Source organism: Halichoerus grypus, chromosome 6 (assembly GCF_964656455.1).
Source record: "Halichoerus grypus chromosome 6, mHalGry1.hap1.1, whole genome shotgun sequence".
Lineage (NCBI taxonomy): Eukaryota > Metazoa > Chordata > Mammalia > Carnivora > Phocidae > Halichoerus > Halichoerus grypus.
Genome location: NC_135717.1, coordinates 90,349,613 through 90,637,970, shown reverse-complemented (window position 1 = coordinate 90,637,970; position 288,358 = coordinate 90,349,613). Strand labels below are relative to the sequence as shown.

At 39.1% G+C, this 288,358-nt stretch overlaps 2 protein-coding genes and 1 long non-coding RNA gene across 4 annotated transcripts; all 3 read right to left on the bottom strand.

Moving 5' to 3' along the window:
• Nucleotides 1–141,349: 141,349 nt before the first annotated feature.
• Nucleotides 141,350–261,660, bottom strand: DERA (deoxyribose-phosphate aldolase). Its single transcript, XM_078075663.1, has 9 exons — nt 261,545–261,660; nt 209,272–209,369; nt 207,757–207,904; nt 206,197–206,292; nt 204,095–204,229; nt 188,032–188,160; nt 146,328–146,440; nt 142,383–142,532; nt 141,350–142,064 (listed from the first exon to the last, which is right to left on the bottom strand). The coding sequence occupies exons 1-9, from the start codon at nt 261,573–261,575 to the stop codon at nt 142,008–142,010; spliced, it is 957 nt and encodes a 318-aa protein (XP_077931789.1). The 5' UTR covers nt 261,576–261,660; the 3' UTR covers nt 141,350–142,007.
• Nucleotides 169,149–171,146, bottom strand: LOC144382118 (uncharacterized). The gene is made up of 2 exons (XR_013448533.1): nt 170,989–171,146; nt 169,149–170,484 (listed from the first exon to the last, which is right to left on the bottom strand). It is a non-coding gene; the product is annotated as an uncharacterized LOC144382118 (long non-coding RNA).
• A 9,024-nt stretch (nt 261,661–270,684) lies between the features above and the next one.
• Nucleotides 270,685–288,092, bottom strand: STRAP (serine/threonine kinase receptor associated protein). Of its 2 annotated transcripts, none has more exons than XM_036115771.2 (10): nt 287,649–288,092; nt 286,795–286,930; nt 280,915–280,996; nt 280,269–280,341; nt 277,608–277,704; nt 276,802–276,939; nt 275,270–275,406; nt 273,182–273,331; nt 272,530–272,592; nt 270,685–271,785 (listed from the first exon to the last, which is right to left on the bottom strand). In XM_036115771.2, exons 1-10 carry the CDS (start codon nt 287,758–287,760, stop codon nt 271,724–271,726), a joined length of 1,050 nt encoding a protein of 349 aa, XP_035971664.1. In that variant the 5' UTR covers nt 287,761–288,092; the 3' UTR covers nt 270,685–271,723. The 2 variants fall into 2 exon arrangements, with proteins under 2 accessions (XP_035971664.1, XP_035971663.1); XM_036115770.2 differs by having other exon boundaries at nt 272,530–272,595; nt 287,649–288,091.
• Nucleotides 288,093–288,358: the final 266 nt, after the last annotated feature.

Here is a 288,358-nt window from a genome sequence, read left to right as displayed (position 1 = left end):
TCCCCCTGCTTGTGTTCCTGCTCTCGCTATCTCTCTCTGTGAAATAAATAAATAAAATCTTAAAAAAAAAAAAAAAAGAATCAGAATCATCAATCATTTATACTTAAAAAAGATGTTGTGAAACATCTGGCCAATTTTTTATTTCATAAATGAGGAAATCCAGGCTCAAAGAGGTGATCTAACTTACCCATAGATAAACATCTGTTTAGCTAGTGAAGCTTCCATGACTTTTGGCTCTTAGCCTAGCTCAGTAAACCATGGATTTTCCAAAGAATTAATATGAAAGAACAAAAGTGTCCATAGTCAAATGCTAGATTTAGGAAACAATTTAGTTTGATTTCCTCGGGACTTCTCAGAAGCTTTATTACATACATTGGGAATTGCTAAGAAACAAATTTCCTATCCAGAGTTTTCTGAATTCATGTAGCCACACAATCTTTTACTCAGAGAATACTTCTCAGCATTGATCTTCTTTGTTATACATTGGAAATGCTGGTCGGGTAAAAAATACATAGGCTTTGAAATCAGGACTGGAATTGAATTAAGTCTCCACATGCTAGTAGCTGGATAGCCTTTGACAAGTCGTTTAATCTCTCTGACCCTTAGTTTCTACATCTGCAAAATAGGGTAAGAACATATTCTTCACAATACTTTGTATGTCAACATGTATAATACATGTGGCAAAGACCCTCAGACATAGAGATGATCAGTAAAAGTGAATCAGCTACTATTTTTTCCTCCTCTTTAATTAGCAGTTATTCACTGGATATCTTGTATACTCCCCAAACCAGTCACAGACATATATTAATTAATATGATTTTCCTCATCATTATCTCAGGAAAACTAAAAAGATTCTGTCTTTCCTACTTATTTTACTCCAAATAAAATTGTTACCTATTAATACTAACCACCCTGATACCAGACCCTGAATTCTTCCAATTTGAGAGCTAGAAGAGATGGAGAAGTAGAAATCTCATTTATCAGAACAAAAAGTCCCTTTTGGTTCATCATAACAAGTCTTCACTTCATGGAATTTGGAATTTCTCCAGATACAAATTAGCAAGTCTTCACTTCCTTGGTACTCATAATTGAATTACAAATGGAGTTAGAAATTCATACAGATAATCAGTATATAAGATGGAAAGAAACTGTGATGGTTAATTTTATGTGTCAACTTGACTGGGCCCCAAAGTACCCAGATTAAACATTATTTCTAGGTGTGTCTATGAAGGTGTTTCCAGAGGAGATTAGCATTTAAATCAGTGGACTCAGTAAAGTAGATTGTCTTCTCTGATGTGAATAGACATCATTCAATCCATTGAGGGCTTGCATAAAACAAAAAGTGAAGGAAGGGAGGATTCATTCCCTTCCTACCTGTCTGCTGAGCTGGGACATTGGTCTCCTGCCCTCAGACTGAAATTTATACCATTGTGCCTCTGGTTCCCAGGCCTTTGGACTTGGACTAGAATCATACCACTGGCTTCTGGCTTTCCTGGGTCTCCAACTTACAGACACCAGGTTGTGAGATTTCTCAGCTTCCATAATTGTGTGAGCCAGTCTTCATAATAAATCTCCATATGTATATCCTACTGGTTGTTTCTCTAGAGAACCCTGACTAATACAGATTTTGGTACTAAAAGTGGTTCTAGAGGAACAGGATGTTAAGAATGAGTTTTCTCAATTGGTTCCAGAGTTTCTGGAATTGGCTCTCTAACATGACTAGATGGAAAGATGCTAATGACTCTGTTTCCAATAGGAAAGAGAACACTGATAGTCCACAGCATGACCTAGCCAAAACATCTGCATGGGATATTCCTAATCAACCACTTACAAGAATCAAGAAACTAGGTAACTCTGTAATGATATTTTTGAGTATTTTTTAAAACTAATGAATAAAATGACATTGGCAGGTTACTCCTAATGTTGCTAGACAAAGTAGTGCAAGAAAAAGATGAGCTAAGAGGTTTGAATTCCCAGTTCAAGCACCCCATAAATGACCTACGAGTTTCTTTATGTGCCCCAAAGGAGACCACTATCTTCTGTAGCTGCAGAGATGAAATTGTTGAAAATCAAATGCAGAACCATCCTGTGATTTTGGTGATTGAGTTACAACCCAAATTGAACTCAGAACCTCTCAGGGTGTCTACTATTAAAGTGAGGGCATTGATTGGGAAAGAATGGGATCCTATAGGCTGAAAGAGGGACATGTGGGAAGACTCTGATGAAACTGCAGACATTGAAACTAAATTCTGATGAATTCTTTGCCAATGGAAGAGGTCTCCCCACCCTCTGTGGAATCAGCCTCTTCACCCATAATAGTATTGACATTTCCACTTCAGTCAGCATTGCCTGAAGAAACTGTAATGGCCTCCCTGAGGCAGTTTCCTTGCAAGCTAATGCTGAGTATCCTCAGGACCCACCCCATCACCCCTCTTTGCTTCTAGACCTATAACTATACTCAAGTACCAATAGATCCCTAAAGATAAAGTACAGCATGTGTCCCATGAAGAGATGCACTACATTCCAGAAGAACGACATGAGTTTTCTGATTTATACAGACAGAAAATCAGGGAACATTTGAGGGTATGGACACTAAGGATGTGGGATAATGGTAGAAGGAATATAAAGTTGAGTCAGGTAGAATTTATTGATATGGGTTCACTAAGCCAGAATTGTGCATGTAATGTTGCAGCTCAGAAAGTTAGAAAAGGCTTTCTAACAGTTTATTCATTTGGTTGGCTGAAACATGAACCAAAGAGTGGCCCTTAGTGAACCAACTGGAAAAGCCCAGTCTGCCTTGGTTTAATGTATAAGAAGGGATTCAAGGGCTTAGGGAGACTGGAATATTAGTGTGGATTTGTCATTTAAGACCTACTCACCCATACTGGAAGGATCCAGAAGACATACCTTTCACAATACTATGAGACATAAGTTTGTGAGGGAGCTCCAACATCCTTGAAGACCTCTGTGATCACTCTTCTTGGTAGGTAAAAAATTTACAGTGGGAACTGCAGTCACTGAATTGGGAAACCTAAATGCAATAGGAGTGATTGGAGCCAACTGGCAGCACTCAACCACCAAAGACAAGTTGGGCATAGTTACTATGATGGACAGCAGAGTCAAAGTGGTAATCAGATAGTCTGACTCATGCAGACTTTTGGCACTGAGTAGCTGATCTCATGATGTTCCTAGACATGAACTACCAAATTCTTATTCACCCTGTATAAGCAGAAAAATTCTAGGTCAAGTGAACAAAAATCTAACTTGGATCATCAGAGAGTCATAGCCATTTGGTCCATTTTCAGGCTTGAGCCAGTTTATACACCCAGAGCACTTGGATGAAGGGGAGTCCAGGTCCCCTTGAGAAAGAACCACAGTACACTACAGAAAAGCAATACTGTTAATTTTCCTCCCAGCTTTCTCCAAAAGGGATCTACTGCCTTTTACCAGAGTGCATGTACAAGGGGGAAAAGGAAATAATCAGACATCAGGCAGACTACTGGATACTGGCTTTGAACCGACACTCATTTCGGAAGACCCAAAATATCACTGTGGCCCACAAGACAAAGTAGGGACTAACAGGTGCCAGATGATCAATGGAGTTTTAGTTAAGGTCTATCTCACAGTGTGTCAGTGGGTCCCCAAGCCCATTCTGCAATTATTTCTCCAGTTCCAGAATGAATAATTGGAACAGACATACTTAGCAGCTGGCATAATGCCCACATTATCTCCCTGACCTAGAGAATAAGGGTTATTATGGTGAGAAAGGCCAAGTGGAATCCATTAGAATGGCCTCTATGGAGGAAAATAGTAAACCGAAAGCAATATTACATTCCTGAAGGAATTGCAGAAATTAGTGTCACTATCAAGAACTTGAAAGACAGTGTGGTGATTCCCACCACATCCTCACTCAACTCTCCTATTTTTCCTGGGCAAAAGACAGATATCAATACAGAAATCAACAAAACACAAAGGAAGATGACAAGAGAAGAAAAAATAAACAAAGAACTAAAAGATGAACAGAAAACAAATGACAAAATGACAATAATAAATCTTTCCTAAACAATAATTACTTTAAGTATAAATAGATTAAATTCCCCAAACAAAACACATAGAATAGCTGAATGGATAAAGAACAACAAAATCCAACTATATGCTGTCTATTAGAAAAAGATATTCCATGCAAATGGTAACCAAAATAAAGCAAGGATGGTTATACTTACATCAGTCAAAATAGACTTTAAGTCAAAAACTGTCACAAAAGGGTCAATTCAACAGAAAGATATAACAGTTATAAATATCTATGCACCCAACATCAGAGCACCTAAATATATAAAACAAACAATGACAAAACTGAAAAGAGAAATAGACATCAATACAATAATAGTAGGATTCTTCAATACCTTAATTCCAATAATGGATAGAACATCCAAACAGAAGATCAATAAGGAATAAAGTACTTGACTAACCTGTAGACCAAATGGACCTATACAGAACATTGCACCCAACAGCAGCAAAAAACTATTTTTCTCAAGTGCACATGGCTCTTTTTCTAGGATAGATCACATGTTAAGTCACAAAATAAGTCTTAACACATTTAAGAAGATTACTGTTTTTCCATACATCTTTTCTGACCACATGGAACTAAACCAGATATCAACAGCTGAAGGAAAACTGGAAAACTCACAAATATGTAAAAATTAAGCAACATGGGGCACCTGGGAGGCTCAGTTGGTTAAGCGACTGCCTTCGGCTCAGGTCATGATCCTGGAGTCCCAGGATCGAGTTCTGCATCAGGCTCCCTGTTCAGCGGGGAGTCTGCTTCTCCCTCTGACCCTCCCCACTCTTGTGCTCGCTCACTCTCTCTCTAATAAATAATAATAATATAAAAAATTTTTAAAATTTAAAAAAATAAGCAACATGGTCTTTTTTGTTGTTGAAGTATAGTTGACACACAATGTTACATTAGTTTCAGACATACAATGTAGTGGTGTGACAATTTTATACATTATGCTATACAAACAACACACTCTCTAACAACCATTGTGTCAATAAAAAATTTTTTTAAGGAAATTAGAAAATACATCAAGACAAACAAAAGTGAAAACACAACATACCCAAACTTATAGAATGCAGCAAAAGCACTACTTAGGGGAGTTCATAGCAATAAATGCCACAGTAAGGTAGATGCCACTTGCCTGGGAAAGAATGAGGAGACATTACAACTGATGCCACAGAAATAGGAAGGAAGTTAGAGAACACTATGTATAATTAGACACTGACAAACTGGATAATCTAGAGAAAATGGATCAATTTCTAGAAATATATAACCCACCAAGACTGAGTCATATAGAAACAGAAAGTCTGAAGGGACCTATAACTAGGGTGGAGGTTGAATCAGTAATCAAAAACCTCCCAACAAAGAAAAGCTCAGGACCTGATGGTTTCACTGGCAAATTCCACCAAACACTTAAAGAAAAATTAATACCAATGCTTCTCATACTCTTTCAAATCCTTGAAGGGGAGAGAACAGTTCAGACTCATTTCATGAAGCCAAATTACCCTGCCGGCAAAGCCAGACAAAGAACACAAAAAAAAAAAAAAAGAAAAGGAAGAAAGAGAATTATTCCAGGTCAATATTCCAGATAAACGTAGATGCAAAAATCCTCAGTAAAAAACTAGCCAACCAAATCCACCACACCACATTGAAAAGATCACCATAACCAAGTGGTATTTATCCCTGGGATACAAGGATAGTTCAACATATGAAAGTGAATTAATTTGATACACCACATTAACGTAATAAAGGATAAAAATTATATGATTATCTCAAAAGATGCAGTAAAAGCATTTGACAAAATTCAACACATCCTTTCATAATAAAAATTCTAAACAAACTAGAAATAGAAAGGAATTACTTCAACAAAATAAAAGCCATGTATGAAAAGTCCACAGATAACACCAACTCCATGGTGAAACACTGAAAACTTTTCCTCTAAGATTAAGAACATGCCAAGGATGCCCGCTCTCATCACTTCTATTCAACATAGTATTGGAAATCATAGCAACACGAAATAGGCAAGAAAAAGAAATAAAAGGCATCTAAATCAGAAAGGAAGATGTAAAATTGTTTTTGTTTGTAGATGGCATGATCTTATATATGGAAAACCCCAAAACTCCATAAAAAAAACTTTTAGAACTAATGAACCAATTCAGGAAATTTGCAGGATACAAAATCATCAAATAGAAATTAGTTCTCTTTCGATATACTAACAACAAACTATCTGAAAAGGAAATTAGAAAAACAATCTCATTTACAATAACAAAAAGAATAAGATACTTAGTAACAAACTTAATTAAGGAGTGAAAGACATGTATACTAGAAACATGACATTGATGAAAGAAATTAAATAAAGCATAAACAAATGGAAAGAAATGCCATATTCATGGATTGGAAGGCCTAATATTATCAATTGTAATGCCCATCAAAATACCAGTGGCAATCTTTTACAGATATAGGGAAATAATTATAAAATTTACTGATACAAAAGACCGCAAATAGCCAAATCACACTTGAAAAAGAACAAAGCTGGAGGCATCACGCTTCCTGATTTCAAAATATATCACAAAACTACAGTATTCCCACTAATGAAATTGAATAGAGAGGCCTGAAATAAATCCACACATCTAGGATCAACTGATCTTTGACAAGGGTGCCAATAACACCCAATGGAAAAAGGATAGTGTCTTCAATAAGTTGTGTTAGGAAAACTGGGTATCTACATGCAAAAGAATGAAGTTAGACCCTTATCTTACACTATACATAAAAATCAGCTCAAAATGGATAAACACTTAAATGTAAGACCTGGACCTGTGAAACTCCTAAGAGAAAACAGGGGAACAGTTTAATGACATTTGTTTGGGTAATGATTTTATGGATATGACATGCATACCAGGCAGCAAAAACAAAAATAAACAAGTGGGACCACATTAAACTAAAAAGCTTTCTACACAGCAAAGGAAACTATCAACAAAATGAAAAGGAAAACTACAGAATGGGAGAAAATACCAAAAATAGTCAAACTCATGGACTCAAAGAATAGAATGGTGATTACCAGGGGCTGAGGGAAGGGGAAATAGGAAGTTACTAATCAGCATACGCTTTCAGTTAAACATATGAATATGCTCTAGAGATCTGCTGTAAGACACTGCACCTATAGTCAACAATAATGTACTGAACACTTAAAATTTTGTTAAGAGGGTCAGTCTCATGTTAAGTTTTCTTACTACAGCAAAGTAAAAGTTTTATTTTATTTTATTTTAAAGATTTTATTTACTTATTTGAGAGAGAGAATGAGATAGAGAGAGCATGAGAGGGGGGAGGGTCAGAGGGAGAAGCAGACATCCTGCTGAGCAGGGAGCCTGATGCGGGACTTGATCCTGGGACTCCATGATCATGACCTGAGCCGAAGGCAGTCACTTAACCAACTGAGCCACCCAGGTGCCCCAAAGTAAAAGTTTTAAAAAGAAAGTTAAAAATCTCTTCGAGAGAGGAGATCTGTAATCTACAATGGTAGAAACATTAGATTGGCAACAGACGTATCCACAGAGACCTGGCAGGCCAGAAAGGACTGGCATTATATATTCAGAGCACTAAATGAGAAAAATATGCAGCCAAGAATACTATATCCAGCTAGGCTGTCATTGAAAATAGAAGGAGAGATCAAAAGCTTCCAAGACAAACAAAAACTAAAGGAATTTGCAAACACGAAACCAGCCCTACAAGAAATACTGAAAGGGGTCCATTAAGCAAAGAGAGAGCCTAAAAGTAACATAGACCCAGAAAGGAACACAGACAATATACAGAAACAGTCACCTTACAGGCAATACAATGGCACTAAATTCATATCTTTCAATAGTTACCCTGAATGTAAATGGGCTAAATGCCCCAATCAAAAGACACAGGCTATCAGATTGGATAAAAAAACAAGACCCATCGATATGCTGTCTGCAAGAGACTCATTTTAGACCTAAAGACACCCCCAGATTGAAAGTGAGGGGGTGGAAAACCATTTCCATGCTAATGGACACCAAAAGAAAGCTGGGGTGGCAATCCTTATATCAGACAAATTCGATTTTAAACCAAAGACTATAATAAGAGTTGAGGGAGGACACTATATCATACTTAAAGGGTCTATCCAACAAGAAGATCTAACAATTGTAAATATCTATGCCCCTAACATGGAAGCAGCCAATTATATAAGCCAATTAACAACAAAAGCAAAGAAACACATCGACAACAATACAATAATAGTGGGGGACTTTAACACCCCCCTTACTGAAATGGACAGATCATCTAAGCAAAAGATCAACAAGGAAATAAAGACTTTTAATGACACACTGAACCAAATGGAATTCACAGATATATTCAGAACATTCCATCCCAAAGCAACGGAATACACATTCTTCTCTAATGCCCATGGAACATTCTCCAGAATAGATCACATCCTAGGTCACAAATCAGGTCTCAACCGGTACCAAAAGACTGGGATCATTCCCTGCATATTTTCAGACCACAATGCTTTGAAACTAGAACTCAATCACAAGAGGAAAGTCGGAAAGAACTCAAATACATGGCGGCTAAAGAGCATCCTACTAAAGAATGAATGGGTCAGCCAGGAAATTAAAGAAGAATTTAAAAAAAATTCATGGAAACAAATGAAGATGAAAACACAACTGTTCAAAATCTTTGAGATGCAGGGCGCCTGGGTGGCTCAGTCGTTAAGCATCTGCCTTCGGCTCAGGTCATGATCCCAGGGTCCTGGGATCGAGTCCCACATCGGGCTCCCTGCTCGGCGGGAAGCCTGCTTCTCCCTCTCCCACTCCCCCTGCTTGTGTTCCTGCTCTCGCTATCTCTCTCTCTGTCAAATAAATAAATAAAATCTCAAAATCTTTGAGATGCAGCAAAGGCACTTCTAAGGGGAAAGTATATAGCAATACAAGCCTTTCTCAAGAAACAAGAAAGGTCTCAAAGACACAACCTAACCCTACACCTAAAGGAGCTGGAGAAAGAACAGCAAATAAAGCCTAAACCCAGCAGGAGAAGAGAAATAAGAAAGATCAGAGCAGAAATCAATGACAGAAACCAAAAGAACAGTAGAACAGATCAATGAGACTAGGAGCTGGTTCTTTGAAAGAATTAACAAGATTGATAAACCCCTGGCCAGACTTATCAAAAAGAAAAGAGAAAGGACCCAAATCAACAAAATCATGAATGAAATCACAACCAACACCAAAAATACAAACAATTATAAGAACATATTATGAGCAACTATATGCCAGCAAATTAGATAATCTGGAAGAAACGGATGCATTCCCAGAGATGTATTAACTACCAAAACTGAACCAGGAAGAAACAGAAAACCTGAACAGACCTATAACCACTAAGGAAATTGAAGCAGTCATCAAAAATATCCCAACAAACAAGAGCCCAGGGCCAGATGGCTTCCCAGGGGAATTCTACCAAACATTTAAAGAAGAATTAATACCTATTCTTCTGAAACTGTTCCAAAAATTAGAAATGGAAGGAAAACTTCCAAACTTGTTTTATGAGGCCACCATTACCTTGATCCCCAAACCAGACAAAGACCCCACCAAAAAGGAGAATTATAGACCAATATCCTTGATGAACATGGATGCAAAAATTCTCACCAAAATCCTAGCCAATAGTATCCAACAGTACATTAAAAGGATTATTCACCACAACCAAGTGGGATTTATCCCTGGGCTGCAAGGTTGGTTCAACATCCACAAATCAATCAATGTGATACAATACATTAATAAAAGAAAGAACAAGAACCATATGATCCTCTCAATAGATGCAGAAAAAGCATTTGACAAAGTACAGCATCCTTTCTTGATCAAAACTCTTCAGAGTATAGGGATAGAGGGTATACACCTCAATATCATAAAAGCCATCTATGAAAAACCCACAACGAATATCATTCTCAATGGGGAAAAACTGAGAGCTTTCCCCAAAGGTCAGGAACACAGGAGGGATGTCCACTATCACCACTGCCATTCAACATAGTATTAGAAGTCCTAGCCACAGTAATCAGACAATGAAAAGAAATAAAAAGCATCCGAATCGGCAAAGAAGAAGTCAAACTCTCACTGTTTGCAGATGATATGATACTTTATGTGGAAAACCTAAAAGACTCCACCCCAAAACTGCTGGAACTCATACAGGAATTCAATAAAGTGGCAGGCTATAAAATCAATGCACTGAAATAGTGGCATTCCTATACACGAACAACAAGACAGAAGAAAGAGAAATTAAGGAGTCGATCCCATTTACAATTGCACCCAAAACCGTAAGATACCTAGGAATAAATCTAACCAAAGAGGCAAAGAATCTGTACTCAGAAAACTATAAAATACTCATGAAGGAAATTGAGGAAGACATAAAAAAATGGAAAAACATTCCATGCTCATGGATCGGAAGAATAAATATTGTGAAGATGTCAATGCTACTTAGAGCAATCTACACATTCAGTGCAATCCCTATCAAAATACCATCAACTTTTTTCAAAGAAATGGAAAAAATAATCCTAAAATTTGTATGGAACCAGAAAAGACCCCGAATAGCCAGAGGAATGTTGAAAAAGAAAAGCAAACCTGATGGCATCACAATTCCGGACTTCCAGCTCTATTACAAAGCTGTCATCATCAAGACAGTATGGTACTGGCACAAAAACAGACACATAGATCAATGGAACAGAATAGAGAGCCCAGAAATGGACCCTCAACTCTATGGTCAACTAATCTTTGACAAAGCAGGAAAGAATGTCCAGTGGAAAAAAGACAGTCTCTTCAACAAATGGTGTTGGGAAAATTGGACAGCCACATGCAGAAGAATGAAACTGGACCATTTCCTAACACCACACACAAAAATAGACTCCAAATGGTTGAAAGACCTCAATGTGAGACAGGAGTCCATCAAAATCCTAAAGGAGAACACAGGCAGCAACCTCTTCGACCTCAGCCACACCAACTTCTTCCTAGAAACATCACCAAAGGCAAGGGAAGCAAAGGCAAAAATGAACTATTGGGACTTCATCAAGATAAAAAGCTTTTGCACAGCAAAAGAAACAGTCAACAAAACCAAAAGACAACCAATAGAATGGGAGAAGATATTTGCAATGACGTATCAGATAAAGGGCTAGTATCCAAAATCTATAAAGAAACTTATCAGGGCGCCTGGGTGGCTCAGTTGGTTAAGCGACTGCCTTCGGCTCAGGTCATGGTCCTGGAGTCCCGGGATCGAGTCCCACATCGGGCTCCCTGCTCGGCGGGGAGTCTGCTTCTCCCTCTGACCCTCCTCCCTCTCATGCTCTCTGTCTCTCGTTCTCTCTCTCTTTCAAATAAATAAATAAAATCTTTAAAAAAAAAAAAAAAAAAAGAAACTTATCAAACTCAACACCCAAAGAACAAAGAATCCAATCAAGAAATGGGCAGAAGACATGAACAGACATTTTTCCAACGAAGACATCCAAATGGCCAAAAGACACATGAAAAAGTGCTCAACATCGCTTGGCATCAGGGAAATCCAAATCAAAACCTCAATGAGATACTACCTCACACCAGTCAGAATGGCTAAATTTAACAAGTCGGGAAACGACAGATGTTGGCGGGGATGCGGAGAAAGGGAAACCCTCCTACACTGTTGGTGGGAATGCAAGCTGGTGCAACCACTCTGGAAAACAGTATGGAGGTTCCTCAAAAAGTTGAAAATAGAGCTACCATACAACCCAGCAATTGCACTACTGGGTATTTACCCCAAAGATATAAATGTAGGGATCCGAAGGGGCACATGCACCCCGATGTTTATAGCAGCAATGTCCACAATAGCCAAACTATGGAAAGAGCCAAGATGTCCATCAACAGATGAATGGATAATGAAGATGTGGTGTATATATATATATATATATATATATATATATATATACATACATACATACATACATACATACATACACAATGGAATATTATGCAGCCATCAAAAGGAATGAAAGCTTGCCATTTGCAACGACGTGGATGGAACTGGAGGGTATTATGCTGAGTGAAATAAGTCAGTCAGAGAAATCATGTATCATATGACCTCACTGATATGAGGAATTCTTAATCTCAGGAAACAAACTGAGGGTTGCTGGAGTGGTGGGGGTGGGAGGGATGGGGTGGCTGGGTGATAGACATTGGGAAGGGTATGTGCTATGGTGAGCACTGTGAATTGTGTAAGACTGTTGAATCACAGACCTGTACCTCTGAAACAAATAATACATTATATGTTAAAAAAAAAAAAAAGAAGAAGATAGCAGGAAGGGAAGAATGAAGGGGGGAAACTGGAGGGGGAGACCAACCATGAGAGACTATGGACTCTGAGAAACAAACTGAGGGTTCTAGAGGGGAGGGGGGTGGGGGGATGGGTTAGTCTGGTGATCGGTATTAAAGAGGGCATGTTCCGCATGGAGCACTGGGTGTTATATGCAAACAATGAATCATGGAATCCTACATCAAAAACTAATGATGTAATGTATGGTGATTAACATAACATAATAAAAAAAACAGAAAGTTAAAAATCATATCAATTCCAATGTTTGGACTTATTTAGATCCTGATTCAATACACAAATGGGGGGGGGAAATGAGGTAAATTGAACACTGACAATATTTAATTATCTAAGAATTATTGTTAATTTTTAGGTATAATAATGACATGATGTTATGTTTTTTTAAATAATTCGTATCATTTTGAATATCTACATAAAAATACAGATGGATGAAATGCTGTGACATCTAATATTTTCTTCAAAATAATTTAAGGTGAGAGGAAATGGTAAAAATTGAAATCAATCAAATTTGGCTGTGAGTTAATTGGAGCTGGGATTGGGTGCATAAAGTGCATATTGGGTGCATATACCATCCTCACTATTTTTGTGTATGTTTAAAATATTCCAAACTAAAAACTTTTGTTTAAAGTGTGCTACAAATGCTATCAGTATGTCAGTGACATACACAATTAGTTGCTTAACAAATGTATCTTGATAATCCAGTTTTTTCATCTCTTTGGAAGACCCACTGTCAAAACTAAGGGAAAGGAAATCAGAAAAAAAAAAAAAAAACAAAACTGAATGCATGTTTGTCCCAGGGAAAGAAGCTCCAGATTTCAAACCATAGTTCAATAATCTTTCCCAAATCGAAGATAAAGGACTGACATATTCTAACTCCCACCCTTCATATTGGCTGTGCTGTCTCATTGTGATCAACCCAAGTTAATAAAGATGGAATATTGCATGCACATGATAAATTTTTGTCTTGACTCAGGATGCATAATAACTCTGTCTTTGGTAACTGATAAAAGGATGGTATATGTCCAGAGGAAATCCCAGACAACTGGTATTTTTCTTGAAATGTATTCTTTAACCTTAAAAAGTTTTAGCTCCTACGTACAGCTGAGTTGGATATGGACACACTTTAAATAAAAGGAAATAAGCACCATTCCCTCCCCCACATGTGCCAATCATAAGTAGAATTACTTCTGTGCAAATCTAGTTAACTAGGTTAAAGACAGGATGGCTAGAAATGTAGTAAGGAAAATAAAAATAAAGAAGGAGGGAACAAACAAAAGAAGAAATGGAGGGAGGGAGGAAGAGAGGAAGGAAGAAAGACAAAAGTTGACCCTTCTTAGCAGAAGGCAGAACATTTCAATTTAGTAAGCTTGGTGCAGCTGTTCTCATAAACCCATGAAGAGTGGAGCCAATTGTCCATTAAAGATTTACCAGCCATTCCTAATCTTCACTGTGCAAAGTGTCCATTGGAGATTTCCCTGTACTAGTTGGTGAGGATTACTCTTCCTTTCAAAGTCATATATGGTCACTGAGGAATCTGGAGTGTAAGAAATGGGTTGTTGGTTATATAACCAAAAATTTACATATGATTACTGACTTTGTCAAATCTCAAGTTGTCCCAAAGCACTCTATTAGGACCTTAAATGTGTGCAAAAATAAATTTTTTAACTAACTATCTGAAAAGTTAAATAAATTGTATCTTAAAACCAGATCGTGTCCCTGAGTTTTGGGCTCAGTAAGGGGTATTAACTTGGGAATAGTAACATTTCCCTCTTAACCCACTATCTCCAGATTTGTAAAGATGCAGCCAGGACTAAGACAAGAACTCCAGTCTTCTGAGATAACTGAACTACCAAAATCTAGAAAATACCAGTAACCCTCTGAAATGTCCAAATATACTGGTTCAAATAGTGCAATTATTCACATTCACATTAATTATTTCAAAGATACGTATTGGCTGCTTATATGCTAAGTAGAGTACCTGGTAGTACAAAAGTGATAAAAACAGAGAAGACTCCTCATGGAGCATGCAGTCCAGAGGAGAATTAAGGGTAGGTCTCATGTAGAGCCTAAAAGATAAGTATAATTTAACCAAATAAGGTGGGACACTTGGCAGCCTCCTCAAGTGACTACACTGATACATGGAGTCCTTGGAGATCTAGAATTATTCTTGCAAGGTTTCTCGGAAGGGCCCTCATCCTCTTCCCTCCATTCCCACTTCAGGAATAGTTTCAAAGAGAGTGGAGGAAAGAACAGAACCTTTGCTTAGTTTGGGGACTCCAAAAGAAGAGAAAACACATTCCCTACTTCCCTTCTGGAACTCTGGGAAACAACATCTGCATTCATTCAGTCAGTGGATCAACAAATATTCATAGGTACCCTTTTTGTGCACCAGGCACATCTTTATATGGTTTTTTTTTTCACACCACCAAAGCAAGGCAGGAATGGAACTGAATGGCTTCATGGGATGCCTAGGGTAGAGGGTCCAAGAGTTCCCCCAGTCTGCAAAACTCCAAAAGGAATGGGAGGTACACTGACTCTTTCTTCTTCCTCACCTTTTCAGGATATAGAGGTTAGCTCTGAAGAGAGAAAGAGAGAGAAAAAATGTCCCCAGATGGACCCTGCAGTCATGATGAGGGGGCACAGAAGTATGAAGCAGCACAGAGGACCAAATGGGACAACTGCTTATCTCAGGAGAGACCAGCGCAGGACAGGTAAAGACCAAGGAGTAGAACTATCTCTTCACTATTGTTATGAGACTATGAAAACATCACAGCTTACATTAGCCCTAGGAAGAAGCAGAAATTATGACTTGATGGTGCTTAAACCAGAAATAGAGAAAACTCAGAATTGACTTGGTTTGTAATGTTTATAACCAGGGAGTAATGGTGTCTTAGAATGTATATGTAGTTGAATCATATGAAGTTATATTTTTTTACACAACCAGGACAATTGAAAATAGTACAACCTGTATGCAAGCTCTGTGTATATTTGTATGTATATGTATGTGTTTGCAAAAATAACCAGATGTACTTAAATATTAGACCCTTCCTAATAGCCACCTTCAGAAGTTCTATTTATGGTGTTGTCATTGTTCAACTCTTTCTTAACCCTTCAGCATCATTTTACAAAACAATGCAAAAAAATCAATTCCATTCGTTCATATTGACTCTCCATGTTTGATTAGCAATTGTACAATAAAGAAAAAAAAAGAAAAAAGATGATTTGCTTAAATCATGGCTTTATTCACCAAACTTGGCACTTCCAAGCTTCTGGCAGTTTCCAGAAATCAACAGACACGTGTTTATTAGCTCCAAAAATATTCAAAGAATAAAGGCAATCCCAAAGATGTTTTAAGCAATGGCTACTATGTTGTAATACATACATTGTCAAGGTGACTGTTTTGAATGAAAACATTTATTTGGATGTATTAGCATATTTGTGGAAAACCGGAACCAAGCCCCCCTCCAAAAAAAAAAAAACTCAAAAACAGCCAAATTACTTTAAAGTCAGAGGTATTTAGGACAGTGACAAATATCTCAACTTCGACCAAATGATCATTTCCCTTGAAATCGCATTCTATCACTGTCTCAATTTCTACGACGCCTTATATTTTCCACACTTTAGAAATAGCTTTTTTGAGGCCACAGCATCAGCACTGTCATGCAAGAAGAGAGGGGAGCTTGAGAGAATCGGTCACCCAGGCTCCACTGTGTCTCAAGCAGGTATCTTAGCATTTTTACAAACATTACTCTTAATCTCATTTTTCATTCCCATCGTGCAACTTTATGCCTTCCTATTGATCTAAAAGCTGCTGCTTAGAGACACCAATAAGAAATGCTGAGAACATTCAATAAATAAAAAATATCCATCCACCCTGTACGTGATTCCTCTTTAGAAAATTGTGCAAGTAAAATAGTGTTTTTCTGCTCCCTATTCATTCTTGAGACCAAAGTCTATGCCCTGCATGTAGAATTAACTCCAGGGGATGAGTAGAGGGTGTTCTAAATTTCAAATCTCAATCCCGGTTCCGCAGCCCAATATTGCCTTAGAGAAGTTGCCTTCTATAATTATTGATTACCTTGCACATACTGTAATTGAAGTCACATCTACAAAGATCTCAGTTTAGATTGTAGCATTTGTGATTTTTCCTGAATGAGAAATGGATGCATTTGCATTACTTCTATAAAAGAAGTTGTTTTAAAATAAGAAAACACTCTTCTATTGCACGTATTTTGCTAGTTTGAATTTAGCCGGGATCTTGGTACATTTTTGTACATTTGGTACTTTTTCATTCAAATGATCATTTGTTTAAATATTCGCAAAGACCACCTGGGAGGTGAGGTTTTTATCAAACAAGTGAGCCAATTCAGGGATCAAAATTATGTGCTTCATTGCAGTACTAGGGATGGGCATTGGAGGTGAGTACTACTGAGTAGAATGGAAAGAATCCTGACCCAGGCATCAGGAGATGTGGGTTCCAGTATTTGCTGACCAAGGTATCTGGATTTGATTTGACTTCCCCAAGCTCTCATTGTACTATCTACATTCTCATTTTTATGCTCTCGTTCTACTATCTACAGAATGAAGGAGCTAATACCTGATCTCTACTACCACTATTTTCTGAGCTTCATGCACAAAATGTGAAACGGTATATTGTCACAAACAGCTGGTTGCACCTTATGGCAATGTTGTCTGTCTCTCTTCCCTCATTTCCAAGTGTCTTAAAAGCATTAAACATGGGCGCCTGGGTGGCTCAGTTGGTTAAGCGACTGCCTTCAGCTCAGGTCATGATCCTGGAGTCCCAGGATCAAGTCCTGCATCGGGCTCCCTGCTCAGCAGGGAGTCTGCTTCTCCCTCTGACCCTCCCCCCTCTCATGTGCTCTCTCTCTCTCTCTCTCTCTCTCTCAAATAAATAAATAAAATCTTTAAAAAAAAAAAAAGCATTAAACATTATTTTGTCCGCACAGAACAGAATACCGAGGAGTAGGAGCCAAGAGTTTGCACTGGGAAGCAGTCTCAATTAGACTCTTTTAAGTTCTAAGAGACCAAAAACAAAAAACAAAAAAAACACAGAAACCTACCTTGATGGGATGAGAAAACAGCTATTTTGCTGCCAAGGCATTTACTGTATGACCTGCTCACACCAGAATCTGGACATTTAGATAAGGACCTGAGCTTAGGATTCCCATCACAAGTTCCTGTTTTGGTTTTCCCAGGGCATCTATTAAAATAACCACTATGTTTGAGCCCACGAAAAGTTAGTGACCTCTGCCCTTACCATCTTATGAGTAATAGGTGCTTGCTTCTCTGCTCTCTGTCTCCTGCTCGCTCATGACCTGGGTTGGAGGACTGCCCTCCCCCGGGCTCATTGTGCTCTGCCCGACTTTTGGGATTTCTATGTAATAAATCTTGTGACTTTATTTCTTTTGAGTGAGTGTATTGAAACTGCACCTTCAATCAAAATGACTCTGGGGTTTTTACTTCCCCAAAGTGGAAGCTCAGATGCTGAGGAAGCTACCTGGCCCCCCAGGTGTGTAGCTGATGCCCCCTCATTCGGCAGGTCATGATCGGCATATTCTTCATTTGATACGCCAGCTACAAGCCCCCCAACACACTTGCCATTTAAAAAAGGAAATTTATGGCTCATGCCATTGAAAAGCCTAGTTATGGACTAAATTGTAGCTCCTCAAAATCCATACGTTGAAGGCCTCACCCTCGGTATCTCAAAATGTACTATATTTGGAGAGGTACTTTAGAGAGGTAACTAAGGTTAAATGAGGTCATTAGGTTAGTGGGCATTAATACAATTTGACTGGTGTCCTTATGAGAAGAGGAAATTTGGACAAAGAGACATACCAGGGGTACACATGCACAGAGGGCCAACCACGTGAAGAGGCAGCAAGATGGTGGCCATCTGCAAGCCAAGGAAAAGGCCTCAGAGGAAGCCAACTGTGACAGCACTTGAACTTGGACTCCAGAACCATGAGAAAATAGCTTCTGTTGTTTCAGCCACCGAGTCCGGTGTTTTGTGATAAGAACCCTAGCAAACTGATACTAGTCCCTCGCAGGGCTGGATATAATTTGCAAAGCGTAGTGAAAAATGAAACTGTGGTGCCCCTGGCTCAAAAAGCAACAACAACAACAACAAAAACACCACAAATGCTACTAAAACATTAGGGTTTTTTCCCTTTTTTAGTCTCCTTCTGACTTATCATGGTGGTTTTGTTGTTTAGGTTTTGGGGACATTTTTGTTTTTACTTTTTGCTATTTAATTCATTATAAGCAGAGAAAAATTAAAATGCTAAATTATTAGCATGAATTTTACCATTCATCTCTATATTGTACAATGCCAGTTTTAAATGCAAATGTAAGAGCACTTAACTCACATACAGGATCACCAAAATGGCACAACTCATATTTCATAGCCTATACATGCATATCCATATCAATCTTACAAGAATAGTGGAAACACGGCAGAAACTAACTCAACTATTTCTATTTCACTTCTTGAGACCCATAAATTCTACCAACACTCCATCCTACATTTATTGATGAGAAAGGAAAGACTGAAAGAAAAAGCAACTAAAAATTGCTCTTCCTTTCCCTTTCCTTCTAGTGATCATTTTCAGAGTAATGGTTAACTAATACAGGGAAGTAATACACAAGCAAGAAAAGTCTTGACAGGGTTGCTTGGTTGTTTGTGGTTTTTTAGAATGCCCTTGCTTGCTTTCTGCATTCCAAGTCAGTTCTGATTCAGAGGAAAGGCATGCCTCCCTGGACCATCAGCACCCCCCTGCCTACTCAGTCACAGACACGGCAGGCTTACCTTGTACTCGCCTTGAGTCTCCCTGAGCCTCTACACACTGTGGAGTTTACTGGAATTCTGTGTTTCTGGTTCATCATGAATGCTATATGCGGGTGAGGTGGGAAGGAGAGCAGACACATTTACATGTATTCCTATGTTCACATGCCTGTTCCATTGTTCCACTGGACCTCACTTACAACACAAGTTAAAGAATAAAATGTATTCAGATTTTTCAAGACGACAGCTGAGCATAAAACCAAGTCAGCACCCTTCTGAGCATGAGGCCCTATGCACCTACACAGGACAGACACCCATAAAACTAGTTCTGGTCCCTTGATATAATGTTATGGAAAGCTCATGATTACATCAAAAGTCTGTCTCTTTTTCCATTATCTGCTTCTGCTTGCCTCCATGCTGGCTTTACTCTCTCTCAGCCAGACCCTTATATCATGGTTCCTAGACGGCTGCAGAAACAAGCCAGATAGAGTTCTTTCTCAAAACTTCCAACAATTGTCTCAGTACATCCCGCTGATTGCAGTGGATCATATGCCCATTTCTGAACCAATCACAGCAACTAGAGTAATATAATTCGCTAATTACCCAGAGGTCTATCCCAGAGCCCATCTCTAAAGCTGGAGATTACATCTACTCCACTGGAATGAAGGACAGGTACAGAAAGTCAGGAATAGAGTAGTTTGCCAGAGGAAAATTGGGATATAGTCACCCAAAATAAGGTAAATGGATGCAAGGAAGCAAAAATAAAATAAAGGTCAGAGATCATTATAGTGGTCCTGATCTAGGATGTCAGGGTAGAGAGCTCAGTGCAATTACGAAATTGTACATGATTTTGAAACTGGAAAAGTCACAGAAGCTAGGTTGATGATTTTTCTGTTCCAAGCTAGGATCACCAGGTAAGGTTGTGTAGTTCACCATATGCTATGGCACTTTTCCAAGAAGTTATGGTATGTGTACATGTTCTATTCCAGGATATTCCATTTGGATGCTTCTTTTAGCATTTTCCCTGCATTTTACCATTATCATCTGAAATTTATAATCAAATTATCTTAAATACCCTGAAAGCAGTTCTATTTCTAACTATTATATAAGAACTGCTTTCAAACATGCAGTAACTAGCACTGCAACTACTTAACTAAGTTCTATTCAGACTTCCCATGAGATTTCACTTCTGACCGAGTGGTTTTCAGCACAGGAAAAAGGGGGTGGTTAGACGGAGGAGGCTGGTGTGGAGGGGTGCTGTTAGAGGAGGAAGAAGGAGAGTGAAAACAGGGGGTCACATTTACAGTTATACACCATGTTTGTCCAATTGCCCCCTGGACCTGTGATTGTTGGAGTTTCTGCCCCTACTCAAAGTCTCCCCACCCAGGGTGGCCTCCCAGGTTCTCATGGAAGAACCTTCTCCACCTCCTGTGGAGTACCCATTGTTGCATGACATCTCCTCCATACACACATACTCCCTAAAAAGCCACTCAAGAGGATCTCACTGGCACAGCTGCAGTCTGTTCCCACAGTGAGGCCACCAACCATAAAGGATCATCCTTCCCAGAGTCCCCAAGACCACTCCAGGTATCACCACTGCCAGATCCCCTTGTCGGAGCCCCTGGGTACCTTGACAGCTCCTGACAGTGTAACTGTGCTAGAGCCTTTCAGATTCTGCATTCTGATGTCCTCAATTCACAGAAGCCCCACTTCTGTTCCCTGCCAAAGGGTTTGCCCATTTTGTGTTCCACCCTGTCACACAAATACCAAAGCAGAGCAACCAGGCACCCTTAGGTCTCATGGAGTTGTTAGTGGGAACAGGATAGTAAAAATGATGGACACCACTATGTATTCAAAACCTTTTCAACTACCAAGGCTAGTAGAGCAAGCTTGGGTGCCTAGAACTCTCTTCAAGAATTTCCACCATGGACAGAGAATACATAATGCTGATGGGCCTCTATGCAAATAGGCTTCTAGTGAGTCAGTGACCTCACTGGCTTGGTTTTGGCAAAAGGAGTGGCTGTGTCCTACTGCCTGGAGTGAGAGCAGCAGCTTAGACTCAAGCTTGAGACTCACTAGCAGTAAATAATTCTGATGATGACTTCAGCCAGGAGAAGGTCCAAGCCGGAGCTTTTGTTCAAAACTGGGGAGTCCCAGGGGCATGGATTACAGAAATGTTACTCTGTTTCTCTTAGAAACTTCTTTTTTTTTTAAGATTTTATTTATTTATGTAGCAGAGAGAGAGAGAGAAAGGGAGAGAGAGAGCACAAGCAGGGGGAGTGACAGGCAGAGGGAGAAGCAGGCTCCCCGCTGAGCAAGCAAGGAGCCCGATGCAGGGCTCGATCCCAGGACCCTGGGATCATGACCTGAGCTGAAGGCAGATGCTTAACGACTGAGCCACCCAGGCACCCCTCTCACAGAGACTTCTGTCATAGAAAGTTGTTTATGACTCTTCTTGGCATATGAAGAACCTTTTTTTTTTTTTTTCCAGCTAGTGAGTGGCAAAGCTGGAACTAGAATCCAGATAATTCTTTCTTTTCACTCCTCATGGAAAAATCACAAGAACAACAGGGCAAAGATTACTGACACTCACAGCTTTAGCATCTACCACATTTGTCCCAGATTATGGAAAACTTGCCCTTATACAATCCAGATGACTTCTTATTCTGTACTCTCATGAGAAATGTTAGAGAGAAACTGTCAAAATTCTGTGAACTTTGATTGGCATCTATTCTCCAGATTTCTATGACAAAGCCAAAGTCTTACATCTTATTTTCCATGGTAGGTACCTTGACTCTTTCAGGTTTTTTTTTCCCACTGATTTTTTTCTCCTCTGTGATCCATCTAAAAGGATGTCCTCATCTTCTAAATGATTTTCTCTCCCACACTTACTGTATTTCCCCCAGAAAACCAGGATATGATTCTAGAATGTTAATGAATTCATGTCTCTGTAAACTTCACAGTTCCCTCTGATGTTAGCCTCCCCTCCAAATGTAGTTCTCCAGAAAACTCCAGAGAGTTTTCACAGAACAGAAAACAATAAAGGTTTAGGTCATTTTAATAATGGAGAAACTGAAGAAAAGTAAGAGTCACACAAAGACATTCTAGGGACATGACTGGGACACATGTGATCTTGTCCCCAGGCTACTAGACAGAACCTATATATTATTCAAAAAATAATCCTGCTGACCCTCTGATCTCTGTGTATAATTAGGTAGAGCTCAGATTCTCCTTAAGAGAAGTGTGTGTGTGTGTTGTGTTTGGCTCATGGCATTTAGTCCAGATAAATAGTTTTCCAATTGCTTACAATAAATGCAATGCTTCCTGAAAACTAACAATAATCTCATTCAATTCTGCCTCCCTCTTCTTCATTCGTGTGACTAAACAAGGACCTATGAGACTAGTCCCGATGTCACCACCATGAGTGATTGAGTTGTCAGCCTTTCTACTAAAGCTCCTACCTGGATCTCAATTAGTGCTAATTATTATTGGGACTCCATTACCCAAGTGAGGAAATGTCTCCCCTGATAAAAGCTATGCTATAACAAAAGAAATTTAAATTTGCCTGCTTCCGAATCGAACATCCAAATTTCTAGTGATCCCAATACCTGACCTATGAGCGGTGGTAAGACAACATGGCGGGAGTATACCTCCACAGGACCAAGTCAAGAAGACCCAAAGACAATGTTGGTAGGAGTATTCTGTACATAAACAAAGATTAGCTGCCATTGGCATCTGGCATTGTGCTGATAGGAAGCCCATACTATTGTTAAAGGAACAGCTTAAAAGGAAAGGAATGGCAACCTCCTTTGTCCCCAACTCTGCTGCTTCTCACTTAGTACCCAGCTTCACCGGATCTGCCTCCAATCCCCAGCTGGGCTTCTGCTGATCTTACCTCTAGGACAAGGTTTCTCAACCTTGACACTATTGACACTTCAGATCGGATAATTCTTTGTGGTGAGTGACTGCCTATGCATTGTAGGATATTTTGCAACATCCCTGGCTCTAACCACTGGATGCTAGTAGCACCCACTACTTGTAAAACCAAAAACATCTCAAGACATTGCCACGTACCCCTAGAACAAGGAGCAAAGCTATCCTTGGTTGACAACCACTCACCTAGGGTCATAGAAAGTGGAGTCAGGAAGAGGTCACAGGTAAGCTGGCTCTCAAAGGATGATTGTTAACCTTTCTGGTATCCTAGTACTCTCCCAGAATTTGGTAGAGAAAAATTTCTTACCCAGTATCCACAAAAGCACATAAGTATATATAGGCAAAATTTTACTTCAGACACCCCCTCAAGCCCAAGAATTAATGCCCTAGGGCATTAGTCTCTTTATATCAACATTAGAATCTTTTCACACAGGACTTTCCCAAGAAGCAAAGCAAAACCAAAATAAAAAACAAATACTGCAAATGTAGTTCAAATACAGACAAGTTTACAAGATAGAGATATCTTATCTTAAAATAACTGAAATCTAGTCACAAAATGGTTTGGCACCATTTAAGAGCTCACAAGCTCTAGATTTGTTTTCTTCTATTCTGAGTGAGCTCATTTGCCCAGCTCCACCTGCATCCCCTTTCCTTCCCAGAAAAGCACTGAACTGGAAGCAAGAGTAGTAATAGCTAACTTTTATCTAGCACTTACTAAGGGCCAGGCCTTAGTTCTGAGCACTGTTCTGAGCATAGCAACTCCATGGGATAAGTACTACCCTCTAAAATATGTGTGGTCCACAGTCCTAAGTGGACAATGGGAAGTAGTTATCTAACAAAAAAGGAAAGTCATACATTTCCAGGATGTATAACTTTCACAAACAATACTACAGACATCTAAACAACTACATTTCCTCCCTGTCCCCCTTTCTCCCTCAGTTTCCCTGTCCCTTAGGAGGGAGGTAAAGCTTTGTTTCTTCATTGCATCCTGACTAGTTTCCAGTGAATTCAAATGATTCGGGTGTCATTTATCATTGTTCCTCAAAGTCTGGCCCAAGAACCATCTGAGGATGAATCACCAGGAGTCCTTACTAAAAATGCAAATTCTTGGGTCCTACCATAGATCCACTGAATTAAAATTTTGGAGGATGATGCCCAATGCTGTGCTTTAAGCAAGCTGTTTAGATGATTCTGATACATACAAAAGTTTGAGCTCAGTTTAGACTTCTATGATTGGTTAGCTCAGCTAGTTAGAGCTAATTAGACTGCAGTTCAGTTCTCAGACAGAAGAGCCAACTTTGCTTGGCAGTTCTACTTCTACCCTTTCCTTATTTATTCAGCATTCTTCCCAACTAAAAACAGCTAAACAATATGGGGAATTGGGGGAAACAGTCTGGATAGATAAAGTCAAGTTTATTATCCAAACTGGAAAACTAATTTCAAGGGCATCATTTTTATTCACAATGGGCAATATTTTTTTTTCCATTGGCATTTCTTGAATGCCTAACTAATAATCAATACACAGTATTAGTTTCCAAAAAAGGAAAACATCAGTGAGACTTACCCCAGTTCTTGGTTAATTCATGTCTGGGTCTTAGGTCCAAAGATCTTAAGGGCAGCAGAGCCTATAATTCATTCTATGGAGCATCTTGCAAGGTTACATTGTGGGTGGATTCTTTTTATAAAATATGGTCAATAAAAGCTCTCAATGGAGGAGCACCTGGGTGAGCACCTGGGTGGCTCAGTTGGTTCAGATCAGGTCATGATCTCAGGGTCCTGGGATCAAGCCCCGCATTGGATTCCCTGCTCAGTGGGAAGTCTGCTTCTCCTTCTGCTTCTGTGTTCTCTCTCTTACTCTTTCTCTCTCTCTCAAATAAATAAATAAAATCTTTAAAAAAAGAAAAAGAGCTCTTGGGGCGCCTGGGTGACTCAGTCGTTAGGCATCTGCCTTCGGCTCGGGTCATGATCCTGGAGTCCTAGGATCGAGCCCCGCATCAGGCTCCCTGCTCCATGGGAAGCCTGCTTCTCCCTCTCCCACTCCCCCTGCTTGTGCTCCCTCTCTCACTGTGTGTCTCTCTCTCAAATAAATAAATAAAATCTTTTTTAAAAAATTAAAAAAAAAAAGAGCTCCCAATGGGATAACCAAAGCCAATTTACAAAGTTGTGCCTTGGCCATAAACCCTGAGTAGTAGTATTTCTTCACCCACCTAACTCCTGAACTACCAAACCTCTCAGCAGTTTAGAATCACCCTCAACCAAACCAAAGCTAATAAAAGCCTTTGAATCTTACTTTCATTCAAATCAAACAGTATCTCTGAAATAACTTTTACTTAAGCTGCCAATGACAGAAATACTATCCGATTTTTTTTTTTTTTTTTTTTTGGCTAAACTATATAGAAACATTGGTATTATTGTAGAGAATACATAACCAAAAAAAGGAGTCAGCTTCTTCCTTTGAGAAATACTAATTAGTAGCCTGGTAGTCAGTGCTTGGAAGTGAGCACGAGAAAGTGTCTCCCAGTAGATGAGCTCCAATACTGTTTTCCCAGCAGGAACTGTGTGCCAGGACTGCTCCTTAGTTACAAGCAAGTTTTATTGTTTTCCCTAAATAGAAATAAAATAGTCTGGTGGTAGAATGGAATTAGAGAAACGGAACTTCATTTGGGAGCCTTACCAATCCTGTTCAGAGAGGAAAATTCCCAGTTTTCCATAATTCTCTGAATGTTTCAGACCACGGTTCCAGAACAAATGTCGTAAATTCTACCACATTTCATCCCCTTGGTTTGACTTTGACACAGTTATGTGATTAATGGTGCAAAATCATTCTTCAACTTTGCACAGCATTCTGTGCTTCAGCTTCTCATTAGTAAAACAAAACAAAACAACAACAACAGCAACAACAAACAAAAAAACCCCATTTCGTTTGCACTGCCCTTCCCTCTCTATAAAATCCTAAGAAGTAACGAAGGATCTACAGCACTTTTTTTTAAAAGGGTTCTACTTTCCAAGGCCTTTTTTTAGGTGAAGCATTAAATAGCTTGCATTATTCTCTCTCCCTGACACTTTAAAGGGAGAGTTGATGTGGTTAAACAAATTTTCATTAATTCCAAGTAGATCATAAAATATATTGGAAGTAAAACTCAATCCTTCTGTTTTCCATTTTAACTAGACCTAGATGTTTTGAAGATATAAAGACCTTTTTAAACTTTTCATTGCATCTCAAATTTCTAATATATTTGACATTTATTCTGTAACCACTATGTCCTGGGCTCCTTCATATATATAAAACATCATTTAAGCTTCTCAACAAATCTGAGGACAGGACTACTATCTCCATTTTACAAACAAGGGCCTGAGGTTCAGAAAAACAAAGCATACTTGTCCAATGGCACAGAGCTAGTAATAAGATTCAAGTCCTGGTCTCCTAACTCCAAATTTAAAGTTCAGTCAGTTATCCTATAGCCATTACCTAGTTAGGTACAACTGCTCAGAATAAATGAGTGATCAAAATTCAGTTTCTACTGCGCTAAAGAATCTCCTATGCTCTATATCCTGCACTCCCGTGAGGCAGTTTTTCATGTATTTTGCAAGGTTGGCATGCTCTCATGTTCTCACTCTTCCCCAATCATACTTGTTTCACCTGCGTGAATTATAACAGAAGTATCCACAGACTTACTTCTTTTTTAAAGCTTTTAAGAAAAGCTAGTCATTGGAGAGGATATGGAAGTAAATATGCATGATACAGTGTGACATGACCCAGAGAATTCCTTCCACTCAACTCAGTCTCTAAGTCACCATTTCTAGTCCACCCTGCTGTTGCCAGGGGCAAACAATGCTGCTAAGCACACCAGAACTCTTGCAGGATCTTTCTAAAGGTTCCCTGAAAAATGCATTGTTTTTATAACTGCCAGTTAAGTGATGCCTTGGCTGCATTTGAGGAAGAGTGGGGACATCCAGTGGCCACCTAGGTTGATAACAACGGAATTATCACTACAATGATTCGTTATGATTTGATATAAACCCTTGTGCTGCAAAGAATGCTAAAAGATTTTTGGTTTTAACAATTTTTAAACTATCATAAATGGGATCTTTGGTAGCCAGCTACTTGTATTTAGAGTTCAATTGGCAAGTATATCTCCCCCAAATAAATTTATTTTTGGATACCTGGGTCATAGTCCACTGCTCAAAATGATCTACCACATTAAGCCAAAGTATGTGATGACATTAACTGCCAAAAAAAAAGATTCTGAACATCATAAGCTTTTTGACTCAGTCCATTTACATGGATGACCTTCTGGCCTCAGGGTATGCATGGTATAACAATATTGAAGAAGTCTTCCCTTTGGCAGTAGGAAAAGAAATGATAAAGTTGGAGGGGGCAGGAGGTCTCATTGACCAGCTAGTGCAATTTGGGAATTGAAATTTTTTTCAGTGAGGAAAGAACACATGTGTCTTTTATTCTCTCTAGAATAATATTCTTGAAAGTTGTTTGGTGTTATTCTGTCACGAGATGAAAGAGTTTGGCCAATAAAAAATATTATGTCATATTGTTCTCCTGGAATGCAGTTTAATTATTATGCTTGTAATTTTTCCTCCTGTCACATGGGAAATTTTAAAACCGTTCAAAACTCAACATTCATATCTTTATCTGAATAGAACAGGCAAAGTTGGAGAACAGGTAAACAGATCAGGGACAAGGACAAGGGAGCTCCTAAGATGGAATCTTTGGAACATGCATCGTTATATCTGCCCTCCGAGTGGCTTAACTCAGGGGCAGTCACTCTCAAAAAAGTTGCACATAGGTGCATCTAGCTTTGAGGTTTCCTCAGTGTTGGTCCATCCCCTGGCTTTCCACAATAGTCACTACAGGTCTTAACGGGCTTGGCTTGTAAGGAGTTCTCCAACCTTCCTTAACCTTCCCATCAATCATCAATACAATCGTGGTATACAATCTCAGGACTCTGCTCCCAGTGAGATGTTCCTAATCAGAGAGGAAATTAATGACTCTTTGGAAATTCAAGGGTAAAGGACAGATGCGGGTTCACAGTGTTAGTGCTCCAAAGGAATTTTTCCCTAATAGAAGGCAATGCTTTATCACATAAAAATAACTTGCAATGTTGGAATTTCAAACACAATGGCAGGTGTTCAAACTGTCCATCTCGGAGTTTTAGAAATCCTACCATGTAGACTCTTATCTATAAATAAAACCGATCTTAATTCTTATCCATTAAAAACAATCAGAAAAAATGAAGTCCTGCATTCTGGCACCCTCATAAAGCTCTAGATTTTTGCTTGACAACAAAAAAATATTCACGTATACATTGTGCTTAACCCTACGTCATCCACATTCACCTTAAATACAAAGCTCATGTACACAGCCCTAAAGAGTCTTCTAGGTATTCCCTTTTTGAAGTCTGTCATCTCTGTTTTGTAGTAACACAGTGTTACATTTTAGGATTGCTGAGAGCAGTGTTCCAGCTCTGACTCTCCCATTTATTAACCATGTGACTCTGCACTAGTCAGTGCACATTTCAAGTTTGGCTTTCCCATCTGTGAAATGAATGAAACATTCTCTCCCGCCATTTCCTTGTTTGTCACTGATCCATTTGTCCAGTGTTACAACAATACAAACATCATCTGACACCTTGAGGTCTTTGTAGTAGATTCCCTCCTTCCAAAAGAAAGAACCACCGAAGTTTCACCACCACACAGAAACTCTGTACTTAGTTAATTATATACCAACATTTAGGCTGGATGATGTGTGGCGCAGAAATGCCCCCAGATCCTCCTCCAGACTCCCAGAGTACTTTATCACACCTCCTATTTCTGTGACATGTAGAAAAGGGGAGGATGAAATGAGGACCCAGGAATCTTACATCTCACTTTCTGCTCTAAACAATAATTACCATGATTTCTGAGGAAAGCAGAAAAAATGAGCAGTCTGCCGCTCACGCCATGGTTCTCAACAGTTTGCCATAAGACGCATTTGAAGATCTTTCTCATTTCTTTCCTGCCAACACAGGAATAGGGGGCAGATCAGCAGTGAGGGATATCACAGGAATTTGCTTTCTCTGTCTTAAGAAGAGCCATTCCGTTTCTTGCCTGAAGTTTAACTTGATTATGCATTCATTAAAGACGAGTGATGGCAATGATTAAACAAAAACATCTTTAAAATGCAGAGTTCATTTCAGCCCATTTGGTTTTGTTACACACAAATTGGATTTGCATTGCATCCTGCACAGCAGGTACTCCACTTGAAATCAAAGACAGATGCTTTTATGGGATTAAAAAGAAAACCTAGGGGGAGGGGGAGAGGGGTAGATATTGAGATATTTTGCATTTCGGTAATAATGACTCCAAAATGAAATAGTGATCGCATTGCCGCTCTATCCAGATAAGTGTTTGGGCTATAATTAAAAGGAAACAGGAACCCCCCCATCATAACTTGAATCGTTGTCACAGAAGAACATTTAATTTGCAGGGGAAAATGATTTTTCCCATAAATGTCTAATAATACCTTAGCATATTTGAAATTTAATCATAAGTGGCTTAGAATTAAACCATTTGAATTATTACTGAAACATTTCAAGTGGTGACATTAAATGCTTTGTTTGAAATTAGCCATTAATTCAAAAGTCTTCTCTAGCACAGCTGTGAGAGTTTAACTCCTTGTCTGTAAACAGAAGTCCCTGGTTCTCACACTATATAATTAATGGGCATACCTCTAGAACATTCACATCGCTGGCTATTTACTCTGGCACCTCCAGTTAAATTACACTGGACATTATAATTTTATAATTGATATCATTCGCTGTTTTAAAATTTTTATACATTTGTCAGCTTATTGGACATCCCTTGGGAATGCTGTCTGAGTAAAAAAATGTCAGGCTGGCAGAGCCCCAGTGTGGCTTCCTTTCCATTAGTTCTGAGAAGCTTTGTACAGCGACTATGGTTAATCTCTTACACCGTCTTGCAGAGTGTCTGACTCTATAACAGGCTTATATTACCATTTCTCCTCTATTTGATGATTGCATCTTGTAGATTGATTGCACAGATGGCCCCAATCACTGGCCTCCCTTGTATCTATGCTCTTTGCAATGCGAATTTGTAGATCTTCCCATGAAGAGATGGAATCTGTTTCCCCAAGTCTTGAATCTGGGCTGGCCTTGTGATTCGCTTTGGTCAATAGAATTTGGTGAAAAGGACGATGTTCTAAGCCTAGACTCTGGAGTCTTTCTCTTGAACCCCTGATTCTGCAGTGAAAACAAGCCCAGGCTTATCTGATGGAAAATGAGAGATATGTGGCCCAGTCACCCGCAGCTCCTGCCAACACCCAACTACATGCAGAAGCAGAGCTTCCTAGCCAAGACAAAGCTCACCCCAACTGAGACAAGAAGAACTGCCTAGCTGAGTCCAAGACAAAGAAAATCATTAATTTGGAGGTGCTTAGTAACACAGCCATGGGTAATGATACACATCTGGATCAGATTTTTTTTTACATAGTATTTAACTTGGACTTTCAATGATGAGTATGTTTCCAATGCTTCACACAATGTTTATGTCATAGTATGCATTCTATAAGTATTTACTAATTCATAGTTGAGTGGAGATTTCTCTATTTTATTTTTATTTTATTTTATTTTATTTTATTTTATTTTAAAATATTTTATTTATTTATTTGAGAGAGAGCACGAACGGTGGGGAGGGGCAGAGGGAGAGGGAGAAGCAGGGAGCCGGACACGGGACTCAATCCCAGGATCATCACCTGAGCCGAAGGCAGACGCTTAACCAACTGAGCCACCCAGGCACCCCAGATTTCTCTATTTTAGACTCTTAGTCAATGTGTTCTAATAAACTCTCATAGCATGTAACTATGCCCTTTTGTACAATGCTTGGGAAAACACAGAAAGAGGTATTGTGTCCCACTCTTTTTCTCACTGAGAATATCACACATGAAAAGTGACCCAGGAACAATGGATCAAGGACTTGGAGAAAAAAGTCAGTCTCATGTGCAAGTATTTTAACCAGCCTGAGAAGTCATGTGAAACCATACCCAGATAGGCTTACTGTTTCAGAATCTTCATAGAAGGGAATTCCACACTCAAGGCTGGATGTCATTTTCCAATGATCTGTAAGCCTCTAAAAAGAAGGATATTTCCCAGTATGCTGAATCTATGGAAACACGAAATTGGAAGAAATTTTACAGATCATCTTGCCCAGCCTCCTACTTCACACAGAACTCTCCACCTCAGTCCCCCCCAGAAAGGTAATAATTGTAATTAGTAGCTAACATTTAATTTACACTTACCAAGTGCTAGATCCTATTCTAAGTACCATCTGTGCATTAGTTCTTCACATAAGTATTATAAGGTAAGAGCCATTTGCAAGTTGGGGAAAATGAGCTCCAGAAGGTGAAGCAACATGTCCAAAGTCGTGTAGCTAGTACATGGCAGAGATGGAATTCAAACTCTAGAGCCTATCTTTTTTTTTTTAAGATTTTATTTATTAATTTGACACAGATAGAGAGACAGCAAGAGAGGGAACACAAGCAGGGGAAGTGTGAGAAGGAGAAGCAGGCTTCCCACCAAGCAGGGAGCCCAATGCGGGCTCAGTGACCCTGGGATCATCACCTGAGCCGAAGGCAGACACTTAATAACTGAGCCACCCAGGCACCCCTAGAGCCTACTCTCTTAACTATGAACTGGTACTCCATGTTAACAGCTAGAGCTATTCATTGAAGATTGAGCTACCCCGTGGTGAGATGAGTTCTCTCCCTTCCCCAGAAATACTCCAGCAGAAGCAAAACATCTGAAAACTATAACGTAATGGTTCAAACCCAAACCTCCCACACTGTAATTTCTACCCATTGGCTTTGTTTCCAGCCTTGAGAGCTGCAAATAAAAATTCTGTATTCTTTTCTACGTGACAGACTTTCAAATATTTCACCTTTCTCTTTTCATTCTTCTTCCAACATACTTTTCATGTTCTTCACTAACCTGATCAGCCTCCTAATGAAATCTCTACAGCTTCCCCATTCTCTACCTCACCATTTTAATGCAGAGACTATTATCTTTGCAGCCTAAGATAGCATCTAGTTTTTATGCTGTGGATGGTTGGTGTGTGGTTGATTGATTAGATGATTTTAACTAGAAAAATTAACTCTGAAAATATATCAAACATTAAACTATTAAAGCTACAAATATTTTTCAAGCCATCCTATAAACATTTTGTACATTTGTGTTCTTTGCCTAAATCTAAGATCTCAGTTAGTACTTGGAAAGGTACATGAGTCAAGTCCATTACCATATTCAGAACAATTTTATTGTTAGCCTATCATAAACATAAAGGACCCAGAAGATGGTACAAATCCATTACTCTATTTTTCTGGACAGATTGCCTTCTAATTCATTCAAAGTCTGCCTCAGAAAGGTGTTCAGCATCACTTCCTACTACTGGCCCACTTCCAAGTTTCCACCTTCATTTTGGTGGTCCATCTGTACCTGAGGTCATAATACTCATGTGCTTAGTATGGATATAGCACCAATGCATAGTAAAGGATGTCTTCCAGATTCTTCAAAATGAAGCATCTAAAGGAAAAATAATATGATCAATTAATCTTCGACAAAGAAGGAAAGCATATCCAATGGGAAAAAGACAGTGTCTTTAACAAATGGTGTTGGACAAACTGATCAGCAACATGCAAAAGAATGAAACTGAACTACCTTCTTACACCATACACAAAAATAAATTCAAAATGAATCAAAGACCTAAATGTCAGACCTGAAACCATAAAAATTCTAGAAGAGAGCACCAGCAGAAATGTCTCTGACATCAGCCATAGCAACATTTTTTAGATATGTTTCCTGAGGCAAGGGAAATAAAAGCAAACACACTATTGGGACTACATCAAAATAAAAAGTGTCTTTACAGTGAAGGAAACAATCAACAAAACTAACAGGCAACCTACCAAATGGGAGAAGATATTTGCAAATGACATATCCAATAAAGGGTTAGTATCCAAAATATATAAAGAACTTATACAACTCAACAGCCTTAAAACAAATGATCCAATTAAAAAATTAACAGAGGGGCGCCTGGGTGGCTCAGATGGTTAAGTGTCTGACTCTTGGTTTTGGGTCAGGTCATGATCTCAGGGCCATGAGATCAAGCCCCACATCAGGCTCCCTGCTCAGCAGGGAGTCTGTTCGAGACTCTCTTCCTCTGTCCCTCCCTGCTGCTCATGCATGCATGCTCTCTTTCTCTCTCTCAAATAAATAAATCTTTTTAAAAAAAATTAGCAGAAAACACAAACAGACATTTCTCCAAAGCAGACATCCAGGTGGCCAATGGACACATGAAAGGATACTCAACATCACTCATCATCAGGGCAATGCAAATCAAAACTACAATGAGTATCACCTCACACTTGTCAGAATGGCTAAAATCAAAAACACAAGAAACAAGAAGTGTTGACAAGGATGTAGAGAAAAAGGAGCTCTCTTGCACTCTTTGTGGGAATGCAAACTGGTGCAACCCCTGTGGAAAACAGTATGGAGATCCCTCAAAAAGTTAAAAACAAAACTACCCTGCAATCCAGTAATCACAGTACTGGGTATTTACCAAAAAAATACAAAAAAAAAAACACTAAATCAAAGGGATACATGTACACCTATGTTTATAGAAGCGTTATTTACAATGGCCAAACTATGGAAGCAGCCCAAGTGTCCATTGATAGATGAATGGATAAAAAAGTTGTAATACACACACACACACACACACACATACATACATACATACATACATACATACATGATGGGGATTAAGGAGTGCACCTGTTGTGATGAGCACTGGGTGATGTGTGGAATTTGTCAAATCACTGTATTGTACATCTGAAACTAATAATAAACTGTATGTTAACTATACAGGAATAATATAAAATTTCAAAAGGACAAATAAACATTTTTTCTTGCTAATGTTGACTAACTTTCAGTGAAGAACTTAAATAAATATTGTTATGTTAATGAAGTATCTGCTTCTTCATTTGTGTGGGGTTTTGTTTGTTTGTTTTACCAAAGTCTGTCTATAATGCTGGCACTTTATAATGATCATAGCTTATATTCTTATATTTCATTCAGAGTGTTCTGATGACAACTGTAAGAGGAGACTAAATATACATTTCATTTATTCATTTTTATTATGCAAGACACTTACTATATATTTATATAATATATATTTATATTATATCACATGTGTATAATTTTTTTCTCACAGCAATTATATGAGGCAGGCTTTTTTTGAAATCAATTATTTTGAGATATAATTTTAAACAATAATACACATTCATTTTAAGTTGTAGAGTTTGATGTGTTTCGATAAATGAATCCATCATGTAACCACCATCTATCTAAATCAAAATATAGAACATCTCAAAATATTTCCTTGGACCCCTTTTAAGTCAATTCCTTCCCCCTTCCCCAAAAGGGGAATCACTGCAATCACTGATCTGATTTCTGTCACATGGATTATTTTTGCCTGTTCTAGAATTTCACTTAAATGGAAATATGCAGTACAAACTCTTTCATGTCTGTTTTCTTTTTCTCAGCATTATCTTTTAAGATTCATCAATGTTGCTGTATGAGTAGTTTATTCCTTTTGGTTGTTGAGTACTAGCCCATTGTATGGCTATCACAAAATTATTTTTCCATTCACCTGTGGAGAGATATTTGAGTAGTTTCCAGTTTGGGTCTGTTATTGAAAAAGCTACTATGAGCATTTATGATGAACATTTTTTGGACATCTGTTTTTATTTCTCTTGGACATATACCTAGGAGGGGGATTTTAGGGCATATGGTAAGTGTACATTTAACCTTATAAAAAACCGTCAAACTGTTTTCCAAAGTGATTGTACCATTTTACGTTCCCACCAGCAAAATAAGAGGTTGGGGTCTTTTGGTTGTTTTTGTTTTTGTTTTTGTTTTTGTTTCCTGGTTTATTTTTCCTCTTGCTGCACATCCTCACCAACACTAGGAATTATCAGTCTTTTTATCAGTCTTTACCACCCATTTTAACCACTGGAGTGGGTGTGAAATCATATTCATTTTGGTTTTACTTTGAATTTCCCTAATACATAACAATGTTCAGCATCTTTTCACGTGTTTATTGGTCATTATACATCTTCTTTTTAAAAGCCTTTGTTCAAATCTTTTGCTCATTTTTGAGGGTTGTTTGTCTCCTAGTGAGTTGTAAGAGGAATTGATCGATTCTGGATTCAAGTTCTTTGTTAGATACTGCAAATATTTTCCCTCTTTTTGTTGCTTTCCTCTTCATTCACTCAATGGTGTCTTTTGAAGAGCAGAAGCTTTTCATTTTGATGTGGTCCAATTTATTAAATATTTTCTTGTATGCTTTTTGTATCCTAAGGAATCTTTGTCTACCCAATGTTTAAAAGATTTTTATCTATGTTTTCTTCTAGGTGTTTTACAGTTTTACCACTTGTCTTTAGATCTATGCTCCATCTAGAGTTTATTTTAGTATATGTTGTGAAATAAGGGTGGAGTTTCATGTTTCCCCCACCCCATAGAGATAGCCACTCTTTCCAACACCATTTGTTAAAAAGACTGCCTTTTTCCCCATTGAATTATCTTGGCACCTTTGTCAAAAATCAATTGATAATATATGTCTGGACTCTATGCTGCTCCACTGATCTATATGGCCTTATGCCAAGATCACACTGTGCTGGTTACTACAGTTTTATAGTAAGTCTTAAAATCAGGTAGTGTAAGTTTTTCATCTTCCTTTCTCTTTTTCAAAATTGTTTTTGTCTATTCCAGATCCTTTGCATCTCCTTATAAATTTTAGAATCAATTTGTCATTTTCTACAAAAAAAATCATACTCAAAATAAGATTTTTTATTAACATTGGATTGACTTTGTATTAATCAATTTGAGAAGAATTACTCTTAACTACATTAAATCTTCCAATCTATAAATGTGATATATCTTTCCTCTTATTCAGGTTTTCTTTCATTTCTTTTATCGGTGTTCTTTAGTTGTTACCAGACAGGTTAGCACATTTTTCAGCAAATTTTGTCTAAGCATTTCAGGAATTACTAACTACATTTTTCAAATGAGAGAATAAGATGATCAGAGAGAGAAGTTATGTAGTTCATTCGAAGTCACAGATCTAGTTGGGTCCCTGGGTGGCTCAGTCAGTTAAGTCTGCCTTCAGCTCAGGTCACTGCCCTGCTAGACATTCTGATAACTAATTAGAGAAGAGTGGGCCGGATGGGTTACAAAGCTCCCAAGATGTTTCTGTTATAGCCTGCTGGTCAAGAACTACTGAGTAAGGCTTCAATCTCAGCATGGCCAATTTCAGCTGGCCCCCTTTGAAGCCCATCCTACTTGGTTTCTAAAAAGCTTAGGCCAGGAGAGAAAGAGTCTGGTATGGCTGAAGAGCCAGACAGATCCTATACTACCAGAAGCAGCTTCATAAACAACAAAAATAGGTGTTGCGCCTACATTTTGGTCTCATCTAAGCTTCCATTCTATGAACAAGTTTATAGCCATTAAAGATGAGACACGCAATTTAATTTTAAATACAAGTTATGTTTTAAAATCTAACATTTATTTAATTTGTTTCACTTCACTCATTCCACTTTAACCTTCCCTTCCACTTTTCCCTTCTGTCTCTCCTTCCTTTAATAAGCTAAATATTCAGTTTTGAAATATAAAGTTCAAAGAATATGAAGAATGGAGAAGTTAACAAGAAAAAGAAATGGGATAGTGTACAAGGAGCCATGTTCAGGAACTTCCCTGCCTGAAGAGTTTTGCCGTGATGTGCTGGTCGTAGAATATAGCAGAGGAGGGTGCCTGGGTGGCTCATTTAATTAAGCGACTGCCTTCAGCTCAGGTCATGATCCTGGAGTCCAGGGATCGAGTCCAGCATCAGGCTCCCTGCTCAGCAGGGAGTCTGCTTCTCCCTCTGACCCTCCCCCCTCTCATGTGCTCTTTCTCTCTTTCTCATTCTCTCTCTCAAATAAATAAATAAAATCTTAAAAAAAAAAGAATATAGCAGAGGGATCTAGCAGCATGAAAAAGAAATGGGTTTAGTAGTGAAATCTGCATATGTCTATTAGAGAGGGAAGAAATGCAACAATTCATGAATTAGCTATTCGAATGGAAAGCAAACTTTTAGTAGATATTTCTACTAGAATACTAATAATTACTAAATGTACTTATCTAGTCTAGCAGGGACGAATACTGCCCTTGGAGCTGTATCAGTGAAAGGGAGAATAAGGTCATGTTTATTGCTCTCAAGGAGTTTTTCACTTCATAAGGAAGAAAACACACATACGTAAAAAAACAATTCAAGGCATTCTATAGTAAATGCTGTTGACTACCCAGAAACAATTCCTGCTCCCCCAGTCCGCTCTGCACAGCCCCCTCATATCCTGGGATCCTGACATAAAGGGTTAATCATCTTATACGAAGTGACATGTGATGTGGATTCACAGGAGCTAAGTCAATTTATTTGTAATACGGCCTTAGACTAGTGACTTGATTCATCTGAATGTACAGTTCTGTCTGTGAAATGGAATGAGAGTAAGTGCTTTACAACTTTTTAATGAGTATTAACAGAGATAATGGGGAATACTTGGTAAACTATCAACATATAGTTATTGGTGCTGGTGGTGGCCGTCATTGTAGGCATAGTATAACAATCATCCCTGTCATCAAGCCCACTGTCTGTCTATGAGCCCAACCTCAATTCAATTACTTCTGTCTTCACATATTTTTAGCAACATCCATGATAACCCTTTATCTATATACCCGTCCAGCTCCTTAGCTCCCATTCAATGAAACTCCAAGCATCATCAGAATACCAGAACCAAAATTCAGATGCCTGAGTGGTGACTGCGAGGACCATTCATTGACCTTGAAACAGGTTTGCCTGTTGCTGGTCAGATTTAGAAACCCGTACCTTCAGTTACAGCTACTTGGGATCTGCGCTACCTCCAAGTCACAATACTTCCAGTCCCCTTTGGTTTACCCATCTATACGGGAGACTTCTGTCTTGACCTCTGATTCTAATCACTGGTGTAATTTGCCTCAGGGTACCTGGCATTTTGCCATGACTAGCACTCTTAATTTACCCATTCTAGAAAGGCTATATTGCTTTACTCCTGATCGAGCCACTTTTGTTAAATGTTCCTCTATAATGTAGAATATTTGGATCATATTTATAATAATGACACACATCTAAATAGCATTTCAGATTAGAAACACCACTTTCACATCCATCCTCATAACAACCTTATAAGAGAGATATTATTTTATGCCCACAGCGAGAAAAATTGAGACTGGAAAGGTTAAGTGAATTTTCCAGTATCCTACTATATATCTAAGCTAAAACTTAAAACCAGGGCTTCTGACTCCAGCACCTAGGAATTTATCATGCCCAAACTTCTATTTGGTAAAAGAATCCTTTATTTGCTAACTCGATCAAAACACCCATTCATTTATTCATTCAGCAAACATTCGGAGAGGACCTACACACTATAAATACCTTTTCCTTCAAAGGTGCTCACAGTCTAGCAAGAATACAATTCTATAAACACAGGAGCAGTTTCTTATTCATCTTGGAATTATCAACTCCTGACACAGTATCTGGCACAGACCGTATTTATTGAGTGAATGAATGGTATATGAATGAATGTATTAAAAATTAAATTACCTTTTAAGGCAAATGCTCATACAATGAGAAATTACTCTGTAAAGCACAAAGTGCTACATAAATTTTAAGCATTATAACCGTAGTCAATTTTAGGTGGAATTTTAATTTCGATTAGAATGCCACAGTGAGTTCTTAGATAATCTTAATAATGTCTTTTTTTTATCCTATTTAACATTATTTCCTTCGTACTCAACATACCATCAGTAGGAAGACTGTTTTAAGTCCCTACTTCAAGAGTTCTTTCATTCTCTGACCTGATTGCAATCACTTCAGCAAATTCACCCACACCCTGATTCTGTCATTGCCAAAATTCCCATATGGAAGGGGAGGAACCCTCTCAGAGGACTTGGCACAAATCCTTATAATAGCACTTATCACATTTTATTGTAATTATCTGTTGACATGTCTTTTTCACCCTCAAATCAACGCCACTTGATTATTCACCTACTAAAAGTTTTCAAGATCTCAAAACACAACTCAGAATTTTTTAAGTGAAATTTTCTCCTTAAGAAATTAACCCCAAAGAAAATTCCTTTATATTTAGAAAATATTTAAGAATGCTCCGCCGTGTGATTCAGTTTCCTTAATACGTGCCTTTCACTAAAGTCTTAATATGTAGTATCTTAAAATGAATATTCAATTTTTGAAACACACACAAGCTAATTTGAGAGGGTAGTTTTGAACTAGAAGGTCCTCTGCTTCCGATTGATGGTAATGATGGCCAGGCTAATATGTTTCATTATTAAAGGTCAGTCTACTCAGTTATTACTGAGTTGCTAGTTAAAATCAGTATCATGTGGCTAAGAATTCCATAAGGCACTTCTCAAACAGAAGTCATGAACCTTGTGCTGATTTTTGCCGTAAGATAAATTTAAAGTAGCTTCCTTTAGTTTAAGAAAAATATTGAAAGACTGGGTAAAATCGCTGTTTTAATAACAGATGGTCATTACTTCAAATCCATTTTCTTATGTGTTAAATTTGCTTATCATTTTATGTAGTATTTGTGTACACATGCTCAGAGACTCCAAATTTTGTTAGGATCTGATTGCTACCGATGCCTCAGAAGAAGAGAAGTGGCAATATTTTGGAAGCTCAGTATCTGAAATAGTTGGAAAAGTTCCTAGAGTGATCTGTTACTGAGACCCTCGGAAGGCCAAGATTTTTCTGCTTTACATAAATATGCCACAAGCAGATGTTTAGAGTTTATGCTGTGTACCAGCACCACCAGACATTTGGATTTGTGTCAGGCTTAGGAGAGGGACAAGACCAGAAACAGTATTTGACTCTCAGAACTGAGCTAAATAAGAGTGGGTTGTTAATTTTAAGTAAAACTTGGAACGACATATTACGTAAGTTTCATTGTGCACTACCTATGTACTCTTTCTTTATAGAAACTCTAAAGCCTATTGTTTCAGTTCATTACTCCCCAAAGTTATTTTCAGAAAAGGAATAGTAATTCCAGGCTATGATGTGGAGAAAGTTCATCTTAATGGCAAATACCATCATAGACGTAAAAGGTTCACAAACAAGTTAAGGACAACATTTAGAGTAGGCATATTCTGTCAAAAGAATTCCAGCCACATTGGCAATAGTCAGTGACAGTGGTTACTCCTGATAGGCTCTGTCGAAGGCAGGGTTGCTGAGAAATGACTGACACATTTCATCAAAGCTTCCACTCAGCTGCCTTAGCCAACTGTCGCTGGTAAATGACTTAATCTTTGCTAAACTTTCATGCCGCAAAAGCGGAGTAGTTGAAAAGCACCCACATATAGACCTGAAACTCTAATGAGATCATTTGACATTCTGATTGATACGAAATCTACACTGTGTTTTGACTTGCCTGCCACCATTGATATGGTATATTTCCAGTTTGAAAGGTTCCAAAGTGATAGTTATTTTACAATACATCCCGACTGTAACTGAGAACGAAGAAATGTGGAAATGAATTAGTTAATTGCCAGTTATTTGTTACAAGGTAAATTTTTAATCACATTTCATATGTACTATTTTTTTTTCTAAGGGAAAGTAATTGGTTAGGAGGACAGAGGGACATAAATATTTTATGTAATCTCCTAAAAATAAAGAGTCGTGTGGGTTCTTTCATGAATGTGTGTTTATATGCCTTAGGTTGAAGGAATTTATTCATGAATGTTGAAATGCAAGATAATGCCAGTTTGCAACATCTGCCTAAGTCAATTGTGGATCCGCCACCGCCACCCTAAGACATCCATGATTTTCTTAAAGATTATTTATTTATTTATTTGACAGAGAGAGACACAGCGAGAGAGGGAACACAAGCAGGGGGAGCGGGAGGGGGAGAAGCAGGCTTCCTGCTGAGCAGGGAGCCCGACGCGGGGCTCGATCCCAGGACCCTGGGATCATGACCTGAGCCGAAGGCAGATGCTTAATGACTGAGCCACCCAGGCGCCCCGACATCCGTGATTTTCTTACTAGGATTTCAGATTGGTTTGTATTTTATGGTAAACCCACACACTTCCCAGAGGTGTTAGTGTGGCTGCGACTGCTGCTTCATGCCGATCTTTTCTACAAACCTATGTGGTAGTCTTCATGAGCAGCGGTGGGAATCCAAATGAATTCTGGGCACCTCCACTATCCTGTGCTGCTAAAGTCAGGGAAATCCTATTATAACATTTACATATGAGGTGGGCAGAGAGGTCCGGCATCTGCATTCATGTGCATTCCTACATTTCCACCACGGCTTGAGAAAGATAAATTGCTATTACCAGGAGAATTAAGAGGAAAAATGTTTGGCTTATGTCATCCAAAGCTTCTTTACCAGGGGAAATCGGCCTAAGCTTGTTAGTCACCCAACATACTAAGGCTCTGTGATCAAAAGCAACAATCTCCAAATTGCATTCTGCCAATCATTGTTTTCCCTTCCACCTCAGAAGACATCGGTCCATCTGTTTCTGATTCTTTACAGTTAATTCTGCGTGTTGGTGTGCTCTTCCTCTCCTGCCTTCCTTCCCCTTCCCTCCCTCCTCCCTCTCCCACTTTCTTCCTCCTCTCAGTCTTGAGAACCGATTTTCCTTTAACTAGGAAAGTTTATCTTGCCAGCAATCAGAGCTCAAATACAGACATACACAAGTTTCAGTCGAAACTCTCAATACGTAAAATTTGAATTGCTTCTAAATTTGGCAAAATGCCTTGCTTTCTCCAAATTCATAAGACAGATGAGACACAAAAGTGAGATCTGTGATGCGGTCCTGCTATTTCAAATGCCATATTGATATAGTCATTATTTGTGCCAATAAGGCTCACTGTCATCTAATTTTAACCTGTTTCTATGTTAATTATGCTGAATTTTTGTCTCTCCTCTCTTTTGATATATCATGTTCTTCGTCGAGTAGAATCTAAGTTTGTGAACAACCGAATCTTTCCAACAACTCACTGAGTGCCTGTCAGGTGCAAAAGACTGTACTTGTTATCTTAGGCGGGGATTGGGAAGTATTAAAAAATGAACCAGACACGCCTGGCATGTATTATGGGCTCAATAAAATGTGTGAAGAACAGAAAGAAGAAAAGGACAGCAAGAGAGAGGGAGGGAAGAAAGATAAAACTGTCTAATAATTCACTCCGTATAAGAAAGTATATCCTCTGTCCCACGACTTCACTATAATTTCTTCAAAGCAGATCTTATTACCTGATATTGTCTTGGTTACTTGTGTGGTTATCTTCCTCCTTAGCCAAAAAGTAAGGACAATGAAAACAAACTTGCTGGACTGGCTCACAGTTTTGAAAAAGTGTTTTTGCCTAGAACCTGGGACATGCCAAAGAAATGTGAAATTAAAGAAAAATGAATAAATCCCCTGCCTTTAGAAGGGCAAGAACACTGTTCCACTTTGCCCATTTATCCCCAGTGAGCAGCCTTCCTTCCAGAATCTTTCGTGCCCCCACAGTGAGGAAGCTGACTCTGAGTGATCTTGTTGGCCCAGTAATCAACTGCCCTGTGTCAACAAATTAGCAGCTGAATTTGTCCCCCTTGAGTGAGGGATTTTTTAATTTTTTTTAATGAAGTCCAGCTTGGAAACTGATTGCTTTGTATCGGACTTCCCCTAGCAGGTTGCAGATGGGATCCCTATCCCTCCTTTTTTAGCTCTGCTTCTCCATCTACGCCTTCCTCCTATTTCACATTTATTTGGGTCTTTCTTTTAATTCTTCTCCATTTAGCTTCCAAAAGTTCTCTCACCTCTTCCTGACTCAGGAATTCTTACAGCTACTTTCTTGGAGTCTTATCTCCCTACTTCCCCACTCTGTTGTATGCCCCCCTTTTTTTTTCATACACAGTTGATTTACCACAAACGGTAATCTACTTCCTCCTGGGGAAAGTGTGGTTGCCTCGGAGAACACACTGCTAAAATAATGGAAAGTTCGTAGTTGATTATTTGTACTTAATTATAGTTCAGATACTCATGAAAATTTCTTTACTCCTCTTTGCAATTAGGTGTAGTGATTAGAAAACCTTATATATCACTCTCCAGTTATCCTTTAAAAGCCCTCCTCTGCTTGACGGTGGTGTAATTGGCTCTTAATTTTATATTGCACAGGTAGATTAAAAAGAGGCAGCTTACCCTGGAGAGATCTGGATGAATAGGTTAAAAAAAAAAAAAGCAGATAAAGGAATTAAGACCACACTGCCTGTCGCCCCAAATAGGTCTGGGGTCTCCTAATGATGACTAAATAAATAGCTCCAAACCAAACTTATGCAAGTGCCTTTGGCAGTGTTCCTGACTCGGCAAGCTCATTAATTACAGCCTCATTTATAGTCCTATAGGTGAAGAATAACGCTTATTATTATTATTTATTCATTTGCCTAAATAAGATCCTACATCTTACTGAAAATTGTCATTTTGTAAAAATATTGCCGTAGGGCGGGACCCACTGAGAAATGTAAGGCTTGTGCACTTCACACATCCTTGTGAAATGCAAGTGCCTGTGAACTCTGACAGGCTATAATTACTGGCAGGCAGAGTTGGCTGTCAGTTACGAGCAGGATTTTCGTGGGCTAAAATGCTTCATGCCTGAGATCTCTTCCTGTGTGGCCTTTAGCAGATACCTGAAGTTCCCCCATTAGGCATTTACATGTTTAGGTCAATGATTCCCAAGAAGGTGGGAGTGGGGAGACATGGAGGCAGGGAGGGAGAAAGGTGAGATGAGAATCTTCATGTAGTTTGGAAAACATACGTAATAGTTCGTTGTTTGGTCGCACAGATACTAGAACGAACTCTCTTGGCTTTATCTTTCTGAGCTTAGAAAATACAGAAGACAAGAGCTGAAAGATAGCAGAGTTGTGCATTGTTGAAGAGTAACAGTTGAGGTGGCAAGTTGCTTTCTCCACGGTCCTAAGAGTAAATGGGGATGCCTCCGGGGTAAGTAGTTTATCCGCTTACTTTTTGCAACAGGATCACGCTAGTAGAGCTTTATGAGGACTTGGAAGAGCGGCATAGCAGGATCATGTTTGCTCACACCTAGAACCTTCCCCCAGCTTTTCTTCAGTCCCACCCAGTCCAGTGATGCGTTCCAGGGCCTCGGCCAACAGTTGGGCAGGTCACGCCCTGCACGCCTCCAGAGAGTGTCACCCCCCTGGACTGCATACCGTGTGTGGTGACCTTCATCCCACTTCTTTTTACTGTCCTCTCTTCCCTCTTTTTCCAGATGAGATTCCATGATTCGTTATCATAATCACTCTAACGTACACCCTCACATTCTGGGCCCCTCTTCCTCTGCCTTGGCTTCACTTGGTTGTGCCCATCACTGTTGTTGCCTTTCAGCTCCAAACCCACCCTTCTTTGTTTTGCTTTGCTTTGTGATACCGGAGCTGGATTCTGCAGACCTCACTTCTTCTTTGCCGGCTACTCGAGGATGGGCTCTGCCAACTGAGGGTGCTGGAGGGAGACTGCAAGGCCAAGGAGAAAGGAGGTGCCTTTTCTTCTGGGGCTGTGTCTACCCCCAGACACAAGTGGACTGGCATGTTGCCGTCGAGGCAGCCTTCCTCACAGCGGCGTGGTGCACTAGCAGGTGTCGCTCTTCAACATGCGACCACAGCGGCCAGGCGCCTCCCCAGAGACTGGACCCTCCCTCCTGCGTGGCCCTCCTCCAAGTTTCCAGATCCCGTCCCCTCTTCATGTTTCTTCCTCCGGAGAACTGGAAGGCACTCTCTGCAGTCGCTACCTCTGTGTACCTTAGAGTTGCCCTTTACCCCTTTTTAATAGTTAGCCATTGTTCACCTTGGTATTTATATTAAATTTTCCCTGCTCTAGTTCCTGGTGTGGTTTGTCTTCTGACTGGACGATGAGCCCGTTGCTGGTTAAGCCAACTCTTGTCTACCTTGACCTGGAACCTCAAAGCTGAACAAAGCTGAAGAAAAACACTGAATTTTTTTTTTACTACCTCACTCTAAATCCATACTCACCGATATCAAGCAACAATTCTGCATTGGCTGCCTGCATGTACACCCCTCATCTTCTAGGGGACTATTTCACATCTTCCTATCTCCCCTCAACCCCCAATGCCTTTCTCCTGGTCCTCACTCTCAGCTGATGACCCTGCTTCCTATGTTGATCAAGTAGAAGCCATCAGAAGAGAATGTCCACACACTTCCACTGTCATGTCTGTCAGCTTACTTGCATCTAAATCCATTTACCGTGTGCCTTTCCCTGTTACAATGAATGAATTTTTTTTTTTTTTTTCATTTTTTCAGAGACAGAGAGAGAGCTCGTGCAAGCAGCAGGGGGAGTGGCAGAGGGAGAGAGAGACAGGGAATCTTAAGCAGGCTCCCTCCCCAACGTGGAGCCCAACACAGGGCTTGATCTCACGACCAAGAGATCATGGCCTGAACCAAAATCCAGAGCCCAACGCTTAATTGACTGAGCCACCCAGGCGCCCCAAACTTCGCTCTTATTTAAAACCAATATCCCACACTTGAACACTAGGTCTCATCTTCTAGGGTTACTCTAACAATTCTCTCTCTTATAGTCCTGATAGTTTTCTTTCTCTCCTGAACCATTCCTATCAACATAAAACCTGTTTGAATATCTCTCGTCTTACAAGACCCCTCTCATGTTCCCACAGTCTCCCTCCAGTTACTACTCCAGTTCACTTCTCCCCTTTATATTCCAACTCCCTAAACTTTTTGTCCATGTTTGGTCTTTACGTCCACTTTTCTCATTCTCTCTTTAACTCACTCTAGTCCAATGAAACAGCTTTTTCAAGGTCACCAATGCTCTCCACGTTGCCAGTCAGTGGTCAGTTTCAACTTCATTGACATATCAGCAACGTCTGGCATAGTCTGCCACTCTTCCTTCCCTTTGCTTTGGCAGCAGGCATCTAGGGCTGCCATAATAAAATACCACACACTGGGTGACTTAAACCACACACATTTCTTTTCTCACAGTTCTGGAGGCTAGAAGTTCAAGATCAAGGTAGCATCAGAGCTGATTTTTGGTGAAGCCTCTCCCCCTGGCTTGTGAAAGCCTGCCTTCTTGCTGTGTCTTCATCCAGTCTTTCCACTATGCTCATGTGGAGACAGAGAGAGGTGTCTTGTGTCTCTTCCTCCTCTGATAAGGACACTCGTCCTCAGTGCCCCCACTCTTATGACCTCATTTAACCTTAATTACCTCCTTAAAAGTCCTAACTCCAAATACAGTTACACTGGGGGTTAGGGCTTCAATATATGAATTTGGAGGATACTATTCCGTCCATAACAACCCTAAAACTATGGTTTATGTTCCACAGAGTTTTCAGAGTATTCCTTTTAAGATGTCAGCCAGATTAACTCATTCTTCGGCTGAAAGCTCTCCAGTGGATTCTCATTTCACTCCATAAAAGCCAAAACTTTACAATGCTCTCCCCTGATCTGATCCTACCCTACCCCCATTACTTCCTCTGATCTCATTTTCTACCATTATGCCCCTCACTCCCTCCACTCTAGCTGCAAGGGACTCCTTGTTATTCTTTGCACATACTCTCACCTCTGTACTTTCTGCTATTTCATAAATTTAATCTCATTTTACCCCAGTATCCACATCACTGGCTCTTTCACCTCCTTAAAGTCTTTGGTAAAATACTATTTTATTAAAGAAATTTTCCATGATTACCCTACAGAAAAAAGTAATTCCCCACTCCCAGCTTTCTAGCTTTCTATCTACCCTTTACCAGTCTTATTTATATTTCTTTATATATATATATATATATATATATATATATATATAGTTTCTCTCTTCTCACTAAAATATAGTCTTTATAAGAGAAGGACCTTTAAAAAAAAACAAACAAACAAACAAAAAACAAGAAGAGAGAGAGAGAGAAGGACCTTTGTTTTGTTCACTGTAGTATCCCTAGCACCCCAAACAGACCTGGCACATAGCTGGTTTGAAATTTGCACATGAAATGTGATTTGAATAAATAAATGAATATTCAAGTGGGAACCCTATAAAAGATGGTTTGAAAGTTGCAAGGAAGTCAACAGGGGGAGGGTAGTTTATGGCTTGGTAATTAGGTTAACCAAGATAGAGAACACAGTAATAATGAGTATAATGAGTACAATATTAAATATAATGGGTTTGAGATGCCAGTAAGAATTAAATTATAGCTTGAATCTAGAAAATGAATCTCATCTGGAGAAAGATGTGAGTAGCATCTATCCACATATGACTTTATTCAAAATCTTAAAAAAAGAAGTCTTAGAAGTAGATAATCTCCTGTCACAAAAAGAAGACCAAGAAAGGCCTTAAGAAACCAATTGTTTACTGACATTGGTGCCAGATTAATGGTGTTCCTTGAGCCTAAAGCTATCTCTATGGTGGTATCATGTTTATTAGCTCCAACTCTGACTCTGAAACCAGGATAACTCTCCCCAATGGACAACATCCCAGTAAGCCAACACCAGGCCTTCAACTTTCATGATAACTATAAAACAAAAAAGAAAAAGAAAAGTGTGTTATAAGAAATGATAGTGTTTCACACATGCATTTCTTTTGAGGTCAGCAGCCCATTTCCCAAAGGTGAAATTTCTATTTTCCAAGGGACTGGCAAGAAAAGGTCTTCCAATTACCACCATGAGGGATGGGACACTAGGTATTTCAGTGAATAACTTAGTTGACTAACTCCTATTTTAATTGAATCTATGTTTTTCGCCTTTGGAGGGAGCTGGACTTCATGATCTTTTCAATAAGCCTACATAACTGTGTACTAAATGTTGCAGTCTTTTGGCCATGCATCATCTACTGTCTCTCTGTGATATCAGTGTATCCCCCAGTATATTTCTTTCGCTTGGCTCCCTTCTCCATTCTCTGAGTATGGAATTCTAATGTAGTTGACATCACCGACCAGGCCCAGACTACACAGGAAGAAAATTCCACTCTCCTGGCCAGTGTTTTATTTGGCAGTGAGCTTATGACCCTATCTGGGCTGATAAGAGATAGTCCCAAGACTTGTGTCTAGTCTATTTAGTGAATGGAGTTCTATTTCTCCATGAGACATGAGCCTTAGAAGATGCTGAGCTGGAGCTACAAGTTTCCCCTTGGCTTCTGAAAAGAACTGTGAATGAAGCCAATAAAGAAGGCAGAGTGAAGAAATAATGGGAGAATTGGTCCTGGTAGCATCATTTTAGCCCCCCTGGATCAAGGCATATCAAGAGTTAGTTCTAGCCTGACACTTTGCAGTTCCCAAGCCAATAAACTTTTTTTTTTCCTGCATAAGCTGATTTGAATTGGTTTTCTGTTATTTATATATAGGAGTCTGATACATAAAAGATGGTCAGAATAAAGATACCCGCAGGAAGAAAATTCCAGGCCAAAATCTGTAGGTGGTCTGTGGGGAGATAAAACCCTTACATCATACCCATAGTCCCATCTGTAATAGGGCTATCCATGAACTCTGAATTTGCCTCTCAGTTTCTTCAGGGTTAACTTGATGGAGGAAGTCATTTTATTGTTTTCAGGTGCAATTGGCACTTAAATCTGCCCCCGTCTAGCAGAGGCGAGATTTGTTCAGCTCTCACAGGCCCAGGGAGTACAATATCAGGATTTCCTTAGAGATGGGAAGACAATTTGAATCAGGTTGTCCAGCTCTATTTTGCTCCTTAGAATAATTTGTAGCTATGAGCAATGCCATTGCAATTCCAAGACCTAGGTTTATTTAAGCAAACCTAATAAACTTTCCCCCAGGTTTCCTCCTTTCCAGCTTGGGGGTTTGATTAGTGTCATAATCAATTTATCAATGATCTGGGGCCAAAGGGATTTTGATCTCAATATTATCCTGCTTCAGCCTCTTCTCATTTAGGCAGAAAATTAAGGAAATGTATTGATTAAATTGGCTTTTAAAATAAATCTATTATCTTTTTATACAGATCAATTAATAGCAGGTCAACTGAAATTTTGCTATACCCATATGGCAAACTACTGGAAGAGGTAACTTTTTTTTTTTTTGGCTTTATTTGTTTGTTTTTGCTTTTTTGAAGGGAATAGAAGCTGGCACTGCCTACATAAAGCTTGTTCTTTTCATCCTCTGACAAGGATTCCCAAAGGAAGATCCTGTGGGACACTATCTATCCCAGCAGGAAAACAAACAAAAGCCCATCCTGCTTTTGAAGTTTATCACTTTTAAAATATTGCTATTATGATGATAAGCTCTTTTGAGATTGGCTTTTTTTTTTTTCCTCATGGATATTCTGATAGTGTTCAAATCGGAAGCAAAACAAAGTCACCTTTGGATTTCTTTTTTTTTTTTTTTTTTTTTTTTGAGAAGTATACTTCACTGAAAACTAAACACCTCAGTTCAAGAAAAGACCAACTAGGTAGTCTCGCATTTAGCTCCAAAATCAGGTAGCCCTGGGTAGAGTTTGATGGTCTCCATAATACAGTCTGTCCAAACTTTAGTATGCCATTAGACACAATCCCAAGCATTGTCTTAATCTACCAGCAGTGTCTTTTCCTCCACTCCTGCTCTCTAGAAAAAATACATATTATAGCTCAGCCTATTGAGAAAATGTTCATTTTATTTCTGAACCTCATGACTAATTTGAAAACGAGATAATGGGAAGTTCGTAGAGAAGGAATTTCTTGCTGCTATTGGAATGTAAGTAGGGTATTCCTAGCCTTTCCCTAGCAAGAGGCATTCAGCAGAAGCAAAGTAGTCTTCTCACACATTTCACAAATAATTGTTGGAGACCCACCATGGCACAGACATTCATTAGCCCTCATCCACAAGAAACAACATCAAGAGGAGTATTATTGACTGAATGTTATTTATCACTTACAAATCCTGTTCTCATGTTGACATGAGAAAAGTCTGCTTTGTCCTGTTCTCATGCAGTCTGGTTGCAATATTTTCATTAAGTTGTGAATGCCAGTGGAATCAGGATCTGAGTAGATAATTCACGGAAGAAAAACTGAACAGCCAAAAAAATTAAAAACCATATGAAAAAAACGTTCAGCCTCATAACTAATAAAAAAAATCCAACTTTAAGCATCAATGATATATAACTCAATTTAGTCTTCACAGGGGATAGCCTAAATCCTTCCTAATGCCTTTGAAATTCTTCAGAATCACTGACAGTTCTTTATAAATCTCATTCCACTTTGGCTCCATGAGTTCAGTGCATGGATGGAGCATCTTGCCGTTTCATAATGAGGTCCTTTTTGCAAACAATGTGCCACAGACATAGATCATATCCTCTTTTCTTAATTTTCACATAAAGAACAGATTTACCGAAGGTTTGTAGGGCCAGAGAGGTTGTGAGTCTCTATTTTTCTAAGCCTTACCTCCTCCCTCAATTTTCAGGATCCCTATCCTCAGACTCAACCCACGCCCCCACTCTTCAACCCATACCCCTCCACCCCTGCCCTGAATCTCCTACCTACATACATCAAAATTTAACTTCCCTCAATTTTTCCGGCAGTTGTTCACCCCCTACTTGGCTCCAGGAGTCCTGAGTCATTGACTTTTTCCTAAATAATAAATCTCTATTCTGTGTCCCACCTTCAGCACAGAAAAACCGACTGACAGAGACTTTGAAATTTCCTGCCTTGCCCTTCTGTCAACTCCACAAGTTTCTCTGGAAAGAACGAAAGGTTTAGATGTGTATTTTCTCATCAATTTGAATTATGCCACCTCTTTTATTTTTTTATTTTTTTTTTTTTTAAAGATTTTATTTATTTATTTGAGAGAGAGAGAGAGAGAATGAGAGACAGAGAGCATGAGAGGGAGGAGGGTCAGAGGGAGAAGCAGACTCCCTGCAGAGCAGGGAGCCCGATGCAGGACTCGATCCCGGGACTCCAGGATCATGACCTGAGCCGAAGGCAGTTGCTTAACCAACTGAGCCACCCAGGCGCCCTATGCCACCTCTTTTAAAAAAGCAAGACATGCTGCAATCGGTTTTGGCCTTAAGTAACAATTTTTTCTCTTTTATATTAAATTAAGTAAGATTTTCACAGTAACAATACTCAATGCCAGCGAAGTATAGTGGTATAGTCACATTCACACGAAGCACTAGATGCGCAAATTGATAAAAAATTTTTCAGAAAGGCAATATAAAAAGAATATTAAATTCAAGATATCTCAAAGAATCTATACTTTTGAGCCTAGTAATTCCACTTCTAGAAATTCATGCTAGAAATAGCAATTAACGAATTAAGTCTTATATGGAAGGATGTTTCTTGCAGTATGGTTTATAATAAGGAAATAAAAAGTCCAGTGATAAATGGATAATCGAATAAATCACGGTATATTCATACAAAATACAGCCATTAAAAATAATTCTTCTGACGAAACTATAAGGCAGGGGAAAATGTGTTATTCCTGTTGCTGGATTTGAGCTCTCTAAAAACATGATTAGTTGATGACTAATTTATATTTGCACCTCCCAAAATTCCAGCACAGAGCCTTCCGTGTGCTACCTGCACGACAGATACTTGCTGAATGATGAATAAATGAATGGATAAACAAGTGAATTTTGGCTTGGTGAAATCCCCTTTCTTTTCCTCTAACGCCTTATGATTCTACATGATCTTGTCTGTTCCAGAGTATACAATTTAAATGCAGAGACAAGATAAACCCAGAGAGTAACAGTGAACAAAAGAACACTCGGCAATGAAGTAAGTCTTGACTCCTGGCTTCCGCTCCTGCATGTAAACAGCTTGAAAGTGGCCAGTCCATCGGAACACAAAGTAAAAAGCTGAACAGACTGAAACATCAACAACTCTTCTCGAATCTGTTAGAGAGGGGAGGACACAGGGCAAACAGCTGCCCCAAGATTGCCAAGACAGATAGGTAAATAGAGGGAGTTGCTGCTTCCCAGAGCACCAGCTCACAAGCAGAAATCATGGGAACGTGTGCCAGGAAGCAAAACCTGAACTGTAATTGATAAATTGCTGGAGGCTCAGTGCAGACAAGTCTGAGAGTTATAATAAAGTACTGAATTATTGTTCGTACTGTGAGGAGATGGGGGGGCAAGAGAGTGTCTTGGTGAAAACTCATAAACCCATCTCCACTGTTTGGATAAACAGACCCAAGTATATTAGCTACTAACCTTTCAACAGTTATATCGTATTCGCAATCAAAGGATAGCACATTTTTTCCAAAATTGTGATCACCGTCTTCCACTCACATTCCTACTCACTCCAGCAGTTTGAGGAGAGTAACATAGCTAAGAAATCCATGAAGAATTCACACTTAACACCGGCAAGCCTGCACAAACTCTTTTCTTATTCAGCTGTTAGTCTTGAAACCAAGTTTTCAACAAAAGACTGTCTTTGTAAAATTACCTGGTTGAATGTCCTCAAATACAATATATCCAGCAAAGAAAAATTTCAATAGTTCAGGGGAAATTAAAATAAAAGATAGACACTGGATATCTATGTAGGTCCTATAGCCCTTCGGAGGATCGTAAACTATAATAAGATCCGATATTTTTTTGCCTCCTCCCAAGACAATTTTTGTTCCCTTGGGGGCAATATCACCCCCACTGAGAATGAATAGTGTGCACCATTCCTATGGAAAACAAAACAAACAAAAAAGCAATTTAAAGTGCAATGCTCTTAAAATGCAATGCTGGATCTTAAAATGCAATGCTGGATCTGTAGGGTTATCTTTGTACCAAAGATTTACAGCATATATAAAAGGTAGCATGTCATTTTCTTAAGCATTTGATTCAATCAGTTCATTTTTTTTCCCCCTAATCGTTCCTATTTCTTTGAAACTTTGAGGAGGTGGAGTGAGAAGTAACGTTTAAAAAGAAAACAAAACTTTGAGAACAGAAAAATAACAAATGATTAAATTAGAGATAAAATTCCCCATCTATGCTAGCACTCCTGACATGTCTTTGATAGATTGCTATTGGCAGTTCTATACATAGTGGCTTGCATTTCTCACTCTGCCCCCTCCCCATTCTCTCTCCATCATTCATTCTGCATATAACATATACAACCACATATCTATATTACTGAGAAAGGATCAATCATTTTTTTTCCCTGTGCTGTGGAGACATACAATATTTATCACAGGTTATAGAAAAGAAGAAAAGAAAATCTAAGAATATTCCCTTCAGCTGTATTTCTGTTGTGGAACCAGGAGCATCCCAGTCCTCCTCGTTTGGCTTAGTTGTCAGCTCGGTCCAGAACAATCTGTATTGCAACAAGGCTGATAAAGTTAGGTACCCACTGGCCATTGGAAAGAAAAACAGACCTGGTTATTGGTGATCTTCCTCACTATATTAAACACATCTCCCATTAGGCAAACTCCCTTCCATTGCTTTAAACCTCTCAATACCTTGTAAATCAAATATTTATCAACTGAGAACCTCTTTTCTAGCTGTCTGATGTCTCCGCTCTGACAAAATTGGACACTAGCCAATTGGGGAAGAAACCTGTGAAAGGGAGTCAGCCACAAGAAAAAAGAGAAGTCTATTTCATTTTTATTTCACAGGAACAAACTGCCAACAACTCCGTGCCCCCACTTTTTTCTTTAAAATTTCCCGAGTAAAAACGCTTGCCTGAAATGAGCAGGACTGGCCATTCATTTAGTCAACACATATTTACTGAACGTTTATCAGCTGGGCCATATGTTTTCGGGTCCTTGTAATCCATATTAAAAAGTTGCTGAACTGCTAGGAAGGTAAACTTTGCAACTAGTAAGCAACTCATGGAAGTATGTGCATAAGACATAGCGACTTACGAAGGTGGATCAGGATCAGTGTGACAGACCGTATGCTTAGGGAGCTATTTATGGAAACCTTTCTGAAAGGGGCAAGTCCTGAACCCTGACTTAAAACAAGAGAAGAAATCCATATGGTGAGTGGGCAGAGAGAGGTGACAGATCTACATGAAGGCACAACTGGCCTATTTCCAGGAAAAGTAATCACTCCAACAAAATTACCATGTAGATGGACCGCATTTAAAATAAGTCAGAACCATTTTCAGAACTGTTCTCTAACCCATTTAGACTGGAGCCTAAAGTAATACAATCCGTGATTATCTACAAAGTATCTTCAATTAAAAAACTTAAAGAGTGGGCATAATCTTGCATCCACAGCAGTTACTGGCTTATCGGCCTTCAAAAGGACATACTCAACACATTGAACACAAACTTGCTTATCCAGGACTGAAGTTCTTTCCCTACTTTGTTCTAAATTCTGGTACACGAAAGAATGACAAGTGGCAACGTTTAAACATATATACTCCCAGAAACCCCCATGGGAGTTTCTGATCCAATGGCTCCAGGGTCAGAACCAGGATATCTGTGTTTTTCAAAAACTCTATAGGTGATCCTAAATTGAATTACACCTGCAAACTAGGGCTCAGCACAGTTTCTTATTGCAGCCAAGTTCCAAAATACCTGGCTTCAGCTTATTACATGAGCCATGTTTACATACTGTTTTGAAAGTTGGGTCTTTAGCTTACCATGAATTTTCCATTTTCAGAATCTACATTCCCTATTGGGAGAGGAAATATAGTGACCATTCCACTTCCCAGATGCTCCAGCTAATGCTTTCGGCGTAATTGTATTAGTCCCTTGCCCATAACACTAACATGAGAACTCTTATGTGGACTGAGTATTCAACACTATTTGCAAAAGCCTATTGGCTGTCAGGGCACCAAGAATTTTAGGTAAACAATGTTGCTGGTTTATAGCAAGAATGTGTGTGTGCATGTGTGCGTGCACACACCCACATGTGCGTGCAACTAAAGAAGAAAAGAGAAAGTTCTGGTTCCAGCTGTTATAGCGAGTGCCTATACAGCATCAGACACCTTGCTGGGCACCAGGCACTGGGTGATCACTAGCTCTATCACCAAGCTTACCCTCGTGCTATAGTGTAGCAGGAAAAGCAGAAAATGAACAAGTAGTTCACAGCATACTGTGACTCGCATGGTAGGTACTGGGAAGAAAATCAAGAAGGTACAGTGATGGGGAAGAACAAAGAGCCTTTCCTGATAGGAGAGTCAGAGAAGGTCTTTTTAAAGTCATGACATTTAACATTTCAGCTCTTAGCTAATGGGTAACAGGACAGCAACCATATAAAGAATGAGGGGGAAATGTTTCAAGCGTGTGAGAAAACCTGAGGCTGGAAAGAACCTAACCATCCTGGGCCATCTGTAGAATGATGAAATTGAGCTACATGGTTTTAAATGATACTTCCTGCTCTAAAATTCTATAAAGAACAGACTCAAGTAATTAGTGTGTAAGTAGGGAAATGAAAAGCATTAAGCAAAGCATTTTATTCCAATCTGATAGACATACTAAAGTTAGAGATGGAAAAGATCTGTTTGTCTAATTCCAATTCCGCCAATTGGTTTAATGACCCAGAAATAAGGTTACTCACCCTTTCATATTAGTATAACCAGGAACCTCTACTCACAGATCATCTATATGGCATTTCTTGAAAACATCCCTTTAAAAGGGAAAGCTTAATGGACAAAAACACATAAAAGGATAATGTAAAAAGAAGACAGGAATCAATTATTCTCATTAGTCAAGAAGACAGAACAAGAACTAATGGCTTTTAAGCTATAGTAGACAAAACTTGGGTTAAATAGAGCAGAACCTCACTAATTTTCACTTCAACAATTTTCAACCCCATAATCTCCAGAAAGAAAACTAGTAGACTTAGTTATATTTCAATAAGCATTTAAGAGCACAAAGGTAGATGGAGCAACTCTCGTGAATTAGGTTCCATTACTCTCCAAAATCTGCCATAAGAACATTTGCTAAATAGAGTCCCATGTAATGTGTCTAATAAACTAAGTCCTTTGTCAAAAGTAATAAGCTAAGTATAAATTTGGCTATGGCAGTCTTCTGTTCTTATAGAACTTTCTCTCTCATTGAGATCTCGTTTTCAAAATCAGTAAATCATCAGGCAGTTTTCCATACAGCAGTATGAATTAAAAATAAGATATCAAAGTATCCTCTTTCCATCAGGAAGGATAAGATTTGTTTCATAACATTTTCCCATTATTTTTATTTTGCATTGTTACATAGACCCCATAGAACGATGAAAATTGTCCTACAGATGAAAATTGTCATCTTGCCTATATATTCCGGATACAAAGAAAAACACCAGTTAAAAATAAAACAAAAAGTAAATGATGTCATGTCTAGTTTAGCATTTAAAAGGCTAACCATTTGTCCTCTTCAGCTAGAAAGTTCACGCCTATGTTGGGGCCACAGGGTTATTCACCACAGGATCAGTGTTTCCTAATCAGTCTCATCCCACACGCTGATGGGCCGCCAACCCCCCATAGGCATAACAGCCATTTGTGATCCAAATGTGAGAAGCATCTGTGTTAAAACTGAGGATATATACTGTTGTGTGACAGGCAATGTCTTGTCAGATAAAATGCCAGAGAGAAGACTACAATTTCCTGGGAGTAAAAAAGCAAAAGGCATAGCATAATAGCAAAGTAGGTAATGCCCAACAAATGCGACTAGTCCATGTCGCCAACATGTACTGAGCAACTGCTGTGTGCCTGGTGCTCTTGAAACCCTTTATTACTTCCTTGAATCTTCACAATAACCCTCCGGGTGGTATTTGTTTTATTCCTATTTTCAAGACCAGGAAATAGAGACTCATAACAATTAAGTAACTTTCCCAATTTCAAACAAAAAGTGGTAGAGCTGAGGATTGAACCCAGGCAGGCTCACTCTAAAGCCTATTCTCTTAATTTATACGTTGTAATTCAAGTTATTAGTGCATAAGATTTTTTGTCATATGAAACCAATCTACTTGGTTATCTTTGGTTATGCTCCATTCAAAAGCATGTTAAGGCCCCCATATTAAACCCATGTCTGGAGGACACAGATCAGAGGGTTTCCTTCCAAACTGAAAAGGGCATACGCCTTCCTCCCTCCTCACCTAGCAATAAGGGTTATTGCCCAAAGGTAGAAGGCCCACTGGACACACAGGAAAAAAAAAGGTGCACCCCTTTCAGCCTAAGGGACTTTGGAAAGAATTTGGAAGACTGGGGTAGAAGAAGGAGGCAGATATCAGAACCCTTTATTATTTTATTCCCCTACCCCTGCCTTCTCAAAACCTTGTGGAAATAGCGGGATAGGTTCAGGGAAAGCTAGAGAAACCTATAGTTAGCTATATAAGAACCCCGACGTCTCCTATTTATAAGTCTGGAAAGAAACTGCCTTATGCATTGCCTTTTATCTGTGAGTGGCTACAATAATGTAATCTCCATGACTCATTACATTTAGGCAAAAGGAAAGCCAGAATTCAGTTCTCCTGAACACCCTCAGTCTCTGATGATGAGACAGGATTGAGAAGTTGGATTGCAAATTTCCCACATGCTCCCAAAGGAAAGCCAGGAAATTAGTGGAGTTTTGACCAGAGACAGAATGGGTCACGCCAGTATCACACTTCAGCAGAGGACACCATTCGGACAAGAAGAGGAAAAGTTTACTTCAGCACACAGGCCCACGGGCAACTCAGAACAGCCGCCTCACAGGGGCGCCTGGGTGGCTCAGTTGGTTAGGCGACTGCCTTCGTCTCAGGTCATGATCCTGGAGTCCTGGGATCGAGTCCCGCATCGGGCTCCCTGCTCATCGAGGAGCCTGCTTCTCCCTCTGACCCTCCCCCGTCTCATGCTCTCTCTCTCATTCTTGCTCTCTCAAATAAATAAATAAATCTTTAAAAAAAAAAAAAAAAAGAACAGCCGCCTCACAGCAGAGACCAGCAAGGATGCGAAAAATAGTGACCTGCTGTCAGGTAAGCAATTATCCTCCTTCATGTACCTCAATTCCACCTTCAAGAAAAGATGGGTATTACTGTTTCAGTTCTGTGCCCTCCAAAAAGATATGTTGAATTCCTAACCCCCCAGTACCTCAGAATATGACCTTATTTGGAAATAAGGTCATTGCTGATATAAATGGTTAAGATGAAGTGATATTGGGGGCACCTGGGTGGCTCAGTCAGTTAAACGCCCAATTCTTAGTTTTGCTCAGGTCATGATCTCAGGGTCATGAGATCAAGCCCTGTGTCAGGCTCTGTGCTCATCAGGGAGTTGGCTTGAGATTCTCTCTCTCTCTCCCTCTCCCTCTGTCCCTCCCAACTCTCTCTCTCTCAAATAAATAAATAAATCTTTTTTAAAAATAAAATATAGGTGGCTCCCTGCCCCCACCATGATCCAGTGGGTAGAAAGCTTGTGAGGAACAGATTACTATTGAAAATTTAAGAATTTACATTCTCTTTGCATATCTGAATATATCTGTGATCTCACATCATGTGATTACTAAATTGTCAGAACTTTGCTTCATAAATAAATAAAAAGAAAACATGGTCAGGACAGTAAACAGCCCTGTGTTGTTGAATGGCAGCAAGTGAATAGCATGATCACAATGAACATTTTTTTTCTCGGTTTTCCCAATTTGCTTATTTAAACAACTTTTGTGTTTTAAACCCTTTAAGTGTGTTACAAGAAATTCTAGTATTGCAAAGGGTGTTGACACACAGATGTTTGAGAGCCTCTGCTCATTATTTTCTCCTTTGGACACACTGTCAACCAGACTCATTTATTAAACACACACTATGGGTTGGGCCCTACAGATATGAAATCAGAAAGTTATAATCGCTTTGTTCCAGAAACAGTCAAGTAAATCAGGGACTATAGTAAAGTGTGCTAATCATGCAGCAGGATATTATTTTTTTAAGTAACTTCGCCAAACTGAAGCACAACACAGGAGGAGAGAAGAGAGACAGTGAGATCCTGCAGAAATCAGAAAGATTTCCTACCTAGCAAGGCATGGTAGGAGCAGGGACCTGAAGGGCCTACGTGGATGATGGAGTAGATCCATTTCCCAGGGACTCCATAACTACACACCACAAACTAGGTGACTTAAACCAACAGAAATGCATTCTCTCATAGTTCTGGAGACCAGAAGTCCAAAACCAAAGTCTCAGCAGGGCCATGCTTCCCCTGAAGGCTCTAGGGAAGGATCTAGTCCATGCTCTCTCCTAGCTTCTGGTGGTTGCCAGCAATCCTATGTAGGCACATCACTCCAATCTCTGCCTCTATCTCACAGGGCTCTCCTCCCTCTGTCTTCAAATTTCTCTATTTCTTTAAGGATATCAATCATTAGATTTAGGACCTACCCTAATCCAGTATGACCTCATTTTAATTTGCTTTATATCTGCAAAGATCCTATTTCCAAATAAGGCCATGCTTACAGGGACTAGGGGTTAGGACTTTGACATATCTTTTGAGGGCCACAATTCAACCCAGAACATGGGATGATACAGATTTTGTAGATGTTGGTTTTTAGAGAAAACATCAGGGATCCTTTCTTCTCCCTCTCCAGATCTTCCCCTCTGACCAAATCTTAGCACCATGCAAGCCCCTAAAATTCAGCCTCTACTCCAGGGAAAAAATAGAATAAACCTCAACTTGACTGAAATGAAGTGTCCATCTCCCTTGGGAGAATGGGGGCTTAACATATAAATTGAGGTGTAGCAAAAGAAGTATATTTATACTTCTTCCTTCCCTAGGTTGGGGACAGAAATTCAGATTATGCAGTACATTTGAGGAGGTGTACAAAATATTTTTGGCCCACAAAGATCAGGGAAACCAGAGGGAGTGTGTATCAGAAGCAGTCTTGAGTTAAACCCCACAGGAAGAATAAGAACTAAGTACATAGCAACGAAGGATATGAAAAATGCAAGAGGCTTCCAGGCACAGAACAACATGCGCTTAGGCACAGAGGTAAGAAAAAGTATCCAGGGACTGGCGTTCTTTTAGTGGGACTGATGGAAGAGGTGTATGAGAAACAGTAGAAGGAGATGGGGCCAGAGAGTTGGGCTGGGGCCAGACCATGCATGTCAGAAGCATGGCTCCAGCAAATACATGAAGGATAGTGGGAGAAAGACACCACTGGAGACAGAGACTAGTGAGGAGATTACTGCTATAAATCTCACTAAAACAGTAGAGACCTGAATGAAAGCAGTAGTGGAAAGGATGGAAAGGAAATATATCTAATCGGAAGAAGAAAGTTAATGTGACTCCCAGGTTTCTCAGCTGGATAACAACTGGATAGAGAACAGCAGCTTTCACAAAGTTTTTTTTTTTTTTTAGTGCAATCCACCCAAGAAACATTTTACATTGAGACTCAGGGTACGCACATACACACACACCTATGTAGAACGGATATTGGAATTTTCTGGAACAACATTTAACCTCACTATATGCAATGCACTGTGGTGTGTTCTTTTCTGGTTTTGTTTTTAAATGCTGGTCACAACCCACCAAATTGATTTTACAGCCCATTAATGGGTCACAATTTAGAAAGTGCTTAGGAAAACACTTACTGAGGGGTGGTGATGCTATCATAGGGAAGTAAATACAAGAAGAGGAGAAGTGGAAGGGAAGAAGGGAAGATGAAGAAACGAGTTTTAGATATGTTGCTTGTCAGGGACCAAAACTTCGCCGGCTGTTTTTGTTGCAATACAGCTGTCTAATGGCCTGACCCTTGGCTCCTATAGCTGACCTTCTGGGGAGGTTTATCGGTAGAGGATTTGCTGGATCCACAGGAGGCAGCTCCACACTTCTCACCTGTGTGACCCTACTGCCCCGAAAGAGGAGGAAATAATTTTCCCTGATCTTGTATATGTTTATATAAATGTTGGACAACAAGTGAAGTCAATATTTGATGAACAAATCTGAAAATTAATAAATGAACCCAAGGAAGACAATGCACCCTCATATTTTAAATTTCTTAAATTTTAAATGCACATTGTTGACGGAGATAAATGTTGAAGTATAATTTTAAACTTCATAGTAATGTTTTTACTAGGTAACTGATGCATGTGGTCAAAGAGTCAAGTACATAATCAGTTATTTTTGGAGCATATTTCTGTTCACAGTATTAGTTCGTTTTTAAATGACTGCTAAATACAAGGAATACTCACTGAATATTCTGCAGCTCAAACTGCATCCACATGCAAACATACACACACACACATACACACACATATAGCTCTGCTTTTCCCTCCTTTTCAGCATATTTTTCTCTACCTCTCTCATTTTTTCCACACTCTGGTCCCCTGACTCTCTCACACACAAATTTCTATGCAAACTTGGACTCTGAAAGATTCCGTTTTGCCACAAGCCCCCACTAATTGGACCATCCATCTCAGAGCATAATTTATGAAGATAGCTAAAAAGTTATCATCATGGCTTAGACCAGCAAAAAAGTTTCAGTTTCAATCCCAGTCGGGAACCATGTGTTCAGGTGATGATTTTCTTGTACTGATTTTCTTTTGAACACCACCACCACAAGAACTTGGTATTCCCTCCACAGTCCCACCCTAGGTTCCATTTCTCACTTTATGCATCAGTGCCCATAATAGTGCCAATTACCATCTATGCCTATAAGAGCCATGTCTCTATCTTCAGCCTGTACCTCTCTTCTGGGTTCCAAACCTATTTCTTAACCCATCTCTTAGGTATCTCCACATGGAGAGCTTCAGTTTCAATATGGCCAGATAGAATTCATTTTTCCTTCCCCCCTCCCAATCCACTCCTCCCTAAACTGGTTCCATCTTTTGCATTCTTGATCTTAAGTTAATTGGAGGGGAGAGGTGTTTTACAATAAAGAGACAGAAAGTAAAAATAACCACCATCCCAGAACTCTATTGCTCTAACAGAAGAGCTGCTCATCCACATAAGAAATGGGGGGATTTGGGACTTTTTTATCCAGAGAGTTGGTTGTATCACACACAACAGCAGACCATGTGGACCACCATGCAAAAGCACCTCACTGTGCTACCTGAAAGAAATCCTTTGGACTCCCAAATTCATCATGATCCCTGTCTCTGTTTCCCCTGTTTTTCTATGAATTCTAGGAATTGATCTGTGAATTCCAGCAGGCCAGATGAGTCAAGTCGATCTAAAATGTGAAAACATAAAGTTTCACTGAAGACTTCAAATCCCTTTAGCCTGAAGATAAGACTCTTAAAAAAAAAAAAAAAGGCAAATATTTCATCAACCCTGGAAAAAATCAGATCTGTAATCCCAGTGTGTTCACCTAAAAGCAGGTGCTCATTTTAAGCATGTGTGTTCTCCACAAAATACCTTCTAGGCAGGCACTCAAGGAAAGCTTTTGTTTGAATGTCACAGTCTGATTAGATAAGGCACATCTAGCCTGTTAATTGGTCTCTAGGCTTTATTCATCTATCTCTTATCGCTAAACTTGCTGTTCCTAAGGAGGCAACACAGACAAATTCTCAAGAGCTGGTGAGTAGCTTCATCAGGACTTTGAGCATTCTGCCCGAGTCTATGATACTCAGCTGCTGAACTACAATGTCGAGTACCAAACTCTGGCTTAAAAATATAGGATTATGCCGGGGCACCTGGGTGGCTCAGTTGGTTAAGAGACTGCCTTCAGCTCAGGTCATGATCCTGGAGTCCCGGAATCGAGTCCCGCATCGGGCTCCTTGCTCAGCGGGGAGTCTGCTTCTCCCTCTGACCCTCCCCCCTCTCATGCTCTCTCTCTCTCTCTCATGCTCTCTCTCAAATAAATAAATAAAAATCTTTAATAAAAAAATGTATATAGGATTATGCCTTGTCTATTTAGTGAGGCAGAAGGCTTTTCTTTCTTCCCATCGGCTCCGGACTGAATGTTTGTGCCCTGCCGCCCATTCATATGTTGAAATCCTAGCCCCCAACCTAATGGCATTAGGAAGTAGGGCCTTTGGGAGACAATTCAGTCAGGAGTGTGGTGCCCTCTAGAATGGGTTTACTGCAGTAAAAGAAGAGACCCCAGTGAGCTCTTCCCTGCTTCCACGTGTGAGGAGATGGCTGCCCATGGGGCCGGAAGGAGGACCTCAGCAGATACCAAATCTGTCAACTCCTTGATCTTAGACTTCTCAGCCTGCAGAACTGTGAGAAATGTGTTTGCTGTTAAAGCTACCCATTCTGTGGTATTTTTGTTATAGCAGCCCAAACTGACTACAATACCACCTAAAGATACCACCTGGATCAGAGAAATAAAAAGTGATTTTTCAAATTATCACCACTTAATCTGAAAACAATAAATTAGTCTCAATGTCCAGTAGGCACTGGAGTTGGCAAAGAAAATACAAGACTCTATGGTTTAATTTTCTAAAATGTAAAATGCCTGATGCAGTGTTTGACAAACAGCAGATGCCCAATAAACGTTCCTGTCCTTTCTCTCCCCTTCCTTCCCTTCCTTCTCCGTCCCCTCCTTTCCCTCCCCTTCCCATCTGTTTCCATTACCACCTTATTATACTTGTACTGTACATGTACAGGCATAAAAATAGGCAGATGTGTATCTTATAAACCCAATTACTTTAGTAAAATAGGAAATCTTATTCAAGACATGAATACTTAGAAGTCTTCATTTTTTTGTGGGGTTTTTTTTTTTTGGTTTTGGTTTTGGTTTGTTTTTTTGTTTTTGTTTTTTGTTTTTTGTTTTTTCAGAAATGTTGGAAGGCTAAGGGGAGGGACATGGTTTTCTGGCCAGGTAGTCCTTTATACATCCTGTGAAAGAAAATATTTCTGGGGGCACCTGGGTGGCTCAGTCGTTAAGCATCTGCCTTCGGCTCAGGTCATGATCCCAGGGTCCTGGGATCGAGCCCCGCATCGGGCTCCCTGCTCAGCGGGAAGCCTGCTTCTCCCTCTCCCACTCCCCCTGCTTGTGTTCCCTCTCTCGCTGTGTCTCTGTCAAATAAATAAAGAAAATACTAAAAAAAGAAAATATTCCTGTATCTCATGTAGATGCCACTCTCAAATTTGAAAACCCTAAAATCTGTTTTCCTTCAGTAGCCTGAATGTAAATGGCCCTATCACGTGAGAGGAATGATTAAATACTAGACAAAGCCTGAGCAAAGCTGAAAGTGAGAAAAACTTATATTTTGCCTTTTTACCCCTCCTCTTAGAGGCACCTTACCCATTCCACCCACCTAATCCTAGGATTCTATTCTGCACCTTTTGTTCTCCATAAAATAACTGTCCTATCTTCATTCTTTAAAATCACTGATGTTTGGGGGGGCCTGGGTGGTTCAGTAGGTTAAGTGCCCAAGAGATCGCCCAAGTTGGGCTCTGTGCTCAGTGTGCAGTCTGCTTCGGATTCTTTCCCCCTCCCCTTCTCTCTCTTTCTTTCTCTCCCCCAACAGAATAAATAAATAAATAAATAAATAAATAAATAAATAAATAAAACTTAAAAAAAAAAACCCCACACCTGATGTTTGCCACAGTACTCCTGCCTTGCATCAGCATAAAGCTCTGGGGTTCGACCGGGATTATAACTGATATTTACCGCTCTTAGGCTTCACAACTCTGCAAAGCAAATAAAGCGATTGTCTCATTTTACAAATAGATAAAGTGAAGCTCAGGGATTCAAGGTCATATGGCCAGAAAGTAAAACATAATGTAAAACAGCCTTCCTATTGGCCTTAACCGAGATGACAGCATGAGAGGAGCTCTATTTGGAAGGGTCTCTATTTTTTTTTCTTTTTTAAAGATTTTATTTATTTATTTGAGAGAGAGAGACACAGCGAGAGAGGGAACACAAGCAGGGGTATCGGGAGAGGGAGAAGCAGATTCCCCGCTCAGCAGGGAGCCCAATGTGGGACTTGATCCAGGGACTCCAGGACCATGACCTGAGCCGAAGGCAGTTGCCTAACCAACTGAGCCACCCAGGCGCCCTGGAAGGATCACTATTGAACAGAAAGAAAGAGTGAGACATGGCTCCAAAATGAAAGTTTACTCTTTTAACATTAATCTTTTCTGGATCTTTCTGGTTGACCCTCATGACTTATCTATACAGCACTAAGGTAGTGAATTTTGAAAATTTTTTAAACTGTTCCAAAAAATAGACTAGCCCATGACTTAAGTTGGGAACTTGGATTTGTTTTGTTAAAGTGTCTTCTCAAGTTTTCTCTGAGGTTTATGCCCAGATTCTAACTAAGGAAGTTAATGAATAGGTAGGATAAATTCAGTGACTATCCAAATAAAATGGCATAACTTACACATATTCTACCTCTTCTCAATCTTAACAATCTAGAAGGAAATCTGGAAGGGAAGAAGGGAAGGAGGAAGGGAGGGAAAGAATAAGAGAAGGAAGGAAGGAAAGAAAGAGGGAGATAGGGAGGGAGGGAAGGAAGGAAGGAGGGAAGGAAGGAAGGAAGGAAGGAAGGAAGGAAGGAAGGAAGGAAGGAAGAAAGAAAAGAAAGAAATCTTCAGCCTTTATCTAAATACTCAGTATTAAGTAAGTCATTTCGAGAACTAGATAGCAGAGTCAAATCGCTTTTTTGAGTCTTGACGTAAATTATCAGCCTAGTACAGACCCAGGCTAAGACAGATATAGCATTTAACTTCACGGGTGGCTATAATTTCTGGATTTGTGAAAGAGTGATTCCTGCCTAGTATATTCCAAAAAGGACATGAAGTTTCTTAAAGGCCCTGTATAAATCAATTCACAATCATACTGCAGTAGTTTGACTGTGACTCCAAAATGTCTGAGTTTCATTTTCTCCCTGTTAGAGATGAAACCACTGACATTCATCTTTTATGGACATTTCCAGCTAAAGACTTTTTTTGGTAAGTTAAAATTTGAAGAGCATGAAAGAGAAATTATTCTGATTTATGATGACTTCCAATCAGGACCAATTAAGAGAAAATGAACCAGGGAAATTGGAGTGGGGAAGGGAAATAAGATCCAGCAAAGTGAAAGTATTTAAACCTAAGTTTTCTTTCACTGTGATCCCCTGGGTCGAATCAAGCAAAGGCAGCTTCAGGATCAAGGGTCCCTGTGCCCTCAGGCCTCGCCCACATCAGGCTTTTCACTTGTAATCTTGCGCTAGACACAAACACTTTGCCTGGGATTAGGCTACACATGTTCTCCCCTATACTCGGGAGTCTACCAGATGTACAGAAATGCTTGTCCTTTATTACAGTATTCAAGTATAAATGTAAAACAAATTCTAATATTACCGTATGCTCTATTCATTTCTGACTTGGTCCCCACCTAAACACCTTGTGGTTTCAAGCTGAAAATCCAAGGTCTCAAATTTCACACATTTTTTTTTTTAAGTATTTATGTCAGTACTGCCCTTGGATGTGAGCCTAGGGACCTCTGTGCTGGGCAGGTGCTTTAGAGGGTCCCCATAGCACACTGCACTCACACACAAATAAATGTTTTAAGGACTGCACAGGTGCCTCTGTCCCTTGGGATCTGGCCCTGGCTCAGCACCTTTTATATTCTAAACATCCACCCTTATGACCAACACTGTTAAGACCCCAGAGAAACACCCTTCACCTCATGCCCCATATCCACCACACATACAGTGATTTCACTCACTTGCTGGAAAAGTTTGTGGGTGGTGCCATGGCTGAATGGGCCCTGCTTCGGAGTATGAAGAAGATTTCAGTGACAGAGGTGCTGAAGAGACAAGACAAATTAATTAACCTGCCAAATGTTTCCTCTGAGGTAGCATGAACACCAAGGATTATTGCATAACAAAGTATTATTTCCCAGCCATGCTAAATGTTTTCTTGATTTTCTTTGTGTTCCAATTCATGGTTCCAGAGGTACTTACAAATTAATACAATAGGTGCAGCCGTTATACATGATTGCTGAGAAACATTTTACAATCTTAAATGATTCATACTACTCTTACATTTGTGTGTATATAATTAATATACACATACACACATACACACACACATACGTACATACACATACAGCAGGATTTCTCAACCCCTGAGCTATTTACATTTGGGGTAGGATAATTCCTTTTTTTTTTTTTTAAGATTTTATTTATTTATTTGACAGAGAAAGAGCACAAGCAGAGGGAGTGGCAGGCAGAGGGAGAGGGAGAAACAGGCTCCCCGCTGAGCAAGGAGCCCCATGCGATGCGGGACTTGATCCCAGGACCCTATCCCAGGACTCTGGGATCATGACCTGAGCCGAAGGCAGCTGCTTAACCCACTGAGCCACCCAGGCATCCCGGGGTAGGATAATTCTTTGAGTTGTTTTTGGTCTTCTATTTTGTTTTTTGGTGGAGAGGGGGTGCTCTCCTATGCATTGCAAGATAGACTTAGCAGCATTGCAGGTTTCCATCCACTACTAGTTTCTCCCCAGCCCTGCTCATGACAATCAAAAATGTCTACAGACATTGCCAGATCTCCCCAGCCGAGAACCCCTAGGCTAGACATTACACGCATGAAACATGACATTGTTTCATTATATCTGCAACCTGATGGACACTGAATTCTCACATTGTGAATAGTTCTAAAAATATTTAATAAGATTTAATTAAGTATCTTAAAAATTAAATTTAAAATGTCAGCACTACTAAATAACATTTTAAATTTTGATCTGCATGCATTATAATTTGTATTTTGCTTTTTAATTTTAATAGATTTTTAATATTTTAGGAGGATATAACTTTTTTGCAAGCATATATGAAAAAAGTTTTAATTTTTTGTTTTATAAATTCATTTGAATTTACATTTTTTGATAAAAATATATTGCAATGTATTTTATGTGGGTTACATTTTTTTTAATCTTTTAAATTAATTGAAAGAATGACAGAAAATACCAAAGCAAATCTCAGAAAACAAAACAAAAAGCCTAAAAACATAAATAGGGAATCTTTAAAAAGTGGACTGCTAAAATTTTTAAAAAGCAGGAACAATGAAACTGAACAGGCATTTATTAAGTATCACGCCCTGGTTTAACCACATCACCTTGAGGGATATACGGTAAGACAGATGCAGATCAAGAGGGAGAAACCGGAAAGAGTTTACAGTTTTGTTGCACAGTTTCCTGGGGAGAACACAGCATGCCCACAAAGGACCACACAGGGGAAGCAACCAGGTCAATCATGAGGCAGAAGAGGGATGTGGGGAGCAAGCACCTTTATTGTGGTTTCTGTGGGAAGGAAAGCATGAGGCTGGGCAAGCAGGTTTAGGATTCGCTAATGTGAATAAATTCTTCAGGCTCTGGGGCAGATAGGCTGTCTCTGATTGTCTGGCATCTGGCCGTGGGGCAATTAAAGCAGGTATATGGTGTCCTTGAGTATGACCGCCCCATATAAAGCAGGTGGTTGTGGGTGTGAACTTAGCTGCTCAGGAAGGTCAACTACCCACCTCTAGCCAGAGTCAAGACCGAATTTTTAAAAACTATATTACACCACACATAGAATTCAGAAACAGGATCTTACAAATTCTTTATTTGGTAAAGATGTAATTACAGATCACAGCAAGTAAATGAGCAAGAAAGTTTTTTTTTTTTCTTCAAAAGACAATAAATGGAACAGACCATACGAAATCCTTGCAACTTTATCTTCTAAAATAAGTGATGATTTCATTACTGGATCAAACAATGTGAAGGAATGTAGGCCTCCTTAGGAACTCTTGTTCTGGCTTGGAAAATGTTAGGTATGGATCTAATTTAACTAGATTCAAAAAGGATTTGGAATGACTGACAGAAATGTATATATACTAGGGAATAAATGATAAATGAGGAAATCACAATGAAGGGGAAATGAAGACAGATATATCTAGAAATATATCCCTGTTCTCCAGATAACTAACTACATAAAAGTTCATGTCTTTAGAGCTTAGATATTGTAGGATTTGTAGAGATGGACCACAAATGTGACTTCTTAGTGACCAAAACAAAGAGTGAATCATTATTTGTGTAGGGGCCAAGGACAGGCTGCCCCAAGATGGGCCACTTTGGCATGAACATTATTTTGAGTTGAGAGTAATCAAAACCCGGGGCGCCTGGGTGTTTCAGTCCTTAAGCGTCTGCCTTTGGCTCAGGTCATGATCCCAAGGTCCGGGGATCGAGCCCCTCATCGGGCTCCCCGCTCCGCGGGAAGCCTGCTTCTCCCTCTCCCACTCCTCCTGCTTGTGTTCCCTCTCTCGCTGTGTCTCTCTCTGTCAAATAAATAAATAAAATCTTTTTAAAAAAAGAAAAGAAAAGAAAAGAAAAAAGTAATCAAAACCCAGCAGTTACAGAAAAAGCTCTCTTCCTGGTCCTCAACTGCCTAAATTTACATTGGAAAGGAGAGTCTGTACCAGGAAAAGAAGTATTAACAGAGACATTCCCCGCCCCCTTTACCTAAGGAACTTATCTGCATAATAGGGCACCCTTGTTTTTCTAAACATCTCCTTTCACCTTCCTGCTAATGGTCTTCTTCCCCTTTGTATCCTCAGGCCCCTACCCCTCTACTTAACTCATATAAGCTTCCCGTGGCCTCATTGTCTTTGGAATTTCCAGGTCTGTGTGGGATTTCCCATATGTACACTTAAATTTGACTTTCTCCTGTTCATCTGCCTTGTGCCAATTTGATTCTAAGTCCAGTTAGAAGGACCTTGAAGTGCAGAGGAGTCTTCTTTTTTTTTTTGTTTTTTAAGATTTTATTTATTTATTCATGAGACACAGAGAGACAGAGAGAGAAAGAGAGAGAGAGAGAGGCAGGCTCCCCACAGAACAGGGAGCCCGATGCGGGACTCGATCCCAGGACCCCGGGATCATGACCTGAGCTGAAGGCAGACGCTTAACCGACTGAGCCACCCAGGCACCCGCAGAGGAGTCTTCTTTCCTGACATTTTTTCAAAGTTCACAAAATACCTATCAGAAAATAAAAACAACTAGTTGCTAAGAAATGCACCTTTTCTAGGAACTGGGAACATGAAAAGAATCTTCTAGATTCTTGGAGCTGACTATCATCTGTTACGTATGTATCACAACTAACATTTGTAGCAGGAGGTTTTTTACAGTTAATATTAGCTAACAGATTCTTTTCACATTATGATTTTCTTTCATAGAATGCACTGGAGGAAATGCCCATTTGCTCTCACCCATGCTTATTGTCAGCACTACTGGACTTCCCAGGTGGTTTTGAGGAGAGAAGTGGGGGAAAGAGTGGGCCTGGGAAGGCAGGTGCACAAATGCAATCACTAATTGGCAGGAATGCACCTTAAATGGCAACATTGCCTGAGGTACCATATGATTTCTTTTGCAATACATGCACTGTACCCAAACTTTCTCTATCCTTTCCAGGTTCTGGACACAGAAAATGACCTCTATGTTGGCCTCTGTATGTTAACAGGCATCTTATCATTGAACAAATGAGGTTACAGTCAGAAATTAGAGAAGGAGCCATCACATCTATACATTTCAAATCGCATATTTTGGTCAATGAAATTAAATGCTTCTATTATCTCTACAGCAAACATCACAAAATAACAAACCTAGTGGGGGGAGGTAGGGTGTATTACATTATCCAAAAAGAACCACACTTTTATATCCAGTTAAACTCACTGCAGGTGAATATTCTAAGAATTCTCACCAATGCATATTTCAAGTTACCACTTCAGTACAATTTGTTTAAATTATCAGTGTTACAAATGGCCTTCCAAATCATGTTCTGGGGAGGCCTGACAAAGTTTTCTGTCAAGTACATACTGGCCCAGTGGGGCAATTTCCAATTTGGCCCCACAACACTACAGGGTGTCAAGTGACACCCTGTTGGGGAGGAAGAAATTCCTCTTCCATTTAAGGTCTTCCTAGCTGGATTTAGAATCAAATTGACATGAGACAGACTAACAGGAAAAAGTCAAATTTAATAGGTATACGTACAGGGAATCCACACAGACATAGAAATTCTAAAGACAATGTGGCAACATGAAGCTTATTTGAGCTAAGGAGAGGGGTAGGGTCTAAAGATACAAAGGGGAGAAAGCTCATTAGCAAGAAGGTGAAAGGTGATGTTTAGAAAAGCAAAAGTTTAACATAACAATAAAAAAATTAAAAAAAAAAAAAAGAAAAGCAAAGGTTGCCCCATTGTGCAGGTAAGTTTCTTAGGTAAAGGCTCTCTGTTAATAGCTCTTTTCCTGGTACAGACTCTCCTTTCCAATGTAAATTTAGGCAGTTGAGGAAGAGAGCTTTTCCTGCAACTGCTGGGTTTTGACTACTTTCAACTCAAAATAACGTTCATGCCAAAGTGGCCCATCTTGGGGCAGCCTGCCTTGGCCCCTACATGTCAAAATACCTCGACTGTACATGCTTTTTATGTTATGTATGAACTGCATATGTCCACACTGGACCACCTACTCTAAGGCTACTTGGTGAAACTCTTGTTTCTCCCAGTTGTGGGAAAATCCTTTAAAGGCATTCATTGATCTTTGATAAATTTTCTAAAAATCCTCCCCTCTAAAACAAACAAGAAAGGCATCTATTTCTAAAAGTTTGATATTATACAAAACTTATTTTCAAGATGGCTATAATCCTCCATCTACTTCCCCTAACTATGCCTAATTTATTTATTGTTTTTGTTGTGTTAACAACTATTCATATTTAGTGAGTGCTTATTCTTTCTGGGCATTGTCTTGAGTGCTTTGCTTCACATGCATTATGTCATTTTATATTCAGGACAACTATAGGAAATGATCCCCATTTTACAAATAAGGAAACTGAATTTTGGATGGGCTGAAAAATTTGACCAAGGTAACTGAAATAAGATAAAGATCTAGAGTTCAAAATGAGGTTTATCTGAACACAAACTCTACATCTTTAACCCTTATGCATCTAAACAGCTATGCTAAAATTTAATGTTGCACATGCATGATTTGCTGCTTTAATCAAATGTGTGTATGTATATGTATTTATATATTTATATATACATGCATACACATATTTGTACTGTATTTCAGGTACATCATGGGTTAAATAAACTTTTGATACTAGTCAAGGAACCTTTCAACTATGTTCATTTTGATTTTTAAAATAAGGTGTATTGGGGCCTTCAATTTGAACGTAATATATACTTATTAGAGAAATTTGCGAATGTGCACAAAAGAAAAAGATCATCCTATTCTTATGTTTAAAGATGCACATTTTCTAATATTTTTTAACCATTAATTACAACCATTTGGTTAGGAAAACATTCTATGGAAATGTATATTTTAAATTTTAAAGAACTGATTTAAAAATATTTTTTACATAAAGCTCAGCAGACTTAGGGATCAAACAGACATAGGTCCAAATTCTAGCACTACCACTTACTGGCCAGGTGATCTTAAAAAAATATTTGACTCTTTGGGGAGTCAGTGGGTTAAGCATCTGCTCAGGTCATGATCCTGGGGCCCCAGGATCAAGCCCCACATCGGACTCCCTGCTCAGCCGGGAGTCGACTTCTCCCTCTGACACTCCCCCCTCTGCTGTGCTCTCTCTCTCATACAAATAAATAAAATTAAAAAAAAAAAAAAAAAAAGCAAAAAAAAAAAAATTGACTCCTTGGGCCTGAGTTTTCTTGTATGTGAAATAAGAATAAAATAATAATTATTCCTAACCCACTGGGACAACCTGAAAATAGAATGAGACAATATATGTAGAGTGCTTGGCAAATACTTAGTGCTTGGGAGAAGAGGATGGTGGACATGGTATATTTTTCTTTTATATCTACATTAAAACAGATAAATCAATTAAATAGCAAACCAAAATGCACGGTCAACATTTACAATGAAACTAGATGATTAGATTTCTTTACAAACCTCAGAATACCAGGTGGTGAGGATAAACTACCACAGCCACAACACCAGCAAGCCTAGTACCAGGGTCTGTGCAGAAGAAAGTAGACAGAAACAAAGACAAAGCACCGTGTACCCATTTGGCAATAGCCACTGACTCCAAGAGGGTTTTAGCTAATCCAATAATGGGTGAGTGCAAAAAGAACTCTCTGTGAGGACTGGAGCCATTGGAGGAATCCAGCACTTCTAAGCTTTCTTCCAGGACAAGGCTTCCATTCAGGAAAGGGCCCTGCACTATGGTGAAATTGCTGGACTATAATCAAAATTGAACAGAATAGGCCCAATAGAGAAAAGAAAGAGAAGATAAAGTGGAGGAGGAAAACAGAAGCTTTGGAAAAGCCTTGGAAGTCTTGGAAAACAACAGAAGAGGGAACTTTCTGAGTTAGAAAAGCTACCCTGAACCAGGCCTTTAAAATTTCAGAAACAGAAGTCCTGGAAAACAACAGAAGAGGAAACTCTGTGAAGTTAGAAAACCTACCCTGAACCAGGCCTCTAAAATTTCAGGAATCTGATTTCACATAAAAATGAGCAGCAGAAAAGTATCGAAGTCAAGTCCTATGCAAAGTTATTATAAGATAAAAGAGAATAAAGAGCAGAATAACATCACTACAGATAATAAAAGCATATCAGAAAGACAGGGACAGATCAAAACTGTAACCTATTTCAAAATGAGCTAAAACATTAAGAAATGATACAAGATGTAAAAGAACAATATAAGTCAGAATTAGAAAAACTCAGAAATGAAGTGACAGAGCATAGGGAAGAATTATAAATAAATGAAAAGACATTTCAGAAATGAAGACTACATTAGAAGGAACACAAAAGCAAATAAGCACAAAATATGCCTCCAGAAAAATAGAAGGTGAGAAGGACAAAGATTTTAAAAATCAAAAAGAAATTAAGAAAGAGATAAAAAGGATTAAAAAGTACGTGACAAAGAAAAGATAGGCAAAGAAGATTCAAAGTCCATAATACAGAAATCCCCGAGGAAGAAAACCAAAGCAAAGAAGAGAACAAACACTAAAATAATAGTTCAAGAAAACTTTCCTAAAATTTAAAAAAGAATTGAGAATATATAGTGGAAGAACACACCACCCACTTGAGCCTATCAACTCAGAATGACCAATGCCAAGGCATATTCTAAAAAATGCATATGGTTTTAAAGAGAAAAAAATTATTTGAGCATCTGGGGGAAAAGGCAAGTGATTTATAAGGGAAAAAAAATTAAGCTACCATCATACTTTACAACAGCAATGTTTTATGACAGAAAAAAAATACAGCAACCTAATTAACGTATTCAAGAAATGTCTACAGGAAATATAAAAAAGGATTTTTTATCCAGCAAAACTGACTTTCAGCTATGAAGAGCATAAACAAACTGTTACCAACATGTAAGAATTCAAGGAATATTATTCCCATGAGCCCTTCCTGAGGAATATACTGTAAATGAGCTTCAGAATATACTATAAATGAGAATAAAAATCACCAAGAAGACATAGACACAAGGGCTGACGGTAAGGACTAAATAAATAAAACATATAGTTCTTCTAGAAATCAAATGAGCATTAAAAGGGGAAAGTATAGGATTAATGGCTACATGCTTAAGCAATGCAGATATAATACAGCTATTAAAATTAATGCGAGATGAGGAAAATATATGCAAAAAGCATTTTAGTTACTTTTAGGGATCATATTGCCAGTGTATGTGTATATAATATTGGAACTGATTAAATGAACAACAGTGCAGTATTCTGATTCTGTCATCCCCTGTGTCCTTAAGAACTAAGATTTTTGGTATGGAAGAAAAGAAATAGAGGTGTAATACAGAAGTTTAGTTAAAAAAAAGAAAAACAAAAAACAAAAAACTGTGTTACTGAATCTAAATCAAGCCTATCCGTAGGAACTCATAAAGTAACTCTGTCCACTGAAGAGACCTGGAAATAATCATCATTCCCAGCAAACACATTGTGGTTTTGAAGTCTCCCCACCACCGCCACCCCACCCACCCCCCAAAAATACCACCCAATGCTTCCTAGAGAAATAACTATTTCCATGTCTGGGGCTGGAAATATACAAGATGAGCCTGGAAACCTTGTTATACCAAATAGCAAAGAGGTTATCAAAGAGTTGGTTAAAAGGACTCAGAAGCCAACATGTTGAGGCCCCTACGAGCCAAATACAGGGCAATCTGAGCTTCAATAAAGACATTTGAATGGATGGAATGGGACTGAAATTCCTTTCTCTGCAAAAGGGATCAAACACAAGTCTGGCCGAGTGTCCGGATCCAGCTGCCGATTTGTAGGGACCACAGGAGAGAGAAGAAAGTGTTAAAGGGAAAAATCTAGACCATGAAAAACTGCAGATCTGATGCTTCAGGTTCTCCAACAGAGAATTTGTGAGAAAAAGAAAAGGATGGAAAGGGGAACTGCAGATTAAAAGAGATTTAAAAGACCTACATTTGAAAAATAGGCAAGACAAAATGACAGTATAGGGATGCATTACTTCTTGAGAAAACTATAAAGTAATGCAAAGAAGCCATTATTATAGACTCAGGATGGCGACTAGTTTGGGGAGGAGGCATGCTGAGATTGGGCTGGGGTACATGGCGGGGGTTCTGGCGAGCGGGAAAAGTCCTTTTCCTAACCTGAACTCACTAATCTACGTATTTGTGTGTGATTTTCTGTATCTGTGTTTTATTTTAAATAGAAATGCCACACAAATAAATGACAAGTGCTAAACTAATATTACCAATATTTAAAATTAAATGGAAACCATCTTTAAATGTCCTGACATTATAATAAGCAACCAAGTGGTAGGAAAGACAGATTCAAAATTAAGGTGTTCTAAGAGTCTCAGGAAATACCTAGATTTAGCTCTAGTCTTGGGAACAGACTCTAATGAAGATAAGAAATTAAAGAGCTTTGGTTTTCTCCTGGGTCAGAAAGAGAAGTTGCCTATCTGCCCAGAGCTCCCGTAAGAAAGAAAAAATTAACTCTAAGTGCTCAGAACAACAGAAACAAAAGAGAAATAACCTTTGGAAGAACTGGGATAAGAAAATGAGAACCCTAGCGAAGCATGTTCTGGAGCTGAATGGCACGGACCTGTAGCATTGAGCAGTTGTGCACTACAAGAGTGAGGAATAGACCTTCTCTGCATAAGAGGGCAAAGACACCCGTTCGGACTCATGTGAGCCAACCCAGCCCTCCCGGGTTCTCTGGTTACCATTTTTAATTTTTTCGAACACATGGGAGTCTAGCACTGAACCAGAATCAAGGCCCTTCGCCCAACATTTTAGTTCTTCAAAGAGAATACTCTTGTCTATCCAGAAACAGTAAGTGTCACAGAATGTCTCCCTTTGGGCTCCCACAGGAGGCCAACTCTGACAGACAACTGCATGCGTAAGGTTGGGGGCCCACCACCTCATGGGGACCAACGGCTGTGAAGGAGTGAACGAGTTGGGTAGAGCAAAGAATGGAAGCATGATAAGGCAAAACACAGACCTCAGACAATCCTCGGGAAAGCTCTGGAGCTGGGAGAGCCACTCAGAGGTGCCTCACCTTGAGGCAAGGGACATGGGGCTTTAAAAGTACCACCATGGCCCCCCTTCACTGAATGTGGGCTGCTCCTGGGGAAGTAGCGGGGCCTTAGGCTAAATAGCTCTCTCTTCCTTTGAGGGTAATTCTTTGAGGGTCCCTCAGCCACCAAGCTGTCAGCCACCAAGATTCCCACGTGTTAGGACAGGAGTGCCTCAGTCTTAAGGGGAACTGGACAGGGAACCAGAGCATCCACTATACCTCACTTCTCTTCCATCAAGCCAGGTATCAGGCACGCTTTGTTTCTACAAGCTGGCATCTCACGTTGCGCCTTCAGGACCTTTTGGTCTTAAGTGTTGAAGAAGAGTTTTGCTTCAGAGTTCCAAAGACGCCTAGGAATTTGGCCTTTAAAGAATTTTCTTGGTATGTTGAAATTCAATTTAAGTGAAGACTTGCAACACATTTCTAAGATCACAACATTCTCATTCAGTCATTCAACCAATATTTATTAAGTGCTTTCTCAGTGCCAAGCCCTGCAAGACGGTGATGAATAGAACAGAGCCCCCTATTTGCTAAAGCTTACTCTCATTCAGTGTTGTTCAATCCTGCATAACGATGACATTCTGCATCTGTTCAGAGTAATCTCTCATTTCACTTCCATTCTGGGGTTGAATGCTACAGAAGATAATTATGTCATTCTTGAAAAATCTATAACACTTCAAGATTTTTCTGTGACATTTCTTCTCCGAGCTAAGTAGCTTCTTTGACTTGATATCTGTTTGAGATTGTAGCCAGACGAATTAGGCAGGGGCTTTAGATAGTGATTCAAGATAGTGTTCCTGACACCTTTATAATGATCAAGTTTCATGCTCTGGGGCAGTTGAAAACAAAATCCCACCACCTGTGTTTGTAATCGCTTGGCATTATTCATTTTCTTGCATAAATGCATGGAACATGTATTGGGATATAATTCTCCATAGATCTTTCACATCTCTGAATGTTTAAAGCCTAAACCTAGTACTTGAGCAATGGAACATGTTTCTCACTTTATATTATTATTATTTTTTTTTTTACCATTGGGTTGCTTTATTTTCTAATTATTTAAATATAAACCTCATTCTTTCTGGCCTCCCTCCATATCCTGCCCTATCAATTATTTCTTCTTTTCATGTGTCACTTCAATGCTCTTCACAAGTGCCTGTCTCAGCCAATAAATATTAAACACACTCAAATTTCCTTCACCTTAAGAAAAAAAAAATCTCCTCAACTTATGTTCCTCTTGAATTTATTGCTTTATCTCTTTTCTTCCTTGTGCAGTCAGCTGTCTTGTATGAGAAGTCTTCACTTACTATCTCCATTTACGCCTTTCCCTGTTTATTTCTCAATCCTTTGATATCTGGATATCACCGGAACCACTCTACTAGAATTCCTCTTGGTAAGTTCGCTGGTCACTAGTGATTTTTCACTACTGTGATAGTAAATTCTATGTATCGGCTTGCCTGGGCTATGGGGTGCCCAGATACTTGGTTCAACATTATTCTGGGTATGTCTGTGAGGTTGTTTCTGGATGAGATTAACATTTGAATTGGTAGGCTGAGAGTAAAGCAGATTGCCTTCCCCAAGTGGATGGGCCTCATCCAAACCACCGAAGGCCTGAACAGAACAAAAAGACTGAGTAAGAGAGTACAGTAACTCTCTCCGCCTGACCATCTTTGGACTGGACATACATCTTCTCCTGCCTTCAGACTCAGACTGGATCTATACCATCAGCTTACCTGGGTCTCCAGATTGCTAGCTACAGATCTTAGTACTTCCCATCCTCTATAGCTACATTAGCCAGTTCCATATAACAAATCTCTTTATACTTATTTATATATAAATGTTTTATATTTATTTATTTTTATTTATTTACAAGTAACTTTATATATATCCTAGTAGTTCTGTATTTGTGGAGAATGTCAACTAATACAATCATTAGGTGCAACTTATTTCTATTTCCCCTATTTATAGCATAGGTGGTTTTCACCAAACTCTTCCTCTTCAAACTCTTTCCTCCCTTAGCATTTCCACACCCCTTTCTGCTAGTTCTCTTACCTTTCTGACTCCAATTCATTGGTTCTCCTCCTCTCAAATGTTCACTAAATTTGATATTTTAAAGCAATTTTTTCCCTTCGTCCCTACTATGTACCCCTGGGGAATTTTACCCCCACATTCAACTTTAATTGCCATGTGTTCACTTTTTCTCCAAAGTCTTCACCTTTGAAAGTATTTATCCTCCTGATCCACACACATTCTTCCCGTTGTTTCTAGGAGGTGTTTCTACCTGGACACTTGTATGTACTTCAGACTCAATACATTCAAAGCTATGCACATTATTCTCATAATCCTCATCATAATCATCCATCCAGTCACCTAACCCAAATCTCAAAGTGCCTTCAACCTTTCTTTTCTTTAGTGTTACCCTACACTGAATGGTTACCAAATCTCACTACTTTACCCAATGGCATCAAATAGATTCATCCCTTCTCCCCCACCCTTCTGCCTTATTTCTGATCTTTTCTGACCATAATCTCCTAGTATGCCCTCCTACCTCCTGTCTCTCTCTAGTCACAACACTGCCAACAGAGGTGTTAACTCTAAACAAACACATGAGAGTGTCCCTCCTCTTCTTGAGTGTCTTCTAAAGATCCCCCCCTACCCCAAGTCAAAAGAACAAAATATGCATCCTGACTCAAACTTGCTTTTCCAGCTCATCTCTCACTGCACTCCCCTGGACCCCCCACATGCAGCCACACCAGGTACTCATGATCATTGCTCTTCATGGTGGCTCTGGAATCCCTCTGCCAAGTTATTCTGCACCCGGTGAACTTCTACTGATCCTTCACGGTCCTCACTAAAATGTCACTTTATCTGAGTAGATTTTCTTAATATCTTCAGGCATAAGCAGCCACTGCTTTCTTAACTACTCATATACTTGATACATTCTCTGGCTCTTTTGTCATGATTGACTTACATGTTGGCCTCTTCCATTCTGTTAGGAGCTCCTTCAAAGAAGGGACTACATTCTATTTACTTTTTTGCCTCCAGCCTAAATGCAGTCCCTTGAACCGCAGTTAATGGAAGGGACTCACTAAGTGTGTTAAATGTTAATGTGTTAAATAAGTGTATGAAAATGAATTAAACTTGAGGACCCAGAACTGCGTTATGATGGTAATAGCTATAAAAATTTTATATACTTTAACACAGCAAAGTCACATCTAAGAATTCATCTTAAATAATCTTAATTGTATACAAATATATAGCCAAAATGATGTTTGGGTTCTTGCTTTTGTTTATTTCTTTAATGCTCTTAGAAACTTGGATGATCCATGTTATCTTTAGTCACTGCACTTCCTATAATTTAGGGAATATATTTAGGTTTCCAGGATGCCTCAAATTTCATTGTCCAAACTCAAAAAGAAACAAAACAAAACAAAAAACTTGAACCTTTAGCAAAAAGGTTGGATATTTATTTATGTTATCTATGGCTTTCAGTTGTTATTAATACACAAAGATTTTAGGAATCTTAGTCACCATATTAATGAACACTTTAAGATGTAATTTTGATCCTTTATGACACTGGTCTCCCAGTGTACCTTTCCACATTCCCTCCTCTGGTCATAACATCCTTAGGTGCACATCCTTATTTGGCCCTTATATCTGTTGGAAGACAACATTTGTTCTCTTTGATAAGAAGCAAAAATTTTATCAGACTTTGTAAAACTTAATGAAGTACAGAAGGTAGCCTAAAATTGTTCTGTGATACTACTTTACTAGAGCAAGATGGCGGGAGAACTGCAGAGTAGGGCCCCTTGGGGAGTTTCTCAGCACTAATGAGGGAGAAAGGGAGGATCTGAAGAAGGAGTGGACTAGCTGGGAATCTTGGTGGACTTCTTGGTGCATTATGGATGCTTAGTGGCTGCTCTACTCTTCTAGCTGCCATCTAACCATAGAGAAGAGGATCAGCAAAGACTCTCCCAAGATTTCCTGGAACAGTCCTCTTTCCCTTCCTGGCTTTCTATCCAATGGGTGTCAACAGGTCTATCTAAATATTTTGAACTTGAGTCAGGTTAAACTATCAACACCAATCTCCATTACCGCCACCATCTGGAACATTTAACTCTAGGCACAGCCTATGGCAAAGACCACACTTGCCACACCCTCTGCATGCCTGAGGGGCAAGCCCTAGTCATAGTGGTAGTAAAGGTGGTATTTGGCTGTAAAGTCATCAGCTGCTTCCAGATGACTCTGTGAGGAGATCATCCTTAGTCTCACTGAAGAGCAAATTAGTCCAAATTTCAAAATGGCTTTCTGTTGCAGAGAAGCAAAATTCTTCTAAGGAATTTATTTTAGAGCAGTGCTAATTAATCCCTAGAGCTAGACAAGGGTGTTATTTCATGCTGTTCCTGAGAAAGAGCCTAACTCAGGGCACCAGCACTTCCCTTCCAGCCTCTGAAATTCAAAAGCTCTCTGGAGGAGGCCCGCACGGTTGCAGCATCCTCTGCTGCCTGGGGCAGCATCCTCTCTACTTCTCTTGAGCAGCTCAGCAGATATCCCTAAAATGGATAGAAATGTAATAGGGGCAGAACAGGATGTAGATAGAACAGTTCAAGAATTCCAGAACGTGAGAAAACTACATAATTATACAGGCTCTGAATAAATCAATGCCTGTACGCCTAACTTCAATTCTTTTTTCTTTATCCCATGGAATTAGGGGAGGACGTTCCATAGTCACAGAGGGTACAAAATCTCAGAGTCAGAGCCTTAGGGATAAGTGCACAAATTTCCCTTGTGTTTCACAATATTGCAGTACAGAGGCCGCCTGTAACTGTAGAAATATTCAACTGGTCAGGGGTTGAATATCTCCTCAGGGAGGAGAGAGAAGATAAGACTCCCTTAACATCACTATTTGTGGGAAAAGACAAGAGAATATGATGAACACTCATAAAGCCAAAAGTATCAATTCATGCCAACCAATATTATTTGCAAGTCAGAGAAAGAGGAAGTGGCCGTGGAATTAAATTTTGAGAGATGAACAGGTACCAAGATGAGTAAGAGCATTTGGGACAAAGAGAACAACATGAGGGAAGGTGGAGAAGGGTGAATGAGCAAGCAGAGCTCAGGAAACCAGCAGCACTCATATTCATATTGGTGAATAAGGATAGTTACTGAGAATGAGTTACCAGGGGAGACAAGCGGGGGGCCAAGCCACCAAGGGCCTCTTTGCCATACTGAAGACTTCCCATTGCTTTGACAAGTCAAGCAGCAGGAACTCAGGCCATCTATTACGCCCCGAACTGAAACGGAACTAGTAGTTACAGAAATTTAAAAATAGAGAAACACAATGTGCTATAGTCAAACTGGAGAGAGCCACATCCTCGCAAGGGAGTATATAAAAACCCACCTCTCCACTGCCCAAAACCAGCCTGCATTCAGAGGTTCCAGTCCCAGAACCGACATTTATTCACTACATGAGCAAGTCACCTAATCTCTCCGAAAATTTTTCATCCATCAAAGTGAGGATATTTATGTCTTTTTACAACATTATCATGACAATGAAATGAGTCTATCGTAGGTGAAAGCATATGTAACAGTGCCTGGCATAGAATTACACAGTAAATGCTATTTCCTTTTTCCCTTCTTCTTTTCTTCTTGTACATTCTTATACGTTAGCATAACCTCACTGAAATGAATTTCTACCCCTCCACCCATTCAAATCTTACGTGACTTGTTTATGTGCTTATTCATTAGTCCATTCATTCCCCAATGGTTATTGAGTGCTTGTCATGTACTAAGAAATGTGATGAAGCTGCAGATGAATATGGCAGTGCGTACTCTATTGGAAAGGAGAAATAAATAAATACACAAAGGCAACGTAAGAATAATATGAACTCTTCCTTGACTACTCCAGTTGTAAGTGATCAATCATTTCTCTGATTCCTTATGCCACTTTCATCACTTACGGCAAAATTACCTTGTAATGTAGTTAACTTTTCAAGTGGCTATGATTCATCTCCCCAACCAGACTTAAGTTCCATAAGGATGGGCACCATATCTTATCATTTTGCCATCTCTTCAGTGCCTTGATCACAAGAATTTAATAAACACACATTAATAATGGTGATGAGCTAGAGAAGCAGGCCCTTATTCACTCATGCATTTGCTCAGGTAAATTCCTATCATTAGCACACTAACACTCTACTCCCCTTTTTTTGTCTTATCATGGAATTGATATGAAAGGAAATAAGGCATGCACTGTAAGTTTTCATTCACAAGACTGCTGTGTCATATCCCATCCCCTACAAACGGTCCTATTCCTAAACTTCAGCCTTTCTTAAGAGTCTTCAGTCCTGCCATGCCCCATTTACATTCTGCAGATGGATGATCTAGCTTTCTCTTTCACAGAAAAAGTAAAGCTCCTTGAATGAACATTTCTCAAACTTTCTCTCTCCTGTCCCTCACCTATACACTTTTATATATCCCCACCTATTTATCTCCTTCCTCACCCATCTTCATTCTTGCTTAACATTACACTCTTCATCTCTTCGCTGGATCTAATTTTCTCCCAACTTCAGGCGAATCTTGCTTCCTCACTTACTCGTCCCTATCTCATGCCCAATCCTCAGTATGTTAAGCCTTTCTCTACTGCCCCCTTCCTCTAAGCAAATAAGCATGTTCCAATGTCTCCAATTAAAGAGTAAGAAGGAGAATAGAGGAGAGAGAGGAAGATGAAGAAAACAAAACATTCCTTGACTGATCCCTCCACGAACTGCCTTATCTCTGCCCCGCCTTCATAGCCAGGCTTAGTTTGGGTGTAGACAGAATTTTTAATGACTTTCTCCAAAATTAAAAAAAAACGAATGCAGTCTCAATGCAGAAGTCTTAGAAAACATACTACATAAGCATTTTGTTGGGGTTTTTTTTTAAGATTTTATTTATTTATTTGAGAGAGTGAGAGAGAGAGAGAGACAGAGTACGAGAGGGGGAAGGGTCAGAGAGTGAAGCAGACTCTCCACTGAGCTGGGAGCCCGATGCAGGGCTCGATCCCAGGACCCCGAGATCCTGACCTGAGCCGAAGGCAGATGCTCAACTGACTGAGCCACCCGGGCGCCCCATAAGCATTTTTTTATGTCTTTATATTTTATTCAATAAGGGAGGAACTTTTTTCATCATATGACTGAATCATGAATTACTTAACTAGTGCCTTATAATTGAACATCAAAGGTATTTCCAATTTTTTATCATTATAAATAATGCTGTGATTAGTATCCGTATGTATACATTTTTGTGCATATCTCTGATAATTTCTTTAGTAACAAAGTGCAATTTTTTTGGCCAGAGACCACATTTTGGAAGGGCTTAATAGACTCACAGATAACTTGCCTTCCAAGACTGCATTTAGCATTTACACTTCTCTCCCTGACGTTGACTCTTCAACCCACTGAAGTTTGACTCCTGAATCTGTTTGAATCTTCCTCCAACTTCTAATTTCTAGATTGACTGCACTAACCCAAAGCATTTGACACCACTGTCAATTCCCTCCCACCTCCCATGAAATTTTTCACCTCTCTTGGTTTCTGTCACATCACTGTCCCTTGGTTTTTTTCTTGCCTTTCTGGCCCCTACCTCCTAATTCAGTTTTTTCTGCCTGCCTATGTTGCCTATTAAAGTTATTATACTTTCTTTGAACTTCTTCTCAGTGTATTTGATCCTCCTGGTTAATCCCATCAAACAACATATTCAACTACCATCTAGAGATGGATAACTCCAAAATCTCTACCTCTAGTTTAGAAATGTCTCTCCTTAGCCCCAGGCCTAGTATATCCAACCACCAACAGGATGTTGCCTTCAAACTTGATAGTTCCAAAATTGAACTCATCATCTTTCCCCCAGATGTGCTCCTTTGCCTGCATTTTGTATCTCAGTTATGATGATGACTCTTGCCCAACTAGAAATCATGGGGCCATCCTCACTAAATCCTACAGTTTTTTCCTAGAGTTCTCCTTTCTTCTGAACTGTGCTTGCCATAACCTGATACATTCACTTATATAGCACTTTGTACTTTGAACTATGATCATTTTTTTGTTTTTTTGTTTTTTTTGCATTTTTCTATAACTTGTTATTCTGTAGCTTTGGGGTCTATGTATGTCATGCCTCCATGGAGAACTGGCTTTGTGCTATTAGTCCGTAACACAAAAGTTCCTTTTTGGTAAGAAGGATGGTAAAAATAATAAATTGTTTACACTCAGTAAATGTTTGATAATTGAATAAATAAACAAATGAATGATAGCATTACTGCCCCTTACCAAAATGCTGAAGCAGGAGGTGTTATCTTTGGATCCTGTCTCTCTTTCCTGCATCCTTTCTATTATTCTTTCCTCTCCCAAGGCATTCAAGCCTTTCATGTTGACCAGTCTTTTCTGTGAAAGAGGGAAAAAAACGATCTGATAAAAACTTTCACTGTGAAATGCATGATACCTCTCCCAGGAATATTTGCATGTTGAGAGGTCAACGGGATAGCACAAATTTAACAAAAGCAAATGAATGAGAAGTGGATAAAAATTTGAGATTCATTGGAGGATGTTTGCAACCATGCCATATTGCCTAAGTATAGCAGAGACAGAATTTTTACATGATATAGAGTTTGATTTGAAAAACATGTTAGGGTAGATTCCAGGATTTGTTATGCACTATAGAGAAACCACAGTCTTAGCTCATCTTCTCAGTTGACAACTTGGTGACATGGGCTGTGTTGTGGAAGTCAGTGGAGAGTAAGTCCCTCCCTGAGGGATTAAAAACAAAGTCGTATTCCCATTGTCTAAAATGGTCCCTGTGATACATGGTTTTTATGTCAATAAGCCACATATCTCAATCTCAAAAACTACCATCCTTTATTCAAAAGTTTAAAGCAGGGGTGCCTGGGTGGCTCGGTTGTTAAGCGTCTGCCTTCGGCTCAGGTCATGATCCCAGCGTCCCGAGATCGAGCCCCGCATTGGCCTCCCTCCTCGGTGGGAAGCCTGCTTCTCCCTCCCCCACTGCCCCTGCTTGTATTCCCTCTCTCTCTGTCAAATAAATAAATAAAATCTTTAAAAAAAAAAAGTTTAAAGGAGAAAAAAAATTTAGACATGCTAATTCTATGCACAATTCTTATATTAAGTCATTAAAATCCCTTCTTAAAGCTTTTCGGGTATTTAAGTGGATCTAAAAGAAAAGTGCAGGGCAGTTTGTATCTCAAGAATTATATAATACTCAATTAGCTTAGTTTGTGCTTTTTTTTTTTTTTCCAAACTAGCAGTGGCCCCCAGCTCTATGTGGAGAATAATGCGCTCACAGTAATGCTGGTAGGCACAGCGGTTTCCCATTTTTTCAGGCTGCAGGATTCCTCATTACACACAGCTAAAATGATGTTTTACATTGACACACTGGGCTTTCCAAAACAGGCCCACATTCATGCAATACATTGTTTCATTGGTGAGGAAGGAAGAAATATCAGGGTGGGACCTGGGCAGCAAGAGACTGGTCTTTGAAGAGCTATAACATTATTTAACAAACTGCACATCTCAATCCAAAGATATTTTACATTGCAGACACTATAAATCTCAGCACTTTTTTTAGTATCAGCTAAAATAATATTTTCTTTTATTCCTATGAAGACATTACCATGAAAAACTGAAGCATTTCCATTCCGCTAAATAGTAATGCTTCATTTCACTGGTATCTACATTGGCCACCGTTGCTTTCTAAACCAGTAATACCTGACAAATGGCAGAACTGAAGGTATATTTCTGTTATCCCCACCAAGATGTGCTATGAAGAAGGCAAACACGATTCTGCTTCTTTTCCTCCTTTTTATTTCTCCTCAGAAGTATCTCTTCAAACACAGTACTTCATTTATTTACCTGTAACATTAAGTATCAATTGTGTGTAAGACATTTATGTTCTTCACCATTATTCAATGCTCTGCTAGGGCCTTTTTTTTTCCTTTTGGTGGTGGTAGTAGGGGTGGTCGTAGTGAAATTCTAAGGGGTGGTCAAGAATGACATAGAGACATCCACTTCCAGCCAAGACGAAGAATAGTGACCAGACTTACCCTTCTGTCTAAAACAACTAAAAAAAAAAACCAGACAAAATATATTATATGAGTGGTTTTCAAGAAATCGAGCATCAGAAAATTAAGGACAATGATCACTCAGAGACAAGAAAGAAATGAGGTGAGCGTTAGGAATGCCCCAGCTTCCTAACTGGGGAGAGTTTCCAGGCTGTAGCACAGACAAGGAGAACCCAAGTAGAGCCCCCAGGTGTCCCTGAGTTGAGGAAACAGAGCTGGAAGTCTGGGTAAGCCACAGCAGCTCGAATTCACAGGGAAGAGGGAGCTGTGGGCAGCCTTGTGGAGATCTACAGTGGGTCTCCCTGGAGTATAAAAGAATTATACCCCATAATAGAATTCTCCCCAGAAATCAGACAGGTGATGGGATTAGTAGACAAAGATACTGCAACAGTTATTGTAACCGTTTGATACTCTTATTAAGTTAGAGGAAAGATTGAACATATTAAGTAGAGACATGAAAATATATAAAAGATGCAAATCAGACTTCTAGGAATGAAACTACAATGTCTGAAATGAAAAATGCCCCTTATGAGAATAGCAATAGATCAGATACTACAGATTAAAATATTATTGAAATTTCAGACATAGAATTAGAAACCATCCAAAAAGAAATACAGAAAGAAAAACACTGGGGGAAAAAAAAAAGAACAGATCTTCCACGAGTTGTAGAACATCTTCAAATGGTACCCATAAAAGAGAAGGAGCAGATAAAATATTTAAAGGTATAATGATCAAATTTTTTCCAGATTTGATGAAAACTATAAACCCATAAATCCTAGAAGCCCAACAAGCCCTACGCATAATACAACACACGAAGAAAACTAAACCAAAGAACATCATAATTAAGATGCCTAAAACCAGTAGTAAACAAAAAAATTATCTAGGGAGCAAGAAGAAAAAAGTCATATTATGTACAGAAGAACAAAGATAAGGAGGATAATATAATAGACTTCTCATTGGAAATAAGACAACTGAGAAGACAATGGAGCAGCATCTTGAAAGTACTGGAAGAATAAAACTGTCAACCTCGAATTTTGTATCCAGTAAAAACTCTTTCAAGAATGAAGGCAAAATATTTTTAAATGCACAAGCAGAAATAATGCATTAAAAACTATGAATAATAAAAAAACATTTTTTCTTATTTTTTAACTCCCCCAAAGGATAATTAGTATGTAAAGCAAAAATAATAAAAATGTATTGAATAGATTTTAAACATCGTGAGTAGTTAGGGAAATGTAAATTAAAGCCACAATGAAATACCATTACACATTTTAGATACTAAAATATCTAAAATTAAAAATACTGATGGCATGAAGCAACTAGAACTCTCATGTGCTGCTGGAGGGAACAGAAAATGGAACAACCACTATAAAAAACAGTTTAACAATTTCTCAGAAAATTAAATACACACCTAGCAGCCCCTGTGAACAGCAAATGTTTCAGTAAATGAAAGCATTCCAAACCATCATCCAGTAGACCTGCAACCATCCATAGTGGGAGGTGAGTAGTAGAAGGTGAAGAGAATTAGTCATTCTCTTCCTAAGCCAAAGTAAAAGGCTTAGAGAGAGATACCAACTGAGAGAAATCCCTTTTTGCTCATAAACCAGATTCCATTCCACCTGGCAGTACCACTACCTTTGGAAGATAAGCACAAATTCTCCTGATAAAAAAAAAGATACTATTTTGGATCCTACTGTAAAAATCTTTTTTTTTTAAAGATATTATTTATTTATCTGACAGATAGAGACACAGCGAGAGAGGGAACACAAGCCAGGGGAGTGGGAGAGGGAGAAGTAGGCTTCCTATGGAGCAGAGAGCCCTACGTGGGGCTCAATCCCAGGACCCTGGGACAATGACCTGAGCCGAAGGCAGACACCCAGCGACTGAGCCACCCAGGCGCCCCCCTACTGTAAAAATCTTACAGAAATAGCTATAACACAACTGTATAATAATAAGCCTAGAGTAGTATGATAATCATACATTGTATAGCAGGGCTTTCAAGTTCAACATTTGAAGCAATAATCATTTTTTAATTACTATAATTTATTTTACATCTAAGTAAGCAATTTTAACAGCAAAACATTTTTTAATTAGGCACATACAGAAACTATTCAAATTAGCTTAAGCCCCCATTTTCCCACACTCAAAGAGATTTCTGAAAGCCTTGCCAAAGCTCAGACGTGGTCTTTGATAAGTCCAACATTTTACCTTCTCTTTTCTCACATTGAAAAATCAATCACTGGGGGCACCTGGGTGGCTCAGTTGGTTAAGCAACTGCCTTCCGCTCGGGTCGTGATCCTGGAGTCCCAGGATCAAGTCCCACATCCAGCTCCCTGCTCAGCGGGGAGTCTGCTTCTCCTTCTCACCCTCCCCCCCTCTCGTGCTCTCTCTCTCTCATTCTGTCTCTCAAATAAGTGAATAAAATCTTAAAAAAAAAAAAAAAATCAATCACTGGGCCCTAGCAAAAACAAACTACTCTAAAATATCACTTCTCTACTCCCTTTTAATTTTTTAAGCACAAGATATATAGAAAACATGCACAAATAGTAAGTTCTCAATGGGAACACAGCCATGTAACCATTTCCCAAGTTAAGAATTTGTACAGTCCTAGACCTCAGTCCACTTGTGTCCCTTCCCAATCATAATCCCTGCAGCCCTTCCCTGAGGTAATGGATATCCTGACATCTAACACTATAAATTAGTTTTGTCTATTTTTGAACTTTATATAAATGGAAAATCATACCATATGCTTTGTTTGTTTTCCCAACTTTTTATTTGAAAACTTTTAAACCTACAGAAAAGTTATGAGTGTATAAAAAAATACCCCCATATATCATTAACCTAGATTTACTAGTTGCAAATATTTGGCCACCCTTCTCAATATATCTTTCTCTCTTTGAATAGACAGATTATTGATTAATAGATGATAGATAGATAGATGATAGATAAATAGATAGATAGATAGATAGATAGATAGATAGATCATTAGAAACTAAATTACAGATTATGGACATGACACCCCATTTTTAAATACTTCACCATGCATGTCCTAAGAATAAAGCCATTCTCTATATAACCATAATATTATCACACTTAAGAAAATTAACAATAGGGGCGCCTGGGTGGCTCAGTCATTAAGCGTCTGCCTTCGGCTCAGGTCATGATCCCGGGGTCCTGGGATCGAGCCCCACATCGGGCTCCTTGCTCAGTGGGAAGCCTGCTTCTCCTCTCCCACTCCCCTTGCTTGTGTTTCTTCTCTTGCTTTGTCTCTCTCTGTCAAATAAATAAATAAAATCTTTAAAAAAAGAAAGAAAATTAACAATAATTCCATAATATCTAACATCCAGCTCATATTTAGTTTTCCTCAATTTGCCAAAAATGACTTTTGTAAACTCTTTTTCTAAGCAGTATTCAGTCAGGTCTCACTTACTACATTTGGTTGTTAATTATCTCTTTAGTCTCATTTAATCTACTATCTAATCCCTGCTTCTTTTTTTCTCTGTGACATTTCCTTTTTGGAAAGTCCAGACCAATTTGTCTTTTAGAGTACCCCACACTCTGGATTTGTCTGTTTCTCTATGGTATCATTTAACTTGTGCCTCTGTCCTCTATATTTCCTCTACACTACAGATTAGGTCTACAGCCTCAGTGAATTCAGGTTAAATATTTTGGGCAAGAAGACATCATAGAAGTATACCCATCTATCCAATACACTCTCATATTCTTTCCTCTCATATATTTCCCTCCCAATTCTCTGTGGCTATTTCCAAGAAGAGCAGCAAGTAAGCCCCAGGAACTGTTCAGTAAAACTACTGAAGTTCACAGAAAATGTGGAAGAAAAACATGTCAATGTGCATGGCAGTCTGGCTTAGATGGCTGCAGTATCATTTTCATTGAGGTCTTGGCTCCCTGACCCTCACGATGACAAAACAGAATCTTGAATTTCATGTAAAAGGGACAGCATACTTTTTCTTAGTATTATTTCAGAGAGAAGTAGCCAAGTCTGTTTTTGCAGATACCATTTATTAAAGGCAAATATTTCCCAGTGCATTTCATGTCTATCAGCATCAAAAAAGGCAGAGAAAGAGAAATGAGATGGAATTAGAGACTCAGCAGGGGAACGATGATAGTATTAGAGAGGTGGCTTTCAAACATTTCAGACCATGACTTACCACCACATATACACAAGCACATATAAAGTAAAAAAAAAGAAAAAATCATAAAACAATACTTACCCTTACCATGTGTGAAGGAACCCCAATATTTTATATCTTAGTCTTACATTATTTTTTCTAAAGATTTTATTTATTTATTTGACAGAGAGAGACACAGCGAGAGCGGGAACATAAGCAGGGGGAGTGAGAGAGGGAGAAGCAGGCTTTCCACTGAGCAGAGAGTCCCATGCGGTGCTCCATCCCAGGACCCTGAGATCATGACCTGAGCTGAAGGCAGATGCTTAAAGACTTAAAGACCAGGCGCCCCTAGTCTTACGTTATTTTTTTAAAAATACAAGAATTTGTGTTTTATCTATAAAATTTTTTTTAACCCCCAATGGTTCGAGTCCTGGAGTTGGGGGGGGAAATGCATTAGGCTGTGTTTAGCAAATACATGAGGAGGAATTGGATTAATGGTAACAGCCTACCCGAGTAGAGAATTGTCTGTTAAATTTTAATTGTTCAAACCAATTGTTTCCTTCAGCTATAGAATTATATAAAGATGAATTGGAGTCAAAAAACACTTGAGTTTGAGTTCTTGCTTAACTATTGTCAGCCATATTACCTTGAGCAGGTCCCTTAGACTTTGCTGGGACTATATTCCTCCTCTGTGAAACAAAGATGATATCAACAAGTCCCCCGAGTTGTTGTAGAGGTTAAGGGAGAGAGGGAACGTGAAAGGCCTAGCACAAAGCAACAAGTGAACACCATGTTCTGGTTCCGGGGAGGGAGCGCAAAGGCCATAGCACAATTTCCCTTTTGCTTGAAGAAATCAGAGTAAGTAAATCACGTGAGCTTTTGGAATCATTTTAGAGTGCCCCCGTTGCCCCAGTAAACCATCAGTTCTATGTTTCAGACCATCTGCTGAAGAGTAGGTCAGACAGTGAGAAGCACTGGACAAAACAATGATCTCAGTCTGTACCTGGGTCCTCTCAGAGTGACACATTTCTTGGATCAAGAAATGGTGGAAATTGGCACAAATGACCAGCACAGATGATACGAACTTCCTGCCATGCAAGGAGTACCTAAAAACCAGTAAAATGGTTTAAATTTGTGCAGGTTTATTCCTCTAAGTGGATGTGTCTCGCTCATCATTTGTTTTAATTATTCCTGATGTGTTGCCTATCACATCACAGGCTTCTTCAAAGGGAAAGGAATAAGCAGTTGTCATAACAACAAAGCTCTTCATTACCCTGGGAACCTTCGACAGCTTTATTTAAAATGAAGGAGAAAAAAGAACCCTAACCAATTAGCTTTATCAGTCTGATTCATGTTCTTAAACTGATAACAGTGTTTCCTGAAGAACTTACAATTTGATGGGGAATGTGTCATGAATATTTATGGTAACATAAAACTCAGGAAAAAATTGGCTAGCTAATTATCACTTGGAAGGTGTTTCTGGTCAAATTCCTGCCCAGTGATCCATTTGATTTTTTTTAAATGAATTTTATTAAACAAATCAAAGAATTAGTGGGACTTTTGCCAACAACTATCCATTGGTTCAAGAACAGCAATGAGACCTATTTAGGTCTAAACTTTAAAGCCAGAGCTTCACCTTCAGCTAATTTGATTTGCGTTAATTTCGCATTCAGTTAAACCAGAAATGTTCTTTCCTACCTCTACCCTTCCTTCTCTGTGCCAGAGATATAGCCCAAGTCCCTAGAGAGTCTTAATTCTGCCCTTCTCTGCAGAATTAAAAAAGCAGATGTTTTCTTCTGGCTGCAGGAGATAAGACTGAGAAGTAATTATTGTTCTGGTCCCAAATCCCACAGGTGTTTTCATTCCTGCCCTGTGACCACAGGAAAAATAAACAGTAAATCTGAGAAGGTCTAGTTGGGGTGCTCTTCAAGTTCAGATCTGAAGCCAAATGTTTGAATATCTCCTGCAAATGAGAAACTGTGGAAGTAGGCAAACTTTTTTGGTAAAGAACTAGATGTTAAATATTTTTTACTTTGTGGGACCAAAGGTTTCTATCGTGAGTACTCAGCATTGCCACAGTTGAGGAAAACAGCCATAGGCAATGTGTAACCGATGGGCTTGGCCCGATTCCATCCAGCCATTGTTTGCTGACTCAGAAGGGTTCCCAAGAAATTAAATGTCTACCACCAAAGGAACAAGTACATAAGTCCTTTAAATAAACAAAAACCGAACGCTTGGTAAGGATGTTCACAAAGGATTTTCACATATAATATTTTCATTTAATCTTGAAATAAGGATTACTCTAAGAGGCAGGCACATCATCTTTTTATCTTACACATGAGAAAAGTAGACTCAGGGTGCTCAGGTAACTTCCTTGCTTTTCAAGATCAAACAGCTGATCTCTTGATTTCAGTTTCAAGGATCTTTCTACCACATACCCAACTGTCTCATAAACAATGCACTCTATACAGATCAAACAGGAAGAAGTATGAATTGTAACAATTTCTAAATAATGTTCCATGGGTAAGTGTAGTTAGTGCTCAAGAGCCTGAAAAAAAAAAATCCATCAACACTCCTCAAGTTCTGTTGAGTCCCCCATGACACTCACTCGAGCATTATGCCAAGCTGTGAATAACCACAAAGCCAGAAAATTCTGTGTCCTGAGTTCCAGGTCATTTCAGGAATTAACCATACAGGCCCAGTTCGTTCCAAACTGCCTGCTTTCCCAAACTGACACCAAAAAGAACTTCATCAATATTGGGGGGGTCAAAGAAAGAAATCCACCCAGAAACAGTCCATACTGAATCAAATGCAGGAGCAGTTATCGATCAGGATTGGAACATACTTGAAGTCCACATATAGGAAAGGTTCTTGTTACCAAAGATTGTGCAGAGAGCTATTACTTAATTATGACAACTACACACAGTCAAGATAGTGCATTAGGAAACACAGATGCACCATCTGTTAAGGAAACATGATTTAACTGATTTTTTTTCACTAGACTTTAGCGTTGGAAATATTAACTCTACGTTGTTCAGCTCAAATGAAAGTCTCCATGAAAAATATTGCTGATGGGTCATCTCTAAATGATATCCTCCATCTCCAATTCAATTTAATTCTACAAGCATTTACTGAATGTCTCCTAAGTGCCAAGCATAGTAAAATAACCTCTGCCTTCAGGGAGTTTATACTGTTAACAGTAAGAATAAAACACATAAGATACAAGGCAGAATTTGGTGTAGAAAGGGTTTATTATGACACAGATTCAGAGAAAAAAGAGATCTGAAGATAGAGGAGAGAAGTTTCATAAAGAAGAGGATCAAAGGAAGTTTCAGTGAAGGGATGGGAAAAGAGGGAAGGCAGTTCTTGGCTCCTGAACTGTCCTGAACAAGGAGACTGGAGCAGAAAACTGAACTGGGGGTTGGGGATTTAGTTGGTTTAGAGTTTGTCACAGAGTTTACAACTAGCAGTCCATAGACCATATTCGGCCTGGGAACTTTTTATTTTCTTTTGGGGTCTACAGCATTTTTTTTTTTTATTCAAATCAATTCTCACATTCGCAAGTGGGAAATTCCACAGAAGAGTGATTTCTGGCTCCTCTTAAAGAATTGGAAGAGCAGGGCGCCTGGGTGGCTCAGTCGTTAAGCATCTGCCTTCGGCTCAGGTCATGGTCCCAGGGTCCTGGGATCGAGCCCTGCTCGGTGGGAAGCCTGCTTCTCCCTCTCCCACTCCCCCTGCTTGTGTTCCCTCTCTCGCTGTCTCTCTGTCAAATAAATAAATAAAATCTTAAAAAAAAAAAAGAATTGGAAGAGCTGGTAACGAAGGACACCATTACTGCCATGTCAACAATCAAAATTGTGTAGAGGCTGACCCTTAGGCAGGTGCGTTTTCACCCATCCGACTGGTCTCCTCCAGATCCACTGAACTTATTTACGCTACCTTGGTAGGCATTTGAATTTGCAACAATGAATCCATAAGAAACACATGAAATATCTTCTAAGAACTTGAAACAATGTCAGTATGATTAGGAAAGTGCTTAAAATTATTCTGTTCACTTTAAAAAGAAACGGCCGGGTATTAAGGAGGGCACGTATTGAATGGAGCACTGGGTATTATACGCAAACAATGAATCATGGACACTACATCAAAAACTAATGATGTAATGTATGGTCATTAACATAACATAATAAAATGAAATTTAAAAAAATTAAACCCTGAAAATCCTAAAAAAAAAAAAAAAGAAAGAAACGGCCAGCTCTTAAGTTATAAGTCATGAATTACTCGAGTAGGAAAAGTAGGTTGAGTCATCTACACTTCAGAGAAGACTGAAAAAGATCATGGAGTTGCCCATAAACTGAAAATTATTCATTTAATTCAATGAACAATGGTGAGCAATCACAGTTTTTACATAGAGGAGTGATATGATTGTAGCTAATTCTGGCTTTTTCAAAAGATGGTAATTCTGACTAAAATAAATTTTAAAACGTATACGCTTTATTTCAGGAAATAAACAGGTTATTTTATGAACTATGTTGGAAATAAATGTACTGTGAGGTACATTTATATTTTGATTTATAACTTGGTTGACCTCAATTTGAATCATTTGTCCTATAACATTTTTTTTCAGTGCTCTATATGAATTTCAAAACACTTCCCATAAATTCCAGCATAAATATATGTGGAAACACAATCATTAAAATAGTTTTACAAGTTGTGTGTTTGCCAATAATTTTCCTTTTCTTAATATCACTTATAGGCAATTATTTCCAAATGGAAAATAATTCACGGTGAATATATTCTAGAGTCCATTTATAAATAAAAGGTAATCATTTCTGAGATATATGTATTCTAAAATTTTCCACATTTGCTGTTGGCTTTTTTTTTTTTTTTGCTGTTCACTTTAAAATGCCAAAATGTCAGTTGATTACATAAAGAATGTAAAGTTATTTCTTTCATAACATTTATATATGCGTAGTCAGCCTTTTGAATAATAGGATTTGTAACAAGGACTGTTTTTATCCTATAGTAAAAACACTCATGTGTTTTAATATATTCATATAATAAATTCAGTAATTTGTGCCTTATAATATAGTTTTCTCTTTTTTTAAGTGAACAAGGTAAATTTATGCACTTCCTTGTGATAATTAAATTAGTTCAAGCTCTCTTACCTTTTCTAAGAAACTATGTCACTGAATGGACACATCTCAGCCTTTGGCCTTTTTATTTTCTCCCATTTCTTTCTTCCATTCTATTAGCTCTCCCCTCCTAAAGTTATTAGTCACCTCTGCCTTTAAGATAATATACTTATAAAATTTCAAACCCTGCACATGGGCTATTGGCCAGGAATAAGTTCAGCAGCAACTACTAGTTATCTATCAGCTAGGGTTATTTTTCATTTCTATTGCCACGAGAACCATTTGTTTTTAGAACCATAGTCTCCTTAGTTTATTACAAATGAGCTTGAATTTGACAATTGTATGTGAATTGCACACATTTTTATTTCCTGGAGAGGGCCAGCCTGATGAGAAATTTTAAAATAATCTCCTTTTCAAGGTAAGGGATTTTACTTAAGCCAACAAATGCTTATCCCTGACAATAGAACTGCAAAAGGAGACTATAATTATTTTGATAATCGTTGGGTTTCTGGAAGAGATACTCACATATACGCACATATTTAGGTGGTCGTTGTGCCATTCATACCTCATAAATCAATCTGGCAGGTCCTTATAATCACTTGTGCTTTTCACATCTGAATCTCCTTTGTTTTTCAACATCTTCTTTGTGCTGAAATCTTGAGATCGTGTGTATTATTCCAAAAGTGTTTCATCAAGATATAAACAGACTTGTCTATATTTTTCTTGATCTATAATGTGATTTCTTTGTGTAGTCTACCTAAAGTCATATTGCTTTTTTTTTCCTACACCCCCTTGCATTACATGTTCATATAAATTTGCTGCTGGTTATCACCTCAGTCCATTTAGCATTACTACTTTTCAAGTTTTTCCTCCTGTATGAGTGTCTGTGTTTCATTTCACATTTCCCAAATACATTGGCTCCATTTATCAAAACATCACTGTTTGGAACAATTCTCTGTGTATCATTAGTCAGCAAATTTCTTTTAACATTTTATGCTCAAACACACCCCAGTAGGAATTTGGTGATGATTTTGACAGCCCCTCGAAAAATAATGCATCAAATTTCAAAAATGTTACTGATAAACTGAATTTCTTTTATGTAGTCATCTGGATCTCTAACTTATTCCAGCTTAAGGTACTAAGTTCTTCCAGTATCATTGAAATTACATGATTTCTACATCTTCATGAGCTTTGACTAAAGCTATCTCTATGTGAAAGAAGGAATCAAAAACTAAATTTTTCACAACAGAGGTTGATAATGTGATATGCTGAATATGTAAGGGATATCATTGATCACATATCATCAACAGCCTTACTGTGTACCTCACAATAGTGTCTTGTATTGCCATTCAACTCTTATATTTAACTTTTCATGTCTTGTCTCTTCAAATGGATTCTAAGTGCTTGAGAACATGGAGTGTGTGTGTGTTTCTTGGGATTTTCCACAGGTTCTATACATGATAAAAGCTTAGAAATAAATTAAGAAGGAAAGAAGAGAGGGAAAGGGGGAGGAAGTGGGCAATAAACAGAAGAGTCCTTAAATAACACTCCCAAGATGGGAAAAGCAGGAGACCCAAGGCTTATTGACTGTCCCACCAACTCACTTGTCACTAAAATTTCTTTAGGGAAGGGGAGAGGTAGCCCAATCATATACTGTTTATGCTTTTTGGAATGAAAAAAATGACTACTATTGAAGAGAAAGGGAAAATTATCAGGTCCTAAAGAGACTGAAATTAACGTGAAATATAAAGTATGGTAAGATAGCGGTAGCAGGATATTCAGTGCATTTTAGACAGGCACTTAGTACACAGCAGGGACTCGGCACATGTTTACAGGATCTGTTAATAGTAATATCTCACCATTTGTATAAACTCAATCACATGCCAATCATGATGCAAGGGCTTTATGTGAATCATCTATTTCGGAAAACTCATTAAATTTATATAAACAGGTAATAATTCATTTCATATAAATACTTAGTGTGTATGATTCACCTTACTGAATTCTTGCTACAGTTCTATGATGTAAGGAGTATTACAGTCTATCTATATTCTACATGTCTGCAGATGAGTAACTGAAGCTCAAAAGGATGAGTAACTAACCCGAGCTTTTACAGCTAGCTAGTAAATGGCCCGGCAGAGTTCAAAACCAGGTGCTCAACTCCATTCAGGCACTGCTCCGTTAGAACTCTCCGGACTCTGGTACTTAAGTAATATGCCTTATTAAGACAGGATTATGCAATTCTGTTTGCATGTTCTTACCCATGCTAGGCGCCATGATCTCAACACTAATAGTCAAGTGCTATATATAACAATACCCCAAAGAATAATGCAGCCTGGGGACTTCATTAAGGGATTTCTGGGGAATGTCTGAATCCATACACGGGAATGAGACCTACATACATTTTGCTAGTCTTAGGCCTGGTTATAGACAACAAATTAAAAGCACTGTACCCTGGAGAGGACATACCAATTCCTCATAGGAACCTTAACCTCATGTGAGCAAAAGAATAGCTCATCTCTTGGGGCGCCTGGGTGGCTCAGTCGTTAAGCGTCTGCCTTCGGCTCAGGTCATGATCCCAGGGTCCTGGGATCGAGCCCCATGTCGGGCTCCCTGCTCAGCGGGAAGCCTGCTTCTCCCTCTCCCACTCCCCCTGCTTGTGTTCCCTCTCTCGCTGTGTCTCTGTCCGTCGAAAAATAAATAAAATCTTAAAAAAAAAAAAAAAAGAATAGCTCATCTCTGTTTTGTGGTGGTCCCAATTCTTTTTCTCTGTGCGTTGCCCCAGCTCTTCTACACTCTTGGGTTCTAGGATTGTCTTCTCTTTGTTTTGAGGTATCTAGGATAAAATCTTGGTCTTTTCCTTTGCAAATGCCTGTAGTTCTCTTTAGGTACTTCTAAAGCACCCCCGGGAGCTTACATTCCTCATTTGTGTTTGGCTAATGGTCCGTCCAGCTAGAGGTCTCTCGGCCAGTCACTGTCTGTTTGACAGACTGGCTCAAAGTGCAGATTTTAAAGTACACTCGTGTTGGCAACAAGAAGTGTTTTCTGTTTCGAAAACGCATTTCCCAGCGTCCCATGCCATGATACTTTCTGTCAGTCTACACATCCTGTTAGAAACAGTGGCTCAGAGACATTACTCTTTGATTATTTCATACCCAGTATCATGTGAGCTTCTTATCTCCTACGTGATCCACTTTTCGCATACTCAAATCCTTTCTTTGTGTTCCTTAGGACTAGTTTTTACTACTGGCCACGTCCGTCCTTTGTTCCTTTTCCATCCTTTGAGATTTTCCAGTACCGTGGTCCTAGACTGGGTAACAAGCCTTAGAGAAGCCTACTTTCCAATTGGGGCACAGCATGCTGTCTATCTCTGCTGTGAATAATTCAATGATTCTGTGGTTCCAATCCTTTCATTTACATTGAGATCATCTTTCATTAATCTTTTGGGTGTTAGAAAAATAGGAAGTGCCCCAAATGCTTTATTCTAAGATGTGAGTGAGAATACTTGTGATCTGAACTAGAGAAGCTATGACTTCAGTCATTCAACAGATGTTTTTAAGAACCCCTACGTACGAGAGAAATAGCAGTGAACGAGACAAGGAAGGACTCTGCTCTCATGGAATTTACATTTTATGACTTTGTCATTATTTAATATTTATCAACTACATTTGATATGAAAAACATATGTTAGGTGTTTTGGCCAGCCAATAAATAACACCTCTCTTTCACAACTGAACTCAGAACCAATTTAAAGATAGAAGAGATAGGTAGGTAGATGGAGATCAAACCAACAGCTTTATTACTGTTAAAGCTGATTGGAGACTGTGGCTTTAAATCTGCCTTTATCACTGAATTTTTTTTTTTTAAGATTTTATTTATTTATTTGACAGAGAGAGAGACAGCGAGAGAGGGAACACAAGCAGGGGGAGTGGGAGAGGGAGAAGCAGGCTTCCCCCTGAGCAGGGACCCCGATGCAGGGCTCGATCCCAGGATCCTGGGATCATGACCAGAGCTGAAGGCAGACGCTTAACGACTGAGCCACCCAGGCTCCCCTTTATCACTGAATTTAAAAGACTTGTTTCCTTATTCACTGGTATAGTTTGACAGCCGCAGGCCATTTCCCCCTAGAAACAGAGCCCTTACCACATGCAAGAAGGGCTGTGGGGTTGCATGAATCCTGTGGACATATTCACTCTGAAAAAGAGAAGTCCAGAAGGGGCTGGGTCCAGGATGTTTGGTTTCCTCTCTTGAATTCACAAATCAGATAGCTGAAGGGAGAGGCCAAGAGTATCATTCTGGCAGAAATCCCATCACGTGGAAACATGAAACCGGAGTGACTTTTTATACAAGTAACAGTTGAGACTCTGAAAACTGGTTGAGTCAGGGCAAACTTATTTGTCCTCAGAACATTCAAGATTTATGGGGACTTAGGAAAAACTCCCTAGGAGTCATGGGTCCGTGGGTTAATTAAAACTAATTTTGAGAGTTTGTAAATGGTCATAGTACTAATGGTGACTTTCGTTTTGAAAGCAAAAATTGCAGGTGAGATCAGGAGTTGCAAGCTTTCCATTCACATCTGAATTAAAGTAAACAGCAATTTAAAATACAGTCTATGTAACAGTGAAGAGTAATTATGACAATAATTGGAAGAAATATTTTTAAAGAAGCATTACATGTAGAGACAAGTTGCTTGAGTAAGCCTATCATTGAAAATTCAGTATCACCTTCTTGCAGGTTTGGGCTTATTAAACCATTTTCCAATATAATCTAAGAAGACACAAATGGTTTTTGACCATAACAACTAGAGTAATCGCCAATAAGCCCTCAAGTAACTTGGGATGATGGCTCTCTCGCTCTGGAAGCTGGGGCAAACACAAGAGTCAGTCATATTCCAAAGCTGTTACTTGTTCCTAAGAGATCAGGTCACACTGTTGAGTCCCCCAATTTATTTAAATCTTTTATTTTATTTCAAGTGCTAATTGTCTCTCACAACAAACAGAGACTCCTCTCAGCTGCAATTATTGGCATTACAATAGATAATCAACAGGAAAGCCCGAATGCAGATCAGGAGAAGTTGCCTTGGTTGCAAACCTGAGATGCTTTGGGTATTACAGTTCTAACTGTGTTTCAAAATTTACTAAAACACCCCAAGAGCAAAGTGTTCCTTCTTTTCTTCTTTGTGGCCCCTCTACATTAGTTTTAGCCAATATGGAGTCTTAGTCTTATACAGATATTTTTATGAGGTCTCTTCAATAAATAACCTTGAAACACAGAGCTTTCGTTTAGAACATTTGTATTGCGTGTTCATGCACTTAAAGAATAATGAGAAGGAATCAGTTATTATTTTGTGTTAGAGAAGCATATTATTATATTTGCTCTATCCACAATCACACAATGCAGCCATTACTCTACATTATACTCTCATCTCTCTTTTTTTTTAAAGCAAACAGAAAAATAAATCACCCTACAGCCCATCAGTATTCCAGTACCAAAGTGGTATTTTCCCTCTAGAGTGCGGATCGAGTAGGGCTAGAAGGGCAGGCCAAAAGGTAGAGCCCCATAATAGGGCTCTGTTAGTAATTGCTCTGTTTTGTTGCTTCCTCATTTATTTAGGACATTGAGGTTTTAAGTTAAGATGATTTTTTTGATAATGATCTTAATATAACTAGCCATTTAGAAAGCACATAATAAAATCCATGCTATCCTTGAGAGAACAGCTTGTTGTTTATCAGCCTGTATTAATGGCTGGTGTGACTTCTCCCTTCACTCATGAATCTTAGTTAGAGGAGACATTTTTATTTATTTCCAAAATATCACATGCACCCACAGATGACTTACATTTCACTATCTCAAGCATGATACTCAGAAGTACAAATAATAGCTACCATGTATTATGGACTTAATACATGACAGGCCCTGTACCAGTACTTTTTACAAATATTGTACTATCTAATCTTTACACAAATCTCATCATGCAGGAATTATTAACCATATTTACAGAGGAAGAAATTACGGCTTATAATACAACTTGAAGGGATTTTTTAAATCCTTTTTTTTTTTTTTTTAAACTAACAAGGTAGAGTGGAATGCTTAAGAGTCAGAATACTGGAGTAAAATCCTGGTTCTGCCTCTTAGGGCTGTGTGATTACTGGCAAATTACTTAACTTCTCTCTATCACAGTTTTTTTTTTTTAATCTATAAAATGGGAAAATAAAAGAAAGAGTTACAGTAAGAACTAAGTGAGTTAATACATGTAAAGCACTTAAAATACTGCCAGGCACGTGGTAATTATCCAGGGTTAACTCTTTAAGTATTTGGAATATTGTATATAATTTCTCAAAGTGACTATGTTTTTTTTTAAAAGATTTTATTTATTTATTTTAGAGAGAGAGCAGGAGCTGGGGAGGGACAGAAGAAGAGAAAGAGAGAGAGAGAATCTCAAGCCGACTCCGCGCTGAGCACTGAGCCTGATGCAGGGCTCCATCCCACTACCCAGCGATCATAACTTGAGCCAAAATCAAGAGTCCAAAGCTTAACTGACTGAGCCACCCAGGTGCCCAGCAAAGTGATTATGTTTTAATGTTCAGTTATGTTACTATAGTTATTTCTTGTATCTATAATAAGTTTAATCATTTTTACAAGGTTATTGAAGATTACAAAATATCCATGTTGATATAAAGTATTTCTATACCATGCTCGGCATAGTTGGATAGGCAATATAGATTATAAGCATAAATGTATACTATTATTTTGTTATTCATATACCTGCTAATATTTACAACTAGCTTTAACCTTTCTATGTTAACATTATTATCTAGAAACATCAAATATCTCAAAGCTGACACTGTGCAAAAGGGTAACTTCCTGTTCTCTGTTTACTCTCCTAGAAATTTCATTCATGTTCCCTTCTAATTCCATTAGAATCTATCTCCCTAGGTTTTCTTCTTTATCAAAACCAGTTTTCAAATCTTTCTGTTCATAATAAGCTTGCTGGTTTTTAAGCTACTGTCTTTTAAAGATTTTTTTTAAAGATTTTATTTATTTATTTGACAGAGAGATAGAGAGAAAGCACAAGTAGACACAGTGGCAGGCAGAGGGAGAGGGAGAAGCAGGCTCCCCGCCGAGCAGGGAGCCAGACATGGGGCTCGATCCCAGGACCCTGGGATCATGACCTGAGCCGAGGACAGATGCTTAACTGACTGAGCCACCCAGGCGCCCCATAAGCTACTGTCTTTTAAATCAAAACCCATCCCTCTCTACTCTGTAATGCTAGGGCTCAGATGCGGCAAAAACTATTGTAGTCGCCCCTCTTATCCACAGGGATGTGTTATAAGACCCCCAGTGGATGTCTGAAACCCTATATGTACTATGTTGTAGACATACGCACCTAAGATAAAGTTTCATTTATAAATTAGGCACAGTAAGAGACTAACAACAATGATAATAAAATAAAGCAATTATAACAACATACTATAATAAAAGTTATATTATGTGGTCTCTCACTGTCTCAAAATATCTTATTGAACTGTACTCATCCTTCTTTCTGTGATGATGTAAGATAATAAAATGCCTATATTATGAGATAAAGGAGGTGAATGACGTAGGCATTGTGACGTAGCTTTAGGCTACTATTGATCTTCTGACAATAAGTCAGAAGAAGGATTACCTACTTCCAAACCAAGGTTGACCACAGGTAACTGAAACCACAGAAGACAAAACCGAAACCACAGATACTGTGGAACTAGAACTCTATTTCTCCTTTGTCTGTTAGAGATGACCAAAAGGGGCAGTAGAGAGAGAGAGAGAGAGAATGGAGACTGGCTTTTTATACGCCAGTTGTTCCCGTCTTGTCAACAATAGCATAGTGGTAGCAGTGGTCCCTTTTCAGCTTTCTTCCTCACTCCCAGGTACCTAGAAGCGCCAGCTGGCAATCTTTCCTCCAAGTTCTGAGTCCTAAATCCATGGGGCCACTCCTCTGACTTCCTGAGGTACCAGGAGCTGCTGAATAGCTCCCCTCTCTGAGAAGCCTGAATTCTGACCTTGCAGGGCCTCTTCTTTAAGCTTCTAGGTTTATTTTTTTTTTTTTTTTAAAGATTTTTATTTATTTATTTGAGACAGAGAGAATGAGAGAGAGAGAGAGCACATGAGAGGGGGGAGGGTCAGAGGGAGAAGCAGGCTCCCTGCCGAGCAGGGAGCCCGATGCGGGACTCGATCCAGGGACTCCAGGATCATGACCTGAGCCGAAGGCAGTCGCTTAACCAACTGAGCCACCCAGGCTTCTAGGTTTAAATAACTCCAAACTCTTTCCTTTGTTCCAGGACTCAGAGTGGTGGCTACTTCCTGTAATTATTATTGCTGTGTCACCTAATGTTGTTCACATCTGGCTTTTTCATTTTTCCAACATTTGTTTAAGCAGTGCTTTATTTTAAATTCCTTCTGTGGCAATACCTAATGCGGTTTCTGATTTCCTATCTGGATCCCAACCGATCCAAAAATGCTATAAATAACTGTTTGAAATGTTATATTCTTTTTTTTTTAAGATTTTATTTATTTATTAGAAAGAGAGCATGAGCAGGGGAGAGGAGCAGAGGGAGAGGGAGAAGCAGACTCTCTGCTGAGCAGGGAGCGCCACACAGGGCTCAATCCCAGGACCCTGAGATCATGGCCTGAGCCAAAGGCAGACACTTAACCAACTGAGCCACCCTGGCGTGCCTGAAATGTTATATTGTTGGAAGTGTTGGAAATATATCAAGAAAAAAAGAATGAAGGAGAATTTTGAGCACCTTGCATTAAATAGAGAAGATTTTCGTGCGGTTAGAAAGAGAGAAGTTTTCCCTGTCCCATCCCACCCCCAAAATAATTATACTCTACCTAGGTAGCCAGTTCTGCCCAGAGGCAGAAGGAATTTTCTTTTACTTGGGAGAGAGTCAGCCTTTTTGGTCTAGTCAGGCCATCAACTGACTGGATGAGTCCCACCCACATGAGGGGGGAAAATCTGCTTTACTCATTCTACCAACTTAATGTTAATCTCATCCAAAAACATCCTCATAGAAATATCAGGAATAATGTTTGACCACATATCTGTGCCAGTCAAGTCGACACATCAAATTAACTATTGGATTTGCTAACAGACTAAGTGACCAGTTGAGATTTTGTCCACGATCAACTCAAATAGCCGTAACTGAGGAAGAGAACTTTGGGGTCATTTAGCGCCCTCCACCCTGCCCTTGCCTTGTGAACACCATTGCATCTTTCCTGTTTCGGAGTTCTGCCCCGGTCAGCCGGGGCTTCCTGTATCTCTATCAGCTGCTGGAAAGTCTCCTCAGTGCTCGGGCCTCTACAGATCATGAGTAGTAAAAGTCAGTAGCAAAGCACTGAGAAAACGTATAAGGAACCAAAAAATATCTTAGAAAGAGTGGACTGAATAAGGAGGCATAAGATCCCAAGGTAATCTTTAAAAAAGATTACATTTTTAAAAAATGGACAGTGAATTTTAAAAGTGTATGAGAATTTCCTAAGAGCTATACTAGTTCGGTTAGGGTACTTCTGGAAAAAAATTAGATCAGGAATCAGCAATATGGACTTCCTCTTCATTAAGAGTTTCTTTTTTTTTTTTTTTTTTTTTTTTTTAAAGATTTTATTTATTTATTTGACAGAGAGAGACACAGCAAGAGAGGGAACACAAGCAGGGGGAGTGGGAGAGGGAGAAGCAGGCTTCCCGCGGAGCAGGGAGCCCGATGTGGGGCTCGATCCCAGGATCCTGGGACCATGACCTGAGCCGAAGGCAGACGCTTAACGACTGAGCCACCCAGGCGCCCCACTGAGCCACCCAGGCGCCCCAAGAGTTTCTTTTTTTTTTTTTTTTTTTTAAGATTTTATTTATTTGACAGAGAGAGCACAAGCAGAGGGAGAGAGAGAGAGAAGCAGGCTCCCCGCTGAGCAAGGAGCCCGATGCGGGACTCGATCCCAGGACCCTGGGATCACGACCCAGGCCGAAGGCAGCCGCTCAACCGACTGAGCCACCCAGGCGTCCCAAGAGTTTCTTGATGACTCTTCCCCTTATTATCTGAATCATGTCAATAGCAAGTAAAACACAGGGTCTAGTAGTACACAAAATTTTAAATTATTCAGAGACTGATTATATGACTTGTGAATTACTGTATCTCTTTTCATATCTCACACTCCCCACATCCATTAGCATCTCCAATAAGAGTATGGCTTTGAAAAGTGAAATTTGTAAAAAGGGATCTTTTCGATCTGCAAGAGATGTGAAGGCTAACCATGCCTATTCCTTAGTTCTGTGGGTTAGCCAACGGTCTTAAGAAAGGAAGGCAAATCACCAAAGGCATGTGAATGAGTTCATGGAAGAGACTGAAATTAGGCAATCTGCTACATGTAAACTGACTTGCTTACACCACTGAAGTTTTTCAAGAGAAGAATATGACAGTAGTAATAAAAGTAAGATTGGAAGATCATGTAAGGATTTTAATTTTCTGTCTTATTCCTACTCCTTCTTCTATGGAAAACTGGAAATTGATTTAACGGATTGCTTCCGTTCCTGGAAGAGACAGATAATGCTTCCTAATCCAGGGTCCCAGGACTAACTGATGTGTGTGTGTGTGTGTGTGTGTGTGTGTGTGTGTGTGTGTGTGCGTGTAGTTGTCTTTCACCTTTGAAAATGCTAATGTTGGGGTTCCTGGGTGGCTTAGTCAGTTAATCATCCAACTCTTGATTTTTGGCTCAGGTCATGATCTCAGGGTCGTGGGATCAAGCCCCTTGTCAGTCTCTGTGCTCAGCATGGAGTCTGCTTGAGATTCTCTCTCCCTCTCCTCTGCCCCACTTCCCGGCTCTCTCTCTCTCTATCTCTAAAAAAAATAAATTTTTTAAAATTAAAAAAAAAGAAAATGCTAATGTTGACAGCATTATTTCTCTGGCTTATGATTATAGCTGAAAAGATCTGCCACATTAACACATGCATAAAATGTCCTTCAAAGCAATGATATCCCTTGACTCAAGCACTGTCACTGACTAAGGCTGATATTCCTTGATCTGTTTTCAACCAGAGTCCTTTGCAACACCCACAGCTCAGCAGCATGTCTTTAAAGGGAACTTCCCAGGATTGATGGGGATTTCTGGAACATAACTTCTCAATTTATCCTGGCCATACCCCTTATGCTTCAGATGTGTTTAAAGAGAAGAACATTGGAGAAGGAACAAAGAAGAAAGCAGGAAGTTCACACTGAAGGCATTTGACTCTGCTTCTAAGAAGGGTTGGAAATTAACACTGTAGTAGATGTACTGAATCTGGGTGCCTTCCTTCTGAGATGCACGTATTTGGAAACTTTATCCTGATTTAAATCGGTTCATAACTACCCATCTCTTCTAATGCCAAACAAGGTCCTTTGTGATTTTACCTGATGATTTATCCAGACTCACTTCTCACTGCATTTGCCCAGCACCACTCTCCTACCTCAAACACTGAATCCTACCACAGAGTGGTACTAAAACACTCGCCATTACCTTTTCATCTTGCCATACCCTTGCACATACTCAGACTTCTGCTCGGAACATCCTTCTACTCTACATCACTTGCTAGCACAGCCCTTCAGACTCAGCTCCGGTATTCTCTCCCGCAGGAAGCTTTCTGCCCCCCAGCTTGTTCTGGGGAGTCTGCAGTAGCCAGCCTATATGATGGTCTACAATGATCTTACCTCCTGATACTCACACTCCTATGAGCTCCTCCTAACTGAATAAAGCTGAACTGTGTAACCTGTAGGGCATGGCCAAATGTGTGACTTTTGAGGCTAGGTCATAATAAAAACAGTAAATCCTACCTTGCTCTTTTTTTATCACTTACTCTGCTAGAAGCCCACTGCCATATCTTGAAATCATTCAACCAGCCTTCAGAAAGGTCAGTGTGGTGAGGCCTTGTGCCAACAGCTGGTGTCAACTTGCCAGTCACGTGAGGGAGCCATCTTCGAAGCCTGTCACGCAACCCTAGGTGCACCTTCAAATGTCTGCGCCCTGGCTGACACCTGGACTATAACCCAGGAGATCCCAAGCCAGGATCATTCCACTAAGCTATTCCCAGATTCCTGACGCATAGAAGCTATGTAAGATAATAAATATTTATTGTTGTTTTAAGTCTCTATGTTTTGGAGTAATTTGTCATGCAGCAATAGAAACAGGGTCTCTCTCCTACACTTTTCCATTGCACCCTGTGTCTCTGCCCAACAAAGCCTACTCCCCATTTTATTTTTACTCGTCTGTCTCTTCCCCTAGCCTAAGGACATCGTGAGAGCTGACACACAGCAATTCATCTTCATCTCAAAGCGAGTCCCAGGATCACTAGCGGGGCAATGAAGAGGAGATTTAGTGGTTGAGAGGCCAGAGACTGTTAACTGGCACAACCAGCTAGAAAGCAGCCTTCTTCCAATGTGTCCACCTATAGAAAAGCTTTGTTCAGACTCTCACAAAAGCACTCTGTGGACCTGGTTGTTTGTTAGGGTCATGAAAACCTGGTTGGAGGTACCTACCTAGTGTTCAAGGGTCGTTCTTAGTCTGGTTTGTTTTCAGCAACTGTTGTGCCCCCATGGCTCCTTCTCAGACGGTTTGTACTACTGTGGTCTCGTAGTGATTTGTACTGGCCGTGCCTTCAAACTGAACTTAGTAGCCTCCTGGAACTCCTGCGTGTCTCACGCCGGACTACGTTCACCGGCGTGGCCATCGATGCCTTACCCGGGGAGCTTCCTTTCCCACGACGCAGCAGCCTGTATCCTCTGAGCAGTATGTCAGTCGAACACCTACACACCTTGTTACTACAAACGTGGGCCTTGCAATTGATGTTGCGTCCATCAAGGAAGTGTGACAGATGAAAGATGAAACTTTTCTTAACCCTGAATCTGATGGGGATTCAGGACTTCTGTCATTTTGAGGCCAACTGGCTCTTAGAAGCAGTTTGGCTTAAAATATCTGTCAGAGAAGTGTAATGTTTTGTGACATCAAATCACAATAGCATCTCTACTAATAAGGATTTAATAGTAATAGATAATTGCCTAGAGTTACCCAGCATGAAACTGTGGCTTATCATCTCCTTCTCTTTGCATTATTTCTCTATAAAATGAAACAATGGCATTGCTATAAACACCTAGCAGTCTCTGTTTATCCTGCTGCTCTGAAGAAATACGCTAATTATATGTTGAAGAAAAAGTTCTGTTTCTAATGTATGAAGGGCAGAATCCACGGCAGTTAGTTCAATCAACATTTATTAAGTCTGGTGAAGCTACAAAGAAAGAAGAACATATTATAACCTTGCCCTAAAGTAACATACAATCTAATACTCCTTGTCGTGGCTTTCTGTTGGATTCTGTATACTGCACTTTTTTTTTTTTTTTTACATTATTTCTCCTTTTTTCTGTGATACTTTGATATTAAATGAAAGCAGAACACTGGAGAGCTGCACCATATGACTCTCTGGATTTTGTTGAGCATTACTATCAACAACCATCTCCTTTATCTTGAGATGTACATCCTCATTTACTAAAGAAACTTGGAAAAGATAAACAGTTGGAAAGTAAATTTAAATCTAGTTCTGTTAAAATGTCTTCGGTAAGCAATTCTTTATCTGCTCGAAAAGTGTCACACAAAACAAAAATCTATAGAGAAGCTTTGAGTGTTTTGCCATATTTCTTGGAGAAGTACAGAAAAACTAAGATTTGCAAGCAAGTAAGATGTAGTGGGCCTAATAACCATTACTTTTAAGAAAAGAAACACAGACAGCTCCTCTAAATCAAATTTACTCACCAATGATGTCTTTCTCTAGAATTTTGAAAATAAGCTTGGTTAGTACTAATCCAAAGAATGTAGGAATGATGCCCTTGGTAAAGGAAGGGGGTCAGAGGTATAATGATGATAATAAAAATGACAATTAATGTGAACATTCCCTGAACTCTTTTGCTGAGCCAGTCACTGTTCAAGCCTCTAGGTAGTGTATTTAGTCAGAGTTCCCCAGAGAAACAGAACCAACATGATGATAGATAAATAGGTAGGTAGGTAGGCAGAGATTTATTCTAGGAAGTAGCTCATGTGGTTAATGGGGCTCAGAAGTCCCATGTCTGCTGTCTACAAGCTGGAGACCCAAAAAAGCTGGTGGTATAGTTCAATCCTAGTTTGGAGGCATCATTTTAAGTCACTCACACTTCTGCACTCTTTCGGCATGCAATTAAATTAAAAGTTTGTGGTTGATAACAGGAAAAGTTTTTGAATTCCAAGGAGGAGTCTTGGGCAGTGGTCCTTCGGGCAGTTAGCTGAACTTCTGTGATGGAACTGGCCAGTCAGTCAGTTCCAGCAACCAATCTCAATGGCTTTTCATTCAACTGACTGGTAGCTTGAGCATTGTGTAGAAACACTCTGAGATGAGGGCATTATGGAACACAGCAAAATTAAGGGACCCATTAATTTAGGTTACAATGAAAGAAATGGGATCCTGTTAGGAGCTGGTCTTAAGTAAGCTGACCCATTTTGAATAGAAGCAGAGATTTTCTTTTCAAATCTTTATTATTTGGAGTTATTTTGTAATTTCTGGTGTAGCTATAATTTTGACACCATTCTCTATCCCTTGAAACAATCTCCCCTCTATTTCTAAGCCAAGTTGATGATTATTCTAATTCCAGTCAGTTTCTTAATTCTTAGTCTTTCTCTGAAATCTGACATTATACACTCTGTTTTAAGAATTTAGATAACTTCCTGGTTTGTTCTATAAAAGGGAAAACTGCTTCTTTTTTTTTCCCCTTTGCTGGATGGGTGTCTTTACCCCACCACCTCCCTGAATTAACTTATCATTCACTTTGTACTGCCTTCTCACTGTCAAAAAAAAAAAAAAAAAGCTCTTTTTTTTAGTCATTTCCCTCTGTACTGTCACTTCAGATTCACAGTTGCTGAGTGTTCCAGGAGCCCACCAGAGGGACTTTCTCATGGTGTGATTTGCAAACTTTGAAATAACACCCACCAGCAGAAGCACCATATGCTATGGAGTTACACAGTAAACTGACAGGAGCATCTCATTTGTCATTTGAAATTCAGAAAATGTCAGCAATTTTCAAACCCAGCAATTGCCTAAATGCCTCTCTGGTTAGCAAAGAGTAACATTTACTATAAATGTACATGAAAATATGAAATTTTATATTGTGATTCTAGAGGAATAATAATAGCAAAGCCAGTATTAAAGACCCACACAAGTCAGTGAGCATATGGACAGACAGATCAAATTTCTGCACTCATTTTATATCATCTACGTGCATCTCTAGGTGAATGGCTTTAGCTATAAGGTTTATGGCATTTGTACGACTCACCTTCTATGACATTGGTGATTCAAACATGCCTTTTTATGATAAAATATAATACCAAAGAATATTTTTTAATCCATCGAAGGCAAATTTAACATAAGACCTAAGATATTCCCTTTGTGATTAAGCAGAATTTTCATCCAGCTGCCCTTAGCTACAACAAAGCCAAGAGAGAAAACTACTTGGCAATTCTTCCTAATTAAAGGATGTTAATTACTGCTAAATACAATACACTTTCTATGTTATAAAGGTTATCTAAATCAATGTCATTATAATATTAAAGAAATTAATAATGATTTCAAATCTAGTAAGTTTGGCCAAACTAGCCATTAGTGTGTACCCATTAGTTCATATTTTTAAATAACTTCGCAATGAAATTTCTGAACTGGTATTATATGAAGACTGGGATGTCCACGGTCTTGCACATTTAGCATATCTTTTATGCATTAACCATAGTACATGGTGGTGTAGGTCTTCCTCATACCTAAATATTAATGACATGATAGATTCAGAGTCAAAGATCATGGGAAGATGAAGAAAGGAACATAAAATTCCAGGTGTTTCCTTCATTCTGAACTCATCTTTGGCCAGAATGGCCTCCTTGGAATAAAGGATGTTGGACTGAGTTCTCTACCATTTGTAGAGCAGTAGATCATGACCAGTAGGGACAGAAAAACTAACCATTACTGAGCTCCAGAAGTTTTCTTATTCGATACAACAGTCCTCTGAGGTCAGTATAAATACCTTTTTTTGCATATGAGAATCTGGGGGCTGAGAAATGGAGATTTCCAAGTTTCCCCTGTTAATAAGTGGCAGCCATAAAGTCCAGCCTTTCTGACCTCAATTCACAGGTTTTGCTTGCTCATTCATGCTCCCCATTATGTAAAGGAAATCTGAAAACCTCATTTTGCTTTTAAAGCCAATATTCTTCCTTCCCTTATCACCTGTCCACAAGTCCTGTTATGTTTATTTGAGTTTTGACTAAAGAGGTGACTTGTAAGGGGAAGAACTCCAGACTTGGACCTGACCTTGATAGAAAGAGTAGCCTAGGAAAGTCACTTCATAAAGTTGAGCCTCGATTTCCTCACCTACAAAGTGAGTAACAACTCCAAGTCATTCCTGGGATTGTGGTGATGATCAAAGAAGGTAGTGTATTGGGAAAGAATGTATTTAGAAAAATATAAAGTACAATAGGAGGTAAGGTACTTTGGCTAAGTGCTACATGGGAGAATGAGTAGAGAGGGTGAACCCTTTGGACTCTTTATGGCCCACACAGTGATCATTATTTTTAGATTTCTAAAATCCACAAACGGTGATAAGCAGCTGCATAGCTGAGTTATTAGAGTACTGAATAGTTAGGAATGGGAGCTCTGGGATCAGATAAACAAACCAGAGTTCAAATCCAGGCTCCTCTCATTTCTGTTTGTTTGAGCTGAAGTATATTACTTCTTTATTTCTTTTATGATTTATTTATTTATTTGATAGAGAGTGCATGGAGGCAGGGGGAAGGGCAGAGGAAGAGAATCTCAAGTAGACTCTCTCCTGAGCACGGAGCCTGATCTCAGGACCCTGAGATCATGACCTGAGCCGAAATCAAAAGTCAGATGCTTAACAGGATGGAGACATCCAGACACCCCTTAAGAATATTATTTCTCCCATCATCACTATCTCATCTGAAAATAAAAAAAAAAATTAGGTACTATCTCATAGCCAGGGCCAACTTCATAAACATGCAACCTGAGTACTAACACAGAAGGGCCCCACATTTGGTTTAATGCTCTGCTGTCACTAACTTGAAATTCTTAAGAACTTCATCATGGAGTTTGTGTGTTGTAAGTGAAGCACAATGTGACAATGGAGCATGCACGTGGGCAGAGGAAACATGTACCAGATGTGTGCCTCGGTGAATTCCTTGTTTACTCCACAAGCAGATAACATTCAGGATGCCCCATGAGCACAGGATTCCAGCAGACCCATCATGTACAGGAGTGCAGTGAGATTCAAAGCAAGAATCAGGTATATGCATTAGGTCTCTAACTGAGTAAATGGGGGCACCGACAGCCTGAGAGCTATTCCTTCCCTTCTGAACCAGACTTTGTTTGAAAGAAAGAAAAGAGATGTTCTCGTCGCAAGAAAAAAAAATTGTAATTACGTATGGTGATGGATGTTGACTTATCGTGGTGATCATTTCACAATATATTCAAATACTGAATCATTATGTCGTACATCTGAAACTACTGTAATGTTACAGGTCGGCTATATCTCCCTTAAAGAAAAGAAGGCGGGGCATGCAAAGAAGCAGGAACAACCAAGGAACCCCATCATACCCTCTTTACTTGAATGTCACTTCCCTGCATTAGGCAACCACTTATGCTGAAAATTATGGGGGTAAAGGAAAGGGAAAGATAGTGTAGTCCCTAGTTCCTCTTTTTTCAGCCCTTCCTTACTCAACAGTAAACCAAATGTAGAGAGTGTTGGCAGAATGTACTCTTGAGTCTCAAGAAGTGAAATAAAAACACTTGAGCTAGTTTTGCACAGTATTCCACTACTGATAGGAACAAAAACAACAAAATTAAAAGCAATACAACAAAATACATAGGCAATCCTAGTTGTGTAATTTTGTTGGGTCTGCAGAGGAGTTAAATATTCTTTTGTTTGCGTTTAAAATTGGCACACATAAATATCAAGATAAATGGAAAAATTTACACTAGTAACCAATAAAAATTTTTAACCACAATTAAGTAGCAAAGGGAAAAACACCATGATCAAGTCAAGAGAGAGACCATGGAAGAAAAGGAAAAAGCTTTATATTTTAGTAGCTTTTTTAATAAAGGACCCCCAATGTCGTTTTGCACTCGGTCCCACAAATTGGGTAGCCGATTTGTGATTGTGAAAGCATTTGGCAGAGTATCTGGTACATAATCAGTACCCAGTAGAGATTGGCTACTAAAGTTGTGATTGTCCCTGAAGTTTTATGCCGTTAAGAGTGTAAAAAAGATGCCGTGGAGGGCCCAGGTTATTGCCCTAAATACTGTCATAAATTTGTCTGGTGACAGATGGTAACTAGGCTTATTGTGAGGATCATTTCTTAACGTATAAAAATATCAAATCACTATGATGTACACCTGAAACTAACAAGATATTGTATGTCAATTATACTTCAATCAAAAATATTAACAATAAATGAATAAAGTTTAGAGTCATGCTGCTTAAGTATAGGTTAAAATTCATGTTCTACTTTGTAGCAGTGTGATCTTGGGAGTCTGGGTTTCAGAACATGACAGTGCAGACATCACAACGTTGAAGAGAATCAGTGGGTAGGAGCATAGAATAATGCCTATAGAACATGTAAATGTTCATGAAATTTGTGCAACTCTTTTGTTGTTGTTGGGTTACAGAGGAGGGAGAAATTAATTCATTCTTGCAGAAATTAAGGAAAGTTTTACAGAGAAGATATTTGAGCTTTCCATTATGAACTTCCCATCCCTAAGTAAACTGAGTAGCAATAAAAGGCCAGCCATACAGACAGCTTGAAAGGGTCTAAGCCATTTACTGACTTTGATGGCCAAGCCACATTAATCAGAGCCATCTCCAAACTCTCACACAACTTCTATAGCACTATTTAGGCTAGCATGCTATTCTCTCTACCTGTTGATTTATGCTCCTAGGAAGACCATTGTAAGAAAAAATAAAACTCTTTAAAAACACAGAGTTGTCAGAAACAATCCAAGAGCCCCTCACTGGAAGACTGCATAAGAGAACCTCTTAGCAGAATAAAATTGCTCCTAATGTACAGGTGAACACGGGAATCAATCAGCGGCAGCTCTTGTCTGTTCATTTTATATAGTTGCCCGGTTTGACAAGAAATCCAGAGAAGGCCTGAGGAGTGTTGTCAGCATAAAGATGGGAGAGAAGTGATGTACTAGGCTAATAAAAGGACTCACAAAGGTCCCTGAAGTCATAAATCCTTCTTGCGGCTTTTAAAATCTGTTTCCTTTGTAGGATTTCGATGATGGAGCTTTGACAAGGTGCCTTTTCTATCCTCTCCCCTGCATGTCGGGAAGCGAGCTAAGTGTGTGGACAGAAGACAAAATGCAATGTAACTTCCTGCCTTAACTATTCTGCTCTTCTTCCATGAGGGTGTGTGGCAGCCTTGCTGATGGAGACAAGAGCAGGGCTGGCCGGCACCCCCCTCCCCTCCTGCCTGGGCTCCCCTGCCCTCCCCATAAACTCCTGATTGCCTCCTTCCCACGCGTGCTTACAGAACGACCTGAGTCTCTTAGGCATCAATCTAAATCCTGACACTAATCCGTAGTGCCTTCATTAAGTAGGTGGGTTTCTTTTTGGTTTTAAGTCAGATTCGTCAGGTGCATCTGGCATGGGAAATACTGCAAAGTATGCACTGGGTTTTGACTTACCCCAGCCTATGAACTGTATCCCGGGATTCCTACAAACGGGTCATCTTCGAGCAGAAGCAATGACCACAGTTTTGGAGGAGGTCCTTGAATGGGACGTGACGTCTGGCTGACCTGAGCGCTGGCCCCAGGCTAGGGAGGCTCCCCACCCCCTTCTCTATCTTTGGAATGTACGCTCCGCCCACCATTCCCAGAGCCAGAGACGTTTCAAGGGTGCAACCCTGACAGTCAGGTGTTGCTGAGTTCCCCCGCCGCCCCTCCCTCGGGTCATTTATGTGACTGAGCCTCAGTAAGTCTCTATATAAAGTTTCAAGATTCTGACAGTTGGCTGCGGAGATTTACTTGTCTTGCAGCTGCTGGGCACAAACCTCTTATGTAAGTTCCCTTGCTTATTAAAACTGCCACCTACTGGGAAGCCTGAATCGCTGGGTCAGTTAAGTGGCCAACTCTTGATTTCAGCTCAGGTCATGAACTTGGCGGCGTGAAATCAATCAAGCCCCTCATTGGGCTCTGCAATGGGCCTGGTGCCTGCTTGAGATTCTCTCTCTCTCTCTCCTCCCCCCACCCTCAAAAATAAATAAAACCAAACGAAAACCACCCCCTACCAATCGGGAATGGTTTGCCTCTTTCTTTGTTCTCTCCTTGCCCTCCAGGTCTGGGGCCAGTTTCAAATTTCCCTCTGGGAACTCCGGGGATTGCAAACAAACACAGCCTCCACCTTTCTATATTTGGGATAATCTGCTTTCCTACACTTGGAAAATACACCCAATGTTGGTATTAATTCAGGTAAAATGCAATTAGGAAAATAAATTGGTAAATGCCCCTATAAAAATGTACTATCCAAAAGAAAATACTAATGTGCTTTTATTGTTGGTGTTACCCATCCCTTGCTTTTGCTTATACAATGTAAATAGGCTCAAGTTGCTGGAGATATATAGGAACATAAATGCCCTCCCCACAATGAAGATATTTAAAACAAAACCGACAAAAATCTACCTTTAAAAAATAAATCTGAATTCGTTTTTCTTTCAAGCAACAACAGCAAACAGTATATTAATTCTAATTCTGCTGCCAGCGCCCTGAATGTGAGGGTGTGTTTCACTATGTCTCATTTTCCTCTATCAAGAGACAGGTCTCATCAGTGTGGGTCCCAGAGAGAAGGCATGGAATAGAGCCGCAGCTCAACCAAGTATAGTGGGAGCCAGATATGAACTTGAGCTGCACCTGAAAGCAAAATTCCTTCATCTAGTGAGAGAGCTGATGCAGCATTCAGAGCCATAGCATAAAGCCCATCCCTCTATTTTATAGCCATTTTGCAACCTTTATTTTCCTTATGTGGCTTGAACCTACGTATCATTCACTACATGTCAGTCATTGGTACCAAATGATTGTGGGCCGTTTTACCAAGTTAGTTTTGCTCTTAGAGGATGAGAATTACTGCCTCTAGGTCTTTATCCACTGCTCCTGGGGATGACGGGTGCATTGGATGCGTAGTCCTGTACCTTGGGGTTGGGCGAGATAATTGTTCCTGGTGTCAGGCTGGACCAAGAGAGTTTTCACCTAGAGCTACCCAGAGCACCTCAGGCAGGAAAAAAAAAAAAAAATCTAGATCGTGGTCAAGAAGAGAAGTGAGGGTTGCAGCTAAAATTGTAGAGCCAATTGTCATGTTTGAATTACAAGGTGAGTAAGAAGAGACCCAAGATAAGGAGCCTAAGACTTCAGACAATAAAGTGGTGAGAGAATATTTGAGGCATACTTTTTTTATGGAGCCACAGAATCCCAAAGACATTCAAAAGAATGTTCCTAAGGCTCTGAAGGCAATTCCAATATAGCAATTCCAAAAATGTTTTCATCAGCGACAAAGTGACATTGAAGTAAGTGTATAAACATCCCTAGATGCCTACTTTGGAGAAAAAAGCACCTATTTGGGTGTGTGGATTCTGGCATATTTGTTAAACATCACACATATTACTTTAGAGTGACTCTTTAAATATGCAATATGTTCAGATGTGGGAAAAACCAACCCCAGAACACTGGTGTGTTTTATTTCTTTATTGCTAGAGGTCCAATCCTTTTCTTTGTTGTTTTTTTCAAAACACAGTCTTCTTATTTGAAAATATTTATGTGTGTATGAGAGGATAGGAGATTTTTGTACATTGTTCTTTGAAACTTTTTTTTCTACATTACTGCATTCTCACACATCTTTTTCCATGGGGCAGAATGACTCTGGTTTTCTTTATAACCATCAGCTCACAAATCCACAGGGACTCTCCATGGCACGGCTTATGATAACTTTCCAGTTTTCAAAGATTTGGGGGGAAAACTATATTAACTTTATATCAGCAGATGAAGCAACTTGACTTTATTTGAAAGCTTTATCAGTCTGACCCCATAAGGAGACATACCTTGGTTTACGAGGTGACAGTAGGTCTGGCAACATATCTGATGACAGTGATTCAAGTTACAGCCTGAATTTCACCGGTTCGCTTTGAGATTTGGGCTAAGTCTCTTTGCCTTCTGAAATTTCAGTTTCTTCTCCCAGGGCTTCCCACCCACTTCACAAAGATGTTGTGAATATTAACTTCAAAGGGCTTTGAGCATTCCTGAAGAAAGGCCTGCCTCCAAATACAAGGCATTAAGTAATCTGAAAGTCTCCACTTCATGATTATCATATAAATAATCAGGAGGATTTTACCAAGAGAGCAGTTACTTTGTGCTAAATCCGGCTAGATAACAGTAGTAATAATAAAAATGCGCAGAAAAGGCAGAAACTAATGTAATGTCCTAGAGGTGTATACATGATAACACTTTGTTCAACTGGGGTTCGAATAAAGACAAATCAATAAGCAAACTGTAGGAGGTATTTTACACTGTGGAGGTGCTTGATTTTTGATTATTGTCATTTCCATTTGATTGAGAACACAAAATTAGCACAGAGGACAAAAATCTGGCAAAATGCTCAACATTGTTATTCACCAGAGAAATGCAAATTAAACCACAAAGAAATAAGCTGAATGGATAAAAGTAAAAAGATGGATGTTACCAAAGATTGGTGAAGATGAAGCAATCAGAACACAAATAAATTGCTGGTGGGAATGTTCAGTGGTACAACTCCTTTGGAAATGGGTGTGGGAGTTTCTTATAAAGCTAAACATAACCTATACAATGACCCCACAATTCCACTTCTAGGTATTTACCCAATAAAAATGAAAGCGGATGTGTACAACAATCTATGTGTACAAGAAAGTTCATAGCAAATTTATTCACAGAAGTTTAAACTGGAAATAACCCAAATGTCCATCCACAGGTGAAAAAATTGTGGTATAGTCATAAAATCGGATGCTACTCCTGATACAGCAACAATATGGATACTTCTCACAGATACTATCTTGCCTGAAAGAAACCAGATAGCAGGGGCACCTGGGTGGCTCAGTCGTTAAGCGTCTGCCTTCAGCTCGGGTCATGGTCCCAGGGTCCTGGGATCCAGCCCTGCATCAGGCTTCCTGCTCTGCGGGAAGCCTGCTTCTCCCTCTCCCACTCCCCTGCTTGTGTTCCCTCTCTCTCTATGTCTCTCTCTGTCAAATAAATAAATAAAATCTTAAAAAAAAAAAAAGAAACCAGATAGCAGAGCATATCATCAGCTTGGCAATGACTATTCTATTATATCCACAAAGATTGGTTCTCATTTCCATAGCATATTTATTGTCACACACACACACACACACACACACACACACACACACACACACACAATTTCTGGCATGCAAGAATGTAAAATCATTACATTAAGATTAAGTCCATAAAAATAATTTTAAATTTAAGGGCACCTGGGTAGCACAGTCGGTTAAGAGACCAACTTTTGGTTTCGGCTCACGTGGTGATCTCAGGGTTGTGAGATCGAGCCCCATGTTTGGTTCCATGCTCAGCATGGTGTCTGCTTGAGATTCTCTCTCCCTCTCCCTCTGCCACCCCCAGCCACCGCGCCCCCCCCGACTTGTGCTCTCTCTCTCTCTCTAAAATAAATAATTTAAAAATAATTTTAAATTCTTGAGTGCTTTCTATATGTGGTAGGTGTTCTATATGCATTGTATCATTTAATGGATACAGTACTGTTATTATCCCCGTTTTATAGACAAGAAAACTGAGGTTTATCGAGGGCAACTGCTATCACACGGCTAAAAATGAAGAGTTGGAACTTGCACTCCCATCCATCTGAGTCCAAAGCCTGTAGGAAAAACCAGCTGTTAAGCCTTTGCTTTGACAAAACATGAAACCTAATTTGTTAGCACTTACTAACCTATGGTGATTTATCACATTGTGATAGAGAAGAAATGAATCATGGTGCAGGGATTATTTACTATATTTCTACATTTATCAGGACCTCATTGTCAAGAAGGAAGAGAAAGCCTTCTCCAACCTGGAAACAAGAAAACGGGTGGCTTGCAAGGAACGATGGGTCCATGGCATAGGAGCGGGCAAAGGAGAGTTTACTGTGGTAGTCACATATATGAACTGGATTCAGGTCGTGGGTTTCCAGTTTCCAGGATTCATCCACCTACTTCAGTTCCTCACTTTCCGCCCCCTCCCCAGAATCTCAGAGTTAAATCCGTTCATCTTCCTTCTCACACCACACTCCCAAGTCAGATGATCTTCACTCCCACATCACACACAAAGACTCAGACCTCACTTCTTCCGGGAATTAAGGCCAGATGTGAGTATTTCAATAGTCTCAACTCCATTCCCCCCACAACAGATATACACACGCCTATTCATGTACACATAGATGTACATGTGCATATGTGTATATTTAGGGGGACTTAATATCAGTCATTCTCCCATGTACTCTGATGCTGACCAATGGGGTTTCCTGTGTCCCTTCGCTGACACTAAGTCCTGGGGTCTGGTGGCCAAAGGGCGATCACTGGGATCCCCCATACTACTGGCTGGGATGTATCAGATCTCAGGAATAGGTTGCCACTTTGATCACCTCTGCCCCATTCTGCTCTTCCTGGTTCCCCTTCTTGGGGGACTAAAACCTTGCCTCTTAGCCTCATAAAGTGGCTCAAGCCCTGCGGTACCATAGAGACACCCCTAGTTAGCCACACTTTCTACTCCCTGACCATAAAACCCACAAACCGGATTCTTTCCCAGGGATCTCTATGCATGGTAAGATACTCTCTTTTTCAGAGCAATGGTGTTCTCATAATCTTTAAAAATGTATCCTCCTGGGGGCACGTGGCTGGCTCAGTCGGTGGAGCATGTGACTCTTGATCTTGGGGTTATGGGTTGGAGCCCCATGTTGGGTGTAGAGATTATTTAAAAATAAAATCTAAAAAATAATAAAAAATTTAAAAAGCAAAAAAATTAAAAATAAAAATGGATTCTCCCAGAGGAAAAAAACAACAACCCTGATTTATAGTGTTTATCAATTTCTGTGGTAGAGATACTCCCACCAAGACCAAACTCAGGCTACCAACATGACATCATTTATCGTGAAGTTGGGAACAGATGAGGAGCGGCGCTCATTATAGAGTATTTCTGCTATGCAGACATGATGGAATAAAGAATCTCAAAAGCATCCATGATGGTAAAATGTAATTGGGAAGTAATATGTTTGAGTGTTTATTACCTTTATTTGTAATATAATTTATTTTATTTATAAAGTCATATAATTTAATTTTTTACAATGGCTCTGCTTAACAAAATTCCTAAAAATTTAACAGTTGACCCTCACAAGTACGTGCAAGCTGGCTCCAGCCCACACCTGCTTGAGGACATGGCTCGCCCTGTTATTCATTACTGTAGGTCCAATTCTAGGGCACATGTAGGCATCCAGTAACTCTATTACAGTCAATGAGTAAACAAATGAATAAATAACGCACTTCTGGGGCGCCTGGGTGGCTCAGTCGTTAAGCGTCTGCCTTCAGCTCAGGTCATGATCCCAGGGTCCTGGGATCAAGCCCCACATCGGGCTCCCTGCTCGGCAGGAAGCCTGCTTCTCCCTCTCCCACTCCCCCTGCTTGTGTTCCCTCTCTCGCTGTGTCTCTCTCTGTCAAACAAATAAAATCCTTAAAATAAATAAATAAATAAATAAATAACGCACTTCTGACCAGGGCAATAAAAAGAAGTTGTATTAATAAACATTCCACATGAATAAATACTATAATTTAATATCTGTTCATTCCATAAATATTCAGTGAGTTCCTACCAGGTGCCATGCACTGTTCTGGGAGCTGAGGTAGAAGAGGAACTGGACAGACAGGTGCCCGCCCTCAAGAAGCATACATCCAGTGGGACAGTAAGAAATATTTTAGTGGGTTTCCCATTTCCCCTTCTACTACAATCCCTCCCCACCGCCCACCCCCAGTCAGAAGCTGTACTTTGCTCAAGTGGTAGCTCTCTTCCATTTCAGTCTTTGTTGGTACCTTCTTTCTCCCCCACAAACCCACCCCACCCTATCTGACTCCACCGGAATAACCTAGGACCTCTTACCTCTTCATTGTGTTTTTATTTTTCTCTTTCCAAACTTTCCAAAACCTACTTCTTTTATTACCACAACTCTCTTTGGAAAAGGAAACTTACAATTATTGAACATATTCTGTATATTAGGCATCTATGTATCTACGTCATTTACTTCTCATTATAGCTCAGATGATGTAACATTATTATCCCCATTCTTAGCTGAGAAAACTGAACTTTTTGGTGTTTTTTTTTTTTAAATCATTAAAGGTAGGACTTAAGGCCAGATCTGACTAACTGCCAACTTCACGTTCTTTTCTTTACAGATATCCTCTTGGCTCTCCTATAGAGCTTTACTTGACTTACACATGTTTAGGTGTTCCTAACATGTTATATTAGCTGATCTTTGAGATTATAAGCTTTAAAAATATAAAAGAGTATTGTTCCTGTATCACCTAGACTAATTGGAGTTTAATAAATTTGGATGACAAATTTTATTTAAGTCTGTTTGATTTTATAAAAGTTATACATGATTGCGGCACCTGGCTGGTTCAGTTGGTAGAGCATGTGACCCTTGATCTCTGGGTTGTGAGTTCAAGTCCCACTTTGGGTATAGACATTGCTTAAAAATAAAATCTTAAAAAGAATAAATGATCAATATTTTAAAACACAACTTACACAACTGCAAGGAAGGAAATAAATCATACATGATTCTACTACCCCAGGATATCCAATTACTGCTATTTGTTATTCCATGTTTTTCTCTCTATGTATAACCTTTGCAAATATAATTGACATCATACTTTATATATACTTTCATTTTCTTACACTATTAGTAGTACCAAACTAATAATAGTACAAATATATGGATAATACATTTTATTATATGCATACAATTGAAAAGAACTATAAAAATTAATGTATTATTTTTTCATGCAACATGGAAAAAATGCAAAACTATAAAGTTGAATGATAAAAACCATATATAGTTTATATATATATATATATATATATATATATATATATACTGTTTGAATGCATTTAAAGTTTAGCAAAACTAAGATATACTATTAGAAGTCAAGATAGTAAGTGCAGTTGGGGAAGAAGTGTTGTGTAGTGACCTAATTGAGGCATGAGGAGAGCCTTTGGAAAGTCTCCTCTCATATTTTTTTAAATTTGATTTTTTTGTAGCAGACATCATTTTTCCATACCATTTAAAATTCTTCTACAATGATGATAACGCTTGTATTTATTTAATCATTTTCTTGTTACTGTTCCTTAAGATTTCTTATTATAAATAATGCTTATGGAACATTTTTTTAAGATTTATTTATTCATTTTATTTATTTATTTACTTATTTATTCATTCATTTTTTAATATATTTATTCATTTGAGAGAGAGAGAGCATGAGAACTGGGGAAGGGGCAGAGGGAGAGGGAGACTCTCAAGCAGACTCCGCACTGAGCGTGGGGTCCAATACGGGGATGATTCCAGGACGCCAGGATCACGACCTGAGCCAAAATCAAGAGCCAGACACTCAACCGACTGAGCCACCCAGGTGCCCCAAGGGACATTCTTATAGATGTTTTTGTACACATCCTTATTTCCTAAAATAAATCCCTGTATGTTAATTTGCAACTTTTTGTGACTTTATGTGTTATCAAATTGGCTTCCTACAAAATTGTGCCAACTTATTTTTCTACTAGCATTAGATGGAGTGCCCAACTACCCATACACTTGGCCACATTTGGTATTATTATGTCCATTGTTAACATTACTAAGCTGATAAATAGAAAGTGGTAAGTCTTCTATTTGTGGTTTCTTGACTATTAGTGAGTTTGGACAACTTTTCATAAATTTAGCTACCTATGTTTTGCAAAATACCTATTTATGACTTTTGTCCACTTTTCTACTAGGATGTATTTTTCATTGGTAAGCTTTTTATATATCAAGGCTTTGACTTTTTTCTCTTCTTGTGCTAACTTCATTTAATTTAAAAAGAACTTCATTTTCAAATAGTTATAGATTCACAGGAAGTTGCAAAATACACTACAGAGTTTCTGTGTACCAAGTTTCCTGCATCGGTAATGTCTTTACATTAACTGTAGTGTATTATCAAAACCAAGAAACTGACATTGGTAAAAAATGGTTAAATAGATTACAGACCTATATGGATTTCTTCACTTATTTTTAAATCTATTAATGGAGATTTTAAACATAAATTTTAATGCATTCATTCTTATTTTTTTTAAATCATTTACACTTCTGGTTTCTGGTTCCACCATATAAGAACTTGGATGATGACACTCCACCTTAAGAACAAGGAAGAAGCTGAAGAGACTGAAAAATCAACACCTCTTCTTGGATCTGCAAGAGAGAGGAGGACCCAGGGCAAATCGCCACCTCCAAGATTGGAGAGACAGACAAGCAAATGCAAAGAGTTGTAGTTTAGGAGAGCAGAGACTCACAAGCAGAAACCACTACGCGAACCAGTGCCAGGGTAGGAAAATACGAACTGTAACTGATGAATTGCCAGAGGCTCAGTGCAGACAAGTCTGACTACTTAAAAATTCTAAAGGGACCCAGTCATAGGGGAGTCCTGACTATATTGTGAGATTTACCCCTGAGGAGCGCAACCAGCTTCCCACAGTAAATATAGGAGAAAAATCCCCTTGGGCTTCCGTAGGGGGAGGGAAAGGAATGATTTTGAAATACCTCAGAGGATTCTCCTTTTAATAAGACCGACCATCAGGGGAAAGAATTAACCAGATTCTAACCTAGTCAGGTATTATCAAAGTGTAACTGACCTGAGGAAGGGAAATACCCAACTCCAGTCACTCTAGCCATCTTGTCCCATCTAAGGAGGGAGAGAAAAACTTAGAAACACTTGTGAAGTTCACAGTCCAGAGTCACAGTCTCACTAAAAGACTGAGACCTAATCATAGGGATATAGGACACTTCCCCTGGCCCCATACCTCAACACCACATTACTAAAGGTCTATTTATAATAGTTCATTTTATCCAGTACATCATGTTTAGTTATCAAGGAAAAATTACAGAGCATTAGAAAAGGCAAAAAACACAATTTGAAGAGACAGAGTAAGCATCAGAAGTAGACAAGGCAAAGATGTTGGAATTATTAGATGGGGAATTTAAAACAACTATGAGGGGTGCCTGGGTGGCTCAGTCAGTTAAGCCTCTGCCTTCAGCTTAGGTTGTGATCCCAGGATCCTGGGATCGAGCCCCATGTAAGGTCCTTGCTCAGTGCAGAGTCTGCTTCTCCTTCTGTTCCCGCCTCCCCACCACTTGTGCTCTCTCTCTCAAATAAATAAATAAATAAAAAATTTTTAAAAATTAATAAAACAACTATGATTATTATGCTAAGGGTGCTAATAGATAAAGTAGACAACATGCAAGAATAGATGGGCAATATAAGCAGAGAGAAATTCCAAGGGAAAAAAAAAACAAAATAAAATGCTAGAGATAAAATACACTGCAACAGAAAGGATGAATGCCTTGAGGGTCTTATTCTGGACACTGCTGAAGAAAGAACCTCTGAGTACCTGAGTACTATTGATATACATTGATATATCTCTAATATTGATGACATTTTGAGGGATAAAATGTTGAAAGACATGTTAAACCAATAAAAACCCAACAACTGGATTTTAACATTCAGTGTGTTGTGATGAAAAGACAAAAATCGAAGTATTTCTAAGCCACCTGTCACAACATGTAAAAACGGTAAAAGAGGGGCGCCTGGGTGGCTCAGTCGTTAAGCGTCTGCCTTTGGCTCAGGTCATGATCTCAGGGTCCTGGGATCGAGCCCCGCATCGGGCTCCCTGCTCAGTGGGGAGCCTGCTTCTCCCTCTCCCACTCCCGCTGCTTCTGTTCCCTCTCTTGCTGTGTCTCTCTCTGTCAAATAAATAAATAAAATCTTAAAAAAAAAAAAAAAACAGTAAAAGAAAAATTGGGCTAGAATTAGAAATATGAAATGTGCACCTTCTCAGAAAGGATAGCTACAAATGTGGATTTCTTATTGTAATAGGGAGGTAGCACTTGGGCAATGTGCTAGTCTGTGTTTTCCTTTCTATATGGGAATGAAAAAATTACAAATTAGAATTAGGGGAAAATATTTAAACCTATCAACTATCTGCAAAAGGATCAGGATAAGAAAAAAAAAAGATTACCCTATCCCCCATCTGTAAAGTGGGGCAGTAACCTGGACTTCATAAGATTGTTGTGAATACAGGTGTTTGCACACTATCCCCCCACCTTCACCGTCACTGCCACACCTTTGGCCCCAAGCACTATTATTTCCTGGTGGTCAGTTGATTGCAATGTTTCCCTAACCAGCTGCCCTTTCTGCAGCCTGCTCCACTACAATTCATTCTCAATCCAGAAAGAGTAATCATCTTAAAACCTAATTCAGATTGTGTCACTCCTCTGCTTACATTCTTGCAATGGCTTCCCATTCCCTTACCTACTTGGAGTTAAGCAGAAAAGTCCAACCCCCTTACCATGGCCTACAAGGCCCTCCACCCACCTCTTTCCTGTGGATCTTCCCAGGCCATCTCCTTCTCGTCATCCAGGTCTTCAGATAATATACCAATAGTATCCTTGAAAACCAAAAAGCAAAGAGCACAAAGTCTGAGAAAAACAACAAAATATCCAAGACAACTACACGAGGTGTAATATACATGTAACGAGAATACCAGAGGAGAAGAAAGAGAAGAAGAAACAGAAGAAATATTTGAAACAATAATGACTGAGAATATCCTCAACTGATTATCAGGCAGCAAACCACTGATCTAGGAAGCTCAGAGAATACCAAATAGGATAAATACCAAAAACAGTATACCTAGGCATATCAATTTTAAACCAGAAAAAGTAAAGGAAAAAATCCTGAAAGAAACCGGAGGGTGACAAAATCTTACCTATAGAGGCACAAAGATAAGAAGAACATCTTTATTGGGGTGCTGGGTGGCTCAGCCGGTTGAGGCTCCAACTCTTGGTTTCAGCTCAGGTCATGAACTCATGGGTAATGGGATCGAGCACTACGACAGGCTCCGAGCTCAGCAGGAGTCTGCTTGAGATTCTCTCCATCTGACACTCCCCCCACTCACATGTCTTTGCTCTCTCACTCTCTCTCAAATAAATAAATCTTAAAAAAAAAAAAGAGTACATATTTCTTCATTCTTGAGGTTACTAATAGCCTTTCCATACCAGAATTTTACCAATTCCCTATTGGTGGATTACTGCTGGGATTTCCTAAGGAAATACTAAATGGGTTTGAAAATTCTGGTGCCAACCATGAATGTTTCCTTTTCTTCTTGTGGGAACAAATCTAATATTGTCAAGAGTCAGTATGCTCTCACACTAAGAAATCTGTGTACTTGCACTGTTGTAAAACAAGTCACTTCAGTGAATCCTTTGATTAGAGCTTGTGTAGTTTATGAACTGTGTTCCTTTTAAAAAAAAAAAATGAAGTATTTTGTGAAAAACTCATATTTTTACATCCTACATAGGGCAACAGGAAGATGTAAAATAATTTTATTGTGGGCTTACAGTTTTACCCTAGGAAAGGTAGCCCAGTCAAATCCGTGGATGTAGAACTTTGTACTATTTCTTTTCTTTTTTTTTACAATTTTATTTATTTATTTGACAGAGAGAGACACAGCGAGAGAGGGAACAAAGCGGGGGCAGCGGGAGAAGGAGAAGCAGACTTCCCGCTGAGCAGGGAGCCTGATGCGGGGCTCGATCCCAGGACCCTGGGATCATGACCTGAGCCGAAGGCAGACGCTTAATGACTGAGCCACCCAGGTACCCCAAACAGTGTACTATTTCTATCCCTGCTGTCTTGCAGGCCCTGGGGGAACAATGCCAGCCCTGAGTGTTGGGACACTTTGGACTTCTAAGTCTCTCAACTTGAGGCAGATGGCTGAAGGCAGTGCAGTTGGGTTTGGAACATTATTTGGGCACTGAGTTTCACAGAGGATGAAGGGCACATGCAAACCTTTCATAAGCCTCTGCCTCTTGAAATGCGAGTCTCCATCTCATTATAATTAAAAGAAGGAATCAAGACTCAGTCTGGCCCATGCAGTGGGGTGATTTCCAAAACTGGCAGAACCTAAAACATGAGCATCTAGGTTGTTTCTTTAATTTTTTAGTCATTATAAATAATACTACAATAAATATTAATATATGGTGTTTCTATCTTTAACATTTGGTCAGTTATTTCCTTAGGATAAATCCCTAAAAGTGGAATTTCTAAGTCAAAGAATATACATGTTCATTTACACTTGTTTGGTACATATTGCCAAAACTACCCATTTGAAGGCTGTACTGATTCATATTCCTACCAATGGAACATAAGAATGCTCATTTCCTACATCTTTACCAACACTGGGCATAGACATCCTTTGTAACTTTTGAAGAATTCAATGTCTAATATGAAACAGATCGTGTTGCTTTTCTATTTTAAAACCTCCAGAGCTTCTCCATTGTCCATTCTCAAACGTTTTGGTAGCAGGACCTCTTCATGGTTTTAAAAATTATTAAGGGCCCCAAAGAGCTTTTATTTACATGAGTTATACTTATTAATATTTCCTGTATTATAAATATATTACTATAAGTTAATACAAATAAAAATTTGAATTTTTTATTTAACTCATTAAAAAATAAACCCATTATGTGTTAACACAAATACCATGTTTATGAGAGATAACTATTTTCCAAAAAAAAAAAAAACCCACTAGTGAGATATATGGCATTGCTTTACATTTTTGCAAATCTCTTTAATTCTGGCTTAAAAGATATTTTATTATAGTAGAAACAGAAGTCTCATATCTGTTTTGGCATTCAATTTGTTGCAATATTGCACATCATATAGCCTTTGGAAAACTTTCCTGTACCCACAGGAGAGGAGAATAAAAAAAGTAAACAATGTCTTAGTATTATTATGAATGTAGTTTTGGCCTCATGGACTCCCTAAAAGGTTCTTGGAGACCTCAGGGGTCTGCAGACAGTACTTAGAGAACCATAAAGTCCAAAGGATCCAGTCTAACTCTTTAGCACGCCATGAGTCCTTTCTTGATTCAACCCTAAACCTTCATTGATTATTCTATCATGCTCATTCTTACAGCCATGCAGAAGTCTGACTCCTTCCCAAACACATTATGCATTTTCAGTTCTATATGCTTTTATAAATACTATTCTTGATTCCAGGAATTCCTGTCCCTGGTGGCTATATTGAGATTAGAGGGAACTCAATAAATTATAACCCTCTCCAAACTCTGAATGAACTAAGAAATAAAACAAAAAAGTAAAAACAGAGAGAACCAAGTATCACTTTCATTACCAATAGGGCTGATTTTGAAGAATAGAGTTAGCTTACTATATGGCAGCAATGGGCTTCTTGATAGTCTACTCCCGGAACTTCACAGATAGACCCACCCAGATGCAGACAGTGCTGGGCAACTATGGGCCTCCAACAGAGTCTCCCTGCTCCCTTATTAAATTTTTTTTCAAAGATTTTATTTGTTTATTTGAGAGAGAGCATGAGAGAGAGTGAGAGCACAAGCAGCGGGGAGGGGCAGAGGGAGAAGCAAGCTCCCAAGGAGCAGGGAGCCCGATGCGGGGCTCAATCCCAGGACCCTGGGATCATGACCTGAGCTGAAGGCAGACGCTCAACCAACTGAGCCACCCAGGCGCCCTTCATTATTAAATTTTGAGAAAGAAAAGGGGCTTACTCAAAAGAGGAGAAAGGAGGAAATACTTGAGCTACATGCAATCCCCAGTTCCTTATCCCAGAGTCAACAAGTAGGTACCTCACTCCATCTTTCTGGAAGGCATATGACTGAGGGAAAAACTGGGAGAAACTGAGGGGGGTGTTATGCTTGTGGTTTTCTTTCCCATGAAAGAAAACAGGAATGGGAATGAAACATACTCTCCACCCCACTTCCACACACACACACCCCACCAACAATATCCCTTATCTACATACCCCCTTATCATACTCAAATGTTACCTATTGGATGACACTTTATTTAACTTCCTGACATATTCTCCCCTCTGCTTACATAACATTTTGTACACATAAATTCAACAAGTGATACTCAAACTATTACATGCGAGACATGAAGAACACAAATACAAATAATGTTCTATTACTGCCTTCCAAAACTTGGGGAAATGATATTTATGACAGCATCTCTGATATAGCTCTCAGATTCTTAGCCCCTACATTTATTCTGTCAACATATTTGGAAGCACTAAGTACACAGACACCCTTTTTCTATGAAATAATTTATGCATGTCATTGCACCATCTGAAATCTGTCTACATCATTTGACCCTCACAAATCTGTACTCAACTTGCATGATGCCCCTGAAATCTTTCCAAACTACTTTCATTTCCTATCAAGATCTAGCCAGACCAGTGCCACCAGTAATAATCCCTCAAACCTAACAATTCATTTTTTTATCCTTCCCATTTCCCTCGTAATTTTATACTTTGGTGCATACCTTTGTGTGTTTGTGTGTATTGTATTTATAGCTATAATGGTAGAAACCTGCCGTAGCACAGCTCATTATATAAGGATTTGGAAATAACATAGGCCAAATCCCAGATCCTAAGACCCAGCAGTAAATATAATAAAAGCCTGATATAACATGTTTAACCTATAAGGAGGGCACTGTTTCTGTCCCTGAACAGCTCATTACAGAGATTCCACTGCATTGTTATTTCTCCCCATCTCCATGGCAGCCTGCAGACTCCTTGAGAGCACGATCATCGCAGAATGGTTAGATTAAATGACCTTTGGGGGGGTCTGCTTTTACCCCCCTGAAATTCTCTAATTCTGGTGAGTTTCTTCTACTTGGAAGTATGGCACAAAAGCTTCATTTTACCAAAGCTCCTGGCACGTAGTATGTCACAGTAGTTAGAAGTACAGATGCTGAAACCAAGAGTAACTGGCCTCAAATCCAGGCTATCTGTGTGACTTTAAAACAAATCACTTCCTTTCTTTTCTCTTTTTTTTAAGATTTTATTTATTCACTTGCCAGAGAGAGAGGGAGAGAGAACACAAGCAGGGGTAGTGGCAGGCAGAGGGAGAAGCAGGCAGAGGGAGAAGCAGGCTCCCCACTGAGCAGGGAGCCCGACTCGGACTCGATCACAGCACCCCGGGATCATGACCTGAGCCGAAGGCAGACGCCCAACCGACTGAGCCACCCAGGCGTCCCAAATCACTTCTTTCTCTATGCCTCCATCAACTCATCTGTAAATTGATACTAATCATACCCGTCTCATAGGGCATGTTGTGAGGATTAAACAGTTAATATATATAAGCACTTAGAACAGTGGCTACCATATACTTAGTGTACAATAAAGTATCAATTACCAGTTAGTACCAGCAAATATGTGTTCAGAGAATGCTATACCATGAATCCCCAGTAACTTAAAATACACGTTTAATAGGCACTCAGGAAGTTCTGTAGACCGAACTTGGGTCTGAATTTTATAGCCTTATCCAAATCCTTTTAAATACCATGTCTCATTAAAATAAAAACATTTCAAATTAGAAAGGCAGTTAGTCTTTACTAAAAACTAATTCCCAGTATATATACCAGGCATATACATGTTGAATCTACCAATGAAATCCTATTATAAGACCATGTTTGTATAGTTCTATTATATTCAAAAATATTCATATCATTTTTAGAGCTTCAATCAAGCATTTGCACAATATCTGTAATATCTCTTCTTGGCAAAATCTTGCTATAGGTGTGTCAAATGTTCTAATCATACCACCAGGTACAGACACTGACTGCAGTTTAAAAGATATAATCAAAGAACATATTGAATAATTCCATAAAGCTTAGAAAGCAAAGCTAACTTTCAACCACAGAATGGCTTAAGAAGTGGGTAAATTTGGCACATTTGCTCTTAAGTCATTTTAAAAGCATTAAAACATATTTCAAAGATTTCAAACATGCAATTATTTTTTCTGCCACTCAAAACATGAAATAAACATCGCTTTAGAAAGATATGTGCTTTTTTATCTATCAAAACAAACAACTTAATGAATAAAAATTGTTTTCCCAAACCATTTTTCATACATTTGCAACTCATCCAGCAAATCCCAGGTCTGAAATTACAGAAGCCATTGGTGAAATGTATCATTGTCCCCCCAGATTAAAATGCATTAAACTCAAGGTGTGGTTATTCTATGAAAAACTACTCTAAAAACATGTATCATGCATTTACTTTGGAATTGCATTCACTAGCAAAATTGCACTTTTGTCTCCTTGGATGGCACTGATATTTTATGTTTATCTTGTAGATCGGTGTTATTTTATAATCACATTCTCCCTGTATTTATCCAAAGTGATAATTATCTTTTAAATTAGTAAATAACTCTGGGTCACCTACTCTTTATAAGGTATTTAGCTGGATATTATAAGGGAGGGTCCAGCTGGTGACAACAGGTTTACCCCTCAGGGTTCCCATTTAGGGAGGGCAGAAAGGTAAGGCAAATGAATAAACCAAATATAAGACTATCTGCTCTGTCCCTGTCCCTTTACCAGTTCCAGGCCCACTATGTCATCATGATGAAGATCTAGACCTCTGCCCTAGACCACTCTTGCTTGACTTGTTTGCCATTTGCCTCCAACTTCTTATTCTGTGATCTCTTAGTTGAAAATGTTTCCCTATACACACCCCAGGTTGGTGCATTTATTAACAGACACATTTGGAGCCTCTTGGCTGACTTGGATTTTTCTCCGCTCTTGAGCCCCAAACTTGCAAAGCTCCACATAAGAGATCTGCCTGCCAGTTCTGCATTGTTAGACTGACCTTACTTAGCTGAGACCCCTCCTCATCCCTTGCTTTCCCTTCTCCTCACAACCTGCCTGCCATAGAGGGGAAATCAGAAAAAAATACTAGACCATCTTTTAGTATAATGATGACATACAGAATGATAGATACCAGTCGTTACAGTAAGTTGGAAGAATGCAAAATGGCTTCTGATTTTGAATCTTCTTTTCTTGATGCTGCTTAGGGATGGGCTTCAAGGATGCCCAGTAGGAGGAACTAGAGCAGAAGCCTGTTGATACTCATTAAATGATTAGATTTTTCTTGGGGCACCTGGGTGGCTCAGTCGTTAAGCATCTGTCTTCAGCTCAGTCCCAGGGTCCTGGGATCGAGCCCCGCATCGGGCTCCCTGCTCCACGGGAAGCCTGCTTCTCCCTCTCCCTCTCCCCCTGCTTGTGTTCCCTTTCTCGCTGCGTCTCTCTCTGTCAAATAAATAAATAAAATCTTAAAAATATATATATATATTTTTCTTACCCAAATAGTATATTTTTACATGTGTGATTTTCCACCTTTTTAAAAATAGTGTCATGATGCTGGTAGAGAGAATTAGAACTTTTTGAACAGTTTCTACATGCCAGACACTTTCCAAGCCCAGTCTTATTTATTATTCCCCTCCATATTCCAGCTGGGAAGATGTTTTATCTGAGTGAGGTACTGAGTCATGCCGGCTGCCTCGGGCATCACAGCTTCCCATTTCTTGGCACTTTGCGTTTTAGAATTGCTGTTGCCTTTGCTACTGATTTCAAAGTGAGTCAGACTTTATAGTCACCCCAAACACAATGAACAACTTTTCCTATCTAAATGGAACATCGTTACAAATTCCAACTAGTGGCCTCAGACAAAGGCAGCAGATCAAAGCAGGTGGCCCACCCTAGGAAGACAGACCCGGAACTTCTCTGGATTGACAGGGATAGGTGGTGCACGGCCTGGCAGCAGGGGTTTCCCTGGACCCAGATTGGCATCAAAGAAAAGCAGGGAAGATAAGGCTAAAGGAAAAATCATGTAGCAACCCAAAATTTGCAAGTAGCAGCCTGTCGTTGAGACAGAGCCAGAGGATAGGACTGCATTGAGAATCCCTGAAGCCACTGATCTCTGGTTGCTAGGGAAAAAGAATTCACGCAAACACACAATTTTGTGCCATAAGGAACTTATGTGTCTGAAAACAGCAAGAATGCCTGCTAGTGGAAAACATGGACATGGCATCTCTCCCACACAAACTTTTTGCCAGTAGCTGGTCCAGAAAAAAAAAAAAAAAATGACCTCATTCAAAAATAAGCATCCATGCAAAGCTACTATAAGAAAATAAGAGAAGAAACAGAGATAAAATGGAAGGCCAAGAATATACAACAGAAAAAAAATTTTCCATAAAACAAATAAATATTTGGGCCAAAAATATTGCCAAAAATTTGAAAGGTAAAAGACCTAAACAGAGCTCCCATACCTATAAAGCAAGAGCTCATATTGGATATACAAGAGCTCAGGGAAGATACTGCAAGCCAATTGGAAATGAAATATGATTTCACAGAGCCCAGGAATCAAACATTTCACTGGCAGCAACCAGATTCTGTTAAAAACATGGAAAGAAACAAGTATGTGAGGAATAGAAAAAGAGTGTAATTCAATGAAGTAGAAAAAAAATTCAGAAGAATTATGAAAGAATAATAGCTAGACAGGACAGAAAAAGGCCTTAACATATGCAATAACTAATATCTTGAAATGGTTGAAAAAGAATAACATAGGAAAAAAGTTATGCTTCAAAGTAGCTTTTCAGAAATATAACTCATGACCCTATAGACTGAGAGGACTCACTGAACCCCGGGAAAAATTTACACAAAACATTCAACCCTGAATCATGTTTCAGTAAAGTTGCTAGAACTCCAAGAAAAAAGCTGTTGTACATTAAGGCAAAAAGTTTAAGTCATATTGTTACTTTCCACAAAAATGTTCAGTGCTAGAAGACACTGGAGCAATAGTATAATAGCAAAGTCCTCAGGAAATAAAGTTCATGATCCAAGAATTATACACAGCCAAAGAGTCATTAAAGTATAATGAAAATGAACATTTTTTGAGCTTGCAAAAACTCAGGCAATATACCCCAAGCCCTTCCTGAAGAAACTACTACAGGCCAAATTTTGAAAAGCAAAGAGATAAGTGGAGTACTGATCCTAAGTATTGACTTCATTTAACTGTAGGACTAAAACTAAAATAATTGTGGAGGTTATGGTCACAGAACAGAATTTAAATGTGATAAACTCTAATGATGTAGAAATAATATAGCAAAGGTTTGGAGGGGAAGAGGACAGATGGTGGGTAGTAATGTCAATATGCTGATTTTCTCATCTGTTAGAGCAGAGGATAGAAAGATTATTGAAGCTGATAAATCATGTAATAAAGCTACAAGTACATTTCAAAGTCTAAAGAGTATGATATGAAAAATTATATGATCATCAAGAATCAGGTACGTTGGGGAGAAAGATGGGGGAGGAATAGAAAAACTAATTTCATCGTTCCTCATGGTAGGAAGTCAATAGATAACTGTTCAGAGATATAGAAGTTTAAATAGAAGGGGCACTGTCATATATGGCTAATGAGAGTGACTACAGGAAGGACTTCACAGGACTTCTCTAGCCCTGTTGTGTGGGACCAAGAAACAAAGGGCAGCTTTTGCAGAATTCAACTTTAGGGACTCACAAGAAGTGGAAAGACAGCTGAGGGGCAATGAATCCTTCCCTAGCACAAAATATGAACAATCTCTCCAGCACTACCTTATTATACTGTGGTTTATAAACTGTCACGATGAGTGATCACCCAACATCTTTGGAATATCATGTGCCACTTTCCCCAAGGAGGCCAAACTTGCTTTCCCAGCTTCCTGTACAGCTAGAGTACAGGCATGTAACCGAGGCTCCAGCAATCAGACACAACGACACAGGACTTTGACACCCAAGAGAGCAATGGGAGGAATCCATCTTTGGCCATTGTGCTAAGTTAGGACTCTAGCTTTCAGGGACAGCAAAGGTAGAGGTTCTGATATCAAGCGCCCAGTGGTGGTAGCATTGTCCAAAGAGTGGAGCAGCTATAAAGAGTGCTTTGGGCATTATTCCTAGCTGGCTGCCTTCTAGATAGAGGGGAGTTCTGTTATTTGCAACTATGAACCATGCCTGATAATGCATCATCGTGGCAGAACACACACTTAAAAAGCCAAAAACAAAATTCAAACATCCTTTCGTGTTAAAAAGACCAAGGACCTACTGTTTTCATTAGCTCCTAGTCTAGAGATCACTTACACAGTAGCTTCAAATTAAAAAGCCAAGTATCTGTGAAACGTTCCTTCCCTACAACATGTTATCTACTTTAAATGTAAGTTAAAGAATGGGCTCGGTTAAAATAGATCTTAGTTAAAAAAAAAAAAAAAAAGAAGATAGTAGGAAGGGAAAAATGAAGAGGGGGAAATCGGAGGAGGAGATGAACCATGAGAGACTATGGACTCTGAGAAACAAACTGAGGGTTCTAGAGGGGAGGGGGGGATGGGTTAGCCTGGTGATGGGTATTAAAGAGGGCACGTATTGAATGGAGCACTGGGTGTTATACGCAAACAATGAATCACAGAACACTACATCAAAAACTAATGATGTAATGTATGGTGATTAACATAATAAAATAAAATTAAAAAAAAATAGGTCTTAGTTTTAAGTGCAATTACACTGGAATCACCGAAGTCAAAGCATTCCAAGTAGGTAAGATCAAATACAGCTGAAACTTACTCTTGGCTTGCTGAAAGTCTTGGGAAGATTTTATGGATAATGATCCTAAACTCATCTAAAACGTTTATTCTAGGCTCCAAAGCTTGCATTTAAGCCCCAAGTGTAGTCAAGTTCATTGCCTACTGTGAAAGGGTTATGGTAAAATGTCATTTCCATTGCTCCCTCTCTTGTTCATGGCTATGAAAAGCAGCAAAATGTACACATTCATCCTGCAGTTCTGTGATAAAGAAGTACTGCAGCTGGTGAATTTTACTAACGAAGAGATGAATTTAGTTCAGAATCTAGGTATTGAGTACAAAGCGTTCCAGTCCAGTGGTTCTCAGAGTGTGGTTCCTGAGCATCAACATCATTTGGGAACTTCCTGGAAATGCAAATTCTTAGGCCCCACAGACAATTTACTGAATTGGAAATTCTGGGGGTGAGGCCCAGAATTCAGTGTTTCATAAAAAAAAAACGGGGTGCCTGGGTGGCTCAGCCAGTTAGCATCCACTCTTGGTTTTGGCTCAGGTCATGATCTCTGGGTCCTGGGATCAAGCCCCGCATTGGGCTCCATGTTCAGCGGGGAGTCTGCTTGAGGATTCTCTCCCTCTCCTTCTGCCCCTCTCCCACCACCCCCAAAATAAATACATAAATCTTTAAAAAAACAAAACTTCTCTTGGTGATTTTCATGTATACTAAAGTTTGAGAACCACTTTCTTTGGAAGCACAACTAAACCACTCCAATCAAAGGACAATCTACTCCTGAGAAGGGAAGAGAAAGATGTACCTTCTTAACAGCATATTTCAGACTATTAAAGGAGTTCTCCCCTAGAACTAACCTAACTTCCCATGTAGCATACACTCATTTCTTCTTCTACAGAGGGGATAGAGGACTTTTGGTTACTACAAGCCAATATATAACTTTTCTTGGGACCATTAGACATCAAGTACTCTTCAATCTTCTCCTTGTTCCTTTTACCTTTATTTATAATCACTTAGAACTCTTCGTCATCCTTGTCAAGCTCCAGAATAAAATACCTCATTTTACCATTCAAATAGATTAAAATACACTTTGTCATTGAACCATAGAAAATAATGCCACAAAACCTAGGTCTCTTATATTCCACCTCTGTTTTAAAGTACATGTACTTCTAAAATAAAAATCAAATTTTAGGTCTGTCATTTCAAGATATCTTGATTCTTCCCCCTCATCCCTGTTCTTCCTTAAAAAAAAAAAGTTTTAGTTTATTGTAAGGTCACTAAGTATTTCACATATATTGCATTAAACATTCTGATCCTCATTTGCCCTATTAAATTAGAATTGACCAGATGGATATTCCTCTGACTCTCTCTCCTGAGCAGGTTTTAGTTAATTAAAAATGATTATTTTTACTACGTATTTTATATATTGGCCAGATGTTACCTGTGGTCATTTCTGGAAAGGATCATTTTGTGGTGGTTATAAAATACATATTTTCCTTTGGGACGCCAGACTCTTGAGCACGATCAGGAAAACAAATGTGGAAATTGATTTCACCTCATACCTTTTTCTTAGTGCCAAGGTGGCCATAATGCTTCATTTCCTTTGAAAGTATGATCTATTCAAATTCTTTCTTCTATCTCCATTCTGGCTCTATTTATGTTGCATCAAAAAATTATCAGGTTGGTAGAAGAAAAATTAATATTGGTACTAGCAGTGTAAGTTGTTTTTTTTTTTAAAAAAAAACAAACCTGATTTGGTTTCTCTAGATGTGGTTTGTGTAAGACATCTACACACGGCCTAGCAAACTGTTCTGCTCCATCAAGACAGAGACTCTGTGCACAGAGGATGAGACTTCCAGATAGGATTTCTAACAGTTCCTGCTTTTATACAGGTCTCCTTAGAAGCTATTTTTCATGCAAACTAATTTGCCTAAATTTCCTGTTAGCGCTGAAATAATCTAGAATGAGGCAAAGATACTGTAATTATGAAATTGTTTTGTGATTGCACTAGTCATTTTTTCTCCATTTGTAGACAAACCAGAATCCAAACAAGCCCCTTCTCAGTTTTGTCCTTAAAAAAATAACAAACACAATAAAGCAACATGCAACTTTTTTTTTTTTAATTTCAGTTTTCGAGGTCACCCCAAATTCGGAGAAGTCTAACGGATGGAATTAACCACATCATCACCTGGGCTAGATTTAGATGGTTGCTCTCTAAAACACCATTTAGAGGACTTTTTTTTTTTTTAAGATTTTGTTTATTTGAGAGAGAGAGCATGAGTTGGGGGGGAGCAGAGAGGACAAGCAGACTCTGGCTGAGCACAGAGCCCAATGTGGGGCTAGATTCCACAATCCTGAGACCATGACCTGAGCCAAAATCAAGTCAGAAGCTTAACTGACTGAGCCACCCAGGCGCCCCCAGAAGACTCTTATGAGGCAAAAGTGAGTCTTTTCAAAGTCTGAATTTCACACGCTGACAAACATAATGTTAGGTGCAGGAGGGTGTATAAACAAGAAACTCAATTCCAAAGCCCTGGCTGTTTTGTACGATATTTCACGGCCAAACTATGGACCCAAGTTCTGGTCTCAGCTCTGACTTTCTACATGGTCTTACGTAAGTGACCTCCCTACATTCGGTTTCTTTTCTTATATAAAGAACGATAGTTAGAAATATATATTCTCTAAAGTCTCTTTAAGCCCCCAAATTATATGATTTGTTGTTTAAAAAGTAACTTTAAGGATTAATATGCTTTATTGAGCAACTGGGACAATTGGGGTGGGGGTTGCTTTATTAACTTAGAAGACACGGCCCTCATTTTCTGATCGTATAAAGCATCTGCTGCCTATGTTCTGAAGTACACAGATCTGCTTGTAGTAAATCACAGTCACCTCGAAAATGATCTCTTCCTCTTATGTTTTCATAGCAATCAACATTTACTAGGGTCTTCCTATTAAAGTCATCTGTGTTACATTTGATTTCAAGAGCCAGGTAAGGGGCAGACATTGATGATGAAGAGCCTGATAGTTCTTGGAATAAATTGTCCCCCAAAATATAAGATTACGTACCTTCAGATCAGGCCATGTTCATCAGCCTCTAATAGGTTGGACGGACTCACAGTCTTAATTTCCTATGTGAATCTATAATTGTCCGCAGGGGTCAATTTCAGTGGATGCCTCATATAAATTAGAATTGAAGATAATGATGCCTGTTCACTTGATCAACTAAAATGACCAGCTGGGTTTAATGGGAGGAAAACAGAAACCCCTGTGAAATTGGAATAGCTTCAAAGGTGATAGAATGTAATTATTTTTCTGCAAAGTTTCTTCTCCAAAGGTGACTGGCCATTGTGCCGTGGGCACCTGGGCTGCCATGTTATGAGAGTAGATATGGCATTCGGAGCTACTGACCGTATCCAAAGGTGTAAGTCAAGAGTCAGCTTTCTGCTAAGGGAATGGGGGAAAGCAGGATTTCTTCTCCCTTCTTATTTTAGTCATTTCATTTACAGTTGGAGAGGTGCTTTAGGGACCTGCCTAATTGATTCCCAAGAGGCAAATTCTAATTTAGATTGCTACAAAAGTGTTTTCTCTTTATAGCCATAAAACATTTTCTAGAATTTGTTATAATTATCCTTAGGGTAATGTAATTTTAGGTCTGAAAGGACCTTGATAGCACCTGCCCAACCCCTCTCTTTTACAGATGAAGAAGCTGAGGTCGAGATGTGAACGGACTGAACCAAGGTCATAGGGCTAGAACAAGGGAGAAGCTGGCTACCATCCCACAATCAGAAGGTGTAACCAATACAGATGCCCAGTCTGGGATTTCCCACTTAGGAGTAGCTGGAGACTCGCTCCATGAAAATCCCCATTTAAGAAAACGTATGTTCTAGGGGCACCTGGGTGGGTCAGTTGATTGGGCGTCTGCCTTCGGCTCGGGTCATGATTCCAGGGTCCTGGGATTGAGTCCCGCATTGGGCTCCCTGGCTCTGCGGGGAGCCTGCTTCTCCCTCTGCCTCTCTCTCTCTCTGTCTCTCATGAATAAATAAATGAAATCTTTAAAAAAAAAAAAAGAAAGAAAGAAAGAAAAGAAAACATAGGTTCTATCATGTGGGAGAGTTGCTAGCAAGCCAAACTGGCAGACGGGGAACACTGGGAGGGACAGGGAGCCAAGGAATGAGTAGCCCACAAAGCAGATGACCGTTCCCCAGAGCGGACAGTAAGCTCTGATGATGAGCCTGTGTGTGCTGAGGGACAGTGGTGCACCCCCCCGGGTGACTGCACATATTCGGGAGCCAGACTGGGCCTGGGCTTGATTCTTGACTCTGCTGGTTGTGAGCTCTGTGATCTCTGACAAGTTGCTTCAGCTCTCTGTGCCTCAGTCCCTTGTTTGTATAAAAGGACGATAATATCAGTACTGACTGTTACAGGGATTAAATAAATATTAAATACACTGATCTATGTAAAGAGCTTAGCATGTATTAAAGTGCTACATTAGCGTTGGCTGTTTTTCTCCCTATTCACTACACCAGAAAATCTTAAAAGTTTCAGGATATATACGTAAGTTGTATTCATTAATAGTGTTACTGAGGCGCTTTATGATATAAATATGCAGACTCTACTAGACAGACTCAGAAAGTCATTGATAAAACCTCTTTCTGTGTTTAATGGATTATTTTTCATTTGGTGTTGTTACAATTTAAAGTGGTTTTTTTTTTTTTCCAAAAAAATAAACTACAGAGATTTTTTTATTTAAAAAATGCAATCGCCATAGTATCATGTAACAACGACAGGAGTTTCATTAGCAAAACAATTAATAAGAGAGCATATCTGTTGCAAAAATTAAAGACAGATTTTCATGGCAGGAAATCAGTGCCAAGTCAGTGACTCCTGAAGTCATCAGAGTATGGCCAGCAGCGCAGGGATGCTACGTTTTCTCTCGCTAAAGGCACATTTCTTGGGCAGTTTAACGTTTTTTTTCCCCCTTAGAATTTATTGCTGTCAAAGCTATCATAATATTTTACTCAGAATTCTTAAGAGAAAATCTTCACAAAATTAACAATACAGATCTTCAAGTAATTAGGACCATTCAGAGGCACCTGAAAAGAATACCATGTATGGATTAGTTGTCTTTTTCTTTTATTCTTTGAATTAAATTCAGTGAAAGTTTTAAGGGGGAAAAAAAAGTCAGTTATCTATTCATTCCCTCATGTTTTAATTAAATAATTTTAGCAATTACGTAGAAAAACACATTTTATATGTTGCTGTAAAGCACTTTTCTGGAACTGGTCGCTGATTTAAGACATCGGAAGATCATGATAGGCCGCATATCTTCCAGTAACGTGATGGTAAATCTGTGAGGAAAACCAGAGTTTAGTTAATTAATAATTACCATGTATCATATATATCAATTAATAATTATACTATTAAATAATTAATAATTATAATTAATGCTTCCTTATAAAGCCCCATATTATTATGCACTTCCGCAGACTCTCCATTCAACCCACTTCAGGTGGAGGTTTGCTTGGACGAAAGCAGAAGTTTGGGTGTGATGAGGTAAATCAGATAAGTTTTTTTCTCTAGCTCTCATAGCCCAATAGGGGATTTTTCGTTTCTTTCTCAAAAACACACTTGTCAATTTGTCCCAAGGACAATGGATTATTACACACCTGCCTCTCGATGTCCGAAAGCAGAGTACTGGCACCTATTCGAAACAGTTCTGGTGTCAGCCATTCATCTCCCAGCTCTTCCTTCACGAGAGAGAGCCAAGCAAGGGAATCCTTGGCATTGCGGATGCCTCCTGCTGGTTTAAAGCCTACCTATAAGGAAAGGTGGGAAAGAGAGCAAGGTCTAATGTTATCGGAGTGCTTTAAAAACCGGTCCTGCATGGGAGCACCTGGGTAGCTCAGTTGGTTGAGCTTCTGACTCTTGGTTTCAGCTCAGGTCATGATCTCAGAGCTCTGGGATCCATACCCTCGTCAGGCTCCACACTCAGCACAGAGTCTGCTGGAGAGTCTCTCCCTCTGCTCCTCCCCCTGCTCATGCACACTCTCGCTCTCTCTCAAAACTAAACAAAATCTTTAACAACAACAAAAAATGGTACTGTGTTAGTACAGGGTCTCGATTCTCTTTCTCTCTTTTTTTAAAGTCTATTTCACTTCACCCAGCAAAAGAGCTTAGATCACTGACTCGTGCCCATTCACACTACAAAATGACTTTTCCAAGATTAATGGGAAGAATGTCACTGTTTCTGAGGAGACACTAATGAGCGTTAATAACCCTCATTAACATTGCACTTATTGAAAAGTCATAAACCTCAACCATCTAGACTATAGCTGTGAACCGGGAATAAACAAGAGAGGTGTCAATAACTAAGAAAAACAGATCACAAAAGCCCATCCATCCTACATTTCTATAAGTAAGCCTGTCTAGTCGCCTCTCAGCCCTTCATCCTGAGGTGCAAAAGACACATACATGTACTCAAAGTAAGAGAAGAGAATCAGGGAGGCCACACTAACCAAACTGGCAGCAATAAGAAAGGAGTGTTGACAGTTATTTTCATCAACTTAAGTGTAGGGACTTTTTTATAAGTTGTAAGTGGAAAGAGTTCTATGAAGCAGCCAGACCGGTTAAATAAGCACAGTAGAAAAAGACAGTGTAGGAGCTCTTCACAGTTCAGTAGTCTTTGAAGGTGAGCATAAAACAGCACGACTCAGCCCATATCTGATGTTTACAAATGATGTCCCTGAGTCCATTAGAAATGGATAAATGTGTTCTATAAACAGTAAAACCTGTTTATCTGGATTTACTTGTCTCAAGAACTTGAATCCAGTAGAGGAGAGACTCTAGAGACGAGCAGTCGAGAAAACACTGCATAGCCCAAGTCCTAAAGCTCAGGCATTCGAACACTAAGAGCCGTTAATTCGATGGGTAGCCCCAACACGGGGTTTATGGCTAAAAGAATGCTAGAGAAGGGAGACAATAAATGAATGGTCCCATAATTAATCCAAGCTGGAAACCTCAGGGTTAACCTGGACTCCACGATTTTCCCCACCACACCACACCCAATCAACAGTCCAGTCCTGCCGCTCTTCCCTCCCTAACTTCTGTACCTCCCCCCACCCCCACACACACTTCTGCCGCTTTCATTTAGACCCTCACTAGTTAGTTCTCACTAATACCGGTCGGTCTCCTGACCGGCTTCCCCGCCTCAGTCACTCATTACCACATGGCTAAGCAGCAGCTGTGCACTGATCCTAACCCTATCTGCCTATTACCCAGGAGCCCAAGTGGCTCTGAAAGACTGAGGGGGCACGGGGTGAGTGGGGGAGATAAATAGGATGAGATTATTTATTGAGAAGAGGCCCCCAAAATCAATTAGCTGATATTAGCATACATGTTAATCATAAGCGCTTTTCTGTCAATTAGACTGTGCTGCATATAGATTTTTCTATACAGTTCAGTTGTGTCAGCAAGTCTGTTTGGCAACGTTTCTAAAAAGAGGTTCTAGCATAAGTTTATCCTTTTTTTTTAAGGGAGAGAATATGGAAAACATAAATCTGCAATGAAATCAGTTATGAAATATTAAACCTCTGCCGCTCAGAGTGACACTAAGCATGGTCTGGAAGACGGCCCATCACATTTTAAAACACCCCTTAAATCAATGATGTAGAAAGTTTACAGTCTAAGGGCTGCCCAGGCAACCTGTCAACAACCTGGAAGGATGCACCTGATTTGCAGACATATACACAGGTCCTCACTGTATGAAATCACATGTGATTAAAATGAATATGATTTGACTTGCATCTGTCTGTTTCGTAATAAAATTGGGATGAACTTATTATCTGAGGAAAGGGTCATTACAATTAAAAAGAAGTACTGAAAGACAGCAAAAAAGTCCCTTCTTACTGCACTCTGGCCTAGAATATTGAGCACTTAAAACTTTTATTGAAATTCTTTGCTTGTTGTCTACGAGCTCTCCTGGGAAGGGACCTGTTCATTTTGTATCCCTGTTAACATAGGTTAACATGGCACACAGTTAACTACTCAATAAATGTTTGTTGAGAACACAGCAGGATTGGGTCTCCAATGGTGAGTTTTAATCCTGACTACAGAGCTTATGAAACATATAGATGCCTGAGGATTACCTCTCATCCGGAAGTGCTAGGGATGAGGGCCCAGGCATCTAGAAGCGTAAAAAGCTGCACATTTATTTTATTGTACTTTGGTGGAAAATAAGAACCACTGGTCTAAAAATGGTGGTGGTCTCAGCTGATGGGACCAAAGATAGAGTTCTCTTTTTGATGGCTAAACATTTTTTTATTTGGATCAGTGCAGAAAGGCTACCAACAAAGAGGTTACTCAAATGGAGTCAACTGTCATATGTAAGGTCACAGTAGCTATCTTTCCTATTTGTACTTTTTTTAAGAGAGGAAGTTATTCTGAAGGAGAAAATTCTGGAAGGAGTTCATTTCCTCTCAAACCCAGTACATTCTAAAAATGGTCTCCAGTTCCTAAAATGAACCGAAGATACAGTCACATATAAAGTCATCGTATCTAGTTGGCGAAGGATTAAAGGTCTTTTCTGGGTTTCCATTTGGCAGAAATCCAGAGATTGATTTTAAAAGATGCCTTCTGAGGAAGGGACAGTCTCATTAAACAAACAAACAAACAAAAAAAACCCGAACAAACTACCTTTCTCTCCAATGATGTAAAAAAAAAAAATCCTTTGAGATAATTTGCAGCTAAACAAGCAACTTGAAGTGAAAAGGAAAATCCAAACTCATTTTAAAAAACCTCATACACATTTTTCTTTTTAACTTCATGTTTCAAAAAATATGTATTATTTTTCAAAAAGCTGACAAAAGCTAGCACATACCCTCCTCAGCTTAACAGTCTTCCAAAGAGCACATCCAACTGCCATAAAACGCAAAAATGGATATTTAATTCAAGAGCTATATAACGTCTAGCTACCTTTTCCCTGCTGTTTCACAGCATTTCATTATTTTGTTTAATAAGTTCATCTCCTCGAGAATTTTCTCTTCACCTCATATTATTAAAAGTAATAAGTTTTTCTGGACCGGGGGTTTCCCAACAGAAAAACCAATTTATGTGTGTCCTTCAATAATGACAGGAAAAGATTATTTCCCATTATATTGCATACTTTTCATATCACCACCACAGCTTATCATTCAATAAATGTTACTCTGCAATTCTTTCCATTCCTCAAGGAAGTTTAATTTCTGCATTAACCTGTTTTCACTGGCCAACGCCTTACCAGAAAGCCTCTGTGTTGTAGCAGAATTAGTTCGTTAAAGAACCCATTTAGGAATCTCTTGTCAGTGATAAAATTGTCTTCAGTTAATAAAAGGACATAAAGTGAGTTTACATCTTGATCACACATACCTACTCCCACACTCACACTCACTTTCTGTTAATCGCACATTTTTCTCCATGAATGTGTTCTTTTGTAATGAAAGGTAAATTAAACATTTATCTTCATAAAGGTAACTCATTCACACCTTCTGCATATAAAGACAGTTTTTGTGGCTGTAACTAGTATTATAAATAACATCATCTTTACTCTGAAGAAAGATTTGCTGGCAATAATATACCTTGTTTCCAGTTTTCCAGAAGAAATCTCTAATGGCCCGTAGCATTACTATAGCTACCGGGAAAGTGGCATTTACTGTTTCTTTTCCAGTAGAGGTCTTAATAAAATCTGATCCTAAAACAAAAGGAAAAAAAAAACCTCTGTGTTAATTAAAAACTTACTTCTTACACTTTTTAGTCAGTGAAAGAAATGAGCTATGTAAATTTTTTTCCAGAGGAACATAACTTTATTTTTCGTTAGTTATTTGAAAAAGGAAAAACAAAATCTCTCTTTGAAATAATTCTGTCCATACTTCCCCCTCCCCATTACTATAAGATGAATGAAATTAAGAACCAATTGGGTTCTCACTGATTCTTGGGGCTTCTGGCTCCATATTTCCTTTTTTAAGATTTTTTTTTTTAAGATTTTTTTTTTTAATTTATTCATTCGAGACACAGAGATACAGAGAGAGAGAGAGAGAACATGAGCAGGGGGAGAAGCAGAGGGAGGGAGAGAAGCAGGCCCCCTGCCGAGCAGGGAGCCCGATGCGGGGCTCGATCCCAGGAGCCTGGGATCATGACCTGAGCCGAAGGCAGACGGCGCCCCTTGGCTCCATATTTCCATATCATCAATGAAAATCAAGTTGGTTTATTTAATGCATAACTGAGATGAATAATACAATGTTATGCCCCATGCTTAATATCATATATCACGACACTTTACTACAAAACTGGAGTGCCCACTCATTTTCTTGCACTTGATGGGAACTACACAGTCCAGCTGTGACGACACAAGAAGAATGATTTGTACTGCACTGCTCATTAATGAAAGCACTGTGTCTTCCAGCAAGATTAGGAGTTTCACAAAAGACATCATGCTATTTCATAACCTACAAACACTTCAGACAACTTTCTGTCTCTCACATGTATCTTAAACCTATTGATGTAGTTTAACAGAATAGCACAAGGAGACAAATGATAATAATAGTTCAGTTTCACTGTGTGCTATGCTCTATTCTAGGTGCTTTACAAGTAACAACTCAGTCATTCCTCACAGCAACTGTATAAGGTAAGTACTAATATCCCCATTTTAAAAGATGAGACTGAGATACAGAAAGGTTAAATAACCTGCTTGGGGTCACAGTAGTAAGTGAGGGGGGTAGAATTCTAACCAAAGAAATACAGCTTAACCAATAGACTATAGTGTCTCCAAGAAACTTACCCAGGGTGACAAAGTCAGGTAGCCAAACAGAGATTCCATCTTTCGTGTGGTTACCTACCCCTGACATGCTCAATATGCGGACCACAGACCAGCAGCATGGGCACCACCAGGGCGCCTGCTAAAAATGCAGACTTAAGGGTCCTGTACTAGATTGACTGAAACAGAATTTGAATATAAACAAGGTTCCTAAGTGATTCCTGTGAAATTCACAGCCCTAGCCCACTGATTCTGTGGGACCAGAGGTAAGGCTCATCTCTGAGATTCTCCCAAGGTCCATCAAAGAAGTGGTCAATAGAAGTGGGGGAAAGAAGGGGCTAAAATGTTCCCCTTTCGTTTCAAATGGAAAAGATACTTCCACAACTATTCTGTGGATGGAAAGGTTCAAATCAACACACCTTTAAGTAAAAACACTGTATGTAAGACATAGTGGAAAATAAAACAACAAATAATTCAAGCCCTTGCCCTCAAAAGCATACATTCTAGGTACAGATGGAGATGAAACATAAATCCTGGGTCATCACTTGATGAGCTAGCAGTCAGAAGATCTGGTTTCACCTCCCAAACTTTCATGTCTGTAAAATACATCTGAAAACTGTTAGTTGCTTCATAGCTTTAATTCCTACAAAGAATTAAAAGTGACAATCTATGTGAAAGCACTCTGAAAACTCTCAAGCATTTACAAATATAAATGGATCAAGGACTGAAGCAGGGTTTCAATGTGTAAAAACATGACAGAAATTCTGATTTATGAAAGCAGGTCATCAGAAGCCTTCTGAGGTGAGGAGTCTGTAGGCCCACTGGAAGAATTGGAGCCATTGTCATGCATGCATTCATCTACCAAATATTCACTGAGCGCTTACTATGTCCTAGAACACTAAACAAAATAATAAAGTTCCCACCCTTGTAAGAAGATTTTCTAGAAGAAAAAGACAATAAGCAAATAAATATATAATAAATGTCAGGTGGAGATAAGTGTTATGAAAAAAAAAAGCAATGTAATGAGTTAGAGAGTGGCGGAGTTGGGGAGAGGTAGCTATAGTTAAACAGAGTTATCATAAAGGCATCTCTCAAGAGTAAAATTCAAATAGAGACTGAATGAAAGGAATCTGTGAAAAGAACATCCATAAGCAGGGAAATGGCTAGTATGAAGGCCCTGAAGTAGGCATGTGCTAAACTGATTAATAAATGAATGAATGAATAGGATCACAGAACCAAGTCCTGCTCCCTATAACACCAGAAATAAGACAATCAAGGGGAAGAGATTAAAGCCTCCAAACAGATGTAAGAGGTGAGGGGAACACCCCCAACGAATTCACAATGAGACCATGATGTGCTTTCCTAAGGTGCGACATTGTCTTCTGAATCATTAGAAAGCTTTTGGGTACAACACCAGATATCATCTAAATTCTTTCAAGCACCCTAGAAGAGAATATTATTACAAGTCCAAGGCCAAATTTGGAGACCTAAAAAAAAAAAAGGTATGGTCACTTAAAAATCACACAATTTAAAGTTAACCAAAAGAGCCCAACTCCTTTGAAAGAGTCCAGAGTTAGGATAAGGGAGGAGACTCTCCTCCTAATATATTTGGACGGAGCAGAGCAGAACACCTATCATGAGAGCAACAAGAGCCTACACATTGACAGTAACAATGGCCTACACATCATGTGTTTGTCCCCCTTTCTTGATTGTATTTTAAGCACATTTGAGGGCAGGTGCTGTATCTTTCTGTGAACTCTGTATCCCCAGAGCATGACAAACATGCAAGTCTCAATAGGAATTTTGGACGGATGGATGGATGGATGGATGGATGGATGGACAGACGAATGGACGGAGGAATGGATAGATGGATGGCCACAGCTACCAAGAAAAAGCAAACTACAATATTTCCCATTTTTAACTGACGAATGGGAAAGGGAAGACAGTTTTGAGTTTCATTCCAGTTCAGGTAACAAAACTGGACAGGTGGCTCAGAAGAATATATCATTTTATTTATTTTTAAGTAAATTTTAAATTTTAGAACAGAAGTAAAGCTACAGAAACATCAAGGTAGTACAGAGTTGTTTCCCCTATTATTAACATTTGTTACAATTAATGAACCAATATAGATATATTACTATTAACCCAAATCCATACTTTATTTAGATTTCCTTAGTTTTACTTAGAATCCAAACTCATTCAGGATACTCTGATATGTACATTTATCATATTGCCATGGGTTCCTCTTGGCTGTGTCAGTTTCTTGGACTTGCCTTATTTTTATGACCTTAACAGTTTTGAGGAGTACTGGTCAGGTATTTTGCAAAATCTCCCTCAATTGGGACTTGTCTGACATTTCTCTCATAATTAAACTGGGGTTATGCGTTTGGGGGATGAAGACCATAGAGGTAAACTGCCATTCTCACCGTATCATATCAAATATACCTACCATCAACATGATCTACCACTGTTGATGTTGACTGTAAGAACTTGGGAGGAAGTGCTTGCCAGGTTTCTCTATTGCAAAGTCACTTTCTTTTCCCTATGTTCCATACTGTACCCCTTGGAAAGAAGCCCTTATCTGTATCCCACACTTAAGGAATGAGGAATTATAATTTACCACCTTTGGGGGGGATAACTATATAAATTATGTGGACTTTTTTGCATGGGAGATTTGTCTCCTCTCCTTTACTTATTTACAATCATTTATATCAGTACAGACTCAAAGACACTTATCTTATACTTGGGTTTATAATCCAATATTACTTTTATTTCATTGCTCAAATGGTTCTACCCTTGGCCTCTGGGGGCTCTTTCAGTTGCTTCCTATATTCCTTCAACACACCTCCATCACACAGAATTTTTGTTTTTTAAAGTACTTCCTTTGGTATTGCCAAATGCTCTGGGCTCATCTTTTAGGCTTTCTGCCCCACTCCTAGACTAAGCCATTTCTCCAAAGAGCCCTAGTTCCTCTTATTAGAGAATGGTATTAGAACCCAAAATCTTGGTGCTAGGTGTACTCATTGCTACTGCACAGTCTCGTTTCCAGCTCTCTCTGCTGACTAGCAAGGAAATCTGTGTATCCTAACCCATTTATATACACACATCTTTTAATAATTCCACATTTATCTACATCTATATAGATATAACTAAACATGCATAATACTGATGACTCCAACTCTGACCCATTACTGCATGGATCGTTCCAGCCCCCTCCCCTCCTTTATCTGTAAACTCCCACCTCCCACTTGAACAGTGAGAAGCCTAGCACTCACATCTGTCACCCCTTCAGTTAACTGTTCCCATCCAGTATCTGCATACAGCGCTATCAGAAGTGTTACCTACACCATGGGAAACAACTTTTATCAACTACTGCACAGTGCTTATGTGCACTTTCCCCTGTCTTTACCTTTATAGCCCAACCCTCACTTACAGATTATTTATTTATTTGAGAGAGAGAGAGAGCAGGTGGAGCGGCAGAGGGAGAGGGAGAAGCAGGCTTCCCGCTGAGCAGGGAGCCCAAGGCAGGGCTGGATCCCAGGACCCAGAGATCATGACCTGAGCCGAAGGCAGACGCTTAACGGGCTGAGCCATGCAGGTGCCCAGCCCACCCTCATTTATAATGTTATGTAGGTCACCATCTTTTTTCCTACCTCCTTCAGGGAGGCTGTTTCATATATTTGTAATACAGTTAGATTCTTTGCTCACAGTCCTCATTCTATCCTGGAATTCCCTGATCACGTGAACAATTTTTTTTTTATTTGCATACATTAAAGTTCACTCTTTGTGGAGCTTCTAGTAGTTCTGACAAATGTACAGTGTTGCACACGCATCATTACAGGATCGCACAGAACACTTTCACCAAGATAAAAACCCGCATGTACCACATTTCCATCTTCCCCCACCCACGCCAGCAACCACTGATCATTTTACTATGGCAACCTCTTGCCTGTTCCAGAATGTCATGTGTGGGAATCATACAGCCTTTCAGACCGCCTTTTCACTGAGCAATATGCATTTAAGGTTTACTCATGCCTTTTCATGGCTTTATAGTTCATTTCTTTCTTTTTTTTTTAGTTCATTTCTTTTTATTGATAAATAATATTCCATTGTATGGATGTACCCCAATTTGTTTATCAATTCACCTATTAGGGGATATCTGGGTTGCTTCAGTTTTTGGCAATTACAAATAAAGTTGCTATAAACATTCATATGCAGGATTTTGTGTGGACATAAATTTTCAAATCAGTTGGGCACATACTGAGAGGGGCAAATGCTAGATTATATGGTAAGACCATATTTTGTTTTGAAAGAAACTGCCAAATTATCTTCCAAAGTAGCTGTATCATTTTGTATTCAATAGCAGTGAATGAGAGTTCCGGATGCTCTATATCCTCACTAGCAATTGGTGTTATCAGTTTTTGGATTTTATCCAATCTAATAGGTGTACATATAGATTACGTACATATTTTTGTTCGATTATACCCAAGTAATCAATTTATGGATTGCTCTTATAAATGATAGTTTTTTTGAATTTCAAATTCCAATTGTTCACACTGCTGGTAGATAGGAAAGCAAGAGACTTTTTATATTAACTTTGTATTATGCAACCTTGGTAAACTCAGTAGTTTTCAAGAGTTTGTTGGTCTGGGGGTGCATTTTCTCCACAGACATGTGGTCTGTGAACAAAGACAGCTTTATATCTTTCTTCCTGTATTAATTCCTTGTGGTGGTTGTAACAAATTATAACAAACTTGGTATCTTAAAGCAACAGAAATTTATTTTCTCACAGTTCTGTAGGGCAGAAGTCCAAAATCAAGTTGTGAGCAGGGCTGCACATCTTGTGGAGGCTCTAGGGAAAAATCTGTTCCCTAACTCGCCCAGCCTCTTAGAGCTGCCAGCATTCCTCAGCTGCATCACTCAGACCTCTGCCTCCATCTTCACATCGCCTTCTCTTCTGGGTAGAAACTGCATCTTGCTCTGCCTCTCTCTGATAATAACATTTGTGATGGCATTTGGATTGGATAATCACTTCATCTCAAGATCCTTCATTTAACCACATCTGCAAAGACCCTTCTTCCCAAATGAGGTAATAGTCACAGGTCCTGGGGGTTAGGATATGGACATATCTCTGGGAGCCATTATTAGCCTACCCCACTTCCCAATTCGTATTTTTCTAATTTCCTTCTTCTGTCTTCTTGCACTAGCTAAGACTCTCCAGTACAGTGTCGAATAGGAACATTCTTGGTTTATTCTTAGGGGGACTTTAGGGGAATAGCATCCCGTTTCTCATAAGTGTGTTAGCTAAAGTTTGTAGATGTTCTTTATCAAGTTAAGGACGTTCCCTAGTATTCCTAGTTTGCTGAGAGCTTTTATTATAAATACATGTTAGAATCTGTCAAATACCTCATCTGTGTCCTTTGATATGACCATATGATTTTTCCCCTGTAGTGTATTGATATGGTGGATTACATTACACTGAACCAGCTTGCATACCTGGAGTAAATCCCTCTTGGTTATGGCGTATATTTTTTTATACATTGTTGAGTTCATTTTGCTAATATGTTGTTGAGGATTTTGCACCTATGTTCATGAGTGATAGTGATCTATAGTTCTCCTTTCTTGCAATGTCTTTATGTGGCTTTGGTATTGGGGTAATGATGGTCTCACAGAGTGAGTACTCACCTTCAATTTTCTGGAAGAGATAGAGAATTGGTAATATTTCTTCCTTAAATGTTTAGTAGAATTCATCAGTGAAACCATCTTTAGCCAGTGCTTTCCTTTTTGGAAATCTTTAATTTTTCAATAATTTATTAAAGTATTAAATAAATAATAAAATTATTTTATAATATTCTAGAATTAAAATATAGTTTCATAACAGGTTACAACATACTTTATGTAAATAAATATGTGCTTATATATTATTATGTATAATATTTACAAACTAAATTAAATTAAAATTAAAATAATTTCTTTAATAGATATGGGCTTATTTGGATTATTTCTCCTTGCATATATTAATCCAACTTGAAAATTAACAATCACTTTAAAAGTGGTCTAAATGCACTAGTTAAAATCAGAGATTAACAAAAAACAAGACCCTTCTATATGCTGTTTATGAGAAATCGACTTTAAAAATAAATTTTTAGAAGGTTAAAAATAAAGGGAGGGAACAGAATAGAGAGCCCAGAAATGGACCCTCAACTCTATGGTCAACTAATCTTTAACAAAGCAGGAAAGAATGTCCAATGGAAAAAAGACAGTCTCTTCAACAAATGGTGTTGGGAAAACTGGACAGCCACATGCAGAAGAATGAAACCGGACCATTTCCTTACACCACACACAAAAACAGACTCCAAATGGTTGAAAGACCTCAATGTGAGACAGGAGTCCCTCAAAATCCTAAAGGAGAACACAGGCAGCAACCTCTTCGACCTCAGCCGCAGCAACTTCTTCCTAGAAACATCTCCAAAGGCAAGGGAAGGGCAAAAATGAACTATTGGGACTTCATCAAGATAAAAAGCTTTTGCACAGCAAAAGAAACAGTCAACAAAACCGAAAGACAACCGACAGAATGGGAGAAAATATTTGCAAATGATATATCAGATAAAGGGCTAATATCCAAAATCTATAAAGAACTTATCAAACTCAACACCCAAAGAACAAAGAATCCAATCAAGAAATGGGCAGAACACATGAACAGACATTTTTCCAAAGAAGACATCCAAATGGCCAACAGACACATGAAAAAGTGCTCAACATCGCTCGGCATCAGGGAAATCCAAATCAAAACCTCAATGAGATACCACCTCACACCAGTCAGAATGGCTAAAATTAACAAGTTGGGAAACGACAGATGTTGGTGGGGATGCGGAGAAAGGGAAACCCTCCTACACTGTTGCTGGGAATGCAAGCTGGTGCAACCACTTTGGAAAACAGTATGGAGGTTCCTCAAAAAGTTGAAAATAGAGCTACCATACGATCCAGCGATTGCACTACTGGGTATTTACCCCAAAGATACAAATGTAGGGATCTGAAGGGGTACGTGCACCCTGATGTTTATAGCAGCAATGTCCATAATAGCCAAACTGTGGAAAGAGCCAAGATGTCCATCGACAGATGAATGGATAAAGAAGATGTGGTATATATATATAATGGAATATTATGCAGCCATCAAAAGGAATGAGATCTTGCCATTTGCAACAACGTGGATGGAACTGGAGGGTGCTATGCTGAGCGAAATAAGTCAATCAGAGAAAGACATGTATCATATGACCTCACTGATATGAGGAATTCTTAATCTCAGAAAACAAACTGAGGGTTGCTGGAGTGGGGGGTGGGGTGGGAGGGATGGGGTGGCTGGGTGATAGACACTGGGGAGGGTATGTGCTATGGTGAGCGCTGTGAATTGTGTAAGACTGTTGAATCACAGATCTGTACCTCAGAAACAAATAATGCAATATATGTTAAGAAAAAAAAAAAGAAGAAGATAGTAGGAGGGGAAGAATGAAGGGGGGGAAATCGGAGGGGGAGACGAACCATGAGAGACTATGGACTCTGAAAAACAAACTGAGGGTTCTAGAGGGGACGGGGGTGGGAGGATGGGTTAGCCTGGTGATGGCTACTAAAGAGGGCACGTTCTGCATGGAGCACTGGGTGTTATGCACAAACAATGAATCATGGAACACTACATCAAAAAATAATGATGTAATGTATGGTGATTAACATAACAATAAAAAAATAAAGGGATGGAAAAAAGATACAACATTAATCAAAGTAAAGTAGAGTACCCATATTAATTTCAGACAAAGCAGACTTCAGAAAAAAGAATATTATCAGGGATAATAAAGGGTATTACATAATGATAAAGGGGTCATTTCTCCAAGGAGACATAACAATCCTAACATGTATGCATCTAATAATGGAGCATCAAAATATGTGAGGCAAAATCTGGTGGAACTGAAAAAAGAAACAGACAAATCTATTATAGCTGGAGACTTCAAAACCCCTCTCTCAGTAATTGATAAGTAGAATATGAGCAAAGATATATTTTACTTTAATAGCATTATCAATTATCATGATCAAACTGATATTTATAGAAAATTTTAAAAACAGTAACAGCAGACTACATATTCTCAAGTTCACATAGGACATTCACCAAGATAGGGCTTTTTGCCTTCTTTTTTCTTTTTTTTTCTTTTCTTTTCTTTCTTTTTATCTATCTATCTATCTATTTATCTATTTATTTATTATTTCACCTCTTTTCTATCTATCTATTATTTATTTATTATTTCACCTCTTTTTCTGCCTTCTCTGGCTTTCACTGAACATTTTATATGGTTCCATTTTATCTCCTCTCAGCATATCAATTATACTTTCTTTTGTCCATTTTTTTACTGGTTGCCCTAGAGTTTTCAATGTACATTTTTAACAAATTTACCTTCAAATAATACTCTACCACTACACAGGTATTGGAGGTACCTTCAACGAAGTATTCCTAATTCCTCCCTCCTATTCCATTCATGTGGTATTAATCACCCAGGACATTATTGCTATTATTTTAAACAGTTATCTTTTGGGTCAATTGAGAAAGAAAAGTAATTTATTTTTATTCTTCATGTATTCCTTCTCGGATATTCTTCCGTTTTTAATGTAGATCAGCGTTTCTGACATATATCATTTTCCTTCTCCTTAAAGAATTTCTTTTAACATTTCTTACAGGGCAGGTCTGCTGGCAATCTATTCCCTCAGTTTTATATGTCTGAACTCTTTCACTTTTGAAGGATAATTTCACCGGATACAGATTTTTTGCTTGGGCTTTTTTTTTCTTTGAACATGTAAGTACTTCATTCTACTCACTTCTTGCTGACATGGCTTCCAGTGAGAAGTCTATTATAATTATGTCCTTTTTCTTCTATAGGTAAGGTGTTTTCTTTCTCTGGCTTTTTTCAAGATTTTCTATTTGTCTTTGGTTTCCTTCAGGCTGATTTTGACATATTTAGGTGTGATTTTTTTGTTTGGTTTGGTTTTTCCCTATTTATCCTGTGGTGTTCTCTGAGCTTCCTGGATCTATGGTTTGGTTTTCTTTCTTTCTTTCTTTTTTTTTTTTTTTTAAAGATTTTATTTATTTATTTGACAGAGAGAGAGACATCGAGAGAGGGAACACAAGCAGGGGGAGTGGGAGAGGGAGAAGCAGGTTTCCAGCTGAGCAGGGAGCCTGATGTGGGGCTCGATCCCAGGACCTTGGGATCATGACCTGAGCTGAAGGCAGACACTTAACGACTGAGCCACCCAGGCGCCCCTATGGTCTGGTTTACTGTCATTAATTTTGGAAAATTCTTGGCCATTAATTCAAATATGTTGTCTGCTCCATTTTCTCTTTCTTTTTCTGGTATTCCAATTATACATGTGTCATAACTTTTGAAATTGTCCCTCAGTTTTTGTTCTGTTTTTCTCGTCCTTTTATCTCTTTACATTTCAGTTTTGGAGGTTTCTTTGGCTCTATCTTCATGGTCACTGATTCTATCCAGTCTTCTAATGAGCCCATCAAGGCATTCTTCATTTCTGCTCCAGTGTTTCTGATTTCTAGCTTTTCCTTTTGAATATTTCTTAGAGTTTCTATCTCTCTGCTTACATGACCTATCATTCTTTCACGTTGTCTATTTTTTCCATTAGAATTATTAACATATTAGTCACAATTATTTTAAATTTCTCCTTCTGATAATTCCAAAATCTATGTCATGTGTGAATGTGATTCTGATGTTTGTTTTGTCTCTACAGACTGTGTTTTTTCTTGCCTTTTAGCATCTCTTATAACTTGTTGTTGGAAGCCAGACATGAGATATTAGGAACGGAGATAAAGAGGCCTTTCGTGCGAGATTTTATGCTAATCGGGCTAGGAGCTAGGCTGTGTTTTACATCTGCTGTAGTCACCATTACCAAAGTCTTCAGTGCAACAGTATCCTTGTTTTTGTCCGCCCTGTTTATTACTCTAGGCTTCCTAAGTCTTTCTCCTCAGAGAGAGTCTCTGTCTTTAAGCTCTGTTAGTTGTAATCCATTAGATTACTGGAGTTCTGTTGGTGTGGTGATAATGTATAGGGGAGAGCAAGTATTTCATAATCCTCTGATTAAACTTCAGTCTTTTAGTGGACCCATGCATGTCTCTAGGTTGTAACCTTCACAAATGTGTCTTAGCTTTTCTCTCCCACTTTGATGAGCCAGGAACAGTGAAAGGGAAATGCTCTCCCAAGTGAGGTAAGATTCTAGCAAAATCTTTTGCCCTGGAGAGCAGGTGTTTGTTAAGGAGAATGCTTTGTACATATTTTGCAAAGATTATCTTCCCCTCCCCCTGCCACAGCCAAGAGAAGATCTTTCTCGGCTCTTCACTGTGAGAACCTGGGGTTCCTGGAGGTAAGACCCCCAAAAGTGCCGGAGCCACACTCAGCTTCCAACAAGTTGTTAAAATTATCATTTAAGTGTTCTTACCTACTTATGGCTCTAGCAGATCTTGGTTGACTCTCAGCAGTCATTATCTCTCCAGACTTTGAAGTGGCAGGTTGCCCTGAGACCTAAGTTCTTTAGGAAGCATAAGGTCCAACCACCAGATATTAGTGTTTAAAGACAGTAAATTTGGTGTGTGTTGGATCAGCTGAGGATAACTGAGAGCCAGAGACCTCACAGGAGATTAAAACAGCAGTTCGGACATACAGCTATTTCTTTATGTCCAGGAATAAGTCTTAGCTTTAATTACACAAAATACTTCAGAAGGTACATTAGTATTTTACTACTGTCAAAAGAACAATGGATTTTCCAGTGGGACTAAGTGGGCACACACTTTTGTTTTACTACTTATTTTAATATTGCTTCCCTTGCCCCTCTGCTAAAATAAAATTACCTTAGAGAAATAAATGCTAGATTTCAAATTACCAACATCACAGAGCACCAAAAACTCTCCTCAGGGCTCATGTAAATCCAACATTAACCAAGCTCACCTCTGCTCAGCTTTGGGAAAAAAACCTTCTGAGAAATATCTCACAATTAAAACAGCTATCTATATAAATGTTCTTCCATCAGTGCCCACAATTTCAAGGAAATGACTAAACTAGGAGATAAAAGGCCTGAAAAGTCCAAAGTAACACATTAAATGGACCAGAATTCAACTGTGATTAGTTGAAATTAACATTAATAATAAATTTATAGTATTAAATTCAATTGTATTTTTTTATTTTCTTAATCTGAAATCTCTAGCACAGTACTTTTTTTGTGGTCTAAAGCAACTCAAAGCTTTTCTAAGGCCTATAATTACAAGTCTCCATGGTACAGTTTCATTAAAAACTTTCATTAAACAACAGCTGCCCTTGTATATGGTCTTCTAATCAATTTGGTCAAACAGAATGACTTCTAATCAGCTGTTGATAAAAATAGAAGATGAAATTTTAATTCTAATAGATTAACCACAAACTCAAGACAGTCTTCAAAATCCATCTAGTTCTATTCTCCAGTGGATTTAATGACTATTCAGCAACTCATTACTAAATAGAACAAGATGAACATTTTCCAGTTCATTAAAGAAATGTACTATGTATTTTTGCATTGTCCTCATGATTCGTTACAGGGAGTCTTAATTACAAGATAATGGATAATGGTTATTAAATGCAGACTGCAGTAATGAAGCTCTATTCATTTGCGAACCTCAGAGACTGCAAAGAGAGGAAAATAAAATTACTAGCTTCAAAAGATTAACGGATCAAATTATTATTCAATTTTGAAAATCTCATTCAGACTTCACAGAAACAAGAAGAGATTAAAAACTAGTATTAAGACCACAGTAGTACATTAAAAAAAATAATATCTTAAGGCTATTACTGCATAATAAGCTTCAGATGTGATTATTAGAAAAACATATAGCTAACAATGGGAAAACATACATTTTTATTTCCCGAACAAATCTTATTTATGAGAGAGGAAGTTGCTAGCAGGATCTTAAAGACAGTCGTGGTGAACATGGAAGACCCATGCGCCTGTGCTACAAAAGAACAGCACAATGGAAGGTATTATTAACATTTTATACTTCGCTAATGAAAAATAGGATTTAAAATCAACTGCTGCTTGAGAAAGCTTGTCATTAAGCGGAATTCATGCCAACCCTATAATAAGAGCTTCTGGGCACATTATTCATTAGCACCATGTTTTCTATCGCTCTCTAAGAAATTACAGATTAAAGTTAGCAAGAGAGTTTTGTACGGTAATTCTGACACTAATTTATACTTGCAATCTGCAATGGGACACTTTTTTTTTAAACAAATATAATGCACAAAAATATGAAGCCCCAAATTAAAACATTTTCTTTGATACTATGTTCTTTCACTCAACACAGGCTTGACAATAATTTGGGGTGAGATATAAAGATCCAGTGTTATGGCTGGAGAACTGGCCAGAGTAAGACGGAAGCAGAAGACCCCGGGGGGAGGTATCGGTATGGTGCTAATAGTCAATCTGGAGACAATTAAACCACAAAGACATCCTTACATGATCCAGGGATAATAACTAACCTTGTGAAGGGGGAAGTTTTCTAAAAGAGAGAGGAAAAGCTTAAGAAAAATAAAAGAACCTGTTTCCTCAGTTCTTTCCTTCAATCTAACTGGTAAGCTCTGAAAACACTCCTCAGTTGGTCTAGTCCGTCACATGAGAAAGGCAACAGAGCATCATAATTAAGCAGCAAGGCATGTTCAAGCAGAATGGCAATCAGAAAGCAATCACAATCTCGGAGTTAGAAAATATCTCAAATACCCCAAGGGTAAGATTAGTTCATGATAACCACATTCCTTGCAGTTGCCTTCCCCTCAATAAAAATAAAAATGTGGCCATTTAAAATAATGCAGAACAGTATGATTCAAATGGAATACAAGGTGGGGACTCTGACTATATAATCCTTGGTAATTGACAGTAATGTCCCTGGGAGAATATTCTAAACCATTATGCTAACCATACAAAGATATGTGTTAGAATTGCTTGACACAAACAAGAGTCCCTGAGTTATGTCTAATGTGACAAAAGTTTCCTTTCACTTCTAAAACTTAGGTGATTTGAAATGGTTTCAGAACCGTACTAATGCTAGAGATGAGTTTCCAGTCAATGCAAACAACATCTCTTTTAGAGTGGATTTAAATTGTTTAATCTTTCAAACAACTCTAAATGTTTTGTTTGCTTTGTTTTTCTTTTTTTTTTTTTTACAAATTTGGAAAAAGATTTAACTCAGCTGTTTACAAGGCCATATTGTCAGCAAACTGAGAAACAACAGAATGTTTCCTAAACCTAGCTCTTCGCTTCCTCTAATTTTTCTTTAAAGATTTATTTATTTTAGAGGGAGAGAGGGAAAGAGAGTGAGAGCACGTGTGGGAGCAGAAGGAGGGGCGTGGGGGAGGGAGAGGTACAAGCAGACTCCGTGCTGAGCGCGGAACCCCACAAAGGGTTCCATCCCACGACCCTGGGATAATGACCTGAGACAAAACCAAGAGTCAGAAGCCCAACCGAGTGACCCAAGAACCCCTAATTTTTAACATTGTATTAGTGCTCCTGAGGATGTTTGTGAATATCTACATGGAGTTTACAGTTCAGAAATGAGCTCCCAAAATTATGCCGCACTTCTGAGTTCTTACCTCTCCTCTTCCCACTCCCTCTTTTGAGTAAGGCTATCAGGGAAGGAAAGCTGAGATAAGTGAACCCTAGAAGATTTACAATTAAAACAAAGGTTCTGGAATTAAGATAGTGGGGATGGTTGCAAAACTTTGTGAATATACTAAAAATCCCTGAACTGCACACTTTCAAGGTGAATTTTATCTTATGGGAATTATATCTCAACTTAAAATAAAAAAGCAAAAGAGAATGTATTCATGAGAAAGGGGGAGGAAAAAAGCTATCTAATAAAACTAACTCTAAGTAAAATTATCAGTAAGTTGACAAATCGAGTATATATAATCAACTGTACCCTCACCCCTTTCTTAAACTCATGTTTTAAGGCAACTCCTGGTCCTCTCTGTAAGTGGTTCCCACCAGCTCCCAAGTAGGACATCCACAATCCAGGCCTCCTCTCTAATTGTCATCAACTATTACAACACAACATTTAGCTGTCATTGGCTGAAATCAATATGGTACCCATTGATAATGCTTTACTCAGTAGATGGAAGTTAACCAAATGAAGAGCATTCATATTCAGAGTACTAAACAACCTGAAGCACTACTTTTAAAGAAAAATTACTTCGACACATTTATCATCATAGTTCCTTGAAAAGATTTTGGAAGAGTGGCACGAACACTGAGAATTTCATGCTGGTCAAAGAGAGAGAATTTTAATGAAAGGACCTTTCAGGACCAGCTCATGATGCCTGCTGGGGTTCAGAGACCACCCTGTGCACAGTCCGGAGCCGCACTGTCCAACATGGCAGTCCTCACCAGTGCAGCTACTGAGTGTTGTTGATCCCAACTGGGATGTGCCAGAAGGGTTTTGAAGATTTAGTATAAAAAACAGAATGTCAAATATCTCATAAATAAGTTTTATATTGATTACACACTGAAATGATATAATTACTTCCACCTGTTTCTTTTTACTTTACTAATGTAGCTATTACACTTTTTTAAATTATATATCTCAATTAGACAGCACTGGTCTAGAGCTTCAATGAGACACCAAAGTCTGTAATCACCCTGCGTGGGCTACAATTTGATATCCTTTTTAAACTAATATCCTTTACATGTTGGTTTAAATCTATTTAGGAAAAAAAGGTTTAATTCCGCCTTAGAGATAGAGCAAGAAGATCCCTGGTGATGGCACTTAACTATTCTCTCTTATCCAAGCAATTCGGCTCTGCCCCCAAATTTGAATCCTTCGCTCAGCCAAACAAAAGCTCTGTAATTAACTAGACCCACTTTTCTTGAAAAGTGTGGACTATCCACCTGGAGAACCTAAGAGCATGTCCCTGGAATATCTTCTACCCAATTCCAATCATATACTGCAGAGGAATTCTAGTGACTGCAATTTTCTCTGTCTGGAACATTTTCAGTGGTTTCAATGTCTCTTACGGATTAGCACCCCAGGAGACTGGCCAGCCCTTAATCCTGTCTAGAACTGGCCTTGCTTTCAGTTTTCAAACACACAGGACTACCTCTAAAACCACACTTGACTGATTATGACTTGTACTCACAGCTCCGTGTTCAACCCAACCACTCTCTTTCTCAACCCTTACATATACATTCAACTAATAGTTACTGACCACCTACTACGTGCCAGTACCTTTGTACGCACATAGACACAGCGACGTGTACAAGCCGAGGCTTTCCTTTACAGGACTCTGTACCGTGAGAGGCAACACTGACTTAGCTATAGAAGTTATATGTGCTTTCTCTCAGTCTGGCCACTTAAATAAAAAAAAAAAATCTTTGTCTGTCTCCATCACATTACCCTCTGTTTTTCAGAGAGCACTGTGGCATTGCTGAGAAGGAAAAAAATGAGATTCATGAGATTAGGCTAGTACCCTATGATCAAACAAAAATGCCAGAAATACCCACAGGCATTGTTATTGTATAGGTATAATGGTTTGGATAAAGTAGTAAAGTGTTTTAGACTCAATATAAAGTGAAAACATCAATCTGTAAATCAAGTTACGGATGCCAAATGCCTCAAAATCAAAATGCTTTCCTTTTTAGCCAGCCCCTGCAGCCGAACCTACTGATGTAGGGATTTACTATGTTAAGCAAATGTCCTCTATTGATATGGTAGTTTTAAAGTCATCTTATCTTAAAATGACACAACCATATCTAACACATTCTTTTTTCCTCCACATCTGCTGGGAGGGAAGAGGGAGATGGAGCCTCAATACAAGGTAAAATGTGATTTGGTATCACTATACTTGGGCAAAGAAGAGTAAAATGAAGAAGCATTTTAACAAAATAACAAGCTAGATATGCTTCAAACAAGTGAATTTCATTTTGATTGTGCTTTCTATTGTCACTAGCAAGTTTGGAATATATAGTATATATTAACATTAAAAGTCAGGTATGCTTGTGTGGAATCTATTAACTTGAGAGAAAATTACTCAAATTGAAGAAATAGCTGCTTAAAATGGATTTAGAAATACATTTTACTGAACAAAGCAAGCTAGAAAATTAGGCTACTTTATCAGGATTAGAAAGTGCTATGAATTTTAAACACAAAGCTTTTAAAAACAATGCAGAGCATATTTGAGATTATCATACCTCAATGTCATCATAAATCTTTTTTTTTTTCCCCAACAATGGATGATAAGTATGTAGAGTTACTTTCTACAGTGACCTGTCTTTCATAAAAGAAGTTGTGTTAATTTTTCTGTGGGGAGTTTTATCTCAAGGCAATTGTTTCGCTGTACCTGGAGACTCCTATCATATGCTTCCCATTAGTGGATCTACAGATGGGCACACCTTGAAAAGGCTCAGAACAGAAATATTTGCCATGTGGAGCTCTGCAGTTGGCCACTGGGGTTACTGCAGTTAGCATCAACCACTTCCAAAGACAATGCCGCCTCTCTCCTACTGTTCACAAGCAGTTCTCACGTTCAAATTCTGTCTCTATTTTTCAACGAGGCATGCCTTCATTTTTAGCTTTCTTCCTCCTTTTCACTCCGCCACCACCAGAGGCCTTGATTCCTCCACAAGAGAGGTATGTGCTGGCAAAGTAGAAAGTGACAGAGGCCCGCAAAGCTCCTCTATGGGCGAGCGCCCATAATCACAAAGGGTCACCACACACTTCTGCCGAGTCATGTGCATCACTGGGATATCAGAATCCCTCACAAATGCCTGAGAACACATGAGGCGAGGAGAAAGGAAGGAAGAGGCAGTTTGTGAACTAGGCAGGAAGAACAGTCCTGACCTAGACTCTGCAAAAGTCATGGACTAATACAACAACATGCTTGCAAGCTGGATCCATTTTGCATATTCACTCGAACTCATCTAGGATCTCCCTGGATGACACACACTTTTTTTTTCTTTAAAGCACTGCCTTGCCAATGAATATATATGCCTGAATTTCCCTCACAGCAGAAAGGCTATGGGTTCTTTTCTGAAACTAAATAGAAATAGAAATAACATATAACCATACAGTAATGATGTATATTTCAGACAAAGAGCTTACACTACACACTTCATACGGAGGTTTTATCTGTCTCTCACAGAACTTCCTATTACAAAACTAATAGGTTTGATTAAAAGGTTATTCATTTCTAGGCGATTTCCCCCCACCAGAAAACAGAATATAAAGTTCCTTAACATGTGTAAGTTAGGTCTTTACCTACCCTTCCTTTTAAACCTACATTTAAAATTCCTGATACATATTTAATGTTTTTAATATTACCTATATAATTGCTTTGAGTGTGGCATTTATTTCCTCCCTCTAAAGCACATGTTATATCACAGATATAATTTCTCCCAGGTATTTCAGGGAGCCATTAAATGTCAAAATCCAAAGTGAACACACAGGTAACTCAAAAATGTAAAGCCTCAGTGAAGAAAAAAATTCAGCTGTTAAGTTTATGACCAAAAATAGGAAATGGGATTCACAATGATAACCTATAAGGTAAAATGGCATTTAAAAAACTGGGTGAGAGACAGTTCACAGTGTCAACTTAATGTTGGAGATCCATTTACTTGTGTTTCTGTCAAAAATATCATAAATTTACTCTTCAGAAAGAAGAGTTTCTGAGTTGACCTGGCCCACTTTTTTTTTTTTTTTTATCTTACACATGGAAACTAAAGAGCACATTTTTTAAGTATGAGGGGCTAAAAAGTGTTCTGATATGGAATGGACAGATAAGACAGGTTTGATCATGGCCTTTGTTCATCTTCAACCTTCAACTGCTTGAAGAATAAAACTTTAGGATTTCCAGGATCTGAATCTAATCTAGTATTGCATTGTTCTCTCCTGCTACTCACTTGCAAGTACCCCGGACTTTGTTCTCTCCTGCTACTCACTCACAAGTATCTCGGACTCCAGGAAACTCTGATGCTGATGATGACACAGCAGTAACAGTGGTAGTAGTGACGGAATAGGTCCCCCTTTCTGAGAACTCACCAGGTGCTTGGCTCCGGCTAAACACTTCATACATCTACCCTCATTTAATCTTTAGGATAACTTCAAAGGCAGGTGCTCTCGGGATCTCCATTTACAAATGAAAAAAACCAGGGGTTAGAGAGATTGAGGAATTCATCTAGGACCACAGTTTTTAAACATCATGAATGGAATTTAACACAGCTTTTTCTAAGTCCAGGATCTTAACCACTACACACCCCTGCCTCCTAACCCCGCCTAGTTACTGTTTGGCAGAAACACCCTCTACCCTATCAACTTTGTACTCTCTATTCTTTCCCTCCCTGTCAAAATCCTATCTGGCCGAGTTCAACTGTTCCCTTCAATAGGAAATGGCACCATCATTGCTTTCTTCTTGTTTTGAATGTAACATGATGACTGGAGCTTGGCAGCCATCTTTCAACCATGAGGGAAATGCCAAGAGAATAACAGGCATCAATCCTGGTACTGATGATGAGCCAACAGCAGTGACTGGTTACTACCTCCAGACTTCTTGTTATGTAAGAAAAATAATTCCTTATTTATTTAAGTCACTGTTGTCAAGTTCCAGGCAATTTGCAGCCATATGCAAACCTAACTGATGCAATCTCTGGATTATTCATTTTCGCTCTGCTGACCTAGAAATCCAATGGTATACTACATCTGTTAATTTCCCGGGGCATTACTCTCTGCAACCATGACACAAAGTATTATCCAACCCCCCCCACACACACACACATGCTCTGCTTGCCCAGCTGAGACCCTACAATACCACCAGCTATGCTTATCCAGGCCTCTAACTCCCCACTCTGTCTACGTTGGTTAATCAGACAGGAGTCAGAGTCCAGCTGAATAAAATGTGGAAGGAAAAGTAGCAAGTGAAAGGAGATTCAAGAAAGCTATTAGGAATTATTAGGAAAAGCTAAAAGTGAAAAGCCACAGAACAGCAGAGATTTCTGCTAGAGAAGCAACCATTTGAGAGACTAGTCAACGAAGCCTCTATATACCAACTGTGTGAACAAGTTATGGAAGAAACTAAGAGAAAGGAACAGTCTTATCAATGAACAGAGAATATAAAGAGCTCTAGCAATAGTAGAAAATGCAGAAAGAAACTAAGGTACAAGTCTTTTTTTTTTTCTTTTAAAGAGAATTGGAGAAGATACGGGGCCTGAATAAGTTGAGAAATTTCTACGTATGTCTGCCCCTCACTCCTCAGCCCAGTGAAGACAACTCTTTGAGGGCCGTGACTACCTCATTTGTCATCATGATATTGGCCATGCGCAGCTAGCACAGTGGTCATAGTATAAACTTAATAATGACACAATCCACATGAATTCCGTATTAGTCAAGCTTTAGTGAAACATAACGACCACACTGAGCACAAATGAACTCTTCAATGATTCCACAGCTGCCTACTTGTATAAACAAATGGTTTTTATTTAATTAATTTTCTTTAATCAACACTTAACACAGCACTTACCATGTGCTGGACACTGCCCTAAGAGCTTTAAAAATAACCTGACAAATCATTACAAATAAAGCAGTTATCAGACGCTTCTGACTCCAAATGAAGCCAACTTGCTGAGAAATTCTGGGAGTAACAGAGGGGGAAGACATATTTTGAAGGCTAACGTGATCAAGAAGAAATCTTGAGATATTCTTGATGGCAACACAGGATGATGCTTCCTGACTCGGGGATCTTTCCTCAACCTAGTCTGTCCCAACACAAGTATTTGTGGATGACTGCTGTGTGCTCAGCAATGACTAAGAAGCTTCCCTGACTGGAAGTGGCTCTTTGGAGAGCTAAGTGGCCTGTACAGAGTGCTGGAGTGGGGAGGGACCCAGCTGGAAAGTACAACTGGGTGTAACGACAGATTGGAGTCCACAAGATATGACATGACGGAGTGAGGGGCTGAGGTTTCTCCTCAGCCAACGGAACCAGAGGAACAGTAGATGGAGAAAGAACAATTTAGTTCCAGGACATTCTAAATTAGGGTTCCTCACTGGGCGCCTGGGTGGCTCAGTTGGTTGAGCGGCTGCCTTCAGCTCAGGTCATGATCCTGGAGTCCTGGGATCGAGTCCCACATCGGGCTCCCTGCTCGGCAGGGAGTCTGCTTCTCCCTCTGACCTTCCCCCCTCTCATGTGCTCTCTCTCTCATTCTCTCTAATAAATAAATAAATAAATAAACCTTTAAAAAAAAAATTAGGGTTCCTCACTAACTGGTACAGTTTGGGTTTCAATTATCTGATTTTAGTCCTCGTTTCCATCAGCTTAACAGAGCAAATTTATATTAAATTTCTTCCGCTCTCCTTTTCTAAGTTATTTAGAACATGAACATAATACCTTGATTGGCAAGGCTGCTTTCAGCCTAGAGAGAAAATTTCCTCTTTTCTTGGAAGAGTTTCTGATTTGGGTTGGACAACTGTCCTGACTTGACTGGTGGGGAGGGAGGACAGGGTGAGGAAGGGTTTGTAACCTATGGTTTCAGCTCAATGGATTTTCTTTAATCAAATATTTTCAAGAAGTCCACACCTAGTTCTTGTCACCTATCAACTAGTTTTGCACAAGTAATGTCACAGTTACTGAATGTACTACTTCTTTCACAGAGATTTAAATTTTAAAAGGCTTAAACTAAAGAATGAGAATCTAACAGTGGAATTTCAGACATGAGCCACAGGAAGGGGAAGGGGGCAATGTTACCAGAGATCGCAAGGGAGGTTTTCTCCAACTGGCCCCTTACAATGAATGGTATGCTTATGCTTCTACAGCTGTGTGTTAACTGTAATCTTGTCTGCTTAAAAAGTTACATTTCCAAAGACCGCAATCCTCTGTCTACAGGACCTGACAGAACCTAATGAGTATTCTTTTACTCTATTCTTTGGTTCAATATTAATAATGGTAATGAGAAAAACTCTGCCATACTTTGAAATGTTTGATATGATGGGCTTAAACAAAAATACACAATTTTCCTTTTTGTAAGCTTTCGGGGTCTTTTCTAAATACACATGCACTAGGAGTATCTTACTGGAGTATATATTACACAGTATCCCCAAAGCTGTATGACCATGAGACCCGTTTGTCGGAGAAGTTTTCACTGAAATGCTGTGTAACAGAACACAATTTAGAAATCATTATTTTAGCTGAAAAACTGCCCCCCAATACACAACCTTTCTTTGTTCATTTCTGGGAGACAAGCTGGCCTTTACAACCTTTCAGTTCTGACTCTACTTTTCCAGTATTCCAAATCATCCAAGGCCATGTGTTGTCGAGTTCATTATATTGCCTAGCTAATGAAAATCTGTCTTTTGTTTGTTTTTAAAGATTTTATTTATTTATTTGTCAGAGAGAGAGAGAGAGAGAGAGCACAAGCAGAGGGAGCAGCAGGCAGAGGGAGAAGCAGGCTTCCCGCCGAGCTGGGAGCCCAATGCGGGACTCGATCCCAGCACCCTGGGATCATGACCTGAGCCGAAGGCAGATGCTTAACTGACTGAGCCACCCAGGCGCCCCTGAAAATGTGTTTTGAAGTAGACTGCATGAAAAGAAAGAAAACAATCTTTCAAACTTCTAAAACTCTTTTTTTAGCAAAATTTTATTTGAGCTTTACAGGACATGAAACCAAATCATCATTGCTGTTTCTTCTTTATCTAGTTATTCACAGACTAATTCTTAAAATTGGTTCACAAATCTCCTTAAATTTTCAAAAGGTTTCTAACCCCTTGCACTAAGACACACACATACACAGATGATCTTTATAAGTCAGTGGTTCCTAACCTTGATTTTGAAAACTCCCAAGGTATCCAACTTAATTTATAGTAGGATTTTCTTTAATTCTTAAAAAAACTTTTTTCATAAACATAATCCATGTTAATTTTGGGGGAAAAAAAAAAAAGAAGAATGCAACAAAGAACCAAAGTCCCACTAAGTCATTTGTTGCCATTGTACAAAGAATACATTTGCAAACGCCCTCTTGTCTTTAAGAAGACAGCATACAATTTTATAAGTTACAGTGATTACTAATAAAAATTTAGGAAGATGGCCAGTTCTCTTATGTCAGAAAATAATGCCCCCCCTTTTCCTCATTAGCTTCATTTTTTTTTTCAATTCATCAACAAAAATTGAGAATTGTTGCATTTAAAAGTTATCTTTTACTAAAGACCAGGGGGCATGAGACTTCTAGATTCATACATTAAAGAAACAAGATTTGGTGGGGTAACAGGGTTGTCAGGGAGCGGTTAAAGCTTTTTTAGTTTAGTTTTGCCTCATGTAAGGTCTCTGGAGGAAATTATGTGTGTTTTTAATTTTTTTCTCTGTATTTGTATTTTGCATAGTTGGTTTTAGGTTCAGATTTAAATGATCTGCATATTTTAAACTGTTAGTTGACTACACTGATAAACCAGTTATGTTTTTCTACCTTTAATTATTAAATTGAAAGGTTTAATACATAATTCTCCAATCTAGAAATGGATTACATTCCAATAGTTTGTAAATTCATGGCTGCCTGGAAATCAAACTGTACTTCTCCATATAAACAATATTTCCTCTGATAGTAAGTCCCAGGTCAGCCCCCAAAAGCGTTTTACCTTTACTGAACCTGAGTTCTATTAACCCCTCATAAGCATTCTGCATAGCAACTCCCCTAAGAAAAGAGGGGAAGGCCTGGGTACATCTGACTGTCCATCTCTATAATCCAACACCCCTATCACCTGCCAGGCTGGGGATGAGTCACACTGAGCTTTAAATTACCAACAGGGTTTGCATTTGGACAAGGAATCTCAAGATGACAAGGCAGAGAAGGGCTGGGTATCCAGGTCTGTGGGGCGAGTGGGTGGTGAGGGCAGCTCTGAGGAGTAGGGACATTCCCGAGTTCTCTGCCAATGTTCTTCCTAGTCCCTGGTCATGAAGAAGAGCCACATTTAAGTCAAGGTTATTAACATTGGGTCCTACCTGGTATTTCCTTCTACATCTGTAATTTCTCTAGCAAGTAGTTTATAGAGTTTATAATCTTGCTGTTTAAAGTGCTTGATAACCATCCTAACTTTATTTAACTGGACCTATTTGGGGCACTAAGGAAAGGGATGTTTGGTCTGAAAAGTCCACATTGAGATCTCCTTTCTAAGCTCCCAGAACACCCACACTCTCAACAACTTTGCAGCCAAATGCCTCCCCGCCCCGCCCCCCGACCCCTGTGTCCCAGCCATGACCAACTCTGGGGACTAGGAGGCAGGGTGGTCAGTCTTATGTTCTCTCGTTACCTTGCCCTCTTAGGAAATTCTTCCTCTAATACTACTGCATTCCTAGTTGCATTCCCCTCTTTGACTACCATCCAATAGACATAAACTCAGGCAGAGCCTCCAGTGATTGCATCCATGTCTAGATTACTTAAACACCGCACACCTTAAGAGCAGCAAATACAGCATCGCACAAGACCATAAGATTATGGCTTCACAAGCGCCTGTTGCCCTCTTTGTTTCTGAGCATGAATCTTGTTCCTGTCTCTATGGGAGGCACTCTTTTCTCTGAGCCAACTGTCTTGAATTAAAACGCTGAACTTTTCCAGTCTAGCCCTGAAGGAACAACCAAAGAAAACAGTTAGTGGAAAGGGATGGGTGTAACTGAAAATTATATTGTTATAAGGGGTACCTAATCACTTCATGGGAGTCTGGTTAAAAAGCCAGGCAGGAAGAAATCCAGTATCAGCCATGCCTGGGTGTGTGCTTATGGACAGGAGCTGAAAATGAGAAATGTACTTCAAAAATAATTCCAGTAGAAGAATATACTTAATAACCACTCAATTTAGAGAATACCATCTATAATGAAAATGTCTTAGCTGTTTTAAGGATTTTTTGTTTAATATTTTTGAAAGGCCTTATAATAATGAATACTATAAAATAAGAACACCAAGAAAGGCAGAGGAAAATCTGCTTTTTAATTGCCTAAATTATCTAATCTATAATCCTAGGCAGAAACCTCAACATCTGTGAATACAACTATAGGTAACACTATAAACTCTGAGGTAATTTATATGCTTTTGCTTTTTATTAAAAAATAAACAGGACTATTTTAATTATTCACTAGAATGTTAATATCAAACCAGTGTGATAGCAGCTAACATTCTACAAACAGCCTTTTGCAGGCTTTGTGTGACACGGATGATCTAAATTCTTTCCAATTTCATTGACTATTCAGTGCCTCTTCTGTTGTCCCTGCCCAATTTAGCAGCTTTGTAGCACAAGAAACTTCCTTTCGATGCCCCAGTTGATGATAAATTTTTTACAAAAAGCATACTATAACACTCATTCTTGGGCCACTAGCAAAGCAAAGCATCACCCCGATAATTCAAGTAAAAGCATGAATTTCCTTTTCCTCCTCTCCGTTTTGCTTTATACGCCTTGTCTTGTTCATGTGTTCTCAGTAGAAATTAGGCTCTCTCTTTTTCACTGCCACAGCCTTAATCAGATTTCCTTAAAAACACTAAATATTTTTTTCCTTGTTACAAGAAAAGTAGAGGAAAAGGGGTAAGACTCTGATGCATTCTGCAGTAAGCCAGCAAAGGAATGAACAGGCGGAGGTCTTAGCAGAGGGCAGCAGAGACTCGGGTTCCGGGGCTGGGAAGAAGCCTCATTTGTCCTGAACTCCCTACCCTGTGGAAATGGGTGACCGCAGTGAGGGTGTGGACAAATGGCACCCTTATGAGCTGTTTTGTCCTGCCCCCCGCCCCCCCACCCCGGCTCAGCCTAGAATCATTCACCAAATACTATTCATGCTACCCCCTGAACGGCTCCCTCAGCTGTGGACTCCTCTTCATCCCCTCTGCACTCCCTTAATTCAGCCCCACGTCATGGTCAACTAGCCTGTAATAACAGCTTCCCAACAGCTTCCCTGTTTGGCAGCCTAAACACACTGCCCAAAGGCCATGTTCCTAAAATGAAAATCTGGGCACTGCTACAAAGTATGTGGAGTAAGGGTGTCTTATGATCTTTATCCCTGGGGGGGCCTAACACAGAACAGACTTCAATAAACCCTAGTGAATGAAGAGCTGGATGCATGAATTTCTCAGGCTAGAAACTCTCAAGGCTTAAAAACTTTCCCTACCTACAAACAGGAAACCCAAATTCTTTGGCAGGGCCTTAAGCCCCCAGCAACTTAGCAACTTCCTCCTCCGCCTCTCCTGCCATTTCTCCATTGACCCTCCACCCCAACCATACCTTCCTCTACATCTATCTGCACTTAAGGACACCTACACAAATGCCACTTGCTTTGCGAACCCTTCTATGCCTCTCCAGAGGGTAGCCCTGCTCGTGCAGCACTTGGCAGAAATGTCCCTGTGGCTCCTAACAGGTTGCCAATGAGGCAATCGTAAACCTCACCTTTCACGTCCTCATCGGACGAAGAGATACTGTCAGTGTTTTAAAGGGAAGGGGTTCTCATTTTTCTCTCCCCTTTCTCTCTTCTTATGCTTTTCCCATGTGCAGAATAGCGTCTGATAAACATCAGATGCTCACTAAATACTTGCCTATAGCATAAGCCTATTCAACAGAAAGGAATGTCTCCAGGCATCAAGATGGCAGAACACCTTAGCCCTTCTCTTCTTGACTAGCCTCCTTCCCTCTCCCCTGGCTCCTCAGTCCTCACTACAGACTCAACACTACCCCCCTCAGCCCCTTTTTTCCTTCCTGGCACAGCCTGGATCTAGGGGAGACCCCATTCAAACCCCATGCCTAATATGTTAAAGGTGGAAGGAGGAGAAACCAAGATACTTCTATCAAGGAGATGAAAGGATTAAAAATCCTTAATCCTTGGGGCGCCTGGGTGGCTCAGTTGGTTGAGCGACTGCCTTCAGCTCAGGTCATGATCCTGGAGTCCCTGGATCGAGTCCCGCATCGGGCTCCCTGCTCAGCGGGGAGTCTGCTTCTCCCTCTGACCCTCCCCCCTCTCATGTGCTCTCTCTCTCTCTCTCTCAAATAAATAAATAAAATCTTAAAAAAAAAAAAAACCTTTAAAAAAATAAATAAAAATCCTTAATCCTTAAGTTCTTGGAGACTTAATTAAAAATATAAATTCATGTCCTTCCAAAACCACTGTTTCGTGTGTTGGTGAGGACCTACAGCTGTACATCTGACCATTTACAATGTTATTGCTATGGGAGTGCAAGCTTAGAGTTCCAAACAAGCAATCTGGAAAGGAGCCAACCACCAGGACAATCGATTTGTCAACTATGAGCTGTCTAGGCTCACGGAATTCCACCACCCCCCTGGCCCCCGCATTTGAAATTCTTTCTCTCAATAATTTCGAAACTACCAGGGTGAGTGGGAAGAACTCTTATCTTAACATCAGGAAACCTAGATTCCAGATAGAGGTTCTCATTCCTGCCTAGACAGTAGGAACACTCAAGAAAGTTTTTAAAAGTACTAATTCTCTTGGCTCGATTTAATACCAATTAAAATTAGGATCTGTGGTGGTAGGATCTTTTAAATAGCTTATTTAAAAAGCTCTTCAGGAGGGGCGCCTGGGTGGCTCAGTTGGTTAAGCGACTGCCTTTGGCTCAGGTCATGATCCTGGAGTCCCGGGATCGAGTCCCACATCGGGCTCCCTGCTCAGCGGGGGGTCTGCTTCTCCCTCTGACCCTCTTCCCTCTCGTGCTCTCTGTCTCTCATTCTCTCTCTCAAATATATAAATAAAATCTTAAAAAAATAAAAAAATAAAAAAAAAATAAAAACTTATAAAAAAAAAAAAAAAAAAAAAAAAAAAAGCTCTTCAGGAAATCCTAACATGCAGCCTGGGTTGAGAACCTCCTTCTAGATTGTTTTGGCTTTAGAATATTTGTCCCTGGGTAAGTTCCTTGTGAATCTGACCTTTCTGGATCTTGGTTTTCTCACCTATAAAATGAAAGCTTTGAAGTTAATGAGGCTTCTTTATACCTTATAATCCTTTCCAGTTTTCAAAGCATTTGCAACTTTTACAAGATAACTTTTAAATGTTTAGTGGCTCTGTTTCTCTCGTCTCCTCTGACAATGTACAAATCAAGGAAAAACAGAGATGAATTTGTAAAGACCTTTTCGTGACTTAGACAAAAGGAGTTGCAAGCAAAAGTCCAATTTCACAAGTGTGTTTCCCACCTACTTAACTAGTTCCTGGGAGGACACAAGTTACCTACACAATCACTGAATGTTATGGATTGTTTCGATCCATTTTGTTAAAATTTTTAAAATGGAAAAGAAGAGAGAAAAGTTCCGTACTATGATATTTCCCTGCCTCAGATACATAGCTTCATCATTCTAACAATGACTTTTTTGTATATGCTTCCGTTAAAGTCATGACTGCAGAATAAGCTGATGATTTCCAGAACGCCCCCTCACTCCTTAAGTCTTTTTACTGAATAGCTTGCTAAGCAATTTAACACACAGGGTCCCTAATTTCTTTATACTAGTAAATGGCGATATAACCTTTGTCTTGCTTCAACCAATTTTTCTCTCAGCTAGCACATCTTCCTAAGTTTAAAAAATATATATATTTTTTCATTTATTTGGCTTATAAAGTAAACCTAGAAACGTGCAAATACTTGTTAAAAAGCAAATAAAGAAATATTCACCCATGCAGAAGAAAACAGAACACAGGAGAATCGCTTGCTCCATTTTATAATATTATGGTACATTGTGTAGTCTTGTGTCAGTATTTATTATCAGTCATTTAGTTTATGATAGAGAATAACTTTTGATTACTGATGCTTGTAGTATTACTCACTCTGTCTTGGACTGTTTGAAGATCTGTATTTTTATTACAAAGTCCAATAAAAATAAAGTGAAAAACCCATAGGTCCCAAAACTGATTCCTGGCTTGTGCTGTATGTCACTCCTTTCCAATCTAAAAAGTATTTCCTTCTACTGTTAGTCTCTGTCTCTTGCTCATAAGCAAATTTATCTCCTAATGCCTCATTCTTTATTTTAGCCATTAATCTCCCACTGAGAACCTTACCAAATGCTTTTTACAGATAAAAATATTTAATATCTACTAGATTTCCCCTATCCACAAAACCATCCAACATTGCTTTGAGGGAAAAATCAATCTTTTGTACCTGAATTTAAGTTTGCTGGTTTGACTCAAAGTATTTTTTTCTAACTTCTTCAAGTATTTACAGGAAATAAGAGAATCACAGCACAAGAACCCTATTTCTCTTTGTTATGGGTTGAATCTTGCCCCCCAAAAAGGTATGTTGAAATTCTAATCCCTGGTACTTTACAAGGTCTTGCTGAGTAAGGTGGGGCCATTAAGTGACTGGTGTCCTTATAAAAAAGGAAGACACAGACAAAAATACACAGGGCCATGTGTTGATGGAGACACAGAATGGAGTGTTGCATCTACAAGCTAAGGAATGCCAAGGATTGCCAGCAAACACCAGAAGCTAGAGAAGGCAAGCAAGGATTCTACCCTGCAGATTACAGAGGGAGCGTGGCAGGAAGAGAACAATCATGCTTTTTCATCTTTTTTGTATGGGTATATACAAGTATTTGACTACAATATCAAAACCCCAGCGATTGCCACCTTCCCAAATAAGATGCCCAATTAGCTTGATTTCAGGCTTTTACCCTCCAGAGCCATGATAATAAATTTCTGTTGTTTCAAGCCACCCAGTTTGAGGTAGAAACCAAGGAAACCAATGTACTCCTCTTTTCTCATTATTTCCATATTTGGGGCCCCGTCTATACTGGATCATAATCTACACTGAAATGTCTCACACACATATAAACAGCTTTGTGTGTGTGTGTGTGTGTGTGAGAGAGAGAGAGAGAGAGATATGTTTTTCTCTTCTGTATAGGATCACACTGAGCTCTGAAATAGCAAGCATCTCTAATGGGCACTGAGTATCACATATATAACAGCAGCTCCATCAGGCTATGATCTAGCCTGTGCTTTAAACACCTCCTATCTCCTGATGTGGCCCTTCCAATTTCTGGAAAATCTGGACCCTCACTAAACTCTGCCTTATACCAGGCCAAAATCCATCTTTCCATAACTTCTAAAAGCTGGGTCCCAGTCCTCCTACCCTGGGATCATAGAGAACAATCATGCTTTTTCATCCTTTTTGTATGGGTGTATACAAGTATCTGAATACAGTATCAAAACCCCAGCGATTGCCATCTTCCCAAATAAGATGCCCAATTTCTTTTCGATCCCTCTTCACAGGAAGTTTTCCATGACCCTCATTCTATGCTGGGACATTCTTCCACATATGCTCCAATGCCATTACCATGGTCCCATACCCTCTTATGTCACCCCCTCTGCTCCTTCATTCTCAGACTGCCCCCATCGGGTGGATTAAGAGAAAGGTCCACTTTCCAAATCACTCCCTAGCTGTCCTCTCAGCACCCAGGAAGGGGAATATGAAATTTACCAAGAACTTCAGTGCAGAACTCGAGCAGCGGTCGTTAAGTCATGACCCCACTGATGTTCCCAGGGCATCATCATGGGACCATCAGCAGAGCAGGTAAACACACACACACACAAAAACATGCAATGTACCTGAGGTGGGGGTGCCCCTGGCACCCTTCCTTTTCATTCCAACAAGGATTTACTGTGGGCCTATCATGTATGGGCCCCTGGGCTTGCTTTCATTGTTCTCTTTCATGTTTATTTCATGTCTGCCACCCCCTATAGTTTTTCTCTAAATACCCTGTCTCTCTATTGTCCTTACTTCTTCTATATTGTCCTTACTTTGCTTGTCAATAAAAAAATACAGCTCAACATGTAAATCTCATTCAGGGACTCTAGAAATACATCTGTGCCCCCAAAGATTACACATAGCTTATATATAATATCTTACATACAGAGCAATTACAGAGTGGAGAACAGGGCTGTGTATAGAATCTAGAGTCAAGAAGTGCTTCAGAATTTTGCCACTTCCTCAATGTATGCCCTTGGTCTAGTCACTTAACTTCCGAGTGTCAGGTTTTCATCCCTTAAAAGGTGATAAGGTACCTCCCCTAGTTCCCTCTTAAGACAATTGCAAAAGGAATCTGTGAACTAGTAACCTCACATGACTTATTAATTTTTATTCATTTGTTCATTCAACAAAATGCATATCAAGTATCTACCTGGTAAAATATGCTAAGAGACCCATTCAAGGATTCCAATTTCCCAGCATTTAAGAGTTGGCTAATTGATCAGTGACTATCCGGCACAGACATTAAAGAATAAATAACGAATGTTAGGAATCAAAGACAAATGAGTAATAGAAACTCAGAAACATGAGCAAATATTTAGTATTTGGCCTCTATGTCATGTATCAGAATTTCACCCAGACATGAAAAAAGTCCCCTAATGTTTCTTTTAATGCAAAATATAGATTTATTAAAAAACTGAATTTTATACATGTTGTTTACAAGTATCTACTGATGCCCCTGTACCTGACAACTGACCCCATCCACAAGCACTTCCTAGGCACTTATATGTGCTAGCCTCTACGCCCATAAATTCCTCTGAGCAAACTAGGTCTGGAGAAGGCCATTATAGGATTTTAGAATCAGGTGGCTTATATTTTTAAAAATCTCACACAGTAAAATTTTACAAACACTAGTATACACCACATACAAAACTATGCTTACAAGCTTTTTCTTTTTTTCCCTAGAAGCCCAGCCATGAAGAGGCAAAGAAAACACTTTATGTTTAAATGTACACTGATTTTCTTTAAAATAATACACATATACCAAAATGGACCGTCAGAGGTTCCTATACCACTGGGAGGCCAGAAAACATGGTAGCTTCTCTCTCCTACTGAGCTCTCTATTTTGCATTCAACAAAGGATGGCAAGAGGGTGGATGAGGACTGCAGGGTAGGGTGGGTGGGTGGGTGGGTGCGAGGTGGTAAACCTTCTGAAATTTTTGCTTGGTGGGGGGCGCTAAATTTAAATTTGCTCCCTGAATGAGATGGCAAGTTAATCAGTTTTTACCCTAGAAGTGGTTTAATTCTCAGGGCTAGTTTAAGGAACTGTAAATGAATTTATGTTTTAAATCCATTACATCTTACCCCCAATACACATCTATATTCTTATGCTTTCCCCAGTGCTGAACTTTCAACTGTAGCATACCTTTTCATAAATTAAATGTTTTTCCTATGAAAGGCAAGATCTTATTTTTAAAAACCCCCCAAACAAGAAAACCAGGCTGGATCACCACAGGGGTCTAGATGTGCCATCTGGATCAATACTTCTTGAGTGTACAAAGATTTGCAGCCCAAGATGAAGGACTCAGTGTGACTTGTGACAATCTTTAGAAAAAGAAATGTACACTGTCATTTACTCTACTATTTGACTCCTATTTAAATTTTTAAAAATGGTTTTTTAAAAGTCTTAGATGTTAATTTGCTACCAATCACAGCATTTCTTTTAGAGCTTTGGTTTCCTTCAGTCATAACAAGTTTCCCACTGTTTATTTTTTCCCCTTCGTTTTATTTTTTTTAATGGCTTCCCTTATATTTTCTTTTATTTCTCTGCTTCATCTTATAGTTTCTGAATTACTCTGATCTTATTGGGTTGAATTTCAAATATCCCCTCCCCTGGTTCCTACTTTTTTCATTTTTGATTTCCTATACATTACAAAATTCCAGCCAAGTTCAAAACTCATTTTGCATTCCTTCAAGGTCTGCTTTTCTCAAGCCCCATATTTTTGTGTTCGTACTCTACCCACAGATCTTCATCAGCAATTCAAACCTGATGACATTATGATTGCATCTTTAGTGCTTTTCTACTCCAACCTTATTTATCATGCCTGCATTATTTCCAAAGATAAGGTCTAGAATAACTTCAGAGCGGAGCTTGTTAGCTGTTGCGTGTGTATGAACAGTCCACCGCTACTGAAAGATAAAGGCACTTTTCTACATTCTGGCATTATTCTTAATGTGCGCATTTGCGGGGCTGAAATCCCTTAGCAGAAGATGGACCTGCTTTAGACTTCTCTTTTCTATAAGCATGTTTCCCTTTCTATCTTACTTCCTATCACCTTGTTCTTGGATTGTTTGATGAAAAAATATGGCTCTCGTTTCTCTTTCCTGATTATATTCCCTTCGAATTGCTTATTCCTACCTCCACTCCTTCTTTATTTGCATTTCTCTCACCACATGGCCAGTAATGTGAAAGTCAGATCCAAAAAGCCAAGGCAGAAAGTTTTCTTTAGTCCTTTCTTAGCCCTAGAGCCGCACAAACTGTTCATATGTCACACCACTGCTTAGGTCGTCCAAACAATGCCTCAAATACATAATCTCCTTGTCAATGGTATAAATTATCTATCTTTTTGTTCAACTAAAGTAAAATTTTGCTCTCAAGATAACATGTCCAAACTCTACAAGATCATGGCACATCTGGAAAGATGAGTCTAGGTCTTCAGCATTTACTTTGCCTGTTTTTACTTTTCCTTATCTCTTTCTCATTCATCCATCCATCCATTCATTCATTTGTGTATATCAAGATATTTTCTTAGGCTCTCTTAGATACCAGGCATAGCAGTAATCACAGAGAAATATAAATAAGTTAGATATAGTCCTTGGCTCAGGAAGGTTCATAATTTTGCAAAAGATTCAACAGCTAAAACAATGGATGATGATACCATATGACAAATGCTACTGATATTTACAACTGTCCTAGGAGCACGATGGTATGAACAATTAATTAATTCTGCCTCTAGAGGATCATGGAGAGATTTGACAAAGGATGAAAATTATATTTAAATCTTTAAAAACAGCTAAGAGGAGAAGAGAAAGCTATAACAGACAGAGGAAATGATGTAACAAAGACAGAGTATCTGGAATGTTTCCAAATATCAATAATGACCATGTAGAATTGCAGCAAAAAATCCTTTTTAACTGATGTTCCCATTTTCCCGCAGAAAAGTACCTACCTTAGAGAGTCACTGTGAAGGTTAAATGTAAATATACATAAAGTCCTAAAAATAGTATCTATCACATAGTAAATGTTCAAGAAATGTTATTGTCTATTACTACTGCTGTACTGTAGATTATCTTATATATATTTCATCTCTTTGAAATGTTTTCTTTCTTTTTTTCCTCCTTGTTCCTGGCTTGGTTCTGGATCATTATGGCTGTTGAGGAAGTGATCTCCAGTTAAATATTTTATTCTGATACACATCTAAAGAGCTAAGATGGCTGCTATATTATCCAGAGTATAAGAATTAGAAGATATGACAAATAACCATAGCTGAGAAGTGTGGCATAAAAAAATTAACTGGGCCACATCTAATGGTGATTCTCAACTAATCATTCTTTCGAAACTTTTATTTTTTAAGACAGAGCCAAAAGTTGGCAAAACAAGTTCCTATTTAAGATTCACTAAACAGGAGCGCCTCGGTGGCTCAGTCGTTAAGCGTCTGCCTTCGGCTCAGGTCATGATCCCAGGGTCCTGGGATCGAGCCCCGCATCAGGCTTCCTGCTCAGTGGGAAGCCTGCTTCTCCCTCTCCCACTCCCCCTGCTTGTGTTCCCTCTCTTGCTATGTATCTCTCTGTCAAATAAATAAATAAAATCTTTAAAAAAAATTAAGGGCGCCTGGGTGGCTCAGTTGGTTAAGCAACTGCCTTCGGCTCAGGTCATGATCCTGGAGTCCCGGGATCGAGTCCCACATCGGGCTCCCTGCTCGGCAGGGAGTCTGCTTCTCCCTCTGACCCTCCTCCCTCTCACTCCCTCTCATGCTCTCTGTCTCTCGTTCTCTCTCTCGCAAATAAATAAAATCTTAAAAAAAAAAAAAAAAAAAAAAAAAAAAATTAAAAAAAAAAAAAAATTAAAAAAAAGATTCACTAAACAATCATACTAACATATTAATAAGCTTTGAGATCAGTACAGAATGGAATCCAACTCAATATATTCTATCTCCTGCAGCTACACCAAATGGTTCTGAAAAGTGACAGTCTGAATAACGCCTTGTAATAGTCTAGAAAAAAAAGATTCAATTCAATTATGTTTCCTTCCTGACTGAGGTAGGATAGCATAGGAAGGTATGCTGATATTTTTTAATAACTTGCAATGTACTTACTTTACACTTTATAATGCAGCTATAATAATCAGATTAATTGATTCAATTAAAGTCATAAATTATGCAAAAATGAACAAGAATCCAAGTCTTCTAGCTCCCATGACCTATGGCTCCTTCCCCTAAAACATTCCGAAAGATTCCTAAACAAAATTAAACCAAAAGTAAGCTAGTAAACATTTAGTTGACCAAAAATGTGAACACCTAGGTTAACTTTTTATTTACAATGATGTATGATATCAGACTAATATAGTTACATATCTCTAGCTTACTCTCCAGAGAATTTTTCTGTAATAATCTAAATGGCTATCAATATAACAAGATAACAATTACGAATATAATGATAAAACACCTTTCCTTTTGAGATTTTCATGCTACATTAATGAGAAAACAAAAGCCACAAAGACACAACAGAATAAGTGTACCAGATTTACCCTCCCGCTACAAACAACCATACAGCTGAACAAAATACAAAAGGCAACTATTTTCAGGCACTGGAAAACTGGCAGCTCAAGATACAGACCCCAAGATAATCCAGATATATAAATTAGCAGATAAGGACTTTTAATCAACTACTATAAATATGTTCAAGGACTTACAAGAAAACATGATCTCTATGAGAGAAAATATGTTGAACATCAGCAGAGAAATGAAAATCCCTAAAAAAGAATCAAATGGAAATTCTAAAACTAAAAATGTACAATAAAATAAATTTCACTAGATGGGCTTAAGAGCAAATTTGAGATGGAAAATAAGGGTCAATAAACTTGAAGATCCGTGTAAATGAACCAATCAGAAGAACAGAGAGAGGAGAAAGATTAAAATTAAAATGAACAGGGGGTGCCTGGGTGGCACAGTCGGTTGAGCATCAGACCCTTGGTTTCAACTCAAGTCATGAGATCAAGCCCCGCACCAGGGTCCGTGCTCAGGGAGAAATCTGTTTGAGACTCTCTCTCTCTCTCTCTCTCCCCCCCTCTGCTCCCTCCCACTCATGCTCTCTCTAAAATCAATAAATAAATCTTTAAAAAAATAAACAGGACCTCAGTAACCTGTGGGACAATATCTAACACTCATGTACTTACAGTCCTAGAAGGGAAAGAGAGATAAAATGGGGTAGAAAACATTTGTGAAAAAATAATTATAAAATGTCCAAAACTGGGTGGAAAACATCAACCTACAAATCCAAATTTAGCAAACTAAAAGCAGCATAAGTACAAAGAAAACCATATTTAGGCACATCACGGTCAAATTAGTGAAAAATAAAGAGAAAATACAGATTGACCATAGCCACAGTAAGATGAAACAGTACTTACAGGAAAACAAGAAAAAGCCAAATTCCAAGAAATGGAATGACATGTTTAAAGTACTGAAATAAGAGTAAAACTGTAACCTAGAACACCATATTCAGCAAACAATCCTTGAAACATGAGTGTAAAATGAAGACATTTTCAGATGAACAAAATCTAAGAGAATTAGTCACCAGCAGACCTACAAGAAGGAATAAAGAAGGAAATGATGTATGTGTGAGAAAATATAAAAGACTAGTTTTACTTAGTTTTCTTTTAATTTCCTTAAAAGACAAATGACTGTTAAAACAAAAATCACATCATATTGAAGAGTTTATAAATAGGTGGAAGAAGAACACTAAAATAATTCAAAGGACTAAAGAGGGTGTAAACGCAACTGTTGTTAAGGTTCTTACATTCATGACACATGAAGTGTAAACAGAATAATATTAAATCTATGTAAACTGTGGTAAGTTAAAGATGCATATTATAATTGAGCAAGTGCTTGAAAAGTACAAAGAGGCTGTAGATAAAAAGCCAACAGAAAAAAATAAAATGAAGTGCTATCAAATATTTAATGAACCCAAAAGGTAGCAGGAAAAAAACAAAACAAAAAATGGATCAGAACAAATAGGAAACTAACTTCAAGATGACTGACTTAACTCCTATCATATCAAAAATTGTGTGAAATGAAAATGAACAAAACATTCTAATTAAAAAGTACAGATTCTCACAATGGATTAAAAAAAAAGCCTACAAGAAATGGCTTTAAATATATAATCAAAGATGGGTTATAGATTTCACACATATATATTTTTTTTCATAAAAAAAGATAGAAAAAAGATATGCCATGCAAATGGTAAGAAACACACAAGAAAGCTGGTGTGGTTAGATTAATACCAGACAATGTCTACACAGAAAGTAGACATTCAGATAGGACTAGTACCATAGATAAAAAGGGACATGTCATAATGAATGCACTAAATCAACGATAAACATAACAATCCTAAAAGTGTATATACTTAATATGAAGGCTCCAAAATACATTTAGAAAAAACTGACAAAACTAAAGGGATAAGTAGACAAATCTACAATCATATTTGGAGACTTTAACACCCCTGTCCTCTTGGTAATAAATAGAATAAGTAGACCAAAACAAAATAAAACAAAACCAGATCTGAAAAATATGATCAACCAACTTGACCTACTTGATATTAACAGAATACTACCACTAACATCTGCAAATACATGACATTCTTTTCAAGTGCACCTGAAGCGTATTTATACTTAAATATACCATAAAAATGGCCTATAAATTTCTTCAATTTCAAAAGACAAAAGATTTTTACAGTGGATATTCCCGGAGCATAAAAGAATTTTAAATTCTAAGTCAATAACAATAAGATATCCAGAAAAGCACAGAATACTGGGAAATTAAACATTCTGTCGATTTCTCTTTATGTCTGTTACTATTTGCTTTATGTATTTAGGTGTGCCAGTGTAAAGGTTTATTCTAAATAATACTCTAAAAACGTTCTAAATATTAAGAGACATCACAAGGGAAATTAGAAGTATTTTTAACTCAATGACAATGAAAAAACAGCAAAGCAAAAAATTGGCTCTTTGAAAAGATTAATAAAATTGCAGAACTCTAGCAAAACTCTTCTACCAAAAAAAAAAAAAAAAAAAAGGAAAAGAAAGAAAGAAAGAAACAACAGGAAAGAAAACAAAAATGACAACACCAGAAGTAAAAAAGGAGGTATAACTACAGACCCTATAGACATCAGAATATTATGAACTTTATATCAGTAAGTTTGGCAACTCAGTATATTTGTACAATGGAATACCCCTAAGCAAACTCCTTATACACAGAACAACATGAATAGATCTCACAGCTATTATCTTGGGGGTGGAGGGAGAACAAGCACAAAAGAGTACATACTGTGTAACTATACGATGTTCTAAAACTGGCAAAGTCAATCTACGGTGATAAAATCAGAGCACTGATTGCAGCTAGGGCAGAAGTAAAAAGAGTGGAACTGAAAGCAAAGGGGCACAAAGGATATTTTGGGGATGATGAAAAATACAAATTGTAAGTCATCACATTGGACACTTAACACCTCAATGTGTATAAATTTACCTCAATGCAGTTGATTTTTTTTTTTTTTTTAAAGATTTTATTTATTTGATAGAGAGAGAATGAGAGAGAGAGTACAGGAGAGGGGGGAGGGTCAGAGGGAGAAGCAGACTCCCTGCCGAGCAGGGAGCACGATGCGGGACTCGATCCTGGGACTCCAGGATCATGACCTGAGCCGAAGGCAGTCGCTTAACCAACTGAGCCACCCAGGCGCCCCAATGCAGTTGATTTTTAAGGGAAAAAAAATCAATTAAAAATGCCAAAGTAGAGCTGTAACTTATATAAATGTAAATTTAGTCGAAAATTTTTAAAAATTCTTCAAAACATACCTCATTTCTATTATATACCTTCTTAAGAGAATAGGAACCAGAAACTATGGGCCAGGAAGTATGCTGGATGCTTTCACTTATTATACCTTGCAAAGACTGTGTATGTCTTTAACTCATTATAAGGTCAAGCACAGTGCCCCAGGAGACAGCTGTGTTACAGCTGAGAAAGCAATACTCCTGGAGCCAGAAGACCTGGGTCCAAATAATGACTCTTTGTGGTCTATCAGCTTTGTGACCTTAGACAAGTCACTTTTTAAGTTTCTTCATCAACCACAGGGTTGATGTGCAGATTAAGGAATATTATTTTAAAGCATCTGGTAAAGCACACCACAAATACAAGTTTTATTACCCATAGTAAGTACTCAACAGACACTGCTTAAGTGAAGAAATGAAGGAGATAAGGAACAACATGGACAGGGATCCAAGCAGACAGGAAGAGACAGGGGAGAGCATGTACCTACTCACATTTTTTTTTCTGTGGGTGGGTGGGGCGGAGGGTAGAAGAGGGACTTCCTGGAATGATGACCTAAATACCACGTTCCTATCATGAGCAGCAGGTGCAGTGAGGAGGACAGGGTTGGCTGACCTCCCAGAATGAATATACTTTCATTGCGACCTAGATCACAGCACTCTAGGCTAACAATCCCTTGTCCCGGCAAGGAGCATGAAAAGGGAGTTACCTGTGTACTTAGGACTCAGGGGGCTTCACCCAGGCTCATAAGAGCTGCAGTGAGGCTTCTATTATTGTGGACCTTTGAAATGCCAACATAACAGATGACCCACTGTTTAACGTGTTCCATCCCTCACCTTAGATTTTCAGAGACTGTGCTCGAAATGAGACAACCAGAGCAGAGATCATCTGGATACAGGGGCAATGAGCACAGCAGTAGCTTCATGAATGCCTAGCAGGCTGATTTTCAGTAGAGCCCCAGGGAATGAAGCTAGGTCTGACAGGACTCAAAAAGTACACGAGTCTCAAAATCTAGAGGGGGACTACAATAGAGGCCCAGATTGAAGACCTGAGAAGTTAGGTATCTTCACCCACGTACAGAGCCACTAGTAGGGCACCTCGAAACTCAGTACTCGATCACACGATAGTGGGACATGTCATCTGACAGGGGTTTCAACAGAATGTTACGTGGGCACACAGAAGAGATACTGAACCAAGTGGCGAGGGAGGAAGCAGCATTGGGGAAATACTCTTGAAAGAAGGGACACCTGTGCTGAAGCCAAAGATGTGAAGGAATTACTTGGGCAAAAGGCATTCCAGGCAGGGGGCACAGCACGTAGGAAGCCTTGAAAGGTTTGGAGGGTACCATCAGCAGAGAACTACGAGGAATTTCATAGAGCTGGAGCATATGGTGTGAAGGGGAAATGAGGAGCCTGTGGAGGCACAGGCAGGGTCTTAAGAAGGACCTTTTCTTAAAATCAGGCTGAAGGAATTTACATTTTACCTTGACGATGAAAGGAAGCCACTGAAGGATTTTTTGTTGTTGTTTTTTGAGTGGGCAGGCCACGTGAGGCTTGTGGTGACCCTGACTGACAGTGATGTGAGAGTGGGGGCAGCGGGTGGAGAGTGCAGCTTCTGGTGAAGACCTTGTGTGTGTGTTGTTTCTTATTTATGGAAGTGAATTATATTTCCCTCACATCTTGCTGAAAAGAAGGCTGCTCCCCTCCGTCACCTCTCTCATTTGCCCTACACCTTCACATTTAAAAGAATCCTTTGGTTGCAAGATTACATAAAGCTCACCAGCTTCTGAGGTGCCCTGCTGGCAAATATGAGCTCAAGTGGACAGGTGCACAGGTATCTTCCTTTGTCTCCAGCTGGGTCCAGAGGCACCGTAAGCCACCGAAGGATTTTAAGCAAGCAGGACCAAAACCCAATTAGCATTTTTAAGAGACCATTCTGGCAATTGTGTGGGAAACAGACTGGAAGGGGACAAAAGCGGAGGCAGGGGAGAGCAGTGAGGAGACTGAAGTGATGCGTGTGGGGTACAGCAATGGCCAGAGAAGGGAGCACGCAGGGTACAGAGATGATGTGTTAGATACAGTGAAGAGGTAGAGTTCTCCAGACTCATTCGCTGGTTTAGGGGAAGATGAGGAAAAGAAGGAATCAAGCCTGACTCCCAGGTTTCAAGCTTGGATGTATGAATGGACAGGCCTGCTGTTCAAGGAGATGAAGAATAAGTCAACCTGCATTTCAAAGCATAAAAAGCAATGATACTGCGCCACATTTAAAAGAAAAATTAACACAAACAAAAGCACAGGCTGCCTGAACCAGTATAGATACACATCTCTGAGAAAAATCAAACACTTAAATTCACAGGGAGAAATAAGTCAGAGTTAAAGAAATTCCTGTCTAACATATGTTGATGAATGAATAATCAAAGAGTAACAAGAAGGCAATTCACTAACAAGAGAGCCATCTACTGTCTTACAAGGATAGTGCAGCGATGAAATGCCACAAAAAACGTGCAAGAAAGCCAAGTTTGTGACCACTTCACACTGTACACGTATTCACAAAATATCTGAGTCCTCCCACCCAAATTTCCAAGTGGTTAGCATGTTTTAGCTAATAGCCAAATATTTTAGCTTACTTATTTCTCCTAAAAACATCAATTCAATAGATACCGTCATTTGAATATAGAACACTTACCTGCCATCATTGCTATCATACTGGCTTTATAGACATTAGTAAGAGATCCAAGTTCTCCTGTTGCTAAGATGGTTTTGAGATGAGCCTCCCCACAGGCCTTGCGAAACTGACGAATCTCATCATACAGGGCTGGGGGAGGAAGGAATTGAAGCAGTTACAAAGCAGGCAAGTGATAACATAACTTGGCAGCCATGTGCAGCTGGTAGAACCCATCTCGGATTTAGGAAACATAAAACATTTGTCACTTTCTAAAAATCACCCCAATTTAATATCGCCTAGAGCATTCTGTTGCCATTCACATCCCGTTATAAGAAATGCTTAGTTTGCTACCGTGGAACTTTCTAAGCCCCTGCCCAAGGTCCAGAGCCACGCAGCTTTTTAAATATCGTTCTAATGACATGCAAATTACAAATAATTTCTACCTCTCCCATATGTTACAAGAAAAAAGACATTTATCTATCATATATGGGGGTGTCCCACTTTGCAAACTAAAAAAAAAAAAATCCTCAGGTCCTTATTAATTCTTCCATTCACACATAATAAGTTCTCTTGTTAGAATCTAAAGCAGGCCTTTCCTGAGAGCTCTGCTAATGACAATAAAGACATAACCACCTGCCCCACTATCCGCCAGGGCATGTGTCTAAATATCTGACCAAAAAGCATCGAGCCTAGCCAGGTATGCTGGATGTATGTGCACAAAGCCAGTTGTAGAGAGACTCGCAGGTGCAGTCTTGAATCTATTAACCCCTGAACCCAGTACCAAATCTGGCTTTTGAGGGCTCCACATTGCACCCTGAAAGCAGCTTGATTAAAAATATACATACACCAGGGATGCCTGGGTGGCTCAGTCGGTTAAGCGTCTGCCTTTGGCTCAGGTCATGATCCCAGGGTCCTGGGATCGAGTCCCACATCGGGCTCCTTGCTGAGCAAGGAGCCTGCTTCTCCCTCTGCCTGCCTCTCTCTCCCTCTGTCTCTCTCTCTCTGATAAATAAATAAAATCTTTTAAAAAAAAAAAATATACATACACCAAAGAAAAACACAAAACTATACTCAACCACAAAAAAAGAATCAAGGGGGAAAACATTTCATATTCAAACAAAACTGACAGACTTTTAGTAAACAAAATCAGTTTAATGAGTATGAAATTTTTGAAAAATTACTTAACATAGTCTTCTGTCATGATACCAGTGGATTTTGGCTTTGACCCTGCATCAGGTCAGCTGCACTCATTCCTTGAACTTGGGCTATTACCACACTAAAAGGACTATCAGGGCTTTTTTGTTCCTCCGTATATGTGTATATTTTGTCGGATATAAGCACATGGACGAAATTGAGCAGGAAAGAAACATTCATAATTAAGGGTTAGGGTTAGGGTAAGCAGTTTTTAATGTGGACATGAGACTTCCCTAATTCACAGGTTTATTAAAGTACATGTAAAATACTAAAAATTAGTCACAAGTCAGCAAACTCAGTCAAAACCATGAAAATTATAACAAGGTGAAGAAAACCTGGCTTCCCAATCCTAGAAAACCTGAACTTAATTTGAAGCTCAAAGTGAAAACTGAACACAAATAAAAGCAAATATTCTATTACAGGATGCTTGGCAAATTTTAGTGTTTGTCACTGTCAAGAGATGGCACCCACAGAAGGTTTTTCAAGAAAGGACTGAGTATTTTCACAAATCCCTAGTAATCAGTGGTTTGGAGCATTAGAGATGATCTCAGATGCCACACTGACTACCTCACCCTGCCCATCCTCCCCAAATCGTGAGAAGTCATCTCACCCAACATCCAATATGAAAACGTGTGAGGATGGTATAGACAGCAAAGACTAAGTGGCAATAAAAATTTATATTCTTTTAACTCAGGGAACAAATCTTGGATGGAATGACATTTTTCGAGTTACTGAATCTAAAAACAGAAAGTTGTTCGCTAAGAACTGGTGACAAGGAAATCTCTTGATCTGAAAATTCAAGAATGCTAACCCAGAGTTAACCTGAGACTTAATTAATGATTTTTCTTCCACAGTACAGCGCTGCGATCAAAAGCAGGCTCGAGAGTCAGACAAATGTGGATTTAAAACCCAACTCCATCCCTTCCTGCATGACCTTGGGCAAGTTATTCTCTCAGCCTCAGTCCCCTCCTTGAAGTGTCAATAATAATACTTTATTGGGTTATTATGAGGATTAAAGGGAAGATATATACAAAATACTCTACACGTTGTCTGGCTGATTGTAAGCACTCAGAAAGTTTAACCATGACTCTTAAGCTCAGAATTCTAGGAAAATGAGTTTCAATTAAGTGTTGTGTGATAAAAGCCAAATCTTATTCGTGGCCTGACCCAACTCCTTGTACTGGACCAAAATCTTGTTATATGGTTTACTGCTTACAACCAGTGAGTCATCAGATAAGGCTTGAAAATGTTTTATTACAACATTTGTGGAGGTGAAGTCTGATCTGTACAAAATTCTTAAAACAGTGATCCTGATCATATTTATGAACAAAACCATCAGCCCTTTTCTAAAAGGTATCACCTTTTGATACCCAGTCAATTTCTTCATCTACCATTAAAATTAACCAGGAAAAAAAAAAAAGATGTATTTTATGACTCAATCATCAGCCACCAAGTGATGCTCTGTAATCCATGATCCAAACTGGTCACTCGGAGGGTAACTGGATTTAAACAAATACATAACCCAGTGCCTTCTCATTCTCTACCTGCCAACTCCTCAAATCATTTTACTGACCTATTCCACCACATAACAGGGTCCAGTTTTTCTCAGCAAGTACCTTAATCTTTAGAGTTCCACCCTGGAAAGTTGTTTGTCATTTTCTTTCCTGTTACTATTCTGCCCAGAGTATACCAGAACAATTCAATCAAAAAGTATATACCGAACCTGTCCTTTGTATAATGTGACCTGGACTCCATCAAGCAAATGCTTCTACCTGGGCCTCTGAATCTTCCTGAGTGATGCTAAGATGACAATGCAGTCAGGATGTTCATTAGTATTACTACTGTGGGATCACCGATGGCAGCAGATCCAACAGCGCCATGACCCAGGGGCCACCAGCCGGTGGTGGCAGCACCAGGAGTGGCCTCATAACCACTCTTCCCGTGGCACATCCGGCCGTGTTCTCTGCGCCCCAGTCTTTCATGGTCCTGCTTGTTTTCCAAGCCTGGTTCTCCAGGCTTCTTACTGACTCGGTGAGCTACTCTATGTCCGCCCAATAGACACCTTTTCCGTTTAACTTAATCTGAATTGGTTTCATTAGTTTCCAACTCAGAATTTTAGTACAACAAATACTTACTGAGAAGTGTGGTATAAGTGTGGGACAATAGAGCGTGGGTGCCCCACTCCCTGGGTTCATACTCCAGTTCCAAAACTCATTTGTTATTTGATTTGGGCAATTACCTCAAACTTTGCCTCTGTCTCCTTTTCAATAAAATGGGGATAATAGAGGTACGCACACCTCAAGGAGTTATTTTAAGCATTAAATAGGCTAATATGTATAAAGTGCTAAGGACAGTTTCTGGGACATAGGTTAATGCTCAGGGAAGGTCAGCTACTTGTTTTCCTGTTTCTGGCCTTGGGGTGGTGCTGTTACAGTTACTGCTGAGTGTTTATTAGGTTCTGACAGAGAGGGACTTGTAAAAGCAGGGGATACTGTGACCTACATTTCCTTCTTTTTTTTTTTTTAATTTTTTTATTATGTTATGTTAATCACCACACATTACATCATTAGTTTTTGCTGTAGTGTTCCATGATTCATTGTTTGTGTATAACACCCAGTGCTCCATGCAGAACATGCCCTCTTTGGTACCCATCACCAGGCTAACCCATCCCCCCATCCCCCTCCCCTCTAGAACCCTCAGTTTGTTTCTCAGAGTCCATAGTCTCTCATGGTTCGTCTCCCCCTCCAATTCCCCCCCCTTCATTTTCCTCCTCCTACTATCTTCTTCTTTTTTTAACATGTAACGTATGATTTGTTTCAGAGGTACACGTCTGTGATTCATCAGTCTTACACAATTCACAGTGCTCACCATAGCACATACCCTCCCCAATGTCTATCACCCAGCCACCCCATCCCTCCCACCCCCTTCCACTCCAGCAACCCTGTTTCTTTCCTGAGATTAAGAATTCCTCATATCAGTGAGATTATATGATATGTGTCTTTCTCTGATTGACTTATTTCGCTCAGCATAATACCCTCTAGTGACCTACGTTTCTTAAAGAACATAAACACAACCTCTCTAGGGCCTAGAAAGCAGGCTGGGGGAAAAATGTTTACTATATCACAAACATTTTTTAACTTGGAGCCCATGCTCCCAGACTTCTAGGATAAGAGTTTTGCTACTTGCTAGTTATGCAAATTTATAGGAATCATTAAAATTTCCTATGCCTGATCACTTAGAGAGCCGCAGTTTGCTCACATATTTTTGTGAAGATTAGATAAAATAATACATATGGCTAGAACAGAACAAGGCAGTTAGTAGGCATTTAATCATTCAATACTAGATTTCCAAACTTTTCCTTATATACTTCCAGAAATGCAAAAGTAACTTTGAAAAACAAAACGGAGCAGGCACTGTCTTAATACTCATGAAGGCATAATCAGAATTCACAAATTTAACATGTAAGGAAAATAGACCACTTTACTCCAACACAAACCATGGAAGCCACAAATAAGCATTATTAGTGTCCAGGTAGTTTTAAGCACCCTGGCATCACAGTGATAGATGACATATGCAAATCCAAGTGGCTTGATGGCTGAAATGTAACCTACACAATCTCGAATCATAATGTCCTTTAACATACTCAACTGTCACTTTCCTTTCAATATAGATGAGTAAAACAATGGAAAAACGAATGGGTGGATTTTCCTCCACATCAGCAGGAAAGGAAGCAGCAGGATGTGGATTTATATAATTGCTCCCGGAATACACATGTGAAGGAAATTACAGTGGAATTAACAAGTTCAATAGATCCTCTTTCCAAAAAACTCTTCATGAGGAGCAGCTACTCAAAAGAATGAGAAACCCCCTAAGTCTTCAAAGCATCTTCCTTCAACAATGCTCAGTGTTTTCTTCACATCAGTTAAGTATCCCTGTGGGGTAGCTGGCAAATTACCTCCACATTTCATACGCGAAAAGTGAAATGTGGACAGATGAATGACTTGCCTAAAATTTCTCACACTTTTCTCCCTCTGTCTCACCACATACATACATGCAGGCAGGTACACACGTGCTGTCATTAAAATACATTCTCAAGGAAATAAACTGAAGAACTTAATGAATAGACTAATCAAAACCTAGAACCTAAAGGGATGTCAACTCCCATTTAGTTCAAATTACTAACATTACAGATGAGCATCACAACCCTAGAACCTGATTTTCATTCTTCTAGGGAAAACAAAGTTGAGGAAATTGAAAAGTTCCAGAATAATTCAGAAACATAAAATACTTAATTTTGTATGATTCAATACACTAAAAAAAATCTATAAATTGCTCTATGAGCCTTCTGGATGGGATGAGAACAGCACATTATGTTGTAGTGACATTCACTTGTCTGAATCAGGACTTTTCTGCACTTGTTTGCCCACTAATTAGCTGTGTCACTTGGGAAAGTTACTGAACCTCTCCAAGCATCATTTTTCTACTCAAGATTGGATAAAAGATCTTTACTTTTGGAGCTCAAAGACATCTCAAATGTAAAAGTAATTATTTAAATGATTATGAAGGTAATCGATTAACTGTTTTTCTCTTGGATTCACCTTTAATAAGAAGCAGTTATAAAAATGAAGATAAACTATGATTTGCTCTAAAACATTATACTTTACAATTAAGACCAAACAGCTTCTTGTTATTGGTTTAGAAAGACAATTTGGAACTCTACTCCGTGGGCGCTCCCAGCCAGAGAGAGGTGGGGGAGCAGAGGTACTCTCATTTGCATGCTGCTGTGAAGGAGGAGGTAAACTTGGGACTGGCACTGTCACTGGGGCCTTGGGAAACTCTGGGCTCACATGCTGCCAGATCAGGGTCGGGGGGTGGACATCCTCATCAGTGAGGGCTGGGAGTTCTGGAGGACTTGGCAAGCTCCACCAGCCTGAGTGTGCAGTACTGGACCAGGGAGACAGGCCGCGTGTCCAGGAGACTGTTACATACAAGGCAACTGATCAAGTAAATAAATATACTGAGGATGATGGGAACAAGATTTCTCGTGACAAGAAAGAGGGGCATCAATATAGGAAGAGAAAGGGCAAGAATAACCATATGATGTTGGCTTGTGGGGAAGTCATCAGTGTGAACTCATGGTTTCTGATAGAGATAGATAATAGATAAATAGATATAAATGCATGTGTGTTTATACATGCTCATCGTGTATATGTGAACATTCATGTGTTTCCTAGATCTGTCCACTGAGAAAGCCGAAAAACCACAGCCTTGCAGCAAGGAGCACACTGAGCACCCAAATCTTGGTTTCTAAATACCAGTCTTCAATAAAAGGAAGCAGAGCTCCTTGGGAAAATGGCTGATTCCAGAGCTCAGGGAGAAAAAGTTAAAGATAAGCCTGAAATATCTTTGATAAGAATTCAAGGAAGTTCTCAACGAGTAATAAGAACATGTCAAAAGGACAGAAGAACCATCCGAAGCAGCTCCCACTAGCCAAATCTGGGATAATCTGAGTACCAAAATAACAATGACAGTAATGGGATTATAACCAATTGAGTAAAATAGAACTCCACGAGTTCTTACAAAGAGAGGGGAAGAAAGTGGGGGAGGAGAAGGTAATGCTAACTAATAAGTATAGAAGAAATGGAAGAATTAGAAAATCACCATTTGACAACTATCAGAGTAACAACAGAAGAATTATGAATGAATGCTAAAACTAGTGAATAAAAGTTAGATGAGGAACAGGATATTAACATAGTCTCAAAATATCTCCATTCATATACTATATTAATTACTTATTAAAACACAAAATACTTATTAATTTTATAATGGAGAAACTTGCCAGACAGCATCTTAGCCATTTAAAAATTAACATCATCAATAATGGGACAAATCAACATCTTATGACTCCTGAAATAATGCACTGAGGTGAACTGAGCAAAACTTCTGTGGTATTTCTCCCCAAAATATATAACTTGAATCTAATCATGAGAAAAACATCAAACAAACCCAAATGAAGCATATTTTACAAAATGGTAGGCACTATTCTTCAAACTCAAGGAAAGATTGAGGACTGTTTCAGATTGAAGAAGACTAAGGAGACATGTAACAATTGATCCTGAAACTAATAAAAAACATTATTGAGACAATCTGCCAAATGAACAAAGTCTACGGATTTAACAGTAGTATGCTATCAATGTTAATTTCCTGATTTTGAAGGTGTACTGTGGCTTGGTACAAGTGTTCTTGTTTTTAGAAAATACACACTGAAATATTTATGAGTAATGGATCGACAGGTCTGCCACTTAATCTCAAATAATTAAAACAACAATTACACATCCATAATTTTATATATATGCACATGCACACACACACGTATACATACTCACAGACAATGAAAAGGCAAAAGGTAAATGGGGCAGAATTTAATAATTGTGGAATATCAGTAAAGAGTAAAAGTTGTGTGTATGATTTTTGCAACTTTTCTGTAAGTTTAAAATTATTCAAAAATAAATGTTAAAAAGACACTTTTCACATACACTGCTGTAATTTATTTAACATCTAGATATTATTCTTACAGAAGGGCTTTAGAGATTATCAGTCATCCTGTTTTTTAGACAAAAAAAATGTGATTATATATGGTACATATTATTTGGTAACCTGCTTTCCCCCCCCAAAATATCACAGACATCTTTCCATATTAAAAAATATAGGTCTGTAGCACAATTTTTAATGGCTGCACAATCTCCCACTGCATGGTTATAAATAATTTATTCAATCATTTTTCTATTATTGGATACTTAAGGTTTCAGATATTTTGCTATTACGAATAATACTTCAGTAAACATCCTACGGTTACATCTTTGCATACATCATGACCTCATTCCCCGGAGCCTTTATTAATTTTTCTGCTCCCATACTCACACGTAATCCACGTTCATTGTTAAAAATTCAAACATTACAGAAACTAAAAATTCCCCCATTTAAAAAAAAGAAAGAATAATTCTTGCACGTAACAGAAAAATAATAATCTGGAAGGCCATTATAAAAGATGACTGACAAACGAAAATGGAATTCAAACACCACGACTGCAAATTAGTCAGAATAATGAAAAATATAACAAAACACATACACCAGAGAAGTGGCTGGCACCGTGATGTCACATTAAAAACCTGATAATAAATGTTTTGACTTATAATGAGGTTTTCAGGGGTAGCAAAAGTGGGTGTACTAGAAACCCAGGATATATTACATTGTAGATGCGTAATCAATATAGTAGCATGACCAGCAGAGGAGTTGTCTCCTATCTGTCCCCTCACATCCCTCCTACTAGTGCCACACTGAGGAGGAGAAATGGAGGTCGTAGCCTGACCTTCTGCTCGTCATTCCCAGCTGAAAAACAAGTGAGGCTGTGCTGATGGAGTGTGTTCACTGACAGGAATCAGAGAACCTAGCCACAATGGGAAAGGCCTGTGTGATGAGAATGTAGATCCAAGGAGCAGAGGGGGTGACACTGCATCTGTTTTAAACAGCATCCCAAACAGTTGACAACTGGCTCTACCTTCTGCCTCCCTGTGTCAGCAGGAACTTGCATCTCTAGTGTTTTACTTTTCCCTATTCAAAATTATCTTATTTCTCTCCAGCTTCCACCTATAAGGAAAGTAGATTCTTAATTTTGAGGCTCCTGGCAATCAGTTAGGTTTTCTGGAAAAGCACTGCTATAGACAAAGAAAACTATGTGATTAGTAAAGCTTTCATGAATACAAATTATGATTTAAGTAAAAATCCAAGTGTTTAAAGACCATGTTTCCTATCTAAAAGTCATAAAGTAGATTTCCTTTTATACTTAATGCTATTCAAAGACACTTAAAAAATAATTGTTAATGAATATATCTAAGCAATTATTTTTTGAGTACCAGAAAGATGTTCAACACTGCAAAAGAATGGCCTGAAAATAACTCTTAAGATAATTATATGTACAGTAAAACACTTAATATAAATTGTATAGCAACCTTTGAAACTTAAAAAGTCACAAAATGTTCAAGAACAGTTTTCATCCACCAAGGTAACTAATTAATCTTGTAAGACTAAAACAGAGATGAGCTAAAACACCTGGTAGTAAAATAACCTACAAGAGATAAAACACACACATTTTGGTCAATAGTATTTGAAGTTTTAAAGAATCGTAGCCTAAAAACAAAAACCATAAAAGCCTATAGCTGCCATAAGTAACTCCAGAATTTTTCTGTTATAAACAACCCCCCAAACAGAGAAAACACAGATTATAGATTATGTGATTCCTCCCCAAACAGTGTCTATAGATTTAAAGATTGCTTTTCTCATAAGATATTATGATTAACAGCTCTACAAAAGAAAGAAAAATTCCAGTTTCTTTTAAGAGATGTTCCTTCTACCATCCTTCCTGTGCAAAAACAAGCAAATAAGAACAACAAATTGTTGCCCGGATGCAAGATTTTTAGGATCCACTTCATAAGACACAGTGACAGACACTGTGGCATTGGCCCAAATATTTCATTCTCTCACCCTAAAACTCTTGATAGTGTGAGGCATGTACTCCACAAACCAAGTTTAGGAGAGCAAGTCAGGGCTGAGGAACTGAAGAGGATAAAATAGGGCTCTGGATACAGGACACAAACAATATTTCCAAGTGCGACACTGAACACACTATGCTGAAAAATGTCACGGAAGAAGCACCTTTGGGGTTGTGTCTGATGGTGCTCCAGTAGGGAATGGGTTTCCAATAACTAGTAAACTCAGCTCTAGGTCCTGAGCTCAAAGAACTGGAAGATTCTTGAAAGAGGCAGAATCTGATACCATTTCCAAGTCACTGGTAATATATTAAGGTAAATATATGCAGCAGAGAGAGGTCATAAAAAAAGTAAAAAATGAACACCTCTGTATTTACAGAGCATGGAATGCATTTAATTTTCAAAACCTGTTCAATAAGATTTATGAGATGATGAACCCCTTCTGGTGAATGCTTTCTTCAAAGAATTGTTTAAAGAAATGCAACTTAGATGTCAACTTTAATATCATCATGAAAAAATACTGTATTACAGGTCCTTATCAAGGAAATAATACTCCCAGACAATGAAAACGCCAAATATATAAGTCACAGGCCATTATAGCTCTAAAGGACTGTAGAAATCATTAAGTTTTATCCTCTCATTGGTAGCTTATTTAAATGGAGGCAGAAAGAAGTGAAGTGTTTGCCCAAGGACTAGGTATAAATTAGCAAAATTACAAAGACTAAAATCCAAGTCTTTGAGAGTTCTACTTCATTTACTCAATACACGTACTATCATGGTTACTTCCCTTGATAACATACTATCAGCACCAGAAGGAGAAGGAAAGAGAAGAAACCGCAGCTGGTATGGAGGGATTCATCTGGGACGATCGATTTACATACGTTATCTAACTGAATCCCCATTATAAAGTGTATGCCATTATTCTTATTTCACAGAGAAGGAACGGAAGACACACAGAAGTAACTTGCCTAAGAGAAAACAGCTACTAATGGTAGCGCCCGGATTCCAACCAAGGTCTGTCTGATGCAAAGATGTGCTTTCAACCCTCTAGTCTCCCAGAGTTATGCTCCCTTCTTACTCCACAGTATATTTGTTCTGGGTCAGCTCTGGGTCTGACCGCCTCCAGTCATGACTGGCTTATATGCTGGCTGGCTGGCTGGGTGCCCCCACCTCTCTCCTAGTCCAGCCCAGCCTTCCCAGGGAGAGGAAAGCCATCCTCTTCCCAAGAGCCTAAGAGGTAGATGTACTCTCTGGCTAAACTTGCCGCAGTAACTCTTTATCCCTTAAGCCTTCTGTTACAGCTAACTGCAGATCCAGGCTAAATAAATAGAAACACATAGGAAATACTATTTGTACTAATTAACCAACATATAAATTCAACAATGCTTCAAGTACCCTGCATCGAAACTATGTGGAACCAAGAACAAGGAGTATGTTAAAAAAAAAAAAAAAAAATAGATGCTCCAAGTTAGCGATTCTCTACGACTATAGGATGGTGTGGGGGCGGGGGTGGGATCAAAATCACCTGGAGCAATTTTCACAGCCCAGGAATCTATTTCCCTCACCTCCAACACCCAGTTCTGATAGCACCTACACTCAGGGAGGGAAAGGCTAGCTTCTGGAAGGAGACGACTGGGGGCAAGTAATTTGAAAACATTTGTCAGGGAATTCTGAGAACCAGCAATATATTCTATGCCCTATCTAGTTACAACTACGGTCCCGAGGGATGAGTTAGATGGTGTAGGTGGTGTCCATTTCTGTGCCCGAATAGAAAAGACTGAGGGAAGTACAGGCAGGGAAGGACAGTGTGCCATAATGAGCAAATCAGGATCTGGTGGTAAAAAGCTTACCAGCAAAGGGCCAGGCAAAACAACAATAACAAAAATGTTTAAATAAAAAGGTATATGAAGTCAAAAGGCACAACGGCCTGAACTGTTAGCCAGGGGGTGGGTCATCTCGGAGATTTCCACAGCTCAGGGAGCATCACTGTGCTCCAGGATAATGCAGTCACCGATACCACGGTTCTGAAATTAAACTGTATTTAAGAGAAAGCATTCAAGTCAAATATTTTTTAATGGATTTCTTTCTAAAATGGCTAGATTCTCTGACTGGATCAAGAGTCACTGTTCTACTTATGTAAAAGTGATGCATGAGGGGCGCCTGGGTGGCTCAGTCGGTTAAGCATCTGCATTCGGCTCAGGTCATGATCTCGGGGTCCTGGGATTCAGCCCTGCAGCAGGCTCCAAGCTCAGCAGGGAGTCTGCTTCTCCCTCTCCCTCTGCCCCTCCCCCCTGCTTGTGCTTAACTCTCTCTCACTCTCTCTCTCAAATAAATAAATAAAATCTTTAAAAAAATTATAAAATGATGCATGAAAAGCAACATGGTTTAGCGGGTAAATAGAGCACGAGTTCCAGAGTCAGCAGATGTAGGTTCCGGTGCTCAGGAGGTTTTGTAGTCTCCAGCACAGGGAATGTTGCTGAAACAGGTGAGGACAGGGAGAGTACGCAGAGTTTGAGGAGAAATTTGAGAGTTTGCTGGGACAGGACCTGAGGACCACCAACACTTCAGGGACGACAGAGGAGGTAGAGGAGCTCGCAAACAAGGCACAGGGACGCAGGAGGAATCAGAAACATGGAAGAAAACCTGAAGAATTTAGGGTCATGGACAGCATGACAAGAGAGTGTTTCCAGAAGGAGGACAGTGCACTGTGTCAAATGCTGAATGGCAAAGCTAAACAAACAACTGAAGAATATTCCCTGGACACAGGAAAATAAGAGGTCATTAGCATCTTGGTTAGTACAGATTCAAGAGAAACAAATACATATGACTCTTTTAAGAACTTTAACCACGAAGGGAAGAAAAGAAAGGGAGACTTAGCTGGGGATGAGGGGGAATGTTGGCATGTGAGTTTTTTTTAAATGGAGAAGAGAAGCTTACATATGTTTAGATGCTGATGGGAATGAGCTAGTAGAGACAAAGACTAAAGGCACAGCAGAAAAAAAATGGCCGAGAAATGGAGTAAGGCCTCCGAAAATGTGGGAGGAAATGGGAGCCACCGCACAGCGGAGGGACTGGACTGAGGAGAAAGGGAGGAACAAAGGAAGACAGACCCTGCTGCAAGGACCCTGAGGGAGTTCCTGTCTAATGGTGTCTGTCTTCTCTGAGAAGTAGCAGCTAGGTCTTCTGCTAAGGGGGAATGGGCCTCAAGGTGAACAGAAGAATTAGAAGCTTGAGGAGAGCAGAGATTTTAAACTGTCACCAGGGAGAATTCAAGAGGAGTACAAGCCCCCGCTCCAGTCTCCTCTTTGAGTTCACCCCGGAAACTGTGGACTCTGCGGCCATGAGAAATGATTAGGATACACTCTGAATGGCCAGCTTTAAAAATAGGATTCTTTCTTTTGTGCTTCAACCAGTGCCCTACACACCTCAGTGCACAGAGGAGAGGGACCTGGATTTGAATGTGTATTAGCCTGACAGACATTTCTGTCAGCACATTCCAAGAAATCAATTTTAGGCTCATATTTTAGTAAACAGCTAATATGAAAGCGTAACACTGAAAAATATAATATGTAATCAAATTGAGGCAAATTAAGACAAAATACTGCAGTGAAAAAAGGCTTCAGTCATTGCAGGTTTCTATTCAGAATTAAATTTCTAGTATTAAATGTTCTTTTTCAATTTGTTTTGGGTCAAGAGGTTATTAACACCATAAAAAAGTTAATAGAAAAGTATGGTCTAGGACAAAGATGTGTTATTATATTTTGCATGAATGCCTGTTATTAGGAAATAATCAGTTCCTAAAAACAACCATTGCTAGTTCATTAAGGGACAGACAATTACATCAAAACCCATCTCCTATTATATTTTATTTCCCAATTAGTATTCTAGAGACAAGAGCACAAGTTATAATAGAAACTACACTTCTATGTCTACAACTGTTTAATAAAAGACATAAAGGGCGGGGCGCCTAGGTGGCTCAGTCGTTAAGCGTCTGCCTTCGGCTCAGGTTATGATCCCAGGGTCCTGTGATCGAGCCCCGCATCCAGCTCCCGCCTGGCGGGGCTCAGCGGGAGGCCTGCTTCTCACCCTCCCCCTCCCCCGTTTGTGTTCCTGCTCTCGCTGTGTCTCTGTCAGGTAAATAAAATCTTAAAAAAAAAAAAAAAAAGACATAAAGGGCATATAGTTTTTTTTTTTATCTAAATCACGTAGTTTATTTCCAAATTTTTTTCAATATTATGCATATTCATTTTTTTCCCTCTTACTCTGGCCTGAAATCCTAACTGAAATCTATAACTAGAAGGAAACAAGAATCAATATATAGGGATAAGGGACATCTATTTAAAGTATGTCTTTTAAGAATGATTGCAATTGGCCAAAGCTCACATGAACCATAAAAAAAAGGAACAAAAATCAAAAGCACAAAAAGATATTTATGAACAGTCAAGAATTTAAACAGGGTAAGGATTAAAAATGTTGATGAGTATAGTTGGGAGTATGGGGCAATAGGAATGGCTTTAACATTTTTTTCTAGATCATTCAGAACTGTGGTATCAGTGATTGTGATGCTCTTCGAGCTGCTGAAATCTCTGAGGTGACCCACCCCACAGTTAACAGTGCTCTGCCTTTTGACTTCCTGTTTCTTTTTATTTAAATATTTATGTTATTGTTGTTTCACAAGGCCCTTTGCTATTAAGCTTTTTACTGTCAGACCCCATTGAGCTCCTTATGGCACACTGTCCTTCCGTGCTAGAACTCCCCTCAGTCCTTTCCATCTGGGCACAGAAATATACACCATCTAACTTACTCAGAATGTACGGGAACGTAGTTAATATTCTAAGCTAAAAGACTACATTTTCCGGCCTCACTTGCAGCCAAGGTGGCCACATAACTCAGTCTGAGCCAAGGAGGTAGACGCAAAAATGCTGTGGGAGGTTTTTAGAATAGGACAGCCCTTCTTTCCTGTTATTTGGGAGATGGGTGGAAAGGCGGGAGCATCAGAAGCCACCTTAGACAATGGAGTGCCCTTAAGTATGAGGGTAGAAGCCACACCCTTTAGAAGTGGAAGATCAAAGTAGCATAAGTCACCAAGGACTTTGTGGGACTGCCACAGTACCCCTGAAATACCTACCTCCAGGCTTTATTTTCTTACACAAAGAAAATCCCGGAGTTCCAGGATCGAGCCCCATATCGGGCTCCCCGCTCAGCAGGGAGTCTGTTTCTCCCTCTGCTCCTCACCCTGCTCATGCTCTCTGTCTCTCTCTCACTCTCTGTCTCTCTCTCAAATAAATAAATAAATAAAAATTTTAAAAATAGATATCCATGAAATACTAGCAAGTCCAATATGTAGATTAAGAAAAAATACATTAAGTATAATCCTACTTTTTATTTAAACTTTTAAAAAGGGTGTCAGTTGCATGTGTATACGTGAAGAGAAAAAAGTCTGAAAAGTTGTGTATTATACTGTTATTGAGGTTATTTCTAGTGGACGAGATTATGTAGAACATCTACTTCCTTTATTACTGGTTAGAATTTTTGTTTTTAACAGCGAGCAGGTATAACCTCTGTAATTAGAATAAAATATGCCACGTATTTGATATTCACATATCTAAAGAGATAACATATTATTCTGGCTTTATCTTATGATTTTATTAAAAATTTTTAGTTGAACTACTTTTATAATGATTTTTTCAAAGTAGAAAATTATACTTATTTTAGCTATCAACAATCTCTAATATACAAAATATATTTAAGGCACAGGTCAAATCTATTTTTTTAATATCTAATTATAAAAACAATAGCTTGTTATTGAAATGGGTAATGTTTTATCATAATTGGTGTGATAGTAAATCATGAATCCCAAAGGTAAATATAAAATAGTATCCATAGGAATTATGTGTAAGAACAGTAGGAGTGAAAACAGACTTAGCATACTCATTACTAATCCCACATTCTCAAAATCCACAAAGATTAACATTAAAAAAGGGAAGTTTCCTCCACCTATTAAAATAAACTTTGCATAAATGACTTGCCTAGAGTGATTTATGTATTGAGTAATAAAATAGTAGAGAATAGAATAAAAATTAATAACCTACTGCATAGAAATAACCACTCACCTAAGCACTCAAAGGGATCTAAAAAGTTCATGCAGGTGGGCAACTGCTTAGGATTTATGAGGGGAACAAGCCATGAGCAATACCAGCCATGTTTTCTCTGAAATTCACCCTCTAATCTGGTAACTTGTAACCTAGAACGATTCCAAAACATGCTGCCTCTTTTCCAATCCTCACCATTTGATTCATGCAGGTAAAACTTAGTCTCCCTTTTAGGTAAGGACTTGCACCTACCTTCCCACTGGCCAGTCAGCACCAAGGTCCTGTTAATCACCACATCGATTTCCGTAGCTCCATCTTCCACAGCCAATCTGATCTCTTCCAATCGTGTTTTTAAATGAGTCTGTCCAGCTGGAAAGCCAGTGGCCACTAGCAGAGAGAGAGAAAAGAAAGGAGGGAAGGAAGGAAGGAAGGAAGGAAGGAAGGAAGGAAGACAAATTTCAGTTGGTAAGTATCTCAATAAGGAATTTCATACAAAAAAACAAAAAAACAAAACAGCATTTTGACCAAAGCATTAATGACACTAAAGAGCTTCACGCCTATCTTACAAAGCGAAGTGCAAAGAAATAGAATGTCATCTCATATAGTATTGGTGTTAGGATGAATATTAGTATTTTATAATTTGAAAAACCTGAAATTAAGTTTCTGTAGAGATGCTCATGAGGGCTTTAAGTAAATAGAAATTAAGAAAATATGTATCCTCACAGTGATAGTCATAAAACAGTAGCTATAGCCCTGTCTTGATGGACACTGGTTAATTATTGATCCTACTCTTAATTAAGTTGGTTACCACTGTATTCTTGATTTAATCACTCACATTTATAGCTGTTGCAACCAAATTGCAATACAGGTTCTTCCCACTGCCTATCTTAAAATGAAGACCAAGCAGATGAGAATAAAGGGAAGCAATTGCAAGAGGGAAAAAGACCTAATATTGTCCACAAAACTGGGGCAGGGGCGAGTTGGGAAGAGCAAGGCCAAATACAAATTAAAAAAAAAATGAAAATACAGCTACACTTCTGAAAAACCATTAACATTTTTTACACGTGCATCATTAAGTCCATTTCCATGACTAAAGATAACCTTTTGTATTTCCTTGATGTTATTAAATTCCTTGGGTCTGCTATCTTAGAGGAAAGCATGTTTCCCTGTTGTATAAAAGAAAAGCTGAATTGAATGAGGCTGATGAAAAATTTAAGGTAGCTGCCAAACACTTTCGGAATCTTCACAAATAGCTTGTATATCAATACTATGTGTTTCTTTTGATGTATCCCTAATAAAATAATCATCTTTTTAGACTCCTTTTTTAAAGAACCAAGATATTCCTCTTAACATCTTCTAAAAGTACAATCTAATTTTATATCTATCCATCCATACACACTCACACACACTCACACACTCACCTACACAGAAGTTTTAAAGACTCTTTTGTCTTTCATGCCCAGTCCTGTTGAGTCTATCTTAAGGGAATAACTCCTGAACATACTCTCTTGTCTTTACCTCCCAGGCTTTGGAGTGGCACTCCTCACACGTCTCACTTGGACTGTGATAAGTCTCCCTAACTCCCTGTCACCCCACTCTACTGGATCCACGACCACCCCCGTAACTCACTACATCATGCAGCGGATCATGACATGCCTTTGCTGAAAATCTTGCAGTATCCTCCCCAACACCAGAATAGAGCCCAAATGCCACCATCGGGCCATTTTCCCCTATGTGATCTGCCCCGATCTACCTTCCCAGCTTCAACTCCCAGAACCCCCTTCCACTCCCCACTTCATCCCAATTCAGATCCAACAATGACAAACCACTTGTGGTTCCCTGAATGTGCTTCTGTGCCTTCACACAGGCTAATTCCTCTGTCTAAAATGCCATTCCCTGTCTCACCAACACCGTCAACTCCCCCTTCCCCTTTGAGACCCCCAGCAGTTATCATCTCCCCTGTAAAGAATTCCCTTACTCTCTGAGTGTCACCAACCTCTGCAAAATAAATCACTCCCTGCTCCGAGTTATAACTGTACCTCTGCGTATCTTTATTGTCATCTTTTACATATATATTACTACATATCCTGCATTATGATGTTTTAAACTTGCTTATTCCTCCTAAACAACCAAGTTTCCTTAAGGATGGGGATAAGGTTCTATATTCTTGGGAATGAATGTGGTCTGCTACTTAGGAGGCAAGCAGATATGGAGAGAATGAGTAAATAGAAATCATTAAATATATAAAGCTAATTAAAATCATAGTATAAAACTGTATATAAAACCCCCAGGTGTCTGAGTTGAAGAACTGGAAACAGGTTGAGAGACAAGAGCAAAAGCCAAAACAATTTTACCGGAAGCCACTGGGATGGTACAGCCCGAGGCCTTCAGCGCTTTTACCGCATCACACACCCGCGCGGGGTAGACACAAACAGCAGCGGTCGTAAGGCCTGTGACGAAAGAAATCGTAACAGCCTGCTTTATGGGAAGTTCAACTTGAACAACAGGCTTTTAATTATTTACACCACCACCCTGGCAGAAATCAAAATGAGAGGAGAAATAATTCCCCTGTGACGCTGCACTGAATGAAAAAGTTTTGACTCCCTAACATTCCCTTCCAGTTCTTGACAATAGGGATCTTTTTCTCCTTGTTCAAGACACAGAATAAAATAACTGTGATGCACTGGTCTTGGAGGTCAATATAATGCCACTTTTTAAAGATTCCTAAGCGGTAAACTTAATGGTCTTGACTCAGTGAGAATATTGTATTTCATGTAGGTAACAAAATCCAGATTTGTACAGCTAACAGACAGTGGATGAAAAAAGTGGATGAGAACCTGACAGGGTAGTAGAGCAAAATGACATTTAACTGATCCTATTCCCTCTCTTGCAAGAAATAATACAATCTGGATCTGGAGCCCTCACTTGGAGGAATAAGCTCTTAAATTTAAAAAAATCAAATAAAAATCAAACAGCCACTATAAAACAAAGCAAGAACATAGACTTCTATAAAGTTGCTACTTTCAACAATTTTGTATAACAATGCCTATACATAGGTGGTGTTTTTATTGTCAACCCAAAAGACACATAATAAATATTTTTCAAAAGCTGTGGAGTTGTTTAGCTCTATAAATTATCTTCAAATTATTTGGGATAAAATACCTGCATTGGGCCAATGCAACATCTCCAGTTGCATATTCATTACCGACAGGCACTCGGGAATCATGAAGCATCCCTCCATCGAAAGATGTGGCTCCTAAAATCAGCCCAGTGAGTACCATGACACATGGTCTTGGAAACACCCTTTAGCCTTCCAGACCTCGGTTTCCTCGTTTAGAAATAGGGGATCAACTCTCAAAGGTCTCCTCCATTCTTAAGATGTTAAGATTCTAAACTTATGGCAACTTTAGAAAGTCCTTTCTTTCAAGTATACTAAGAGAGTGAATATAACTTTTTTTCAAAAGATTTAACCTAATATACGAGCACGCAATATTCCCCATTTGCATTTTATTCTCAAAAGTATTTCATTTACTCACAGAAAATACTTTATGTATGAGATGTGATTATTAAGTAATGAGACTGGCTTTTGCACATGTGGCTAGGGAATGAGAATCAGTATTTTAGAGTCACTAGATAGAAAATTTCCCACACTGAAGAACTGGAAAGAAAAATAAAGAAACTCTCTACCAGAAACTTTAATCCAGGATGGAAAGAACTGACCTAAAAATGAGACTCAGATTCTCTCCCTGCTGTTTTTCAGAGAAGAATCCCAATTATTTGTCTATGTACACAATTCTACCGTGGATTTTATTGCTGTTATCATTTTAGCAACTGAATCTTCTCAAATCCTCTTAGATTTAGTGATCAGTACCATAAAGAGGTAAACACAGACAGATTATACACAATGATGTTACCTTTATCATGCATATTTAAACTTTTTAAGAGATCTTCCCGGATTGGATACTTGGCTTTATAACAGAGCCTTTGAACGTTGGAAGATGTGTCATCGCCTGAAAGTGTAGTAAGATCTATAAAGGTAACGGCTTTCAGGAGCCAAGCAGCCTGGTTTAAAGAAAGTAAAAACAAGATTAAAAAAAAATTCATCTCCAACCCAGTTAGTTAGTGGAAAATCATTAGACAAACGTGGGTGCTAAAATCTGACGTCTACCCTGTTCTAAGGCATGTCCTTCTCACCTGTGATATAAACATTGCTCAAGAGTGACCAACAAGATGAACACTGCATAGAACAAAATAAAAGAGGGATACAGAGTAGCCTTAAAAATTACTATTCCTGGGTGCCTGGGTGGTGCAGTCAGTTAAGCGTCCAACTCTTGATTTCCGCTCAGGTCGTGATCTCAGGGTTGTGAGACTGAGCCCCACATTGGGCTCTGGGCTCAGCACGGAGTCTGCTTGAGATTCTCCCTCTCTTCTCCCCCTCCCCCATGCATGCTCTCTCCCCCCTCCAAATAAATAGAATCTTTAAAAAAAAAATTATTTTTCCTTCCATAGCTATCCCAAAGTGAAATCCCTAATAGATCAAGCCTCTCCACACCAGACCTCTCCATCTCCTCCACTAGGGGTCCCTGATGGCTACCATATGACAGAACCTGGGAAAAAGAGGGTCTCTATCTGATATTTTACCTCCAGCCTTGGGATCTGGGATGAGACTCTTTAAAAAAGAGTCTAATTTTGTTGTTGTTGTTGTTGTTGTTCGCTTTAATCCAATTCCATTTCTAAAACAATATTCATAGTTCATAACTCATTCTAATGAATTTCCTTTTATCTTTCAATCGGAATATTTCCAAGGATGAACAAAATGTAAAATGTCATCCTAAAGGATTCAATCACACTATTTTGCCTCACTTGTGAAATGAACTCTGAATTCCTTTTAGTCCTGTGATGCATAGCACACCTTTGGTCAGTATACACTGAAGGCTATGCTGACCACAAGTACCCTATGAGACATCACTTTTTGAGTTTTGGGAAATGATTTATGAAAATTAATAGTAAGGTAAACACAATGGTCAAAGGAGGTCAACTCTTATGCCTAAGTGCCTCAACAGCAGACACACCAGGTTTAGATGTTATGGTTTAAAAATTAAAATAGAAGACAACCAAAGAAGGTATGTCTAAGGAACTGAATAAATGTGTTGAGGAAATACGCCATTTAATTCACTCATGAATAAAGATGCCTCAAATTCATTTGCGGCTTTGCCACTCAAGAGTGATAAGATTTTTAACTTGTTTGGATAAATGTGTTATCTTTCTCCAACCCATCATCATCATATATGAATTATTAAAATAAGTCATGGACAGCTGCAATCTTTTAAGTTTAGATGCATCTTGAGTGAAATTCAATATTGTGGCCTTGAGGGAAGAGACCAGGCATTGTAAACTACAGGAACAGAATGCTCAAGAAGAAACCTTACTTGCCACTCCTTTTTCACGGTTCTGCGAGCCTGGATTTGTTCTGCACGCCTCAGAACTGCAGGTTGATTCACTTGTATTTTGGAGATCCAGCTAAGGTCTAAAGGGGAAAGAGGAACACTTCTTATTAAATATATTCACCTATTTTTACGTGGTCCTTGAAAGGATATATCATTTTGCATCAAAGCTGTTTTTAAAGCCTATGCTTCTTTTTTGCACAATTACAAATAAAGAACCTTGTTGAAAGAAACCCAGCCCTGAAAAGGCATTCTTCATGTAAAATCAAGTACATTTGGAACTGGAAGAACCTGTATTGATTCATTACATAGATATGTCTAACAGGGGAGGAAAATGTTATATTACTCATGCCACGTGCCTCACTTCTGACAGCAAAGACTTATTTGTAAGTGCCCAGTCCAGGAGAACAAATGATTAATAAATACTTAAGTGAATTAATGTTGGGGCTTAAAGGAATCCTTGATCACTACTCCCCTTACTGATAAGATTTATATCTACTAGATGCTGATATGATATGATATGATATATATGATGATATGATATGATATAGCCCATGCTTTCCTCAAAAGGGACTTTTTCAGAATGTATTAGAAGTTACAACACTGATAGAACAGAAGTTAGAAAAAGGGAAAGAAAAAAAACAAAAACCAAGGTGTTCAAAATTCTGGGAGACATCTCTATTGCTTCTGTTTTAAAAGGCTCTTCCCTACCCCGATCCTACCCTCCATCTCTCTGAGTTAAATGTAATTTCTATTTTAAACCCAGCCTACACCTTAGCTTTTGTGAAAACACTGCCAGATCCCAAGAAAGAGCTAACATCTGGATACAGCTGTACTATAAAACTGGGATTTAGTTCATCAAGGAGTCATGGTAAAATGGTCTCCTGTCCTTACTATACTGTGAGTCATGATCTTATCTTTGAGTGACTAACACCAAACACAGGGTGTATCTCAATTGTATTTCACTTTCCACCAACACTCTATCACAACAGTGACTTCACAGTAAATTGAGCACTTACCCATTTACCTTCTATAACTAACTTCATTTTTATATCCCTCTAGCACCTTCTTCTTAGAAGAGCCTTAAAAAACTACTGTGGAAAAGGAAATATGCCCCAATTATCCACGATGTTCCTTTCTGCAGTTTCAGTTACCCATGGTCAACTGCAGTCCAAAAACAGATGATCCTCCTTCTGAGGCATCAGAGGGTCATAGCGGCCTAACGCTATGTCACAATGCCTATATCATTCACCTGATTTCCTCTCATCAGACAGGCATTTTACCATCTCACATCATCACAAGAAGGGTGACTACAATACGATAACATATCCCAAGAGAGATCACATTCACGTAACTTTTATTATACCATATTGTTATAACTCTTCTATTTTATTATTAGTTACTATTGTTAATCTCTTACTGTGCCTAATTTATAAATCAAAATTTATCATAGGTATATACGAAGAGGAAAAAATACAGTATATATATAGGTAGGGTCCAGTACTGTCCAGAGTCTCAGGCATCCCCTGGGGGTGGTCTTGGAACACAGGTAAGAGGGGACTACCATACACAATTCTCTATAATGTGGAGGGGAAAATGCTAATTGCATACTGCACTACGTAACCAAACTAATAATAATAATAATACAGTATTTGCATCCACCACAAAAATAAGACCACGTTTCTACAAAAGACATTCTCTCTAATTTCCAATTGATTCTTATCAATATTAATATTGTAGAAATTCCAAGTCAGAGTCTGAGTGATTAATAATGATATGCTTATTTAAATACCACTGAATAAGGAGCAGAGTCTGGGTGCTTTTTTTTTTTCCTAATTAAAATATTTTGTTAGCTGAAATCATTTAACAAAACAGAGTTTTATCATTTCAATCCATCTGCTCCTCCAAGACACTGTATGGTTTCCTGCTCATCTGCTGAGCTAACATCACAGAATCTAAAGTCAAGCAAATGGTATCTGCCTCTTCTTCCCCATCCAAAGATGGGTTCTAGGTAAAGCCCAAAGAAGTAAGACCAGACTCATCCTAATTTACAAGACCTATAAGAACCCCTCTCTACCCAAAGGCAGGGGAGATTCTTTTTTATAAAAAAAAAAAACTGTTAATCGTGATTAGGTTTATGGTAAAGATCATTTCAGACAATCAACGAGGCAGAGTTGTGTGAAATACAAGGCTCACCACCAAGCAACTGTTGACAGTGGCCAAAAGAGGGAAGCCTGTGCTGGTGGGGCAAGGCTCTGAGGGGCTGTCCTTTATCCATCGTATGACCCTTCCTGGATGCCCCTCCCCACCTCCTCTCTACTCCCCACCCACACGACCACCGTAGGAAGCCTGGCTACTGGAGAGACACCTCCGGCAATCCCAAGATTTCACCACCTGGCTCCCTTTGCCCTCATAAGACCCCTCTTCTCCCTTTCTGCCCCTCCAGCCCTGGGGTATAGCCTTTCTAAACTACCAGGAGTTCACTGGCAATTATGTCACGTTCCGTCTCTGGACCTGTGCGTGCTGGTTATTCCTTCTGCCCTTTGTTATCTTGCCAACAGAGTGAACTCCCACCCAACCTTTAAGACTTAGTTCAAATGCCACCTTCTCTGTGAACTTCCTCTGAACCAGACAGGCTGAGCTATTCCTTTGCTTCTATGCACTTAATGCAACTTTATAGTCTACCTTTAGTGACGGCCCCTTATTCTGAATGCACTGATTTGTCAAAATGTTTCAGTCCCAACAGATTTTTAAAACTCCAAGCAAAGTGCCTGACACGTGGGTGGCATTCAATAAATAAAATGAATAGTTCCCCGAGACCAGAAATGATCAAATTCTGGGCAATATCTTTCCCAACTGCTTTTTCTAAAAAAAAACTTTTAGTGTTGACGTCCCTCCCCGCCAGCTTTATTGAGGTATAATTGACAAAAACTGTATATGTTCAAGATATACATCTTGATGTTTTGATATACATCTACACGGTGAAATAATCACCACAATCAAGCTAATTAACGTATCTATCACATCACACATTTCCCTTTTTTTTTTTTTTTCCTTTTTTGAGTGGGTTGAGAACATTTAAGATCTACTCTCTCAGCAGATTTCAACCAAACAATACAGTATTGTTAACAATAGTCACATTGGAGGTGTCTGGATGGCCCAGTCGGTTGAGAGTCCGACTCTTGATTTCGGCTCAGGTCATGATCTCAGGGTCATGGGATCGAGCCCTGCGTTAGGTTCTGCACTCAGCACGGAGTCTGCTTGTCCCTCTCCCTCTGCTCCTCCCCGGGCTCACTTTCTCTCTCTCTCTCTCCCTAATAAATAAAGAAGATCTTTAAAAAAAAACATAAAACAATAGTCATGGTGCTGTACACTGTATCTCTGGAACTTATTCACCTTGAATGACGGAACTCTGCACCCCAACTGCTTCTGATTAAAGAACTTGTGGATCTCCACAAGAGAAGCTGGGACTGAAGCATGAACAGAATACCTGAGGGCATCCACCTTAAAAACTAATTTTTAGTACAATTCCCCACCAAAGATTAGAACCCACGAGGCCTGCTCTCACAATTCTCAGACACCACTTGCCAGAGGTCCCTGTGAACCACCTCCTGGAGGATGTAATAGGATTACTCTTCTTGCAATATCAGCCTCCACTGTTAAAAATATCATTAGCGGTCATAAAATTATCCGGCCCCATATTTAATCCAGCCACAGAATTTGCCTCTGTGACCTCCCATGGTAATGAATTATATAAGTGACTATCTCATTTTATTAGCACTTAATTTGCTACTCTTTAATTTCATCAAATAACCCCTGTTCTCATATTATGGGGTCTGGGGAAAAGAAAGGACTGATTGGCCTTTGTTATGTCCTTCATAATTTTTAATATTTTATTCGAGTACCCTTTAGCATCTCCTTTCTAGGAGAAGTGATTCTAATGCACACAATCTCATCAGTACCATAGAATCTTCTCTTACGGGGGCCAAGAAGTGTTTCAAGTACACGTGCCTTTGGGGAGAAGAGACATGAAGCCATAATTGGAACAATAATACTCTTTTCTCAAAATTCTCCCGTGAAAAAATATCCTATTGTGTCTCTTAGTATGTCATTTGGGTGGCTTTCGGGCCCTTCTGTCAGTTATAAATTTGTTCTCAAATACTCTTCTCACAATTTTTTATTATTATTATTTTTCCTATGTCTCAGTGGAGACAAATCACTTCCCTACAAATCCACCATGTGGTCTTTCTGCCACGTCCATTGATGCTTCCATGGATGTTCTCGCGCTTCTTCACAATATTCCTAAAACACGAACACCAAACGATAACTCTGTGAAGGGGGGTTTATTTTGCATTTTGATTTTACCTTTGTTCCTAATGGAGAGAAGTAAATTGTGATATGTTACTAGAGATTGTTTTTTCCCAAATTTGGGAAAAGAAAGATTAAATTTCCCATGTTTTCTCTTTTCATTCTTTTTATTTTCAATTCTAATTTGCAACTTCCCGGGAATCAGCCACAACTTCCCATATGTGCAAGTGCCCAGCATAGAAATAGTTGCTCAATAAACCCCTTGCATCACAATACATCTATTTTTTACCTCAGACACTGAAACCAGTGAAATATCAACTTGATCATGTCTAGTCTTTCAATCTTAGCCTTGGAAAAGGTTAGCTTGGCTAGAAAAAAGAGCCCTGGATGTCAGTGCATGCCTGATCCATTCAGGCTCAGAAGATACTCAACTTCTATAAACGAGCAGACTCGGCCTTGTCCAGTTCCTAACCAAAGACACAAGACAGAAACCATACCGGGAGCTTCATCCTTACTAACAGGTAGAAACTAGAATTTGTTTTCTTCCCAAAGTCTAGTCTACCACCCCATAAGCCCCGGGTGAGCTCTCTAGGGCATCCATGCCCTCAGTGGACATGAGCCAACTCTTCTAACACTCTACCGTGTAAGCCCAATCCTTAGAACCCAGAGAGATGGTCTAGAAACAAAGACACCAACAACTTGACAGCATATATTGCCACCGCTCACAGAGCCTTACTACTATGACATCTCCCCACAGCTGCTCTGACTCTAATCTCCAACTCCCATCCCACATACATTCTCCATCCCTAACCATTCTTTAGGATATCAATCCAAGTCCAGGTGAGTGATGAGTTTACTACACCCTCTAAAATACTTCAACGTAGATTTCTGGCACCAAGCTAAAGGCCAACGTGATCTGCTCACTTGTTCCTTCAGTACCAACCTTGAATATTCTCTGCTTATACTCCTCTTCCTTTTGGCTGTCATTTCCAGTATGTCTTGTATCCACAGCCACATGGATTATAACATTCTCAGAACACATCATCACAGTGGAACAGAGTCTGGGTTCACATTACAAGATACGTGTGCTCTTGGACCTGGCTTCACATAGTAGCATCATGTGGGGATTTTAAGGTCTCCCTCCTTCCTCTTACCCTTCATCCCTCCTTGAGACATTAGCCCTTTCCCGGCTATCGCTGCTCTTTACTAATCAATTTCTGTCGATTACTCTCCTTCTCGATCATCAGCTCATGTCTGTAGGTTGATTGAGGCACTAGAAGGAGAACCTAGTCACTTATTCTGACATCAACATACTGTTCGGTGCAGTCCCCAGGTTGCCTATTTCTGTTCCACTTGTTCCCAGGATGCCCTTCACCACTCAGTCACCAGCCTCCACAGTTCAGCAGCAGGTGGTGGCTGCAGTTAGGTAGCTAGAGAGCCACGAGCCCTCAGCAGAGGCAGGCGCCCATGTGCAAGTCCTACCGCCTCTGCATTTAGCCTTTCTGGTGTGCAGGCTCCGTGCAACACAATGCAAGAAACACAGTGGCCTGAAATAGGTTGCTGCTGTCCAGACAAAGCTCAGGGAATAACGCCACCACCTGGGGGAGTTGAATTAGAGAATATAAGCAAACATATGGGGACAAAGAGCAATCAATGCGTTTAACCAACATCTCCAACTGGTCCCACTGGTCACATCAGTCAGGAATCTTTCAGTTAAAAATGATGAAAACTGACTTTGGTGATGGGACCAAAACGGGAAGGATGGTAAAAGCTCAGATAACTGAGAAGAGATTGGAAGAACAAGCTCAGACAACAGACAGGAACCGAAGACATCAATACAGAGACAAAGCTAGAAGAACAAGGCCAGCATTGATCAGCAACAGCCTGGCCAAGATTTCACAGCAGTGGCTGCAGACAACACCACTGCCGTTTACCCCAACTCACTCAGAGCCTCAAGTTCCATGGGAAAGCATCCGAAGCCTGACCCATGCATGCCTGTGGGGGGCAGGGAAGAGGGAAGATCCACTCCTTCCTCTGTAGCGCCTCCAACCTGATCTACGTTCTATAGATAGAATGACCCAATACTAAGAGGACGCGTGTTGGTTGCTGGCCAGCCAGAAAATGACAAATTTCTATTACAATGAGCGTGAGTTTGGAACATGCTAGATGGGTTGGCTTCTCTTGGAGATGCATAAAGCATTGGGCACATTAGACTCTATGACAAAGTCCCACAGGAAAGAAATCTCTCGAATGGTCTTTGATTCGGCATTTCTCAAACACTTGACCACAAATGGCTTTTTCCCTGGAACATATGCTTACCACACTGGATGGACAGTAAGTCAAGTTCAGAGAAAGGGAAAGTCAGAGTAGGCTCATCCAGTTGGCTAAAAAAAACTCTTAGATCAAGTGGAGATGTGCAATTGATGCTAAAGCAGAGGTTCTCAGTCTGGAGACATCTTTGGTGCCACTTGCACCTAGTGGGGTGGAGGCCAGGTAAACATCCTACAATGTACAAGACAGTCTCTCAGTAGTGTAAGTGCCTGATACTAAGCTTTCTAATTGTAGCATAAGTGCCTGACCTTAAGCTTTTGATTGCTGAGGGATCCATTTCAAAAGACATCCATCCAATAAACATATGGCCAGTCGTATGACACAGCTACTAACCAACCAACCAACACAGAACTAGACAGCTCCCACACACGAAGTTTCCTCTTTCAGAAAGCCCTGGGTAACCTAAATAACTGCCTGCTCGAGTGACCCTGCTTCCCCTTCGCATGCCCCAATCCCTGCTCTTTTGCTTTAAATTAGCCAATAAAGAGTTAACGCACAAAACCCTAGACATCCCACCCTCAGACCCTAATAAGACTCAGGTCATTGCTTGCGTGTGCACACTGGCTCTTTCTACCCGAAACCTCACAGTGCAGCCCTTGGGTATGTCATGCACTCTCCAGGACTTGTGAGTAATAAATCCTGATCCTCAGAGATCCCTGATGGTTTTTGCTGAACTGTGTGTTCTGCAGTCATAATAAGAACCGGAAGAGACGGACCACCCATAAGTAGGAGCCCTGGGAGGGGAACCGTCTATGGAATTTGCCACAGGTGATGTGCCCAAGTGAGCACCGCAGGCATTCCTAACCAAGGGCGCTACCATCAACAGTCTCAGGACCAATGGAACAGTCCAATGATAGAGACTTAACTGGCCCCCAATGTCAACAGTGCCAGAGCTGAGAAACCCTACCCAAAGGATGGGCAGGATTCGGGAAAAATAAAAAGGAAGCACTGAAGGTTTATGGGAAACAGGAGTGTCAGAGACAGAGGCAAGCTGGCTCTATTTGATTCACTGTGGCTGATCTGTAAAGCTTAAGTACTAGGCTAAGAGTCTAGATCTGTGCTATCCAATCAGTAGCCACTGGTCACATGTGGCCATCTGAGCATTTGAAATGTGGAACAATCCAATTTGAGATGTGCTTTAAGTGTAAAGTACTCAGCAGATTTCAAAGATTTAATACAAAAAAAGAACACAAAATATCTCTGTAATTATGTTTTTTGGTTTTGGGTTTTTTTTAAGCCCAGCGTGGTGCCCAATGTGGGGCTTAAACTCACAACCCTGAGATCAAGACCTGAGCTGAGATCAAGAGTTGGATGCTCAACCAACTGGGCCACCCAGGTACCCCTCTGTAATTATGTTTTGATATTGATTATACACCAAAAATATAATATCTGGGATACATTTGGTTAAATAAAAAGTATTAAAATTATTTTCACCTGTTTCTTTTCACCTTTTATAATGTGCACCCTAGAAGATCTTAAATTACTTTTGTTGCATATTATATTTCTCTTAGACAGCACTGGGCTAGACTTTATCCTGTAAGTGATCAGAGCCACTGAAGATTTCCAAACTGGGCTGTAACAGAATTAAAGAAGTATTTTCTAAAAATAATCAGCATACAGAATATGTCCCATAGAAATGCTTACACAAAAATGCAAGTACAAATATGAAAAGGTATTTATGTTAGTATTGTTGTGACACCAAGATCCATGATTGCTTCAAATATAGCAGATCCATAATATAGAATATGACCCGCTATTAAAAAGAATGAGGTAGATCAGTAAATACTGTCATGGAAAACCGATTATGATACTTTACTCAGTGAAAACAAGTAGCCTGCACAGCTGTGATTTTCTAAAATAAAAATGTTTATAAAAACAAAAATACAAATATAAAACATATATCTGTTGGTACCTGTGCAAAAACATAACAGAATATATACCAAATTGATAGAAGAGTTTCTCTTCAGAGCTAGAATTACGTAAGATTTCTACTTTCTCATGTTATACAGTTCCATAACACTGAAAATTTTTACCAAGAGTATGCATTACTTTATTGAGCAGGAAAACAAAATATACTTAACTCTTTTCAATTGAGAGGCATTGCCAAGCAGCAGTGTGCAAGGCAGGTAGAAAGAGACTACAGTAGGTAAACCAGCAAGATGGCTGTTGCTATGGTCCAGGCATCAGCATCGTACAACGCCTCCCTGGGGCATTTCACACCCCAAACCTGTCATGACCAAACTCTGCCACTGAGTCCTTCCATGAATCCAGTCTGACTTAGCTGCATGATGCCAGGCAGAAATGATAACCTCTGAACGCCACTATTACTGCTCCCATAGAAAAGATCACTAAAACATTAGCACCCGGGCCACCAGACAGAACCTGATTAGTATATAAATCCTAGATGATACAAAGATCACACCTGAGTGAGACGGGCCCTCATTGGCCCACCCATAGCAATGCCCTTCCCCATAGTTAAGGAGTTTATGGAGTCAAAGGTCCAGACTTTCCCCGAGATCACATTCTCCTTCCAGTCTAAGTGCAAGGTGCGCAGGACCCCAGAATTCCCAGACCAAATGGCATTTGGTCTGCTCCCAGAGTCTACAGGGGTCTCCCGACCCAAAGTCCGTACCTTAAACTTAAGATAGAAGACAGGTTAGGGACTTTGCTCCTAGAAAGTTTGGTCAATATACATCTGTCTATGAATTACCTTTATTCATTCATTCAACTAATAAAAAAAAAAAGGGATACATATGATGATGCCAGCACTGCTCTAGGCTCAGTGGGTTCAGCAGTGAATGAAAAACCAAAATCCTTACTTTCACAAAGCTTCTCATGAAAAGAGACAAACAGGGCGCCTGGGTGGCTCAGATGGTTAAGCGTCTGCCTTCGGCTCAGGTCATGATCTCAGGGTCCTGGGATCGAGTCCCACATCGGGCTCCCTGCTCCTTGGGAGCCTGCTTCTCCCTCTGCCTCTCTCTCTCTGTCTCTAATGAATAAATAAATAAAATCTTAAAAAAAAAAAAAGAAAAGAGACAAACATGTAAATATATGTCGAATCTATTACACAATATATGTGGGCTACATTGAAAAGTTACACAGGATAAGAGAATGGATAGTGGCGAGATGGGGGGAATGGTCAGGGAGTCTCCTATAAGAAAACAACTGTGCAGAGTCCCCTATAAAATAATGAAGTGAGGGGCACATGGGTGGCTCAGTCGGATAAGCATCTGCCTTCGGCTCATCCTCTTCGGGATCCTGGGATCAAGCCCCACGTGAGGCTCCCTGCTCAGTGGGGAGCCTGCTTCTCCCTCTTCCTCTGCCCCTCCCCACCTCGTGCTCTCTCTCTCTCTCTCTCTCTCTCAATCTCTCAAATAAATAAAATCTTTAAAACAAAAAATAAGGAGGGGTGCCTGGGTGGCTCAGATGGTTGAGCGTCTGCCTTGGGCTCGGGTCATGATCCCAGGGTCCTGGGATCGAGCCCCATGTCAGGCTCCCTGCTCAGTGGGAAGCCTGCTTCTCCCTCTCGCTCTGCCATTCACTCCGCTTGTGCTCTCTGGCTCTCTCTCTGTGTCAAATATATAAATAAAATCTTTAAAAAAAATAAGGAAATGAGCAATGAGACCATCAACCTGGGGAAACTGTGTTCTAGGCAGAAGGAAGAGCAAATGCAAAAGCCCTAAAGCAAGAGTGAACATGTCATATTTGTGGCAGAGTAGGGACACAGGTGTAACTGGAGGACAGTAAGCAAGGAGGACTGGGAGTGGTGGAGATTAAGTCAGAGAGGCAGGGCAAGGACCAGATCATATAAATGTCCTCCAAACTCTAGTCATGACTCATGGACATGTCATGAAATCAAGTTTGTCAGCTGCCACTAGTATTTTTTAAAAAGAAGAAGAAACAATAAAATGTAAAACATCAGGACACCTTATATATACTACAAGTAGGGGTCATTTACAGAAATTTTGTTTCAATTATACATATGTAGGCATGTCCTGTGTGGCAATATAAAATACATGGCCTGTTGTGAGGCATGGCCCGTAAGGTTTGAAAGCCCCTCAAGAAGGACTTTTTCAGCATGGAAAGGACTTTAGAGGTGAGACAGGAAGTCTTCAGAAACTCTGTGCAGAGGAATGAAATGATCTCACTTAGATTTACATTTTTAAAAAGCCCCTCTGGCTGCTAAGGGTAAGCCAACAGCAAGTGGTAGCTTGAACCAGAACAATAGTAGTGGGGAGGAGAGAATGGTCAAAATCTCGTCAGTGCACTGGCTGTAGCATTTGTATTCTGTCTTTAAAATTTGCCTTCAAACAAATATGAGCTGCTCATTCTCTGGTCTGGGGAGTGAACAGTCCAAGAAAAGTTGATATTCCAGAAGCAGCTCCAAGGTTCACAGAGCACAAAATTCAAGGAAGAGTTCCTTCTGGTCAGGACCCATAAATGTGCTCAGATAAGTCTGTGTATGGAAGAGTTCACAGACTGGAACAAACCATCAGAGCTGACCCCCTGCCTCCAGGCCCTGACTGCTGGAGTAAAATCGACTACTCTTCCCAATCCTCCGTCTGCTGAGCTTCTGGTCCTCACTAGGATGACCCCATCATCCTGGTTTGCCCAGGATGTGCCCCATTTACCCTTCCCTGTCCCATCCAGTTGAGCATTTGCTTCTATATTTCATGTTTTAATAAACAACATAAACCAGGCTGGGTTTCGTAGACACCAGCTTCTACCACATTCTCTAGTCAGAGGGTAAGAGGAAAGTGCAGTGAACAGAGACCTCATTTGAACATGTGGTTCACTCGGTAAGGAGAAAACTCGACTATTCCCCATCTCCCAGACAGAAAAATTAACACTTCCGGCATGCAGGGCACTCACAGACAACTGAGGGCACTTGAAATATTTATGGCTAGAAATGGCTGGCTGGGACGCCTGGGTGGCTCAGTCGTTAAGCGTCCGCCTTTGGCTCAGATCATGATCCCAGGGTCCAGGGATCGAGCCCTACATCGGGCTCCTTGCTCAGCAGGAAGCCTGCTTCTCCCTCTGCCTGCCACTCCCCCTGCTTGTGCTCGCTCGCTCTCTCTTTCTGACAAATAAATAAAATCTTAAAAAAGAAAGAAAGAAAGAAAGAAAAAAACAGCTGATTCCTTCCAGTCTTGGGTGGTGGTAGAAGTACGCGATGCTCTGTCTCTGCAGTCATTTGAAGATACGAGCCAGTCGTGCCCTGGCCCGGGCCCAAGCCCACAGAAGACACAGACACACCACGCCCCCAGTCAGTAGGGGATGAGAAGTATGAGAACCTATAGGTAAGGTGAATAAGCAGTATGAATATCTAGATTCCTAGAGGGGAACTAACTGAAAGCAATGCTTTTGTCATTTTTATATTCTATAAATCTAAACCTATTTAGGGTTACCCTTTTCATTTTGAAAAAAAAAATCTATTAGCAACAATGAGCTCCAAAAAAGGATGCTTAATGAAATATTAAATTCTGAATTTCCATTTCTCAGAAAAGTTGATGATCTGTAATTTGCACAAAATGCTTTTCAACATCTATCACGTGCCAAAATAGCTCTACAGAGATATCACTGACTCCAAGACCCAAATCTGCTAACAAGCATCTTTATACACTGCAAAAATTAGCAGTTATGTTAAGAAGCCTGCACTTAAAGATGGCAATTTAACACAGCCTCAGAAGATGCAGTGACAGAAAGCTCTGAAGCATGACTTTCCAGTTAGATAAAATGAGTATGGATGGTCCCCAATTTACGATGGTTTGATTGACAATTTTTCAGTTCCATGATGGTGTAAAAGCAATATGCATTCAGTAGAAACCATACTTCCAATTTGGAATTTTGACCTTTTCCCAGGCTAGCAACATGTGGTAGGATCCTCCCTCGGAATGCCGGGCAGCGGCAGCCACAGCTCCTGGCTGGCCATGCGGTCACGAGGGGAAACCACCAATCCAGTGACAACCATCCTGTACCCACAACAACCAGTCTGTTTCTCACCGTCAGTACAGTATTTAATATATTCCATGCGCTACTCAACACTTTACTATAAACTAGGCTTTGTGCTAGATGATCCTGCCCACTTGCTAAGGTAAGTGTTCTGAGCATGTTTAAGGTAGACTAGGCAAAGCTATGATGTTCGGTGGGTGACTGTATTAAATGCACTTTCGACTTAGAGTATGTTCAACTTATGACGGGTTTATCAGGACATGACCCCACCATTAAGTCGAGGAAGATCTGTCCTCTAAATATAGCTCATTTTTACATCCAAATTTCCTAGTATATGTATAGAAAGTAAAGAAATAGTTATTAATTTGTTGGCCTCAGAAGCAGAATTTCACAACTAGAAAATACCAGTTTTAAATCAGAGGCACAGGTGCTTCAAAGAGAAAATCTATTAGATTAACTCAAATATTGGCTCATTTTAAAAATCTAATTTATCAAATCAAAGAAAAATTTTATTTTTTTAATTTTTTTTAAAGATTTTATTTATTCATTTGACAGAGAGAGAGAAAGAGAGCGCGCACAAGCAGGGGGACTGGCAGGCAGAGGCAGAGGGAGAAGCAGGCTCCCCGCTGAGTAGGGGGAGCCTGATGTGGGACTCAATCCCAGGACCCCGGGATCATGGCCTGAGCCGAAGGCAGTCGCTTAACCAACTGAGCCACCGAGGTGCCCAAAGAAAAATTTTAGAAGTCTATTTTGCTGAAGGTAAAACATCTGACATCATTTTGACTGCCCCCATAAATTCAGTTAAATAGGCTGGTGTTGAACATATAATTATTTGATTTTGCAATGATAACATGGATACAAATTTTGTTGGAATATAGTATCATGATAGAAACAAATTTCTTATTAAGAAACCTACAGAGCAGAAATACACTTGGATATGGTTGTGATAGACAAATAATTTATAATTTCATCCAAATAAGCTTCCATATTGTAACAAAGTGCAAGCTGTAGCTGTCAAATTTTAAATATTTTATATATACACAGAATAAGTGAACTACCTGATCTTTGTGAGAAAGCTGATGTTTAATTAAAAATAAATACTTCTTCCTGGCAGTATGTACTATTTCTTTACTGATCATCATCAGCTAAATATTAGAAACATTTTGACTCTTGGAAGAACCATTTTGTCAATCTAAGCTGATGTACAACTAATCCTGAACTATTTTGTAAATCAGACCTTTAAAGTTGGCTTTATTGTTTTTCAAAATCAGTTGAAAATCTTTTTTTAAAAAAACCTGTTAAGTAAATAAAACACCAAAAGCCTCCAGCTTTTGAAACTTTGTGAACCACAATTACTGATGACAACTGTTTGTAAACAATGCAAACAGGAAGACACTAAAATGTATCCCTACAGAAGTAAAGACAAGATTTCAACAAATTAAATGAGGAGGGCATTTCAACCAGTAAACAAGGCTTAGTTTCAAAATTCTAAAATTGCACTTTGGAATACCACAACTTATCTGTTTTAACTATCTACTGCTGTAAAACAAATCACCACAGAATGTCCCGGCTAAAATCAACAACCCCTTTATTATTTCTCCTGATTCTGTGGGTTGAGTGGGACTGGAACATGCAATAGAGCTTCACTCACATACCCAGTGCCTTAGAGAAGGCGGCTAGAAGACTGGGCTCTGCTGGGACGCTAGGTGTCCCTCTCTTTCTCCATGCAGGACCAGAACCTCTCACTTTCCAGGTGCCTTCTTCAACAAGGTAGTTGAACCTCTTACAAGGCAGCTCAGGGCTCCCCAAATCATACAAACAGCTATTAAAGCCTCACCTCTGCGGTATTTTATTGGTCAAGGTGAATCAAGGGCAGCCCAAATCAATGCTATAGGGGACGGCAATCCAAGAGACCCGGTCCATCTTTGGAGACTAGTTACCACAAACTCCTATTTTAAATGGGATACATTTATATTCTGTACTGGAAAGAAATGTAATTGAGAAGGCTTGAGATTTTATAGTATTTAGATTTAGCAAAACATTCAAAAGAACCTTAAACAGAGACATTTTATTTGACAAGTTTTGTCTTATAAAAATATATATTATTTTACCTTGGCATAGAAGAGAAATACATTAGCTGTGAAACTATTTGTGCCAAAATATTTATACATTTCAATTTTTAAAAAATGAGAACTAAGAACAACCTCTACTTACAGAATTTGCTCTAAGCTTACCAGATACCTCACCATCCATAGAGAAAATATTTTCTCAATTAGAAATAATATGTTCCACAGAGAAGAATTGTCAAGAATTTCAAATTTAAGAAACATAAATTGCAACTTTAAAAAAATTGATGAACACATTAATTACTTAAAAAATTTTTTCAATGTTCTTCAAAAAGATACCAATGCATAACAGATTGATACAGCTCAGAAACTGGTTAAAGCAGAGCAATGACTCAACTTATATTGTTTTATACGTTGAGATAATTAAGATGAATACATTTTTTGGCTTTGATGTACATGAATATATTTTGTTTTAGAGTGAAATGTTTTTTTTAAAGTTTTTGAATAGAACCATTTTCTCTTGAATAGAAGGTCACTAAAGATATAAAAACAATTTGTCAGTCAAGAAATAAATATTTTTAATTATATCATTTTAAGTACTTTAACGCCCTTTTTCGCTGTCAAAAGTATCTAGTTTGCACGCTAGGTTCTCCCTATCAAAACTCCTACTCTATGTTCACCTGAGCAAGTTACCCAAGCCTTTCAAGCACAAAACCTTCCTTTGGGCTCCACTAGAACCTTAATAGATAATATACAATTACAATTCTTACCCAAGTCAGTCACCAAATATTTAGGTGTTTACTATGTATCAGGCACGAGCCCATAATCTAGTGGTTATGTTGGACTGTTTGTTGCACAATTTAGATGTTGCCAACATGAGAAGCTTCCACAAAGCTAAGAGACTCAGACCATTTCATTAGTATACAAATTTCTACCTCCCCCAGCCCAGCTCCCCATCACTGCACTTAAGTGACACGCAGCAAATCATCTATAAACACTTGAGGAATCAATGATTACACATAGATTATAGGGGCACCTGGGTGGCATAGTCAGATGAGTGGCCAGCTCTTGGTTTCAGCTCAGGTTGTGGTCTCAGGGTTGTGAGATCGAGCCCCACATTGGGCTCTGCACTCAGCGCAGGCAGAGTCTGTGTAAGATTCTCTCTCCCTCTTCCTCTGCCCCTCCCCCCGCATTCTCTCTCTCTCTCTCTCTCTCTCTCAAATAAATCTTTTTTTAAAACGCACATAGATTATAGAGAAAGGGGAATGACAGTCTGAGGAAGCCTTGATACACTAGAACAAAAGAATTACAGCCATTCACTTAACCAAGATTCATCACATAGCTATCTGTTGAGAAAACCTCAGAATGAAAGGACAAGGAAGAAGGATTCAAAAACAGCAAAGACTATGGAAGAAGTATTGACATCCGAGAGGAAGGGAGAAGAAAAATGTGGGACTTAACACAAAGACTCAAATTAAAACAAACTACATTATTTTGCCACACTTAATAATGGATACAGGCAAGCTCTGCTGGGAAGGTAGGTCTCTATCTAGGACCAGAACCTCTCCCTTTCCAAGTGCCTTCCCCAACAGGGTAGCTGAACCTCTTACAAGGCAGCTCAGGGCTCCCAAAATCATAAAAACAGCTATTAAAGCTTCATTTCTGCTGCATTCTATTGGTTAAAGTGAGTCAAGGGCAGCCCGAATCAATGCTGTAGGAGAGATTAATCCCCAGAGACCTGGATGCAGAAGACACTGAGTGAAAAGTTTGTGGGGAGCCAGATATTCACATGGTATGGAAGTATCACCTCATACATTACTTGTAGCTCAAAAGGGGTAAACTGGAGGGGTGCCTGGGTGGCTCAGTCATTTGTCTGCCTTTGGCTCAGGTCATGATCTCAGGGTCCTGGGATCGAGCCCCACATCCAGCTTCCTGCTCAGCGGGGAAGCCTTCTTCTCCCTTTCCCTCTGCCGCTCCCCCTGCTTGTGCTCTCTTGCTTGCTCTCTCTCTCTCAAATAAATAAATAAAATCTTAAAAAAAAAAGGGGGGGGTAAACTGGAATTATACAATTGGCAGATGCAGCTGCAATCTCCTTAAACAAATGATCACACTTAATATTACTGATAGTGGGATAACCAGACACTCATTATGAGCCTCATGATATAAAATATACAGCATCACTTATGAAGTACTCTTACCAGAACTCTTTAATCTGAATCTAATCAGGTTTTAAATATGTGATAGCTAATTTTATACATCAACTTTGCGCCATGGGATGCCCAGGCATTTGTTTAAACATAATTTCCAGGTGTGTCTTACAAGGGTGTTTCTGGATGGGATCGACACTTGAATCAGTAGACTGGGTAGAGGAGGTTGCCTTCCCCAATGTGGCTGGGCATCATCCAATCCACTGAAGGCCTGAATAGAATAAAAGGCTGAGTAAGAAAGAATTCTTTCTGCCTGTCTTTGAGGTGGGACATTGGTCTTCTCTTGCCTTCGGACTTGGACTTGGACTAGAACTTACACCATTGGCTCTTCTGGTTCCCAGGCTCTCAGACTCAGACTGGAACTTATACCATCTGCTCACCTGTGTCTTAGACCTTTGGACTAGGACTAGAACTGATATCATCGGTTCTCTTGGCTCTCAGTCCTTCATACTTGTACTAGAACTGCAGCATTTGCTCTCCTAGGTCTCTAGCTCACTAACTGCAGATCTTGGACTTCCTAGACTCCATAATTACGTGAGCTAATTCCTTATATTAACTCTCTTCATCTATATTTGTATCTCTTCATATATCTACTACTGATTCTGTTTTTCTAGAGAACCGAAATATATGACTTCCAAATTAAAGGAAATACAGGAGAGAGAAAAATAAGTTAAATGACATCATGAGGAAATAATCAGATAAATCCTAAAGTTGGGGCAATCTACAAGTTAGATAACCCCTAATCATTAAACTCACGGCAGTAAAAGAAACGAGTGTTATTCCAGATGAAGGGAGACAAATACAACAACTGAATATAATGCATGGTCCTTAACTTAGATTCTGGCTTGAACAAACCAGCTACAAAATATATTTTGGGGACAAGTGAAGAAATCTAAATAAAGACTTGGTATTAGATAATATCAGGGAATTATTTCAGATTTGGTTATTGTGATAATGATGTGATATTGTAAGAAAATATCTTTATTCCTTAAAGACACAAACGAGTATTTATAAATGAAATGTCATGATGTCTATAATTTTAATTTAAAATATTTCAGAAAAAATTGCCAAAGCAAACTGTAAACCATTAACAGCTATTACCTCTAGGTGATTGGTATCTATGGGTGATTTTACATTAGTCGTACTTTTCAGAATGTTTGAAATTTTTAGTAATTAAAGGAAACGGTAAACAAAGGCAAGCTAAAATAAATAACATAATGAATAAGGGAAACCGTGATAGTCTTCAAAATTGCCCCCAGTGATTCTCGTCTCCTGGTATTCATGCTCCTTCCACAATGATTAGGACTGACCTATGTAACCACTAAGATACTGGGGAAATAGTGTATGACTTCCAACGTTTGGTAATAAAAGGCATTGTGGCTCTGACCTTACTACTTTGTATCACTCTTTTTTGGGAGAAGCCAGGTGCCCTGTCACAGGGACACTCAGGTAGCCCTAAGGTGAGGTCCACATAACAAAGAGCTGAGGGCTCTGACCAGTTTCCAACACTAAACTTGCCAACCATCAGAGGGAGCCACTTTGAAAGCAGAAGTGACTACTGCCTTGGCTGATAACTTCACTACACCCTCATGAGAGACCCCAAACCAGAACCACACAGCTAAACCACTCCCAAGTTTGATCCCCCCAAACTGTGAGATAATAAATGGTTATTGTTTTAGGTTGCTAAGTTTTGGAGCCAATTATTTCATAGTAATACATAACATACAAAAACCAATATGAAAAGGCGCCAACAGCAAACAGTGTCCCAAGTATAAAATGACAGACTAGGAGTTATTTTTTTCCCCAAACTTTAAAATATAAATATTTGGGGCATCTGGGTGGCTCAGTCGTTAAGCGTCTGCCTTTGGCTCAGGTCAGGATACCAGGGTCCTGGGATCGAGCCCCACATCGGTCTCCCTGCTCAGCAGGAAGCCTGCTTCTCCCTCTCACACTCCCCCCGCTTGTGTTCCTTCTCTTGCTGTGTCTCTGTCAAATAAATAAATAAAAATCTTTAAAACAATAAAATAAAATGTAAATATTTAACACTCCACTAATGGAAATGAACAAATCAAATTATACTGAAACTCGTTTGTACAGGTATCCATACATTTACGATTAGTACATCTCACCATATATATATTATGTCTTAATGGTCTGAATGCATGTTTATGTCATTTCCCCTGACACACACACACACACAAACACACAAATTCATATGTTTAAACCTAATCCCAGTGTGACAGCATTTGGAGGTAGGGCCCTTAGGAATTGATGAGTCATGAGAATGAAGCCCTTAGAATGGGATTAGTGCCCCTATGAAAGAGGTCCCAGAGAGATATGAGGTTACAGTGAAAGACAGCCATCGATGAGGAAGCCAGTCCTCATCCGAACCCAGATCTGCTGGTGCCTTGATCTTGGACTCCCCAGCCGCCAGAACTGTGAGAAATAAATTTCTGTTGTTTATAAGCCACCCAGTCTACGGTATTTCTGTTACAGCAGTCTGGACAGACTAAGACATACTTCAATTAAATTTATTTTCAGAAATTAGTGAAACTCTAGAAGCTAAATATCATTGTGATGGACACCCATGTTTTTAAATTCAGCCAAATTTATTTACAAAGCTTGCGTATTTTTTAGCTTTTCAAAACTTGATCTCCACCAATTGTTTTTCTAAACTGTCTTCCAAAGAGTTCTGTTAGCACTGAAAATACCATGCACTATAATAAAACTGGTGTTGACCAATGGCTGACCTCTCTGGGGATTGAACAGCAGCTTTTCACTGGCATTTTTTTTTTTACTATTGTTTAAATATGTTCAAATCTATGAAAAAAGCAATACTTTTTTACTCTGTTGGCATTTTTCTTAAACTCTTAAGGGAAGCATTATCAAAAGGTTTTTCAGAAACTAAGCATTTCTACTAGGTTCCCAGTATGAAGCATTTCATTAACTATTTCAAAGAATTCTTAACCTGCCAGGTTGGAACACTATAGTTTTCCTCAGCAATCCACATATCAAAGCTGTTTGAGAAATGTTCTCTTGGCTTGAATCAAGAAGTGAAAGAAAGAGGCAGTTAAAATATCCAACAGTTTCCCACCTATTTCGTTTTTAATTTACTATAGTTCTGAGTGAGTTTACAGTAAAAGCTTCAACAGTAGAGTGGTAACAACCCGAACCTATCAGCTATCTACTGGGGCTTAATACTGGACTGGCAACAATGCAGATTCATAGGCTCGTGGGGGTGTCAGCTCTGGGTACACAGCACTACCCAGAAAGAAAGGAATTCCACATTCTGGCTCTGTGATATGTGTCATCATTGGATTTGGAATTGGAAAACCATGGACAACTGTTGATGATGCACCGACCCTATGCCAGGCACTCAGTAGGGGTCCTATAATGTTTTATCCCAGTATAGCTAATTTGACAATGTAGGTCTTCTCTGATTACCTTAACCACAGGCATCATTCAATCAATCTGGCATGACAGTGCAGAGGGCATGACAATGAAAAACAAGGCAAGAGACCGGGTACTAGCTCCAACTCTGTCATAATGAGAACTCCAGGCTGGCCAGAGAAGGTTTCAACAAGCCAACCTGCCCTGAGAGATTAGTAGAAATTAATTACAGGTCAAGGAGAAGGAAGACATTTCAACTATTGGGTATGATCTGAATGAAGACCAATATAGGAATGGGTATAGTCCGTTCCCAGAATACTAACAATGGCAAAAAGGTGTGTTTGAGAGTAAATATATGGTTGCACAGGTAAGGTGGTACCAGGTCACAGAGAATCCTGAAATTCAGCCACAAGACACTGCACACTTGAAATATCGGGTCGCTATTAATTTATTTGATCAGTTGGTGTAGACGGTAGAATGGAAAAAGGGAAAAACTATGGTCAAATTTCTCCCAGTTCTGTATAATGAACATTTACTTCTTTAAAAACCTGGGAGGGAAAAACTAAAGCTTAGTTTAAAATGGTTAAAAGACAGGCGGCTGGCTGGCTCAGTCGGAAGAGCATGATCTCGCAGTTGTGAGTTCAAGTCCCACGTTGGGTGTAGAGATTACTTAAATAAATAAAACTTTAAAATAAATAAATAAATAAAATGGTTAAAAGAAAAAGGTAAAAATGGGGGAGGGGGGCTGGGCCAAATGGGCGGGCTCTTTTGCCTTTGATATCAAATTATAATGTCAAATGAAGATATAAATAAAATGGGGATATCCTGAAGGGATATTCTGAACAAGTATAACTTAGAACACTTACATGCATTCTCTAAGGTGGGGGGTGGTGGCTGAGAAGGCAAGAAGAGCATTCTAAGCAAGACACCGAAGGGAAAGAACTCAAATTTAGTTCAGGAATAATCAAACTTTTTTTTTTTTTTTTTAACATAGAGACAGAAACAAAGGCTGAAAGACAGGTTGGGAACATATCATGAAAGGTGAAGATTGGAAGATTAACACTATATTGAATCTAATGCAATAGACAAATGGAAGACATTGAAAGTTTTATTTTTTTTTAAAGATTTTATTTACTTATTTGACAGAGAGAAACACAGCGAGAGAGGGAACACAAGCAGGGGGAGTGTGAGAGGGAGAAGCAGGCTTCCCGCTGAGCAGGGAGCCCGATGCGGGGCTCGATCCCAGGACCCTGAGATCATGACCTGAGCCGAAGGCAGACGCTTAACAACTGAGCCACCCAGGCGCCCCGACATTGAAAGTTTTAAACCTGGGAAGTATATTACTAGTGCCCTAGTATTCTAAAGGTAAATTCAAAAGTTCTTCAAGCCATCTAAATACTAAGGTATAAGCAATAGATAATCTAAGTTTCAGTATCTACTTAAAACTACTCTAGTTGGCCACATTACCATTGTAAAACAAAAAACTCATGATATCTGGAAGCCAAATTCAACAAAGAACTCAATACAGATTAACGAGAAAATATATGACTCATGTAAATATTCAACTTACCCAGTGTGGTAAGTTTAAATCCTGACTCCTAAACAAAAATTTACTTTAGGTCCTCAATGCCTTTATATACATATATGAAAAAGATATGGTATTGACTAGTTAACACAATTAACCACCAACAGAGGTATTGCCTATAATCTACAAATTGCCTATGGTATTACATCCCTGGTACTATTTTTCTGATTATATGGACCATTATAACAAACTGACACCTTACTTGCTCCCCCTTCCCAAGTAAAACTGACACATATATTCAAATAAATTTATGAGCCCTCTGCCTAGAATACCATTCCCTCCATTCTCACCTAGCTAGCTTCCTCCACCCACCCGTCGGTATCCACTTAAACATTCTCTATGAATCTTTCCTTGATGCCCCATATACATTCAGTGTCCCTGTTAATGTACTCCCTCAACACCCTGTGCTGCTTCTGCTGTCAAGACTATTATAGAGGAAAATAAAAGGAATAAATGAAAGTCAATATTCAGTGCTATTACCCTCCCGCTACTCAACTCTGAACATACTAGCAGTTAGGTTTATGCTCGCCTAAGCAAAAGACTGGAGGATTCATTTCTGCAAAAACTGCCCAGGCCAAGAAAAAAGACCCACAGACACTGAACTTGGAGTATTTCAATGAAACGACCCAGCAAGATCACTCTATGGCTTATAAGCCCATCCATGTCCAGAAAGCTTCTAATGAGCTTCTTACTGCTACAAAGCTTGGAGGAAATGTACAAGACAACCCTCACTTCTGATACCAATTGCAAGCTTGTGGGGCATGGATCCCCAAGACCACCTCAGATTTGGTAATTTACCAGAAGGCTTACAGAACTCACCAAAAGCTAGAAAACTGTTATACTCATGGTGATACTTTATCTCAACAAAAGGATATGGATTAGATTCAGCCAAGGGAAGAGACATATGAGGCAGAGTCCAGGAGAGTTCCAAATGCAGAGCTTCCAGCTGTCCTCTCTCGGTGGAGCAATGGACAGCATTAACGCCTCCTGGTAGCAATGTGTGAGAATATGCAGAGTACTGCCAACCAAGGAAGCTCACCTGAGCCTTGGTGTCCCGAGTTTTTATTGGGGGTTGGTCACAAAGATGTGGTCAGTCTCCAGCCCTTTGGGGTAAGAACTGAGACCACTTGACCCAAAGCAATTCAACATGAACCACACTGTTAGACTATCTGGCATGGCCCAAAGCCCCCAAATAAACAAAGACACTCTACAAGGCAAGACATTTCAGGAGCTTAAGATTACCTCATATGGGCCAAGGGCAAAAGAGACACCTCTTTGGACAAGACTAAATTCTTTACCACACAAGTGCCTCATTCTTAAATATAAATGGACAAAAAAGGATTGCCTGGTATATGAGGAAAGCTTCTAATAAGAAAGATGCAGAATAAAAACAACTGGAGGGGAGTAGAGAGGAGAGAGTGGAGGCCACTTAGAGGAAATGAAACATTGTAGGAAGCAGAAGAAAACTTGAAGTTTCATAGGAAGCCAAGAAAACTTAAAAATGACTGTAAGTAACATCCTCATCCACAAAGGGAGAAAAGAAAGCTATTAAGAAAAAGAAACATTTGGGGCACCTGAGTGGCTCAAATCAGTTAAGCATCTGTGTTTGGCTCAGGTCACGATCCCGGGGGTCCTGGGATCAAGCCCCACATCAGGTTCCCTGCTCAGCAGGAAGTCTGCTTCTCCCTCTCCCTCTGCTCCTCTCTCCTGCTTGTGCTCTCTCCTTCTCTCTAATAAATAAATAAAATCTTTAAAAAAAAAAAAAGAAAGAAAGAAAAAGAAACATTTAAGGGCACCTGGGTGGCTCAGTCAGTTAAGCATCTGACTCAATCTCAGCTCAGGTTTTGATCTCAGGGTTGTGGGGTTAAGCCCTGCGTTGGGCTCCATGCTGGGCATGGAGGATACTTTAAAAAAAAAAAAAAAGAGAGAGAAGAAAGAAAAAAAGAAACATTTATAAAGCTAAGGAGCTCTTAGAAATTAAAAATGTGATGGCAGAAATGAGAAGTTCACACCACCAAAGTACATCACCATGAAATTTCAGAACCCTGAAGACAATGAGAAAATTTTTCCACCTTCCAGAAAGAAAAATAAAGGAGATCACATTATATGATAGGGATGAGAAAAGGAACAAATGTGGGTGCCTGGGTGGCTCAGTTGGTTAACTGCCTTCAGCTCAGGTCATGATCCCAGGGTCATGGGATCGAGCCCCACATCGGGCTCCCTGCTCAGTGAGGAGCCTGTTTCTCCCTCTCCCGCTCCCCCTGCCTGTGCTCTCCTGCTGTCAAATAAATAAATAAAATTAAAAAAAAAAAAAAGAATAGTAACAAATTTGTCAATAGGAACACCGATAGAGTCTAGAATACGGTAGACTTTGGGGAAGATGGCAGAATTGGAAGATCCTAAGCTTACCTCCTCCCACAATACAACTAGATAATACCCACATCAGTGTAAATAACCCAGAAAACAACCCAAAGACTGGCAGAACAGACTCTCCACAGCTAAATGCAGAGAAGAGGCCACACAGAAGAGGGTAGAAGGGCAGACCACCAGACTGTCCTCAGGAGGGAGAGACATGCAGGTGCAAAGAGGGGAGAAAAACAGACCCTCCCCCCAAGCACCCCAGGTACAGGGAACCCAGACCAGGAAAATGAATCCCCATAACATTTGGCTTTGAAAACCAGAGGGGCCTAATTTCATGAGTCCTTACAATCAGCAGGGCTTAACACCTGGCACTTTAGAAATCAGCAGGCTCAGCTCTGGGAGAGTCAGAGGGCAGCGGGGAGAGGAAACTGAGTTCTGGCCTTGGAAAGAGGGCACAACAAGCAGCCCCTGGGGAGATACAGCACAGAAGCAGCAGTTTGAAAATGCCTGGGGTATGCGGAAGGGAGATTTGTTTACTAATCTCAGAAAGTGTGCTGGAGAGGCAGGGATCCTTGCAAGACCTCTCCAAGAACCAAAGAGCTAGTGGTCGCCATTTTCCTCCTCTGCCCCCCACCTAGACACATGGACATTGGTAGGAACCAGCACCGGCCAATGCTCTCCACCTCACTTGTTAACAGCACCCCGCCCCCACATTCTCCTGTGCACTGGCCACCTCCAGCCAGGTCTCCTTTCCAGACCCCGCAAACCTTGCTAACACTATGCATCCCACCCCCGCATTCTGCTGAGGACTCGCCACGCCCTTCCAGTCCTGCGGCATGGGTTTCCTAAAATGGCTCCAAGTTCCCTCCCACAGCAGACCTATACCAACCCTGCTAACACTGTGTACCACAGACCAGCATTCTCCAGCAGACTTGCCCCCTCCACTACAACCCTGGTCACATCCCATCCAAAGTGGTGCCACAAGCCTGCAGTATGCAAGCAGCCTTGAGAGGGGAGAGCACCACCCCAAAGTGACTCCTGCCTTGAGGAGAGGGGAACATAACCACACACACCAGTCTGACTATGGCCCCAGAAGTGGGCTGGGGGCAGACAGCTGGTCTGACTGCAGGCCCCACTGACCAAAGAACACTTCTCAGGGGACAACACAAGGAAAGTGCCCTACAGTTCAGTGCTACTGCATCTCTGGTAAATGCCTGGTCTGACTCAACTCAAGCCCAAGGTGGTCCCAGACTGGCCCACTAACAACACAGGGACAAAACCCTGGCCACAATAGGCAAAGACAGCCATTGCAGACAACTGGACTGAAGGCAAAAGTGGCTCAGCCAAAACAGCAGGGTGCACACAACACACACGTGAGACACCCCTATAGTGCCAGGTTCTGGTAAACAGGGGACATGGTACTTTAGGGCACTACAGGATCTCTTCTTCACAAGGCCACTACTTTTAAGAGCAGGAGACATAGCTGACTTTCCTAACGCACAGGAACAGACACAAAGAGTTAGATAAATTGAGGAGACAGAGGAATATGTCCCAAATGAAAGAATAGGACAAAAATCACAGCAAGAGAGCTAAATGAAATGGAAATAAATAACATGCCTGACAGAGAATTTAAAATAATGGTCATAAAGATATTCAGTGGACCTGAGAATAGACTGAAGGACCTCAGTGAGACTCTCCACAAAGAGACAGAAAATGTAAAGAAAAACCAATGAGAGATGAAGAACTCAATAACTGAAATTAAAAATAAACTAGATGGAATAAATAGTAAACTAGAGAAAGCAGAAGAATGGATCAGTGACCTGGATGAAAGAGTAATGAAAAGCAATCAAGCTGAGCAGGTGAGAGAAAAAATAATAATAATAAATCAAACATAATAAATTTGCATTATAGCAATCACGAGAAGAAAGAGAAAAGGGGGCATAAAAATGACTTGAAAAAATTACAGCTGAAAACTTCATGAGTCTAGGAAAGGAAACAGAAATCCAGATCTAAGAAGCACAGAAAGCCCCCAACAAAATCACCCAAGTAGGTCCACACCAATTCACACAGTAATTAAAATGGCAAAACGTAGTGATAAAGAGAGAATTTTAAAAGTAGCAAGAGAAAAGAAAACAGTTACATACAAGAAAAACCCCATAAGGCTATTAAGCTGATTTGTCAGCAGAAACTTTGTAGGCCAGAAGAAAGTGGGATAATATATTCATTTATCAATTCTAATAGTTTTTTGGTGGAATCTTTAGATTTTTTCCATTGTATATATGGACAGTTTGGCTATTGCAGATATTGCTGCTATGAACACTGGAGTGCATATGGCCCTTCTTTTCACTACGTCTGCCTATGTTCTCCTCTAGGATTTTGATGGATTCCTGTCTCACATTGAGGTCTTTCATCCACTTTGAGTTTATCTTTGTGAATGGTGTTAGAGAATGGTCGAGTTTCATTCTTCTGCATGTGGCTGTCCAATTTTCCCAGCACCATTTATTGAAGAGACTGTCTTTTCCATTGCATGTTTTTTCCTGCTTTGTCAAAGATTATTTGACCATAGAGTTGAGGATCCATATCTGGGCTCTCTATTCTGTTCCATTGGTCTATATGTCTGTTTTTGTGCCAGTACCATGCTGTCCTGGTGATCACTGCTTTGTAACATAGCTTGAAATCAGGCAACGTGATGCCCCCAGCTTTGTTTTTCTTTTTCAACATTTCCTTGGCGACTCAGGGTCTTTTCTGATTCCATACAAATTTTAGGATTGTTTGTTCCAGTACTTTGAAAAATGTCATTGGAATTTTGATCAGGATGGCATTGAAGATATAGATTGTTCTGGGTAGCATACAGATGTAGTGAAAAGAAGGGCCATATGCACCCCAATGTTCACAGCAGCAATGTCTGCAATAGCCAAACTGTCCATATACACAATGGAAAAAATCTAAAGATTCCACCAAAAAACTACTAGAATTGATAAATGAATATATTATCCCACTTTCAACTGTGGAAAGAACTGAGATACCCTTCAACAGCTAAATGGATAAAGAAGATGTGGTCCATATATACAATGGAATATTACTCAGCCATCAGAAAGGATGAATACCCAACTTTTACATCAACATGGATGCAACTGGAGGAGATTATGTTCAGTGAAATAAGTCAAGCAGAGAAAGTCAATTATCATATGGTTTCACTTATTTGTAGAACATAAGGAATAGCATGGAGGACATTAGGAGAAGGAAAGGAAAAATGGAGGGGGGTAAATTGGAGGGAGAGAAGAACCATGAGAGACTATGGACTCTGAGAAACAAACTGAGGGTTTTAGAGGGGAGGGGGATGGGGAGATGGGTTAGCCCGGTAATGGGTATTAAGGAGGGCATGTACTGCATGGAGCACTGGGTGTTATACGAAAACAATGAATCGTGGATCACTACATCAAAAACTAATGATGTATTGTATGGTGACGGACATAATAAAATAAAATAATATTAAAAAAAAGAAGACATAGGGTGCCAGAATGGATAAAAAAGCAAGACTCATCTATATGCAGCCTATAAGAGACTCATTTCAGACCTAAAGAGGCATGAAGATTGAAAGTGAGGGGATGGAAAACCATTTATCATGAAAATGGAAGGGAAAAGAAAGCTGAGGTAGCAATACTTATGTCAGACAAAACAGACTTTAAAACAAAGACTGTAACAATAGACAAAGCACAATATAATCATACAGGGAACAGTCCAACAAGAAGAGGTAACAATTGTAAATAATTCTGCACCCAACACAGGAGCACCCAAGACATGAAGCAGCCAATAACAAACATAAAGGAAGTAATGATAGAATACAAAAATACTACAAGACTTTAACACCCCACTTAATCTAAGGACACATCATTCAAACAGAAAATCCACAAGAAAACAGTGTCTTTGAATGATCAGTGGACCAAATGTATCTAACAGATATATTCAGAATATTCCATCCTAAAACAGCAAAATACACATTCTTTCAAGTACACACAGAACATTTTCCAGAATATTTCATATATTAGGCCACAAAACAAGTCTCGACAAATTCAAAAAGACTGAAGTCATACCATGCATCTTTTCCTACCACAAAGCCATGGAACTAGAAATCAACCACAAGGAAAAGTCTGGAAAGAACCCAAATACATGGAGGTTAAATAACATGCTACTAAACAATGAATAGGTCAACCAAGAAATTAAAGAGGAAATGAAAAAATACATGGAGACAAATGAAAACACAACAGACCAAAATCTTTGGGATGCCACAAAAGCTATTCCAAGAGGGAATTTTATAGCAATACAGGCCTACCTCAAGAAGCAAGAAAAATCTCAAATAAACAACCTAACCTTACACCTAAAGGAGCTAGAAAAAGAAGAGCAAACAAAATACAAACCAGTAGAAGGAAGGAAATAATAAACATTAGAGCAGAAATAAAATGGAAACTAAGAAAATAGAACATTTCTTAAAAAAAAAAAAAAGGATTTATTTATTTATTTGGGAGAGAGAGAGTGTGCGGGGTGGGGGGCAGAGGGAGAGGGAGAGAATCTCAAGCAGGCTCTACACTCAGCACAGAGCCCGACATAGGGCTCAATCTCACAAACCTGAGATCATGACCTGAGACAAAACCAAAAGTCGGACACTTAACCAACTGCACCACCAGGCACCCCAACAATAGAACAGTTCACTGAAATCAGGAACTGGTTATTTGAAAGGATGAACAAAACTGATAAACCCTTAGCCAGATTCATCAAAAAGAGAGAGAGAAAAGGGGAGGGGTACTCAAACAAAATCAGAAATTAAAGAGAATAACAACTGACACCACAGAAATACAAAGGTTTATGAGAGAATGTTATGAAAAATTATATGTCAACAAATTGGACAACCCAGAAATGGATAAATTCCTAGAAACATATAACCTCCCAAAACTGAAGCAAGAAGAAATAGAAAATTTGAACAGACCAATTACCAGCAATGAAATTGAATCAGTAATCAAAAAACTCCCAACAAACCTAAGTCCAGGACCAGACAGTTTCACAGGTGAATTCTACCAAACATTTAAAGAGCAGTTAATATCTATTCTTTTCAAACTATTCCAAAAAAAGAAGGAAAACTTCCAAATTCATTCTATGAGGTCAACATTCCAAAACCAGATTAAGACACTACAAAAAAAAAAAAAAAAAAAAAAAAAGAACTACAGGCCGGTATCTCTGATGAACACGGATGAAAAATTTTTCAAAAAAATATTAGCAAACAGAATTCAACAATATATTAAAAAAAAATCATTCACCACGATCAAGTAGGATTTATTCCTAGGATGTAAGGGTGGTTCAATATTTGCAAATCAATGTGATACATCACCTCAACAAGAGAAAGGATAAAAACTGTACGTTCATGTAAATAGATGCAGAAAAAGCATTTGACAAAGTACAACAACCATTTACGATAAAAAAGCCCTCAACAAAGTACAGTACAAAGTATAGTAAAGCCATACATGAAAAAATCCACAGCTAACATTACACTCAACTGTGAAAAACTGAGATTTCCCCTATCATCTGGAACAAGACGTCACTTTTATTCAACATACTACTGTAAGTCCTAGCCACAGCAATTCAGACAAGAAAAAGAAATAAAAATCATCCAAAGACATAAGTAGAACTTGTACTATTTGCAGATGACATGATACTATATATAGAAAAACCTCAAGGCACCTGGGTAGCTCAGTGAGTTAAGCATCCGGCTCTTGGTTTTGGCTCAGGTCATGGTCTCAGGGTCATGGGATTCAGCCCCGTGTTGGTGCACACGCAGCAGAGTCTGCTTGAGATTCTCTCCCTCTCCCTCCCCCTCTGCCTCTCCTCTCCACTTGCCCAAATGCACATACACGCTTTCTCTCTCTCTCAAATAAATAAAATCCTTTTTGAAAAAAAAAGAAAAATCTAAAGATTCCACCAAAAAACTACTAGAATTGATAAATGAATTCAGTAAGGTCACAGGATACAAAATCAATGCACAGAAATTCTGTTGTATTTCTATGCACTATAATGAACCAGCAGAAAGAGAAATCAAGAAAACAATTCCATTTACAACTGCACCAAAAATAATAAAATACCTAGGAATAAACTTAAGCAAGAAAGTGAAAGATCTATACTCTGCAAACTATAAAACACCAATGAAAGAAATTGAAGATGACCAATGGAAAGATATTCTGTGCTCATGAATTGGAAGAACAAATACTGTTAAAATGTCCATACTACCCAAAGCAATCTACAGATTTAATGCAATCCCTATCAAAATACCAATAGCATTTTTCACAAAACTAGAACAAACAATCCTAAGATTTGTATGGAACCACAAAAGACCCCAAACAGCCAAAGCAATCTTGGAAAAGAAGAACAAAACTGAAGGCATCACAATCTCAAATTTCAAAACATACTACCAAAGCTGTAGTAATCGCAACAGTATGGTACTGGCACAAAATTAAACACATAGATTAATGGAACAGAAGAGAGATCCCAGAAATAAACCTACAATTATATGGTCAATTAATCTTCAATAAAGAAGGCAAGAATATGCAATGGGAAAAAGTCTCTTCAACAAATGGTGCTGGGAAAACTGGACAGTACATGCAAAAGGATGAAGCTGGACCACTTTCTTACATTGTATACAAAAATAAACTCAAAATGGATTAAATGTGAGACCTGAAATAATAAAAATCCTGGAAGAAAGGACAGGCAGTAATTTCTCTGACATCGGCTATAGCAACATCTTCCTAGATATGTCTCCTGAGGCGAGGAAAACAAAAGCAAAAATAAACTGTTGAGACTAAATCAAAATAAAAAGCTTCTGTACAGCAAAGGAAACAATCAACAAAATTAAGACAACCTACTGAATGGCAGAAGATATTTGCAAATGATATATTCCATAAGGGTTAATATCCAAAATATACAAAGAACTTACACAACTCAACACCAAAAAATAATCCAATTAAAAATAGACAGGGGGCGCCTGGGTGGCTCAGTCGGTTAAGCAGCAGCCTTCAGCTCAGGTCATGATCCCAGGGTCCTGGGATCGAGCCCCACATCAGGTTCCCTGCTCAGCGGATAGCCTGCTTCTCCCTCTCCCTCTGACTGCCTGCCGCTCCCCTTGCTTGTGCTCTCTCTCTCTCTCTCTCTGTGTCAAATAAATAAATAAAATCTTTAAAAAAAGTAAATAAATATAAAAAAATAAAAATAGACAGGAAACATGAACAGACATTTCTCCAAAGAACACACACAGATGGCCAACAGACACATGAAAAGATGTTCAACATCACTCATCATAGGGGAAAATGCAAATCAAAACCAGAATGAGACACCACCTCACACCTGTCAGAATGACTAAAATCAAAAACAGTAAAAATAACGTGTGTTGGGGAGGATGTGGAGAAAGAGGAACCTTGTGCACTGTGGTGGGAATGCAAACTGGTACAGCCACTTGGAAAACAGTATGGAGGTTCCTCAAAAAAGTAAAAATAGAATTACTATATGATCCAGTAATTTCTCTCCTGGGTACTTACCCAAAGAATGTAGAAACTCTAACTTGAAAAGATATATGCACCCCTATGTTTACTGCAGCATTATTTACAATAGTCAAATTATGGAAGCACCTCAAGTGTCCATCAATAGATTAATGAATAAAGATGATGTGGTATATATACATACAATGGAATATTATTCAACCATAAAAAAGAGTGAAATCTTGCCATCTTCAACAACATGGATGGAGTTAGAGAGTATAACCTATGGTCAATAAATATATATATATATATATTTATATATATACATACATACACACACACATACTCACACATATGGTCAATAAAAATAATATTTTAAAAGGGAGGAGAGGGGCGCCTGGGTGGCTCAGTCGTTAAGCGTCTGCCTTCGGCTCAGGTCATGATCCCAGAGTCCTGGGATCGAGTCCCACATCGGGCTCCCTGCTCAGCGGGAAGCCTACTTCTCCCTCTCCCACTCCCCCTGCTCATGTTCCCTCTCTCGCTGTGTCCCTCTCTGTCAAATAAATAAATAAATAAATAAATAAAAGGGAGGAAGGGGAAGCATTTTATAATTAATCAAGACAATACCAGCAGGCTTACAACAAAAGGGTGTGGAGAATATGATTACATTTCTCTTGTTCTCTCAAAGGACTAGCTGACCAAAAAACTCAGGTGTGAGAGTTTGAGCCCAAGATTAAAACCAAAGAGCCAACCTCTCCTTAGTGTTTATAAACTACTGGATATTTACAAATTCCTTTATCACTCTAATAATTCCCCCAAGAGATTTGCTGCCAGGGACATATCCAACATTAAGGGTCACTGATTGCCTCCCAATAATTCTCTAGTTCCATTCTGCTACTTCATTTTCCCTCTATTTCAGCAATGTCCTTAGAAACCATTATATTCCTAAATGAGGCAGCTCTTCCTTTCTTACAGACCATCAGGACTTACATTCGAGACTTAACATATGGACTTACACCATGACTGAAATATCACTGTATTCCAGATGCTTTGCTTTATAAGGATAAGAGAGAGTATCGCAGAAGCAAGAAGACAAAAAGTTCTTTACAGGTTTGTTTGGTTTTTTTTAAGATTTTATTTACTTATTTGAGAGAGAGAGCATGAGCAGGGGCAGGAGGGGCAGAGGGAGAGGGAGAAGCAGACTCCCCACTGAGCAGGGAGCCAGACTTGGGGCTCGATCCCAGGACCCCGGGATCATCATGACCTGAGCCAAAGGCAGACGCTTAACCAACTGAGCCACCCAGGTGCCCCTTTACAGTTTCTTTTACTGTCTAACTGGCCTATCCTTCACCTTTATGAAATGAACTTACTCTGTCCACCCAAATCAAGTATTAGTTATTCACCTCTATCTGTGCCTGTGACTTTTTCAGGCAAAGCAAGTTAGGGATCTACATGGGTTTCATACATCCTTGTCAAATTTGAAACACACACACACATACACACACACACACACTCACACACACACATTTACATACCAAACACTGCTGTGAATTAATCCTTAAACTGACAATACCCTTCGAAACTGTCACCTAAAAATCACTTCTTCCATGCTTTTCAGTCAAATTAACATCTTAAATAAAATTGCTAATAGACAAAATTTCCCATATCACAAGATATTTCATTGCCAAGATCTTGGTTTTACTCCTTTACACTCTCATGAAGATACACCATGTCTGGATTTCCAAATACACAGTCTTTCAATTTAATGTACTCCGGGAAAACTTCTGCTGAGAATTTCCCCAAGCCCCTAAATGTGCCTAGTGTTCAGAAAGAATCATTAGACCTCAGAGAAATTCACCAAGAAGCTAGACAACTGTGGCCCCCTGTTGGGTAAAGATACAACTCTCAGTCCTTTGAGAAGATTTGATCAATTATTCCAGGAGCTAAGAGCTGCCAAGAAAATCTATTTTACTCTTTCCTCCCAATGAGAAGTTGATGACAGACTTTCTTAAATTAAAATCTGAAAATGTCCAAAAATGCCCTGTTACTTAATGAGTTCCTACCATAAGGCAACAGAAAAGATTATTCATAAAGCTGCTACCTGTGCCAGATGCTGTGCTAGTCACACAAGTTAAGAGTCTGCAAGGACACTTACGCGCTAAAACAACTCACCCCATCGAAATATTAGAAACATAATCTAAATGCTACAGAACAGAACAAACAATAATAATAAACTCTATTTCAGTTAAATTTAAATGAGTACATTAAGCTCAAGAAAATAAAGAATAAAAAAAAAGAAAAGAAAGAATAAACCTGTTAACGAAACCTAGGATTTATATAAAACCTATTCCTATTTTTCCTGAAACCTATTGCCCCATTTCCACTGCCCAGTACGCAATGTCCTTCTGCTCTCACCATACACTATCTCACCTAAACCTCATTTCAGGAAAAATCTATTATTGGTCATTTGCACTTTATTCATGATTTTAAGGTAATATATGACCTCTCCCAGGAACCTATACTTTTAAGTTTTACCTCTATGGTAAGATATAGTAAACAATGAATGACAAGTTTTATAAAGGATGTTGAATTATTTCCAAAAGTTTGTGAATTTATATTATTCCTGATACTTAACCTTTTGGGCAAATATGTTTTAAATGACCTACTGAGAATCAGTACAATTCTGCTACTAAAATTTGTATATTTGGATTTTGAAACCCATGTCTACTTTTACCAAAAAATATTGCTATTCTCAGTTGAATGGCATATAAGTACTTGTCTATGATTATTTACCTAAAATGGTCATAGAGTGGCACCAAGGAGACTTACTGAATGAACACCTATTCCATAGTCTGTGTACTGATCAATTTCTACAGATGTTGATAACAGAAGAAAAAATTAGAAAAATAAAAGAATATGGGATGAATAAATTCCCATCTGGGCAAAAAAAAAAACAAAAAACCCAGTGATATCTACTTTTTATCACATTTCAGTATGAAGGAAAGCAAATCACTATAAAGGTATTGAGTATATATCTAGTTTCAACCCCCATTACATTCCAGCATATACTGGGGCTCCACTTGCTCCAGACTCTTTGAATCTCTTCCTCATAATCCCATGTTATAGTCTAGTCAACAAATACCCCTGTTCACAATCAGTTCTTTAGCTTTAAGGTCAGAACTTTCCAACATGCCTACACCATCTGTGTAAAGGGAAGGGTAAATTATTCTCATTGTGGCTTACTACGTTCCAGGCACCATGCCAGCTGCTCTACTTGTAATACCTCATTTAATCTTCACAATTATTCTATAACATAGCTTTTATCCACCACCTTATTTTAGGTGTGCAAACTCAAAAATCATAGATGGATGAATCAGGATCTGAATCCCAGGCAGTCTGACTTCAAAGTCCAACTTCCTTTTCCCCCAAAAAGCTCTATTTAATTAAATGGGTAACCATCTCAAGCATAGATTTGTTTGCAGAAAATTTTAATCCGGGTCATCTAGAACTACGGAAGCAAATTCTCAAACTTAAATAAGAGATCATCCTTTGAACTAGGTGAACTAAGTGAACAGCCAAAGTGAAATAAGTTTTGAGAGAAAAAGAAAAATTTAAAAACGAGAAACATTTCTGGTAGAGCTACCACATGTATTAATACAAGCCTTATATCACCTCCTCCGTACCCTTTGATTTGCAGAAAATATCAAATGCTTTCCAGATCCCTACTTACCACCGTCTCATGCTCTCTGGTAATGCCTTTATCTGTGTTCAAAATATATTTAAACACACGCAGAAGGAGCCTGGCATGTAGGTGTACCCCTTAAGCAGCAGGCATCTAACATGTGCTAAAATACCCTGCCTGTAAGCAGACAGGGCTCGAGGTGATATTGTCTTCCAAAACAAACAAACCCCTGCTACATTATGGAGCACAACGATTGCCAACACTGCCTGGGAATATCTGTTCCAAACTGAATCTGAGTGGTATTCACCACCTGCTGGGTGCTGATTCAAAACACCGCTTCCCCCAAGCACCTCATCTCCTTCTGCAATGTCTCCTCAGGAAGTTCTTTCATGGCACAGGTTTTGATAAAGTGGCTGATTTTCCCGGTGCTTTCAGATGCTCTGTGACAAGTCACCAGAAACTTTAAAGCCCCACCACCCTTCCTTTTACAAAGTCATTAGATGTGCCAACTCAGAAGTTAGTCTGAGTGAGCTCTACGATAACAACGTGGCGGCCACGTTCATCTGGAAGCATTCCCCCTGGTGGGGCACCACAGCAACACTGGGATTCCCGCAGCCTGCTCCTTGGTGCTGGGGCAACCTGAAGCAGCTGTGGAAGTCATGTGACTGAGTCAGCCTTCTAGGGAAGCTGGGTCTTGTCCAATTTTCACAGAGAAGGCTACCCCTGTGTGCAGGCTGGATGTAACAGCCACAGATCGAGAAGGCTGAGAGACTTGACTTTAGGTCGACTAGACAAAACACAGAGCAGCCACAAGAGAAAATGGTGGGATTTCAGGTCTAGCAAGAAGGCTCCCCATCACCCAATATTCCCTACGGGTAAATATTCCAAATTACACAATTAAAGTATCATTCCTTGGTACTTAATCTAGCATTCCCAGGAAAAGGCAGCTCTTGATGTCATCAATCTCTCAGACATGAGTGGGAAGTGAATTTTCTGTTCTCCCAGAGAGTGTTTAAACAAGGGGAAGGGTACCCTGAAAGTAGACACCTCAGAGGTGCAGAAAGTGTGCAACAAGAGGTTGGTGCACCCAGAGGCAAAATTTCCCCTGCCTCACAAGGAGTATCCCTGATACCAGCTGACTCTCAACTACTCAGAGATTGATGATCCAAACAGGTTGATCTAGGCCCCTGGCCTTTTCCCGTTCTCATTGCTTGCCCATGGCATGTCCAGCATGTATATATACAGAGCTGAATTTTAATCATTTTTGTTTTAAAATCCCCCTAAGAGGAAGAATGAACAGGAAATTTAAAAATTATTAATTAAAATAACATTTGGAGGGGCGCCTGGGTGGCTCAGTCAGTTAAGGGTCTGCCTTCGGCTCAGGTCACGATCCCAGGGTCCTGGGATTGAGTCCCACATCGGGCTCCCTGCTCAGCTGGGAGCCTGCTTCTCCCTCTCCCTCTGCCTGCCACTCCCCCTGCTTGTGCACTCTCTCTCTCTCTGTCAAATAAATAAAATCTTTAAAAAAAATAAAAAATAAAAAAATAAAATAAAATAACATTTGGAGATTATCTATAGAATATCCTATCTCCCTTCATTTCAGGTTTCAAGTTAAGACAGGTCATGAGCAAGTGGTCATATGTGGAATGTGAGGTGATATCAACAACAAAAAATATAAGTAAAAAAACTTTTTTTTTTTTTAAATAATATAGAAGCAGTGTGGTTCTCAGGGTAGACGCAGTCTCTTCAGTCACAGAGACCAGGGCTGAATTCCAAGTCACCACTCTCTTGCTAGATGTATGACCACAAGATGCTTTACCTCTCAAAATTCAGCCCCCGGATTTGTAAAACCAGGATGAAACCTGACTACATTAAATTGTTGGGAAGAGTAAAGCACAGGCTACTCCATGTACTTAGCACAATGCCTTGCATATTTTAAGTATTCGATAAATATTAACTTTTATCATATTTATATTATCTTCACGAAGACAAGATCATCTCCCTTTCAAAATCTTTTAAGTAAACCAATTTTAATTTTGTTAGCATGATAACAATCAAGTAGTTGTGTAACAACAGGATGTTTTTCTAGAGACTCATATCAAAGTAGTAGGGGCAAAATGGCATGATGTCATTTTGAGTTTACTTTAAGTTACTACAGCAAAAAAGGAGGGCTAGTGAAGCAAGGGTGGCAAAATTGATTTCTGTTGAAACCGGGGGACAGGTATATGAGTTCATTACACTAATCTCTCCACTTCTGTGAATGTTTGAAAACCTTCATAATTAAAAGGTTAAAAAAGAATCAATTGGTCCATCAGTATATAATAAGAATCCTCCAGGAGCCCAATATAGAACTGGTGACATGAGATAACAGTTAACCACTGCTTAAAAAGAAAAAGCAGGGAGGCATCAACTTTACCTTTCTGGCATGTTGCCAAGAATCAAAGAACAAGGAAAGGAAAGGGCTTTGATCTGTGAATAGGGATTTCACAGCATCCACAGATGGTGCTTATGCACAGGACTCATCAGGAGAGCCCAGCAGCATTTCTCAGACAGGGTTCCTCATCTGAACTAGAGAATAAAACAATGATTTGAATGACTATTTTCTCATTCCTCCCAAAGGAGAACTAGTACCCTTCTGGATGCATCAGAGAGAAGTTAATTTGTGATATATAATGGATGCCTTAGGGCAGTAAGGCTTAATTCTTATGCAGAACCCCAACTGCCGAAGGCTGCTAGAACCTCCACACAGAACCCTCTTGCTCTATTTCTAGTAACCTTGATGCTCTTGTCTCAAGCATATTAGAAACAACAAACAAATCAGAAGGTAGGAATCTCTAGAGCAGAGGAGTGAACACAGGAGAGAAATTTAAAAGTTTATTAAAAATGCACTCAGTGAACCAAAAAAACAGAGCAGCCTGGCCACCTAATTAGAGGGAAGTAGCTCTAAAAGCCTCAGGAGTCCATTTATGCCTTTCATACTAGAAGTTAATATTTACTGAGTATTTACAATATTGAGAACTCACAAGGAGTTACAGGCTTGTAACGATGATCCTCCAAGTCCCCCAAAACTCTTAAAATTCTACTCAGTGTACTCTTCCTGAGACAGGAACTAAACTTTCAGAGTTCTACTGCTCCATGGGATGATACCAGGGAATTTTTATTTCCTTCTTTATATTTATGAATTTTCAAAACCTTCTATAATGACTGTGTATTACCTCTGTAAGTAGACCAAAACATTTTTTAAAGATACTTAATTTTATGAAAATTTCATCCCAGGTGACATAAGTTTTAAACATTTTAAATCATTTCACAGTGATCCATTCTCCAAAGTTCACAGATAGATATGTATCTTATATAGTAGTTATTGTCCTTGGTGTTAAGGAAAATGTGATCAAAATGGTGAGAAGAAAACTTGTAGAGAAAAAAAATCAAAATAATTGTTAACAGACTTCTATCAAACAAGAGGAGTAAGTTTTCATGAAAGGGGGGCGGGGATCAGACCTGACCTCAAAGGGCAGAGGTGGGTAGAGGTAGTAGGAACAGGCCAAATGACCCAGGATCCTCAAAGAAAGAAAAAGCAGAAGTGTTGGAATTTGCACACAAGGCAATAAAAAGCCACTCTGTAAGTTCCTAGAAAAGGCGACAATGTTTCTTCATTCATTCCATTTAATAAACACGGATAAATTACTTACATCATGAAAAGTACTGTTCTAAGTGCAAGGAGGGATACAGAGGCCTAACAAACACAAGTCCTACCCTCAAGTGGCTTATTAATAAAGTATCATTATAACTTATAATCACAAGATGGAAATCAGTAGGTATCAGAAGAGAAGGCAGAGGACCTCAGCAGATGAGTGATGAACAGTCCAGCAGAGGAGACAAAGAGTCTTCACAGAGGAGATAAAATAATGTAAGCAGTGGGGCGCCAGGGTGGCTCAGTCGTTGAGCGTCTGCCTTCGGCTCAGGTCATGATTCCAAGGTCCTGGGATCGAGCCCCGCATCGGGCTCCCTGCTCAGCGGGAGGCCTGCTTTTCCCTCTCTCACTCCCCCTGCTTGTGTTCCCTCTCTCGCTGTCTCTCTCTCTGTCAAATAAATAAATAAAATCTTTAAAAATAAAAAAATAAATAAATAAATAATGTAAGCAGTATTTTAGGAAGATTACTGGAATAATGGCTACCATCTATTAGTCACTCATCAAGTTAAGGGTGATCCAACTGTATTTCTCATTGAATACTGACACTAACTCTGCCACGTAGGCATTCGGTCCGTTTTACAGATGAGGAAACTGACACTCAGAGATGAAATCACTTGTCCAAGATCACGCAGGACACGTCAGGGCTAAGATTCAAACACAAGTCTCTAGGATTCCAAACCCAATTTACTTCTAGAATGCTATACATACAATCAGTAGAGTGAGAAACACATTTACTAATTCAACTACTTGACATACAATCTTAACAGAATTTAACAGACATTTCTATTCCCAGTCTTGTGAGAATTTCTCCCTGGCTAAAGCCATTCACCACTTCCTGCCAGCACTATTTGGCTGTCCCCACTAACTCAAGTATTTCCTTTGACTAAAGACAGTGGTTATGTTAATTTGATTAAGTAGGGGTAGATACTTCTCATGAAATGGAAGTACATCTTAAAGAAACCGAATAACCAAAATAGCAAATCTGAGAAGATAAATATAATTTGTTCTGTGTGAACAAACAATAAGAAAAAGTTTAGCCGAATATAGATTTTCCTGGGGCAGGCAGATAAGACAGACCAGAGGTGGAGAAATCAGCTACGAGGCCACCATTGTGATTTAGGTGTGTCATAGAACAAGCCAAGCACAGGAATAAAAGAAAAGAGAAAAGGGTGAATCCACAAGATATTTTTTATGGACGATACAGTAAGACTATAATCAATACTCTGCCATGCAGAGGAATAAATACAAAATAAAAGGCTCTGCCTACATAAAGATTTATGAAGTCAAGATGCACACTCATGAAACATCTAGAGAGAAAGAAAATATATAGTTATGTATTCAATCATGTTCAATCATCAGAGAAAGGGGGTGGGAGGAATGTAAATCACTGGAATGTTCCAATCACTGGAACTTAGAGCCTCAAAAGCCAGAGAGGACTGTGATTGCCAGGGGGGGAATAAAAACGTATGAATTCCAAGCACAGGGAACATCACACACCTAGAGTTCCACAGAAGAGTAATTCTAAGTAATGATCAGAAGACTCGAAGAAGTTCACAACTGAAAGGATTCTCAGAGATCATGTGTCTGCTTTTTTGTTTAATTTTTTATTTTTTTATTTTTTTTTTTTTTTTTATTTTTTTTTTTAAAGATTTTTTATTTATTTATTTGAGAGAGAGAGAATGAGAGAGAGCAAGCACATGAGAGGGGGGAGGGTCAGAGGGAGAAGCAGACTCCCTGCCGAGCAGAGAGCCCGATGCGGGACTCGATCCAGGGACTCCAGGATCATGACCTGAGCCGAAGGCAGTCGCTTAACCAACTGAGCCACCCAGGCGCCCTAATTTTTTAAATAGACTTCATTTTTTAGGGAAGTTTTAGGTTCACAGCAAAACTGAGCAGAAGGTACAGAGATTTCCCATCTCTCTTTGCCCCCATACATGCACAGCCTCCTCCCGTTATCAACATCCCCCACTAGAGAAGAACATTTGTTACAACCGATGAACCTCCATCATATAAACCAGTACACTGAAGTCCCCTGCCCAAGGTCACAGGGCCAGATGCAGAGGTAGGACCAAAATGCTGAAGTCCCAATCCTATATTCTTCCCAAATAAACCACAACGCATTCAGTGAAGCTTACATGGCCAAGTACGTATTCCCATCATTCATCCCATAGGATACCAAATTTCAACTTGGTCTGTACAAGTAACCACTGTCACGTACCAAAACAACTTTCTTTTGGGAGTAGAGAGAACTCTGCTTTTCTCTGGGACATCATCAGCATTGTTAGCATCGATGCCTATTGTCTAGACTCTACATGCGAATCACTATGTCCCACACAGTCTCTATATTATGTAATTACTAAAGGAATACCACAACCAATCAAACACAGTATCCATCTACAGATTGAAACTCATTTTTTTTTTCTTCCTGGAGCCAGATCTATGGAGGTGTTTTCACTCATAGAGGTCCGTATCAGATCTTTGCCTATATGAAGAGATTTCCCACAGTATTTTAAACTGATTATCTAAAGGTTAACAATCCAATGTTGACTGGTTCATCATTTGAAACAGGGCAGCTGCATATGCTGATGACCAGCAAGGTCTGCTCCGTGTACAGCAGTGCGCTTCCCCAGTGATATTTTAGTTTGATTAAGGGAAGTTTCTCGAGGGCAGGGCCTCCTAACTTCTATTGCTCTTGTGTCTTTCACAAAGACATGGAAAGTACAGAGTATACGGTAGGTACCCTCTCCATATATATCCCTGCTGAATAAAAGAATCTGAATTATAATAATGATTGTATCCTGAAGAGTCAAAAGTTGAAAAAATAAAAAGGAAAATAGGGGCATCTGGGTAGTCGGTTAAGCATCCGAATCTTGATCTCGGCTCAGGTCTTGATCTCAGCGTCGTGAGCTCAAGCCCAGCAAGGGGCTCCATACTGGGCATGGAGCTTACGTTAAAAGAAAAAAGGAAAACAAACTCTGCTTATAAAGAAGACGACTAAGATATGTTTCTTGTTTCTTCCTTGGAAAACTATCAGAAGCAATGAAGCTTCTCCCTATATACTAAAGAGAAAAAATACCTCCCTCAACACATCAAAACAGAGCTTGAGCTACTTTGCCAAATACAAATATAATGAGAATTGTCACAACCTACCGTCCCACTGAATTCACAATACAAACTTAATAATCTCCAAGGAAACATCAATATGTTCTTTTTTTTTTTCCACCAGGAAATTAACTAAATCACTCTTTCTGGTAGATCATCTTGCATCTTCAGGTAATGAGAAATCTTTAGGGTCTGTCCGCTCCAGTGCCTGAGACCATGGAGAAGATACACTCATGTCAATTTCCAAAATCACCATGAAGAGCACTTCTATTTCCCATTAGTCACCGGCATTATTTGAATAAAATATGCTCCTTTTCAGAAACAATGCACTTTTCAGTTAGATGCAACTACTTAACTGCCTAACCACCCCCCCGATTTTTCCAAGATGCCTTCATGCTCATTTCTTCACTTCCTGCAATCAAAAAATAAAAGGCTAATTTCTTCTTAAATTTGCCTACAGAAATGTTGCTAACCAAATATAAAAAATATGATAAAGTAATTAAACATAAAGGTGACAGAGGATTTGTCAAAAATGATATACAGTAATTGAAGATTCTCTGAATCTCTAATTAATCTGGATGACTCTACAATTTCCTGAAGGGTTCTGAATCTGAAGTGTTCAAAGGAACTGTCTGGGGAGCTTGTGAAAATGCAGATTCCTGGGCTCCTCCCCCTGCTATGGATAGTTAAAGCTATTGAGGGGCTCAAAAACGTTCATTCAAGGAACTCAACACCTGAGATGAGGGGTCTGCATACCTTAAGTATGCCGGACACCGAGTTTAGTGTCAAATGTTAAATCTGAATGAAATTTCACACACACACACACACACACACACACACACTCTCCTACCTGTGGCCATGGGGGCAGGAGTGTGTCCACTAGGTGTTCAACTGAAAAGCTTATCCAAATCTGGATTACAAGAATAGTGAATTCGGATATTCTTACCAGACTCTAAAGACCACAATCTTGACATCATTAACCACATTCCAAAAGAACCAAAGCACCAGTTAAGTGGCACTCTTTTAGGAAGTAATTACCAGAAGGTACTCTTATCTCAGACTTTGCTTTAGGGGAGGAAGACCTGACTATACAAAGAGAGTCAGAAGTTGCAGCCCGTGTCTCAACATTTTAAAAATTCTGTATAGCTTGCTGGAGCTGAGATGAAACATTTATCCCTCTCTTGCAAGCACTTTGGTTTCCAGGGGACCGACTTACAGCTGAGGCAGGCTGACGAGAGGTACATCCGTTAGAAACACACACAACACACACCAAAGTTAACTGAGAAATTTCAAAGTGCCTTTTTATGCCTTTAACTCAAAGACGAACACATTTCAAGGTGACCCAATCCTCAAGTGACACACAGTGTTTTAAAAGGGCCAGAGCTCTCCACTTAAACAATTTCTAGTGACATGTTTAAATCGCATCCTCTAAGGCTCCATCTGCTGTCCTATTTACTAGTCTTTCTTTCTTGGCAGAGGCATCCCACTTTAAGTGGGATAGCTTGAAGTCCGTCTTCCTAACAATTAAAATCTATGGGGCTTAGATGCTTAAAAAAATGTTTTTAACTTAGGAGGCACCATGAAGGACTTTCAATTATTTAATTATACGACCAACCCCAATTATTACTTTATAGTTTTTTTTCTATTTATCAGAACAGTATCAGAATAATAAAAGACAGCCTCATCACTCACGCTCATAAGTAGAAGACTTATAAGGTAAAAATCAAAGCGTTCATAAAAGGATGCCCAATTTAAAATCTGAAAATGTACATAATCGTTATATTGACTGTGTATTTCATACACAAAATACGAAGGATTGTTTTCTTTCTTCACTAAAATATTACTCTTAGCCATTGTAAGAGAATGAGAAGATTACACTAGAAACCTAAAATTGGGCTCCTATGGTTAACGAAACATGCCCACACTGGTTTTACTCAGTCCCTTTGCAGAAACTACTCCGTGTCAAAAATATCCTTTACCAAAAAACCTCCCCTGAACTGTCTATGAATTCCTCCGTATCTCTGCAATCTGACTACTCCTCTGTAATGATTTACAGGACTATCTCCCTTGGGAGCTCCGGGGAGAGCAGAGAACAGGTAATGCTTACTTTGATACCCCAGCCATCACTATCAACATCCAGAAACAAGTGCCAGGAACAGCAGGCACTCCACACAGTTTGTTTTTAAAAAACTGTAGAAATTTATAATATATAAAAATAAATTCTAAAAGTTTATTCTGCCCCCCCTTTCCCTTTCCCTTCCTGACCATTGTTTGGGGAGGGCAGAGGAGGGGAGAGCATAAGCAAGGTTTTCATTATAGAGAGAGATATAGATAGATGATAATTAGATGAATATAGAAGTAAGTGTGTGTGTGTATGGGATGGGCAGTACATACATTCTCTAGCTCTGCCAAGTGGGAGGCTTGGGAACAGAGACACTCCATTTACCATGAGCATACCAACCGCCCATATCTTGGCTTCTAAATACCATTATCCACCAAAAGAAACACTCCTTGGAGAAATGGCTGGCTCTGGTGCTGGGGCAGAGAAAGTATAAAATAAGCCTGGAATAACCTGTGAAGCCGGAAAATGAGGAAGTACTTAAAAGTAATGGTCAGGTCAAAAAGAGAGAGAAGCCAGGCTGAAGGGGCTCCCATTAGCAAAATCTGGAACAATCTGAATATTAAATAATAATAGTAACAATTACGACCCATTGGGAAGATAAGAAACCTCAAATACATACTAATATAAATAAGCAAATATAAATAAATTGGAAGTTTGCGGAGGAACAGGGTATTTAAATAGTTTCAAAGTACCACCCCATGGATGGATGTTTATAGTGATGGCTGGGGTCATCACCCAGGATGCCTGGGTGGCTCAGCAGGTTAAGCGTCCAACTCTTGATCTCAGCTCAGTCCTTGATCTCAGGGACATGAGTTCAAGCCTTGTGTTGGGCTCCATGCCCAAAAAAAAAAAAAAGGTACCACCCCCACAAAATACATATTAATTACAAAGGTTAAAAACGAGCTTTACTGTGGGAAGGCTAGCAGATACCACCTTAACCAAGTGATCAAAATGAACATCATCCATAATGAGACAAATCAAAATCGTGTACTTACCTAAAAGGATGCAAAAAGAACAACACAGCCTCTTTTCTGATATTCCTATCAAAGATGCATAACCTACATCTAACCACGAAAAAACAATGCAGACAGAAACTGAGGAAAATTCTACCAAGTAACTGGCCTGTAGACTGCAAAAGCATGAAGATCCTGCAAGTCAGTGAAAGGCTGAGTAATTACTCCATACTGAAGAAGACTAAAGAGACATGACAAAGGCAACATATGATTCTGAGCTGGATTTTTTTTTAATAAAGCACATTATTTGAAAAACTGACTACACTTGAATGAAATTCATGGACTGGATGGTAATAATCCATCAATGTTAATGTTCTCATTTTAATGGCTGCAATGCTGTTGTAGCTATTGAGAAAAATATCCTCAAGGAAATACTCAAATATCCAGAGGTAGTGACACATCATGTCAATCAGCCATTTTCCTCAAATGGTTCAGAGAAAAAAAATCAACTATACTTATGACTTTCCTAAAAGTTTGAGGCTAAAAGTTAAAGGTTAAAAGAAAAAAGTGTAGCAAAAAAATAAAAATTTTGTTATTCTGATTTATAATCTATATTTAATGGGAGGATAATAAATGCATCATTACCAACATCATAATTACATAAAAATAATTACTTTCATATTATCTTTCTTCCCTAGCACCTAGAATATTGTGCACACGTACGTTAAGTGTATACGCGTGTGCATGCACATGTACACACACACACACACACACACACACACACACACACAGAGCTATGGTACAAAGAACTTTCAACCAGAAGTTCTGGATTTGAATCATGACCTCAACTCTTACTAACTATGAAACATTAAACAAGTTACTTATGCTCTCAATGCTTTAGTTTTCTCATCTATAAGATAATTAGTATCTTTCCACAAAGGATTACTAGGAGAATTAAGAGAGAAAATGTTTGCAAAATTACCCTTTTAAAACTAAAAAATATATACATATGTTAAGTATTAAGGAGAAAAAATATTGGATTCAGATACAAAATTTACACTAACTTAAAATATTGCACAAATCAATTTTAATGTTAAAAAAAAATCTCAACTCCACTTGGGCCATTCCCTACAGAAATCTATAAATCTTTAAATTCTATTCTTACCTAACTTGAACTATAGCCAAATTTTCATATGCCACCTAATAAAGAATTTGCTACCCTACAATTTGTTTTGTTTTTAAGCAGGGATTGACTTTTGTAACTCAAAGACAAACTTTAACAACCTTCTGTCTAACTAACTAACTAAATAAATAAATGGAATTCTTGAAGAGTGATTTATGTCATTTCTCCCCTGAAATCTATAGATTCCTTAAACTGTTTGCCTTGTTCACAACTAAAGAGATTTCAGTTCTCAGGAAATTAGAGGTCTCAGACTTAGAAATCCAAAAAAACAAAATGGACAAAAAAGTCATCTCAAATCAACAAAATTATTACAAATTTTCAGTACTTATTTTTTTAAAGATTTTATTGATTTGAGAGAGAGAGAGAGAGCAAGTGAGCACAAGCAGGGGGAGTGGCAGAGGGAGAGGGAGAAGCAGACTCCCCACTGAGCAGGGAGCCAGATGTGGGGCTCGATCCCAGGAACCTGGGATCATGCCCTGAGCCAAAGGCAGACACTTAACTGACCAAGCCATCCAGGTGCCCCAAATTTTCAGTATTTATTTTCTTTCTTTTTTTTTTTAATCTTAAGATGACATCAAGAGACAGGATTGGTTCTTAAACCCAGCAAGCCAAGGTCAGCCCAAAGACTGAAACATGAGAACTGGGGTTTTATAAACATACAAAGAGATAAGAAAAAGAAATTAAAAAACCTAAAACCCCTTTACTCTGATCACTTGGCAATCACTCCCAGGTCTCACCCATGATGCTCTGAGGCACATCAGCACATCTACATTAAGAATTCCCAGGAGCACCTGGGTGGCTCAGTTGGTTAAGCATCCAACTCTTGGTTTTGGCTCAGGCCATGATCCCATGGGTCGTGGGATCGAGCCCCACCTTGGGCTCCATGCTCAGTTGGGAATCTGCTTGAGATTCTCTTCCTCTGCCCCTTCTACTGCTCTCTCTCTCATTCTCTCTCTCAAGATAAATAAATCTTAAAAAAAAAAAAAAAGTTCCCAGAGGAAGGCTGGTTTTTACATGTCATCCCAGAAAATGTCTTATTCAGTGACACGTAAACCTACTCTCCTAATATGCCAAAGATTGGATATTTCCATTCTCTCTCAAGATAAACTTCATCTTCTCTAAAACAAATTGCAATGGTTAAGATGTGGATTATGAAAAAAAAAAAAGATGTGGATTAAGGGGGAGGTGGGCAGCACCTGGCTGGCTCAGTTGTATAGCACTCGAGTCTTCATCTCAGGGTCATGAGTTCAAGTCCCACAATGGGCATAGAGTTTACTTTAAAAAAGGAAAAAAACGAAGAAGAAAGAAAAAGGTAAAAAAAAAAGAAAAAGATGTGGATTATGGTAAGAAAACAAAAAGCTCTCACAAAGACACAGACAAAACCTAAGAGAGTCACCAGCTACTGACTTCCCTTCTCTCGTATTACAGATTGAATGCCCCCAATTAGCACCCAGAGACAATATGTGGTGGTTAAGCAAGCAGCGTCAGCACCAAACCACCTACGTTTGAATTCTGGCTCTGCCACATTAGCTCTGCCACAGCTCTGCCTAACTGGTTTTTGGCAAGTTACTTAAAACTCTTCTGTACCTCAGTTTGCACATCTGTAAAAAGGGCATCATAATAGAATCTTCACAGGGCTGTGGTGAAGAGTAACTGAGATAACGCAGAAAGTATTTAACACAGGACCTGGCACATAGCTACAGCTCTATGTTAACCACTATCTTTGTACCTAGAATTATTCTCAAGCATCCTGTGCTTGGCCTAACTTTAAGATTTAAAATTGCATTCCAAATATATTTTTTAAATTGTTTAAATATAACTTTGCAGTGGAAAAATCACTATTACCAAAATCTACATTCTACATCAAAGTTATGCCTTAGCAGGAGGGGCAAAAAGGAACTCCCTACATTCTTGGTTCTTATCTGAGTTCTTCAAGGGAAAAATAAAAGTTATAATGTAAGAAGGCAGAACACTTGGTTATCACAATCCATTTATGGTACAGTTTAGGCACATCTATCTAATTTCTTAAAAAGACAAAAATAAATGAAAAATAACTGCTTATCACATTTGCAATTATTTTAATTGTAGCTCTGGCGTGATGCCCAGCTCCTGCATCAGACCTAGGTCTGTAAAAGCAGGAACTATCCTTGCCCATCTTGTATCCAAGGTAATACTACCCAGTGCACAAATGGTACTCAATAACTACTTTTTGAATGAATAAATGTGCTTTGTAAAATACAAAATCCCATCACGGTTCTTGGTTTGGCAACTAGCCAAAGCTAATCTCCTTTATCTGTGTTTTAAACAAATAAGCTACCCTTTCTGTTTGTTCTGACCTGCACTATAGAAAGTGCCTCCACAGAGTAAAATAATCTTCATATTCCTCAGTAATCATGGTCCCTGATTATTCCAACTGAGGATATATGCCTAAAACCATCTCTTGTTAATGCAATACAGGAAAGCCATAGAACTGTTCCTATCCCTCCAAATTAAAAATCAGCTTTCAATTACTTTTTTTCCTATTGTTTTTCAGATATCTTTGAAATTTTTCTTTCTGCACACAAGAGCTTACAGATATACAGAGTAGGGAGGTCCTTAGAAGTCACCTAAGACAACAGCCCTATTTTCCAGATGCCTCCAAAGAAAATCACATTTGAAAGGAAGCCCCATAGTCAACATCCTTCATAAGCCTCTTGAGACAAAAGTAACAAATCTAAACTTTAATAATATTCAGAAAAGGGGGAGGTGTACATCCACCAGAACCTGCCTACACAGAAAGGCCTACGTGGATGCCCCAGTTCTCCCAAGCAAGGAGTAGTTCTAAATTAATTTGTTCATTCAACAGACATGTTTGAGGGCCTCTGGTGTGGTGGACACTATTCTAGGTGCCTGAGATACATCACTGAACAAAAAGAAAGATCACTGCCTGTGCTGTACCTACATTTTAGGCAAAACTTTGGAGGCATCTAGGAGAATAAAGAGAATAACATTTTAATAGAATATGTAGGGCCAGAAGCGTTCCATAGCACCATGGAGATCATTAAGCTAGTGGTTCTCAAACCTGGGTGTGCTGAGAACCACCCAGAGGACTAATCAATACTCAGAAGGCCCAAACCCACCCCAGAGCTTCCGATTCATTAAGATCTCAACAGGGCCTGAGAATTTGCATTTCTAATATGCTCTCATACAATGTCAATGGTGCTAGTCCAGGAAGCAAACTTTGACAACCACTGACTTGGCCAGAACCCTAGGCTACTCAAAACCAGGCCCAGATTTAGGGTTTTTTTTTTTCCCCTTCTGACTCCAAACTGACAAGCTTTTATCCACTTAAGGCAAACACTGCCCAATGAAAAGGTTTTTTAGCTTTGAGTTGGAGAAAATCAGAAATGAACGTTTTAAGTATAAAATACCTTAAGCAGACAGCACTGATCACTAAACACGGACATAAAAATTAACATTAGAGGATTTGTTCTTTCTTTCACATATCTAAATGCCATGATAAAAGAATGTTTTCCCTAAAGGGTTTTATCATGAGGGTGAGGTTCAGTCTCAAATGAGCCTATTTATTAAAAAAGTCTATTAACTAGAAGTATATACACTAAAATATAAATAAGTGATTGGATTATTAATAATTTTAGTTTTTTTGTGCTAATTGTATTTTCTAAAATTTTTACAATGAACATGAATTCCTTTTGTAATAAAGGAATACAAGTTAATTTATTTTAAAAAAGAAGTGACAGTGTTTATTCAAAAAGACTTTTAATTAGAAAACTATAAAAGGCATCAGTTAATATACCACATAAATTAATACTGAATGATTTTTTTTTTCCTAGTACATAAATAATTCAAATAACTTATTTTACATTTTAGGCTAAACCTCTGCCTGGATTAATGATTAATACCAGTGAAGGAAAAAAAAATCCTTGAAATGTATCTGATTTTATTTAAACAAAGAGAATAAAACAAAACTATGATCCTTTAAATAGCTGCATAAAAATCAAATTTACTATTATTCTACATAGCAACTGTCTTTTGTCTTGACTGTTACTTTTCAACAAATGTATGGATGTGACGCTAATTCTTGCAAATAAAGAAAGCAAAATGTCATGTGTCAATTACACCAATTAAAAAAAGAAAGTAAAAATGGCTTTAATTGCATTTCTTGAAAAATAAATAAATAAACGTCTAAGTTTTGGAAAAATAATCGTTAAATCCTCGATGTGTACAGAGTTAGAGAGCCATATCCCTGAGGATACCAAGGTAAGACCTACACCATCCCTGTACTCCATCCACCATCTTTCTGGATCTCCTAGTCTAGGGAAATACTCCTTTATTACTAAAGTCCACATTTCAGGGATGCAACTAGAGTTTAAAACATAATATGCTAAAGGGCAATGACTAAAGGAGAATCAATTTGGTGAAGAAATCAAGTGTCTTTATAGAGACAGACGCTTACCATTTAACAGAAGTCCTGAACTACCTCTTAAAGTCTAGCCTATTTCATTAGAATAATCACTTTTAAAGGAAAAAAAAAAAAAGTGCCTGTATGTGTTATATAGAATCATAGCTAATTTTCTGAAAATCAGGCCTTAAAATCAGAATTCTGTATCATACTACTATTAATTAACTTACTAGGTACCCACAAAGTACCAAACACTTTAAATCCTCTCATTTGATCTCCAAACCGCCCTATGAAGTATAATCATTTTACAGATTAAGAAATTTAAGCACAGAGGGGCGCCTGGGTGGCTCAGTCGTTAAGCGTCTGCCTTCGGCTCAGGTCATGATCCCAGAGTCCTGGGATCGAGCCCCACATCAGGCTCCCTGCTCTGCGGGAAGCCTGCTTCTCCCTCTCCCACTCCCCCTGCTTGTGTTCCCTCTCTGGCTGTCTTTCTCTCTGTGAAATAAATAAAACCTTTAAAAAAAAAAAAAAAAAAAAAAAAAAAACCTTAAAAAAAAAAAAAAAAGAAAAAGAAATTTAAGCACGGAGTGATCAAGTAATTTGCCCAAAGTCACACAGCTAAATTGAAGATCCAGGATACAGATATCCAAGCTATAATACTTAAACTGAGATCCTTAACCTTTGGCTCTGATTATGGTTCTGCTTACGTTTGAATTACAAATTTTTTACATTTTAGGAAATCAAAACTAAATTTTTCTTCCCAGTCATATTTGATAATATCTGTAAGATGAAAAATTATGAAATAATTCAGGCACTTTCACAAACCTCTGTACTTCTAAAATCATACACAATTTACAATAAATTATACAGTACAAAGGTCTGACAACTTTTCCACCAGCATGGCCGTTTTAGGGATACAGCAGTGGTAAAATTATCTACGGAAATCCCGCATTAAATCGCACAGGGGTTCCATTGAGTGGGTAAGGAAGGTTTTTATCTTGTTTTATTTGGGTTGTTTTTGTTTGTTTTGGGGGCTTGAGGGTTTGTTTTTTTGTTTTTTGGGCTTGGGTTTTGGTTTGGTTTTTTGGTTTGGTTTGTTTTTTGCAACCAGGGAGCTAGAAGGTGAACAAATTAAGCTGGAAAATGAAAAAGTCGAATCCTTTCCCATGTCTTCCGTTCACCACATAAGGCCTGGGTGCCAATGTGCACGAGTTCCTAAGTCTGGGTGGACCGGCCTTTGCTCAGGGTGGGTGCGGACGGATCCGCCGCCGCCGCCTCCCGTCCTGGCGAGCACCCCCGGCGGCCGACGCCAAAGCACCAGGCGAGGCGAGTCTAGCGAGCGGCAGAGGGCGGGGGCGCGCGAGGCGATGGAGACGGGCGGGGACGACCCGCGGGGCCCTTACCCAGCTCCGTGCCCCGGTTGCGCGCGGACATGGTGGGGCAGCTGCAGCAGTCGCCAGCTCCTCAACGCCGAGCTCCCCTCTGCCCTGCCCTTCCTGCTTCCCGCCCGCCCCGCGGCGTCGCCGCGCTCGCCCCGCCCCTCTCCCTCTGGGGGCGGGGCCGCGGATCGCGGTCCGGTGGTCTGACTCCCGCCCGCTGCCCTGCGGTGAAATCCTGCCGCCCCTCTCCTGCCCTCTTCCCCCAGGTGCGGGACTCGAGTTCTGGCTCCCGAAATAATGCTACCAAAACCCGTTTTAAAATGTTTGAATTGCCAAATGCACTGAATAAAGACGTTTGGAAACTTTTCACTGTAAGATTAAGTAACGAGAGGGGGATGGATCCCTGCCAGTTACTGACCAAGCGCAGAGCTCTGCAGCCCCATACCTGAAGGGCAGCGGTGATCCCCTCGCCGTGTAAGGGCGGCCAGCGAGCAAATAGGGCTCAGAGCACTCTGTCACTCTAACCTAGACCTCATGAAGTGAAGCCGCTCCGTTGCCTGGGGAGGGGGGGGCCGGGAGGGGAGGGGGCTCTAGGAGTGAGAAGTCCGGTTTCTCAGCATAGCACTGACAGTAATTAAGTGGGACACTGGGCACATCAATTGCCTTTCTAAGCTTCATTTTCCTCATCTCTAAGAAATGACCTTGACAATTTCTTGGAGCCCTAAACTTTGAATCTGTGATACTAACATTTTTTCAGCCTAACTCTTCTGTAACAGGGTTAAAATTGTCCAGAGTCACTCAACATAGACTACTAGTCAACTCATCTCTACTCACAGAGGTAGGGAGAAAGAAAACTCAGTTGTGGCTTGTCCACCATGAGCCAGTCACTGTGCGAGGTGCTTTTATTTTATTTTTTTGTTAAAGATTTTATTTGTTTGAGAGAGCGCGCGCATGAGAGTGTGAGCAGGAGCAGGGAGGAGAGGCAGAGGGAGAGAGAGAGAAGACTCCCTGCTGAGCAGGGAGCCCCATGTGGGGCCTGATCCCAGGACCCTGAGATCATGACCCGAGCCAAAGGCAGACACTTAACCAACTGAGCCACCCAGGCGCCCCGCTAGGTGCTTTTTTTTTTTTTTTAAAGATTTTATTTATTTATTTGACAGAGAGAGAGAGACAGTGAGAGAGGGAACACAAGCAGGGGGAGTGGGAGAGGGAGAAGCAGACTTCCCGCGGAGCAGGGACCCGATACGAGGCTCCATCCCAGGACCCCGGGATCATGACCTGAGCTGAAGGCAGACGCTTAACGACTGAGCCACCCAGGCGCCCCCCTCTAGGTGCTTTTAGATGTATAATAGCATTTCAGTCTCAGAACAATCCTGCCAAGTACGTATTACATCTCCATTGCTATACCTGCAGACACCAAGGTTCTGAATAAAGAGGCATCCTGGTATAGTGGAAACTGAGTAGGTTCGGAAAGGTTCAAACCCCTTAAAATACCAGCAATTCCACTTAACAACTAGGTGGTTCCAGGAATGTTACTGTCTACTTGTCTGGAAAATGCAGAGATCAAAATACATATGCCTTGCAAAGCTGTTGAATGTGTGTAAAGCACCAAAGAAAGGTTCCTGCATGTAGCAGATGCTCAACAAATGAAAGCTGTTAATGTTGTCGGGTTCACACAACAATTATGGGGCTAAAAAGGAAAAGTAATCCCAGTCTTACTACCCTACACTGAGCTGCCTCTCTGCTTTGTCAAGACATAGCTATTGCTCAGTATTTTGAATGTGTCCAGATTCTACTCATTCACATGATAGCATTTTTCCTTTATTTTTATTTTAACCCTGAAAAAGCAAAAAACAGGCCCTGGCAGTCCGGAGCCCTTGCAGCTAGACCATGGTGCTCCCAAGTAAAACATCAACAACTTCACAGAACATCAGCATCAGCCAAGGTCACCGTGACCATGATGAATCAACAAAAATAAGACCACGCGTAATCCTGTTTGAACACAGAAAAAAACATGAACATGTCCAAACCACAAAAATGACAAAAAACAGTTCCTATCCTGGCTAATGTAATTAACTGTCACTTCTTTACCCATCAGCTTTAACCTAACCTGGCAATTCTTATTTTAAATAAGAATATTAAGATGCCCTGTCATGAATTATCACCACTTCCTGCCAGCATCCAATCCAGAGTAATGTTCTGCTTCCTTGAACCTTCTCCAAATCATGTAGCATGAGCTCAAATCCTATGTCATTTCTAACACTCTCTGAGACAGCTCACAGTGCCACATGGTGAGTGTTCTTCCTTATTCCAATAAATCAATAAACCCAGATTTATCCAACTACAGGTGTGTTCCTGTGGTCAGCTAGAAAGCCCTGACATCCCTAAGAGATACAAAGACAATAAATGGAATTTTGTTTTTAGGGGCAGATACAATTCTAAGCCAGATTCTAAGCCATTTGTTATACAACCACATATAATGTAAACTTATTTAAAACAAACAAAAGTGGTGAGACCCTTAGTTAAAATACCAGAATCAGGGCAGCCTCCGACAGCAGACATTTTAGCAATGTATTTTTTTTTAATTTTTTTTTTTTTAAAGATTTTATTTATTTATTTGACAGACACAGCAAGAGAGGGAACACAAGCAGGGGGAGTGGGAGAGGGAGAAGCAGGCTTCCCGCGGAGCAGGGAGCCCGATGCGGGCTCGATCCTAGGACTCTGGGATCATGACCTGAGCTGAAGGCAGACACTTAACGACTGAGCCACCCAGGCGCCCCTAGCAATGTATTTCTGACAAAAATTTCTCAAGGACTTTTTCTAAAATTAACATGTTGCTAATACTAATCTGGAATTAATCTCTATAGTTTGAAAATAAGTTAAATTGTCAGGATTCAGAAGGATAGTAGGGATAGAATGCAAAAGGTGAGGGTTTTTTTTTTTTTTTACTTTTTATTTATTCTTTTAAGTAAGCTCTGTCCAACATGGGGCTTGAACTCACAACCCTGAGATAAAGAGTCGCATGCTCTACCAACTGAGCCAGCCAGGCACCCCATGAAAAAATTGATGGAGAAGTGTTGACAAGTTTCATTTTGTGCATTTCCTTTTTAAACTTATTGCCTTCTGAAACTTTTGAAGTATCCCTAACGAAAGGCTTCTCAAAGAAAGATCTGCAGACCACCACTACTACACTGGAATCTCCCAAGAGATTTTTTCTAAAGCAGATTCTAGGCTTTACCACAGCCCTACTGAATTGGAATCTCTAGGATCCTGGAATCCATTTTTTTTTTTAAAGACTTTATTTATTTGAGAGAGAGAATGAGATAGAGAGAGCATGAGAGGGGAAGGGTCAGAGGGAGAAACAGACTCCCCGCCGAGCAGGGAGCCCGATGCAGGACTCGATCCCAGGACTCCAGGATCATGACCTGAGCCGAAGGCAGTCGCTTAACCAACTGAGCCACCCAGGCACCCTGGAATTCATATTTTTAACAAGTTCCTTCACATGATGTTAATGCAACCTAAATGAAAGGAATCATCAACCTAGGGGCAAAGAAGAGTAAACCATGCATGCCAATCTGGAGTTATGGCCCACACTGGTTCTTACATGAGTAAAACTCTTTCAAGTATTAAGTACTGTTATTTTTTTAATCCATGCAAATTTTGTTATTCCTTTTTTAATATAACTTTTAAATTGCCAGATAAATTACCTCTCTTCCCATTCCCACTCCTTCTTCAGTTAAAATTAAAGCTCTAGGAATATATCATATTTATCTTGAAGCCTCAAGAACCTACAAGGCCTGGGAGTTAGGAGTAATTCAACTGTCAACTTCCAAAGGGCATGGACCCTTTGTGTTTGGTTCTTCATTTGCCTAGGGTCATTGTCACATAGTAATTACATGTCTTTATTTGTTAGATGAATGACTGTATATTACTGGCTGGGCTATTTTTCTTATAGTGGTAACAGTTTTATCCAGTCCAATTCCATTTGCCTGTAGTCTCCCATCCTGTGATTTCTAAGAGCATGCACAGATTCCTTAGGTAAATACTGACTTGGACTATGGATTGTAACCAGTTTTTCTAAGTCAAAAGAGGGAAGGTGTAGAAGCAAGGAGAACTAGGCAAAAGTATGAATGTCAGAATTGACGTATTTCAGAACTGGAAGGACACTTAGAGAACATCTAATTCCTACTTCATGGTGAAATAAGAGAGTAAGAATTATATTGAGTTTTTTATAGAAGCTAAATTTATTCAATTTAAATAACAGTTCTTTATTCTAAGACTGGGTCTTTCACTACCAACTTGGATATTTAAAAATGTCTTTTCTCTTACTAAGACTGTGGTGGTAGAAAAAAAATGTAACCACCTCACTTGTCAAGATTAGAAGCAAACCATTCTATCTTGCCCTGATCTACTCCTTTTCTTCTTTAATCGATTGGTCCACAAAATCCCAAAGTTAGAGAATCATTGATAGAATAAATATATAATACTAAGTGCTTCCTATGAGTTAAGTTCTTACATCAATTATCATTATTTCAAAAAAGAAAACCAGATATTTCCAAAAAAAATCTGTGGGAGAACTGTCATCTCCTTTCACAGAAAGAAACTAAGGCTCAGAGAAACTAGTCTAAGTTCTAGAGGATGGTTTAAAACCCAGGCAATATAATCCTACAGACCACACAAGTGCTGTTCCCACTATCCTGTTGAAGCCAAACTCATTAGACCACCCATTTAACCTCTGAAAGTCAGGTTCTCCAAACATAAAATGGGTAATATCTTACCTTCATTGGGTTATTGAAGATATTCTGACAAAGTTCTATTCTCTCATTAATTATATAGAGTGACTCAACCTGTAAAGTATTATTACTGTTCATTTCATTTAGAGGCTTTGGCCTTGTTTCCACAGGTAAATTTGTTAGATGCCTCCTTTGTGTCTTCAGGAACTCTGTTGATTCTATCCTGGTCTAGGTGGCACTCTACCCACTGGCAATTGTGCATTCCTATAAACAAAGAAAAGTGAATCCCCCTAGTATAAGAGCCAACATGTACAGTAACTTATATGGTAACCCAATAGGAATCACTATTTGTTTCAAAATGTTAATCCTCCTGGTGTAAAGCATAGGTAGCTACTAAAGAAATGTTTTCCCCTAGTCTGCATTTTCAATTCCCATTTTGTTGTTGCTCCTTCTGGAAAATTACATCTATGTGCCCTACCCCTCTACCCTTAGTCTCAAAGAAGAAACGGCAGCTCAATTAATAATTCCACTGAATTTGAACTACTAAAAATGCAACACCTTAAATTATAAATTATGGCACATATCTACCATACTAGTTTATAGCCATTAAAAAGAATGTGTTGAACTTTACTGATAGGAAAAATTCTCAAGACAATTTACTGACCATACTCAATCCTGGTTTCTTGGGCAAAACCTCTGGATGATACTAAAACTGAGAAGTAATGATACACAAGTGAAATGACTAAAAACTAGGTGGGAATTCAGTTTCCATGACCTACTGCACAGTAGGACATAAAGAGGAGGCTCCATAGGAAAAACGGGATGGGAAAGTGGGTGGAGATGAGACCATCATACAAGCTGGACTCTCCTAGGTAAATGGGCCTCAGGTTGCCTTTGGCTGTACACGGGCAAGGGCTTTGAGTGGATTCCTACCATGTCTGCTTCTTCAGTGAACAGGATGTCTGCTGCATGTGGAATAACTGGAAAATTATCTTCCTGGTCTGATAAGATTTGGTGCTAATTTAGGCCCTTGTTTCAACAACTTTTGAGCACTTACTAGCATACCAGCCTCTTTTCTAGGCAAAGGGTATTACTGTTAAAGATGAAAAATAGGTAAGATAATTTCAGATAGTGATAAGAACTATGAATAAAACAAAGGCAAATTAATAAGTGACGAGAAGGGATACAGGAGGACTTGAGACCCAAATCACAAGAAAGGGTTAGCCATGCAAATATTTAGGGAAGAGTGGACCAAGTAATGGACATAGCAAGCCAAGTGGAAAGGCCTTGAGATGGAAATGAAGCCACCATGGCTACAGCAGTACAAGCAAACAAAGGAAAAATGAAGAGGTCACAGAAGGCCAAAGTCTGATCATAAGAAAAAGTGGTATAATGGGAAGCCACTACGGATTTATGTAAGGCAGTCCCCGGGCAGTCAGCAAGGCATGGCAATAGTGTCAAGTGAGAAATAAAGAGAGCCTGGCCTAGAGGGGTAACAGTGGAGAAGAGGCTAGGTAGATTCAGAAGAGCCCACAGGATTTGTGTATAAAAATAGAAATGGGGATGAGAATGAACTCAAAGAACTTCTATTTTTTTAAAAGATTTTATTTATTCTAGAGAGAGGGAGAGAGCAAGAGAGCGAGAGACAGCATGAGCAAGAGAGGGGCAGAGAGAGAGAATCTCAAGCAGACTCCGTGCTGAGCACAGAACCTGACTTGGGCTCAATCCCAGGACACTGCGATCATGACCTGAGCCAAAACCAAGAGTCGGCCGCTTAACTGACTGAGCCACCCAGGTGCCCCAAGGACTTCTCTTTTAGTTTGAACAAGTAATAGGTAGTGCTGGTTACTGGAATAAATAATAAGTTGAGAAAGAAATCAGTTTCGTTGAAAAATTAAGATTTGTCTTAAGTAAGTCGGAGATACTTATAAAGGTTAAGGGGCAACACTCAACTATGCCATTAAACCGTGGTGCTCAGGGAGACAGACTGGATATACAAATTTAGAAGGTATCAGAAAATACTGAATGTCATGATAATAGATGTGGTTTTTATTCCTTTGGAGAAATGGAACTAGGAAGTACAGCCCAGCGGAAAAGGAAGAATTGGCAAATATAGCAGTCAGAAAAGTATAAGGAAAACCAAGAGTGTGGTTTCATAGCAATGAAAAAAATGTATTTCAAAAACAAGTCAGGCGCGCCTGGGTGGGGTGGCTCAGTTGGTTAAGCATCTGCCTTCGGTTCAGATCATGATCCCGGGGTCCTGGAATCGAGCCCCGCATCGGGCTCCCTGCTCAGCGGGGAGTCTCATTCTCCCTCTGCCTCTCTCCCTGGCCTGTGCTCTCTCTCTCTCTCTCAAATAAAATCTTAAAAAAAAAAAAAGCAGACAACTATTGATTGCTACCGAAGGTTTAGTAAAACAAGAACAGAAAAGTGATAGGTTAGAAACATGAAGAACACTGGAGACTTTGACAAGTGCAACTTAAGTAGATATGTACTTGACCTTTTTGCTAAAGTTAATTCTACTAGAAGATTCTACCATTACATAGTGTGACAGGCAGACTAATAGTGTCCAAAAGATGTCCAGGTCCCACACACATACACACACACACACACACAAAGATGTCCATGTCCTAATTCCTAGAACCTACAAATATGACCTTATATGGCAAAAAGAGTTTGTAGATGTCATTAAGAATCTTGAACTGGGGGGCACCTGGGTGGCTCAGTCGTTAAGCGTCTGCCTTCGGCTCAGGTCATGATCTCAGGGTCCTGGGATCAAGCCCCACATCGGGCTCCCTGCTCTGCAGGGAACCTGCTTCTCCCTCTCCCACTCCCCTTGCTTGTGTTCCCTCTCGCTGTGTCTCTCTCTGACAAATAAATAAATAAAATCTTTAAAAAAAAAAAAAAAAAAGAATCTTGAACTGGGGAAATTATTCCAGGTAGGTCCAATGTAGTCACACATGGCCTTTTTTTTTTTTTTAAGTGAAGGAGGGTGGCAGGAGGGTCCAAGATTTGAAGATACTAAGCTGCTGGCTTTGAAGACAGAGGAAGGGACCATAAGCCAAGGAATGTCAGCTTTTAGAAGTAAGAAAATGCAAGGAACCAGAGGCTCTCCTGAAGAAATGCAACCCTGTCAAGACCTTGATTTTTAGATTAGTGAGACTCATTTTGGACCTCCTTAATTGTAAGACAAATTTGTGATAATCTGTTACAGCAGCAATAGAAAATCAATACACAAAGGATACCAAACTGGTTGTTTCCATAGTCTCCTAGGTGGTCTGTACCCAGTATATATGACTACGAAGAAAAACAAGGTTAGCCTTAAGAGCCAAATAGTAGGGGTACCTGAAGTGGCACATTCAGTTAAGCGTCCGACTCATGGTTTCGGCTCAGGTCACGATCTCAGGGTCATGGGATCGAGCCCCGTGCATTGGGCTCTGCACTTAGTTCAGAGTTTGCTTAATCTCTGAAAACATGCCGTTATTAAAAACAAAAGCAGCAGGGTGCCTGGCTGGCTCAGTCCATGGAGCATGTGACTCTTGATTTCAGGGTTGTAGGTTTGAGCCCCACATTGGATATAGAGATTACTTACGAATAAAAAAAAAAAAATCTTAAGAAAAAAAACAAGAACAGAAGTAGCTAATGTTCAAAAACAACTGTATTAATCTGGCAAAAGCCGAAAACTGGTATGACTTACCTGAGTAACCAGTATCTAAAAATGGGCTAAAAGCTTAAGAACTTGACAGTTTATATCAACCCAGAGATGTGACCAACATGAACATTCTAGTCACAAAATAAATACAAGGCGTGGTATGACAGAACTTCATGGCCTGAAATTCTCCAACTTACAAACTTAACTCAAAACAACTTTCATAGATTCTAAGCTATCTGCCACCCAGTGATGTGTAAGCATGTATCTGTGTATGGTCTTTAGATTTTTATAAAACCTAAGTAGACGAAATCCCCTTGAATCATAAATTTCATAAATATCCAGCAATTTCATGATTCCACCCTGGCGCATATAAATCTCAACTTTAAGGTAAGTCAGATTCTGACTAGACTCTAAGCAGCCCATGGTACAGACAATATTGCTACAGCAAAGCAGAGGACCAGGCATGTGGCAAGATGACACAAAACTACCATCCTATGAGACCATGTGTGGCTGGTCAGGGGCTATCTATCCCCATGACATACCTCTCTTGGCCTTCGGAGGCTGTCACAGCCAATAGTGCTTTCTTAAGATTACCACAAATCCCTGGAAACTTACTCTTTGCTTGGTTATTTCTTGTAAAAAAAAAGTTATCAAGGGTCATTCACAAGATGAATAAGGAGACAAAAAGCAATCTGACAAGAGATGTTATTCATTGGTCTAAAGTATTTCTGTCACTAGTTTAATATACTCCTATTTTAAAAAATAAGTACAAGTGTAAACCCAGTTGACCCATTTTATTAGAAGGTTGGTAAAAAGGTTTTTTGAATGCCATCTGCACTTAAACGATAAAGTAAAATAAACATTGCAGATCTACAATTATCCCACTTTTTTCTATCTGCATACACACATACAGATACACAAAAATGCCATTAATGCTCACCGAATTTTAACAGATTTGGGGGATGGTGCGATTTTAAGCGATTTTCCTGCTTTCTGCCAATTCTGACTCACCTTATTTTTTTTCTTATAACTAGCATGTGTCATTTAAGTAAGTCATTACTCTGAAATTTTTTTAAAAAGCAGGTCAAGCATTTCTATCCAATGCAAGAGGAAGGTAAATGCAAACCCAGCGAAAAACATGGAAATTTTAAAAATCCAGTACAAGTAACTGAATTTCAAAATTAGGAAACAATATGTTTACTAAAGATTGTTTAACCATATTGTCTTTTGATATAGTTATAATGTAGAAAAACTTTTGGCAATTTCCATTTATAAACTCAAATCTATATTTTTCCCAGGAAACAAACACTGTTTTGTTTAGAGGCATTTTATTTAGACAACTAAAACAATTAGATGTTCAGAAGCAATGTACAATGAAAGAGAAATCAAACCAATTACTTTATCATGTATTCCCTCTTCTTTACAACTAAAGCAAAAAAAAAAAAAAAGGCTTTCTGCTTTAAGGGAAAAGTAAGAAAAATAGGCCAATATATTTTTCTTCTCCATAATAACATAAACAGCTACAAGAAATCTAATTGTAATAAGAGAAATTGGATGTTGGCTTGCACATATTCATTAAAAAGACAACAGGCCATCATACCACAAGAGCCTAATTCCACCTGCCTTCATCTGATACTCTTGCCTTTTCACGTACAGGTAACACCAAGTTAGTTCCGGCACTGGAGCTAATTCACATTCCCCATTATTTACTGCTCATGTTTGCCTTAAGCAGAGAGTAACTCTGGGAGGCTGATGCTTTTCTCTGCTTGCTTGTTTTAGTCCATAACTTGTACATTATCTGTGGCATATGCCCAATGCTCAGGCCTTCACTTCAGGAGTTGAACTATAGATGGAATCTGAATTCTCTGAAGCAATTTCTTCTGTAATGAAAAAATAACAATTAAAAAAACCCCACATTAGTCAACTTAATAAAGAAAATTTCTGTGTAATGAAGGCATAAAAAGATTTATTCAGTGTGCTGGTGAGGGGAGGCAAAAGAGAACAAGGGCACATACCATTCATGACTAGACTCATGGCACTGAAAATGCAATGAAACAATAGTTCCTATATTTCACCCATCAAACTCTTTTATACCATAACTGAACTTCCCAGGGTCCCCTCTTCTAGGCTAAGCTTTCAGTGATTCCAACTATCTAGTAAGCACTGAATTAAAGTCTTATCTTGAAAGATCTGGCCCCCTCTTTATTTATTCAAGTTTCAAAAATATTACATGATCGGTGCATCTTACAATCTGTAATTCTAGATTTGGGAAACAGCACTTGGTACATAGTAAGCGCTTAATAAATGTTAAATAACAAATATAACTGTGACAATTTGTTTTTTTATTTTAGCAACTGCCTCAAGTTAGACTCCAAGGACTATAAGAGTAACCACCTCAGATCCACACTACATCTCCGTGACTGTACTATGCAGTAGATACTTATAATATTTTATAAACATGTATATAAAAATACATATGTATATAAAAATACATATACATAAACTTTCCATTATTTAAGTATGTTCATATTTAATAAATTTCCTTTGTCAACGAGTAAAACTCACCTAACACTTCAATTTTAAATCCCCCAGGACTCTACAAAAGTTAATTCATTAGTATTTACCTAACTCCTCTTCTGTTGTCTCTGGAAAACTGATCTTTGGCTTTGCCAGCTCACCACTATCTTCTTCTATGAAAAGAAAAGCAATCATGATTATGTGAATTACAATATTACCAGCAACCTCCAGTATTTAATAAGTAAGAAGAGTACACCAACACTATTCTAAGCAATGAGCTACAAAACCTAATAGGAACCTCCCCTTTTTTAATAACTGTGATTCTAAAATAGTATGTCTTTCCCTCAAAGTTCACTTTTAAGTTCATACCACAACTACTTTGGGATCAGTAACTAAGTATTTTTATTAAAAACATGTCTACCTTATTAATAAGAATCAGTGAGTAATACCAGAGATTAAATACATTTACTTAGAAATTCTTCATATTGCCCTCTAGCAAATTTTGAAATAGGTCCATGTCATTCACCAAATGATCTGGTGTAAAAAAATTCAGGAATAGAAAACACACACACACATACACACACACACACACACACACACACACACGAAGAATAGAAAACACAACAAAAAAATTTAACCAAATAAAATAACACAGTAGCCAATTTATAATTATGGGCTTCTCTGCTTAAACCATACCAAATAAGTTAAAATCTATAGCACCCCCCCTTAACTTGATTAACTTTGAATACAGATGCTTACCAGGAAGTACACATTTCCAAAGGCCGTATGTTTTTCCTACCACAGTTTGCCATAGTCTCAATGTTCCATCTTCAGAACCACTGGCATAGAGTTCTCCATCAGGACTAAATCTCACACAGTGAATAGGACCAAAGTGTCCTTTGTAGGATTCTGAAAAAGAGAAGGGCTATTAGATAGTTTAATACTTAAATGTTGGTTAAGTATTGATACACTAAGGAAAATACTGTCTGTATTATTGGGAAGATGTGAAAATCCTAAGTGCAAATTCAAAGAACTAAACTTCATTAAAAATAAAGTGATTCTTATCACAAAGTGGTACATAATGTCTACCATTTCTCTGTAAAATTACCCCCTTCCAATTCTAGCACACATTATGGTGTCATACTGTCCCTCTTAAAAAAAAAAAAAAAAAAAAAAAAGAAATATATATATATATATATATATATATATATATATATAAGGCTTCATGTCCCAAAAAAGGGTAAAGGAAGGGAGTAAGTTTTACAAAAAGCAGATCTAAAGTCTGTCAGTTCAATCCCAATTTCCACATCCTAAACTCACTGCCTATTTACCAGGGAACCAATTCTTATTATGACCACAGAGAGCCACCAGATGGAGCTCTTTTACACACACTGCCTCTTAATTTCCTACCAGACTAGAGTCTACTAGTCATTCTGTCACACAGAACATGAAGATTCAAGATCAATGCCAATCCTTAAATATTTTAGTCTGGGGAATTTAATGAGAAAATGTACAGATAAGTAGTAGTGTTGTTCTGTTTAAGTCATATCCTTATTTATGAACTTTCCTCTTCTATTTTCTAATGCCTCATCACCTTTGTGTTTTCCAAGTCTTTACTATTTACTAGACCAATGCTTTATTCTGTTTTCAGGTCCATTCAACTCAAGGACCCTCATCTTTCCCCATCTCTGTCCAACCAGAGAGAATCAAGAGAGTATTATCATGACAGTAAAAATTTTCATGAGAGTAGAAAGAATATGAGAGGTTTGGAATGAGAATAAGCTGGGTCCAAGGTCTGGTGTTCACTAACTGTGACCACAGATCTCAGGCAAATAATTTACTTCTTTTTCAAAAGGAATAAAAAACGTGACCACAACATTCTGAAACTTTGAAAACTGACATTAAATAATAAAAAAGGATCTCTGATTTAAAAGTCACATATTCAAATAATAAAGGGTGAACTATAAGCAATTATAATAGATTCTATATGGTCCATTCACCAAACTTCCACTAGTCCAACCCAAATCCATTAGTTTTCCCAAAAAAACAAAACATAAGGCTGTCTTTTGTTCTTTGTGTGTAATTCTAACAAGCTTAATTTCATTGGGTGGTACAGCAGGACAGCTAGACAAAGTAGCAACTTACAGAAAAAGAAATTATAAAAACTAAATACACTAGTTCAAAAAGCAAATTTTGTGAAGGCTAAAAGTAGATACTGAGAACCATGATTTTACATCAGATAAATGTAAAATTAGATGTACGTTAACTTCAAATTAATCTTACATGCCCTTCCCCTGCCTTTATGAAGGACTATTATGAAAGTGGAAGCAAAAGTCAGACTCCAAAAAAATCCAAACAAACAAAAATCCCCTCCAATTCAGATGCCTAAGGTATCCCTATAATACACCATAGCTGTTTTTCGCCCACACTATTCTCAATAGAGCTTAGAGATTCTTACATTGGCAATAGGGGGAGCCAGGTAGATGGGACTACATACCAGCACTATACTTCAGCAAAAACAAATACCCTTACATCTGTTTAACATGATTTTGATGTACGACTGCCTCCTCCTACCCCCAATAAATATACTGCCCTATTGTATAGACTACCAGAATACAATGAACTTAAGTTAAAAGGAAAAGGTAAAATTGAGAGTCTGGCATGCTTTATTTACACCACTGTAAATACTTCTACCAAAAGTGGAAAAAAATCCTTTACTTTTTTGACTTGGAAATAACAAGCTTTAGTTAGCTGAAAAATTTGCTAACTGAGGTGTTAATTACTGAAACCTACCATTTGATAAATGTAACCGTATCATCTTAAGGGAGGAAAAAGAGAGCAACTCACCTAATTCTTCTCCACTATTATAATCATACTTATAAAGTTTAAAGTCTTCACCACCTGCAACAAGAAATTCTTTCTCAGGATGAAGAGATGCAGAATTGATGGTTGCAGGAGCTTCAAAGGACTTAATTGGGTCCAAACTGGAAAACAGTTTAAGTAATATTTATAAATTTTGAATACTACACAAACAATACCAGGAAACAATTACTTTTAAACTGTTCCTAATTTCTGAAACCCAAGAAATGATTATATCTTCATTTAGTCAAACATAAATAGTGATGTTAAAAAAAAAAAAAAAGCCCTCTAAATAATATTAGCAAAAAAAGTCCAGAAGGATACTATCCCAAGTGGAGTTCATTCCAGGAATACAAAGACACTTTGTGCAGTGAGTGCTTTCCTGGAAATGACTGTGCTGGCTAATTAACAATAGTATGGCTGATATATTTGGATTTTTGCATTGAAAGAAATTTAATTCTGTATTGTTTGATTTTTCCATGACAACCACGCATCTTTGAGAACAGAAAATGTTTTATAATAAGTAATTAACATAATGGATTATTTATACATTATTCTCAATTGCTGAGAATTTATAAGCTTCTGCAACAAAACCTTCAATACCACAAAAATATAAAAACTGCTAAAGATGGTTCCGTTTTTACTATCAAGCTTTTGAAAGAATAACCAAATTTGGAACTACAGTTGTAATAAGAATCAATGCACATGAACACCTTCACATGAACATCAATGAGTTTGGACATCAGCTCTGTTCAGAGAAACTGATACATAATTTAGTAAAACCTATCAATACACCTAGCAAAAATATTTTCAAACAGTTTTTAATAGCTAAGAATAGTTTAAAATAAAAAATCAAAATTACACTCATAAGGCCCTAGTAACTAAAATGAAAATACCCACACAAACACACACAATATAATGTTATACATGTGTAACAAAGAAAAAAAGACTAACGGAAAATACAACTACCATTAACAGTCTGGTACCTATGGTTGAAGAACAGTGGGCAAATTTTTTAAAATTATCTTTTCCAAATTTTCAACAAGGACATTTAACTACACTTAGAGTCACAAAAAAATTAAATCTGTTTTTAAAAAACATCATTAGATCTACACAAACTTCGGAATAGAAGAAAAAAAATCACTATTTCTCTAAAATTGTAAAAGGAAAATTAGTAAGAGAATCAAGATGACAGTGGCTTTACACAGTAATGAACATTAATTATAACACCAGTCTAGCAATCCTTTTAAGAAAAATATAATTTAAAAAAAGAAAAAGAAAATTTAGAAGTTACTAAATTTTCCCAATAATGTCCCCTAAATATTGGAAATTAATTGGATTAATTCCTCAGTATATCAAATTCTTAAAATACATATTAATAATGGCATGGAAACTTTTCCCCATATTACATAGTATAGGCCAAGATTTGCCTTGTTAAAAGAGTTAAATACCTTTCACATGTGCCTTCCAATTTTTAAGATACCAAAAAAAAAAAAAAAGAAAGTATTTCTTGGACATACCTTACTGCACTATGAAAAGCAATAGATCGTCCATAGGTTATTACCAAGATCTCTCCCTCAGGAATATATTCCATACTGCTAACAGACATATTAAAATTTAGAGATTTCACTTCTGTCATGGTAGCATGATCCCAAAGGCTGCAAAAAAGGAAGAGGAAAATATGGTGGTATTTACTCACTTAAGAAAAAGCTTAATTCCCAATTATATCTACAGATTAACCAATGAAGAATAATCACAGTTGTAGTAAAATCTCCTATATTCCAATTCATAAGTTATAGATGATACAGAGAAATTTGGGATTCCTATACAATGTTAAATGACTTGGTATCTTGTTGGTGAAGTCTACTTTAATACTTAAATATACCTCCCTTAGCAAACTATGCTATAAGACATGTAAGTCCTAATCTTACCAGTTTTAGCATCACTCTAAAGAACAGTTCTTACACTCTGTGAATCTGATGATAGCTATACATATTTCCACAGGAAAAAACATCAGGTATCAGCACACAAAATTATGTATACAATACCAGGAGTTTCATGGATCCCCCCGTAGCCAGCTTGTCCACTGAATCAGGTTAAGAGCACAGGCTTATAAAGATGTCAGTAATTTTAATTAAGTGTCTTGTGGATTCTGCTCTAGGTTTATAACAGTATGGACAGCTCCAGAAAAATGTGATCTATGTGCAGCTTAAGTTTCAATGTTTAGAGATAATCCTTCATACATACAGTTATGAGAAATATTTAAAATATAATCACTAAGGTCAAATATTTTTCAACTTTAAATCACTAAAGAAAAATTACTTACCGGACAGTTTTATCATCAGCTGAAAGAATCTGTTTATCCTCACTGCACCATAGAGCTTTTTTAATACCAGAGGTGTGACCGCTGATTTCCTTAGGTTCTTAAAATGAAACAATTTAAATTACATTTGTTAATATTTGCTTTTTTAAACTGAGCAATACTGGAACAATTAAATATGTAAAAAGAAAAGAAGTACACTTCAAATTAAACTGCAACTTTTCAAAGCCCAACACAATGCAAACTTACTGTTTCCACAGAATACATTTGGTTTTTCTACACTGGAACAAAAATTTATCTGCATGACAAAGAACCGAAGAACAATGCTGCTATATGTATCTGGAAGTGAATACACCACTCCCTCCAGGCTATGTTTCTGCTTTCAAAAGCATTACTGCAGCACAATGAAATAAAAAAAAGCTAATCCAACATTACCACTAACACTGGGACCCTCGTCCAAGCCACTGTTGTTAGAAACAGGAAAAAAGAGGGAAGTAGGCTGACAGGAGAAAAAGAGAGTAAAAAACAATGCAGTAATTCCCAAGAATATTTCTACAATAAGATCAAAGCTTCAAAAAACAAAACAAAACAAAACCACCACCAGGAACCTGTCTCTGTTGGAGAATTTCCCTTCAAAAGATTAAAAAAAAAAGAACAACTGCTCAGTGTTATCTTTGGGCAAAAGCAGATGCTGGAGGCAAAGCCATCCAACCCTACTTTGATTTTGGGCAAGTTACTTAACCTGCTGAAGTAAAGGTTACTTAGCCCTTTCATTTTTTCTTCTGTAAAATGGGATAACAACAGTTACTACACCTCACAGTTTGAGTATGAGGATCAAATGAGAATATACATCTAAGGTTTCTAACCTGGAGTTTGACATACAGTAAAAGCAGTTAATTGCTATTATTTCTATTGCCAGTACAGCAGAAGAACCACTTTCAAAAAGCAGCTTTGAGAAGGGCCTAAGGCCTGAACTAACTTGCTAAGTCAGAAAGGCACACTGACTGAGGTCCGAGTACTTTGCTATGTTTTGGTATAAAGTTATAAAAGAGAATGAAGAGAAATACCTCCAGATGCCAATGAAGAATAATCTATAAATGTAGTCTGTTTGCTCACCTTAGAAATGCTTTTAGGAAAGAGACTATCTTGAGAATAACTGCTTAATATCCAATGTAGCTTTGACTTTCCTACAAACTTCTGAAATTCATAAATTAATGAATAAATAATACTCACGATACAAAACGTAAGACTATAAAATAAATAAAACAAAATCCTGTTCATTATAATCTGGTAGCTTTTGAAATATATATTATGTATTATGTGACTAGAAAAGCATTAAGATACTATAAAAGAGATGAATATCTGGACCAGGGGAAAAAAAGCATCTTTTATGACTTCCGTGCAATAAGAGAATTCATAAAGGAAATAAATTTCACCACCAAAAACTTTACAATGTGTATACCATAAACCTTATTAACAAAATTTAAAAGCAAATGACAAATCAAAATATAATAAAGAACCTTAAAACCAGTAAGAAGATGAACATCACAACAGATAAATTGGCAAAGGGCATGAACAGACTATTATTCACAAAGAACACATTAAAATGGTATTCAACAGTATTTTAATCTTGTGAATAATTTTTTTTCAAGTTCACAATATCACAGAATCATTTTTCTTCTATTAAATTGGAAAAGACAAAGTTATCAGTGTTTGCCAGAAGAGATTAGCTATAGATATATATTTTTATACTTTGGTGGAGCACACTTTGGTAATACCTACCAACGGCTTCCAAGTGTACCTCCCTTTTTGTCCCAACAATTCTATTTCTATGTAGTTATTCTATAGAAGTAATTGTGGAAATATTTGCAGCTATAAGGATGTTAAGCGTAACACCACTTATATTTAAAATTTGTAAATAGCCCAAATGGGCCACAGTAAGAGATTGGTTAATCGACTTATTCATAGCATAAAAAACAATAGTCATTAAAAACAATAGAGAGAATATTTAAAGACATGAAAAAATTGTAATTTTTTAAGTTTTAAAAATTCTTCTGATTAGCTAATATATTCATATGGTTCAAAAATCTGAACAAAATAAGCACACACTAAAATTCTCACTTCTCACCTTCTAGACAACCATTCTTTCTTACCAAAAAGTAGTAACACTGCTGTGTACCTTTTTAAACTTAAATGATTAAAATTTGGCAAGATGAATTTTTAATTTTTAAGAAAACTATGTAAGCACAATGTAGCAACATTAAAAAAAGATATCTGCATAGAAAAAAGACTGGAAGGGACGCCTGGTTGGCTCAGTCGGTTAAGCAGCTGCCTTCGGCCCAGGTCATGATCCCAGGGTCCTGGGATCCAGTCCCACATCGGGCTCCTTGCTCAGCAGGGAGCCTGCTTCTCCCTCTCTCTGCCTCTGCTTGTGCTCTGTCAATAAATAAAATCTTTAAAAAAAAAAAAAAAAAAAGACTGGAAGACTATGAACCAAAAATTAAAAAATATTAATAGTGATTAATACTGGATGATGAATTGTTTTCATTTTTCTCTTCATGACTATCTTTAATTTCAAATTTGAGTACTGAACATGATTCCTTTAATCAAGAAAACTTATTTAAATTAAAAGAAAATATAATACAAACACATATAAATTACACTTACCTGCTTCAGGCTTGTTCAAATCATATATGCGTAACAGTTTATCCTGTCCCCCGGTTAACAAGTAATTACTATCCTGAAAATACACACAAGCAAACTGTTTACGGAGGAGCCATTTTAATAGCTACTATCTCTCTGAAACTTCTTCAACACCAATTAAAATCCAAATAAAGTTTGCAGACATCACAAAGAAATGCAATACATGCCAATTACTTCTGAGACGATACTAGAGAACATTTATCCTTCTCATAATTGCCAAAACCCTTTAAGCTCTACCGTTCAAATGTATTATGCCACCTACCACAAGAATATTCTCCAGCTGCCCTGATCCTCTCCCTCCTAAGTAACACCTCTTTAATGATCTCAAATTTATCCTCTCTCTTCTGAAAGTAGTGAGGAAACATTATTTGCACATTTTAGGTGTTTGCTGCTACTGATGGAGAACTGATCCAAGAGTTCCATGGTATCTTAGGATTAACCAAGTAACTAAATTTGTATGCTTAATCTGCAATTAAATCATATATAAGCCAATATACACCTAATATCACCCCCAAATATAGAATATACAAACGAATCAAATACACGACCATTATTACATCCTATAATAACAGCAATTTAACTCCCTAAAATATATTCCATTTTCTGATACCTGCGTAAAATCCACAGTCTTGACAATGTGTTTATGAGCCAGGGTCATCAATTCATCTCCTGAGACAGCATCCCACACTTTGCTAAAAGTAAAGAGTAAAATTAAAAGATAAATATAATGGTAATTTCGATGATAACCAAATAAATTACGTATGCGAAATGTTATATAAATGAATTATAAGTCTCCCATTCTCTCTAATATCCCTCACTGTTAAGATTCATTTGATTAAATATTTTAATGATTCTAAAAGCAAAGAAATTTATCCCCGTAGAAGCCATATAACCAATCTAATTTTGACAATGGAAAAGATCTACAAATTTAAGTAAATGAGATCAATGAACCAGCCCATCCTTACTTTTAGCCTACAGCCATAATATCCTTTTAGCAAGACTGTAAGACATTTTAACTAATTTTAAGTTTCATCTTTCCAGTTTGTTTCTCTATTCTCATGTACATGCAAAACAAAAAAACAAAAAAAAAGAAATCCTAAAAAGAATTTACAGGAGAATGAAAGGCCCTGATACAGGTTACATAAAATTTTAAATCAAGACAGTAAAGAAGAAAATATTCTCCCCATGTCTTCCTCAAAGTTGACTCTTAAAATTCTCAAATTCTAATCCAATTAACTTCCCCCCAAAATATCCCAGCCTTTGATTATATAATGTTAACACAGGATTTTTAACCTTTCAACCATTTCTCTGACCCCCTCCAACCCAAAATATATGTGTGGTTGTGTGTCTATACACATATATATGTATGCATTACATTAGGGGTTAATGGTCAAATAATACATTAGAAAAATACTGTAAGGGGTTCTCCCAATAAAAAAGATTAAAGAAGGGGAAAAAAAAGTTCACTTTATAACAGAAGAGGTCATTGAAAAATAAACAAGAAAACTTTGCTTACTGGGAAAAGAACTGTTAAGAGTGAACAAGCTATGCTCCATAAAGATTTTCATTTTAATATAATTGACATTTATTTTTAAAAATAAAGGCAACAATAAACAGGGGTTGGGGGGAGAGCATGATCAAAGTAGTATCATCCAGGAGAGGCCAAGAGATCTATAGTCTTTTCCCTCCTATTTAGAAACACCACTAAAATTGAAGATGACACTCTCTGACACAGCATGCTCTAATCACTTGCACTAACTTTGGCCTATTTCATTATTCACACTTAAGAGTCCTAAAAAGGGCTTACAGCCCTAAAAATATTCTGGAATAACCTAAATGTTTTCTAATGTATTTTTCAATCTCCAGGCATGAAAGTGGTATTACGTAGCTGGCTGCAGGCTCAAATCAGGGCAATGAAGCATGATTAACAGTATCCTTTCCTCAGCGAACCCTGCAGCATTTATTTCCTGCACAACTCAAGAAGTACTTGTCACCTCCCTAAACTACTGACCCACCTTATATCCCCTGTTTCGTGCATATATTAATGCTGTCTGTTCAATACTTTTCATATCCTGAGAACAGACTTACCACAAGTCTCAAAAGAGGAGATGCTTAACTTTATTTTTATTTTATTTCTTTTTAAGATTTTATTTATTTATTTGACAGAGGGAGAGACAGCGAGAGAGGGAACACAAGCAGGGGTAGTGGGAGACGGAGAAGCAGGCTTCCCGCCAAGCAGGGAGCCCAATGCAGGGCTCTCGATCCCAGGACCCTGAGACCATGACCCGAGCCGAAGGCAGACGCCTAACGACTGAGCCACCCAGACGCCCCCCCCTTTTTAATTTATTTATTTACTTACTTACTTAACTTACCCTTTTTAAAGCCTTAATAAAAAATTAAGCTTTTCTGGGTGAAAAACATTGCCTAGCTATCTTAACATGCTGACTAAGTCATCAAAAAGGAGGTAATACCACCTTCAATTTATCATCAACCTTATTCAGAGAAAAATTGATCTTCCCATTGTCTTTTACAAGAGAGAAAAGTGATCATACACTTTGGTTATCTATAGACTTCAGGGCCCAACTCCAGATCTATTTAATCATCCTCTGGAACAGAGCACAATTATCTTCTCCACTTTTGGCACTCTCTCCAGATGATTTTAACAAGAGGAAAGTGGAGATGCTAAGAAGAGGATCATGGGAAGTAAAGTTTATATTAGCTTCATGAATTAAAAGATAGTAAGAGGAGGGGGTTTCAGGGAATAGTGTCCTCATCACCTGACACAACTGCCTGAATTACCTCAAGATAACATTCCCAAATGACCCACAGACCAACTCTGCTCCAAAAGAACCAAATTTTCTTCTACATAAACATGACATTAATGAATTTTCTGAGAAACATAAGAATGGGGGAGGTGGGGAGAACTTCCTAAAAATGATTTATACCAACTATGATTAATCAGGTTAAGTTGGGGAAGCTATTCTTTAGCTGGTTCAAGCTCCGTAACAGCAAGCTCCATACAAATCATTAAAAGAGAATATACATAACACTCCCCCTCTTCAAAGACAGACACTGAACAAACGAGGAGTAAGACTCAGCTACTATTTATTGAGCAGCTACTACGCAAAAGACGCTATGCTAGACTCCAAGGATATAAGTGGAAAAAGATCTCTCAAATCCTCCCAATAACCATGTGGTCTTACACCCATCTTAAAATACCAAAGCCGAACTTTTAAGAAGCAACCCATGATCAAACTGGAAACACAAAGCATAGCTAGCACATGGACTCAGGCCTAACCAAAGTGAATGCTTACATCTTTCTTGCCATGATACAGTGGAAATCGGGGGGGGGGGGGGGGGAAGCATTTCTTCTTAATATTTAAGAACTTTCTTTGCACAAAACCAGAAAGTTTCATGGCCTTAGCCTCAGAAGTTCCAAAATGACAAATACGAATTTGGTCTAGTGGGAATGGGAGCTATCATTGTGACCTTACACACGTAACACATACTCATTAGATTTTAAGCAATGTTCTCAATATTAGAAACATTTTAACTCATTTAATATTCACAACTGACATTTGAGATAAGTGCTATTTCTATTCTCATCTTTATAGATGATGACACTGAGAAAAAGAGGTTAAATAAATTCCCAAGGTCACAGGATTCGGATGCAGAATCAGGCTCCAGGGCTCACGCTTCTAATGCTACTTGTAAACATAGACACTGAGACTTGAAATGTTAAGCATAAAAACAACACTGAATACCCATCCAGAGACATGCCCTGGAATGTGGGACTTGGGCTATGAATGCTCTGTAAGTGACCTAAATAAAGATAACTGTCCCTCTGGCAGCAAGATACGATCCTGATTATTCTTTCCAAGACTCAATATATTAAGTATTTAAAGTGCCATATTTTTTCACGCCTTTTTTTTCTCTCCATTTCAGAGGCCGTTATCACATGCAGTAATTTCTGTCTACTTCTTTATCTTCCAGATGACTGGTATCATCATTTGATCAAAGGTACAAACCGAGAGTCTTCACAGATTTTACAGACAGGCATCCTTCCCAACAAGCATTCGCACAAGTCTCTTAAAGATCAGGGCAAGACCATCAGGCAGAAGGTGACAGAGCCTTTTACTCACATAATTAACAATGACGGACAGGGCCCAGAATTGAGGTTAACAAAAACTTATCCTTTCAGAATTGCAATTCAAAAATTTGTCTTTTTTTAATGCTGTTTATAGTGTCTAACATCTTGTTACATTTAAAACTTAATTATGTTTAATTTAAAATACCACTTTATTAACTTACCACAGCAGACTGGGACCTAGTTTCAATAATGACATTTTTTTAAATCCACCTACCAAACCTCTGAAATCTAGAGTTGAAAATCCCAATTTCTACCTCTGTTATAAAATCAATGACATTCATTCCCAATGACAATGTTCCTACTAGACTGAGCAAAAAACAAACTTTGGAGAAGTGAAGGGGAAAAAAAAAGCTAAACTCATGGCAATCAGACACAAGTGTTCCAGAAGCAAAACCAAGATCTATAATTCACCCATTCTTTACCCTCTACTTTAGAAAACTTCCTCTAGTTATTTACTCAACAAACATAAGGTATTAAATAAGCCAGAGAATATAAAAAATATAACCTGACCTCAAGAAGCAAGAACACATAAATCAATTAAGTACTATAAAAGTGCCAGAAGTTTTAACACAGAACACGGAATGAACACTTTCACCGTAAGCCTTCCATCTGAGAATCACTTTTACCAAATTAACAAAGGAGAATGACACATTGCAAGTAGCATGCTGACATCTAAAGCAACATTTGACCTGAAGCTGTTGACATTAAAGGATTTATATAAATTCAAGCAGCTCTTTATTTTATCAGTATTACATACAATCAAAACAGGGCACAGCACAAAGCCTTACAATGGCTATGCATAAAGACATACTAGAAATCTATTCATTGAAGGCACAGAAAAAAGTTCAGGCTGCTGACATTTATAACTTTTTTTACGGATCTCGCATCATCTCAAATTTAATACCGGGTAAGCACCATATCACCCTCTCCTTATTTAAAAACTTTTAACTTGTTTTTTAATTTTACATACAGTAAAATTCATTCTGTGGTATAGAAATTTACATGTTGCAACAAATGCAAAGAGTCATGTATCCATCATCACAATCAATCTGCCTTCATTTTTTATAATAAACTTCGTATATTTGATTTGCTTAAAACAAAGGAGCAGCACATTTACAACTGCTCCTAGTTTGGAACTCTGTGGAAGAAAGAAAAAGGAGAAAGAAAAGCAAGACCACTTGTACTTTCCAGACTTGAGTCTAACGAGGTTTACTACCATACGCAGTAGCTCTTGACGTCGCCTTCATCAGCTTACACATTTAAGGGTCTGCTATGTCATAAACACAACTAGGAACTAGAATACCAAGATTATGTAAAATATGAAAGTGCCCTGAAGGAGAAAGTGGGTCATTGCAAGTCACTCTAACATATGCAAAAGCCATAAACCAAAATAGGTAAAGTGTATTCTGGCAAGAAGTTTAGTATAACTAGATTGTAGGGCATATGATGTGCAGTGTCGGATAATACTGATAAACTAGGATAAGGCCAAATTTTAAACTGGGCAACAAGTGAAATTTAACCTTTAGGCCAGTGATTCTAAGGCTTAACATCAGAATCAACTAGAACTTTAGGAAAGAAAAAAACAGATGTTGGGGACTCCATCCCCAGACCAGTTAAATCAGAATTTGTCAGACACATGCATCTGAATATTTTAAAGTTTCCCAGGTTATTTTTGGGTTCACTCAAGGTCATGAACCACTGAAACTGCAGAGGGAAGACAGGAAGATCATTACAGAAGTGACATGATGAAATTTGTTTTTAGGAAGACTATGGAAGATGAAAAGACAGGAAAGGTACTAGTGGCAGAGGCATAAAAAACAGAGAACATTCTGCTGGTAAAATCAACAAAGCAGACATAAGGAAAAAAGTCAAGAATATTTAAATTTCAACTTAAAAAACTTAGAAAATGAAGAGTAACTGAGTTTAAATATGGGTAAAGCCAGTTAACAAAACCGGAGTAAGACAGGGTTAAAAATCTGGGCCATCAGCACTACGGCATCACAGAAGTGTGTGATATCACTCCGGAAGCACACGTTGAGCATTTTTAAGCACAACCACCAAGATTCATTATCTAGAGTGCTTGTCAGTAATGCAAATTCCTGGGTCCCAATCCAGACATACAGAATAAGTCATTTAAAGTCTCTGAAAATTGATGAGAACCACTGAAGAGAAAAAAAAAGCAGAAAGGACCAGAGTAGAGTTTTAGTGAGATCAAACATCATGTGCTCTACATGGTAGGCTTTGGGTCAGAATTTTATGAATAACTGAGGCTGAAGTTTTGAGTACTTCACAACACAATCCATGGAGAACTTCGAAACTGGCCGATTTGGCTATACTTACGCAGTGAAATCTGCAGCTGCTGTAGCTGCTTTGGTGGCATCCTTATTCAATGTCGCGCCCCAAACAGCACCCTTATGACCCAAAAATGTTCCAATCCAGTCTCCGGTATCTCCCTGGCGTAGCATAGGTTTCCCGTCTAAAACACATTTAAAAAGTGTGATTTAGAAGTTCAAATTACTTAAAATCTAAGACTCAAACATAAAGTGATCGTGTCAAATAACAAAGTGTTAAACTGCTTTTGTTGTGTAACTATTCTCATTCACTGGGGTCACTAAGAAACGTTCAGAAATAAATTAACTGAAGAGACAAGCCAGACATTCTCGCTGAAGCATTTGTAATTCGGTGGGAATACTGATTTGCATCAAAATAACCTAGACTTGAGTCTTATTTTGGACAAACTTCTTAACCTGAACCTCAGTTTCCAACTGAAAAATGGGGCTAATACCACATAGGAATGTCCAGTAAAATAAAGGCAATGACAAGGCTCTAAAATAAGGAAAGGTATTACTCGCCTGGCCTCCTGTTTTCTCTATTCCCCATATCCTTGAAAGATTATTTACAGTATATGACGGCAGAGGCGTCAGGCAAGTGTACAGTCCCGCTGCTCCAGAAATAGCAATAAAAGCGAAATGAGAGGCCCAAGTTGGGGGCAGTACTTAGCCTCGTCAGAGAATCAGAAAAGCCTCCCGTGGCTCCAGCTGCGGAATCCCCAATACAGTGTTTTCCCCATCAGACCACTGTTGGCCCCAATCTCAAAGACTGAGATCCCCCCTTCCGCATTGGGGAGTACCCGCCACTCTACCTTCCGGCTCAGTCCTAGTCGTTAGGGACCCGGATCCAGGGACCCTGCTCACCTTTGCAAGCGCTGATTAAGAAATAGCCATAGGGCGTGATGCCACTGAAGGCCAAATCGACCACAGGCCGCGTGTGGCCCGAGCAGGTGAGCGGCGTCTGCCTCATTGCCATGGCGGCGGCGGACCGAGCGATCCGGCTGTGGAGCCGAGGGTCGTCTTGTCTTTTCTTTCCTCTGCCGCAGAGCCTCTGGCTCAAGGCCCCCGCCCTGACACTGGGGGCTGGGGCTGGGCCGAGAAACAAGAAAAAGAGGCCAATCGGGTAGCACCGAGGTCAGGAAAGGGTTGGGGATGGGTCAGGGAGTCTGCGACGGGCGACCGACAGCTGCCAAGGGAGGGAAAGGGAGGGAGGGAGGAAAGTAGGGGAGGGGGAAAACCGGAGAACCGGCAGCCACGACCCGCACCGTCCACACCGGTACTGGCAGGAAGTGACGATCCCAATGACGCCAAGCGTCCGTCGGAAGTGACGATTTAGCGAGAAGGCAAGTTTGCCCGGTAGCGGAGCGAATAGGACAGCAGCGCGCAGGCGCGACACCAGCGCACGTTGGGCACGTGACGCTGGCCCCCGCCGGCTACGTACGCATGGAGGAGCTCTAGACTTCGCCGCGGAGTTCCCCCGCGCCAAGCTCTGACCAGCCGGAAACGGCCTTTCTGTCTCCGGGCGGAGTTTGGTGAGTGCGAAAGCTGTGACTGCTCGTCTCAGACTCTGGACC

What these genes read in the sequence shown, in the direction of transcription:
- DERA (XM_078075663.1), bottom strand. Translation starts at nt 261,575, where the DNA reads ATGTCCGCGCGCAACCGGGGCACGGAGCTGG. An exon ending in CCGTGAAAAAGGAGTGGCAA is followed by an intron (nt 207,905 to 209,271) that starts GTAAGGTTTCTT and finishes TCTTTAAACCAG; the next exon opens with GCTGCTTGGCTCCTGAAAGC. An exon ending in TTTCGGACATCGAGAGGCAG is followed by an intron (nt 142,065 to 142,382) that starts GTGTGTAATAAT and finishes TTTTCCTCACAG; the next exon opens with ATTTACCATCACGTTACTGG.
- STRAP (XM_036115770.2), bottom strand. Translation starts at nt 287,760, where the DNA reads ATGGCAATGAGGCAGACGCCGCTCACCTGCTCGGGCCACACGCGGCCT. An exon ending in TTTGAACAAGCCTGAAGCAG is followed by an intron (nt 277,705 to 280,268) that starts GTAAGTGTAATT and finishes TTTCATTTTAAG; the next exon opens with AACCTAAGGAAATCAGCGGT. An exon ending in GCTGATGATAAAACTGTCCG is followed by an intron (nt 276,940 to 277,607) that starts GTAAGTAATTTT and finishes CCTTTTTTGCAG; the next exon opens with CCTTTGGGATCATGCTACCA.